The sequence below is a fragment of the Diplodia corticola genome (genome assembly GCF_001883845.1).
Source record: "Diplodia corticola strain CBS 112549 chromosome Unknown scaffold22, whole genome shotgun sequence".
Lineage (NCBI taxonomy): Eukaryota > Fungi > Ascomycota > Dothideomycetes > Botryosphaeriales > Botryosphaeriaceae > Diplodia > Diplodia corticola.
Genome location: NW_017971501.1, coordinates 644 through 264,807, shown reverse-complemented (window position 1 = coordinate 264,807; position 264,164 = coordinate 644). Strand labels below are relative to the sequence as shown.

At 57.9% G+C, this 264,164-nt stretch overlaps 78 protein-coding genes across 78 annotated transcripts; 38 read left to right on the top strand and 40 right to left on the bottom strand.

The window, feature by feature from the left end:
- Positions 1–2,006: 2,006 nt before the first annotated feature.
- Positions 2,007–2,621, bottom strand: BKCO1_2200078 (uncharacterized protein; the record flags this gene model as incomplete). The annotated part of the gene is made up of 1 exon (XM_020272879.1): positions 2,007–2,621. The coding sequence occupies one exon, from the start codon at positions 2,619–2,621 to the stop codon at positions 2,007–2,009; it is 615 nt and encodes a 204-aa protein (XP_020130792.1).
- A 573-nt stretch (positions 2,622–3,194) lies between these two features.
- Positions 3,195–4,832, top strand: BKCO1_2200077 (phosphoglycerate mutase family domain protein; the record flags this gene model as incomplete). Its single annotated transcript, XM_020272878.1, has 3 exons — positions 3,195–3,302; positions 3,359–3,786; positions 3,992–4,832. The coding sequence occupies 3 exons, from the start codon at positions 3,195–3,197 to the stop codon at positions 4,830–4,832; spliced, it is 1,377 nt and encodes a 458-aa protein (XP_020130789.1).
- Positions 4,833–5,208: 376 nt separating this feature from the next.
- On the bottom strand, positions 5,209–5,622 carry BKCO1_2200076 (transcription factor; the record flags this gene model as incomplete). Its single annotated transcript, XM_020272877.1, has 3 exons — positions 5,209–5,340; positions 5,389–5,436; positions 5,494–5,622. The coding sequence occupies 3 exons, from the start codon at positions 5,620–5,622 to the stop codon at positions 5,209–5,211; spliced, it is 309 nt and encodes a 102-aa protein (XP_020130788.1).
- Positions 5,623–11,053: 5,431 nt separating this feature from the next.
- BKCO1_2200075 (glycoside hydrolase family 3 protein) lies at positions 11,054–13,491 on the bottom strand (the record flags this gene model as incomplete). The annotated part of the gene is made up of 3 exons (XM_020272876.1): positions 11,054–12,784; positions 12,837–13,306; positions 13,356–13,491. 3 exons carry the CDS (start codon positions 13,489–13,491, stop codon positions 11,054–11,056), a joined length of 2,337 nt encoding a protein of 778 aa, XP_020130791.1.
- Positions 13,492–14,340: 849 nt separating this feature from the next.
- On the bottom strand, positions 14,341–14,643 carry BKCO1_2200074 (uncharacterized protein; the record flags this gene model as incomplete). The annotated part of the gene is made up of 2 exons (XM_020272875.1): positions 14,341–14,494; positions 14,570–14,643. The coding sequence occupies 2 exons, from the start codon at positions 14,641–14,643 to the stop codon at positions 14,341–14,343; spliced, it is 228 nt and encodes a 75-aa protein (XP_020130790.1).
- A 1,762-nt stretch (positions 14,644–16,405) lies between these two features.
- On the top strand, positions 16,406–17,414 carry BKCO1_2200073 (prp 4 c domain-containing protein; the record flags this gene model as incomplete). Its single annotated transcript, XM_020272874.1, has 3 exons — positions 16,406–16,640; positions 16,699–17,036; positions 17,097–17,414. 3 exons carry the CDS (start codon positions 16,406–16,408, stop codon positions 17,412–17,414), a joined length of 891 nt encoding a protein of 296 aa, XP_020130785.1.
- A 389-nt stretch (positions 17,415–17,803) lies between these two features.
- On the top strand, positions 17,804–19,065 carry BKCO1_2200072 (uncharacterized protein; the record flags this gene model as incomplete). Its single annotated transcript, XM_020272873.1, has 2 exons — positions 17,804–17,824; positions 17,875–19,065. The coding sequence occupies 2 exons, from the start codon at positions 17,804–17,806 to the stop codon at positions 19,063–19,065; spliced, it is 1,212 nt and encodes a 403-aa protein (XP_020130784.1).
- A 2,186-nt stretch (positions 19,066–21,251) lies between these two features.
- Positions 21,252–23,059, top strand: BKCO1_2200071 (mfs transporter; the record flags this gene model as incomplete). Its single annotated transcript, XM_020272872.1, has 6 exons — positions 21,252–21,456; positions 21,519–21,785; positions 21,840–21,940; positions 22,001–22,059; positions 22,119–22,364; positions 22,453–23,059. 6 exons carry the CDS (start codon positions 21,252–21,254, stop codon positions 23,057–23,059), a joined length of 1,485 nt encoding a protein of 494 aa, XP_020130787.1.
- A 270-nt stretch (positions 23,060–23,329) lies between these two features.
- BKCO1_2200070 (glycoside hydrolase family 72 protein) lies at positions 23,330–24,674 on the bottom strand (the record flags this gene model as incomplete). Its single annotated transcript, XM_020272871.1, has 2 exons — positions 23,330–24,498; positions 24,554–24,674. 2 exons carry the CDS (start codon positions 24,672–24,674, stop codon positions 23,330–23,332), a joined length of 1,290 nt encoding a protein of 429 aa, XP_020130786.1.
- Positions 24,675–25,417: 743 nt separating this feature from the next.
- On the top strand, positions 25,418–28,408 carry BKCO1_2200069 (spindle pole body component alp6; the record flags this gene model as incomplete). Its single annotated transcript, XM_020272869.1, has 4 exons — positions 25,418–25,485; positions 25,610–25,671; positions 25,724–26,650; positions 26,703–28,408. The coding sequence occupies 4 exons, from the start codon at positions 25,418–25,420 to the stop codon at positions 28,406–28,408; spliced, it is 2,763 nt and encodes a 920-aa protein (XP_020130860.1).
- Positions 28,409–32,674: 4,266 nt separating this feature from the next.
- On the bottom strand, positions 32,675–33,407 carry BKCO1_2200068 (uncharacterized protein; the record flags this gene model as incomplete). The annotated part of the gene is made up of 4 exons (XM_020272868.1): positions 32,675–32,797; positions 32,864–33,020; positions 33,099–33,327; positions 33,395–33,407. 4 exons carry the CDS (start codon positions 33,405–33,407, stop codon positions 32,675–32,677), a joined length of 522 nt encoding a protein of 173 aa, XP_020130861.1.
- An 835-nt stretch (positions 33,408–34,242) lies between these two features.
- On the bottom strand, positions 34,243–35,487 carry BKCO1_2200067 (proteasome subunit alpha type-6; the record flags this gene model as incomplete). Its single annotated transcript, XM_020272867.1, has 5 exons — positions 34,243–34,629; positions 34,865–35,077; positions 35,133–35,227; positions 35,348–35,410; positions 35,481–35,487. The coding sequence occupies 5 exons, from the start codon at positions 35,485–35,487 to the stop codon at positions 34,243–34,245; spliced, it is 765 nt and encodes a 254-aa protein (XP_020130864.1).
- A 352-nt stretch (positions 35,488–35,839) lies between these two features.
- Positions 35,840–37,204, top strand: BKCO1_2200066 (proteasome subunit alpha type 6 protein; the record flags this gene model as incomplete). Its single annotated transcript, XM_020272866.1, has 1 exon — positions 35,840–37,204. One exon carries the CDS (start codon positions 35,840–35,842, stop codon positions 37,202–37,204), a length of 1,365 nt encoding a protein of 454 aa, XP_020130865.1.
- Positions 37,205–37,962: 758 nt separating this feature from the next.
- Positions 37,963–39,807, bottom strand: BKCO1_2200065 (aat family amino acid transporter; the record flags this gene model as incomplete). Its single annotated transcript, XM_020272865.1, has 4 exons — positions 37,963–38,438; positions 38,509–38,983; positions 39,041–39,252; positions 39,312–39,807. 4 exons carry the CDS (start codon positions 39,805–39,807, stop codon positions 37,963–37,965), a joined length of 1,659 nt encoding a protein of 552 aa, XP_020130862.1.
- A 1,480-nt stretch (positions 39,808–41,287) lies between these two features.
- On the bottom strand, positions 41,288–44,490 carry BKCO1_2200064 (formate-tetrahydrofolate ligase; the record flags this gene model as incomplete). Its single annotated transcript, XM_020272864.1, has 5 exons — positions 41,288–41,396; positions 41,455–43,982; positions 44,030–44,067; positions 44,117–44,137; positions 44,202–44,490. The coding sequence occupies 5 exons, from the start codon at positions 44,488–44,490 to the stop codon at positions 41,288–41,290; spliced, it is 2,985 nt and encodes a 994-aa protein (XP_020130863.1).
- Positions 44,491–46,030: 1,540 nt separating this feature from the next.
- On the top strand, positions 46,031–47,820 carry BKCO1_2200063 (cytochrome p450; the record flags this gene model as incomplete). Its single annotated transcript, XM_020272863.1, has 3 exons — positions 46,031–46,259; positions 46,458–46,999; positions 47,065–47,820. 3 exons carry the CDS (start codon positions 46,031–46,033, stop codon positions 47,818–47,820), a joined length of 1,527 nt encoding a protein of 508 aa, XP_020130868.1.
- Positions 47,821–48,639: 819 nt separating this feature from the next.
- Positions 48,640–50,806, top strand: BKCO1_2200062 (zinc knuckle transcription factor; the record flags this gene model as incomplete). Its single annotated transcript, XM_020272862.1, has 7 exons — positions 48,640–48,799; positions 48,843–48,908; positions 49,020–49,245; positions 49,298–49,381; positions 49,440–49,972; positions 50,029–50,256; positions 50,310–50,806. The coding sequence occupies 7 exons, from the start codon at positions 48,640–48,642 to the stop codon at positions 50,804–50,806; spliced, it is 1,794 nt and encodes a 597-aa protein (XP_020130869.1).
- A 2,760-nt stretch (positions 50,807–53,566) lies between these two features.
- On the top strand, positions 53,567–55,695 carry BKCO1_2200061 (sugar transporter stl1; the record flags this gene model as incomplete). Its single annotated transcript, XM_020272861.1, has 7 exons — positions 53,567–53,649; positions 53,708–53,865; positions 53,917–54,571; positions 54,627–54,944; positions 54,998–55,064; positions 55,120–55,205; positions 55,299–55,695. The coding sequence occupies 7 exons, from the start codon at positions 53,567–53,569 to the stop codon at positions 55,693–55,695; spliced, it is 1,764 nt and encodes a 587-aa protein (XP_020130866.1).
- Positions 55,696–56,473: 778 nt separating this feature from the next.
- On the bottom strand, positions 56,474–58,650 carry BKCO1_2200060 (mfs transporter; the record flags this gene model as incomplete). Its single annotated transcript, XM_020272860.1, has 6 exons — positions 56,474–56,924; positions 57,222–57,388; positions 57,441–58,032; positions 58,086–58,371; positions 58,428–58,453; positions 58,508–58,650. 6 exons carry the CDS (start codon positions 58,648–58,650, stop codon positions 56,474–56,476), a joined length of 1,665 nt encoding a protein of 554 aa, XP_020130867.1.
- A 561-nt stretch (positions 58,651–59,211) lies between these two features.
- Positions 59,212–60,080, top strand: BKCO1_2200059 (uncharacterized protein; the record flags this gene model as incomplete). The annotated part of the gene is made up of 2 exons (XM_020272858.1): positions 59,212–59,310; positions 59,397–60,080. 2 exons carry the CDS (start codon positions 59,212–59,214, stop codon positions 60,078–60,080), a joined length of 783 nt encoding a protein of 260 aa, XP_020130783.1.
- A 592-nt stretch (positions 60,081–60,672) lies between these two features.
- BKCO1_2200058 (camk camkl ampk protein kinase) lies at positions 60,673–63,432 on the bottom strand (the record flags this gene model as incomplete). Its single annotated transcript, XM_020272857.1, has 3 exons — positions 60,673–62,099; positions 62,176–63,011; positions 63,068–63,432. 3 exons carry the CDS (start codon positions 63,430–63,432, stop codon positions 60,673–60,675), a joined length of 2,628 nt encoding a protein of 875 aa, XP_020130782.1.
- A 4,577-nt stretch (positions 63,433–68,009) lies between these two features.
- On the top strand, positions 68,010–73,190 carry BKCO1_2200057 (uncharacterized protein; the record flags this gene model as incomplete). The annotated part of the gene is made up of 2 exons (XM_020272856.1): positions 68,010–73,083; positions 73,138–73,190. 2 exons carry the CDS (start codon positions 68,010–68,012, stop codon positions 73,188–73,190), a joined length of 5,127 nt encoding a protein of 1,708 aa, XP_020130777.1.
- A 2,095-nt stretch (positions 73,191–75,285) lies between these two features.
- BKCO1_2200056 (uncharacterized protein) lies at positions 75,286–75,954 on the bottom strand (the record flags this gene model as incomplete). The annotated part of the gene is made up of 1 exon (XM_020272855.1): positions 75,286–75,954. One exon carries the CDS (start codon positions 75,952–75,954, stop codon positions 75,286–75,288), a length of 669 nt encoding a protein of 222 aa, XP_020130776.1.
- A 1,819-nt stretch (positions 75,955–77,773) lies between these two features.
- BKCO1_2200055 (opy2 protein) lies at positions 77,774–79,231 on the bottom strand (the record flags this gene model as incomplete). Its single annotated transcript, XM_020272854.1, has 1 exon — positions 77,774–79,231. One exon carries the CDS (start codon positions 79,229–79,231, stop codon positions 77,774–77,776), a length of 1,458 nt encoding a protein of 485 aa, XP_020130775.1.
- A 5,041-nt stretch (positions 79,232–84,272) lies between these two features.
- On the bottom strand, positions 84,273–84,887 carry BKCO1_2200054 (multiprotein-bridging factor 1; the record flags this gene model as incomplete). The annotated part of the gene is made up of 2 exons (XM_020272853.1): positions 84,273–84,587; positions 84,729–84,887. 2 exons carry the CDS (start codon positions 84,885–84,887, stop codon positions 84,273–84,275), a joined length of 474 nt encoding a protein of 157 aa, XP_020130774.1.
- A 650-nt stretch (positions 84,888–85,537) lies between these two features.
- BKCO1_2200053 (neutral trehalase) lies at positions 85,538–87,967 on the bottom strand (the record flags this gene model as incomplete). The annotated part of the gene is made up of 5 exons (XM_020272852.1): positions 85,538–85,664; positions 85,718–87,459; positions 87,525–87,646; positions 87,708–87,786; positions 87,839–87,967. 5 exons carry the CDS (start codon positions 87,965–87,967, stop codon positions 85,538–85,540), a joined length of 2,199 nt encoding a protein of 732 aa, XP_020130781.1.
- Positions 87,968–90,272: 2,305 nt separating this feature from the next.
- On the bottom strand, positions 90,273–91,427 carry BKCO1_2200052 (metallo-beta-lactamase superfamily protein; the record flags this gene model as incomplete). The annotated part of the gene is made up of 1 exon (XM_020272851.1): positions 90,273–91,427. The coding sequence occupies one exon, from the start codon at positions 91,425–91,427 to the stop codon at positions 90,273–90,275; it is 1,155 nt and encodes a 384-aa protein (XP_020130780.1).
- Positions 91,428–93,096: 1,669 nt separating this feature from the next.
- BKCO1_2200051 (ribose-phosphate pyrophosphokinase) lies at positions 93,097–94,790 on the top strand (the record flags this gene model as incomplete). The annotated part of the gene is made up of 7 exons (XM_020272850.1): positions 93,097–93,306; positions 93,362–93,872; positions 93,926–94,174; positions 94,227–94,459; positions 94,538–94,614; positions 94,668–94,680; positions 94,734–94,790. 7 exons carry the CDS (start codon positions 93,097–93,099, stop codon positions 94,788–94,790), a joined length of 1,350 nt encoding a protein of 449 aa, XP_020130779.1.
- Positions 94,791–96,157: 1,367 nt separating this feature from the next.
- On the top strand, positions 96,158–99,136 carry BKCO1_2200050 (sporulation related domain protein; the record flags this gene model as incomplete). The annotated part of the gene is made up of 1 exon (XM_020272849.1): positions 96,158–99,136. The coding sequence occupies one exon, from the start codon at positions 96,158–96,160 to the stop codon at positions 99,134–99,136; it is 2,979 nt and encodes a 992-aa protein (XP_020130778.1).
- Positions 99,137–100,870: 1,734 nt separating this feature from the next.
- Positions 100,871–102,253, top strand: BKCO1_2200049 (s-adenosylmethionine-dependent methyltransferase; the record flags this gene model as incomplete). Its single annotated transcript, XM_020272847.1, has 1 exon — positions 100,871–102,253. One exon carries the CDS (start codon positions 100,871–100,873, stop codon positions 102,251–102,253), a length of 1,383 nt encoding a protein of 460 aa, XP_020130858.1.
- Positions 102,254–102,876: 623 nt separating this feature from the next.
- Positions 102,877–104,593, bottom strand: BKCO1_2200048 (tannase and feruloyl esterase; the record flags this gene model as incomplete). Its single annotated transcript, XM_020272846.1, has 3 exons — positions 102,877–103,698; positions 103,758–104,337; positions 104,391–104,593. The coding sequence occupies 3 exons, from the start codon at positions 104,591–104,593 to the stop codon at positions 102,877–102,879; spliced, it is 1,605 nt and encodes a 534-aa protein (XP_020130859.1).
- Positions 104,594–106,455: 1,862 nt separating this feature from the next.
- On the top strand, positions 106,456–107,892 carry BKCO1_2200047 (chloroperoxidase-like protein; the record flags this gene model as incomplete). The annotated part of the gene is made up of 2 exons (XM_020272845.1): positions 106,456–106,487; positions 106,542–107,892. 2 exons carry the CDS (start codon positions 106,456–106,458, stop codon positions 107,890–107,892), a joined length of 1,383 nt encoding a protein of 460 aa, XP_020130850.1.
- A 270-nt stretch (positions 107,893–108,162) lies between these two features.
- Positions 108,163–108,912, bottom strand: BKCO1_2200046 (histidine ammonia-lyase; the record flags this gene model as incomplete). The annotated part of the gene is made up of 1 exon (XM_020272844.1): positions 108,163–108,912. The coding sequence occupies one exon, from the start codon at positions 108,910–108,912 to the stop codon at positions 108,163–108,165; it is 750 nt and encodes a 249-aa protein (XP_020130851.1).
- An 856-nt stretch (positions 108,913–109,768) lies between these two features.
- On the bottom strand, positions 109,769–110,478 carry BKCO1_2200045 (transforming protein rho; the record flags this gene model as incomplete). Its single annotated transcript, XM_020272843.1, has 2 exons — positions 109,769–110,333; positions 110,405–110,478. 2 exons carry the CDS (start codon positions 110,476–110,478, stop codon positions 109,769–109,771), a joined length of 639 nt encoding a protein of 212 aa, XP_020130852.1.
- Positions 110,479–111,045: 567 nt separating this feature from the next.
- Positions 111,046–112,296, top strand: BKCO1_2200044 (vacuolar atp synthase subunit d; the record flags this gene model as incomplete). The annotated part of the gene is made up of 4 exons (XM_020272842.1): positions 111,046–111,077; positions 111,128–111,216; positions 111,267–112,159; positions 112,213–112,296. The coding sequence occupies 4 exons, from the start codon at positions 111,046–111,048 to the stop codon at positions 112,294–112,296; spliced, it is 1,098 nt and encodes a 365-aa protein (XP_020130853.1).
- A 385-nt stretch (positions 112,297–112,681) lies between these two features.
- Positions 112,682–114,459, top strand: BKCO1_2200043 (uncharacterized protein; the record flags this gene model as incomplete). Its single annotated transcript, XM_020272841.1, has 2 exons — positions 112,682–113,002; positions 113,062–114,459. The coding sequence occupies 2 exons, from the start codon at positions 112,682–112,684 to the stop codon at positions 114,457–114,459; spliced, it is 1,719 nt and encodes a 572-aa protein (XP_020130854.1).
- A 914-nt stretch (positions 114,460–115,373) lies between these two features.
- On the bottom strand, positions 115,374–116,220 carry BKCO1_2200042 (ubiquitin-like protein; the record flags this gene model as incomplete). Its single annotated transcript, XM_020272840.1, has 3 exons — positions 115,374–115,395; positions 115,451–115,589; positions 115,653–116,220. 3 exons carry the CDS (start codon positions 116,218–116,220, stop codon positions 115,374–115,376), a joined length of 729 nt encoding a protein of 242 aa, XP_020130855.1.
- A 450-nt stretch (positions 116,221–116,670) lies between these two features.
- On the top strand, positions 116,671–117,480 carry BKCO1_2200041 (phosphatidylinositol n-acetylglucosaminyltransferase; the record flags this gene model as incomplete). The annotated part of the gene is made up of 3 exons (XM_020272839.1): positions 116,671–117,043; positions 117,135–117,337; positions 117,403–117,480. 3 exons carry the CDS (start codon positions 116,671–116,673, stop codon positions 117,478–117,480), a joined length of 654 nt encoding a protein of 217 aa, XP_020130856.1.
- Positions 117,481–118,429: 949 nt separating this feature from the next.
- BKCO1_2200040 (pseudouridylate synthase 3) lies at positions 118,430–120,475 on the top strand (the record flags this gene model as incomplete). The annotated part of the gene is made up of 2 exons (XM_020272838.1): positions 118,430–120,195; positions 120,304–120,475. The coding sequence occupies 2 exons, from the start codon at positions 118,430–118,432 to the stop codon at positions 120,473–120,475; spliced, it is 1,938 nt and encodes a 645-aa protein (XP_020130857.1).
- Positions 120,476–123,442: 2,967 nt separating this feature from the next.
- On the top strand, positions 123,443–124,915 carry BKCO1_2200039 (camp-dependent protein kinase regulatory subunit; the record flags this gene model as incomplete). The annotated part of the gene is made up of 1 exon (XM_020272836.1): positions 123,443–124,915. One exon carries the CDS (start codon positions 123,443–123,445, stop codon positions 124,913–124,915), a length of 1,473 nt encoding a protein of 490 aa, XP_020130773.1.
- Positions 124,916–125,805: 890 nt separating this feature from the next.
- Positions 125,806–126,604, bottom strand: BKCO1_2200038 (bcas2 family protein; the record flags this gene model as incomplete). Its single annotated transcript, XM_020272835.1, has 2 exons — positions 125,806–126,455; positions 126,568–126,604. 2 exons carry the CDS (start codon positions 126,602–126,604, stop codon positions 125,806–125,808), a joined length of 687 nt encoding a protein of 228 aa, XP_020130812.1.
- Positions 126,605–127,085: 481 nt separating this feature from the next.
- Positions 127,086–129,498, top strand: BKCO1_2200037 (alkaline ceramidase; the record flags this gene model as incomplete). The annotated part of the gene is made up of 2 exons (XM_020272834.1): positions 127,086–127,408; positions 127,464–129,498. 2 exons carry the CDS (start codon positions 127,086–127,088, stop codon positions 129,496–129,498), a joined length of 2,358 nt encoding a protein of 785 aa, XP_020130806.1.
- A 400-nt stretch (positions 129,499–129,898) lies between these two features.
- On the top strand, positions 129,899–131,413 carry BKCO1_2200036 (uncharacterized protein; the record flags this gene model as incomplete). Its single annotated transcript, XM_020272833.1, has 1 exon — positions 129,899–131,413. One exon carries the CDS (start codon positions 129,899–129,901, stop codon positions 131,411–131,413), a length of 1,515 nt encoding a protein of 504 aa, XP_020130805.1.
- Positions 131,414–131,609: 196 nt separating this feature from the next.
- On the bottom strand, positions 131,610–132,152 carry BKCO1_2200035 (uncharacterized protein; the record flags this gene model as incomplete). The annotated part of the gene is made up of 1 exon (XM_020272832.1): positions 131,610–132,152. The coding sequence occupies one exon, from the start codon at positions 132,150–132,152 to the stop codon at positions 131,610–131,612; it is 543 nt and encodes a 180-aa protein (XP_020130772.1).
- A 1,586-nt stretch (positions 132,153–133,738) lies between these two features.
- Positions 133,739–136,494, bottom strand: BKCO1_2200034 (glycosyltransferase family 2 protein; the record flags this gene model as incomplete). Its single annotated transcript, XM_020272831.1, has 3 exons — positions 133,739–135,484; positions 135,538–136,044; positions 136,099–136,494. The coding sequence occupies 3 exons, from the start codon at positions 136,492–136,494 to the stop codon at positions 133,739–133,741; spliced, it is 2,649 nt and encodes an 882-aa protein (XP_020130807.1).
- Positions 136,495–138,876: 2,382 nt separating this feature from the next.
- Positions 138,877–142,217, top strand: BKCO1_2200033 (von willebrand domain containing protein; the record flags this gene model as incomplete). Its single annotated transcript, XM_020272830.1, has 3 exons — positions 138,877–140,439; positions 140,498–141,388; positions 141,471–142,217. The coding sequence occupies 3 exons, from the start codon at positions 138,877–138,879 to the stop codon at positions 142,215–142,217; spliced, it is 3,201 nt and encodes a 1,066-aa protein (XP_020130809.1).
- A 4,812-nt stretch (positions 142,218–147,029) lies between these two features.
- BKCO1_2200032 (nad-binding protein) lies at positions 147,030–148,140 on the bottom strand (the record flags this gene model as incomplete). Its single annotated transcript, XM_020272829.1, has 2 exons — positions 147,030–147,554; positions 147,610–148,140. 2 exons carry the CDS (start codon positions 148,138–148,140, stop codon positions 147,030–147,032), a joined length of 1,056 nt encoding a protein of 351 aa, XP_020130808.1.
- Positions 148,141–151,140: 3,000 nt separating this feature from the next.
- On the top strand, positions 151,141–159,395 carry BKCO1_2200031 (protein scaf8-like; the record flags this gene model as incomplete). Its single annotated transcript, XM_020272828.1, has 6 exons — positions 151,141–151,357; positions 151,425–152,489; positions 152,600–152,668; positions 152,776–153,036; positions 153,156–153,298; positions 153,360–159,395. The coding sequence occupies 6 exons, from the start codon at positions 151,141–151,143 to the stop codon at positions 159,393–159,395; spliced, it is 7,791 nt and encodes a 2,596-aa protein (XP_020130811.1).
- A 994-nt stretch (positions 159,396–160,389) lies between these two features.
- On the bottom strand, positions 160,390–162,176 carry BKCO1_2200030 (alpha-amylase; the record flags this gene model as incomplete). The annotated part of the gene is made up of 6 exons (XM_020272827.1): positions 160,390–161,231; positions 161,306–161,564; positions 161,627–161,785; positions 161,836–161,890; positions 161,941–162,009; positions 162,064–162,176. The coding sequence occupies 6 exons, from the start codon at positions 162,174–162,176 to the stop codon at positions 160,390–160,392; spliced, it is 1,497 nt and encodes a 498-aa protein (XP_020130810.1).
- A 916-nt stretch (positions 162,177–163,092) lies between these two features.
- BKCO1_2200029 (c2h2 finger domain) lies at positions 163,093–164,158 on the bottom strand (the record flags this gene model as incomplete). The annotated part of the gene is made up of 2 exons (XM_020272825.1): positions 163,093–164,076; positions 164,129–164,158. 2 exons carry the CDS (start codon positions 164,156–164,158, stop codon positions 163,093–163,095), a joined length of 1,014 nt encoding a protein of 337 aa, XP_020130878.1.
- Positions 164,159–166,740: 2,582 nt separating this feature from the next.
- On the bottom strand, positions 166,741–168,783 carry BKCO1_2200028 (ccr4-not transcription complex; the record flags this gene model as incomplete). Its single annotated transcript, XM_020272824.1, has 3 exons — positions 166,741–166,801; positions 166,859–168,450; positions 168,529–168,783. 3 exons carry the CDS (start codon positions 168,781–168,783, stop codon positions 166,741–166,743), a joined length of 1,908 nt encoding a protein of 635 aa, XP_020130879.1.
- Positions 168,784–169,265: 482 nt separating this feature from the next.
- On the top strand, positions 169,266–170,116 carry BKCO1_2200027 (d-tyrosyl-trna deacylase; the record flags this gene model as incomplete). The annotated part of the gene is made up of 5 exons (XM_020272823.1): positions 169,266–169,272; positions 169,326–169,504; positions 169,556–169,598; positions 169,659–169,852; positions 169,967–170,116. The coding sequence occupies 5 exons, from the start codon at positions 169,266–169,268 to the stop codon at positions 170,114–170,116; spliced, it is 573 nt and encodes a 190-aa protein (XP_020130876.1).
- Positions 170,117–174,916: 4,800 nt separating this feature from the next.
- Positions 174,917–179,361, bottom strand: BKCO1_2200026 (dna-directed rna polymerase iii subunit rpc1; the record flags this gene model as incomplete). Its single annotated transcript, XM_020272822.1, has 2 exons — positions 174,917–179,231; positions 179,282–179,361. The coding sequence occupies 2 exons, from the start codon at positions 179,359–179,361 to the stop codon at positions 174,917–174,919; spliced, it is 4,395 nt and encodes a 1,464-aa protein (XP_020130877.1).
- Positions 179,362–179,914: 553 nt separating this feature from the next.
- BKCO1_2200025 (fha domain protein) lies at positions 179,915–181,619 on the top strand (the record flags this gene model as incomplete). The annotated part of the gene is made up of 4 exons (XM_020272821.1): positions 179,915–179,930; positions 179,989–180,188; positions 180,255–180,387; positions 180,499–181,619. 4 exons carry the CDS (start codon positions 179,915–179,917, stop codon positions 181,617–181,619), a joined length of 1,470 nt encoding a protein of 489 aa, XP_020130875.1.
- Positions 181,620–182,208: 589 nt separating this feature from the next.
- BKCO1_2200024 (fructose-bisphosphate aldolase) lies at positions 182,209–183,093 on the bottom strand (the record flags this gene model as incomplete). Its single annotated transcript, XM_020272820.1, has 1 exon — positions 182,209–183,093. One exon carries the CDS (start codon positions 183,091–183,093, stop codon positions 182,209–182,211), a length of 885 nt encoding a protein of 294 aa, XP_020130804.1.
- A 784-nt stretch (positions 183,094–183,877) lies between these two features.
- BKCO1_2200023 (3-hydroxyisobutyrate dehydrogenase) lies at positions 183,878–185,378 on the top strand (the record flags this gene model as incomplete). The annotated part of the gene is made up of 3 exons (XM_020272819.1): positions 183,878–184,139; positions 184,239–184,732; positions 184,794–185,378. The coding sequence occupies 3 exons, from the start codon at positions 183,878–183,880 to the stop codon at positions 185,376–185,378; spliced, it is 1,341 nt and encodes a 446-aa protein (XP_020130873.1).
- A 698-nt stretch (positions 185,379–186,076) lies between these two features.
- Positions 186,077–187,174, bottom strand: BKCO1_2200022 (uncharacterized protein; the record flags this gene model as incomplete). The annotated part of the gene is made up of 2 exons (XM_020272818.1): positions 186,077–186,735; positions 186,790–187,174. The coding sequence occupies 2 exons, from the start codon at positions 187,172–187,174 to the stop codon at positions 186,077–186,079; spliced, it is 1,044 nt and encodes a 347-aa protein (XP_020130874.1).
- A 597-nt stretch (positions 187,175–187,771) lies between these two features.
- BKCO1_2200021 (phospholipase d1) lies at positions 187,772–193,279 on the top strand (the record flags this gene model as incomplete). Its single annotated transcript, XM_020272817.1, has 1 exon — positions 187,772–193,279. One exon carries the CDS (start codon positions 187,772–187,774, stop codon positions 193,277–193,279), a length of 5,508 nt encoding a protein of 1,835 aa, XP_020130871.1.
- A 1,198-nt stretch (positions 193,280–194,477) lies between these two features.
- On the bottom strand, positions 194,478–195,719 carry BKCO1_2200020 (uncharacterized protein; the record flags this gene model as incomplete). Its single annotated transcript, XM_020272816.1, has 2 exons — positions 194,478–195,386; positions 195,444–195,719. 2 exons carry the CDS (start codon positions 195,717–195,719, stop codon positions 194,478–194,480), a joined length of 1,185 nt encoding a protein of 394 aa, XP_020130872.1.
- An 833-nt stretch (positions 195,720–196,552) lies between these two features.
- Positions 196,553–198,052, bottom strand: BKCO1_2200019 (beta-glucan-binding protein; the record flags this gene model as incomplete). The annotated part of the gene is made up of 3 exons (XM_020272814.1): positions 196,553–196,719; positions 196,779–197,530; positions 197,586–198,052. The coding sequence occupies 3 exons, from the start codon at positions 198,050–198,052 to the stop codon at positions 196,553–196,555; spliced, it is 1,386 nt and encodes a 461-aa protein (XP_020130795.1).
- Positions 198,053–199,224: 1,172 nt separating this feature from the next.
- On the top strand, positions 199,225–201,940 carry BKCO1_2200018 (glycosyltransferase family 2 protein; the record flags this gene model as incomplete). The annotated part of the gene is made up of 3 exons (XM_020272813.1): positions 199,225–199,599; positions 199,653–201,519; positions 201,576–201,940. 3 exons carry the CDS (start codon positions 199,225–199,227, stop codon positions 201,938–201,940), a joined length of 2,607 nt encoding a protein of 868 aa, XP_020130794.1.
- Positions 201,941–204,650: 2,710 nt separating this feature from the next.
- Positions 204,651–206,630, bottom strand: BKCO1_2200017 (mosc domain-containing protein; the record flags this gene model as incomplete). Its single annotated transcript, XM_020272812.1, has 1 exon — positions 204,651–206,630. The coding sequence occupies one exon, from the start codon at positions 206,628–206,630 to the stop codon at positions 204,651–204,653; it is 1,980 nt and encodes a 659-aa protein (XP_020130803.1).
- A 3,125-nt stretch (positions 206,631–209,755) lies between these two features.
- BKCO1_2200016 (dolichyl-phosphate beta-glucosyltransferase) lies at positions 209,756–211,213 on the top strand (the record flags this gene model as incomplete). The annotated part of the gene is made up of 3 exons (XM_020272811.1): positions 209,756–209,899; positions 209,972–210,796; positions 210,869–211,213. The coding sequence occupies 3 exons, from the start codon at positions 209,756–209,758 to the stop codon at positions 211,211–211,213; spliced, it is 1,314 nt and encodes a 437-aa protein (XP_020130802.1).
- A 307-nt stretch (positions 211,214–211,520) lies between these two features.
- On the bottom strand, positions 211,521–213,390 carry BKCO1_2200015 (glycoside hydrolase family 13 protein; the record flags this gene model as incomplete). The annotated part of the gene is made up of 3 exons (XM_020272810.1): positions 211,521–212,734; positions 212,854–213,246; positions 213,303–213,390. The coding sequence occupies 3 exons, from the start codon at positions 213,388–213,390 to the stop codon at positions 211,521–211,523; spliced, it is 1,695 nt and encodes a 564-aa protein (XP_020130801.1).
- Positions 213,391–213,825: 435 nt separating this feature from the next.
- Positions 213,826–215,250, top strand: BKCO1_2200014 (ferrochelatase; the record flags this gene model as incomplete). Its single annotated transcript, XM_020272805.1, has 3 exons — positions 213,826–214,083; positions 214,151–214,736; positions 214,796–215,250. 3 exons carry the CDS (start codon positions 213,826–213,828, stop codon positions 215,248–215,250), a joined length of 1,299 nt encoding a protein of 432 aa, XP_020130800.1.
- Positions 215,251–216,425: 1,175 nt separating this feature from the next.
- Positions 216,426–218,326, top strand: BKCO1_2200013 (tetracycline-efflux transporter protein; the record flags this gene model as incomplete). The annotated part of the gene is made up of 2 exons (XM_020272794.1): positions 216,426–216,683; positions 216,737–218,326. 2 exons carry the CDS (start codon positions 216,426–216,428, stop codon positions 218,324–218,326), a joined length of 1,848 nt encoding a protein of 615 aa, XP_020130799.1.
- Positions 218,327–220,144: 1,818 nt separating this feature from the next.
- On the bottom strand, positions 220,145–220,462 carry BKCO1_2200012 (uncharacterized protein; the record flags this gene model as incomplete). The annotated part of the gene is made up of 1 exon (XM_020272783.1): positions 220,145–220,462. One exon carries the CDS (start codon positions 220,460–220,462, stop codon positions 220,145–220,147), a length of 318 nt encoding a protein of 105 aa, XP_020130798.1.
- A 7,607-nt stretch (positions 220,463–228,069) lies between these two features.
- Positions 228,070–230,628, top strand: BKCO1_2200011 (telomerase-binding protein; the record flags this gene model as incomplete). The annotated part of the gene is made up of 3 exons (XM_020272772.1): positions 228,070–228,323; positions 228,380–230,483; positions 230,545–230,628. The coding sequence occupies 3 exons, from the start codon at positions 228,070–228,072 to the stop codon at positions 230,626–230,628; spliced, it is 2,442 nt and encodes an 813-aa protein (XP_020130797.1).
- Positions 230,629–232,335: 1,707 nt separating this feature from the next.
- BKCO1_2200010 (uncharacterized protein) lies at positions 232,336–232,783 on the top strand (the record flags this gene model as incomplete). Its single annotated transcript, XM_020272761.1, has 2 exons — positions 232,336–232,558; positions 232,626–232,783. 2 exons carry the CDS (start codon positions 232,336–232,338, stop codon positions 232,781–232,783), a joined length of 381 nt encoding a protein of 126 aa, XP_020130796.1.
- A 1,640-nt stretch (positions 232,784–234,423) lies between these two features.
- On the bottom strand, positions 234,424–236,348 carry BKCO1_220009 (carbohydrate-binding module family 35 protein; the record flags this gene model as incomplete). Its single annotated transcript, XM_020272892.1, has 5 exons — positions 234,424–235,354; positions 235,422–235,714; positions 235,765–235,841; positions 235,893–236,157; positions 236,208–236,348. The coding sequence occupies 5 exons, from the start codon at positions 236,346–236,348 to the stop codon at positions 234,424–234,426; spliced, it is 1,707 nt and encodes a 568-aa protein (XP_020130761.1).
- Positions 236,349–237,171: 823 nt separating this feature from the next.
- On the top strand, positions 237,172–238,950 carry BKCO1_220008 (carboxylesterase; the record flags this gene model as incomplete). The annotated part of the gene is made up of 2 exons (XM_020272881.1): positions 237,172–238,572; positions 238,696–238,950. 2 exons carry the CDS (start codon positions 237,172–237,174, stop codon positions 238,948–238,950), a joined length of 1,656 nt encoding a protein of 551 aa, XP_020130760.1.
- Positions 238,951–239,511: 561 nt separating this feature from the next.
- On the bottom strand, positions 239,512–241,659 carry BKCO1_220007 (signal transducer; the record flags this gene model as incomplete). Its single annotated transcript, XM_020272870.1, has 1 exon — positions 239,512–241,659. One exon carries the CDS (start codon positions 241,657–241,659, stop codon positions 239,512–239,514), a length of 2,148 nt encoding a protein of 715 aa, XP_020130755.1.
- Positions 241,660–243,318: 1,659 nt separating this feature from the next.
- Positions 243,319–247,038, top strand: BKCO1_220006 (rna binding protein; the record flags this gene model as incomplete). The annotated part of the gene is made up of 3 exons (XM_020272859.1): positions 243,319–243,572; positions 243,632–246,977; positions 247,033–247,038. 3 exons carry the CDS (start codon positions 243,319–243,321, stop codon positions 247,036–247,038), a joined length of 3,606 nt encoding a protein of 1,201 aa, XP_020130754.1.
- Positions 247,039–248,502: 1,464 nt separating this feature from the next.
- On the bottom strand, positions 248,503–250,605 carry BKCO1_220005 (atp-dependent dna helicase ii subunit 1; the record flags this gene model as incomplete). Its single annotated transcript, XM_020272848.1, has 4 exons — positions 248,503–248,610; positions 248,664–249,821; positions 249,870–250,481; positions 250,534–250,605. 4 exons carry the CDS (start codon positions 250,603–250,605, stop codon positions 248,503–248,505), a joined length of 1,950 nt encoding a protein of 649 aa, XP_020130757.1.
- A 2,219-nt stretch (positions 250,606–252,824) lies between these two features.
- BKCO1_220004 (proline oxidase) lies at positions 252,825–254,303 on the top strand (the record flags this gene model as incomplete). The annotated part of the gene is made up of 1 exon (XM_020272837.1): positions 252,825–254,303. One exon carries the CDS (start codon positions 252,825–252,827, stop codon positions 254,301–254,303), a length of 1,479 nt encoding a protein of 492 aa, XP_020130756.1.
- A 719-nt stretch (positions 254,304–255,022) lies between these two features.
- Positions 255,023–255,641, bottom strand: BKCO1_220003 (microsomal glutathione s-transferase; the record flags this gene model as incomplete). Its single annotated transcript, XM_020272826.1, has 2 exons — positions 255,023–255,458; positions 255,604–255,641. 2 exons carry the CDS (start codon positions 255,639–255,641, stop codon positions 255,023–255,025), a joined length of 474 nt encoding a protein of 157 aa, XP_020130759.1.
- A 976-nt stretch (positions 255,642–256,617) lies between these two features.
- On the bottom strand, positions 256,618–257,851 carry BKCO1_220002 (isochorismatase domain-containing protein; the record flags this gene model as incomplete). Its single annotated transcript, XM_020272815.1, has 5 exons — positions 256,618–256,696; positions 256,757–257,153; positions 257,614–257,699; positions 257,753–257,768; positions 257,827–257,851. The coding sequence occupies 5 exons, from the start codon at positions 257,849–257,851 to the stop codon at positions 256,618–256,620; spliced, it is 603 nt and encodes a 200-aa protein (XP_020130758.1).
- Positions 257,852–259,214: 1,363 nt separating this feature from the next.
- BKCO1_220001 (pap 25a associated domain family) lies at positions 259,215–263,164 on the top strand (the record flags this gene model as incomplete). Its single annotated transcript, XM_020272760.1, has 4 exons — positions 259,215–260,169; positions 260,222–260,293; positions 260,345–260,563; positions 260,610–263,164. The coding sequence occupies 4 exons, from the start codon at positions 259,215–259,217 to the stop codon at positions 263,162–263,164; spliced, it is 3,801 nt and encodes a 1,266-aa protein (XP_020130848.1).
- Between the last annotated feature and the right edge of the window lie 1,000 nt (positions 263,165–264,164).

Genomic DNA, 264,164 nt, shown 5'->3' with positions numbered 1-264,164 from the left:
GTCTGTGACAATGGTTTCCGATAATCAAGAGATCTCGTTCCATTCCCAGAGCAACGCCGTCTCTTACCCTCCAAACGAACCCGATTTGAATTGGACGCATTTGAGGTAAAAGACAACAAGGCCAACGTCCAAATTCCAGTCGGCAACAACACTTGTTTCGTATTCAGCAGGAGAGCGCCGTGGAAAAATCTTGAATTGGGGCCAAGGACTAATTTGAGGAGACGCGTCGTTCCTTGCTCACCACGCACAGTGTATCCATACCAGCCCAGCCATCAATATGTTGTGAAACGTACTCCATACAGGAGACAAACGGGACCTCTCCATCGATTCCGGCCGGCCCATCGACGTAGACTCGCTCGCCTCAGCGCCAGAAACAAGGATGAACTACGAACACACATGAGTGCTTTGAGACAATGATATCTGCATCTCCAAGTCTTCGGGCTCATCCAGGATTGTTATGTGTTAGGATTCGACGCACTAAAGCACCGTCAGCTAAGAACGTCGTTGAGTATCGTGGTTTGAAAGTTGAAACAGCACATACGCAAGTCATGGTTCACACCCGAGGGCTGTTTTACCAACGATTGCATGGTATCGAGAGCAGTTGATTGCAGTGATCTTGCGACGTAGATTAGTCCACCAACTGTAGAAAGCTGGAACATTAATGTGTCCGCCACCACACCTATCGTAGAAGGATCGTGCCATCGCTACTTCATCTAGATCCAAAAGGCTCATTCCAAACACTTTGTAAAAATACAACATCGTTAGCTTGATAGCACGAAGATAGTAAGTGTTCTGTCAGTGGGGGACAACGACCATCATGTGAGTGTGAGTGTCATATATGTCGAACCCATTTAATGCTCATTTTAAGGTTTGCTCAACTTAAAGCTCGATATAAGGAGGGTACAGGTTAAATGGATAGACAAATAGGCGGTTTAACTCAAGACAGGCAGACCCCGAGCACCGAGCAATAACGTCCTTTCTAAGCCGTATATACACCACCCAGTGGGGTGCCTGTGCCCAGAGGTAGTAGAGGGTGTAATATTCGTATCTGTGGGCATAGCATAGGACGACGCAAAATGACTGTTTGCCGGATAGGCTTTTAAAATGTGGAGTCTAGCTCCAGAGCGCTTTCTGCTGCTACCGCAAGTATGAGGAAGACTATATGGAACTTTCTGAAATCCAACAAGTGTTTGAGGTGCATCGTGTGTTAATGAAGTGGTACCGGAACAAAGGATGTTGTGAACGTTTGACTACAACGTGTGGGGTTGTGATAATGTATCTAGCGCAGTGTCTTCGCGGCGCCTTTACATAGCATATTTGCGCTGCTTTCAACTCAGAGTTCTTTTAGAGCCTCGATACAAGCAGTCGCACACCCCAAGCGGAACATCGGCGGACCCAATTTTGAGGTATGAGCTGTCTAACGCTCCTCCCAATGATGTACGTCCGTGCTCGGGTAGCGACCTCAGGTGTTTCCAATTCAGACTCGATTGTTACCACTTGATTACAAATGATATGTTGCGATTGTTCAGCAACTCATCAGCCTTTACGTTCCATATCGAAACAATGGCAGGAAGTCTATCTCAAGTTTTTTTTTTTGCCAATTTTTTTTGAAGTACTCAGAATTAACCGTCATAATGCCAATACCTCAAGTCCGTGGCATTTCTGACTTTGTCCGATATCCCTGGATTAGCTGAAACGGGATTCCTGCTGTTTCGGGAGCATAGCTTATCGCTGCGTCCAATGAATATGCTTAACTATACGACATTAAACATGCGAACGGCAAGAATGCAAGAAGGGAAGGATACTTGATCGAGTAGTTGACACTGACGCCTTCCCTGTTATGGTGAGGATGAAAGGCTGCGACGTTGTTTCAGCATGTGAACACGATTCTGCCCTGGTTTCACGAGTCAAAAACTACCCACAGTTTGTATTGATTGTTCGTGACTATTCGTTGTGCTGGTATCGACGTGACTGAACTTGACGAAATCGGCGGGCCTCGGGGAACGTCAGTCCTCGTCGTGAATGACAATGCCGGTTTCGTCTGGATTGGAGGTTTCGGCGGACCCGTTGGCTGTAAAATCCACGGCATCGTCGTTCTCTGAGTTACGTCGCTTGAGGCCGTGTCCCAACTTCTTCTGCGCGTTCTCAGTACCATTTGTTGCATCGCTGGCCCCGGCTGAATCTCCGTTCTCGCTCCTTTTTTGCTTCCGCGCTTTGGCCTTGTCCCGTCTTGCCTTGTTCTTATTCGTCTTGGCCGAGTCCTTCTTGCGCATCTCGGCCATCTTCTCTTCGAACTCCTTGTTCTGCTGCTCGCTCTTCGTCTCTTCATCCATCAGCCTCAGCCTCTCGTACTCCCGCCGCCGCGAGGCTTTGTAGACATGGAACTCGCCCGAGCCAGCACCAGCGGAGGAACCTTGGACGTTGGCGACAATCTCGGGGGGCGGCGGGAGGTTCTTGTTCCTGGGACCGGCCGGAATGGCGATCTCGCGGTCGGGATGCTTGAACAGAGCGTCGAGTTGGTTTGCCTGGGTGGACCTCGGCGACAAGGCACGCTTCTTGGTCGGGCGATGGGTCCGCGGGTCGGCGCTTGTGGGAATGGACTCGGGGATGGGTTCGGACATGGCGGCGAAGGTCAGGTGAGGCTGGCGCAAGGTTGCAAGGTAGTCGGCGCAAGGCAGTCAGCGAGCGGCCTACGTGTTAGCCGGTGGAGGGTGCGGTGGCGCTCTCTGCAGCGACGATGTTGGCGACGCGGGCGGGCGTAGCACGGCGCGTGATCGCGTGGTGGCGAGAAAGCGCGGCAAGCCGATTTGTAACAGGCGCAGGCAGATTTGTTGGTGGTGAGGACGACGCGGGCGCACCGGGTCTGTGTGCCTGTGCGTGTGCTTGTGCTGTGCTCAGTGCGCGGGGTCTGCCCGACTGTGTCCGATGGTCCGGTAGGGAATGCGCGAGCCACCCGCCCGCCATGCATCGCGCCTTCCACCCGACAGTGTGCAAACACTGAAACGTCTACCTGCAGCCAAGCCATTCTTGCCCCAAAACCCTTCTTGTTGGGCGCACCCCAACGAGCCCACCACCTCTGCCTCGTTTCGCCAGGCTCTCCGCAAAACAACGACGGGCAGCTAAAATGGGCAAACCACGGGCAAGTATAGCACCACGCGCCGAGCAGTTGGAGACCCCTGTGCTAACGGGCTTAGATGATCATACTGATCCGCCACGCGCAGAGCGAGGGCAACAAGAACCGTGACATCCACCAGTTTATCCCAGATCATCGCGTGAAACTTACGCCCGATGGCTGGCAGCAGGTCAGCACAGCCATCCAGCTATCCATGAGTGCCACCCCCGGCTTACGCCCCATTAGGCTGAAGATGCAGGGTCCCGCCTCCGATCGCTACTGAGGCCCGACGACACCCTCCAATTCTTCACTTCGCCCTACCGCCGCACGCGCGAGACCACAGAAGGCATCCTCCGCACCCTCACCTCCGACGACCCCTCGCCGTCTCCCTTTCCCCGCCACAAGATCAAAGTCTTCGAAGAACCTAGGCTTCGTGAGCAGGACTTCGGCAACTTCCAGCCATGCTCGACTGAAATGGAGAGGATGTGGCAGGAGCGCGCCGACTACGGCCACTTCTTCTACCGCATCCCCAACGGAGAGAGCGCCGCAGATGCCTATGACCGCGTCAGCGGCTTCAACGAGAGCTTGTGGAGACTTTTTGGCGAAGAAGATTTCCCGAGCGTGTGCGTCCTGGTCACGCATGGCTTGATGACGAGAGTGTTCCTTATGAAGTGGTACGTGTTATGTGGATGTAAAGATTGCAGGAGCCATTACAGCGGGAATCTTCGTCGGAAGAGAGTGGGAGCGTATACCTCCTGCAACCCTCCCATGATCATCGTGACAACCTGCCAACCCCAGTGCTCCGTGGCACTGGATGTCTTCACCGCAACACTTTGGATGCAGCAGTCCAAGATGGATTAATTGCTAATCTCGATCCAGGTATCACTGGTCTGTCGAATACTTCGAGGACCTCCGGAACATTAATCACTGCGAGTTCATCGTCATGAAGCAAAGTTCGGACAACGGCAAATTCATCCTAGAGAATCAACTACGCACGTGGTCGGATCTAAAACGCCGCACTGCCACAAACCAGGGGAATACAATCAACGGCTCATCAACAGGAACTACAGGTCCGCCACCTCCATATTCCGATTCCCCCACCCTAGCATCTCGCCAATGGGGGGGATGTGTTCATGGATGTAATCATGACAAGATTAACTTTCCTCGACGCACACGACGTCAGAACACTGCGGATTTGGACAAACTCGCAGCATTACCCGGACCTGCCGTGACGGAGCCCGAGTCGGAACTGCCGGACAATCCCGCAGGTGCTCATGAAGGCAATGGTGCTCCAGCATCTTCAGATGTTGAAGATACCCCAACATCATCTGACGCTGACAGTGCGAAGCAAAAATCCACGCCTTACGGTCTACTACGTCTTCATCCTGGACGTGACTTTGGTGGATCACGGTCAGGTGCAGGCACTCCAGCAGAAGGGTTTTCAGATGAAAGCGATTACTTCTCCTCCGCCCTTTTAAAGGGCAGCACGCACCGAGAGCGATCCAAGGTGAGAAGACGGCACGAGAAAACGTGGAAAGAGGAGAGCGGGATGGGTACGGGGGCAAGAGCAGATGCGCTAGGCGACGGCGACAGCGGTGACGAAGCTGGCGATGATGAAGCGGAACTGACCGGCGGCGACAACCCTACAGATGAAGAGCGGGAAGAGCTGGTGGAAGAGGCCAAGATGAAGAGCCGCAAGGGTTTCGGTGAAGTTTACTAACTCTACAGGGACGCCAGGAGTTGCAAGGAACAACGGTCATCAAAATGGTTGGCAGCCATGAACAGATCCAATCACGTCTAAATCCAGTCCGTGGATCTCTGGATCTTGACAATGGCAGATGAATCCCACGACAGCAATGAAATTTTTTTTTTTTCGGAACATGGCGGATTTGCGAAAGTTGAGACTCTGTGCCCAGGAGACAAGCAATGAAAGGAAACACCGGTACACCAGACAGCCGGCGCTGCGGCTGAGAGCCGCTGACGATACGCCGTTAAAACAGATACGTGAAGTGATAGTGCCCACAACGCCACGCTGAAATGCCAATAATAGCCAGAAGTCAGTCTCAGACGGCAACACGCGACAAAGAGATGGCGGGTCAGGAGCTCCGGCGGCCGGTGGTCTTGACAGGAATCGGTCTGTTCACAAAGGGCTCGGTGTCGTCGCCGCTGCGCTCGGCCTGGCGCTCCTCGTATTCACGGGAAGCCTCCTTGATGTCCTCTATCTGGGCCTGGGAAGAGTCAGAAGGCGCAGACGAGAGCGGGAGTGGGAAGACTACTTTGGTCAGAGGCGGGCCGGCAGTGGTAACGAGGAAGCCATCACGGCCCTGGCAGCAGGAGATTAGCACGGGCAACACAGGCATTGCGCTCCAATTAGCTCTCACTTGGTGGGTGAAGGGGCGGACTATGGCATCGGGGCCGCAGTGGTAGCGGATCTCGCCCTGGATGACGGACCTCGAGATGCCGTAGCCGGGGACGAAGTAGTTGTTTAGGGCAGCGGCCATGCCGGGCATGATGGTGGTGTTGAGGGTGGAGGAGGAGGGCGATTGGCAGCGCTACGGGACGGAAGGGGAATGGCGCGTGTGGACAGCCTGTAGAGAGTGCAGTCGCTTGCAATGGCTCGCAGAGTCGACGAGGCCCCTCCGAATCAGGGCTCGCTGCTTAAATACCAGCGAGGCCAAGTCCACTTTTCGCAAATGAAGCGCCGGGCCTGGAGGGGCGGAGGGGCGGAGGTGCGGTGCAGCAGTGCCGGTGGTCAGGCTCTCGCCTCATTTCTGGCGCCCTATCTGCCCAACCGCTCGGCCAGCTCCACGGCTCGGGCAGCTCGGGCAGCAAAACCGCTCCGTAGCACGCGCCGCAAGCTCCGCCGTCCGCCGCCGTCAGCATACTCGCGCGGTGCGCCCTCGCGCCGACCACCTCAGCGCTGCGCTGGCCGGCCAGCCTGGCAGCGCCGCGCAGGACAGCATTAAAACGGGAGTTTGCCACTGCAAATCCCCAGCTGCACCGTTTGCTGTCGCCAGAACCACCACCGCGCCGCGTCTCCTTCTTCAGGCCGGAGCGGCCAAGCATTCCAGCATCCAGCATCCTGGCCCCGCCGATCATGCAGGATACATGGACGCCGCGGCAACTTATCGATGCGACGCGCGCAATCGCCGTGCCATTGCGCAGCCGCTGCTCCCAGCACCGGCGCCGTTGGATCTGAGACGCGAGCACTCGAGCCCGCGAGCCCGCCGGCCCACGCCAGCCCGGGAGCGGTAGCGGGCGTGGATGCGTGGATGCCGCCTTCATCACCCATGCTCGTGTGAGGCATTGGTGCGTGCTGCTCTCCCTCGATCAAGCCTAGTCCGCCGCAGGTCCGCGATGCTCACACGAGGCCATCCGTGCCACCATCTGGCGTCCCTTCTCCGCATCGCAGAGACCGAGCAACCGGCACTTGCCCGCCATGAAGCCGCTGCCACCGCTAGCCCCTTCCCCAGCTCCTCCCGCCGTCCGTGGCCCGGCACCTGCTCCCAGCCCGGCCCCAGCGCCCCCAGCGCCCCCAGCGCCGGCCACGGGGCGGAAGCCGCCGACATCACCGCCTGCTTGCGCCTGCTTGCGCCTGCTTGCTGCAACCGTCCTGCCAGGGCCATCCAGGGCATGCTGGCCGAAGCCCACCGGACGGTGGACAGCCCGACGTCTGACATGGCGGCCTTCCTGCGGGCCTGACGACAGCGACTATGGCCCGCAGCGCCGGCAAGCAGGGCCCGTCGGTACGAACGCCATTGGACATGCTCTCGCCACGCGGGTAAGCCTCACCAGGACGGTCGCCAATATCGCGGGCGCCTGTTGCAGCTTGAACGGCCGGTTTCTTCTGACAGGACGCCTCAGATCACTGGTGCACCCCTTCCAAAACGACGATCCTGAGCCTCGAACCAAGACTCGCCTCACCTGGCAGCAGCGCATCCCACTGGCCGAGAATCCTAGGGTGCTGCACGCTCAGGTGTCATGCAGCACACACTTCATCAGCACATCACAGTTACCCCAACTTTAACCGTTCAGATCCCATGCTCTCGCTCGTGTCGTCCACGCCAACCCGGGACTTGCCCTTCCGAAGCCACGCCGCTGGTCACTGGAGCGTCTGTCTCGCAGCTGGCCTGTGAACCATTGCACCTGCATGCGTGGAGAGTCGAGCTAACGTCTTAGACCGGCCTTTGCTATCACAAACTTCTCAGGGCTGACTCGATAGCCCTGGCAATGGCGTCTGCCTACCTCCTTGCGGATCGGTTTCGGAACAGCCTCGCGGTTGCCTCACCATCCATGCCCACCAACTCCATGGCAGGCGTCTGCTTTCTTTTGTTAAGGGGAAGTGAGGAAAGGACACGCGAAAAGCAAGGAAGTGCTCTGGTGACGAGGCAGGTGCCGACGAGGATGGTGGCGGGGAGGGGTTTCGCCATGTCATGGTTGGCTGCAATGCATGCGTTGGACTGGCGCCCGACTGGCTGGCGGCGGTTTGCTGCGTTGCATTCCAATTGCAGCCCGGACTGCAGCACAGCCGATACGTATGTATGCGTGCGCTGGCATGATCTGACGCTTCCTTTAAGCTTCATGCCGGGGGGTTTATCGAACTCCCTTACACACAGCAGCGCTTCCTCCGCGCGTGATGTCAGCGCCTTTGCGTTGCGTAACTTGGTTGGGCAACTGGTCGTCAGCATCGACCATCCTCGAGCCCAACATGCCGCGAACCGATCTGCGCAGCTCTTGTCACTGCATACAACCACCAGCAAGTCCGGTCAGTCCTTATCGCCGTCCGTTTCCGGCTTTCGCGGGCTAAAGCCGCACTTGTTATTCTTTCCATCCTATTCACCGGGAGGTTATCCCAATACTTTGTCCTGCGAAGTTCTCGGCGGAACCGGCACCTCGTATGAGACTATGTTCAAGCGTGGAAGTTTTGCATCAGAAATCGAACAACCCGCTCCGCAGCTGCTTCTTGTACATGACATGAAGTCTGGGCGCGGCGGCCAATGTCAAGTTAGCATTTCCCTTTCATCATGCCGTATCCTTCCTGAGATGAGCCGTCATCCACTCGAGTTTGCCAGACACACCAAATCGTGCCAAACTTAGACGATAAGCGTATGGCTGACTGTTTCACGTAGGAAGTCAGGAGTTTGGCAGGATAGAATTTATGCAACACGCTGGCGCATGTGACGGCGTCCGCGATAGCACCACCTTCGAATACGAACAAAAGCAACTACTGACTCCTAAAATTCCGATGCAGATAGCCCAAGAAGCGGGGGCGACAGCCGCTGGGTTGACACTTAAGGTAGCACTACACGGCAGGCTTCGGCGCCCAAATCAACTGGTGCTCTTTTGCTTTTTTCAACCACATCTCCTTCAGTACCTGACGGCTAATTTTTCCATGCGCTCCGCAGTAAGCTAGGAACCAGTGTCTGGCTGAGACTCGACTAGAACTAACAGTCAGCATCCAGCCACCGTACTTCGACTCGGCTTGCGGTCTACGTGGCATCTCATTTTGCTCCCACTCAACATGCGATATGTCGCCCTTTGTAACCACACCTTTCGTTTCCATGGCCGTCATGTGGTGCAAACGAGCCACCACCAATCCACCATTTCCGGCATCGCTGTGGAGGCACACAGATGTGGCACTGACTATGATGGCTTCGAAATCCTCGGGACACCTTTGAATGCCGCCTTGAATCCAACACTTAGCCCGGAATAAACGTGCCTACACTACAAAAAGCTCAGCGGTGCGCGATATCGACTAGATAACTGAAGAAAATGCGGAAATAAACACCATGGTCTGGGTTGAAGAGGGGCATTGAGCTGAGCTGGCAGCAGGGCAGGATTGGGACAAGGCGTGCCGACGCACGCTAGTGCTACTTACTCAAGACCGTGGACATCCAGTGGGTTCAGCGTTTCTGTCGGCTTCTGGGTCATGCCTGTGAATAGGCTTCGCATTATTGCTTACAAGTGTCCCTAGTCCTAGTAAAGCTGTTTTCTGGAGTAACAATGCTACCAAATCGAAGTCCCAGTGTCAGTGGCTCCAAATACCTTTGGTCCTATTGAACTCATCAATGTGATATAGCGAATTGCTAGAAATGGTACCGCTCACTAACATAAGTCTTGTTCTGTCGCCCGACTCATTAATGCCGACGAATGGTGCGTTGCACGGGATCAGATTGGACGGTCGAATATCCGGGTATATATTATTTGGGGCTATTCCTGCATAGACGATCTTGGCTGAGCGGTCTAGAGCCGGCCTCTGTCTCCATTCCGTGCGGATTGCCGATATGGCGACGCATGTTGTGAAACGACAGTACCCTAGTGGAATGCAAGGTCACGGTTGAGATTTCTGCCTGATTCCACAGTCAGGTATCAAGGACGGCTATGGTGGCGCCCACGCATCATCACACATGACGGACAAGGTACCAAAACAGCACTCGCCCCGGGCCTGATTCGTGGCCTCCGATGCTGCATGATGGTGCCCTGGAATCATGTCGTCGATCTGGGTTTCGGCTGACGGGGGTCGCTCGTGGCAAAAAGGGGCCGGTGCGTTCTCAACACCAAAAAAGCAAAAGCGTACAACAGCCGGGATTCCCCAATGGTCACCCACTTGAGTACTAATCGGCCGGTTCGCAGCTTGAGTACGGCTGAGCGGACGGGAAGCCCTATATTCTGCGACCTGTGGTCGTACGTGAAAACTGCAGATGCTCGCAGAGTTTATGACTACAAGTCAACAGGCTGTGGACTGCCCACCGACTGCGATGTCTGCTGGCAGCTGCGGACTTCTCCAGGCGCCAAAGCACACCTCAAGCTGCGCTTTAGGCCTCACTGACACTCGCTTGCTCTATACTGGGGTCTTGTGGGGCAGCATTGCGGTCTTTCTCGACTCTAATCTTTAGTATGCTGGGGGGTTAGGGCAGCAGAACATGAAGCATGGCGGCTCTTTGCGTCGATCTTACTGCTTTTGAGATTGTCTGTCAAAGGGGACTCAAGCCAAGCCATGGCAATTGGCTGGGAACCGCATCCGAAGGGAGGTTCCTGGACCGGATGTCGCGTCCCGAGAGCTGCTGCTCCACTGTGCCGGAGACGAGCGTGAGGCGGACTGTGCCAATCTCCTCCGACCGCCTCACGAACTGGCGCCTCGGGGGAGGGGCGCAGGCGCAGCCCATGGTGGGCCGGGAAAGGCGTCAGGATTTGCGAGCTCGGCGATCGGGACGTGTCCGCCTGGGCCGGGGAAGAGCAGCCGATTGGCAGGCCGTGGCCAAGAGCAGCCCGAGCCTGAGGCAGCCCGACGTGTCTTTCGACTGTGGCGACTGAGGGTTTCACAGAAAGATACGCCACATACGGGCTGTACTTCCGCTTCGGGCAACGGCGGGTCGGACCGCGGGGGCTCTGAGCAATCATCGGATGCCTCTCGACATATCAACGAGCGCCGAACCCCTTTGTTCGAGCCATCTGCAGCCCAGCCGTGTAACCGACCCTGCTGACAGGCGCCCTCTCCAGCCCGCCAATAATAGTATCCAACACGCGGCCAGGCACTCCGACTGCATGCAGGAACAAGGCCTTTCTCGATGCCGGGGCTTGGTCTTCGTTCAGGCGCAGTCAGCACTCATGCAAGCCTCGCATCCTTTTCCACGAGTTGGGCTTTCGTGTGCCAGCCGATTCCGGCCCAATGTTGTACAGAGATGAGGAACCGAACACGTCGCTCTGCCTTGCACGTACCTCCCGTGAGAGGAGCATCGGTCGACCCACGCCGTGCCTCTTCACCGCCCATACAACATCCAGAATTGATTGTATTGAATGTTAGCCGAACACGAGGAATTGGTGGAAATGTTGAATGTGAATCGCAATATTATCTCATTAATACTCGTCTACCTGTTTGCAATTATACGCTCATGGCCATTATTCCGCATCATCTTTTTCATCGCCTTGATCGTACATTTTCTAGATCGTCAGAGTGGCATTCAGCCTCAGATCCCTACTGCTAGCCCCCACCCAGACGGGGTACTCGCCAGACTGCAGCTCCCACTGTTGAGCCTGGACGCTCCAAACGCTGAGATCCCTGCGCGTCAGCGGGAAGGTTACCGTGACCTTCTGGCCGGGCTCCGTCGCCACACGGTCGAAGCCACGGAGCTGACGCACGGGGCTATTCGGGATGCCGACGTACAGCTGCACGACCTCGTGCGCAGTGAAATTTCCGATGTTCTCGACTTCGGCGGTGACGTTGAATAGAACGTCCCAGAGAGCAGGGTGACCTCCCTGGACGACGGCAGCCTCGGGCGGGAAAGCATCCGTGTTGCCGTCAAGAGCGTTGACCTCGACATTGGAGTACTCAAAGTCCGAGTAGGAAAGACCAAAGCCAAACTCGAACCGCGGCTCGATCCCGTCCTTGTCGAAAGCCCTGTAGTCAATATAGACACCTTCGGTAAAGTCCGACTGCGGGAACCAGCTCTCGTCCACGGTGTGGTTCAGGAGATGGCCGTAATCCTCTTCCTTCTTCGCGACAGTGTAAGTGAGCTTGCCGCTCGGGCTAACGTTCCCATAGAGGATATCGACAAGGCTGTGGCCGCTCTCCTGGCCAGGGAGGCCGGCAAAAACGACAGCCGTGACGTTCTCATGTTCGATCCAGGAATCCACAACGCGAACGCCGGCAGAATGAACAATGACAACCGTGTTTGAACAGTTCGTAGCCACGTTGTTAACGAGATTGTCGCTGAACTCATCCGTGAGAGACGGGCGGTCGAAGGACTCGGAGGCGTAGGCGTTGATAAACACGAGGCATACCTGGGCAGTTGCAGAGACATGAGGGTTGACATCCCAAAAGTTCCAGCGCAGCATCCCATGATCCTGGATGACGCGATCCTGAATGGCCTTGAAAGGGGAAATCACGTATGGCGGGGAAGCGCCGCCAGAGCCACCACCAGTGATGAGAGTGCCGTTGAACGTGTTCCAACCGTAATTTACCTCGTAGCCGCCACCGTAGCGAGCGACGTTCTCCCACGGCACAGCCTTGACCTCGGCGTCATAACCGTAGATGGCAACAAATTTGGGACTCTCGAGCGGCAGAGTGTTGTTCACGTTCTTGACGAGAATATGGCCTGCAGTCCCGACCTCACGAATGACCTTGTCGTGCTCGCCACGAACATCGACAATCGGATGCTGAACGGTGTCGGGGTAGACGCCAACTTCAGGGAAGTCCTCATCCTGACCAAGAAGATACCAAGCAGCCAGGACACGGGTGGCCATGTCCTCCAGACGGTCGGCAGTGACGGAACCGTTGTTGACAGCCTCGGTAAGGTTTGCGCCCCAGTAGCCTCCGTCAGGCATGACCACATCAAGACCAGCATTTGCCGACGCAATTCCAGTATGCTGGGCTTGCCAGTCGCTGACCACGAAACCCTCGAAGCCCATCTCGGTCTTGAGGATTCCATTCAGCAGCTTGGAGTTTTGGCAGGCGTACGAGTTATTCGCGCGCTGATAGGAGCACATGATAGATGCAGCACCAGCCTTCAAAGCATCATAGAAAGGCCAGGCATAGAGCTCGTGCAAAGTCTTGTCATCCACATTGGAGGAGATGGCATGTCCCTCAGGCTCTGCAGCAGAGTTGCCGTTGGATGGCATGGTGTGAGATTGGTTTGGCATACGGCGGTACTCTTGCTCATTCAGCAGAAAATGCTATGATGATGGATTAGAAAATGGTGGGTATTGAGAGCAACCCGAGACTTACCTTTGCAACGGCAATGACGCCGGCATCCTGCATGGCTTTGGTGACCTGATGCATGCCGATGCCAGCTAGGTAGGGGTCGTTGCTGAGGCCCTCCCAGTTACGGCCGCCCCTGGCAATTCTTCCAAGGGGACCGGCAACCGGACCAAGGGCAACATTGATGCCCTTGTCATGGTACTCTTGGCCAATAGCCTTGCCGTAAGCATACATGAGGTCCCTGTCCCAGGTGGCGGCAAGATGCAGTTGCGAAGGGAAAGCAGAGACGAAGTCGGTTCCGCGAATGCCGTCAGGGGCATCGGCGAAGCAGATAGGCTCGATGCCTAGGCGGGGAATTGCACCGGTGTTGCCGACGCAGTTTCCAGTGTAGCCGCGAGTGAGGTTGGACTTCTCGTCCAGCGTCAACTGCGCAACAAGAGCACGTGCCTTTTCGTAGGCCGTGGCCCAGGCCGTGGAAGTGTTGCCAGTTCCCTGAGCTGCGAAGGAAATCAGCTTGATAATGCATGGGGAAGGCGTGGCACATACGGGATGGGTACACCGGCGGGCTCTGGCCGTAGAACTGGAGCTCGGAGGGCTGGTTGGCCCAGGTGTAGTTCTCGGCGGCGCATGCTGGGGCAGCAGCGGCCAGGACCGAGGCGACGGCGTAGGTGGCAGACCTCATGGTGCGTCGTTGGGCTTGGGAGAAGCTGGAGTTGGCGGGCTTCCCTTGGGGCACTCAATGAGGCGGAGGCAGTGGCATCGTTAATTTATAGCGGACTGATGATCAGCCGTCCGGACATATGTTCTCACGACATGGTGCCGACGCAGGGCTTGGCAGGATGGCCCGTTTCTCTCGAGCATGGAGACATCAGCCGGGGTAGGCCCGACTGCAACGGCGGGAGTCAACGCACGATGCGGGAGAACGCCGGGGAATGCGGACATGGCGACGAGAAGGAGGTCACAGCCGGCGGGAGGTGGGCACGGCTCGCGGCTCTTGCGGTGTTGACGCGCTTTGCCGAACAGGCCGGAGAAAACAGCGGAGCACGGTGTGCTGGGCAGACGCAGGTGGAGAGGCGGAAGGCTTGGTGGTGCGTGGGGGTGGTGACATTTGGCGTGATTCGCACGGCAGTCCATGACTCCCGGCTTCGGCTTCGGCTGCGGCTGCGAGTCGCGCACGGCAGGCGCACGGCAGGCGCACTGCCCGACTGCATCCCACTTTGGCAGGAATTCAAGCAAGGCAGAAAGGCAGGAAGGTCGACGCTCGACGCGCAGAGATCAGAGTCTGTATAGCGATGTGGCACGCGAACGACAAGCAACAAGTGGCAGAGAAACACAAACGCTGGGCTGCGCCGAATCTGCATCGTGACCGCTGGAGCTCCTTCTCCGCGCCTTGGGCCTCGTCGCGCCCTGATCCGCCGCGACCCCGGTCCCGAGCCCCGGTGCCTGCCCCGCTCTGTTGGCTAGCCGGCTGTTCGTCGGCAGCGGGGCGCCTGCACTGCCAACCTGCCCACCCACCTCGCCACGCTCGCCTTCACCCCGGGAGCCCGCCCACTTTTCCGCTTCCGCTCTGCGCCATGTGCGAAGCCTCAACCGGCGCCGCGTCTTTGCTGGGCCCCGGCGTCTCGCCCTTGAAGTGGACGTGTCCGTCGCCGACAAAGCCGGCCTTGGCCATCTCCCCGCACTTGCTGTGTGCCGTCGTTCAGCCTGGCGCCCAACCGTCGCGGTCCTCGCTCGGGAGTCAAGACGGGGCGGCTGCATACCTTTGGTCGGAGATCCGCTCGAGCTTCGCGTCAAACTCGCGGCACCTGGCCGGGCTGTTCGTGGCTTGGTCCATATTGATTGACCGGCGACTTCCGGTGACGTCAAGGACACTTGATTCAGCAGACCGGGCCGTCGCAGAGCGTTTGGGGAAAACGGTGGCAGTGAGGTTGCAGGACTGCGCACGAGGCGGCGGCTTCAATCCCTTATATCGCGCTGGAAACCGGCTTGTGCGACATTTTTGCTACTGGCCGCGCTGCTCCATGGCCTGCGATGACGTCTGGCCACGAGCTAAAGAGCGATCACAGCAGAAACCCTTACTAACCTAGGTCGTCGCGCCTTTATTGCCATTTGCCAGCAACTCGCTCAAAACACACCACCTTTGCATGCTTCCTGGTTGGCTCCTGTTCCATCTGGACGCCCGCATCTCCCTGAGACGTCCATTTCATCTGTCCCGTTCGCGTTCGGCCTCGAAAGCCTCGGTGAAACCAGCCGTTTACCATTTTGGGGATCTCGTGATAGTTTTCGTCCAATCACACCTCGCAGCTCTCTCTGCCTACCGACAGCAACTGGACATCGCTGATCTACAGCATGCACTGAACCATTCACGTCTAGCTCTCTCGAGCATCCGCCGCCTTCCTTTCACATGGACAAAGTCGGCCCCCGATCCTTAGCTTCCCCCAAGCAATATGCCCTTTGGCCCCCACCTTTACCCGCCCCGCCTGGCGTCCGGCTGGGGCATTCGAAGGATTCAGCTGCGCGACCGCCACGTCTGCTGTGCACCCAACAAGCCAGTCAAAACAGATGACCCATTCCGCTCCGCGCTCCGCCCAGGACCCCGTCTCGGAATACGAGCCAGGAAGCTCAACCACTGGTGCTTGGCACGGTCGTCTTGTGTCTGTCAAGACTTCGACTAGTTCTCTCTGTGCGGCTGAGCCCATTATCCCGCACTACTACGGGCAAAGCGGCAGAAACCCTTTCTTCATTTCCCACGGGGTTCTCTGTGTCCCCCCAACTGCTCATTCAATTTTCATGCAAAGAAACCACGTCGACGAAGCCGTGACAGCACCTGGACAGGTCAAGAACTAACAGTGCACCTGGAAAACCCGCCACCATGAACTGCAACAACAGCTTGTGACGGTCCCTCCCCCAGCACGCAGAGTCTCGCTAACAAGCGCCTCGCCCTCTTCAGCCGGACCGGTGTGTCTCGACCACGCTCCTGCCGCGGCACCACTTTCGCTTTCGCTCGCCGAACCCAGTTTAGCCCAGTTGATCACCTTAACCATAAACTCAGTAAGCATATCTTGGCTCCATGCAGACCCTTCACCCGAGCTGCGTTGTGCGACCCGCTATAACGCCCTTTGCGCCCCATTCACCACCAGCTGCGTGGGCCGCTTGTCCTTGGACAGCACTCCCGGGTTAAAAATAGCCCCGTCGCCAATAAGAATGTAAAACTTTCCCTATGCGGCACCCACGCTTGCAGCTCGCTTAGCCAACGGCGTTCGACCAGGGGTAATTTGTGGATGCCCGCAGACCGCCTCGGCGGATGGGAGTGTGGACTGTGGCTGACAGGCAGCAATCAGAAAAGACTTGGCGTTGTGACCAGTCCGTGAAGGAGTCCGCCGGCGGGGAGTGACTTGTCAATCAGCTGCCAAGAGATTGAGGCTGTTTCCCCCCTCTTGAGTTGACCGGAGCCTGCGGGCTCTTTCATTTAAGGCTGGGTTGGTCCCTCGATAACGGTTGTGCACGCTCCTCGTTGCCTGTCGTCCGCTCGAGCAGTCAGTCGTTCTTCATACCTCTTTGATACCCATCTCATTTTCGCCTCGCATATCTGCACGATGCGCTTCACCACCTCCTTTGTTGTCTGCTTCGCAGCATCTTCTTCTCTTGTCGCGGCCGCGGAGTGGAAGAAGGTCAAGGTAGATCCAAACGTAGCCTTGCTGCTTGCGAGGCAGAGCTTCGATTCATGCACCGGCCTCAGCTGCGCCAGTTGCTTTGGCGCCGGCAACATCGTCTGTGCTGGCGACTCCTGTTTCAACCCTGACGCTGGCGAGCAATGCTGTTCCGATGGAAGTGAGATTCCCTGCCTTCGGCACCGCCATTTTTCTACATTAACGCATTTGGTCCGTAGGTTATTGCATTGGTCCGGACTCCAGCTGCTGCACAGATGGCCCTGGTGAAACCGGTAGTCCTGAGGACGACACGCCGACTGAAACCACGTCCGACTTTACTGCGTCCGCCACATCTGCTGTTGCGAGCGCTACTGCAACGTCTTCTGACTCTGGCGACGACGAGTGGGACTGCTCCGCCTCCGATTCTGGCGAAGAGTGCTGCCAACGCGGCGGCGACGACTATCATTGGTGCTGGGGCTTCTATCCCACCAACTACTGCTACCGTCCTTCTCTCGGCGAGGTCTGCTGCACCGATGGAAGCAGTTGCACTGGCGGTGCCGATTGCTGTTCGCAATACGTAAGTTTACCTTGCTCGAGTGAAGCAGTCCGAGGGCGTATGATGCTGACTATAGAGCAGGGTGCCGTTGCAACGACCCCCAACCCTTCGGATAGCGCTCCAACCTCTACCGCTTTTGGAAGCGCGTCTAGATCCGCGAGCTCTTTCGCTTCCGGTGCCACTTCGTCCCTGTTTGACCTGACAAGTGGCCCCACCACGACCACCAGCAGCACCCGCTCCAATCTCTCCAGTACCAGAAGTGCGACCGGAAGTGCGACCGGAAGTGCGACCGCCACGACTACCGGTCCGCTCCAGGTCACTGCGGCTGGAGGCGCAGCGCGTGCGCAAGACATGTTTGCTGCCATTGGTGTTGTTGGAGCTGGCCTCGCTCTCCTCTAAACGCTTAAGCGGGAATATATGCATGGATCAGGGAAATGGTGGGACGATCACCTGGATGTGTAAACAAGCTAGCGTGTCTGAGGTTGAGATGTTCGTTACGATGTAGGATCTAATGCAATGAGAATACACCCTTCACGAATCCAGCTCGAAAACAATCTATGGCCGTGCGGGCTTTGTATAGGCAGTGGAGCGTCCAGCGGTATGAATGATGTTGACTTTGTCAACTATGAACCATTGAATTTCGTCCCAGGATGCTTGGGGGCACGAGAGGGAATGGTTACAAATGGCGGTAGCGCCGTTCCATGCAGAAGAACGAGCCGTGACGTCACGGAGAACAAGAACGCGTCTCACTGCGACGCGCTCAGAGTTCCGACGCGCCATCTCCACCCATGCCTCCACCTCCACCCGTCGTACGTTTGCCTCTCCCGCCCCCCAGCATTCAGGGTTTCTGATAACATAGACGCCCTCGGCGCATCGTTTCGTCGCTCCACCGCAAGCCACCTCTCGATTGTCCGTCGCATCGCCGCACCCGCGAGCTGATGCTCCCGCCCAGCAGGATGCTGTGACGCCCTCGCAACAGTTTAAACCCACTCCTCGATTCTCAATCGCTCCTGCTCGTCCGAGTTTTCCTCCGACCCCACGACCCACGCACCCAAGTGGACTCTCGCATGCAACGCGCACAGAGGACATTGCCGATGGCGTAGAGACCCCCAGTGCTTCCCGACGTCCGCGCCATAGGCTCACCAAGGTGGAGAGCATCCATGATGATTCCCAGGATGCCCTTGAAGAACAAGATGAGGAAATGCTATACGACGTCATCACCGAAGACGATGCATTTTTGGTTGAGGACCCTGACGAGTACCCAACTCGCGCCCAGGAGGAGCAGAGCGCACAATTCTCAGACGTCCCGCTTGGGGATTCTGGAAGCACGGAAGACCAGCCGTTAAAACGCCGTCGTCTCACGCCGGGTTCAGGCTTGACACCAGAACCCAGCACGTCTACAAGGACGATGGATCCAGTGAAGATGGGCGCAGGCGCCCCGGTCCTTAGAAGCCCGCCTCAGAGCAGCAAAGTCCCTCGTTTTCGTGTTCCCGGCAATAATGCTGCAGTCCCAACTACCGTCCCCACAGAGTTCGCTCCAAGCCAACCTGTAGGCTCTCGGCACCGCAATCCATTTCTGCTGCATCCGACCACGCCAGGGGCCCCAGGAGTGGCTTTCGATGCCGCCATTACCCCGTTGCCAGAACACTTTTCACCACATCGTAGATCTCAGAAATTTCTGCCAGGCGGCATGGCTGACGTGGTGCGTACTTGGGTTTTGAATGTCGGACAATCAGGCTCCTTGGCCGAAACAGCAAGCAGCCAGTCAAGACGGCGGCCTAATCAGCCCTCTAAGCTTCACGTCGCTGAGTGTGTTGGAGAGGGACCGGGCGATCGCCTGAAGCTTGTTTCCGACCAGACGGACACTCATTCTCTGGCTCAGGGCGAAGAGAGCTCTGGCACGCGCGCGATTCTTGTTGGTCCGGCAAAACGTAACTCGCGGAGCCCAAACATTGGTGATGATGTAACCGTGCTTCCTCCCAGCTGGGAGATCGAGGTTGGCCAGCATGGAGAGAAATGGCTAGTCGCTGTGGACTGGCGTGTAACTTGACAGTGTTGGTTGTCGGCTCCTCTACGAAGCTTGGCTACTCAGATGAGCCTGGAATATACTCCACGCCATGCTTACTTTAGAGGGAAAAAGACACTGCGGCTTCACTCGTCCAATGTGACGAGTTCATGGATGTTAGCCTTGTTCTTACTCATTAACGCTATCCACGGCCGTGCGCTTCTTCTTGCAGCCATTGCATGGATGCCTAGCCCCTTTCGTGCATCGCTTCACGAACGTTGTGTCATCATCAGCCATGCATAGGTGACATGCTCTCGGCGGGCGGGCCTGCATCATGCAGCACCATGGACGGAAACATTACCCGGACACCTTCTACATCAATACACCGGTTATTCACTTCAGTAGAACCTTGGCCTCACACAAGGAAGTCACTCTTGGAACTCGTTTCCCGTGCTGTGCCATGCTTCGGCTTGATCGAAGCGTTGGGCACCACCGGCATGTTAATCAATCTCCGACAGATACACAAAAGTTCCACGTCAGCCGTTAGCGCCCACGCTGTGTACCTCATCTTCCTGGGGGTCAAATCTCGTGCGAAGGCCCGAAACTGTTTAACAGTGTACGATCTCCAGCACTGTCCATTCGTTTTTGGTACTCGGCACTGCTGGTACTCGCATATAAACCCCTCTGTTCTATCTCCCAATTAGAGGTTTACTTCTCGATCTTGATTATAGCCATGCGTCTTGTTATCGTTCTTTCCGTCATAATATTCATGGGATTGACGGCCGCTGCGCCTCCAGATATTGAACGCGGGATCAATCGGTGGAATATGTTGCTCCGACGCGTAAGTTGCATCAGTTTTGTGATTCCTCAAACATGCCAATGACTTGTCCGCTTAGTCTGTAAGTTTCGACGACGTGCACCTACCGGTGACGTGCTGATAATATCATCACAAGACTAATGGCATAAAACAGTGTGTAAGTTTCAGGCCCCGAGGTTGCTAGGAATTGAATCAGTTACTCACCACTCCTGCCCAGCCGGCCAAATGTATGACACACTGTCCGCAATGTTGCGATGACTTGAGTTGCCCCAACCTTTGCGTAAGTAGAAGACAGTAGACACAAGTGAGGATTGCAACTGATCTGAGAATAACTGTAGTGTTAAGCGTGGGATTCGATGCTGCTCGTAGCCTTGGCTTCAGCGTCATCAGTAAGATAGCAGGGCGTCGACCCGGTTCTCAACTAAGAATTAGGCATGCGTGTCTGGACAATGTCTTCATCTGCATGCAAAGATTGGATTTCTCTTAAGGCGTTCCCTGCTTGGATCACATGCAGAGGAAAGGGACTCCAAACCTCGCGGGCAGTAGCTGTTGGTACTGGTTATGTCGGCAACACACGCGAGGACTTCAAACGGAAGAGTCGCACCAACAACACCTAAAATTTATCCCCTACCATGTCTTATTTCTTGGTATTGACGTGTTGGCGGGCCTTGGCTTGCAGAAGGTTGGCGCTCCTCGGCGCTGTGGGCGAAAAGTGACTGCCGAGGGTATGTACAGGCATGCGGAATTTAGGAGAAGCACGAACAGAGATCGTCGTGCTAACGTTGAGTGCTCAGGGCCACCCCTTTTAGACCAGCCACGCAGGCCAAATGTCGTCAGCCACAAACGCCTCCTCTGTTTGAAAGTGACCGAACATCCGGATAAACCAGGCCCAAAACGAGCCATCGGGATGGTTCCGCATCTTTTAAACCGGCAACGCACGATATGATGTGCTGATTTGAAGAATCAGTTCCACGAGGTGGCCGGCATGTTGTCACTGAATACCCCAACACCCCCCAGCATGAGCAGCCATCGCATGTGGGGAAGACAGCGCGGGATCTTTCCGTCCCTCGTCGCTCCAGTGCGGAAGCTCGCCCCTCCCTCCCTAAAGATATGGATATCGTTTAGCGTCCCCCACACAGCATGATGATTCGTCTGCCAAGCACTGCGGGGACCCCGGATTTGCCCAGTCCACCCAAGGCACAAGTCGCTCGGTCGCAAAGCCGGGTGCTGGCATCACGCGGGCTGCACTTCTGCTTGCATTTAAAAGCTCCGGCAGCCCCAACAGCAACAATGATTGGAATGTCGTGCTGCATGCTCTGGGCTTTTGAACTGTCCACACCTCCCCATCGCCCTCTCTTCAACCTCCAGGGCTTTGGCACACCACCTTTTTCTCATGCCCCCGTCCCGAGCGACCATGGACGTGATAGCGACGCCCGAAAAGCCAGAAGCACAGCATGTCGAAAAGATCGGCCTCGATGATGGCAGCAGTACTGGCAGTGACACGCGCATCGATATCGACCCGGCTGCCGAAAAGAGAATCATCCGCAAATGCGACTATCGCGTAGTTCCTCCGTTGACGATTCTGTTCCTACTAGCTTTCCTCGACAGGACAAACATCGGTCAGCACAGAGTGAGACGAGGGTACGCGGCTGATGGCTGACGTTCGAGCATGCTCGTCCAGGCAATGCGAGGATCCAAGGCCTGACGGAAGAGCTGGGCATGACGGGCAACGACTACAACGTCGCGCTGCTCGTGTTCTTCGTGCCGTACATCCTCTTCGAAATCCCGTCCAACCTGATCCTGAAGCGAGTCGCGCCGTCCACCTGGTTGAGCTTGATCATGGCGCTGTGGGGAATCTGCACCATGGGCCAGGGCCTGGTCAGCAGTTTCGGCGGCTTGGTCGCCATGCGCGTCCTCGTCGGGCTCTTCGAGGCCGGCCTCTTCCCCGGTAATGCCTCCTCCGCCCGCGCCTGCATCCGCCCGCTGACCCTCCCGGACGCAGGCTGTGTGTACATGCTGGGCATGTACTACAAGCGATACGAACTCCAGTGGCGCCTTTCGCTCTTCTTCTCCGCCAGCATCTTGGCCGGAGGGTTCGGTGGAGTATGCGAATTCTCCTTTTCGGTTCCCGGGCTCGCACGATGCTGAAAAATAGTCTCTCAGCTTCTCGCCTACGCTCTGGCAAAGATGGACGGCGTCGGTGGATACTCAGGCTGGCGATGGTAAGTGACGCGGAGAAAACCCCCCCCCCCCTCTTTCCCCTCTCACGCAGTGCTCCCAGGATCTTCATCATCGAAGGCCTCGCGACCGTCGCCATCGGCGCCATTTCCAAATGGTGGGTGCCCGACTGGCCCGAAACGGCCGGCTTCCTGAACGACGAGGAGCGCGCCATCCTGACAGTGCGCCTCGCCGATGACCAGGGCGAATGCCGCATGGACCGGCTGGACAAGAACGCCCTGAAGCGCAGCTTCGGCGACTGGAAGATGTACGTCGCCGTCGTCATGTACTTCGGCATCGTCAACAACGGGTGAGTGATGAGACGACAATATCGAAAACACCCTCGAAGCATTTCATATAAGAGGGCAGCCCGTGTGACTGATCAAGAACAAAAACAGCTACTCGACCTCCTTCTTCATCCCGACCATCATCAAGGAGATGGGCTACACCAGCTCGCGCGCGCAGGTCCTCTCCATCCCCATCTTCGTCGTCGCCACCGCCGTCGCCCTCGCCGTGGCCGTGTGCACCGACCGGCTGCGGCACCGCTACGGCTTCTGCCTGCTCGGCGTCGCCGTCGCCTCCGTCGGCTACGTCCTGCTGCTGTGCCGGGAGCGCCTCGCGCCCGGCGTCGAGTACTTCGCCCTCTTCGTCGTCGTCGCGGGCGGCTACATCACGCAGCCCGTCACCCTCACCTGGGTCTCCAACTGCATGAGCGGCCACTACAAGCGCTCCGTCGCCGCCGCCATGCAGGTCGGCTTCGGCAACTGCGGCGGCATCGTCGCGTCCAACATCTACATCGCCTCCGAGGCCCCGCGCTACCGCACCGGCTACGGCACCTCGTTGGGCCTGCTGTGGCTGTGCGCCGCCATGTGCACCCTTCTGTTCTTCGGCGTGCGCCGCGAGAACGCCAAGAGGGACCGCGGCGAGAGGGACTACCGCTTGGACGATGAGAAGGACAGGGACAACCTGGGTGACGACCATCCGCACTTTAGGTTCGCCACGTAGCCGACGCGCAGCTTTGAACGAGACACATGTTCCGAGTAAGGTAGTAAACTATTCATTCCATTGCCCTGTTTGCTCCACCGTGAATATACAATCAACAGGCCTTCTATTTGTATGCCCCGTACACCGGAAAACAGGCCAAGGCTATAAACATGCATCTGTACGCGTGGTATCCTCATTCATTAGTCCATGAGCGCACCCGTTGCAGCCCGTAGCGCCCGTCATTAGCCCACAGTATTGGGGCAAGAAACAACAGCTAAAATACATGATAATCTACAACCAGAAAACAGCGCCTGCAAGAACACCAGCAAGACCGACGCCCATGCCCCTCACCTCTCTGGCAGGGCTGGCGGCGCCGGTCGACGTGGCACTGGCAGAGGCAGCGGTTCCGGTAGCAGTCGCCGCAGTACCTGCAGTGATACTGCTTTGGACGGCCGAGTTGTACGTTTGGCCGAGGGTGGGGAGCGAAACATCGCCGTTGACCTCCCAGACACCGGCCGTGTAGCTCGGGCACGCAGGTGCCGTCAGGCTGGGAGAGTAGGCGGATTCCTTGACGCCAGTGGGCGTGAGAGTGGCCCATTGCTTTTTCAGGTTGGAAAAGTCGGGGCTGACGGGGGTTGGGGTGCCAGAGCGCGGGTAGCCGTCCGGCGGGGCGCCAGATGCAGTAGCGTCGACCTTAGCGCCGTAGTTGACGATTCCGTAGTCGTTAGCCTCCTCGATCCACTCGTAGACGATGGAGCCGCTCCAAGTGTCAGCCATGCTTTTTCCGAAGATTGCCGCCTGGTCGGACCAGGTACGCGGCTTGACCGTGTTGCAGCCAGTCTCGGAGAAGAAGATGGGAATGTTGTAGTCCGAGGCGTTCTTCTGGAGCTCCGAGTAGCCAGACAGAGTGTAAGTAGAGTCGCCGCACCACTCGTAGGCATTCAGGGCATAGAAGTCAATGTTCTCCGAGGCATTGCTGCTGCAGGCAAGATAGTTTTGGAGCAAGGGGCGGAGAGAGGCAATGTCGGCGGCAGAGTAGCCAACAGGAATGTCGCGGTAGTTCTTGCTGTCCCGGTAGGCCTTGAGGTCGCGGGCAGCCTCCTTGACATAAGGAGCAGCGACGGAGCCATTGCCCGTGGTCAGGACCTCGTTGCCGACGAAGAAGCCAGCAGTGTTGTCATACTGCTGGAACTCATCCATGACCTTCTCGAAAGCAGAGAGCTGAGTCTGGTTCCAGCGAGGATCCGTCTGCTCAATCTGCGTGTCGAAGGTGTCGAGATCGAGCCAGAGGTAGATTCCCTTGTCCTCGAAAATGCTCATGCATTCATCGTGGTCGCCCGTGGGGTCGACGTGGTAGACGCGGATCGAATTGGCGCCCAGATCCTCCATAAGGTCCGCGTCGAGCTTGCATTGGGTCGAGTTGGTCAAAGGGTCGGTGGGAACGAGCTGGTAAGCAACACCTGCAGAGGGCTTTAACATGTGGGACATGGCGTGACAGGGGGGGCATGCACGCACCCTTGACGTAGAACTGGTCGCCGTCGCTGGTGAAGAACTTGGCGCCCTTGACAGAAATGGTAGCGATTGCATTGGCAGAGGCGGCCAAGGCGGCGAGCAGGCCGCCGACGAAGAGCTGCATAGTTGCGTGCGGGTCGGGAGCGAGTGTGTCGGAAAGTCGGAACGAAAGCTGGCTGCGGCAGGCAAAGGATATTGTTGTTATAAGCCGCGAGACGAACAAAGAGAGAGCAGCGGCAAACGAAGCGCGGCAGGAACGGGGGAGAGAGGCAGGAAGGGGCGGGCAAGAAAAAGCAGCGGCAGGACGCGCGGATTTTGTGAATGGAGCTACACTTCCAAGGCAGAGGCATCATAGCTTCACGGCTCGTCTGGGCTCTATCGCCGCTTCCACTTGTTTCATGCAGCCAGCTTATCGCGCTGGCTAAGCCGGCCGCCATTCCCCGACACGGCTAGTCGGGCGGCAGGCGTTAGAGCTTAGCGCCGCCTCGCCGTGAAGGAAATTGCCCAGCCCATTGGATTGCCCAGCCGCCTTCCGGCCGAGCTGCCGAGTCTCCAGTGCGTGCTCGTGCATTCATGACTACTGATGCTTCGGCCTGAGACATACTAGACATGGCGGCTCGCTGGTCTACCAAGCTGCTCAGGCATGCCGTGAGCAGCTGGCTGGCTCTGCTTGTCCGAAACAGCCGTGGGGTTAGCTGGAGATGCAAGGTGATGTGTTGAGTGGAGGTGCACCGGGGTGGCACAGGGCGGGCGTCGGATGGGGAAAGACCGGCTGCCTGGGGCGGGCGCAAACATCGCGTCTCCGCCGCAACCCAACGCGTCCACCCCAGTCGCAGTCCTGCGCAGCGATGAGCCCACTCTCCACCAATGCCGCAATCCACCGAAGAGCGCGTCGAGCACGCGCTATCGAAGCTCCTTGATCACCTGCTCCCCCAGTATCCCGACGAAGATGAAGACACGGCCGACCAGCGTTTCGACAACGCCTTCAACTATGCCCTGGACGCTTTCGACAGGCAAGACTCACTGCTTCCGCTGCGACCAAAGCTAATTGCCGTGCAGCGCCGGAGAGCCCGGCGTCTCCTCCGACGTCAACCATGCTGCCGACCTCATCAAGAAGAAACGTACGCCATGTCCGCCCTCACTGCCCCCGGTTCCTAGCTTACACAACTGCAGTGGTGCGCGAGAACACCTCGCCCGAGAAGGCCTTGCGCTTCACCAACCTCTACTCGAGACTGCTCACGCAGCCTGTCCTGAAACGAAAATGGGAAATGCTTTACTTCCTCTTCCAGCTCTCCGACTCCGACCTTCCCATCCTGCCGCCTGGCGTCCGCTCTCCGCCCCGCTCTCCGCTCCGCTCTCCCGAACATGCCGCCAACTTCCAGTCGCTGGCCAATCTTGACCCTACGTCGCCCTCTCGCTTCGCAAGAGATTACGGAGAAGCCCAGTACGCGGATAATCCAACATTCAATGAGGCCTTTGCCAATGCAGGCCTTTCACGACTTCCGCCTATCGAGAGCATGGAAGCGGCCAAGGCAGCGCTTCAGGACAGGCCCAAGACTGCCGACAGACCAAAAACGGCCGATAAAAGGACAAGAGACGCGAGACGAGAGGAGGAACCTGTGCCTGAGACGCCGGTGCTCAAGAAACATACCTCTCTCACTGCATACGAGCCGTCGGAGCCAGATCTCCTACGCGATCTGCCTTTTACCCTACAAGGCCTCTCCTCGTCCAACCTTGCGTTTGCCAACCCTTCCACTCTCAAGTTTCCCACGACTATTCCCGCCCCTGTAGTCAGCCTTCTTCACACCCTCGCGGAGCCGTCACTTTTATATCGTAAGCTTTCGCAATTCGTCGAGTCTTCCGATGGCGGTTTAGTCACGCAAAGTTTGCGCTCAGCTCTGGCAACTGAACTTCGGGCATACCTTGGTCTGGTCGGTCAACTCGAAGGTCAGGTCCGGCGGGCGCTGGCAATGTTGGACGACTCGAAGCCAAGGCGGGGCATTGGAAAGGCCGGGGTTACTCTCAAAAGATGTGTCATCTGGACGAGAGAAGCTACCATGGGCTTGAGGCTCATGAGCTTGATTATGGAGGAATCAACTGGTCAGACACATTTTCTACCCCTTACAAGGCATCCGAGCTGACACAAGGGTAGGCAAGAAAGGCGGAGAGCTCATTTCCTTAATCCATTCCTTTTCTCTTTCCCACGGTGACCCGTTTGTGGTTGCCTTTGCGGAGCGGCTCCTGGCTCATGTGACACGACCTTTCTACGACAAGCTACGACAATGGATTTACGATGGAGAGTTATCAGATCCTTTCCTCGAGTTCTTCGTCTCCGAACAACACGAGGATCCTAATGATGAGAATGCCGGCAAAGGCGGTGCAACGAGCGTTTGGGAAGACAAATACAAGCTGAACGAGAAGATGATTCCCTCGATTGTTTCGTCGGAATTTGCAAGCAAGGTCTTCCTCATTGGGAAAACACTCAACTTCATTCGATATGGCTGTGGTGATGCGGCTTGGGTAGAAAGCTACTCCAAGGATTCCTCCCGGGAGCTCCGTTACGGTGATACCGCTGCGCTCGAGAGGAATATTGGGGAGGCTTACAAGACGATCATGGCCCGTCTCATACACCTAATGGCCGACAAGTTCAAGCTGTTCGAGCATCTACAAGCGTTGAAGAAGTACATCCTCCTTGGAGCCGGCGACTTCATCGCCGTTCTGATGGAGTCTCTCTCTTCCAACCTGGACCAGCCTGCCAACACGCAGTACCGCCACACTCTGACGGCTCAGCTTGAGCATGCGGTACGAAACTCCAACGCTCAGTACGAATCACCCGAGGTTCTCCGCAGACTGGACTCCCGTATGCTCGAGCTCAGTCACGGAGAGATTGGGTGGGACGTTTTCACGTTGGAGTACAAGATCGATGCGCCGGTCGATGTCATTGTCACACCGTATGGCAGCAAACAATATCTCAAGGTTTTCAACTTCTTGTGGCGCGTTAAGCGTGTCGAATTCGCTCTCGGCAGTACATGGCGGCAGTGCATGACCGGGTCGCGTCACTCTCTCGGGGTGGTTGAGGACAAGGTCGGCAAGGACTGGAAGATAGCTCGTTGCGCGGTGGCTGAGATGATTCACTTCATCAACCAGCTGCAGTACTACATCCTGTTCGAGGTGATCGAATCGTCATGGAACGAGCTACAAGCCAGCATGCGAAAACCCGAGAGTACGCTGGACGACCTGATCCATGCGCACGCGCGATATCTCACCAACATCACTCGCAAAGGCCTTCTCGGCTCCGAACGCATGGACTTCACCGGGCAGCTGCATGAACTCCTCAAGATCATGCTCGCTTACAAGGCTGCTGTCGACGGGCTGTACTCGTTCTCGACGGCCGAATGTGCGCGGCGCCAGGGAGGCAAGATTGCGGAACGCACAGCTAACGGGGAATGGGGAATCAGCGAGAGGGAGTCCGCAAATGGCTCGCCCACAGCGGCGGCAGCGGCGGCGAATCTACGCGGTTCGGGCGACGACAACTCTCCGTTCGCGCCTCCACTATTACTCGGCAACGCCTTGTCCGAGGACGACATTCTCGAAGGGCTGCGCAACAGGCTAGGCATGCTCAGCAGAGAGTTCAAGGGACGGGTGAATATTCTGCTCGGCGACCTGTACCATCAGCCTGACGCGGACATGCGCTGGCTGGCCATGGTGATGAACTTCAACGAGGTTTACCAGCCTGCGCGGAGGAAGCGCGGGCCCAGCTCGCGAAGGAGAGACGGGCGTGAGGGCGGGGAGAAGGAAGCCAAGCTTTCGGGGGCGAAGTCAGCCGAAGGCAGCTTCAAAGAGGATGACAAGAAGTAAAAGCAGCAGGGATGTTTTGGTGTCAAGGTGAATGGCGCGATGCAATAATACCAATTACCTCTTTTACTCACAGTCTTAGTCAAATGGCAAAGCAGTGCAGGAGCTGGTTCCGTCGGACTAAGCGAGAGGGAGAAGGCAGAGTCGGACGCGGTCGCTTAGACTTGGAGGAAGTGCGGGACGTGCCGTGAAATGTGGAGGAGTGGGCTCGATGAGCATCGTGAAGTGACGTACTGTGTATGCAAAGTGTGGCGCGAGAATGGCGAGACGTCAGAGAAACGAGGTGCTGATCTGTTCTAGGCCTCGGACCTCTTCCGCAGCCTCACCATGATTCCGCACACCCCTAAAAAGCCCCCTAAGCTGTGCATCCTTCGACCTTCGACCCCCCCGCCTGGTCTTGCCGCCCCGCGTGCAGCGGCTGCGCTAGCGGCGTTAGTGCCGACCCTACCGCCAGGTTCCGGGAGGGATGGGGATGATGACCATCTGCCCCGCGAAGACGATGATGACGTGTCCAGGGCAGCCCTGTCGTCCCTCCTTCCAACCACAGTCGGCAGACGTTATCGTTTTAACTTTTATTTAGACCGCGTGTCGTTTGCAGTCAGCCTTGGCACGAAGCGCGCGTGCGAGCTGTCAGGGGAAAAGCTGACATATAGTAGGTAGGGGAATATGCAGGAAAATCGCTCCCATTGGGCGTCATCCCCCCGGTGCTCGATGACTGCGTTAGCGCGCCGGCACGTCGCGTGGCTGGGCTGGGGGGTGGTGGGAAAAAGAAGCAAGGCGAAAGGATAACCATCCCGGTTAAGCTGAACGAGTGTAGGTAGTCGTTCCACATTATTGCGCGTGGCCACAGCGCCCCAGGAACGGGAAGGGGAGGGGGGGGTGTCAGAAAAGAACGAAAGCGAAGCTGAACCATCGTTAAGCGAAGCTGTGTGTGCAGCAGAAGAAGAGTGCAAGAAAAGGCGGATTACTTTAGCGTCATCGCCTATCGTATGATGATGATAAACCCGCGGGCGCCCCAGCTAGCGGAAGACAGGCACCCGCTATATCCCGCCCCGACCCTTTATTTTTTTTATTTTTTTTATTTTCTCCTGGACTGACTGGTGGGCTGGCTGGCTGGCTGGCTGGCTGCGCTGGTCAGCAACCGGGTCCGGCTCGAGACAGTCGCCTCCTTTTTCCTTTGCCTTTTTTCCTCTCCCTGCAGTACCCCCCAGCCCGTTTCCTTTTTTCTTTTTTCTCTTTTCTGTGGGGGCCGGATCTGTGCAGCCCAATGAGTCTTCAGGTGTGCTAAATATACGGTCGAATTGATCATTGCTTTCGGTAGAGCTGCAAAGAGCACCGGGAGGTTCTTGCTGATGGGGAGGAGACATTCGATATTTCCCCAAGGTTCGAGAGGCGTTTCCCCGCCGAGATGAGATCTGCTCGACGCCTAGGTATGGTCGATCGGTTGGCGGGCGAGGGTGAGCGTGATTGGCGGCCCCTCCTTTCCTCTCTCTCTCTCTCTCTCTCTCTCTCTCTCTCTCTCTCTCTCTCTCTCTCTCTCTCTCTTTTTTTTTTTTTTTGCTCTTCTTCCTATGTACCTACCGTGTACCTACTTCGTATCTTCGGCAACGGACAACGGAAGGCGCTTGTGATGTTCGGATCATCCGAGATCGGGATCATCTCGCTTGGCCATGTGGCTGCACGGACGGGCTGCCGGTGGCTCGTTTGTCTTGGGGGCGGTCACCAGCCGGTCGGCCCTCGTACCCAGCGACTGCAGTCTCGTACCCCGCTGAGAGTACCTGCCGTAGGCCACGGCGGCGCAACGATCGATCTTGCTTCGGCCAGAAGAGCGCTCGCTCTGCACGCACGTTCCCCTAATTCTTCCTTCCCGTCTGATCCCCAGCTCGCTCCATCCTTGCCTTGCCCCCCCTATTCTGTTTATCGGTTTCTGACCCGACGGAGCGGTAGCCTGTCATATACCTCTACTGCCCTGTCGTTCTTTTGCAATATACTTCCGGCGGCCCGTCGGCCGAGCGAGCGACGATTATTGTTATTGACCGACCGGCTCGCCGAAGGCGTCAATAAGAGATGACTTCGCCGCGTCGCTTCCCCGACGGCCGCATGCGCTTTAGGCGTGCAGATCCAGGTCTATAGCACGGCGTCTTAACTGCGATTCCTGCGCAGATCTATGCGCGTCTGACAGGCACCATGCCTCTCAGCTTCATTGATCAGCCGCAGCCCTGGCCCCCCCGCAGCCCTATGGCGTACAGGGATGTGCAGGACATCATATTGGAAGGAACTGTGGTTGACGCCGAGCATCGGCTTGGAGCCAGCCAGCGTCCCACAATGCATGCGTCTTTCTTATCAATGTTATTTATTTTTTTTCCCTTTTGGTTGGATTGCTCGTTCGCTTGTGAAGCATTATTCTCTGCATTGCTATATGATTGGTGCGCCAGCCCAAAGGTCCCAGCTGGAGCCTGAGTCGTCCACTTTGCGTGCTGGAATAATCCCCGGCCGGGGAACGTCGGCCGAGAGGCAGGGCGAAGAAGACAAGTGACGGGGATAAGCCGCTACGTCCGGATAGGCGGTGTGCACTCATCAGCCTATACGGCCGTCCGTTCTTTAATAATCCCAGCGCGTGCTTTCTTTGGCGCCTTTCGCGCCAAAAACGAAAAAAAAAAGACAGGACAAAAGCACGGGATAAGAGAGCGGACGCAAGTGCGGCAGTGTGTGAACCTGTAGCATGCAAGGGACAGAGGATTGCAGCGATGTTGGTCCAATGAAGGGCGTAAATACGCCCGGAGCGGAGTAAACAAGGTTTGCTTATACTACTGCTGATCTCCCGTGGAATGAGATCATGCAGGATGCCCGCAAGGTTGGTGATGCCACCGCACCTCTACTGCTGCCGCGCGTGGAAAGAAGTGTATCGTTGGATCGTGCGATCGTTCGATTGCCCACGAGGATTGATGTTCCAATGTTCCATCCGACCATGCTTCGCCCTGGGTAGCTGGAAGGTCGACAATGCAGGGGGACACGGCATGAAGCGCGCGCGCTCGCGCTGGGACGCCCCGGGGCCGTTGGCTCTAGCACCCACCTGCCGAGCAGCTCATCATCAGTAGTGGCACACGACCATTTTCCTGCCATGGCCTGCCTGCACAGCCTCATCATTCAGCAGACGGCCGGTGAAGAGCTGGCGCAGCAGTGGTGGCTCAGGCAGCGCCCGGTCGGCACGTCCACCAGCCTTGGCTTGGATCGCAGTGGGGCGCGAATGGTAGAGCGACCAGGGAGGAAGCAGGAAAGGGGCCCGGCGGAAGAGGGCCTCGGGTAGCGCTACCGGCGATCGGGCTGGTGCCAAAGTAAAAAAAAAGAGAGTCATCGCCAGCGAGCGGGGACACGTGGGTCGAATGTTCTAGGTAGACGCGCCGGGCGGCACCAAGGGCAGCGGTAGCTGCTTGCGGCCTGTCTGCTGAGCGCACTTATTACGCCATGCATTTCCCGCGGACGGCAAAGTCGTGGTTCCTGCTGGCTGCAACAGCCGGCGTCACCGCAGCAAAGACGTGTGGGGTGCATAAGCCCCCGGGCACGCCGACTTCACCGTTGAGTAGAGGCGCTCGCCAACACGCAACCCGTAGAGTCATGGGCGCCGTCACGCCGTGGCGCCCAAAAGCCCCCATGCAAAGCAGTCTAGAATCCGGCGCCGTGGCTGCAGGGCGCTTTTTTTTTTTCCTTCTTTTTTCCTTGCTGTGCCGGCAACGTGGGCTGTACCGGTTGCGGACATGCCGCCGATCTCCAAAAGGTACGGCCAAACGGTCCGATGATAGGGCTTATGACATGCGTTTAGTCTTGGGGGCTGTTCGGCACTTGGCTCGGGCAGGCTGGCAGAAAGCTCAGCCGACGCCTCGGCAGGGCAGCAGTGTGTGGTACATGAGAGATGACGAAGAAATATAGCAATGACTAATTACAACACAGTACCGATAATGCTGGATAGAGAGACTGGGCAAACAGAGCTTTTGGCATGTGGCCGATCCACAGTCCACTGCCTTGGCAATGAGGGAATCGCTGGAACGCTAAGGATACGACAGGGGTATTGTGCTGGGAGAGAAAACGTTGAGAGGGTCTCCGGGACGTCCAATCGGCGGGAATGGTCTAAGGGAAAGGAACTATGCTATGGGGAAATGCTGCAACGTCATGTCGATCGTCTCGCGTCGTGAAACAGACGAAGCACCCGGCCTCGACCCTGCGTGGAGGAACTGGCGTGGACGCGGATCCGTGGAAGCCCGCCAGACACTACTACTCGAACAGACACTGCTGGATCACGGCGAGCCCGGGGTCCTCGTGGAGCCATTTGCCCTGCTGCGCATCCTCGGACCGGAGGCTGTATTCGACGTACTCGTCCGTGATGTTTGCAAGCTCCTGCACCGCCGCGTTAGCCCAGCCCAGACGCTCCGCCCTGACTCCCAAGTGACGGCGGATGCTCACAGATTGCAGGGACTCGTCCACCTTCTGCAGCGCTTCGGCGCTGGCGCCCTCCTCGCGCAACAGCGCGCCGCGCGAGTTGATCCAGCGCATGGCCGCCGTGGCGCGGAGGTACACGCGCTGGCAGCGGAACCGGCGAATGCTGGAATCGAGGAGGACTCTGGACAAGGAAGAGAAATGTTAGTAGGCCGGGTGATGGCACAGCGGGGAGGCGGAGGCGGAGACAATGGTCCCGTACGCTTTGAGGAGGGTCTTCTGCTGCTCGACGCTCTCGCCGGGCGACGTGTTGGCGTCAAAGGGGGCGTTGAGGATGGCCTGCGCCTCGGCGTGGCACTGGCGGACGAGGGTGTAGCCCTGGAGATAGAATTCGTCGGGGGCGGGCGAGACGCGGATCTGGGCGATGTAGTGCTGCAGGTTCCGGAAGTCGGTCATGATCTCGGCTATGCGGATGGCTCTGGCATCGTTGACTGTTGGGGCTCTGGTTCAGCAATTGCAATTGAGCGGGCGGCGGCTAGGCAGGGCGGGGAGACTCACGTCCGTCGGCCATGGTGCAAAGCAATAATTACAATTACGGAACAGGGAGCAGGGTCGAGGGAGGCAGCTGGCGGTTGGGCCCAAGCGGACGGCCGCCGCGGTGGTTATAACAGCCATGGCACTACTGGAGTTGACAGCCTACCAGCCAGCTAACCGTTGGTTTGCAAGAAGGGTCCGGCTCATGGCTCCTCCCGCTGCCTGTGCGCCGGCAGTGGAGCGCACTCAGCGCGGCTCGGAACCAGCTGGGCTTGGGGCGCGCCTTCAGCAACGCAGGGGAGGGGGCACCGGATCGGCGGCGGCCATGACGACGGATGGCATTCTTCACGGCGCAAAAAGAGGTGAAGCTGAAAGTGATGCGCAGTCACGGGCGCCGAGAGTCAGTGGGCGGTGGATCGAAGTCAGCTTCGCGAGCGCCACGCCAGCCGCCACCGCCCAAGGCAGCTAATGCCACCGAGACGTCGCCCGTTGCGAGCCCTCACGTTATCGCTGCCCGCCAAATCGCAATGAAGATTGGCTGGCCCGCGCAAATTTAGCAGCACCGCTCGCTAACGCGCGCCCATCAGCAGGGCACGCTCCAGCGCCGACTGGCGCGGCTGTGTTCTGCGAGCTGCTCCAATACGGTATGTGCTGGGTGAAAGGGGACGCTACGAGCTGAAAACGTCGTGCTTGGCCGCAAGAGAGCTACCGATACGTACAAGACCCCCGTCGCGGCTGAACCGCCCTGCACGGATGATGCGCGCTGCCCGTCGCACCAGATTCCCGACGATGCAACCCCTGCGCCCGCCCACGAGGCGCAGGAGCCACCACCTCCACCTCTGAGAACCACCAGCCCCCACCCTCTGTCTCGCTCAGTCCTTGTCCGCAATCGCCTGTAACCGCTCGTCGATCTCATCCTCGCCGAGCACGCGGAACTCGGGGTCGGTTCCCGCCTGTCCGTCAGCGCGCGGCCCGCCCACGATTCCGATCTCCAGCTCGCCCTTCTTGAAGTCGACGCTGAGCACCTGGCTGAGCGTCGCAATCCCCAGCTCCACCACCTCCTTCCAATCGCCCTCGGCCGCTTCGCGGTTCTTCAGCTTCTTCTCGAGGAAGTTCAGCGCCTCCTGCGTCTTCGGCCCGGATGCAGTCGCCTTGTAGCCAACGTAGTAGCCTGCCGGGTCGCACTTGTACAGCTGAGGGCCATACTCCGAGTCCAGCGAGATGAGCGTCATAGCGACGCCAAGCGGCCGCATGTAAGCCTATTGCACCGCCACACATCAGCTTTACCTCCACAATTTTTTTTTTCACCGCTCACGCTGTTGCGCAAAATCATTGCAAATGCTGTCACGCATGAGGAGCTCGAGCACACCTTCAGCCGCAAGCGGGGCCATATCCAGCCGTACACAGACGGAAGGAGTCGCCACACGCTCGCGCCCTGGTCGATGCTCCAGCACCCCAACGCCTACAAAACCGGGCACTTTGGACAGGACTTACCCTCTGAGTGTAGACCTGGCTGATGTTTGCTATCCTCTTGGCAAGCACGTCGCAGGGCATCTCGTAGCCGTACTTGTAGCGGAACTCAGACGCCTCGCCCTGGGCGCGCTGGACCGATGCCCGGGCGTCGGCGATGGAGCCAGTCATGACGCAGCCGACCGACGGCGAGAGCTTGAAGACGTATGAGACGGACGAGGGCTCGATGAGTTTGTCCTGCAGGTGGTGTGGTCAGCGGGGTCGGCGAGCAGGTGGTCGGGCGAGTACATACGGGCACCTTCTTCTGGGTCAGGACGACGGCGCAGTCCTTGCCCCTCACGCCAATCGACGTGATGTTGGCGGCGGTGATGGCCTTGAATGCATACTCTGTGATGTCACGCCGAGTCCATCAGCTGTCTGTCCGCACCTTGTGCCTTTGCATGCGACCGTGTCTTGGGACGCGGCATCGGGCTGCCTCAGCAGGGCGAAGGGGAGGAGACGACGTACCGACTTGGTACAGACGACCTTGGTCGGAGAAGATGGTAATGTGCCTGTCGTAGCCTGCGCTTCCTGTTGGATGGCGGTGGGTCAGCTTGGGGAGCTCTCGGCGCGGCGGACGGGGAGCGAGGCAGCGACGCACCGGACATGGCGAGCTTTTATGTGAAGCAGGTAGTCGAGTCAGCTGCGGTGATGGAGAGTCTGGAAGGTGTTCGGAGGGAAATGCGGGCTGAGATGGCGGGTGTGGAGGGGCGGTGGTTGATGGAGCTGTCGAGCTATGTCAACGCGTTGCTGTCGGAGCCTGCGAGAGCCGCCCCGAGCTCGGACCATGCCAGCGCCGCCAGGATGATCGCCTGCCGGGCTCCGGCCAATCAGCGCCCGCGTGGGAATTTTTCGACATCTCCCAACAGCACCACCACAGCTGAGAAAACTCAATCCATCGCCTCCCGCGCCCCTCCGCCTCTCTCTACAGGCCGCTTCGACTCACGCGTGCAACTAACCATGGTTGCCACCCCGGACTCTGAGCGCGTGCCCGCCTGGAAGAAGCTGGGCCTCAAGCTAAAGTACGCAAACGACGAAAGTCCAGCTGCAGCGTCCGCCTCCGCTTCCAAAAAGAGAGCTCGTGACGAGGACGCCGCGCTCGGAAGCGACCCAACTGGCCGGTCAAGCGGGACGCCGTCAAAGAAGTCCAAGAAGAGGAGGTCCGAGCCAGCTGAGGAATCCACTCCACCTGCCGACGAGCCCTCGAAAAAGGAAAGGAAAGAAAAGAAGCGCGAAAAGAAATCCAAAAAGGCCAAGGCTTCCCTGCCCGACAGGACCGCACCAGACTCAGCTGCATCGGACGGCGAAGAAAGAGCCCCTAAGTTTGCCACCCCGGTCAAGGCGCTGCAGCGCAAGAAGTCCGTGAGCTTCACTCCTGACACCAAGAAGTCTGACGGCGACAGCGGCCAACAGATGTTCAAGGCCTGGGTCAAGTCTCAAGACGCATCTTCGACTGAAGACGGCATCGTCCCGAGCACCGAGTCAGCGGTCGAAGAGGACGACGCCCCTGCCGCCACCGCCGGCGAATCGAAGCCTGAGCCTTCCAAGAAGGACCTGAAGAAGGCGAAGAAGGAGCAGCGCAACGCCGCAAGGGCGGCAGAGGCCACGCAACAAGAAGAGCATCTCCCACCCTACGTCACCTATCTACAACAATACCACTCGGACCGCTCAAGCTGGAAGTTCAACAAGAAGCACCAAGTCGAGCTTCTCAAAAACATTTTCAACCTTTTCCGCGTTCCGACATCCTACGACCAAGCCGTCCATGCCTATATTGCCGGCCTCAATGGCGCCGCAGCCCGCTATCGCCTCAAGGAACAGGCCGACGCTGTTTTAAAGGAAGCCTCTGACACTCCGAAGGACGAGCCTGCCAACCGCAAGGCTGCCAAAAAGGGGAGCCGCGAGCGTGATGAAGCCCAGCAGCTGCCGGCCAAGCGTCGCCGTGCGGAGGAGGTGCTCAAGGCTCTTGGACACGTAGACGAGCCACCTGCGAAGCCCAGCAAAACCATGCAGCCACAGAAGGAGGTCGAGGCCCCCGAGGACGGCAACAAGAAGCGATCCCGCCCTCGCAAGTCGCGCACGATGGACGTCGACAGCAGCAGCAGCAGCGAGGAAGACAGCTCCAGTGACGAGAGTTCGGTCGTCTCCAGCAGCTCGGAAGAGTCCAGCTCCGACTCTGATTCCGATTCCGATTCCGATTCCGACTCTGTTTCTGATGATTCAAGCAGTGCGAGCGACAGCGATGATTTGGACTCGGAACGGGAGACCAAGGCTAGCGAGAAAGGCAAGAAGGATGACAGCAGTAGTGAATCTAGCGACAGCGACTAGGGTGCAGCGGGAGTCACAAGAACCAATCGGTTTCGTCGGGTTCAAAAGGCAGCTCAGCGCGGCGCCACAGTGCCGAAAGCGCAGAGGCTGATGCCGAGCGGCGAGTCGTCACACGCTGCGAACGACTGTAATCCATGCTGCTCTGGGCTGATTGCGCATTGCGAGACTGAGTCGGTGGAAATGAAGTCTCTCGTACCTGTGTGAAGAGCTACAGTGGGAGGCGGCAGCTGTAGGTTTCTCTTTACGGGTATTCAGGTGCGTGCGATCTGCAGGTGCGAGCGTCAGCCCTTGAGGACTTCACGTTTACCCGAGAGCAGGTCTCGGATGGCGTTGGACAGGCAAACAGAAGAAAACAAAAGCAATATATTGCCACTATTCGGCGCCACGAGATCGGTAGCGACACCGGAAGACAGGCTGCATGAGAAGACGTTTCTAACGCACGACTGAGAAAGTACCATCATGTCAAATCTTGTATGTGTGGCGTCCAGCTTTTGCATCCTGTGTGCAAATAGAAACGCGGGTTCTATGTACTCTTCATCACGAAGATATCTCCATCATTCTATTGTCATGCCGTGTTACGCCCCCTCGAACCCTGGATCTCGCGAACGATGAACCGTAAAGAGAAAAAATGCACCGGAAACCGAAGACCATTCCCATGTCTATTGAAAGTGCTGCCTGAAAGCCAGTGGCGTTTTTTCAGCACTGCTGGCTTTTTTCCCCTGTAACCCGCGATAAACAAACCCAAGTCTAATGCCCGTCTACCAAATGGTGAAGTAGCTAGCGAAACGCCTGTAAATGCCTTGCTTGTAGTACGCATCCAGCTCCATGATGTCGTCCTCGGTCAGCGGCCGGCGATCCGACACCAAGTCGACCGTCTTGACGTCGCGGATCTTGGTGCGGAAGACCACTTTGTAGCCCAAGTAGCTGGTAAGGATGAGGATCAGGCCGAGCACGTATTGGAAGAACGACTCGACCGACAGGCCACCGCCGTCGACGGGGTAGAGGCCGACGTAGATGCAGGCGGCGGTGAGCAGTGCACATCCGAGAGCCAGCCAGGCGAGCGTGAAGTAGTAGAAGGAGGCACTCCACGAGTAGACCTGATCGAAGAGCGGATCGTTCTGGGCCTTGAGGGCGGCGCGGAAGCGCCAGGAGACGATGACGAGAATGATCCAGACGCAAAAGAAGGACGAGGACGTGATGGACGTGAACCAGGTAAAGATGGTGACACCGCCGCCTGTTGAGGTTCATTCAGTCAGTGATCATGGTTCTTTACTTTGTTGTTCCGTCGTGGAGTTGGTACTTACTGCTCAGGTTGATGTAGGTCAGAGTGACAGCGACGACACTGGTCACGACAAGAGCACCGCGCGGACGGCCCCTGGCATCAACGGTGGCCATGAATTTCGGGATCAGGCCTTGGGCGGCCAGCGACCGCAGGGTTCGCGACGCGATGTAGATACTCTCGCAAGCAATGGCAGTCACACCAACAACGATGACGCCGTTGAGGAAGTGAGGGAGACCGGTGATACCGGCGTCCTGCATGGAGATGATGAATGGGGAGGCGGCAGCGCCGGAAGAACCGTACAGACGGTCGTCGTCGGACGGGACGAGGAGCGAGATCCACATGATTGATGTCATGTAAATGACGAACATGCGGCCCGTGACCATCTTGCAGGCGCGACCCATGGCAAGGCGGGGGAAGAATGCCTCACCGCCCATGATGCCAATGAAGACTTGGTCACCGTAGGCCCAGCACGCCAACATCATGCATTGCCCAATACCCTAAGGCAGTATCATCAGCAACTTGTTCTTTGCGCAAGTCGGCATTGTCAAGCTTACCGCAAAGCCGTTCTTGAATTTCGGGTAGTCCCTCCATGTCTCTCCGGTGTGGACGCGGCCCGTGGGACCACCACCAGCCATGATGGCCACCGAGGACCAGAAAATGGTCAAGAAGGCGGTGACCTTGACCAGGGATGTGACATATTCAAACCAAGCAAAAGCCTTGCTGGGAAGGAAGAACAGACCGAAGACGACAACGAGGAAGATGGACACTGGGAAAGATGTGAGAATGGCTGTTTCACAAGGCTAGATGACCGCCAGTGTAACTTACACCACACAGCATCGTGCACGCGGTTCTCGGCCCAGTAGTTGATCAGCACCGTAAACATGGTGGCCTCAGCCGCGCACACAGCAGTCCATCCGAGCCACTCGGCAAAGCCGGCGGCAAAGGCCAGGGCCGGGTCAACCCAACGGTCCGCGTATTCAAACAGATTGCCGGATACGGGGAAGGCAATGGTCATTTCCGTGAGCAGCTGCAGCACGCACCAAACCAGGATTGCGACGAAACCATAACCGAAAACGAAACCGGCGGGGCCGCCGGTAGAGAGACCACGGCCGGTGGTAATGAACAGTCCGCTACCAATGGAGCCACCGAGGGCAATGACCTGCATGCGTCGGGGCGAGAAAATGCCCTTGTAGGCAGCCTGGGCGGTCTGGGGGATCCGGATGACGTCGCCACCCTCCTTCTCGTCGATGGGGAACTTGGACAGCGAATCCTGCGAGGACTTGTCGGGAAGGGCTCCCGCATCGGCCGGTGGGGAGGACATGGTTGCTGAAACGTCGCTGTCACGGGGACGCGAGACAGGCCGGAGTGAAAATTTTCGGGATGTGCGGTGGCCGCGAAGAACTGGTCTCGACGACGGCGGCGGGAGGGTAGGTAGCAAGGAAAAGGTCTTATAGACGAGAGACGTAAGATGGACCGCTAGGACCTTTGTCGCTTTGGGGATGGATCAGTCAGTCCAACGATACGGACCGACCATGGTATCTCAGTCGCCTCCCCCAGGCCGCCTGGCCGCATCGGTCCCGGTTGAAGGCATCGGATTGACAGTGCACCCCCACATCGATCTGGGGCTCCAGATAGGGTCCTCGAGAATCCCCCGCACGCAGCAAGGCAAGAACCACTCTTCTCTCCTGACCTTGGGCGTGCTGTGGTCGTCCCAAATGCTCAACTTTTGCGTAACAGTAACTGGCCTGGCGTACCGAGCGAGGCACACGGTGGTGAGCTAACAAAAATTTGCGCCGCGGCACGGACCGGGCGTCATGGGTTCCTGAACAAATGTGGGCTCATTTGCGGGGTCTAGTGTCGGCTTCCGTCGGCCCTCAGTTTAAATGACGGAATTCAACTGCTAACATGCCTCCGATATTCGCAGCCGCCAGCCAGGATCGCCGCCTCTGCCGCACCACCGCAGGGCTGAGCAATTGCCGGATCTGGCCATTTTGGGACGTCAACTCTACCGCGACCACACGCCCGCGAGAATCTTCAGGCGTCGGCTCGGGGCCGCAAGAGCTGCGGCACACATGCCGCGGGCGGACTCGACGTAGCCGACAGTGACCATCGTTTCGATTCCCAGCGCGCCAGCCGACGTCCTGTACGAGTTACACCATGCCTGGACCTCAATCCAGCCAATGCTGGCAGACCTGCATCAGGTTGGCGCTAGCCACTGGCCGCAGCACGGCAGTACCGCCTCGCGGGCGAGACGCCTGATCGAAAGGCCACCTCCGTCACACGCGATTCCTTTGGTCACGATTAGTGCCTTGTTTGTGATTCGCAGGCGACCCATCCAGCCGAGAGCATTGACAACGATGAGGTAAAGGGGGCCGTGACGTGCTGACCCTGGAGATAGACCCAACGCTTCGGGACTCCGTGTGTGAGTAATTTCGTTGTTGCTATCTGTGAGCGTCGCTGATGAAGCGACCGACCAGCCCACGGCGGGTATCTAACAGCGTCATAGCCGCGCGGCGTTGGATCCTCCTCCTCTTCCTCCCTGCCAATGAAAGGACAAGCCCGTTCTATCTTGTTATCTTTTTTTTTGTTGAAACTCCAGACACCGAATGCTTGTTGGCGAAGCACGCTTTTGGATCCGGAGCCCAGGACCCCTTTACCGATGACCGACGTTGAAGGCGTTACATGAGGACATTACACAAGGAAATCCCGATCCGAACTAAGTCGCGCACTGTTAAGAGGCGGACATCGACCCGGATACAGAGACGAAGCGCAGGCCGACAGGCTAAGCACTCAAAACGGGCTTAGAACAGCCCCTCAATCTCGCCGGTCTCCGAGTCAACGTCGACGTTTAGGTAGCCGGGAGCGGTGGGAAGACCGGGAATGGTCTGGATGTCGGCGGCAAGCGCGTACCTGTGGGGTCCATTAGTCACCGTTACCTTTCAGGGGTTTGGGCTCGGGTGCAACTTACAGGTATCCCGCCCCAGCGGCCATGCGAACGTCACGGATGGGGACCGTGAAGCCTTCCGGTGCGCCCTTGAGCGCAGGGTCATGGGACAGACTGTACTGCGTCTTGGCAACGCAGATGGGCAAGTTGCCCAGCCCCTGCTTGACGTAGGTATCGACCTTCTTCTGGGCAAGCTCACTGAACTCGACCTTCTCAGCGCCGTACATGATCTTACCGATGCGCTCGATGCGCTCCTGAACCGACCCCTCGAGATCATACAGCAGCTTGAAGTCCTTGGGCTTCTCGCTGGCCGCGATGACACCCTTGGCCAGCTCGACGGCACCCTTACCACCCTCGGCCCAGTGGTTCGACTGGATGGCATCCTCGGCTCCAGCAGCCAAAGCTTCCTCCCTGATGACGGCGATTTCGGCATCGGTGTCGGTCTCAAACTGGTTGATGGCAACAACAACGGGAACACCAAACTGCTTGGCGTTCTGGATGTGCTTCTTGAGGTTGACACAGCCCTTGCGCAGCACCTCGACGTTCTCGGTACGGTAGACCTCAGGCAGCTGAGCGCCAGGGGTGATCTCGGGACCGCCACCATGGACCTTGAGGGCACGGACGGTGGCAACAATGACAACGGCATCAGGAACAAGACCGGAGGAGCGACACTTGATGTTGAAGAAACGCTCACCACCCATGGTGAAGTCGAAACCGGCCTCGGTAACGACGAAGCCAGTCTTGCTGTTGTGGTCCTCGTCAGGCTCGGTACCAGCAAGCTTGAGCGCAAGCTTGTCGGCCAAGACGGACGAGGCGCCGATGGAGATGTTGGCAAACGGACCAGCGTGGACGAACACAGGGCTGCCCTCGAGCGTTTGCATAAGGTTGGGCTTGATGGCGTCCTTCATCAGAGCGGTAAGAGCACCACCAGCGCCAATATCATCAGCAGTGACGGGCTCACCGCTGCGGGAACTGGCGACCACCATGCGACCCAGACGCTCACGCATGTCGGAAAGGTCGTTGCTGAGAGCAAGCACAGCCATGCACTCACTGGCAACAGAAATATCGAAGCCAGTCTCACGGACCTGGCCCTTCTCAGTGCCCGCGGTGCCAACAGTCACGCCACGCAAGTGCCTGTCGTTCACGTCGAGCACACGCCTCCAGGTGATGGTCTCAGGATCGATGTCGAGCCTGGCAAAGCGGCGAATCTCCTCCTCGGTAAGCTCATCGGGATTGGTTTTGTTGATTCCAAGCTTCTTCAGACGACGGAACATGACGGGAGCAAACTCCCTCTTGCCCTTCTTGGTAGGCACTAGGCGCCTGTAGAGAGGACCGTCCTTCTGGGTGTTCTCGTGGAACATCCTGGTCTCAATGGCCGCGGCAAGCAAGTTGTTGGCGGCGGTGATGGCATGAATGTCACCAGTAAGATGCATGTTGAACTCATCCATAGGAATGACCTGGCTGTAGCCACCACCGGCCGCACCTCCCTTGATACCGAAGGTCGGACCCTGGCTGGGCTGACGGACGTTGGCAAAGGACACACGGCCGAGGTGGGCGGCCAGGGCCTGGGTCAGGCCCATGGTAGTAGTGGACTTGCCCTCACCAAGAGGAGTAGGCGTGATGCCTGTGACCACAACATAGCGGCCGTCACGGCGGTGCTCGAGACGCTTCAGAAGCGTCAGGTCCACCTTAGCCTTGTACGCACCGTAGGGCTCAAGTTCGTGCTTAGCTATGCCGATCTCCTCGGCGACCTTGTTGATCAGCTTGGGCTGCTGTGCGCGAGAGATGGCAATGTCCGAGGGAACAGGCTGCTGCAGCTTGAGCGGAAGAGGGGTAATGTGACGAGCCTTCTGCTCCTCGAAGTAGTGGTTCGCAGAATCAACCACGTTCTGGAGCAGCATAGCAACCGTCATGGGGCCGACACCACCGGGGACAGGAGTAATGTGGGAGGCGACCTCGGCAGCGGCATCGAAGTCGACATCGCCTACCAGTCTCTGGCCGGACTTCTTGGACGCATCGGGGATGTAGTTGGTGCCAACGTCAATGACAACGGCGCCGGGCTTGACCCACTCGCCCTTGACGAAGCCGGCCTTGCCAATGGCAGCCACAATGATGTCGGCGGTCTTGACAATACCGGCGAGATCCTTGGTCTTGGAATGGCAGACAGTGACGGTAGCATCGGCGTTTTTCAGCAGGTAGCTCACGGGACTGCCGACAATGTCGCTGCGGCCGATAACAACGGCGTTCTTGCCCTTGATGTCGACACCGGTGCTCTCGAGCAGGACCATGACACCCTTGGGGGTGCAGGGCGTGAAGAGAGGGCGGCCGCCGCGCTTGGCGAGCTCGCCGATGTTTGCCACGCCGAATCCGTCCACATCCTTCTCGTCGGCGACGGCCGAGGTGACGTTGTATTCCGAGATGTGCTTGGGCACGGGCAGCTGGACAAGGATGCCGTGGATGGCCGAGTCGTTGTTGAACTGGGTAATCTTGTGCAAGAGCTCGGCCTCGGTGATGTCCTCGGGGAACTTCTCGAGCTTGCAGTCGATGCCGGACTATGGAGGGGTCAGCGTCTGAAAAAGTGGCGGGGCGGTGGTCGTACCTCTTCGGCGGCCTTCAGCTTCATGCGCACATAGGTGGCTGCACTGGTCAATTGAAGGTCTCGCGGGCGGGCGGCGCAGCTACTTACTGGAGTCAGAGCGGTCGCCGACTGTGCACGGCGGTTAGCAGGCAGGTTTCTTGGGGTGGTCGAGTGCGGGGCAGGCGCGACGTACCCTGGATGATGCGCAGGGCAGGGCGGTAGCGGGGATTGCTGCTCTGCGTCTGGGCGATCTCGTCGTGCAGGCGCTCGCGGATGCTCTTGGCAATGGCATTGCCATCGATCTTTGCCGCGACCATGGTGAGGGGGCTGGAGTGGAAGGAGCGGGAGGCGGCGACGAGCGACGGCGGTGGTGTGCTCAGCGCCAGAGATTTGAAGGTGGAGCGCGGGCGTGAAAGAGCGAAAAAGTTCGGCGGGGGCCGCACATGTAACACTCGGCGGAAGGGGAGCTTGGTGACCGGCATGACGACTGGCTTCCCGATGGCGGGATTTTTAGGCTTCGCAAGAGACAGCGCGTGTTGAACGACTGAAGGAGTACTCTCGCGCCTCAACCGGGAGTCAATTTCTATGTGTTTTCGAAATTCTACCAACTCCCGGTCCGCTAAGCCGGAGCTTGGATCCCCGATGCGAAACCCTCTCCCACCAGCGGGCCCAGAAATCCCGCCGCGGAGAGCCACGCCAGGCGGAGGCGAAGCTGCCACGGCGGAGGCGGCGCCCGGTTGACGAGGCCGCTGCCCAGCACCGCAGCCCGGCCTCTCGCCTCGCCAGCTCGCCGACTTTTTTTTTCGCCGTCGCCCGCCGTTTCCCGCCGCCGTCGCCGTCACCGTCACCGAGAATTTTCTGCACCGCTTTCGGCGATGGAACCGCTAGGACCCCCCGAGCCCGTTCCTGGCCTCGACACGCCCCTCGGCCCTGCGTGAACGGGCCCACGTGCGCATTGAACGCGAAACAACTCTCCACCAGTGACAACTCCCCCGCAACTGATGCACGGAAGACGGCTGCTCGGCGATCGATGCTGGTGCGAAACTGGCCGAGCAACGAAACCTTCCGACCTTGCCGCTAGAACGCAGCTACCAGCATGTAAGACGCAACCGTCGAGGCGCACCGCAGTGACCACAATCCGACGCTTGGAGATCGCCTCTGCATGGAGGCACCGGGGTCAAGTGCAGGGACTGCTGGGCTGCGATCATGCTCGAGCATTGGCCACGCGTCCATCAGCGTTTGGATCCTCGGTCACGCCGCCGGTCTCATTGTTATTGCAACAGCTTCACCAACGGACACGGGAAGCTAGTGGAAGGAGCCGTCAAGGTGTACAAAAAGAATCCCTTTTCGTATGCCTAGTCCATCGTCCAGGACTCCAGCATCTACACGTTTTCCTTACGTGAGCCGCAGCTCAGCACTTACTGGTCCGCACTCAATGGTTGCGACCTGGTGCGGGGCTTACTCATTCAATTAGGGACGAGATATCTAGTGCTACAATAAGCCGTAGCGATTACCCAAGAGTTGCCAAGTCCGACGTTGAACAAAGTAAGCGGAATACTCCAGATATCGTCGCACAATACGCTGTCCTGTACGTCGTTAAGATATCATACGACATGATCCTAAGGCGCCCTTGGTGTCGTCAATTTGGCTTTACTGTGGCCCATCCGGCCCATATATCTGAGGTCGGAAGGAGGAATCAAGGCGGGTAAACACGGGTTCTACACATGATCGTCAACGTCCCGCAAGCCTCCCCCGCATCTCCGCATCCGCTTGGCTCACCTTAAACTCCAAACACGAGCACTGCCATTGGTGGCGTGCAGTAAGCAGCCTTCATGCGAAGCGGTGTCTCCACGCTATCCCTTTGGGGGCCCGAAAGGCCGTGTATGACGAAATGGGACTTTTGCTGACATGAGAGACAAGCCACGGATACTTATTGACCAGGCAGCCCCTCTCCTAGCGCTTTTCCGTGTTATCTCGTTTCATCGACGCCGCACTATTCCCTAAACCCGGGCTTGATTAAGAATGGCCGTACTTGTGCGTGAACCTACGTTTGCTCAGCTTGTGGGAGCCGGAGTTGGGCTGTTGTCCTTCTACCTTATCGCCGGTGCAGTATACCGCCTTTATCTTAGCCCATTAGCTAAATTCCCCGGCCCAAAACTTGCCGCACTCACGCTTTGGTACGAGTTCTACTTCGACGTCGTACTTCGTGGCCAGTTTACTTTTCACATCCGGGAGCTACACAAAAGATACGGTACGAAGCCTATCCCGGATTGCTCCTTCTCCGGCCCCAGGCTCTCCGACTTTTCGTCGTCATCCGAGCTGCCCCGCCCACAAAACTCCCCATCCCGAATTCGCCCATCTTTCTCCTCAATCCTCTCAGATCCCTTCCCCGACCCCTCGCTTCCCCGCTCTCCACCTAAGGAGGGGAAAAGGTGCTGACAACAGGCAGGTCCGATTGTCCGCATAAACCCATACGAGCTGCACGTCGACGATCCGGATTTCTACGAACAGCTCTACGGCGGATCCGGCAGAAGAGTTGAGAAGCTGCCGTGGTCGGCAGCCATGTTTGGCAACGACACGAGCATGATTGCTACCGTGTCACAAGAACATCACCGCGCCCGGCGGGCACCACTAAACGCATTCTTCTCGAAGCAATCGGTATACAAACTGGAGCCAATGATCCGCAATGCTGTCTCGCTGCTGTGCAGTCGTTTCGAAGAGTTTCGGGAATCCAAGGAGCCGATTGTGCTTAACAATGCATTCTCAGCGCTGACGACGGATATAATCACTGAATATAGCTTCGCAAAGAGTGCGGGCATGACACTGAAGCCCTACTTCTCGCCAGAATATTCAAAGTCGTTGATTACCACATCTGAGTTCTCGCTCCTTAACAAGCAGTTTCCGTTCGTTCTGCATCTGCTCCGAAGGCTTCCCGACTGGCTGGCTGTGAAACTGGAACCGAACACCGCTGCATTGATCGAATTTCAAAAGGTACGGCCTACCTCTAGTCATCTCAGCAGCCAGTTGTTGATGCGGGTACTTAACTGTCACCACAGGGAATCGAAGAACAGCTTCTACCAATTATGGAAGGCCGGAGCACCGAAAGTCAAACGAGCACGAAGCAACCGACCATTTTCCATGCACTCCTCCAGAGCAGTCTTCCCGATTCCGAGAAGCAGCTCCAGCGCCTTATTGATGAGGGGCAGACTATTGTCGGCGCCGGTTCAGTTACTACGGCCCATTATCTCACAGTGACATCCTACCACATTCTGGCAAATCCTCACGTCCTGCAAATGCTCCAAGAAGAGCTTCAACCTCTCATGGCAAATGGAACTGCATTGCCATCTCTTCGTTCTCTGGAGCAACTGCGATACCTGAAAGCGGTCATCAATGAGGGTTACCGCATATCTTACGGCATCACTGCGCGCCTTACACGAGTATCTCCTGATGCATCGCTTGGATATAGGGACTGGCTTATCCCTGCTGGCACACCAGTGGGCATGACCTCCGTTCTAATTCACGAAAACGAAAGGCTTTTTCCCGAACCGACGGAATTCCGACCGGAGCGTTGGCTGCAGCCGGGCGCGCAGCAACTGGAAAAGTATCTAGTAACCTTCAACAGAGGAAGTCGAGCATGTTTGGGCCTGAACCTGGCGGGAGCTGAAATTCCTCTGGCGCTGGCAGCGGTCTTTGGTGGACGTTTTGGGCTAGAGCTGTTCGAGACGGATCGGAGCGATGTGGATCTGAAGCACGATTTCTTCAACCCTAGCCCGAGGTTGGATTCCAAGGGTGTGAGAGTCGTTTTCACCTGAGAACACCGAATACGGGCTTGCTCAAATGAAAGGGTGAGGTAAAGTTTGCTAAGTGGTGGTTGTTTTGACGGCGAGAACTTGCTTTTGAGCTAGATACAGCAAACGTAAATTGTGAACATTGCATTTTGAGCTTTCTCCGTAAACCTTTCAGCAAACTTCTACATCTGCCATATGCCTTAGCGACGGTTTGTCAATTGATAGGAGTGATCGTTCCTATTGTGGCATATCGGCACTTTTCCTGACATGCTCACGAAAGACAGTGCCGACCAGCTCTTCCAGTTCCTATAATGACAGGGACCCGCAAACTACCAAAGCAGACGCTTCGGGAGATGTACGCGGATGCAGCTAGGCTGAGGCGTGGAGACATATGGGATAGTCACAGTCAATTGAGCGTCGGTGTCAAGTGTGACCAGATAGCTCCATATGATTCTCGTCGAAGAATAAGATGGAAGCAACGGGGCTGGCACGCCAGCACCGGCAGCGGACTCGCAAGCCTCGTCATATGAATAAGTCAGGCCTCCCGCGTGGGCGCAAGATTTTCTGCTCTGCGTTTTGTCGACGTCATAAGCCTTCGAAGCGGGAAGCTACGGTTGGCCGTGGTTGCCCTTTTGGAGGCAATGTTTTGCGCCAGGGCCCCTGTGCATGTAATCGCCATCCACACGCGCACTTCGACACCTCGCCACCAACAACCTATCCTGATCGCTTCGCCAGGTTGCACCGTCCACTGCAACCTTCGGTGAGGGACAAGGCGAGCGTCGACGAGCCTGCGCTCCACATTCTCTTGGTAAGCCACTGCTCCTCCACAACACTTTCTCGCGCATGCGCGTCGCGACCCCATTGCGACGCTTCTACCTCACACCAGCATTTGCCGCTCAGCCAGCTTCAACATTGTGGGCTTCAGTGCGCGCGAGCTGCTGCCGATCCTGCCGTAACTCCCCTCCCATTTTCTCTGCGCGCCTCCTTCAGCTTGTCACGCACAGTGACCCCGTGTTCGACCAGATCTCACTAACAAAGTCCTTCAGCTCGGCTCGTTACATACAAGCGAAATCCTGACAACAACATCTCCATGTCTTGGAACACTGGCGACGGTAAGTGAAACGCACCAGACCACAACTCTAGACATTACGTCTCAGAGCCACGCTTCACAACCACCGTATCCCTACCCGTTATACGCTTAGGCTGACATACGATACCTTTAGACGCCATCGGTGGCGGCGAGAATGCCGTTTCCGATGGCTGGAACGGTAGTGCTGCTACTAACGGCGCCATCAACGGCGACGCTTCTTTCGGTGGCGGTGGCGGCGATGTCTTCGGCTCTACCGGCGACTTCGGTGCTGGCGGTGGCTTCGGTGCTGGCGATGGCTTCGGTTCTGGAGACGGCTTTGGTGGTGGTGATGGTGATGGCGGCGGCGGCGCCTGTCGCAAGTAAGCTTTCCAATCTGCCTAGGCTGCAAGGCAAGGTCTGACATTTTCACAGCTGTGGTCAAGAGGGTCATTTCGCTCGCGAGTGCCCTGAGCCGAAGCAGATGACGGGCGAGTGTTTCAACTGCGGACAGGTTGGGTAAGTCTCTTACTTATAACCTTCGAATACTACTTTAAAATGCTAACGCCTGACTTAGCCATAATAAGGCCGACTGTCCCAACCCGAGGGTCGAACGCCCTTTCAGTGGACAGTGCAAGAACTGCCTGAAGGAGGGCCATAGGATCTCGGACTGCACTGAACCCCGTGAGATGGATCACCTCTTCAAGGGCATTCCTGACAAGACCGACAACGAAGCCTGGGAAATGGTGATGGAGGCGGACAAGGCCAGGGACCTTGATGACTTCAGGGTTGCTTTGAAGATTTACTTGAAGGCTCTCAAGACGGGTTCCATTCCGATCGACCTGCCTCAGCTCGAAAGGACCCTCCGCGACTACAAAATGAACGTCTTCCTGATCGCCCTTGAGAAGGAAATCTCAGACGTTATGACCATTGTCAGCCCCGAAGGCAAGATTGACTGCAAGTACGTCCTGGGTTACTACTTCTCCGACAAGCCGAGGCGCAAGAATGCGGTCGAGGGATGGCCTACTGATCCCGAGGATAACCTCAAGCGTCTTGAGGATGCGGGCTTCGTCGAGGACCGCAGGGTTCCGAAGTGTGCGAACTGTGGTGGTACGTCTACTGATAATCCTCCATTCTTTCTAGCTTTGCTAACCCGGCCATCCTAGAACTGGGCCACATCCGTAAGAATTGCGATCAAGAACGCGAGGAGCCTGCCGGTCGCCCGGAGGTCAAGTGCATGGTCTGCCAGGAGCTCGGCCACCGTGCCCGTGACTGCAAGCAGGAGCGCCCTGACCCATACGCTTGCCGCAACTGCAAGCAGCACGGCCACACCTCTCGCGACTGCCCGGAGCCTCGCTCTGCGGAGGGTGTCGAGTGCCGCAAGTGCCACGAGAGTAAGCCATGTCGAATTATCCTCCTTTATCCAACTGTCACTAACCAATTATAGTGGGCCATTTCTCCAATGAGTGTCCCAACGCACCCAAGATGGAATGCCGCAACTGCGGTGAGGAAGGACACAAGGCTTCTGAGTGCGACAAGCCGCGTGTCATGAAGTGCCGCAACTGCGGTGAAGAGGGCCACATGTCTAGGGAGTGTGACAAGCCGCGCGACCCCTCCACTGTCACTTGCCGCAACTGCGACGAGGTGGGTCACTTCTCCAAGGAATGCCCCAAGCCCAGGGACTGGTCGCGTGTCAAGTGTCCCATCTGCGAAGAGATGGGCCACGGCCCCAAGAAGTGCCCCAAGGCCAACGATACGGGCGGTGGGTTCGGTGGCGGATCCGGTGGCGGATTCGGTGGCGGGTTTGACGCTGGCGGTGCTTCTGGCTTCGGTGGAGGCGCTGAGAACGGCGGCGGATTCGGTAGCGGATTCGACACTGCCGGAAATGCCAGTGGAGGCTGGGAATCTGGCGCTGTCGACATCACCGGCGGTAGCGGCTGGTAAGCCGTCTCACAAAATCAGGTGCAGCATTACAAGACTACGGGCTCATTTCTGAAGAGCAAAAGTGGATCCCGGCTTGTTAATTTCAAATCAGCGAGGTAGTCCACTCTTTCAATGCAAAAGTTAAGCATTATACCGAAGTCTCTGTGATATTTACTGGATGATAGAAGTTGATTTGGTAGTATCGGAGGGGTTACTGAATTTGCCGAAAAAATCACAAGTCAGCGAAGTAGTAGAAGACTGTCAGCATAGAGGAGATGGGTCATCTGCCTACGAACCTCCCGGCGACTCACTCAACTCACGGTCAGGAGACCAAGCACGGAAACCCGCACAAGGTGAGGCGGCAACATCGGTCGAAGGAGAAGCGCCACTGATCAGTTGGCCGGCTGTTCTCGACCCGGAGTGAGAGCTCCTCAGCGCCGTTACATTATTGCAGAGGGTTCTATCCGGAGTCGGGATGCCCGAATCCAGGTCTAGGGGTTGAACCAGCCGTACTACTGCATGCAAGCCGTACAGAAACAAAGCTGGTGGCGTCTGCACTGAATCAGCCTTCTTCGCCGGGGGGTGTTGATAGCTCGCCATTCAAGTAGCGATTATTAGTAAATGTTGCTGACCATGAACATGCAAACGCAACAGAGCAGGACAAAGACATGCTTCAAGACAGACATGGCCCTTTTGAAGACAAATCAAATTACCAGGTATGTACCTCACGTCAGCTGTCGATCGTGGGGCGGTGTACTTTTTAATGCCTCCATATATCAGCAGCTATTTCCCCAACAGCACGGGCATTTTGAGACGGGCTGGAATGTGGCGTTCGGAGCAACGATGGCCAAGTGGTCAGCTATGCCGGAGACTTCCGCGGCTTGGCTCAATGGTTTTTTTTCCCCCTTCTCGCCCGAGAAGAGAGGGGACCGGGTGTGGTGTTGGTTGTTGCGTTCGCCGGTGTCGTCGGTATTTCCGTTTTTGGAAGTTCCGGTTGACGGTCGCCTCTCTTCACAGCAATAAGGCGTGCCGTTAGGAGCGGATTGTTGCCTCACTTACGGTGGGTGCGAAACGCGCTCCAGAGGACTAGTGAACGGGACAGCAAGACGGCAGAGCGCCTCGAGCGTTGTTTGTTATGTTGCCGATGATCGGGCGGTGAAGCGGTGGGCATGTACGTCCGTTTCGCTCTAGGCCCAGCGGTTTTTGGGAATAGCGCACGGCGATGAACTGTAGGGACGGGCAGGGATCCCAGGAACACACGGCGTCATGGATTGAGCCCGGAGATGAGTACCGACGGTTCAACAGGGGTTGGTTTGTAGATAAGTGCCTGCATCTTTTTTTCCACTCGTCGCTGAAGGATTCGTGCGAAACGAACACACCAGGGAAATGCCGCAACTGTCCGGGAAGGAATCGAGCCGTCTACATGGGTAGCGGAATCCAGTCACCCAGTATCTGGATGTGGATTCTTGCATCTACGTCCGGATGTCTGCTTCACCTTCTCATGAAGAAATGCTGTTTGAACCTACATCTACGCCAGGATATCCGCTTCGACTGCCAACACTTTCAGTAGCCACCGTTTCGGGGACATGTCGACTCTCGAAATGCCAAATCTTTTCGTTCAGCCTTGCGAGGGGTGCGGAAGGTGAAAGGGACCGCTGTCACCAAGGAATTGGTGAAGTGATTACAGTGGATGCTTGGTCAACACCGTGGCCAAGCGCAGCAAAAGGGCCGCGGGCTATGACGACGTTTGAAGCCGTTTTGAGACATGGGAAAGCGGCACCAGGGCCAAACAACGGCCATGGCCATGCACCAGCCCCCGCATGCCCCATGCTTGTTCGGCGTGCGACTTTTGTGCCGGGTACTGGGCCGAAGGCACTGCACTTTGCCGACGCCGCACGCCCGCAGCGCATCACGATACCTCGAGTGGGTCCCGTGGGGTTGCAGCGGAGGGCGCATCTCACCTGCTTGGCCTCGCAATTACAGTGGAGTTCACATGGGATACGACGCTAGGCCAGGGCAGCAGGCGCCCGTCCCGGTTTTTGCTCGCGGGGCCATGGCTCGAGGCCCGGCGGTGCAGAAGGCGCGAGTCATCCGAACCGACTGTGTATGCGCCTGGCTTTTGCCCGGTGGTGGTGGATGTGGTCAAGCCAGCGTGGCGGGCGGGAAGGGCGTTTCGCCGCCGGGCTTGGGGCACGAAGAGCCACAGAGCGGCTCGGATGAGGGAGCGTGTGGGGAAAGGCAAGCCCACAGCCGTTCGTGGAGCCGCAAGGCCGATGTCAGCACAGCAATGACGGAGAGAAAGCGCGACCGCCCCCCGGATTTGCCAAAGTGGGTAAGCCGGGGAAGCCCAACCCGCAATCCGACCGCACCGCGAACCCTGCGCCCGACCTCCCCAGTCGTCCCCCAGTCGTCCCCCACGATCGTCACTCTCCATTCCCACGCCTGCCCTCCCGCCGCCGCCGCGACCGCCCGCTCTCCGCCCAATGAACGCCGACGTCACCGTGCCGGAGCCCGCCTGCACGGCGCCGCAACCATGCCGCTCAGATCCCGGTGTGTTGACTGTCCGAATATAAATCATTCTGCTGCCCCGGTTTTCCGCGCCCGCGCGCCTCAGCACACCTCCTCACTATTCCCCTTCGACCTTTCTCCAATCTCACTCCGGTCGAGAGGTGAGACTGACGGCAGTCACCGAGCTTGCTGGTCAAGACGAAGGAGAGAAAAAAAAAAGTTTGAGCAACGCAACAACAGCTGGTGCTGCAGCCAGCTGCTCAATTGATCGCCATGATCTTCGGCTCGCGCTTCTATGGCCTCCGTGGCACGAAGCTCAATGTAGCCGTCGGCGTCATCGCCGGCCTCGACTTCCTGTAAGCCGCCCAGTCCTTCTCTGCCAACGCGAACCTGGTGCTGACTTTTTGCGCGCAGCCTCTTCGGCTACGACCAGGGTGTCATGGGAGGACTGCTCACCCTTGGCTCCTTCCTAACCACCTTCCCCGAGATCGACGTGAACGCTGGAACCACGACCGCGGAGAAGAACCACATTTCGACCATCCAGGGAATCTCGGTGGCATCGTACAATGTCGGTGAGTACATGGCAGTCTTGTGGAACATGACAGCAATTGACCACTCCGCAGGCTGTTTTTGCGGCGCCGTTGCTTGCATCTGGGTCGGCAACATGATGGGCAGAAGATGGACCATCTTCGTCGGCTCCGCGATCATGGTTGTCGGCGCTGCTCTCCAGTGCTCTGCCTTTGGCCTTGCCCACTTCATTGTCGGACGCGTCATCACCGGAATCGGCAACGGCCTGAATACATCCACTGTCCCCACATGGCAATCCGAAACTAGCAAATCCCATCGTCGCGGCCAACTTGTGATGATTGAGGGCGCTCTGATAACCGGCGGGATATGCATATCTTACTGGCTGGATTTCGGCTTCTCCTACCTGGAGCCAAGCACCATCAGCTGGCGCTTCCCCATCGGCTTCCAGATTTTCTTTGCCCTCGTCATTCTTGTCTTCATCCTCGGCCTCCCCGAGTCTCCACGCTGGCTCATTCTCAAGGGCCGCGAAGAGGAGGCCATGGAAGTCCTCTGCGCTCTCAACGACACCGGCGAGGATGACCATTACATCCAAAGTGAGTTCCTTGCCATCAAGGACACCGTCCTCGAGATGGCCAAGGGCAGTTTCTCCGACCTCTTCACAAGGGGCAGAGACCGCCACCTGCACCGCACCGTCCTGGCCTACGTCAATCAAATGTTTCAGCAAATCAGCGGCATTAATTTAATCACCTAGTGCGTTATCCCCGCCTCCTCCCACGCCCCTTTTAAAATGCTAACGAGCTTCTAGCTATGCCGCTAACATCTACGAGAATTACGTGGGATTGAGCCCATTCATCTCGCGTATCTTGGCCGCGTGCAACGGAACCGAGTACTTCCTGATCTCCTGGGTCCCTGTCTTCATTATTGAGAAGTTTGGACGCCGCTCGCTCATGCTGTTCGGCGCCGTGGGCATGTCCGTGTCCATGATCATCCTCGCGGCCGCAAACTCGATCAACGAGGGCAAGAGCGCCGAGGACCGCAACACCGCCGCTGGCATCGTGGCAGCCGCCTTCCTCTTCGTCTTCAACTCGTTCTTCGCCGTTGGCTGGCTGGGCATGACTTGGCTGTAAGCTCCTGCTACCAGCTCTTTGATGACCGCCCTCGCTGACAATTGCTCAGATATCCTGCCGAAATCGTGCCCCTTCGCATTCGTGCTCCAGCCAACGCCCTGGCCACCAGCGCCAACGTATGTTTGAATCCTCACAGGTTTCTGTACAAGAGCTTTACTGACTTTGATTCAGTGGGCCTTCAATTTCATGGTCGTCATGATCACTCCTGTCGCCTTCTCATCCATCGGCTACCAGACCTACATCATTTTCGCTGTCATGTAAGGGCCCCCAATCCCCAGCGAACTCACTTCATAGCCAAGAGGAGAAAAAAAAAGAGAGAAAGAAAATCACCGCTAACAAGTAATTTTCAGCAACGCCTTCATCGTCCCCGTCACCTACTTCTTCTACCCGGAGACGGCGTACCGCTCGCTCGAAGAGATGGACACAATTTTCCACAAAACGACGTCCATCTTCGACGTTGTCAAGGTCGCTCGCGAGCTGCCCCGCCGCTACGGCAAGAACGGCGAGCTGCTCATCGACTACAACGACACCGAGGAGGCCGCCGCCTACAGCGAGACGCGCAGGCGGTCGAGCACCGCCGGTGCCGCCGGCGCTGCGGCCGGCAGCGGGGCCCATCACGGCAGCGGTGCAGGCTTTGGCATCTCGAACGTCGGTGATAAGGTGAGGACGAGGAATGTTGAGAATGTGGACGCGCCGAGCAATGGGGGCGGGGAGTCCTCGGTGGATGAGAAGGGGATCGAGAAATGAGTTGTCTTGTGTTCTCTTTTTTTCTTTTTTCTTTTCTATCTAAATCGAATTGGGGCAAGAAAGGGAAGACTTTCTTTTGGATTTGAAGAGACGTAGGAAGGATGATGCTGATGATGATGATGATGATACCTTGAGGCCGTTGGGTCTTGATCGATTTCTTTTTCTTTTTAATTCTTCATGATAGACTGCAAGACGATCTTTTATGTACGCAGTTGAAGCAAGTATGCTTTTGAACAAACTTTATCATAAGCAGCTGAAGCAGATATCCGGACGTGGGTGCGAGTTCAAATAACCTTGGTTAAATGAGGCAGATATCCAGACGTAAATGTAAGTTTTACCGGACTTTTTTTTTCATAGGCAGCCGAAGCAAGTATCCGAAAGTTGGTGTAAGTTCAAATGCATTTTCATTTATCGTAAGCAGTTACAATCAAGACCTGGACGTAAATGTAGTTTTAAATGCCATTTATTCGTAAACAGCTGGAGAAGATATCTGAACATAGATGCGAATTTTGAAACTGTACGAACGCATCTAGATATAAGATCCCACTACCACCGCAAAGCTCTCTGTCAACTAGGATTCCATTACATTATTAGACATTGGAAAACACCTCTGTACTATCCTCCTCATGCAGTAACCTACGATCCTCGCACAAACGGAAACCAATGCAAAACCCCCCTCCAAGCCATCTCTAGACCTTCAGGATGGACAACATCACCATCGTCCCTCCCCCCCTCCCCCACCCACCCTTCGTATTGAATCCCCTTCCTTCTCCCCCTTTCACCACTTCCCCAACATCTTCTGAAACCCCCTCTGCCTCCCCTCCCTCCTCGCCGCCCCATCCAAAACAACGACCTCCTCCCCCTCACCTTCGCGCACAACAACGACAAGACCACCACCACCGGCGTCCCTCCCCACCGCGCCAACCGGGCCGCCGCCGCCAGCGCCAGTCATCCACACGGCGGCCCACATGACGGCGGCGGCCGCGACGCTGGCGCACAGGATGGCGACCATGACGAGGTTGCTGCGGCGGTACTTGTGGCGGGCGTCGGCGGCGTCGGCGGGCCAGCCGGTGTAGAGGGCGTAGGTGGTGAGGATGGAGCCGAGGTTGCCGAGCCCCGAGACGAGGGCGGACGCGGCGGCGACGCCGACCTCGCCGTGGCGCGGCTGGAAGAGCTCGTTGGTCCAGGCCATGGTCAGGGGCACCGTCGGGCCGAGGCCGAATCCGACCCTGTTGGTTGGTGTTGGTTAGTTGTTTCTCTGTCTCTCTCTCTCTCTCTCTCCCTCTTTCTCTTTGGGTTTGATGCCGGGAGGGGGGAAGGGGAAGGGGGGAAGGTGAAGATGTACTGCCGGGTGGGGCGGCGGCGATCAATGTGCCGCCGTGGTGGGATTTTACGTGATCCTGGCGACGTGCGGCAAGGATGGGGAGTGTCGGTGGTGATGTGGGGAAGCGGGGGAAACACGAGGCCGGGGACGCAGAGAGAGCAAAGATGTGCATCATGCAGCGTGGGGCGGAGGGTGGCCTTACATAAGAAGTCCGCCGTAGCGGGCCCACGGGTAAGGGTGGGCGGGTGCGAATGTAGTGACAAGAAGACCGGCAATTTGGATCAGGACCGCGACCGCGAAGAAAGGAGCACGATAGTAGTGGAAACGATCGGACAGGGGCGTGACGAGTATGATGGCGATGAGGTCCGCCTGCAATGGGTTAACCTGAGATCATCACGAGCCATAATATGGGAAAGCTCACGATCCAGATGGGGGCCGTTAGTAGCGACAAATTGACGCTACTCAAGCTTGGGTTAATGCCCTTGATGATGACGCTGGCATACAGCTGAGTACCAATGCCAACACCAACAACGCCGAAGTACATGATAGTGAGCGGCCAAAGACGCCAGTCAGTGAAAACTTGCCACAGGTCTTTGAGCGTCCAGGCTTTGTTGTGATAGACTCTCTTTAGGTCCTCGTAGTGGAGGATGGCGTCTTCTCCCTCCAGAGCTGGTTTACTCTCGGGAATCCACTTCTTCCATCCGGTCCGGTCTCTGAGCTGGCTAGGAGGAAGTGGTCGGTCTGGTAGCCACCAAAGCAAGGAGATGCCGACAATGATGGTGATGAGGCCGTAGACGAGGAACATCCATTGAAAGCCGACCAGGCCACCCAAGCCGTCCATCTCTTGGAAACCGGCGGAAACGAGGCCGACGACGGCGGCGGAGAGTTGAGCAGCAGTGTAGTAACGCCCAATCCGCTTGCCGGTCCTCGAGGGCGGGTAGAAAAGCGTAAGGTAGTAGGACATTCCTGGCCACATGCCGGCGATGACAATTCCCAGCAGTAGTCGCAAGAGACTGCGGGGGATTAGGACCAAGGTAGGTAGCGTTAGGTGAGGAAGACGACGTACTAAAAGCTCCACTCGGACCTCACAGCAGCCATGCACGCTCCGATTATGCCGACACCAACGACGATTCTGCTCATCCAGATGTGCGGGCTGAGTCTCGACATGATCAGATTGGAGGGAAGGTCGAAGATGACATAGCAAACATAGAACAGGGCCAGGCCGGTGGAGACCTCTTTGGCGGTCAGGTGCATCTGTGATGCGAGGTCATGGCCAACGTCGCTGTTCATCGTCTGGGCAAGGCCGACATTGGAACGGATGGCGGAGCAGAGAAAGTAAAGGACCCAGAATGCTGCGCTCGCGTCAGTGGCCGCAGTCTCTGCACAGATGGGTGGCTTCTTGAGTTACCCGGCAGAATTCGACGGTCCAGCTTTCTGTGGAGAGATGTCAGCACACAGCGCAACTCGCGTCTGGACGAGGACACTCACTCGTATACACGCTCGACCCTGTCCACTTCAAAGAGTTCGGGCTCGGAGCCAAGTTCACGGTCCTCTCCAAAGCCTTGTTGCTTGCCCGACGGCCCCGCATGATCCGGGGAGACTTCCTTGCGGAGGATCTCGTCTCCAGCCATGATGGACTGCTGCCAGCGGCTGAAGGGTGACAAGAGGCAAGCACAAGGCGCGCGCGAAAAGGACTCGAGAAATGAGGGATGACTGTGTCACATGGTGGCGGTGCGGAGGGAAAAAGTGCTTGGCGCTAACTCCGAAATCGGCAAGAAGATTTGCCAGCTCCTTGAGGCAAAAGATGAGTGAGCCTGTGATGCGGTTCTGGGAAGGCCCCCACTTGATCTGGTTTGTTGACCCGCCGATAACGAATGTGGGACCCCGGCTGTCCGTCTGCCCATGCTCTGTCGCGCCGCGGCCGTCTGTCCATTCCGAGTGCTGTCACGGCGGATCTGACAGGAGAGCTACGTGTGATGACAGTCGTCGTCCAATGCGACAGGGCGGCGAGGCGTGTTTGACGGATGGCGGGCCCGATCGCCGCGGCGGCAACGTGCAGCGAGCTCCTTCGATTGGGCCGAGCGAGCTCTCATCAGCGCGTCATAGCTCCGCCTGAAAATGTCGCCTTCACCACCGAAACCTCATCTCGTCCGACCAGCAATTGCGCTGCATCCGGAAACACCGCACCCAGCATGCTTTTCTCGCCCTCTTCCCGGCCCATTGCCCGCGCCCTAGGCCAGCCGCGGCGCTGCGCCAGAGTCCTCTCCACGCTTCCGAACAACCCTCACGTTGTGAGTAGTAGTCCCACAACGTGCGAGCACAACTAGCTTTCGCCCAAACCACGCCATTGCCCTCCCGACTACTAACCGAGTCGCAGTACGTCCACACCGACCCGCTGACCTCGACCCACACCCTCACCCTCACGCCGACGACGCCGCCCGTCAAGTCCCTCGCGCTCGGCACGGCCTCGTCCATCCCGCCCACGCCCAACAGCTTCCGCGAGAACCCCGCCTTCCGCGGCATCCTGCAATCGGTGCTGGCGGCGCACGCGGTGCACGACCCGGCCGTGCAGTCGCAAGCGGCGGCCTACGCGTCGCAAGCGGGCAGCATGCTGGGCGGGGGCGGCGTCGTCTTCCCCTCGAACCACCCTTCGCAGCAGCAGCAACAGAAACAGGCCGGAAAGAGGTCGCGCCCCTCGTCGGGCCCGGGCAGCGTGGGCGGCGGCACCGCCAGCAAGGCGGCGTCGCACTCGGCGTCGACGGGCGGCGCCGGCGGCGCCAGCGCCCAGGGGGGCAGCGGCGGCGCGGGCCGCGGCGGCTGGGTCCATGTCAGCGACCAGCGCAACCCGCCCGACTACGGCCGCATCGCCTGGCCCGAGGACATGTTCGGCAGCGTCGAGGTCGACGGCCGCGGCCACTTCGTCGACGGCGCCGGCAACTACCAGGAGAGCGGTACCTACCGCATGTGCACCAACGAAGGCTTCCTGGGACTGAGCCCCTACCTGCGCGAGAAGGTCGTCGAGAGGTTGGAGGTATTGGAGAAGCAGGAGAGGGGCGAATGAGGGGAATTGAATACAAAAAAAAAGGTAATGGGAGACGCGTAGGTCTAATGAGCAGAGTATGATTGTAGGGAAGACAAAAATGTGTGTGATGTGTAAGCTTTCTGTACCAAATGATACCCTACCCGACTCTTCGGATCCTCTACCCATTAGTTACTTGTGGATGTGTCATGGTTGTACTCAAGAACATCGAATGTCTCTGTGCACGAATCGAATCCCATGGCTTGCGCGTAGATGAAAAATAAATAAGAAGTGATCATACAATGCTATGAAATCTTATCAAATTGTCAGTAAGACATGTGAAGCTTTCTGTTGGACAGAAATGCAATCACGCAATATGAACAAGCCGGAAGTAAAATAACGCAAATATACTCAAACCCCCCTCGTATCTGCCACTTCCTTTCCGTCGTGGGGTAACAAATTCTTTCCAAATGAACCAGTCTTTCCTAACCGTCTAACCCGTCATAGCAAAATACCCACAGTGCCCGGTAGGATGATGCCGTTGATGGACATGCTGCTATGTCGGCAATTCCCTCCCAATAAATCCATTATCATACACAACCAGTACCAGTGTGCGGCGAGCGCAAACCAGTGACTAGTCGTTCGTTTGCGCAAGCTGGATGATGAGCCTGCTTGCGACATCCAGGAAAGGGAACGGGCTGGTTGCCCTCTTCTCCTCACTCGCTCTCCCAGCCCCAATGAGTTCAAGGCGTTGTCTTATCTCCGGCTTCTCAACAGGCTCCCCGTTCTCTGTTTCGCCAGCTGAAGCGGGTAGCTCCTCGCCATCTGCAAGCTTCCGCCACTCCTCTTGGCTATCCTTGCTCTGGGAGCGGATCTCCCGGACGATATGCGGAACCAGGCGCTCATACCCTGCGCACTTGAAGTCGACAAGGAAGAACCCCGGCTCAATGTTGTACAATTGAATGGTGAGATACACGTAGCATGCATCATCGACATCAGGCCAGCGAGCGGTTTCGCCGGCAACTGAGGCTGCTGCCGAAGTTCCCCGACTACTGCTCTGAGGAATCGAGCCCGAATGCGAGTGATCGTCGTGGTGGAGCGAGGGTGAGGTAAGGCTGGAGCTGCGGCTGCGTATCTGGGGATGGTCGTGGAGATCGACTCGCGATGAATGCGTGGACGATGGATGATTCAACCCAGGAGGAAACATGCCTTCCTTACGGAAACGCGCGTTGATGACCCATGGATCCTCCGGGATTCCGTAGCCAAAATCATTCCATGGCCCGTGAGACCTGCGTCCGCGACCACGTTCACGAGAACCTTCAGCTCGTGAACCATGCGCTTCTCCCTTGGCGCCAGCCAGCTCATCCGCAACATCAAGCTCGGAACTTGAGTCTATGGCCCCAACCTCTTGTAACCGTTGAGCCAGGGAGTCTGTAGAGCCGCCCGGCGAACCTGATCTGCTTCGGCCGGGAGATTCATCGCTGCTGCTGTTTCCACCACCAGCTCGCCTGATCATTGGAGCTTCCCAGTCTGCTCCCATGGCGCGCAATGCCTTGTATATTGCCAACATAGCCTCGGCCGGCTGGTTCCTGCTCCGAATACCAAACTGCCACTTGATTGGCTTGTTCTTCTTCTTCTGAACTTCATTGATAGGCGTCATAGCCTCAGGGCGCATTCCGGACCGCTCCATGTCCGCCCGAGACCGCGCATGTGGCTTGAGACGTCTTGCGGAAGCAGCCTTCTCTTGCGCAGATTGTTCCTTGGGCGACCCAACACGCTCTGGGGACGCATTTGGCTTTGGATGGCCCTTCATGTACGCGCGATGGAAGTCGGGAAGGCTGCTCGGGAGGATGGCAATTGTACTAACGGGGCTGCGGTGCTCGTTTATGCTCGTGGCATTGCTTGCGTTCGATCCGTGTCGCTGTCTCTCGGTATTGATAGGACCCTGCGGCGGCGGCGCCCCCAACTGATGATTCATGGGCGATCCAATGGCTCTAGGGTCATAGTTTGGCGGCGATGTGGCGAGGAATGGCTGCAAGCTCTTTTCCTGTGACAGCAGGGCTACAGAAAATCGAATTAGATCAACGGCACAAGCTACAAAAGCGCCCGGTTGGCATTGGAAGTTGTATCAACTTACGGTTTGTCTTCATGATTTGATTCTCACGGACAATGAGATAGGCATCCTTGATTGCACTTGGTTCATCCCTCGCCAAAGCGTCCTGGACATCTTCCTTTGCGTAACCCATTGTCTTCCCAAGCTTTCCGACAACCGTCTCGTGCAGTTGCTGAACCACGGGCGCCGGGCGGGTAGGGCCCAACTTGTCCGGGTCAATGGCCTTGGTGGGATCAACACCGGTATCAAAGAACTCCTCGGCGGGCAGTTGCAGGTACGGCGCTAGGTCCTTGTTGAACCACGGGTCCTGCCTGATTTCGGTAATGGTGATGCGGTGCACCGGATTGACGACGAGCATTTTCTTGATCAAACGGACAGCTCCCGAGGACAGGTAGTTCGGGATCGTGTAGCTGCCTTGGGCGATTTTCTTGAACAGAGAGGGGATATAGTCGTCATCGAAGGGCAGCCTGCCCACGAGCAAAACATATAGAATCACGCCGCAACTCCACACATCGACCTCAGGGCCAGCATACAGCTTTCCCGAAATGACCTCGGGCGCCGCATAGTTCGGGCTGCCACAGCTGGTCTTTAGGAAATTGCCGTCGGTCATGATGTTGCTGAGACCGAAATCCGCAATCTTGACGTTGAGATTCTCGTCGAGCAGAAGGTTCTCGGGCTTGAGATCACGATGGACGATTTTGTGCCGATGGCAGTACTCGACGGCGCAAACTATCTGCTGGAAGAACTTGCGGGCTTTTTCTTCGCTCATTTTGCCATGTGCAACAATGTGGTCGAAGAGCTCGATTCCGGCGTACTCGAGCACCATGATAATCTCGCTTGGAGTTGTAATGACGGTGTAGCTACATCGAAGATAAGTAATCGACGGCAGAGGGGGGCGGATGCGACCGGCACTCACAGCTTGATGATGTGCGGGTGTCTGAGCAGCTGAAGATACTGAATCTCTCGCTCAATCCTTCCGGCCATGTCGCGCGTAATCAGCTTCTTGCGCGCGATGATCTTGAGCGCAACCTTCTGTCCGCTGACGACATGGACGGCCAGCTTGACCTTGCCAAACGAACCCTCGCCCAAGGTCTTGACGATCTGGTACTGGCCCAGGCGCTGGTTGACCTTGGTTATGGAGGCGCTGTCAGCGCGGCCCGGTGGTCGCGGGGCATGCGGGGGGTCGGATGGTCGCTGGTTGTTGGAGCTGCGGCGCGCGGTCGGGGTGGATATGGACAGCGACAGGTCCTCGTCCTCGAAGGCGGAGCTCATGGTGGGCATGGTGGCAGACGGGTGGCAGGGCCACGGCCAGGCGTGAAGCCTACAGACGGAGGAGGGCAGAGGCGACAGGACTGTCGAGGGCGGGTGTCAGCAGGGCGGAGCTCAGCCGGGGGCAATTGTGGGGTTGGGGCAGTCGTACGCTGGTCGCAGGCAGGAGAGGCAGAGGAAGCGGCGTTCGCGACTTGGTCGTGCGATAGGCTGCTGGGGCTGCTGGGATCGCAGTCTCACGCCGTCGGGCTTCGCACAGCAGCGTTCGCAGGCTGGGCCGGGGGGCCTGAAATGGGCACTGCAACGGGCGCGCGCAGCAGAGGGGCAGGCTCGGGGCAGGGCAGGCGATGGCGGGGGTGGGTGGTGATGCAGGTGCAGGCGGAGGCGGGTGCTGGGCAGCTCAGGGCACGAGTAGGGTAGGGCTACAGCGCTGGGAACGAAAGAGCGGCAAAGACGGGCGCATGAAGGCAGAGCTGGTATGACGTTGCGCACCCGGACGCCGTGCGAGAGGGGCGGCGGTCGGGGTGGCTCTCGCCGGCGGCTTACGGAGGAAGTGACGAGGGCAAGGGTGCGGTCTTGTAGGTGCGTGAATGCGGTTGCAGCGGCTGGGCGGGAGTCCTCTTGGTCGTGCAAGATGTGGAGGCGAGGGGCAGGAAGATCGCCCACACGCGCTGCCAGAGCCTGATGATATGTCATTCACCGCGCCGCCAGCCTGCCACCGCCAGCGCACGAGTGCCCCTGCTGCCCTTGCGCGCCCTGCCGCAAAGCGCAGTCTGGATGCTGCTGGGGAGCCTCTCCGCATCCAGCGGGCAACGCCTCAGAGCACCTGCATTATCAGCGCGCCGCACAGACTGACTCGGGCGCCGGGGTGGGTTGCTCGGAGCGCCGCTGCGGCGGCTCGCGATGATGGTTTGGCAGCCGCCGATCTTGGGAATATGGCCTGTCGCCTGTCGGCCTGTCGCCTGTCGGCCACTCGCTCGCCCGGCCGACCTAGCTCGCGGCTCTGTCCCCCTCGCTGCTTCCCAACTGCCGCTATGACGCGCCATGCCCGCCATGCCCGCCATGCCCGCCCTGGCACTCCCAGCTTGGAATCCCCAATATATCTCGCTCTGCGCCGCTCGCAAAGCACCCCTCTGGACCGCACCATCTGATTCTGGCCCGCGGCTCCACTAGGTACAGCACATACGTACTGAAATCCTCCGTCGTGCGTGCGCCCCACCGCGCCCCCCATTTGCGCTTCTTGTCGTATGCCACCTCCGCCTCCGTCCCGCTCCTTTGTTGCGCCATCTTCCGGTTTGCCCCTGCCAGGCACAGTCGCAGGGTGGACGTCGCACATGCATGGCAGATAGGAGGTAGAAGCGCAGCAATGGCCTGCATGTACCCCACCGCATCTCAAAGAGGAAAGCCACAGCATCCAGATTCGGGCCACGTTGCCCACAGCGTTGCTGCTAGAAAGTGCGACAGAGCGCTTCTCGCCGGGTCTGGACCATCACGGTGCGTAAGCTCGGTCAACAGACCATGAACAACGGACCGTGCACGCGGGCAGAGTCCAAGACCTCCTGTCGACCTGCTCTAATTGCAAGTGCGCGCTCGCCTACGTAGTAGTTGTAAGATCTCTGACGACACTCGGTTGCGAGGAAATTGCGGAAGTGACGAGGCCCAGGACCAAGTCGTGCCAAAGTCATTGAGCTCACATAGACATCGGGCTCTACGTCTACGCCCGGATACCTGCTTCAACTGCCTGCGTATGGGGCTTGGAATATTTACAACTACGTCTGGGCATTTGCTTCTATGTCCAACGTAAATGGGCGACATTTTCCTGCAATTCACTGGAATAATGATGTATCGGAGATTTATCGCTCGAGCAAAAAAGCTAAGAGGACGGACGAAGTCCCGGGAGGCTCCAGATGACGGTGAACCAGGAACTGGACCTTATCCTTACCGTATCTCAAGAGAACCATCAATGGACAGCTTAGAGCTACCTGAGAGCTAGGTGGCGCGGCGATGGTCTCTAATAAAGCGGAGAAGGAGGTCCTACAGACAGTCGTATGAGACACGAATTCATCGTCTCATTCCCTTGGGTATCCACTGGGGCGACGAATATGGCTAGTGCAAAGAAGGAAACAAAACTGTGCATAAGCTTCTAATGGTTGGAAGCTGTCTTGGTAGCCCTTGATTATGGTCTGAAGCATCATCCGATCTTTCTGTACGCGGGTGTGGGTATGAGAAGTAAAGAGCCTGAGGTGAAGCAGCCGTCAAGAATTTCGGCTGTAGAACCGCCATCTTCAACAATATTTGTAGGAGCAGATGACGCGCCTGACGAATTGTAGGTTAGGAGCTCTTGACTGTCACCCGTCCTCACTGTCCCTCGCGCAGAGAATATCAGGGTGTTGGACATGGGTATGGTTCACTTAGCAATGGCAAAGACTAGGGTTGTCGAATTCCGGTATTGTTACTTTTTCCGGCCTCTGTCATAGGAGGAATCGCTTTACCCTGGGGGTCCCTCAAGTGATGTGCATCGTACGAGAACGATTGAAATATAAGTGAAGCGCCAACTAAAATGCGAGATATATTCAGAAGTCGATGTTGTTGAGGGTCAGATATCCTACCATAAAGCTAATATCAGCCGCACGTTGGTTTGACCGTTGGTGCATAAATCTGCTCGCCAAAACGCCACTTATGAGGAAGATCGGATATTATAAGAGCCCAGGTTACATTCCGGAAGTGTAACCACGGTAGTGGACCGGGAGCAAGTTGCACTGCCGATTGCTTTGCTCGCTTGTGTTTCGCACTTGTACACGACATTCAGCTTGGCAGAAATATGTTCCGAAGCTTCGTCCAGAGCGATTTTCTTATATCACTTGTTGGCAGCATCGACAAAGAAGGGCATGGCGGCCAATCATCGAAGACTAGCGCCATGACCATATTGAGAATAGCGATGGCTAATGGCCCCGGCTTGGGGAATGGCAGGGGTTGTGCGCTGCGCAAAAGTAACTTGGCAGAGATGGCATGATAGACAGGGCTTGTATACGTTACCTTGCAGCCAAATATGCCGCTGCACAGCGGGTTTGCCAATCGCTACTCGGGACGTTCCAAAAATGGGCGGACAACGGCAGCCGTCCTGCAGCGAGGTGCATAGTGCATGAGCTGATGCTTTTTCGCCCAGCAGCGGTCCAACGCCTTCTGCAGGCGCACCCAATAGACGAACACACGTCGGCGGCCACATGTGAAGGCCCTCGCGGGAATGTTGGGAGCGCGGGCCGTGCTGTTGCGTCGGCTCTCCAAAGACTTTGGCGTGCGGTCAGCGATTCCACCATGAAGCGCGTCGGTCGCGGCGCCTGACCCCGGGCTGCCACGGCTGCAGCTGACGTTGGGGCCCTGAAGTTGCTTCGGGAGTTTGGGTGCAAAGCGCGGCGTTGATTGGCGAGGCGGTGGATGTGCTGCGGGATGCGAGGGCTCCATGTCGACGGATCGCGGAGAGCTAACCGTTGCGGGCGGCAGACGGAGCAGCGATTGGGGAGCGTGCAGGCGAGGTGTGATGTCTCTGGGCGCGCGTGCGCACCTGGGATGGGAGCCCAGCCGTGCACCGGGGCGCGGCCCAATGGGGGAGGGCAGGACGCTGGTGTGCTGTCCGCGGGCTGGCGCGAGCCAAACAGCGGGCGCGGTTTGAGCCCATCTGGCGCAGAGGCTGGCCGCAGCCGTTGACCGCTGCGCTAGGACGGCGGAAGTTGGGCATGGAGGCGCGGGAACAGGCCCTTGCACGGCGGAGGCAGGCTGCTCGAGGAACAGGAGCCACGGCGCTGCCAAAGCGCCGCCTTGATGTGCGAAGCGCTTTGACGGATTGACGTCGATCGTGCTGGCCATGAGGCGTCCGCCCAAGTGCCCAGCCATCTTACCAGCCTCCGCGCCCGACAACACATCGCCCTCACCCCGGCCAGTCTCGCTGCAGCTGGCCACTCCCAGAGCCGCATCTGGCATTGCTCGTTTGCACCCGCCCGCCCCTCGCAGCCTGTTCCTCGCAGCGCGCCCACCGCGAGCCAGCGTCAACCCAGCGGCCCGCCCGCCCTCTCTCTTCTGCACCTGCATCTCCCTCGTGCTGTGCATGGCTCTGACCTGAGCTGAGCGAGCCCCGATCCTCCGGCCCTTCGAGCTGCTCGTCCGCAGCATTCCACGCTCGCCTGTGGCCTTCTGCGTGCGACTCCGCCACGGCTGCCGGCGAATAGCTGGCCACACTTGCACGTCACACAGGTTCGCAAAATCCCAGCGTCGAGCGACCGTCGAGCACCACCGCGCCGCTTGCCAGCCTGTCCGCACCTCGCTCACTCAGTCGAGCCGTCGCCAGCGCCGATCTGTTGCCGACTTCTGCCTCAGGCTGCCACCGCCCTATTGGCTCCCCTCAGCTGCCTGTGCCCGCATCTCGTCGCCGCCCGTTGAAAATTCAGCTCGTCCACGGCGTAGACCTGTCTCCGTCGCTCTCGCGTCGCCTCCACCTCAATCGCCTGTCTCCACAACCGCCGTCCAGCTCATCCCGTCAGCTGCACCCAATGTTCTAGCGCGGACCCGACCGCTGTAGGACACCTCACTTCGAAATGGGTGTGGATACCCAGCGTCCGCCCCTCCCGGCGCCTACCGAAACCTCATTCGCCGACGACAGCAGCTTTCGAGCTGACGACCTCGCCACCGACGTGTCCCGCAGGACCGACCGCTCTCACTTTTCCATACCTGACGACGGCAGCCCCGTCACCATCGCCACCAAGGCCAAGGACAAGCTTGGCCACAGTCGACAACAGTCCCAGACCTCGCTTCTCATTGAGTACTTCGAGGCAGGAAAGGCTGGCGACAAAGTTCGCTCGCGCCCGAGCGTTAGAGTAAGAGTCACGCCCTCGTCCAAGCACGGGCGGTCCAAGACTGGTCACGACCACGTCGAGATCACCCAGACCGACAGAGATCGGAAGCCCTCCTACACACGCAGAATCTCGCTACCATCGTCAAAGAGTGGAGAGCCCAAGCTTGGAGAGACGAGTGAAGTGTCCCTTTCTGAAGAGTCAAACGTGAGCGGTATGCCCCCTGTAGACGTCGAAGTGCTCCACAACGGCAGCGACCTGTCTCGCTCGGAACTGTCTCAAAGCCGCTACATGCCTGCCGGCTCCGACATCTCATCAATGCCTCCGGATAGTATGGTGGATGGTCCGCCTGCCATTATTCCTCCGACGCTTAGTCGCAGAAGGAGCCGGAGCTTGGATCGCGAGAAGACCGTGTCCGAGGACAGTGGCAGGCTCAAGGCGCCGTCTCGACGCAGGAGCCGCAGCTTGAGCAGGGAGCGCATCATGACGCAAAAAATCATGGAAAAGCTTACCAAGGAACAAGCTGAGGCCGGCAAGCTGAAGCATCGCCGCGAGAAGAGCTCCAGTCGGGAGAAACTATCGGAAGGAAAGACGTCTTCCCGACGCAAGCCCTCTCGCTCGCGTCGCGAAGAAGCTCTGATCAGCGGCACCGAATCCAGCTTGCTCGCTTCTGAAGTTAGCCGCAGATCCGGCGACACGCAGTCTATGTTATCGGGCATGTCAACCACCTCCTCCTCCATCAACAACCCCAAACTCCTCGCTACCGTAGAGGATGCCATCAAACGACTTATTCTCCCCGAGATCAATGCCCTCAAAGAAACCCAGGGCCGCGACAAGTATGATCGTTTCACTCGAGATTCCCTGTATTCGAGCAGCTCGCGAGGAGAATTGAAGAGATCCGTCTCCAAATCATCCAGCGCGCCTAACGTCAAGGTAGTTCTGAACCGTGACGAGAAAGACCCAGGAACCGTGCTCTCTGGCGACTCGGTGCGGAGTAAGAGGTCAAGGAGACCCAGCCGAGACTCCGGTTCAGAATTGAGCTACGACAGATACGGTTCCGAGACCACGGTTCGAGAAGACGAGAGGCTACACAAGAAAAAGAGCAAGGACAAGCGCTTGAAGGAGGCTGCAGTTGTTGGCGCCGTCGGCGCTGGTCTCACAGCGGCGGCTCTCAAACACCATGATTCCGAAGCTAGTTTGGACACTAAGGAACGCCGGAAGAAACGCAGCAAAAGCAGGAGCCGGTCCGCGAGCATTTCCGAGAGCAACATTGAGGAGAGCCACAAGGGATCAGTCCCACCACTGCCATTGCAGAGCGAATTCCGCGCCTCAGAAATGACGCGCGATTCCATTCTTTCTGCTGACACCGAACGGCCCGAATCCGCAAGAGGCGCAACGCCAATTCGCGAGGTGTCACGAGGAACGCCTCGTCCGGTCATGTCTCCGGCGCCTTCTACGCCCAGCAGAACTCCTGCAGCCTTGCGTCGTGGGCCTAACAGCAACAGCTCTCTAGGAGGACTCAGTGCTGCTGCGAGTGCAAGGAGCGATAGGGAACCGTCAACCAGAGCAAAGGCTGCTGCGGCGCTTGCAGCGGCCGGAGTAGGTGGTGTTGCTGCGGCGTCAGTGCGCAGCAGTTCGCGGACTCCTACCCATGAGTTTCGCCAAAGCGATCTGAGCTACGAGGATCGCAAGGACAACTCCCCTCACCGCCCCCGTTCGTCTCGAAGTGCCGCTTCCATATCGACAGCTGGTCACGAAGCACCAAAGAAGCTCTCAGAGGTATCACTGAATTCGGCTGCCAACTCACCCAGTACTAACGCCGCGCGGTCACGGAGAAGGTCCGATGGTATCCCCTCGGGCAGAAAGTCTGACGTTTCTGAAATTGACCTCGTACATGAGTCGGAGCTTTCCTACAACGATGGCACTGCCACTCCACGAGGGCAAGAAGATGCTGACAGGTTCTTTGACCATGAACATGAGGAGAACGAAGCGCTTCGCGCCGAAATGGACATCAAGCGTTTGACTGGCTACACCGATGACAGCTTGGGTTCTTATCCTCTGGAATACAAGCGATCGACGGCGTATACGGAAGACAGCATGGATGGCCATTACCGCGATGAGAATCCGGCAAGTTCTGATGTTCAGGAAGTCGGCGGTATGCAGTGGGGTGATAGGTTTGGCGGAAGGGCAGACTTCGTCGCCACTCCAGCTGCAGTCGAGTCCGCTGTGGCTTCGTTGGTTGACCCTTCTACCGTCAGCACCAGCGTGCGCTCATCCCAGAGAGACTCACGCCTTGGAGAATTCATCCACATGCATATGGAAGAACCACACCAATCCTCTGGCGAGGTGACTATCACGGGCCAACCTGAAACCAGTGAAGAGCGATGGGCTGCCCTTCGAGACCAAGCAAAGAAGATCGATCAGTACGAAGATGAAGGTTCTCCCACTCACAGCGAGATGCAATCATACCGGTCCGAGGACTCGCTCCGAATGACGCACAATGCGATGCCCTTTGGTGAGCCCATGCCAGAAATTGGACATGGATTGGATAACGAATCCGAAGTCACGACGAATCCATCCGAAATCCAGGGCCCTGCACGCACCCCTGACCGTTGGCCATACGAGCCCACTCCACCCATGTCTTCAAATGGGCTACGCACTGGCGAAGCCTTGGCTGTTGGAGCCGCCGGTGCTGCAGCCGCGCATATGCTCCACGATGATCACGGAAGCGAAGTGTCGCAAGATCGTCATTTCCAGCCCATGGTAGAAGACGATTACGAGGATTATGGAGAGCCTTATCCTCAGCACGAGGAGAGTTTCCCTCAGCAGCACATGGGCCCCAACAGCCCAGGAAATTGGAAGGACGAGGGTTACATCTCGGCTGCTCAGCCCGGCTACACTCCCGAGCCTCAAGTGGACAACTCTAGGTTTTTCGAAGACGGTGGCCTGCCGGACATGTCTGGCGATCTGCTTGAGGACGATTCATTTGCTGTAGGCGGCAATCCAATGCACACCCGCAACTTCAGTGGGAACTCGCACGGCATGGACTCGCCTCTGTATGACAGCGCTACCGGCAAGGGGATTGACAACATCCAGTCAAAGGACATTGTGGCTCTCATGGACCATCTCACCGTTCGCGATGCCCAAAGAAATGCGCGCGACACTGAAATCTTGGTCACGCTCGTTCGGAGTGCCGCGGACATGCGGAACTCGTTTGAAGAAATGAAGAAGTTCATCGCCGAGCAGGACAAGATGATAATGGGCAACTCTGATCGGGATGCTGAAGTGGTTGTCCAAAGGCTTCTCCAGGGTCCGCGACCGCAGCCACCCAGCACGACTCGTTTGCGAGGGCGATCATCTGAGGAAGTTGACGACGGTTCCGCGAAGCGCAAGAACGTCTTCAAGAGAGCCCTCAAGGGCCTTAGCACGAAGAACACGAGCGAGTTGTCAAGGATTGAAGACATGCTCATGCAACTTCTCGATGAAGTCGAAGGGCTCCGAGACGGCCAAAACCTTGGGCCGCGGCCATTGCTGATGCAAAACAGCCAAGGTCAGAGCATGACATCCTATGAGAACTTGCGTGCTGCCGGCGATCCGGGGTACGAGCCGGAAGGTCGGGCCAACACTGCATCTACACCTGACCAATCCGGGACCTTTTCCAACCCTTCTTCTCGTCAAGTTGGCCGCCATTCAGGATACGATGGACGCCGTGGGTCCGAACACCGCATCAGCACGGTGTTGGAAGGGGACGAGGAACTGGACGAGCATGAGGCTCGTCTCCTCGACCATTCTTTTGCGAACAACGATCGCCTGTTGACACCAACAGAGGAAGTGAGGCGCACGAGTTCCATGCCACAGGAAATAACGCCCCCAGGACAACGCGGGTTTGACGAATCACCGAACCAGGAAGTCAACTCCAAGGCCAAGGCGAAGCACAAGTCCAACAGTTCCTCCATTTTCGGCATTCCAAAGATCTCGCGCTGGTCCAAGACGACTGCCTCTACAGAGAAAGAGAGTGTTCGCAACGGCAAGAAGGGGAGGCCATACTCGCAAGCGTCTCGCTCGGGCTCCAACCTCAACGTCAATGAATATGGCGACTACGATCTTCAGGATGACGATCGAATCCGGTCGAGTACTTCGCTGACCGGTTATCATCAGCGTGCGCGCTCGTTCGACCAGGCTCGGTCGCCTTCTCCTCTCATTCCGGACGACGATGATGATATGGACGGACCGAAGTATCAAGCTCATCGGAACTCATTGAACCTGGAGCATCCGCAGCCACGCCAGGGCCCGACCCATCGCCACCAGACGCATCTGGAATCACAAGCCATCGACTTCGATGACCCTCACTCTCCTGACTTCGATCAGTGGGGCTCCGCTCCAAGCCTTGCTCTGAACAGAAGCCGCTTTGGCGGAAACAATGGCCATATGTCCCCGCTCTCGGATGGTGGCTACTCAAACCATTCTGCCTCCGAGCAAGTAAACGGTCGGCACAGAGACGATGGCCCTCTTGTGCCACAGGTGCAGCAGCCTCCTCAGCAGCAGCGCAGCCTGCCTTTCGGAGCGAAGCAGATGTACAGCAGCCCATTGAGCTCGGGCCAGCTTCTGTCGCCACTTCCGCCTATTGAGGAAGTTCGTTACAGCTTGGAGACGGACAGGCATAGCCTGACACCTTCACCGAACCCTTCAAGCCAGATGGGTGTGCGAAGCCCTGGGCGGAAGATCACCGGCCCAAGGCCTATGGGCTCAAAGAGCCCGCGCCCTATGGAGCACTCGGACACTGTAGTAAGGAGGAAGCCTGTGCGCGAGCAGAGCCCTGGTAAGTCAAAACCCCCGCCCCAAAACTAGTTGCCATCGACTAACCCCAGAGAAGCCCTCGAATCCTACCGCGATAGCTTTGACAGCTTCGACCGCGACACTTTCTAAATGCCGAAAGTTCGTCCGACGCCCTTTACCGCCGGCGTCTCTCCTCGAATCTTGTGTGCTGGGCGTAGGAGGTCTAGCCTCTAGTCTTCCAGAGCGCTCTTCACCACTGCCGCTCCGAAAGATTCGTGGTTTAGACAATCTACACACCTCTTACGCCCCAAGACTCACTCACACCCCTAAGCGCTGAGACTCATCAACACGTCAAGCAGTATTCGAGGCCTCGCCAAGGAAAGGCCTGCACTTACAACACCCCATGGCCAAGCGGAAATTCCATTTTATATCAAAAATCGCGCATAAGGAAAAAATATTCCGAACAAAAAAAAAGAGAAAGCATTGGCTTGCATGAACAGAATTGCGATTCAGTACAGCTTTGCGCTCACATGATACCCCAAATGAGCTGCTTTGAATGAAGTTACGACCATGACAACGACACGGATGGAAAATGGGAATGGCAAAGAAATACGGTCGGATCGAAGCCCGGTGAAGCAAGCGAGGAGAGTCACGATGGTTGCGATCTTTCAGGTTCCTTTAGTCCATTTCCTCAGTTCCATTTTTTTTTGGTGTTCTTTTCCGGGTTTTTCCATGTCCCCCCCTTTTCTTTTCCGGACGGATTCGAGTTTATCCTCCGATTTTCTTTTCACTTTATCGAGCAGGCTCCGTCTTCTTGTGAAAACTTTACAGAGGCGAGGCGATTTAAGGTGGTTTTGTGGTTTTAGTTGAGATCAAGTAAGGCTTCTGGTGGAGATCCAGGATAGCCTTTGCCGGTCAGAGGCTCCCGAGGTGGATGTAATGTATCTTAGAGGAATATCGATTGCTTCGTTGGGTTTAGAGGTTCTTGACGTGCTATGTTAGTGTTGAGGTGTGAATAGTCAACCTGGAGGCTATGATTGCGGTGCCAGCAAAGCTCATCAACAGCCGACATGGTACGCTTGCCAATCCCTCCCTCCCGGTAGCCAGTCTCGCCGTGCTACCACCTTTGAACACGTTCCGGCGTTACATGCGCGACGATCACGGCCGTGGGGAAGGGGTGTGGAGAGGCCATGGCCGTTTCAATCCGACCACGGTTCTTGCTTGCGGGGAAGGATTAGACTTCCACAAAACAGACATGTTCTAAACGGACCGTCTCACTGCGCGTAGACATGCGGGAAGCCGTGCCATTGGAGAAAGCTGGTGACTGTAGGAGTGCAGAAGGGGGCGGTTGTGTTGGTGAGGAGGAAGGGGGATGGGGTGCCGGCGTTATTATTCGGCCGTAAAGGCTAACTGTTGGGTCACGTTCCGAATCCTGTCCGCGCATGACGACGACGGTGATTAGATCGGCTTCTTTTTTCCTCCCTCACGCCAGTGCCTTCGCCCGTAAAGAAAAGTTTTGATCGGAGAAATAAAGGAGTGAGCGGGGTTGGGCTCGGTCCGTCCGCCTTTCGACGGAAGAAGCATGATGTCATGGTTCGGGCGGATCGCGAGAGAGGTAGTTGATAATCTTTTGGATTTTTTGATTATTTTGTTCCGGGTATCGACAGAACTTTGGGTATATGCACCTGAACGAGAAAAGAAAAGAAAAGAAAAGAAAGAAGGCTCGCATATGCCATCTTCATCGTACCCCGAAGAGTAGTCTGGCTCATGGTGCCTGGAAAGGAAAAAAGAAAAGAAGCAAAGAAAGCCAAAAACTTGACGATAAAACCATTAAACGCCCCTCCCCCCGGTTCCCCGACCATGTTGTGTTTCCCGAAACCTTGTTTCTTCCGTCGTTATCGTCGTCGTAGCGAGCTCCTGAACCGCGCCAAAGAATGCCCGTCTTGCCACATGTGGAAGAAGCAGCCCTACCGTTGCTGCTGTTGTTGTAAATCCTTTCCTTCCCCATTTGATTTGAAATCCCCCCCGCGCCGCCGGACCGATAGAAGGCTTCTTCTCCACCACCACCTCCTCCTCCCCCTCGCCACTTGAACATTGCAGCAGAAAAAAGCGAGGGGTAAAAGAGAAGGAGGGGAGAAAGAAGAAGGAAAGAAGAAAGGGCGATCCCGAAGATCACTTCGCCTCCACTCATCATCATCATCATCATCTCCCCCGCGCGCCTCTCAACCCAACCCAACCCACTCATTCACTTGACCTGCTCGGCAGCGCCCTCGCGCGGCCCGGGCGTGAAGCACTCGGCGCTCAGCACCAGCACGGCGGGCAGCACGGCGGCGGCGTGCACGCTGTTGGTGCGGGCGCGGGCGCCCCCGCCCCTGCCCTTGGCGTCGTTCTGCTTCTTCTGCCTCATCTTGAGGCTGCCGCCGGCGCCGGCGCCGCCCTTGCGCGCGGCCGCCACGCGGGCGTCGTCGTCGAACGAGTCGTCGCCGTAGTCGAGGCTGGTGCGGCTGCCGCTCGACGTGGACGAGGAGCGCGAGCGGAAGGAGAAGAGGGAGCGCGAGCGCGGGCGGCTGCGCGTGCGGGGCACCGTGTCGTCGTCGACGGGGTTGGCCATGGCCGAGGGCTGGTGCGTGTAGCCCGTGGGGGCGGCCGTGGTCGTGGTCGTGGTGGTGACGTTGACCGAGTCCGTCGAGGAGTAGTAGCGGCTGTGCCTGGCCCAGGAGCGCGGCGGGACCGGCGGCGCGGCGGCGGTGACGGTGACGGGCGGCGATGGCAGGGCGGGCACGTGGATCGTTTCGACGGTTTGGTAGGTGGGGGATGCGGTGGCCTTGGTGGGGTGGCCGCTGGCGATGGAGGGGCCCACGGTGTTTTGGACGAGGACCTCGTCGATGGAGGGGATGCCGTCCATTGAGCCCATGGTGATGGTGGTTTTGTTTTTTTTTTTTTGGTGGTCCGGTGGCTGTGGGAGATGGAGAGCACGGTATGGCAACGGAAATGGATTGGTATTTATATCGAGTTGAACGCTCTTAGCTGTCTCTGCTGAAACCTCTCGGTGGCAAGGAATGAAGACAGGAATGCATGCGCAGGCAGGATGGCAAAGTGTTGGTGGTGGCTTTCGGGTGGAGAGCGGAGGAAACTGGGCGGAGAGCTGTCAGGGTAGGCGGCGGCGTGGAGCCTTATAATCGGCCTTCCAACACGCCATGGTCCGCAAAAAAGACAGTACCAAGATGATCGTCGGGCGTAAAGTGCAGAGGAGATTGAACCAACGCGGCTGAGTTGGGCTGAGTGCTCAGCGTTTGGCGGACGTGCGCTCGTAGAAACCCGGACAAATAAGCGCTAGCCTGGGGCACATAGAGCTGCCTACGTACCGAGCGGATGACTCGGCCCACCCCTGGGCATGCTGCGCTGTGCTGTGCTGCGCTGCGCTGCTCATGGGACCCCGAGGCAACCGTCAGCGACGGGCCACGACGCCGTCGCGCAGCGCTGAGTCGCGGAGAGAAGGATGCGAATGGCGCAGCTGGAAGGATTCATGGCGAAGGTGTGGGGGCGGGCGGAGCGACAGAGGGAGGGTTGCATCAGGCGAGGCGCAGCGCAGCCAACTGACACCGCTGGCCGCGCAGCGTTTTGTCGAAAAGTCGCCAGAGATGCGAAAACGATAAAGCATCAGACACCACACGGTTGCCCAAGCGCGGCGTGAGGTGGAGCCGCATGCGGATCGGTCGGCCGGCTACCGCCCACTACCGCCCACTACCGCCCACTACGGCACCTTTTCGCGGCAAGCGCCAGGCCCGGCAGGGCTGAGCCGTCAAGCCCTCGGGCTGCGGCCGCCGACATGACATCAACGCCAGCTGCCGTCGTCGCTGTCGTCGCGGCCGTCGGAACATGGCAGCTGAAGGGCGTCGTCCATCAGATAAATAATGCTGCTCCCGCCCGCGTGGGCGGCCCCTCACACGCGCCATGCTTCGAAAGGCTTGACGCGCGCCATGCAACGACGCCGTCCCCCTTGTCCCCGCTGATCGACTGTGCCGTCCTGCCGCACTTGCCTGTCGTGGCGCCTGCCGCCTGCCACGCATGAACCTTAGCGCTCGTCTCGAGTCACTGCTTTGCGATTTCGGGCGGAAGGTGTGTGAGAAAGCATATCATTCAGCACGCGACGCCTGCTCTGGCGCCTGTTGCTCCCGACGACTCTGACCAGTGCGACATCAACCCTAACTACTACAAAAAGGCAAACTGCCAATCTTTTCGCGCTGAGCCCTTCCGCCCAAAAATAAACACATAAGATAGATACTGCGGGGTAGTAGTGCGCAAATCGACATCGCTAAGCCCTCCCAAAGATAAACAATAAATCGTAAGAAACTGCGAGAGAGTCGGACGGCCATCCGTGGCCAAGTGGGGAATAATAAGTAAGCACCTCAAGTGCGCCGCTGTTACACGCTGGGCGCGCTCCGAACGGAATCGGTCCCAAGGGCCCGCCAGTTTCAAGTCGCTCATCCAAATCTCCGTCATTCTGAAACATGTGAAAAAAAAAAAGCCATATTCAGCCTCAGAAATCCTTGAGCGAGCCAGCGTCTTGGGGGGTTCCAGCAGCGAAAAAGGAAGGCACCGCGCCTGGTCGTCGGCCGGCGCCCGAAAAGTGTAGCGGATAGATGAGCGCTCCTTGGCTCCTGAGTCGCTGGCGCGCCCGCTTCCTGTGGAAATGTCATCAACAAGGTCGAAGACCCAGCCTCTCATGCCCTTCACTCTTTCAACGCATTCTCGTCCCCGAACGGGCTTCGTGCTCGTGCGTTGCCAAGACCGCCTGTTACGTCCTTGCTTGCCCGCTTGGTTGCCTCCTCAATCACAGTCTCCAGGTTTTCGGCCCTGTTGCTGTCCGCAAATGGGCTCTGCGCCATGCCGGGCGTGTCCTGGATCTCCGTGACGTTGCTATCGCGGACTCCAGCCTTGTCGTCGTCCTCATCGTCTGAAGAATCGTCATCCATGTGGCTCTTGTATTCCGGTCCCGATGCGGCCGAGTCCGTGATCGAGACCTCCGTCAAGGGTCGCATCTTGATTGGTATCCTATCAGCGGTCGGCGATTTCCCTCTCGAACCCGAGTCTTCTGAGGGACCGCCCGCGGCAGCCATGCTGACTTCGTTTGCCAATGACGTCTTCGACTTCTTTGCCTTCGTGATGGTGAGGGCCTTCGGCTTGCCAATCTGGACGCTCTTTACCGATCCTTGAGGGCTGACACCGGCTTTATCCGAGGAGTGGGGCATTTGAATCTTGAAGCCACCCTTGGGGCTCCTGCCCTCCTTCTCCAATTGGTCATAGTTGATGGAGGGAACAGGAGGCGTCTCAGATCCAGGAGTTTCAGTCGGGCTGCCTGAGCTGTTTGACTTGACACTGACAACGGCGGCCTTGCCACGAACAATGGTTTGCGCGGGAAGAGGCGAGATGACGGCGTTGTTGCGGTAGATGGTGGTAGCGACACTGCTGCGGGCCAGACTAGGCGAGATGCTCGAACGACCGGCGGACAATCCAGAGTAGGTCGAGTCGCGCAGATCGCCGGGAACAAAGAAGTGCTGCTCCGAGTAAGGACTGGCGGTACCGGAGTGGGCGCTTGGAATCGGGGGCACGGGGGGGACAAGTGTGCCAGGGGACGGGGCACCGGAGCGGTTCGTGACACCGGGAATGTAGGCGATTTGAATGATGTTCGAGGCTCGGGTAAGGACGGTCGAGGCCATGGAGGCGACAGTGTGCGTGGATGCCCGTGCGTCTCGTCTCATGGTGAAGTCATTGGCACCCTTCTCCTGCTCGACGTCCATGTGGGACCAGTGATCGGATTCATCGTATTGCCTTCTCTTGCCCTTGTAATAGAACTTCCAGACCAAGAACGTGAGGATGAGGAGCACGGCGACGCCGCCGACGACGCCGCCTGCGATGGCGCCAACATTGGTGCCGCCAGACTTCTTTTCAGTGCCGGGCGAACCGTCCATCTTGACGCATACGGCGGAAGCGCACTGGGTGCATGACGACAGGAGCTGTGAGCAGTATTCGCCGTCACTGCACGTGGGACACGAGGGCGTCTCTTCGGGACATTGGTAGCAGCGACGGAAGATGGTGCGCAGCGTGTGCTCGATGGCTGTCGGACTGTCAGCGGGCACGGCCGGGACGAGGGCGGCGGCAGCGGGATACAAACCTTTGTTGGAGGCCATGGTTGCGAAGGACGGAACGGGAGCGAGAGACGGGACGGAGGGCAGACAGGGCTGGGACGTGGGCTGCGCTCAAGGCGGCAGCCAGTTGGAGAGGATATCTATGGTGTGCGTCGACCAGCGAACGGCGAGCGTGAGAAGGGGAAGTGGTGATAGCAAGCGACGCGCGGCAGCGATCAGCGGGTGGCAGGAGGGCAATCCGGGCTTTATTCAGGGCGAGGCCGGCAAGGCTGGGCGTCGGGGAGGTAGAGAACGGAATGAAGGAGGAGTAACGAGTGACAGGGTACCACAGGGCCAGCGGCACGGCGGTGAGCAGTGGTTATGGACGGGGAGCGGTTGGGGTGGAGAAGAGGGCAGCGGACGGGGCGGGAGCCAGGCACGCTCGATGTGCCGGGACGCAGCAGTCTCGACCCACGCGCACGCCCTCCGGATCGGCGCACGCCTTTCATCACCCGCCTTGGCAGCGGCCAGCAGCAAACACGCTGCGCTGTTTCAACCGAGCCGCATGCGCCCGCGCCGTCCCCCGCCTGACGGCAGCCCGCGCAGCCCGCGCAGTCGCTGCATGCAAGCTTCTTCCTTTCAGCCCAAGCCACGGCGCCCACCGCAATCAATCAAATCTCAAAGCCCGCACAGGCCGCGCCGGCCCTTTTGACGACGCAGCAGTGCGGGCCCGACCGGGCCTAGCCGCGGCAGCCCTCTGCTATTTTTGCCGCCAGAGCAGCGAGCCGCGCGCTGCGGTGCCTGGCGACTGCTTGCGGCCGGCCGCGCAGCGTGTGCAACTGGGCGCACCAGGCACCCGCTGCCCCGCTCAACGGCGCCGGCTGCCAGTCGCCGGCCTGCTGTGCCTGCGGTGCTTGCTGTGCCTGGCGCCTGGTGGCCTGACCCCGGCGCCGAGATTAATGATGAATCGCAGAGCCAAACGGAGCTCTCCACCAGCTGCAGCCCTCCACACGCGCTGACCGGCTTCGCCACAGCCCACTGCGCCTCGTGCGAGATTGCAAGGACGCCTCTGCAGCGAGCCCGCGAGCCCGCTCCCCACAGGCCCGGCCGTTTCAGCGCGACAGGCCTCTCCCACGCTCAACACCTTGCGGAGAGAGGCAGAGAGCCCGCTAGCACGTTTGGCCCGCGGGGCCGCTCCCATGTTTCGCAGCGATGATCCGGCCTCGAGCCCGCGGCCGGGTGCTGACGGTGCAGCGCCGTCCCTTGCCTTCTCCTGACGGGCTCGCCATTTACCGGCGGATTAACCGAAAGGATGCCCTGGCCTTTAATGAGCCAATATTCCCCTCCGCTTCCGGTCCGCCATTGCCTCAGGCACGCACATCGCTCTCCACACCTCTGCTGCCATTGGCCTCGTTCCCGTGGCACCAACGATCATGAGGTGCGGTTGGCGAAGATCGTTGGGCGCATCATCGACATCCCATTGCATTTTCCCCGTTTCGTACAAGAATGTTCCGTTCTTCAGGGTCCAATGTCTATCTTGCAATGCAGGCACGCCGTCTCGACTTTTCCAATACTGATCTATGGCCGCCTCTGCCAAGGGCGTCGATTGCCGATTTGGACGCTCCCATGATCGCTACACTCATCGGCCGGCGCAGTTCGTTGAGGATCGCCACAAGAGCAAGGGGCTCTGTACAAGATATCCCACACCAAGCACCGTCTTCTGCAACTGTCATCGTCCAGCTAACTGCAAGGTCGGGCTCCTGATATTCAGTCACCGGCAGACCACTCAGTAGAGCAGTCACCAAGCCCGGAATTCCTTGATTCCTGAAGCAGTTGCATCTACCATTGTCCGACCACATCCCTTCCGCATTCATCAACCATCTCACTTGCAAATGACAACTACCTATCTAACTATCCCGCCTCCGCGAAGCTTATGCTGCCGATCTGATGCCTTGCTTAGACTCGGACATAAGGGATCGCTAGCAATCGCCACGTTCGTCAACGATGAAGATTTTCCTGCGCAAGTTCTGCACATCGATACTTCCCTCGAAAGGCCACCCGTGTGATGTGGGTCAATTGCGCGAGAATCTATCGTATCGAAGTCTAGACTTGGCCATGTCTAAGACAAAGAAACTTTCAGGCTTTCAAGACAACGCACAAACTCTCCATTGTTCCCTTGGCCTTCTTGCCGTCTTTCGTCCCTCATCGCTTGAACCTTCACAAGCTTTACGCATTGACAGTCGGGGAACGCCAGCCTTACGCTCGAAAAGCCCTGCTGCTCACCTCTAGAATCGAAAGACCTACTTTCGCTATTTAGCGTTACGAAGGATACGTAAGCCATGGCAAGTCTTTGTTGTGGGAACGTGGATGGCTCTAGACCCATCCAAAGCTTACGCGTACCGATGCTAACGTTTACCCAAAGTATACTCAAGCTGCGCCTCTCGGCGAGCTCCTTTACTAGGAGGCGAGGAGGAGGCAGTACACGTATATTGAAAAGCTAGGTGCCATCACCGGCGTCGTGTTCTATCCGTATTGCGACTATTGGAGACTCGAAAGAAAGCGCACAGGCTCGCGTTTCGATAATCTGACGAGCAGAGATCGAGAAGATATTTCTGGAGTGATTAGATCGCCACCTGGTGGACGCCATGCCCGAAGTGTTCGAAGCGAGCAACCGTCTCATCACCCCGACTTCCTACTGTGCTATGAGGACTGTCCCTCCAAAGCCAGCATTGCCCATCATACGTGTTCAACCGGTATCATTCTTCAATTCCCTTTCGTTTCGACCTTCGGAACTTCTATTGAGAAGGAGCAGAAGCGGCCTTGCTCTTCAGACTAGTCTGCCGGACCGCGTTCAAAATCCGAAGCCGGTCAAAGATAGGAAACGAGGCGCTCGCAACGAACCACTAGAAAGCCACTTGGCTACACATATTGTACACGCGGAAACATGCGGGAGCAAAAAGGTCCTGCCCGCTGGAAGCAAAGCTATACAGCCTGAGGATCAGCACACGCACAAGCTTTCATCAAAAACAGTGGGAATCGTAGCACACGTGCTTTCTCGGCCTGACGCGTGCACAGCAGAAGCCACAGCTTATGGACTGACCTGGTGGGGGCAGCCACAAGGTGGCCAACACGTTTTAGCTAGGCCCCTTTGCATCATGCTGGCGAGGACCGTGCTTTGTCATTGATGAGACAAGGGAGGAGGTGTCGATCTTGCAAGACACGCAACACTGACCGCATGAACCACATGCTAGTAATGCTATATTCGGCTGCGACTCAGCCTTAGTTGCTCGCTTTTTCGTCAGAGTATGCGACCAAAGCATAAGCGAGTGTTAGTCGAGCCTCATGATTTATTTATTTCTCTCTCTCTCTCTCTCTCTCTATTTAGTCTTTCGCCTCTTTTACGAACTTTGTAACTCATCATGATGTTCACGTGAAGCTCGCTCCCCACTCAACATCCTCCCTGGCCAGCGAGGCTCACCGCACGTTTGGCTTCTGGAACAGCTTTTCCGTCTCGAAGACGTGGGCCATGCGAATACGCCCAAGCATGACGTCTGAGTCGAGTGAACTGGTGCTGCCTGGAAGCGAGGCCGAGTAACTTGTAGTTTGCTTAAACTTCATAGGTCGCTCTAGTGTAGAGACAAAGCTACGCTGTGTGTTTCCCAATCAGGTTAACCACATGGCAACACGGATCCCGAACAATCTGAGAATTGAGTTTGGGTTTCACGCTTCCACGCTAAGGAGTGGATGGGTAGGATATCCCCAAATGATACTTGCAATTTCACCTTCGATGCGGAGCATCCGATTGCTTGTCCACCGGCGCCACCGAAGCGGCAAGCAAACCCGCCTCACAAACAAGCCACGCACACGAAGCCGTTCACACGTCACTGGAAGCCTGGAGCAGCTGGACCGGTCTCTCCAGCCGGACGTGGCTGCCGACGATCCGGCACCACCCATGTGGTCGCCTTGCCCGTATGTACCCACTTGCGGGTTGCCCCATGTATTTCTTGATGGTCTAGACGAACGCTCTCTTCCCACCACCGCTCCAACCACGTCATCCAGACTGACATCGGAAACACCGTCACGTAGATCCATGTCAGCCCTACCCGCTTTCCCCCGTCCGCCCGCCAGCCAGCCAGCCAGCCAGCCAGCCAGCCGTTCGTTTCACACCGCCAACGGCGGACATGTGCGCTAGGCACGGCACACGTGTATACCCAGTCATCATCACCCTGACCCCGTCCGAAAACGCTCCTGACAGATTTTGAATGGAGAGGGGGGGCGGACAGACGCATGCACGCTGCTGTCCAGTACGTAGTCTTTTTAGCGCTTGATGACCGGCTGATATCGGGATACTCATCAGGCAAGGGGGGAGGAAAGAAGGAGAAAATGTGCCCAACCAATTTTCCTACCGTACCATACCAGATTTCCTTTGCTCAACAGTGATTGGAAGATGCCATCGAGAATGCTCCGGTAGTGCATAGCCCCCTTCGGGATAACGCGCGGGTGGTCCAAGGGCCAGAACCCTTGGCGCCATGGGGTGGCAAAGATCGCGCATGTCAGAATACGACCGTGTACGACGTGCTGAGATTCGTGGATCTGCGCAATCAATCAGAGTGACTGGAGTGTTAGAGAGAGATAGCCGAAATGATTCCATGCAGCTAGACACGTCGGAGGCAATGGTCGTCTAACCCAGTGGTCTAATTCATCTATTTTGCGGGTTTTTTCTGTTTTTCCTTCATTCTGAAGAGAAAAGCAAGCCAGACGGAAAAATGACCGTGCAAGCAGCAACACCGCAGTAACCCAACCAGGAAAAAGAAAAGAGAACGGGCCTTTTCGTACCGTTGTCAAGCCGTCATCCAGCCGCTGTCCACTGTAAAACGCCCGCTAAAATAATCCAGCAAGTCCGCACGCAGCCCCATCATCTCCGCCTCTCGACACGCATTGGGGGGGTTTCAAAGCGCAACCGACCCTACAGGCCACTCCGCTGCAGTAACAGAGCAGCAGGGTATCCTCAGTCCCACCAGCATCCGCGCACACCCGTCCACCAGGACACGAGAGCGCTCCTTCAAGAAAATGGTGCCAGCCCCGACACGGGGAGTGCACGCACTTATTTCTTCTTGTTGGGGAACTTGGGCTCGCCGATCTTGTCGCCCCGCAGAATGACGTTGAGCGTGCGTTCCATGTTGCCGAGCAGCTTCTGGTCGGGCGCAGCGGTGCCGCGCTCGAAGTCGGCGATGATGGTGGGGGTCGAGTTGCACTTTGTGGCCAGGTCCTTCTGGGTCATGGTGCCGCCCTTGTCGTTCTTTGCCTCTGCGCGCGCCTTCTTGATGGCATCCCCGACCTTGGTGCCCACGGTCTTGGGCTTCACAATGTCATCCGAGCGGTCGACCTTGGTGAGGTGCTGGCCCTCGACGGCGGAGCGCTGCAACGATTGAGTCAGCTCAAGTTACACCAAAGGCTGTGTATGGCTGTGCGCGTGCGCAAGCCAAGGTCCTGACATCAGGTCCTGCGGCTGACAGCATGCGATGGGAATGCGCAAGGTGGCAACATTTGGGGTACTCACGGTATTGGCAGACGCAAACTTCTTCTCCGTAGCGACGACGCCACCGCTCCTCTGAGCAGCGTTGAGTGCGCTCTTGCCACGGACGACAGTCTCGCGAGGGGCAGCGGGGCCGCCGCGGACACGGCTGCCGATCTTGGTGACGTTCTCCCAGTCAGACATGATTGAGGTGTTGTTGGTAGGTAGGTAGTTGTGGGTAGACGTTGAGTGGCGGGTAAGATGGTGTGCGGTTGATGGAAGGTGGAGTTAAGCAGGAAAAAGCGGCTTTTATGAGGGCTGCGAGGTGAAGGCACGCCGGCGAGAGCGGCGGGCGCGCTTGACGTCTTGTGGGGGAGTCATCACCGTCGCCGCCCGACTTAGTCAGCCCACTAACCGCTTGCAGCCGTGTTTCCATGGGTTTCCAGCCCTCGGCCTGCGCTCCGTGGCCACCACTTCGACTCGGTGTCCTAGAGAGGAAGTCACGGCATTACCGCCACCACCTGCCCATCACTGTGAGCCATCGCTAGAGAGCCCCTGCATGAGCGACCAGAAGCGCTTGGGGGTTTGGCTCCGGCCCTAATAAGGTATTCATGATTTGGATATCCTAAACGCTATTCTGAAGCTCGCTAATACTCAATCGTCAAGTGCTTCGTTTGATCCGTAATCGTAGCCTCCATGGACCTTCCCTTTTCGTCCGGGTTTCCTCCCAGTGCTGCAGGCTCAAAATAACAGCCAAGGTATGATGGATGCCCATGAGATGCTGAGACCGAGGGGAACGAGGCACACCACTTTCGTCTGGATTTTGCACGGCCATGTATGAAGCCAGGGATTTACTAGTAGCCAAGAGCCTCAGTGGCCTTGGTGAACGTGTCCCACGGCGTCAGAGCCCCCAATGCGCGCCTCATATGGGCATTCAGCATTTGCAAGCCATACACGTAGCTGGCGTTAACCCAACCAAAGCTTGATGCGAGTTAGCAGATTCGATGAAATATCAAGGGGAATTGAGCACTTACCCTTCACGAGGAACGCCCTTGAAGTCGCTGCCTTGGTTGCCGTACTCTGCCTCAACCCTATGCGGGTCAATGGGCCTGGTGACATCGTACTTCTCCACGACGACACCGTTGAAATCGACGAAAGCCTTGGTGACCATGTAACACCACTTGTACGCAAGGCGCTGAGCCTCAATCTCGTAGCCGAAACGTTGGAGCCCCACCCATGCAAGCATCTGCTGCGGGGCCCACCCAAACGGATAGTCCCACTGACGATTGGGGCGCTCGAGACCAACTTCGCCACGGGACTTCTCAGTACCTGAGACGAGACCACCGAATTCTTCCAGCTTCGGGAGAGCCTTGGTCACCAGCGCGGCTGCCTGGCGAGGAGTGGCAACACCAGCCCACATTGGCCAAAACGTAGTCGCACTCTCATAACCAGTCTGCTTCTTATCAACCGTGTTGTAGTCGAAGAACATTCCTTCTTCTTCATTCCACATCAGCTTCTCCATAGCAGCCTTTCTCTTCTTTGCGCGGCGGTCCCAGGCAGCCGAACTTTCGACATGACCCGGTTCCTGCCCCGCAACGCAGAATTCAGCAGGAATAGCAAGACGATCACCAAAATGAGCGCGGATCGTGCGAGCGATATCCGTCTCGTATTTGTAGAGCAGCGAGTTCAAGTCGACAGTGGCGAGATCACCTGCAACGCGTTCCAGGCGGTAGGATGTGTCGTGACCAGATTCGCGGACTGCACGATCGTGCATGAAGTACACGTCAAGTTCAGGCTCGACGACCTTGCGATGATTGTAGGCCTGAACAAATTCTTCGAAGGTCATGTTGTGCTTCTCCGCATACGGCTCCAGAATGTGAACGAAATGGCTGGCTTCAGTCTCCGGAGGCACACCGACACCAGCGGGGTGGTATCTCGACAACCCGGTCTCTGGGTCATAGCGCGGAACTGCTGTCCACACACTGTAGTACTCCTTGATCGCCGCCATGATTGAGGCTTTCAAGAAGTCATGGGCTCCAGGCTCGTGCTTGATACGATCGTAGACACGGAGACACATGTCCGTGAGGAACGGCGGCTGTGAGCGGCCAAGATAGTACGTCCGGTTTCCGTTGAGGATCTTGCCGTAGTGCTTGATGCAGAAGCAGAAATTCTCGACCATGGCCTTCACCAAATCAACGCGGTCGTTCACTAGCAAGCCAAGCGACTCCATGTAGCTGTCCCAGCCGTAGAGCTCGTTGAACCTACCACCTGGAACAACGAAAGGCTTGCCGCGAAAATCCTTCTCGCCCTGGTCGTTGGTGTATTCCTCCATATCCAGGGCAAGGAGGCCGGGGGCATCGTTCAGATCCCGCACGTAATCATCGTTTGCACAGTCTTCGGCCAGGTAGATGACCTCCAGTTTCTCATCCGGGTGCTCCTTTGCATGCTTGAGATAGTACTCGTACTGCTCCGGAGCACCACGTGGAACATAAATCCTCGGGTGCGGATTGTCTGTCCAATCCTTGGGATCGCGGGCAATGCGGGAGATGTTGGAGGAGTCGGTTCGGCGAGTGAGGTTGTTCCAGAAGGTATCTCTGATCAGACGTGAAAGGCGGCTGACGGGGTTCTCGTTGAGACGGGCCTCGTCGAGGACAATCGTCTTGCGACCGTAGTCTTTTGCGAGCGTGAGCTCCTGCAGGAGGTTGGCGAGCATGTAGGTCCCACGGACGTCAAAACGATTGAGTCCATTGGAAGCAGCGGTGCCGACCGAAAGCACCTGGAGCACTCTGTTAGCTCCGTAACCTCTCCCAGATCGACTGCCACCTCCACCATTGTACGTACCTTCGGGCCCGCATCCTCAATGGTAATCTGGTAGTTCTGATCGGTGTCCTCGCGCTCGAGCAGGGTCTTCAACGTTTCCTCGACAGGAATAAGGAACTTGCGAGGTTGAGAAGCATGCTCATCTGCAAAGTGTCGGCGTCAGCACGAATCCAGAGCTCGGCATGGAGAATGGAAAATGCTCACCGTGGCTGGACCTGCGGCCCGGCTGCTTCAAGCCAGCGGCCACGGCGGCATTCAGATTGTGCCTTCCAGTCTCGAAGACCTGGTTGAGCACATGTCAGCTCTTGCTCGCTCAGGCCGAGGATTGCACTTACACCCGAGTAGGTGCGCGTCTTGGCCTTCTTCTTGTGAGAGTCGCCATAGTAGATTTGTGCCGCAGACAGGGGGTCGATGTCGTTGGTAGAGCTGCGATGGTGACGGGGACCGGATTGCTGCGAGCTCATTGCACGCTGGTAGGGCGGAGGGGGGTTGGGCGGAGGAGGAACGAAGGGAAAGGTTTGCGCAACTATTGGCGGCAGGGGCTGGTCGTGGTACAAGCTGGTACGGAGCTCGAGCAGCGTGGGGAGAAGACTGGGAGGCTCGTGTCGGCGGTCACGCGTGCGAGTCGTGGCTCGTGTGGCACGGCGTAGGAGGGTCCAGAGCTAAGCTGCAGAGTAGGGAATAAAGAGACTGGCAGTAGGCGGGTAAGTCTGCAATGGAGCGAAGTGCGAGACGGCGGGATAGGGCGCGGCGGGAAGTCTTGTACCTCCGACGGCGCTGCTGCACGCGGGCAGCAGGCGCGGCAACGTAATGGAGGGGCAGCGTTCCGTCGGCGATCGGGCTTGCCACAGGGACGTGGAACGGCTACCTAGGGAGAAGGCGCGCATGCTTTGTTGCGGCGACGACTCTGTCTCTGCGCGCACGCCTCCAATACGCCGCGATGCAGCTGCCCATTCTCCGCATGCGCTGGGCCGCCCGTTGCGCACCCTCCTGGCGACACCTGCCCGCTGGCCGCCTGCCCGCCTGGCCACGCTGGCCACGCCGGCCGGCGACAGCGGCCGTCGACCGCCGTCCCTTCGCTCCCGTCCAGACGCCAATTCACGGCCAATGAGATCACCGCCAGCGTCATTGTTTTGGAGGGTCCACGATACGTCATACCCCCGTTCGTCCTCCTCACCTCTCCTCGCATCGCACCCGAGATATGCCGCCGGGATGTGATGAAGGTCTGACGGCTTATCTGCAAGGCTAAGGCATGCGGAACCCGTCCCCGACGCCTCCACGCTGCAACCGGCGGTGTGCCGTGTCAGCCTCCGAGCCAACGTCCAAGAACTCGCATATGTGTGTGCAGGTGCAGCCTCAGAACCAGGGCCTTTTCACCGGTGGCATGTGCTGAGCGCCTCCCGCATTAACCTGGTTGAGGCACGACACTGTCAATGTGTGCGCCATCTGCCGCCCATCCTGACCAGACACCGGCATTGAGAAATATGATTTGCACGTAGCAGCCGGCGGTTTTGCAGCCGGCCATCGGATTTCCGTCCGTGGCTAGCCCACCGCTCGCTTCGCCAGCCCATACGAGCCTGGTGGTTCACGCCACGGAGACGCAAGGATAAATCTCTCCTACTTTTCTGGTCCAGCTCAAGAAGCCGTATGCGTCAATTCCTTCACGTGCCCACGATGTTGCAAAGTATGGGTATCGGCATGGGGAGGTGTCTGCGGTTCGTCCAAAGCCAAATGCAGATATAAGCACTCGCTCGCCGCCGACTACATAACGTATCTAACACAGATCAGAGCGCTGTGCATGAGGGACTTTTTCTCAAAATTTAAACGATCGTCCTGCGGCTCCTGTACCTCCCGCATTGTGCGACATGGGCGGACGTCGTGTGATTGATAGCTCCGCACTTGTGGGTGGTGCAACCTTGTCAGAATCTTTTTTGGTGTATGGTACAGAAACCGAGTCGAGGGCATCTTCAGACATGTGATATCTGTCCGTCCCGCATGCCAGCCATCACAAGGTCATGGCTAGCAAACAGTCGAGCTCTTGCATCATGTGCGCTGGCCTCTCACAGGGAGGAGGAAATGCATGCTCCCAATATTGCACTCCACGTTCCCGATAACGCCCGATGAATCTTTGTTGATCTCTACATGCCGATTCCTAAGAAATTGACCGGCCTATCCCTAGATACATTCGGCTGATGAAGATCCAAGCTACCGGTACAGAGGAATGATGTTGACTCCCGGTACGCCAGCCCGTATTTCTCCATCCCGCGGGATCTCACGGAGATAATTGGAACCCATGGTTCTTCATCACACTGATTGATGTATCAGTACCTACAGTACCGCTTTGCTTTACTGGGTTCAAGAGACGTGCGCACAAATTATATGCATTGCTAGAAACCAGCCGAACTACCTCATTCGACATCCAGCGAAACTGACCAAGCCACGTGCAAGATCAAAGAACGGAATTATGGGGTGCCGAATTCTGATGCCCTCCATGGCGAAGCACATGTGTACGTGCAATCATCCCGATACTTCAAGGCCGTCAATAGCCACCAAACTTCCGGGCCCCACCTTATATATATGTACATGTATGACCAACTGTGAGAAATACCGGAACGGAGGAAAGTAGAGCTCAACCTGTTGAGGAACGATGAGCCGCACACATTATCTACCCAGAATAGAGAGCCCAATTGGGCTTAATCTCTGCAGCCGTGAAGCCCCTCAAAGGACTACTCCATTGAGGCTTCATCACGATCTCTCCTCCGTGTTGAATTAAAGGTTTGCAACTTTTCCATCTTTCATCAAACCGGGGCAGAAGGGCTCCGCCGCAGGCTTTCCATCAATTGGCAACGCGTTGAGAAAGCCCCATCGGCTCTTTTCCTTCCACCCTTTTTTCTTCCACTCGGTGATTGTTCCGTTTGGAAACCAATCGACCACGTCTACCAGACCTTCGTCATGCGCTATGCACACAAAGACGTTGGGATCCGCATCGAAAGCCTTCAGTCGATTGATCGACTGTTGTGCCGACGGCGGGTCGACGTACCAGCTACCCTCCTCTCGACTCACCTCGTAGTACGGCTTCGTGCGCGCGTTCTGTTGGTCCGGATGGCAGGCTGTGAACATCGAGCACGGACACGGCAAGCGAAAGCGGTTCCGATCCAGTGGGACGTCTTCTGGAATAGTCTCCGGCATAGGTGCGTAGATGGTGGGCCTATAGGATCCTCCAAAGTGGCATACGTCGCCTCCCATGAACACAAAGGTATCGGGAGTCGTGCGGGCAAGAGCTGATATGTGGCCAACGGCATGCCCGGGCACGTTGAGCACGTAGAATGAGCCGTCTCCGAAAAAGTCATGCGCTTCATAATCTCCGATCTTGAAGTCTTGCGAAAATGCCACCTCGCGCACATTTCGGCCCTCAAAATCGGAGTCGAGCATCACGCCCTTCGGGTTCGTTGGGTAGCCGGGCGTGAACTCCTCCTTGAACCCAGGGCCAAAAACGAGCTCTGCAGACTTGGGGAAAAGTGATGGGTTTCCAGTGTGGTCAAAGTGCCAGTGCGAGATTACGATGGAGTTGATGCGGTTCAGATCCACACCACCTTCCGTGAGTATCTCAGCGACGTCCTTCGTAATGTCCAATCCAAGAATGAGCTTTTTGACCGACGCAACTACTGCCGGAGAGAAGTTCCACCAATCTTTTCGGCAGCCCAAGTCGAAGAGGATCTCTTTTCCGGAGGGGTGGCGGATATGGAACGAACATGTTGGCATGTTGATCGCTTCATGGCCCTTCAATACAGGCTTGACAAAACCGTCGGCAGGGCAAACTAAGTTGGTCGAAGTGTTGATGATGCTGACATCCAGACATGTGGACGATGCGGGGATATTGAGGGAGGGGTAAGCCTGAGGCTGAATATTGCCGTTTTGGGACATGTTGCGTACACTCCTCTTCCTGGGGACAATCCAAAGGCAATGCGGGCACTCCTGGGATATCCTCCGCAAACTCGCCTTGGACCCGAGATGTCGGCCCCATTTATACTTGGTAGCCCCCTAGAGCCTGGATCTACAGTCTCCAATGACACGGCGAGGGGAAGTGCGGGGAAGGGTACGTCAAGAACATTCGTCACGTCGTGAGTGACCTTGGCCAAGGACGCACTTCCGGCTGAGCGGCCGCGCTGATCAACGGACAGCCGAAGCTTACAAAGAACTTCACTAAGCGGGTCCTCCAGCAAACACAATCTATCAACGATGCTGAAGTGCAACAAGAATCCAGGTAGAATAAGTCCTAGTGGTCGAGAGTCGCACGTCGGCTCTGGGAATTCAAATGAGATGGTAGAAGCGCGCTCGACACGCCGAATTGGCTCGCGGCAAAGAGATGATGCAGACGTTGTAACAGCTGCGCATCCTACATAGACCTTCACGAGGGTTAATATCGATGGTCGAACCCATGCGATCCCTCGTCGCGAGCAAGCATGGCCTCGGGTCTTTCTGACGTGTATGCTGTTCGCAAAATTCTCAAGAAGTCAAGGCCGCTTCCAGTGCCGCCCGCATGGGGTTCAAAAGTACATACATACGGTAGTAAAGTACCGAGTACTTACTACGCCAGCGCCGATGAAGTCGATCGAATCTGTTTAGCAAAACTGATGCATCCCGACTTGGCATCTCTTGGGATGGATATGTCGCGCCTGGAGGGTCCAAACGCAGATTGCCAGCCTCGGTCCTGATTAGTAGGCTCACATGTCTTTACGTTACATGGCTGCCAGGAAGACGTCTTGAAGTAGCTAAGAATGCACAGGTCTGCAGCGGAAAAGGCGAAGTAGTCCAAGCTTAGGTCTCACATAACAAAGACCACCGCGAAACATGGCGAGCCTTGGATCTGACCATTCGGTGGCCAACAAGGCGGAGAGATTGGGACTGGGACGGGCGGCCGCAGACAGGAGCGGAGAGGCTGAAACGCCAGAAGCTGCGCTGCGATGTCGGAGCGGACCCACCGAGCGACGGCTCTGAATCGGGAGGCTGGGCAGCGCTGGGCTGCTCCAAGCCCAGGCGTGCAGCAAGCTCGAGGTGGGGTTAGTAATGGCGACAAAGGCATAGGCTGGTCGGGCGCTGGTGGGTGGCAGCTAGTAGTGCTGCCGCAAGACGCTGCGTGCATGGCGGACGTCGGCCACAAGTGCAAGCGGCGAGATGGAAGGCTGCGCGTCGCAAGGCGAGACAGGGCACCCAGGGCGGCTCGCGGATGCAAATGGGCGGGCAGTGCATGGGGAGCAGCGGGTGGTGTTGCAAACGGGAAAGCGGGAGTGGTGCTAGACGCCGGAAGCTCGACCCAATCATCCCCGCGCTGGGAATTTTTCAACAATGACCACCATGATATGCGCACCCTGCGCCAGACACTCATCCGCCATCTGCGCCTCTTCCGATAGTTTGACTCCCTGAGCGCGCGCCGCAGCGCACCCGACCGCGCCTCGATCCCCCACCGCTGCTTCCGCTCAGCTGCCGCCCGCCGGCCTTTCTCCCGCGCTCAGCCTGAGCGAGTCTGTTACTACCCTACTCCACACGCTCGCCGTCCTCGCAGCCCGCCGTCCTCGTCCCCCAGCGCGCCATCATGGTCCGCAACCTCGTGATTCTGGGCGGCAGCAGCCACCCCCAGCTCACCGAGACCATCTGCAACCACCTGGGCATCCCGCCCGCCCAGATTCTCTTGAGCAAATTTGCCGTGGGCGAGACGCGTGTGGAAGTCCAAGAATCGGTGCGCGGCAAGGACGTCTTCATCATTCAGTCGGGTGGAGGCAAGGTCAATGACCACCTCATGGAGGTATACTGAATGCTGCGCACTCGGGCATTGCTGGGCCACTGACGCCGCGCCGCAGCTCCTCATTACTATATCTGCCTGCAAAACCGCCTCGGCCAGGCGCGTCACCGCTGTCCTGCCCCTCTTCCCGTACTCTCGCCAGAGCGACATCCCGTACGAGAAACGCGGCGCCCCGCTTGCAAAGGGCCCGAGCAACGCCAGCCGCTCCGCAAACTACAGCTTCGACAGCGTGCCCGCAACCCCGGCCCCTGGCCGCCCCGAGAGCGTTAGCTTGCCCGGTGGCCAGGATGGCTTGAACAAGCAGCTGAGCCGTCTACAGATGGACGAACGTCGCACTGGCGCCCCCGACAGCAGCCCTCCCAAAGCCGCTCGCGAAGACCGTAAGGACGGACCCGGCCTGCACACTGTGGGGAGCGACGCTGACAAGCAAGACTACATCACCCGCGAGCGTGGCACCTCGAATGCATCCGCCAACGGAATTAATGGCGTTAACGGATTGGTGACACAACCGCCCAAGTTTGAGCCGCAGCGCGGTTACAAGCAGTGGGTTGCCCAAGCAGGAACACTGGGTACCTTCGCGAACAACTCCGTCTAGCGGGTGGAAATGCTGATGCTGGAGTAGTCGCGGACCTGTTGACCTGTGCTGGTGCTGACCATGTCATCACCATGGACCTGCACGATCCTCAGTACCAGGGTTTCTTCGACATCCCCGTTGATAACCTTTACGGCCGGCACTTGTTGCGCAAGTACATCCAATATCACATCCCCGACTATCGGGAGGCTGTTGTCGTCAGTCCGGATGCTGGTGGAGCCAAGCGGGCAACAGCCATTGCCGATGCCCTGGGCATGCCTTTTGCACTCATCCACAAGGGTTAGATCTGCAGTGACTCTCATGACAGCTCTTTCGCTGACACCCATCGCAGAGAGACGCCCTACCCAGATCACTGACCGTCAAAATGCGACAATGATGCTTGTCGGTGACGTTGCTGAGCGAACGGCGATTCTCGTGGACGACCTGGCCGACACGTCAAACACTATTACCAGGGCCGCAAAGCTGCTCAAGAAGGAGGGCGCAACAAAAGTCTACGCGCTAGTCACTCACGGCATTCTCAGTGGCGATGCCATTGACCGCATCAATGCCAGCGCAATTGATAAGGTAGGACAAACCCAGCCCAGAGACACCGGGAAATCTGGAGACGACTTGTCACTGAGCGTTACTGACTGACTGTTGCAGCTTGTGGTCACGAACAGTGTCGACCAGACGGAGCACCTCGAGCATTGCAGCAAGCTAGAGGTCCTCGAGATTGGAAAGTAAGTCGTGTCCTGCCATGATTGATAAGGAGCACCTTACTAACAGATTGCAGCGTTTTCGCGGAGGTATGCTTGCTTTATCAAGTACGTCCGATTATGTTCAGTACTGATGTCATTAGGCAATTCGTCGCGTGCACCATGGCGAGAGTATCAGTGTGCTTTTCAACTACGATTAAGCGGGTTGCCGGCGATTTAGAACCAGGAACGGGCGCGAGCCGGGACGCTTGTACAACGTTGTTCTGCATGACCTGAGGCGTTTGGGGGATTTGACATTCGATGTTCTGAACTTGCTCTGAATGGACGGTAAGCACCTTATTGATAGTCTAAACTTCTAGGTTTGGTTTGCGTACAAGGCTTCTGCAAGGGACGCCGCAGCTTTACCATGCGACCTGAAGCCTGCACCAGATAGCATAACCAATCTCCGAGAACGTGTCCCCCCCTGCTCTCGCACTTGGATTTACGGGAGCACTGACCGAGGTAGGCTTGCAGTATTCCTAGGCGCAACGAGTAGATTTATATAAGCTAGAATGGTTGCTTATCGCCCCCAAAGCGGACAGCTGTTGGAAGACGAGTACTTGGTCCGTTTTCTCGCATGTCTTGTTCCACGAGCATTCATGACGCGTGCTTCTTGACGAATCGTAGCGTCATCTGTCTCGGCCAACACCGAATGGCTCGAGGCAACTATGCTAGACGAGTGCGAATGGAACAATGCGCTTTTTGGGCGGATGAGACTTGAGCTGGACAATGTAGCCATTTGAGCTCGACCGGCCGCACCCGACCGGGAACACATTCATCAAATGGCTAGGGTTGCCGAGTGTTAAGCTGTTGAAGGATCCTTTACTTGCGTGTGCGCGGTGACTGGAGCTGCGGTCTGCAAGCTGAAAGCAAAAAGGTGTCTGGCTGGCAACTCGCAATGTATAGGCAACGGACTGCCATCCAGGCCTTCCAGACGGTTCCGGCTCAGTTGACCTGCCATAGCAACGCGTTGCCGGGGGTTGGCGTGCCTGCTCGACGCGACTGCCCTCGGCCACGCGCCCACCACAACAAAAACAAATTGGTCACCCGCACCTCGCCATGCCGTTCCCGACCCTCACGCACCTATCTTCACGCACCTCGCCCACATCCGTCAACGCACAACGGTTTGACCAATATCTCGTTTGCATCGAGTACGTTGCGGTTTTCGGCTAGCGCGCCAAGCAAATCCCCTGCACGCTCGGACTTTAGCGAGGCGTGGGCCGGCCGCCTGGACGACTTTTGAACGTCGCGTTGACGTTCGCTCGCAAGTGTTTCGAGAACCCCATCGCTACCACCCCCACGCCCCATCGTCGCAACCGCGCAACACGTTCAAATCGACTCCTGCGACCGCTCGGACCGCCGTAGTGCACACGCGACGCGTCGCGACCGGCCGCAAGTCGCTCTGCGCCCCTCCTGTTGCGCGCGCGTCCCCGCACACCACCCGCCTCCTGCGCGCGTCAACCCACCCTTACTTCAACCTTTTCAATCCATCCATCTAGCCCTTGGCGTTTGTCGCGGTCCTTGCACAATGGCACGCGCGACCCGTAACTCCAAGGCCGCCCCGGCCCTCTCCAGCCCGCCTGCTCGTCGCACGCGTTCCAAGCTCAAGGAGAAGGACGCGGTTTCCTCCACCAACAACAATACATCATCGTCCTCTCAGCCCGTCCAAGACGCGCCGTCCACCACCCACCCAGCCCCGGCTGCGGCCCAGAAGGCGCCAGTTGCCAAGAAGTCAACTGGTAAGACCAAGGCTTCCGCTGCTTCCAAGGTGTCTGCCGTAACGGACAAGGCTTCCGTCTCTACACCCGCGGCTACCGTGTCTTCATCCAAGGCTTCGGCCCCCGCAACCAGGGCTTCGGCCAAGAACAACACCGCGTCCGAAGACTCGGACAACACTGCGTCGGCACCAAAGGCTACCAACAAGCGGTCGAGGCGCCAGCCCACCGTGGATCGTAACACGAAGAAAGTCACCAAGTCCCGCGCACGCAAGTCTACCGCGAAGGCTCCTGCTACTACCAAGAAGGCGCTCGAGCAGCACATTGAGCAAGAACAAGCCGCGGCAACCCCCGCTCGCACTGGAGCCGTTCGTCGCACTCGCGCAGCGTTGAAAGCTGGCATCGCGTCTCCCCTTACCCCGGTCTCTGATAACCTCAAAACCAAGACCCGTCAGGCTCGTTCCAAGAAGAAGTTGTTGAAGGATGCTACGCCACTGAGTATCATCGAAGACGAGAACGACCCCAAAGATCCCGACGATTGGTTTGCCGAAGTGCGGCAAGAGCCACGCATCTATCGCGATCCCGGCGCAAGCATGGAGGAGATCTCCGAGCGTGAAGATGCGACTACAGCAGAAAATGATGACATTGTGGAGCACGATACCGCAAGCTCTGATGCGGATGAAGCCATGGCCGGCGACGTCGAAATGGTCGCTGAGGAGACTGAGAATGATGGCTCGGAAACTGAGGAAGACATTGTTGACGAAGACGTGGCCGATGACGACATGGTCGAAGAAACAGAACGCCCTCAGACACCCGAAGAGGCGCACCAGCAACTGCAGCCACCCACCACTGCGCGTACTTTCGGTCTTGCCAATCTCTTCTTCAACCCACTCGCGTCCGTGAGGAAACTTTGGAGCCGAACCCCAGCACCTGCCGAGCCCCAGTCACCCTTAGCAATGTCTCCCGAGTCCCCTACCATCGCTTCACCCAGTAATGCGGCTCAAGAGCGCAGGATCCGTAACAGGAACGTTCGCCTCACTCCGCGTGAGAAGAATGCTGATAAACGACACGAGTTGTCGGAGAAGCAGGAAGATCGCGTTGAACGTCTCCAGGCCGAGTTGCGTGAGAGTCAGCGCGAGCTCGCGGAGGTCCGTCGCCGATCCGACGTGCAGCAGGTGAAAGAGCAGCAGGAAGCGAAGCAGATTCCAGGTCACAAGCGTCGCCGCTCCAGCCCGACCGTCATCCCCGCTCGTCGCCCTGGTGAGAAGGGTAGCTTTGGCATGTTGGATGAGTATTTCAGCTACGACGACGAGCCGACTCCCGATACTAGCAGCCACCGTGCGAAGAGACGCCGGACTTCAATGCCATCCCCAGGAGATGATGACACCGACGACGAGTATGACTTTGTTCAGCTCCCCATGGAACACACCCCTCCGAGCTTGAAGCGTCCGCGCAACGGCTACCGCAAGGCTGCTATGAAAGAAGGTCAGGAAGATCCAATGGTGGCCAATCACGAGCTCCGCGTCATGCACCAGGAGAACAGTTTCAGCCAAGACCTTTCAATCGAGAGCCCTAATTATTGGGCCACTCACGTGGTTCCTCCGCAGACGAAGAAGTCATCGCCGTCGGCCGTCTACAACGGATACTTTATGGCCATGCCCGGAGATCCTGGCTACAAGCCTGAGAACGTCTTCAAGATGTCAGAGCAGCAGCTCCGACAGCAGAAATCCCCCAGGAGAGATGGCAAAATGGATTCTGCCGAGCTCAAGGCCCGCGCAGAGGAAATTGTCAGGAAGGAGAAGAACGGTGAGGAGATCACCGAAGACGAGCGTCGGCTTCTAGAGAAAGCTCAGCGCAAGTTTGGTCACATTGCAGGCAGCGGCAGCTTCAGCGCCCCAGAGTATGACAGCGACGACTCCTCAACCATGTCTGATGACTTGGAGGAGAGCACCTCGCCTCGGCGCAATGCTCCAGCCTCGACGCCTCCGTCTGCAAAGGCTTCTGCAAAGGCTTCCTCCAGGGCTTCCCCCAGGGCTTCCCCCAGGGCTTCTCCCAAGGCTTCCCCCAAGGCTTCCCCCAAGTCTTCCCCCAAGGCTTCCCCCAAGTCTTCTGCCAAGTCTTCTGCCAATGCTTCTTCCAAGACTTCCGATGCTGAGGATTCCGCCAGTGAGCCCACGCAGTCGGACAGCATGAAGCCTCCCCCGCCTCCCACGCCAGCCCATGCTCAGCTTCCTCAGTCAGTGTCGGCCGCCAACGACAATGTCACTTCCAAGACGCCGGCTGCGGTCCCCAGTGCTACTCCGAAGGTAGACCACAACGCCGCTCTGGCTCGCCAGCGTGAATTGGCAGAGAAGCACAAGCCCAAGACGGGCTCGCGCCTCCAGTATGTCAGCGGCGTGTCCTCATCTCCGGGTGCTCCGTCGAGTCCTATTGTCGAAAACAACATGGAGTCATCTCTGATCACGCAGGGTATGAGCACCCCTGCAAGCAACAACGACATCGAAGCGTTCAGCATCTACGACGCGCTCACCGAAGAGGTGAGGGAGAAGTGCGTCGCTCTTGATGATGCGATGAGTTCCGAGGAGGACAAGTATCTCATGTGGCTGGCGGGGAGTGAAGACGAGGGTGAGAGCAAGGACTTTGCGGAGTACAGTCTTGAGTCCGAGAAGCTTGTCGCTGACCGTAGGCTCGCTTTGGAATCGGAGCCTGAAGACGAGAGCCAGCGCAAGGAGCGCGACGAGAAGGAGTTTGCAGAGTACGAGCGTGAGATGAAGGAGCTCCGGGGCTTCTAAGAGTCCAACTAACTGCATGTGTTTCACGGGGTTTACGGCGTTCACGGAGGGAAAAATGGCAATAACGAGAAATGGTCCTTCTCTGCATGGCGACGGCGAAAAGTCAGAAAAAGTTAATACCACTGGCAGGTTTGAGTTTGTTCGGTGTGTTTACTCACTCCCCCATGTTTTTGTTTTGGCATTTTGCGGTTGGTGTCTCCACTGTTCTAGCCCTTGTTCCTGTTTCTCCTTTTTGTCCTGTAGGTTCTAGGTGTCCGGAGGCCCTTCCTGTTTCCCCTTTTTGTCCTATGGGCTCTGGGTGTCCGGAGGCCCTTCCTTGTTCCTTGTCTCTTCCTGGTTCATCAACATCTTCAGCACTCCCCTTTCCTCTTGAAAGTCAGAACCGGATCCGAGCCTGACCTCATCGCCTTCCTCACGAGTCTTTCTAGGGCAGCACCTTCCTACGCCCCTGAGCTTCTGAAGTTGGAAATCGAACCAGCACACGGGTGACGCGGTCGCGCTCTTTGAGTAGACATGCACAGCCTGATTGTACGGGGAGATGGAAGATGGAAGACCGTGTTCTCGTATGCACCCTCCCTGCTCCGTTCGATGAAGTTGGAATCCCCCCGCCGACGATCGCTGTTACTTGGCCGTGCTTGACCCCTCGTGGGGTCGCTGGCGGGTGTACTTGCGCTGTCGGGTCCGGCTGGATGTAACGAGTTCGTTGAGCTGGAGGCTGTGCATCCGAGGCCAGTGGATGGGCGGAGCTGATTTATTGAGACTCTGGAGGTTGGTGATGAGCAAGGTGCTCGAAGATGGAGACGACTGAATGGGGGGAAGAACGGCCGTGTTCGAGGGTCTGCTGCTTGTTCCTGGCACAGCGAGTGACACAAAAGACATAGTTCCACCTACATGGGTAGCGGAACCCTATACCTGGATGCATTTGTATGGGTTAAGTACTCGCATCTACATCCGACTATCTACTTGAGCTACTTACAAAGGTATAGTTACACAACGGATCGCCTTGGATTAGTTCCTTTGGTCATCCATTGTGCTGGGGGAGAGAAGAGTAAGGCGGGTTCGAGTAACATGGGTCCAAATCTTGTAGATAAAAATGTACGCGGTCAGCGTGTAACTGATGGTGCCTGTATGCCTGACGTGATCGTGACATGCAATCGGAAAGTGGACAATCGTCTACTCGGGCAGCGGAGGTTTCAAAGTGCGCTGCGAACTGCGGTGTAGTTGTAGTAGTGGGTGGAGGAAAGGCTGCGAAGGCGTCTTTGGAGAGGGGGTTGTTGCAGACGGCGGGAAAGGTTGAGGCTGGGCAGTGACGATGCAGGGTGCTCGGCTGTTGTGCCTAGACAGGCTAGCTCCCTCGTGGCAAGCTAGCCCTATCAACCGCGGGCTCTCCCTATTGCGACCAACCTCACCGCTCGCCGCTCCTATCGTGAGCCGCCGCTTCGGCCGCCTTTGCTGACATGTGCAATCCCGCCGTTGAGAGGCTAAGCGCGGCGCGCGGCCGACGCAGCCGCTGCCTGTGGTCTGTTGTTCAAGGAGCCGCTCACTTCGGACGTGTGCTTCGCGCAACAAAAGCCGATTTTTGACTGTAGGTACTATACGGCGCTAATCGGCCTCGGCCTCTAGGGTCGGTTCTTCTCGGTTTTTTTCTTCTCTCGTTTCTTAAATGGTCGCCCCTTCTCCCCTATACAGCTTCACCTACCACGCTTTCCGAAAGAGACGAGCCTTCGAGGTCCGATGAGTCACTCAGGTCACTGTATACCTCCCACAAGCAGCCTGCCTCCTGTGCGGTCACTGCGTGCCCTCACCGAGGAGCAGATATCCTCCGCCATACGCAACCTCCACTCCATTTACTGTCCGCTCCGCCTGCCCCGAGCTTTCAGGCCCCATGTGGAGCCGAAGGCACTACTGAGCATCCCACCTACGCCCGTGGACTCCGGATACGCCTCCCACAACGAGGACGACGACGACGACGACGACGACGACGACGACGACGACGACGACGACTCTGAAGATGCCCTCGCCAGCCTTCGCGCCGACGACTTCGAGCGCAATTTCGCGGTGCGCTGGCTGACGGCCTTCATCGCGCGGGCAGAAGAGCTGGACTCGCTCGCCGAAGACACGCGCATGCGCCTGATCGACGACGCCGCCTTCGTGCTCGCCTCGTTCAACGACGACGTGAAAAGGGGCGGCGGCGACGGCGACGACGACGACGACGCAGACGACGGCATCACCCGCAGCTTCTCGTTCCCCTCGCCCTCCGGCGACATCCAAGTGCGCCTGAACGACGCCCCGCTCTCCGGCACCGACCACACCGACGTCGGCCTGCAGAGCTGGGGCGCCTCCATCGTCCTCTCCGGCCTGATGTGCTCCTCGCCCGCACGCTTCGGCCTGGAGCCCGCCCAGCTCGGCCCGGCGCCCACCATCGTCGAGCTCGGCGCGGGGACGGGCCTGGTCAGCCTCATGCTCGCGAAGCTGCTCCCGCGCCTCTTCGCCGGCCGGCCGTCGCCGACCATCGTCGCCACCGACTACCACCCGGCGGTGCTGGAGAACCTCAACGCCAACATCGTCACCAACTTCCCCCCTTCGTCTTCCTCTTCTCCTCCTTCTTCCTCCTCCTCCTCATCCCCATCCGTCTCCTCTCAACAAGACGACGACGACGACGACGACGACGACGACGACGACAACAACACCAGCGCCCCACCACCCGTCCAAACCCGCCTCCTCGACTGGTCCGACCCCTCGCCCGCGCTGTCACGCCCGCCATTTGACGCATCATCTACCACCGGCAGCGGCAACGTCCGCATGCTCGTCGCCGCCGACGTCATCTACGCGCCCGAACACGCCGTCTGGCTGCGCGACTGCGCGGCCCGCATGCTGGCGTCGCCGTCCACCGGCGGCGGCGTCTTCTGGCTCATCGCCACGGCGCGGCCCAGGTCCGAACGCTTCGCGCCGCTCGTCGACGCGGTCGAGGCGGCGTTTGCGGACGATGCTGGGGATGACAACGGCGACCGGGCGCGGCGGCTGGGGATTTTGGGGGTGGAGAGGCTGGAGAAGACGAGGGGGGTGGGCAGGGGGGATGAGGGGTATTATAAGTTGTATAAGATTGGGTGGGTTTAGGGCACTGGGTGTTTTCTTAGGAGAGTGAGAGAGAACGTGTCGTTTTCTTTACCCTTTTTTCCCCTCCCCTTTTAGCTTCTGCCTAGATAGATAGAGTGAGATAGACGAGATGGTTTAGCAGAGATAGTAGAGTGTATATAGACTTAGACGATTAGAACGATAGAACGATAGAACGATAAACGACTAGTAGAATAGAGAATATACAGCGGCATTATATAATAAGGAGACCCTTAATACGATCGAACCCGCTAACTGAGTTAGGCCTGTCTTGAAGCAACAATCTGACGGTGACACGATCGGTGCAGAAAAAACGGGCCTCTACAAACTTAACCACCTGAGTTGGAGCTTGTCACATTAGTGGGTTCTAAAAAAAAAAAAACCAACCTACGGCGATCCTTTGTGTTGGTAATCGAGGCAGATATCCCGACGCAAATGGAAGTTGACTGCTATGCCCAAATGTCAGGTGAGAGAGCAGTTCCTGCTGACATCGTCAACGAATTATAGACATATTTCGCCGAACTCGGTTCCCTTAAATCGTACACGAAACATTGTATTTACACAACCCCAAGCATTCCTTTTGGATCAACAACCTCCCCCGGCAGTCCCTTGTTAACACATGCAACTCAAACAACGCACTCCCAGCCCTCAGCATCCGAGCCGTCGCCACTGCCCTTGTAGACGTTCCGGGCAGGGTACTTGCAATGTGCCCGCGTGTACTCTACGCCGAGATCCTGGGTGCCGTTGACCCACTTGGTGCCGACAATCTTCTCAGGCGCGACGTCGTCCTCGACCCAGCGCACCATGGCCATGAGGACGTTCTGGTCCGGGTCCAGGCTGGCGAGGCTGTCGAGGGTGTTGCCGATGGCGTAGGCGCCGTCGCCGCCGCCGCAGTGGCCCATGCCGGAGATGCGGAAGAAGCGGTAGAAGTCGTCGAGCTCGGAAGCGGTGAGTTCCATGCTGCGGGACACATGATTGTAGTAGCGCGGGCTGTTGTCCGACGATATGATGGCGTCCATGAGGCCGTGGTAGTGCAGCAGCTTGCCGCCCTTGGCGCGGAAGCCGGTCAGGTCGTCCCACGTCTGGATGTTGCCGGGATTTTGGGCCGCGGCGGTGGCGTAATCGGCGGGCGAGAGCGTGGCCGGGTCCCACGAGGGGTTGCGGTAGACTGCATAGCGGAACCAGTCGGTCGTGTATATGAAGTCGGTGCCGCCGTAGAGGATGTTGGAGGCGAGGACCTCGCTGCCGGGCTGCATGCGTGGGTACACGAGGGAGCCGTCAACGCCGTAAAGCGGCGAGAAGACCTGGCGGACGGCGTCGGCTTGCGGGCCCGTTAGGCAGTCCGAGATGTCCGTGGCGTTGGAGTCGCAGAGGAGAGCCTCCGGACGGTACTGGCAGAGGTCAGGGTCCTCTATGAGGCCATCGACGACGCCGTCAAGGCCATCACACTGTATGGTTCGTTAGCGCGCTTTCATTGACTGTGGGGGCAATGGTGTTGATGGCTCACCTGGGCGAGGATATCTTCGTGAATCTTGGCCCATAACTCTGTAGGTACGAACCGCTCGGTGTCGTTGCCCCCGAAGATGGTGTAGAAGTGACCGCTCCACGAGGTGAGGTTGACGAAAGAGAAGGCAGGTGCACCAGCAACGACGCCATCGAAGTCGTCCGGGAAGCTCTGAGCAGATTTGAAACCTTGGCGACCGCCGGTAGAGCATCCTAGGTAGTAAGACTTGGTGTGGTTCTTTCGGTAGAAGGTCTTCGAGATGTCCTTGCCTACGACCACACCGGTATGGACGGAGCGCCAGGCAAAGTCCAGGACCACATCGTCGTTCCTACCGAAGGCGATGCCACGGGTGCCATTGTGGCCATTGTTAGCGCTGACAGTGGCAAAGCCAAGGTCGGCAGCATAGGCCATGTCCTCGTACTGGATGCAGCCAGACACGCCTCCGTTGCCGGTGCTCAAGAAGCGGCCGGTCCAATTCGAGGGAAGCCAAGCTTCCATGCTGATCTCGCTTTGGTTGGTGGTCGGCACACGTAGCGCCACGCGGCACAAGTCATTCTCGACGGCTTGGACAGGACGCGCACAGCTGGGAGATCAAGTCAGCATGCGGCGGCCTAGCAGTCAATCGAGTCCAATCACCTCGGGTCATTGTCTGGAAAGGAAATGTTGGTGCCGCCGGCGACAAATTCGGAGAACCAGACGGTAGCATTCGGCAGCACGGACGAGAGGACGGTGGCGAGAGAGCTGCACTCGTGCGCAAAGGACGATGAGTTTTGGGCGCTGGCTCCGGCGGCAAGGGCCACCGTCCAGGTGGCAGCCTCAGAGAGCGAGGTGAGCCTCATGATGGCTTGCTCGACTAGTTTCCGCTGGCAGGACCGAGGAAGAGTCAGCTAGGACGCCGCAAGTGAGCAACAGGGGGAGAAAAAAGGAGCGGGAAAAGGGCAGGGCAGGGTATACATACGGTTGGCCTGAAGATCGCTTTTCCGGCAATTCCTCATAGTTCATGCAATGTGGACACCGAGTGCCGAAGTGATTGACCGGGAGGCCCCGCGCAGCAACGAGGCTTGGGCTAGACGAAGGCGTGCATACCATGGCTGATCGGGGGGCGTTTGCGGGCGAATAGGCCGGCAGGGCGGGTGGTTGTTTCGCTGGTGGCCGCAACTTGGCAGGGGCATGTTCGGCACCTTCCCTCGCCGGGCCTGGACGTTGAAACTGAGCCGTGGGGCAACCCCGCAAAACCCCCGGCGCCCTCTGCAAGCCGGCGCGCGCTGCGAAGAAGCCGGGGTCCTCTGCCCCGGCGGGCCTCGGCAGTCGCCTGCGTGAGAGTGCATCTGCGGCTGAACACGCTGCTTATTATTATGTCCCGGCGACGATGCAATGGCGGCCCGGAAGCAGGGCCTCCCTGGCATGCAACGCCCGGCAATTCTTCGGCGCAGGTCCGAGTCGGAACGGTGCCTGTCGGACGCTTCAGCGTGCAGTATACCAAAGCTTTGTGCGCCGTGTGACGGGTCGAGGGCTGATCGAGCACGCGTGGATCCGCACGTTGAATCTGCTGCCGAACGCCGCCCCCGCACATGGCGTCAGCACGGTTTCACCGTCTTCCTGTTCCTGGCAACCCGCTGGAGAGAGATTGAACATCCTTATCATGCTGTGTCACGGCTTTGCGCACGCCCAACTCCGACGGCGATACTTCAAGAGTGACCGACAACTCGTGCCGCGAAACTTAGTTTGATTGTCGGTTCCGGAAGAGTTGGCGGCGCACTGCACAAGGACCATCATGAGTTGTGTCAACAACAGGAAGACCTGGAGATAAGCGATTCCATGTGCCGTCCAATGGGCGGTTTGTGAGATGTAGATCCCTCTCTTGCGGCGCACTACAGGCTCTGGCTGGCTTGCATCAAAGACTAAAGTATCATTCCTGGAACGGAGCGAAAGACGTCAGGTCCATCGAGCCTGTTGCGCAAGCGTCAAGACGTCCGGACGTCTTGGCAACGATTGGCGGCCGATCTGGAGCCAAATCATCCGTCCTCGTCTCATGGCCGGGTTCAGGCTCAAGCCTGCTCTGTGCGACAACGTCTCGATTCATTTCTGTGGGCGAGACAAGAAACGTGGTGGAGAGACGGGCGAAACGGTGTGAAACTCGGCCAGCGTTGGACTGTGTAGCCAGCACACAGCTGGCGATGACGCCAGTTCAGTGACGGTGTTGGCGGGTGCAGCGGCTGGGCGTGCGGCTTGCCTAAGTTTGGGCGGCAGCCGGACCCACTCAGCCTCACCGTTCCACGACCTTGCCTCTTGTCTTCTGGAATGCCGCAACAACGCCCATCTGGCACTGCGGCATTGGCTCGCGTTGGCTTTCTCATCACTCACTCAGCCCTGTTGGTGACCCGGGCCTGTCTCTGTTCTTGGCCCGCCACAGCCTGCAGCTCGCACTGGGCAGCGCCGCTGCGCCGGTGGATCACCTGCTCAGCCACTGGGGCCGCTTCGGTGCCGACACAAGCTGATCATGCCTTGCCATGGCGCGGGGCGCACCGGCTCATTTAGGTCGCCGTGTGCCCCCGCCGCAACCTACCTGACGGCCTCTCGTTCTCTCCACGAGTAGGAAAAGAGCCGCACCCAGACCTGCCAGACATACTCCAGCCCTGCCACCCCCCTTGCCCAATACGACACTTGCTATTAGACTGATCTCGCCCGCCCACCACCTGAAATGCCCCGGCCCGGCCTCCACCTCGCCTCTCCGTATGCAACCTTTCCGAGCCCTTGCCCGTCGACAGCCGACTGACCAGCCCGCAGCACCGAGGATGATGCTGGCTGCACGTGCTTTGGCCTCTTCCCCACTCCCACCAGCACGCTGTCAAGCGTCCGTGTAACCGAAGACGAGATCCTCCCCGCATCCCTTTTCGTCCCGCTTGGCCGCCCGGAATCCTCTGCAGAAGACCCGGACAAGGCCCTCCCGTGGGTGTCGGAATGCGCCGTTCACCTCCAACTGCTCGAGTCCTTTTCGCGCATGAAGGCAAAATGCTTGAAGTCGAAGAAGCTCACCCGCTCGCTGGGCCTTAGCAAGCACTTCGCCCTGGCCGTGGCCAGTTCCGAGAAGAGAAGCCAGCTTTCTCGTGCCAAGTGGGAGACGTTCGTCTCTCTTGCTGTCATTCGATTTAAGAAGTGGTGGGATGTCCTCCCTGACATCCTGCGTGAAACGAATCAAGGCAAATCCAAGCCGGAAATGACGCCTAAAACCTTCCCTCCGCTTGATGTGCTCATGATTTGGATAACCCAGCTGTTCTCGCCCGACCACTACAGGAACATGTGCCAGGACTCGATGAAGGAGTGGGACGTGTCCACCATGGAATTCCCCTGGGACTTGCTCCATGCCCTCATCGATCCTCTTGACAGCACCTACCGTCTGCCCCAGGAAGCCAAGCGCTATTTCCATGAGAAGACCGGCCTCGACGCCGATCTGTACGAGCACCTGACCGACGTCAGCGCCCACGACCGTCTCTCGCGCATGTACCTCCAACGCTTCGCCCTGTCCCAGCTGCCCGGCGCCAAGAAGTTCAACACCAAGGAGCTCGACGCCCGGCCCAGCGACTTCTCGCAGCTCATGCGTGACTACGCCATGTGGAACTTCGCCATCAAGACGCTGAAGCCCGTGGTCCAGAGCCAGGAGAACTTTTGGGACAAGATGAGCCAGGCCGGCTGGCTGCGCAGCCCCCACCCGGCCTTCACCCTCACCCGCGCCATCGCGCGGTACCGCCAGTTCCTGCAGCTGCGCAAGCTGCACCCCAACTCGGGCGAGCTGCTGCCCACCAGCGCCATCGAGCTGGTCTGGCGGACCCACCAGTGCTCGCCCGTGCGCTACGCCGTCTCCACCACCGAGATTGCCGGCCGCTTCATCAACTACGACGACGGCATGGCCAAGTACGCCGCCGTCACCGGCGGCTTCGCCAAGGCCGAGAAGCTGTACAAGCAGGAGTTCGGCCAGGACTACGACCCGTGCATGTGCTGGAGCTGCGAGGCCGAGCTGGCCGAGAAGCAAGCCGTCGATTCCAACGACGAGGAGAATGCGCGCAGGGCAGAAGCCAAGGTCGAGCGGGCGCTGGAGGTGGAGAAGGCAAGGAAAGCCGGTAAAATCGTCCGCGCATGATTGAGCACAAATCCATTTTCGCACAAGAAGATTCCCCCCCACGATATACCCACGATATCCGCTTCCGTATCTACACATTGCACCACCCCCGGCGTCATGGACTTTTTTTTTCTTCCTTCCTCCTGTACGTAGCGCTCCGAAACCACGAAGAGAGAGACATAGAATTTGCCTTTGCAAGGAGGAAGAAAAGGAAAGAAAACCAAACTCACATGACCTCCCTTCCGATTTCCCATGCGCCATCCATGCCTCTCGCACGCAAACCTCCCAGCCTCAACGCGTCATAAAATCCGGCACCCTCGCCAAAAGGCTCGAAATCTCGTTATCGCTCACAATAAACTCCCACCACCCCTCGGGCTTCACCCACGCCCCCTCACCACCCTCACCACCACCAATCATCACCTTCTCCTCCCCCTCCTCCCCCTGCCCCTCCTGCCGTCCCCCCGCGCCTGCGCCTACGCCAGCCCCCACCGACGCCCTCCTATACGCATACACATTCTCCCACTCCCACCCCTCTACCACCTCCCCCTCCCCCTCCACCTCCTCAAGCTCCACCCCCTGTCCTCCAGCTCCCCCGCCTCCCCCACCCCTCCGCGGCCAAATCCGCCACGTCAGCCAGCACAGCGCGCACCCCTCGGCGACGGGCTCGACGCGCCGCGCCACGAGGCGGACGTCGCAGCCGAGCCCGCACCGCTCGAAGCGCGCGAGGTGCGCCGCGATCCCGGGGACCCACGCCGCCGCCGTCGGCAGCGAGATGCGGTGCGTGTGCGTGTAGGCCGTGCAGTCGGGGCCGTAGTGCGCGCCCAGGGCTGAGGCGACGAGGGGGATGTTGGGGACTTTGTTGTTGTTGTCGGGGTTGGGGTCGTGTGTGGAGGCTAGGTGCATGGCGCGCGCGTAGCTTTCGAGGAAGGCGGTTGCGGCGGCGGTGATGGGGGTGCGCCGGTCTGATGGGGTGGTGGTGGTTGTGAGGGGGTGGGGTTGGGGTTCTTGTTGTTGTTGTTGTGGGGGGTTGGAAGAGGCCATGTTGGTGAATGGCGCTGGCTGGGGGGTCTTTTTTTTATCGGTTCGTTGGTGGTGGTGTAGGGAAGGTGGTTTGGTGCGGGTGCTGGAGTTGAGCTGAGCCGAGCTCTCCTTTCCCCTTCTATAGGCTTTGTAGTTCGAGTGTAGTGGCGAGCGGTGGCGTACTGTACTACGTAAATGTGGAGCTTTGATTGACGTCTGGCGGCTAGTTCAGGGGCCATGTTGAAGAGCATAGGATGGAGTCTGGGTTATCAAGCTTACTAGTCGCCTAGTAAGCGACCCCGCGTAGGAACTAACGTGGGGCTACTGAAGCTGACGCCTCATCACATCCGGAATAGATCTCTTACTTGCACTTCCTGGTCTCGCAGGAACAAACGCCATCGGGTCAGATGAGTGACAGCTCACACGCTCATTTGGTGCGCATGACGCCTCGTATTGACTGCTCTCCAAGATCGCAGTACTGGCCTTCGATTTCGTGCAAACATCTATGCAGATGAGATGGGGGAACGCCTCGAAAGTGAGACAAAAGGAAAATGGCCAATCAGTCGATGCGGAGATAGAGTTTATGGATTCCTTGAAGCACTTTTGTCGATTTTGCAGAGCAAGACAGGTAGAAAGCTCAAGGACAACGGCATTATTTGCGGAGTATTTGATGGAATATATGCGATACGGTGAAAGCGAGACAAAGGCCCTGGCCCTCTTTGATACAAAGCAGAAACGAACATGAAAAAGAGAATAAGGGAAGACAACATACCTCGAGTTAGGAATCCAAAACAGTACCGCCGGACGAACACGTCCTTGTCTCCTGGCGGAATGGTATTCCAGATCCCCTCATTATGTCCAAACCAATCTCACATACTTACATGACCACACATCCGCCAGCACTCAATCCACCATTTTCTGTCGTGGTTTTCGCTGCCGTCTTGGCAATATCTTCCAGGACCTGGGTGCATAGCTCTCCGGTCACCGCGCTGCACTCGGCATATCTATCCACACGCATCATCTGCGCGATACCTAGGCCTTCCTGAGGCATGACGCTGGCCCCCTTCCCGTTCGAGCCCTCTCTCGACTTCTCTTCCTCTGTCCACTCCTTCCTCAGGTCCCGCTTCAATCCTAGCACCATGACCGGGATTTGCTCGCCTATGTTGTACGTCTCGTTGACCATCGGTGCCCAGTGCATCTTGAGCGAGTCTAGAGTATCGCGGCGCGAAATGTCGTACGCGAGAATTATAAAGTCGGGCTCGAGAAGGGTATAGTTGGTTGGCGATGCTGTGTCGAAGAATTCGTAGCGATAGTGTCTCGCGTAGAGGCGGATGTTGAAAGCAAACGGCTGGTCGAGGTCGTGGAGGGCTGGCAGGGAGTACGGAGGAGGAGGAGCGTCGTGCGATTGTTCAGCGGGGACGTTGCGGCCCAGCGTCAGCCGTCTGTTGTTGTTGCGCGCAGGCACGGTGGTTAGTTCTTGCGCATGACTGAAGAACCGGCGTGGACGACGTACGAGAGGAATGTCGACTTACCGACCTCTGCATCACCGAGGAGGAGAATAGTGACTGTTGGAACGTCGGACTCCATGCTGAGGGCGCTGAGGGGAGAGATGCTGGCGTCGGCGAGAGCTGGGTTGCGGAGCGATGGTTCGCGATGCGATAAGCGATAAGCAGCGCAGGGTCCAGGGATCCGCCCGCTTGGTCCTCTGAGATCACAGAGTACGTATCGAAGCGAAGGCGGTGGTTGACGCGTCATACCAATCGGCAGAGGCCCCTACTTGCCAGACCAGTCGATGGCTTGGTCGTTGTCTCAATATTTACACATAACCTTGGCTGTATCTGCAATACTAAATTGCAGTTGACATGCCGATGGCCAGAGGAAGACACTCGAAAGGGCTGCAGTTTTCCGAAAATCTACTAGGATTTCAACGCAGATATCCATGCGTGGAACACATCACTTCTAGACAATGTTCGCTGCAAGAGACGCACATCACATGTGGTTGGTCCATACTTTGCTGGATGCGCATGACCGCATGTCTGGAAAAAGGTTGTTCCAGCGCCGTGAGCTAGGGCTCGGGCTGCTGGTGCAGCTCCCCGGCATTGACGACAACAGCTTGCAGGTCCATCACCTAGTGCCTCGCAGACGATCAGCAACATGGAGGGTCTATTCTACAACGTCACGAATGGGTACTCTGTCCGCTTCTGCGCCTCAGATGATGACACTGACAGAAGCGCAGCTACATCGAGGGTATCGTGCGTGGATACCGCAACCAACTGTTGACCAGCCAGAATTACAACAACCTGACCCAGTGCGAGACGATCGACGGTACTGGCAACCCTCCAAAGCCTCTAACACAACTTGCTGATTCGTCATAGATGTCAAGCTTCAGCTCTCGCCCGCATATGGCGATTTCCTCGCCTCTCTGCCTCCCAACCCCTCCACCTCCGCGCTCGCAAGCAAGACCACCGAGAAGCTCGTTGCCGAGTTCCGCTACATCCAGGCTAATGGCACTGGCTCGCTGTCCAAGTTCATGGACTACCTGACCTACGGATACATGATCGACAACGTTGCGTTGCTCATCACCGGCACGCTACACGAGCGCGACACCAGGGAATTGCTGGACAGGTGCCACCCGCTCGGTTGGTTTGAGACCATGCCTGTGCTTTGCGTCGCGACGAACATCGAGGAGCTGTACAACTCCGTGCTCATCGAGACGCCGCTAGCACCCTACTTCAAGGGCTCGTTGAGCCACCAGGACCTCGATGAGCTGAACATCGAAATCATCCGCAACACACTCTACAAGAACTACCTGGAGGACTTCCACAACTGGGTCAACACCCACGAGGACATCGCCGGCACCCCCACGGCCGAGGTCATGAGCGAAGTCCTGGAGTTCGAGGCTGACAGGCGAGCCATCAACATCACGCTGAATTCGTTCGGCACCGATTTGTCCAAGGCAGACAGGAAGAAGCTGTACCCCAGCTTTGGACGCCTATACCCAGAGGGTACTCTGATGCTCTCTCGTGCCGACGATGTCGAGGGAGTGAGGATTGCCGTTGAGGGCATCTCGGATTACAAGACTTTCTTCGACCAGACTGGCTTGAGCGGCGGCGGGTCAGGCGTCGGAAACATGTCTGGCGGTTCCGCGTCCGAGGGCCGCAGTCTGGAGGATCTCTTCTACCAGAAGGAGATGGAGATCTCTAAGCTGGCTTTCACTAGGCAATTCACCCACTCTGTCGTGTACGCTTGGGTGAAGCTCAAGGAGCAGGTATGTGTCTCCTTTCGCCATGCGTGCCGAAGAGAAGCTGACTTTATTTGCAGGAAATCCGTAACATCACCTGGATAGCCGAGTGCATTGCGCAGAACCAGAAGGAGAGGATTGGAAACTTCATCAGTGTTTTCTAATTCTCGAGCATTGAAAGGCTGTGTAGTGTTACTTTGTCAAACTAAATATCCTGTGGACAGCGATGTGGCGTTTTGGGACTTGTAGATATGGGCTTCGTGTTAGGAAAACAATTCTTTTGCTTCCGGTGTGTTCCAGCTGCCCACGAATGCGTAGCGCATCATCACACCTCACGCGTCAGTGCCTTCCGTGTGCGGCTGACACGTCCATCAAGGCGCTCCTTCTGCTGTTGCCGTTGTTGCCTGCGGCAACCCTCCAAACTTCGGTCGCGCCTTCCCATCTGGTTGTCCGCTCTTTCGCGCACAACATCTCGTTCTTTCGCGTCATCTTCTGTCCTCTCCACCCTTCTCACTGTCACTACCTCGTGCTTCTCATTCCTTGACCTTCATGTCCGTCCTTACTCCCGCGGGCAGCTTCTTCCACCCAAGCCGACTTCTGAAGTTGCAGGAGCCGGTTGAAATCGAGGCAGCTACGCCCAAGCCTGTGCACCGCATTGTTAGCGGAAGCAACGCTGAGGTGCTAGGCGCGCGCCAGGCACAAGGCCACGGAGCGTACTTCACAGGCGATTCGACAGGACGCCCAGAAGCTACGCTATCGTCGAGTAGCTCTGACCAGTCTGGGCCCCCAATGATTGGGTCACAGTTTACCTACGACAACATCCGTTCAGGTGGCAGTATGTTTAATCAGAGACCGCTGCCAGACCGTGCCGTATGTATTGACTTCTCGCCCTAAGGCCCGTTAGAAGAGTTAATGTGACTAGTCGCCAGGCTCGGCTCTTCCAATGCCTCTTCCACAGCAACGATCCCGATCTCCTTGAGTACCTCTCGCGCCGTCACATCAGCGTCCGATTCTTACATGAAATTGACCAGCTCCTCCGGAACAATCCAGAGCTCTACCGCTACTCGCCTGAGTGGGCGAATTACTTTAATTCCTGCCGCCCGCTCGATGCGTACAAGTTCTTCCTCAAGGGCTACACGAAGCCTGCACGCTACATCGATGGCTACCTCCCGCATGTGCAACTCTTCACAATTCCACAATGCTACATTCCTGCGAGACTAGACATCACCTTTGACGAGGAGCTGGTCGAGTTCTTTGAGGGGGTACCGTACCGTCATGACATTCTGCAAGAGATCGATCGAATCGTCGACGCTCTTTGCTACCAAATCCAGTGCGGCATGTTTGTCAAGTTTGCCGACCGCAAGCTCGTGGCGTATGCCCTTTGGGGAAACCCAATCGACGCATACAAGTATTTCGAGTACAACTACCAGACCACTTGGCTCAAGCACCGGTACCTGCCGGAGCACATTGAGCTTGACAAGGTCCCCAAAGGCATTGACTACACTCTTCCAGTCCCTTCAGTCATGGGTTCGGATGAGGGCCATCGCTCTCATCGGATGACCAGGTTGCGGATGGCCAGAGCCCAAGACAACGGAGTCGATGTTTTGGATGTCTTGATTCGGGAATTTGTGCATGAGCTCGCACTCAAGGGCCATCGGCGCGACCATATTGAGAGGATGAAACGCAAGGCTCAACAAGCTCTTGATGAAGAACGTAACGATCCTCAGGGCCACGATATCGTTGACATGGTCATGGAAATGGCCGATTCCCAACCTCGCGTACAGAAGCCTGTTCACAACAACGCTGCGGCCCCGACGCTGACGGTACACGGTTACGGCCCGCCTGTCAGGTACACTATGACACGTGGAGGTCTCTTCACGATACCAGGTGATGGCTTCTTGGACGCCGATACTGTCAGTCAGTTTCATGAAGATGCAAATATCCAAATCAAGATCGAGCCTCAAACGCCATTGATTCAAGAGAAGAAGCAGAAAAAGGCAGATAAGCCACAGCAGCACAATGCACAGCCCGTACAACAAACAGCCGAGATGATGGAGATGCTGAATCAGCGCAAGAAGGCTTACATGGCTTCGAGGACCCGCCTCAGAAACAACCTGGCTGCGGGGAACCCGAAAGATCAACAGGCCGTTAGGGATCGTATCGCGGCCGGGCGCGAATTCGCGAGCCGCATTCTATCACTGAACAAGAGAACCAAACAGCTGAATGCGAAAAGCGTCGACTACCTGAGAAAGATGGCGGTAGTCGGCTACGAGACGCAGCCTAACCTACACGGCCTCTTATCACGATTCGGAAACTTGATCGCATGAGGAATGAAGCTACGTAAGTGGCGTTTCCGCGCAGTGTCGGCTCGAGTCGGCTTGAACGCGCTTTTGCCTATGCGCTGAAGGATCGCCACTTTCTCGCATGGCCAATTGCGTATTTGGATGAGAAACTAAACTTCTCGCGTAGGTGTACTGTCCTTGTTGAAGTGCTCTGTGAGCCAACTTGGTATTGGTCAGTCATACGGATGCTGCTTACATTGTATCCAGACTCATCATGCATTTCCGGACTTTCAAATTGGCTCAATCCCGCCTCGTTGCAAGATGGTCCTTCTACTTCCCCGAGATAGCTATGTGGATCGAGTATTCTGTGACACCACGAGGTGCCATAGATAACAACATGGCCCATTCCCGCCCGTTGTGAGCTATGGGTCACCTGTTGCAGGCTTGTTTTCTTATTTTCTTATGTTTATTTCATTGCAGCAACGGGGCTACTTGCAACAACCGATCAAGGCATGACCGCGTTGTTGATGCTCTTCGACAACCCAACCGAGAGCCTCTTTCCCAATTGCTTTCTGAATTCTCACCCTAATTTCTGCTTTTCATTCGATTTTTTGTTTTGTTAATAACTCATGTACATCGTTACGGATTCTGGGTATCATGATGAGATGGCCCTTAGCGAGTTTGACTAGCAGAATCCCAATACCAAAGACTGAAGTCAAAGCCAACTTGCATTGGTCAGAAAAGTGGGTTGCACAGAAGCTGTTCCGTTCGTGTCTCAAAAGACACTACACCCTCCCTGCATGTAGCGGACGCAAGTGTTCGGGTGAAGGTGTGGGGTTTAGTTATACAAAGGCATCCAGATATAGACTATAACTTCCCACCCATGGAAGTATGGTGTAATGTCTTTGGTGAGGGATGACTGAGAACGATCGACTTCTTTTGCAAGTATGTCAGAGCGCTTAGTCGCCAGTATCGAGCTCACTGTTGAGGACGTCAGTAAACAATGAATCAAAAATTGTGTTGGCTGAGGACTCACAGGTCGAGTTGCACTCCATTGCTGACACCGTAGTCTTCCAGAGTCAACTGGTCCTTGAAAGGGCGCTCTCCTTGCCTCTTCAACATAATCTCATGCGGCTGACGACCGATGCGTGCAGCAACCTGGGCCTTGAAGAGCTCTGGAACCTGCATGTTAGCAATTGAAACCCATCCAACAGTCACGAGTCTGGGGGATCACGTACTGATTGGATCAGAAGCCAGGCAAGGTATCTGAGCTTTGGTGCCCAGCCGATCGTTGACGGTGACGATGATCATAGCCTCCTGCGAGGGCGCAGCCTTGGGCTGAGGCTTCTTCGCCTTCCCATCCTTGCGCGAACCACCAGCGGCAGCCCCTCCACCGCCGCCGCCAAACTTGTCCGCCACGCCCAGCCTATCGTCCGCCTCCTCGCGCTTCTTGTCGTCACGCCGGCGCTCCCGCCTCTCGCGATCGCGCGGGCTCCTGCTGCGACGACGGTAGTCCCTGTCACGATCCCGGCCGTTGTCTTCGCGCCTGTCATCCCGGCCATCGTTGTCGTCGTCGTGGCGGCGGCGCGGCGGGCTGCGGTTGGCTCGGTATCCGCGCTGGAGCTTGTCGTCGCCGCCGCCCCGCTCGCGCTCCTCTTCGAACACGGCGCGCGAGGGCTTTTCCTTCCAGCGGAACCCACCACCACCACCACCGCCCGCCTTGCGGGGGCGGTCGCGGCGGGGCGAGCGGGAACGGTTGCGGGAACGGTCCCTCTCCCGCTCGCGGGTTGGCGACGGGGAGGGCATCGTGGCGGGAGTGGTGAGATCGGGCTCGTCGTTCAGGCCTTTTTTCTTTTCTTCTTGTCTCGGGGGCTCGTCTGAACTGTCAAAAACCGGATGGGTGGATGGATGGATGTGTGGAGTGGCAGTTGTTTTTGTTTTGAGGTCGCAGCTTGCGGTTGCGACGGCAGCTTCGCAAGCTCGGACGTCACTCGTGCAAGCAAGGAAAAACGGGCAGGGATCGCTGGCGCAAGCTGGATGTGGAGCTTGCCCTTTGTAGGGCTGAGAGCTATCACCCGTTGATCTTCGACGGCAGAGCTCCTGCACCCTTACCTTTACCATTTCATCGTCACAATCTCTAACTCCGCAACGTCACTCAGCCCCCAATCGCTTCGACGTAAGCTCCAGTCCGGCTTTCCACGGCCGGTTCGAAGGTGCCAGAGCCGCGGAAGGAAAGCGGAGGGAAGGATAGCTACTATGATCCTCCTCACCAACAGCGCGCCGCCCAAGCTCCACGTCTCGCGCCCGACGTCGACCACCGTCTGCTTCACCGTCTCCACCCGACCGAACGCTGACACGGTTCCCAAGAAGGCGTTGCTGTATTTTTCGCACGCCGTCCGCCTCGGCCTCGGTGTCCTCATCCTCGCGCTCTTCTGGACCAAGTGGCGGAGCTACTTCCCGCTCCCGGACCTCCCCGATGGCGGTTACGATAACGATAGGTGGGAGAGGGCGCTGTTGACGAACCGTGTGGGTGTCATGGTTGCTTGGGCGGCAGAACAGATGGATCGGAGGGCGCTGGCTGTTGGGGGGGCTGTTGGGCTGTGGGGAGTTGTGAGGAGGGGATATACTGGTATGTTTTTCAAACAGTGGATGTGCGGGTGCTGGCAAGGGGAGAGAATTCGTTACGCTAATTACTCTGTCACGTTTTTTTGTGAATGCAGAGGAATCGATTCTCGTTCTGAGAGGCCTCGGCGTGCAGACGTCCAGCTCGTCGCCAACGTACCTTTCAACCGCGACGACCAGGTTCATCCCGACAGCGTCGATACAGGATATATTCATTCATGAGGCGTTCAAAGGGTTTGAGGTCAGATTCTATCTGTCCATTGTGGTGGAGGGAGAGGAGGACACAGTGGTGGTGTTTCCGGTATGTTGGATTTTCTTTCCCTGGTGCTCTACGACACGATGGTGTTGGGCTGACTTGGCGGACAGAACCTTCTCCCGAAGCGCCAGATACTCGAGGAGGTGTGGCGTGGCACGAAGGCATGCTTATACGAGCCCAAGTCTTGAGCAATAGCATCACGACTTTCATGAAGACAGCTAGTAACGTCATAATTTCTTCAACAACCCAGCTGTGGAGATGCACAGAATAGGGAGTTCGATGAATGTTTGCAGAAGAGCTTGGGCTCTTGATGCAACTTTTGGTCCCTTCACAGCAAAGTATCTTCTGCAAGAGTTCCGTCTCAATCAAGGGTATACTGCTGGTTCCACATTTCTTGGCGTGGCGAGCAATGGAAGGCACATTCCGGGTTCTTCCAAAGCAAAAGCCATAATGGGCCTTTCCATCTCGTCGTCATCGGGTGGCAGTGTTTCAAGGCCGGGATCGCATTTCCAAGTCACTGGACCCTGAGCTCTTGCCGAGATGGCTGGCGAGACACGGGGCATGTGGCACGAGGTTTCAGAAGCGGTGCAATTTTGAGAAGTCGATCTTCAAACACACCCCGACTCCGCGGATACCGGGCTTCCGCCACAGCGTTACCGCACTGATGATTGCACGGCTCGAACGCCAGGGCTGGATCCAACGAGAGGGAGACGGGCGACATTCCCAGATGAGCATAGGGCTGTTACAAGACCTCAGGGAAGAGGACCCTGACAGGGCTGAAAGATCCAAAGCGCCTGGACCAGGCAACCGTGCGCACCGAAAGTAAGATGGGAGTTCAGCCAGATGCGTGCTATGGTCTGCAAGGGCAAGGAGACGCTGTAGCTGGACGGCATTAGTGAAGTTTATCCGGACAGTCCCTCACGGCCACTCATTACTCGAATACGAACTGGGCGTGGTAGCATTCGGAATAGTTAATAGTTAATATATTTCTCAAAGCGGACGTGGAAGCAGCATGGCGAATAATGGAGCCCCTTGGCCGGCATCTGCAGCAGATCCGAGATCCTGCCGAGCGCGTCATTGCATCCCAATTTTTTTCTTTGCATTGCCAATTTCACCCCTCAGCCCTGCGCGAGGAGCATGAGGCGCGCCCTGTCCCGCTTCGTCCAGACCCCGACTGGCCCCTCGTCCAAGCGCCCGTTGAGCAACTCGCCCAGCTGCTACGCACGAGCAAACACGCGCGTTATTGCAGGGACGCGGATCGCCGTGCCCGCCGCCGCAATGGCCGCACCGCCGACCATGAACACCGCCGCCTGGACCGACGACGAGTTCGTTGCCCGCCGCGCCGAGATTGAGCAGCGCCTTGCGCGCGTGACGGAGCTGGAGCACAAGCTCGCCCAGCAGAACGCCACCTACACCAGCCCTACCGGCCAGCTGCCGACGACGACCAAGCCAACGACCAAGCCGCCGCCCCCTGCGAAGAAGCCTCGTGGCGCCCCCAAGCCGTTTGATCCCTCCAAGTACACGACTCGCCTGATTGCCCTGAAGTTTGCGTACCTGGGAAGCAATTACAACGGCTATGAGCACCATGCGAACAACACCACCCCGCTACCGACAATCGAAGAGGAGTTGTGGAAGGCGTTGAAGAAGACGCGGCTGATATTGCCGACCCCGAAGCCTGGCCTGAGGGAGGATGACATCAACTGGGAGGGCTGCGAGTACAGCAAGTGCGGGAGGACGGACAGAGGCGTCAGCGCCTTCGGCCAGGTCATCGGCATCCGCGTGCGCAGCAATCGCCCCAAGTCGAAGCCCAAGAAGAAGCTGAAGCTGGACGACGGCACCGCGGCCGCCCAGGAAGGAAGCGCCGATGCCATGGAGGGCGTCGAGACGGGAGCAGCCCCCGCGCCTGAGGAGGCGGACGAGGAGCACGAGGAGCCGCCGTTTGACGACGTCAAGGACGAGATGCCCTACTGCCGCGTCCTGAACAACGTGCTCCCGCCCGACATCCGCATGCTGGCTTGGTGCCCCGATCCGGGCGAGAGCTTCTCGGCCAGGTTCAACTGCAAGGAGCGCCGCTACAAGTATTTCTTCACGAACCCCGCCTTCGCGCCGTCGCCCGGCTCCAGGGGCGTGTACGAGAGCGGGGAGAGGAGCATGCGCGAGGGCTGGCTCGACATCCCGGCCATGCGCGAGGCCGCCGGCTACCTCGAGGGCCTCCACGACTTCCGCAACTTCTGCAAGGTCGACCCGGCCAAGCAGATCACCAACTTCGAGCGCCGCATCTTCCACACCTCCGTCGATCGCTGGAACGGCGGATCCGGCTTCGCCAAGTACGCGCGGGGCCCGCAGTTCCAGATCCCCGGCCTGGAAGACGCAGACCGCCAGGCAATCGTCGTCGGTGGCGACGGTGGCGATGCGGATGAGAACGGGCCCGGGCTCTTCACCTTCAACGTCCACGGCTCGGCCTTTCTGTGGCACCAGGTCCGGCATCTCATCGCCGTGCTGCTCCTCGTCGGCCAGGGCCTGGAAAAGCCGACGATCGTCAAGGAACTGCTCGACGTCCAGACGAACCCGACCAAGCCAAAGTACGAGATGGCCACCGACACGCCGCTCGTCCTGTGGGATTGCGTCTTCCCGGCCGTCCAGGACGGCCATCCTGAGTTGAGCCAGCCGGACGCGATGAACTGGATCTACGTGGGAGACGAGAGAGCGTTCAAGGGGCCCAGGGGCAACGGGATGGAGGAGAAATTCGGACACGGCGGTGTGATCCCGGATCTGTGGGAGGTATGGCACAAGAGGAGGATCGACGAAGTTTTGGCGGGAAGTCTGCTAGATCTGGTGGCGGCTCAGGGACCGCAGGACGGCAGTGAGGAGGGGTCCGTCGTGAAAGCGGGGAAGGGTATAAGGTGAGTTTTCTTTTTCCTTTTTTTCCTTTTGGGAATTGTCTCTTCCCGCTTGACTTCTCGACTGGTTACCATTCATACGATGGGTTGGGGCTAATGTTCTTTCATCAGGAGCTCGAGACTATTCGACGGCGGAGATGCCCCAAGGCTCATGGGGCAGTACATCCCAGTCATGAAGAAAGAGCGCATGGAGTCGGTCGATGTTATCAACGCTCGGTATCTTGAGCGGAAAGGTCTGGACAAGAAGCCTGTGGCTGCGAGACAAGGGGACGGGGATGAATAGTAGAAACCGCATGGAACATTGTCCCAAGTTCATTACTTGAGAAGAGATACCCACATCACTGAATGTCTTGTTTCATATCACCACAGTGCATTCGCCAAGCTACATAGGTCTCTCGAGAAGGAGAGCATGAGACAACAGAAGGATTAGATACGGTGTAGACTAGTTCTTCAATCAATCAATCAATCAATAGCATTAAGACGGTGTCGTGGGATTCAAAATGGAGCATTAGACAATGTAATTGAAGATGACGTCTTTTCCAACCCGTGCTCGCACAATGAACGGTTATCTGATCGTCCTTAAAATACACTGATCTCCCTTGCTAACCTTCCCCGCCTTTGTCGTTATCGAAAGTTATCTCATTCACCATTTAAAAGGACGACACGGCGACAAAGGAAAGAACGATCCCTTGTCATACAACAGGGAGCTTCTTGGTGGTTGATTCGGCTCTAGTGGCTGATTATGTTCGTCACCAGTAGAATGCAATTGAAGCATGTGGTCCAATGCAGCCACACTATGGGCTGAGGCGTTAGACATTCCATAAAACGGAGATGAATCCGCACGGGTAGTCCTGGACCTCACGTATCCAGTCTCCTCCATGATGCTGGCTGGCCTCATGACCTCTGTCTGTGCGAAATAGTAGCTGCTCTAGACGATTTGAGACGAATGGTGACGGCCATATATGACCACTTCGCCACTCTTTTATCGATGGCTTGAGCTTTGACAGCAGTGGTCAGGAGGCGGGAAGAGGCTCGCAACAATGTCCCATCTTCTCGTGTGACCTATGGAAAAATGTCTGCTCATGCTCGGGCAAGCCATGAAGACGGTCGAGCCAGGCTAAAATTTGATTAATTCGGCGCAGAGCAAAAAGGGCCTTCTCTCCCCGGCTCCGGGGCTCTGGGAGCTCTCCCGGACGGGGACTGGGGCTCGCTGGAAATTGGCCGCTTGGAATCGCGTGCCCGATTCGTTTCGGGGCCGCCTTGCCGATAAAGCTTATCTGGGTAGTGGTGTTGTGGATGAGCCGCCGAGCAGGGAGCGACGCAGGCTGCCGAGGATCGACAGGCAGCAGAGGGATCTGGCAGCAGCTGAAACGGCGATCAAAAGGCGAATCCTCGCGCAGCAGGGCCAAGTCTGTGCGCCTGGGTGTTGAAACACAGCTGGGCGGGGTGAGGTTCTTGTACGCGCGTGTTGTTGTGTTCGACTCCGCCGTGGACTTGGGTCCGCACGGCGAGCTCAACTGCCCGGCTGCGGTGGCCTTGTCTGGCGCGGTACCAAGCGAAGTGGCTCGGTAGGGTTGGGCACCGTCATCACTGTACGAGCCTGGTGTAGATCTCGAACCGGTGACGTAAAATTGGGTGCCAGGGAAAGGAAGAGCTGCGGTGGCGTATGAAACAACATCAGCCAGGGCGGCCGCGATCAAACCGAACAGTCGGCGCCGCCATGTCGCCCCTCACGCGCAGCCGGCCTGGCAACTGGGAGAGACTGCGAGCAGCCCGACGTGGTTTGCCCTGTGGAGAAAGAAGCTCGAGCTCCAAACCGCGATCTGCCCTTCGATAAAGCTGCGGCGCGTCGACGGATGTGCGCCGAGGGGATCCAATCATGGTGGGTCCGCAGCGTCGGCTACGGTGGATCACGGTTATCCCAGCATGACTAGCAGTCTACAAACTTTCGACAGGAGCGCGCCAAGCAGATGGACGAGAGACTGCCCAGCTGGGTTGAGGCTGCGTCTTGCCGGGCGGGCGTCCAGAGGACTGCGTCAATGGCTGGCGGCGCGGCCAGCAGTGTGCCAGCAGCGCCAGCACCCATGCCTGCGCATGAGAAAGAGAGAGAGAGCCAGCATCTTGGGAGCCGGAGGCAACGGCGCGCGGGGGTGATCTCATGGCGGCCTCTGACGCGGCTCGTCTCTCATCATCACTGGGGGCCACTGGGGCAGCTAGAGGCGGCCGGCGCGCGCCAGGCTCCGGACAAAACCCAGGTGCTGATGAGTTCGCCGCAAGCGTCCAAGACAAGCACGGCGCAGGACAAAGAAGGCGGGCGAGTGCTCCAGCGTCGGTGGCGGTCCCTCAGTGCTTGCGGCCGGGCGGGCGCTCGTTGGCCGCGGCAGGGCGGGTTGAGTCATCGGGCTGGCGGGCTGGCTGGGCTAGGCGGGCAGGCGCTGGGCTGGCGGCGCGTGGATGGCAGCCGCTGGGCGCGGTGCTGCAGAGAGCTATGGACACGGCGCTGCCCGAGTAGCGGAAGCTAGCGGGAGAGGTTTGGGTTCAGGAGCAACAGGGGCAGCGCAGTTGCTCGCCTCTCAGGAGGCCCGGCCTGCACGAATCGCCGGCGCTCTGTCGTGCAGAGGGCGGCGTGATAAAGTTGTTCGCCGGCGTCTTCTCGAAGACACCCAGAAGGCCGCAGAAGGCGCTGCGTGCGCAACAGCCCCCGCACGCGCCCTGCCTCGCCCTGCCTGCCCAGGCCAGCGCCTGCCGCTCCCAGCGCCCTCACGCTGCCCCTTTCACGTCTGTCGCCGCGCGCCGCGACAGCTCTGGCCGCCGTGTCATTATTCTGCGATTGCGCCTAAGCCGCGCATCAGTCAGCGCTCAAGCACCGCGTCCCGGGCCTCGTGCGTGCTGCGCCAGCACCCCGGCTCGCGCTCAGATCGCTGCTGCCCTGGGCTTGCGCTGCTTTTGTTCATCGCGCGCCCGCTTCCCCCATCACACACTCCCATCGCTTCCATCCTGACCTGACCCTGCAAACGCTGCTCCCAACCCCATTCCTGCCCTCTCGCTCCCAAGCTGCCGTCCTCTCCATCGCGCAGCCCGCGCAGCGTCTCTCCTGCCGCCTGCCGCCTCTGCCCGCCGGGCGCCCCGCGACCATTGGCCGCAGCTGAGTTACCTTACGTCAAAGCCCAAGCACCACCTCAACCCTGGCCCCAGCAGCAGCGACCCCTCTCCTCCCGTCGACCAGCCCGCCTCGCACACCACCACGTCAATGTCGCTGCCACCCGACTACTCCAACGAGATCAGCGCGCTCGATCGCGAAGTCCTCAAGCACCAGCCCCAGGACGTCCTGCAGTTTTGCGCCAACTTCTTCCTGCGCCGCCTCGAGTCGCAGCGCGCCGAGTTCCTGCTGAGCCAGGAGCACTCCGTGCGCGCCAAACTCGGCGGGGGCCTGACGGCGGAGAACAGCTTCCCGGGCAGCAATCCCTTCAGAAGCACCTCGCCCGCCCGCTCCAGCACCCCGCTGGGCATGCAAAGTGTTGAGGAGGAGGACGAGAACGACCTCGTGGCCTCGCCGACCGCTTCGTCATTCCCCCGCTCCATCAACAGCAACATGGACCAGGGCCCCACCGCCGTGCAGCAGGACTCGGCCTCGACGTTTGGCAACTTTGGCAACTTTGGCAACTTCGGCAGCAGCTTCGGCCAGGGCGGCTTCATGATGTCCACCAGCCCGACCCCCTCCAACTCCGGCTTTTCCGCAATGGACAACCAGAGCTTCCCCAACAACTACAACATGGGCCGCCGCACGTCCGTGTCCGCCGAGTCGCTCAACCCCACCTCTGCCCTGCACGAGAACTGGTCGCCGCCCTACCACCCCAAGACCGACGACCAGCAGCAGCGCCTGCGAAACGCCGTGGCCGGCAACTTCCTCTTCTCGCACCTCGATGACGAACAAACCACGCAGGTCCTGGGCGCTCTCCAGGAGAAGCCCATCCCCACCAAGGGCATCAAAGTCATCGTGCAGGGAGATGTTGGCGACTACTTCTACGTGGTCGAGTCGGGCCACTTCGACTACTACGTGAGCGACACCGGCAAGCTCGAGGCCGGCCTTGAGGGTATTGGCCACAAGGTCGGCAGCGCCGGCCCCGGAGCCTCCTTCGGCGAGCTGGCCCTCATGTACAACGCGCCTCGCGCTGCCACCGTCATCTCCTCCGAGCCCTCGACTCTGTGGGCACTCGACCGTGTCACCTTCCGCCGCATCCTGATGGACAGCGCCTTCCAACGGAGACGCATGTACGAAGGCTTCCTCGAGGAAGTCCCGCTCCTCTCCTCGCTCACGTCGTACGAACGCTCCAAGATCGCGGATGCTCTCGAGACGAAGAAGTACCCCGCCGGCACGACCATCATACAGGAGGGTGACGCGGGCGAGTCGTTCTACATTTTGGAGTCCGGCGATGCTCAGGTGTACAAGCGTGGCTTTGACAAGCCCGTCAAGCGCTACTCGAAGGGCGACTACTTCGGTGAGCTGGCCCTGCTCAACGATGCTCCCCGTGCGGCGTCTGTCGTGAGCGCGTCGGAGATCAAGGTTGCAACGCTCGGCAAGGACGGATTCCAGAGGTTGTTGGGCCCCGTGGAGGGCATCATGCGCCGGAATGACCCGAGCAAGCTTCCCATCGTCTTCGACGAGGCGGATCCGCTGTCAGAACAGCGCTTCGGATCGGAGCCAATGACGACATCGGCATAACTAAAATATCATAAAAATTCGGAGGGTTTCAGGAATTTGTCGAGGAATTCGTCAAACACAAACAATGACAACAACGAAGGAGGGCCACGATCGGTATTGGCAGGACACACACACATGGTACATCCGGAGCTCTCAGTTTCGCGCTCGCGGTATTGAGCAAGGAGTTGTGACGAATTAAACAGGAGAACGACAAGGAGGCACTTTGGCACTGGTTGGGGGGAAATCTTTCGGCTAGGCTCTGGAAGGAGGGAAACGGAGAATGGAGACGGATGCGGAAGGCTTGGTGTTGTGTATTGTTTTTGAAATGGCGTTTTCCACTGCTGCTACTGCTAGGCCTATCACCTAAATTCCGCTCGCTCGACGCGAGGAGCTAACTTCTTTACTCTTTTTCCCCCACATCTTTAGTGGTCTAGTAGGGACCCGTAATGGCATGCTCGGCGTTCAATTTTTGGAAGCAACTGCGCGACCCATCTACGTGAGATTGGCGGCCGATGCGGATGACGCGGTTGGAGAAATTGCCAGCCAATAACGCCTCGGGACCATGGTTGAATCTGGAAGACCCCCGCCTCCCGACTACCAAACGGGGTATTCTTTCGATATCTTGCAGCCCGATTGTTATCTATGTGCTACAGCCATGCAGCGGTACCTCGCAGAAATTACTGACGCCCTGCTTGTTTCCTGTTTTAACTTTTTTCCCAGAAACGCCACTGTAACGCCATGCGCACTCTCTTCCCATGAAAATGCATGTGCTTGAAGCATGTCACCCGAGGCTACCTAGCCGTCACGACCTACAATAATAACCTTACTGATCCGCTTGATCCGTGCTGCCTGCCTATTCCATAACCGGGTGTGTGTTGCGTGCACGCCATCATCTCGGATGGGCCCCCCCATCACGGCGCCACGCCGCCCTGGGCCAGGGCCAGCGCCCTCTTCCTGTCCAGGATGCCGCGGCGCAAGCCCTCGACGGCGGCCTCGGTCTCGACGACGCGCTTGACGCCGGCGCGCCAGCCGTCGGCGAGCAGGGCCAGCTCGGGCGCGGCGGCGTGCTGGGCGCGGCGGCGGGCGGCCTCGACGGCCTCGACGTCGTCGCGGGCGGCGGCCAGCTCGGCCTCGAGCGCGCGCAGCACCGCCTCGAGCTGCGCGTTGCCGACCAGCCACGCGTTCTTGCCGTAGCGCTCCAGCAGCGACAGGTTCGTCAGCCGCTGCGACAGGAACGCCGACGACGCGTACGCCGCGCGCAGCGTCGCGCGCCACGCCGCTGCCCGGTCCGACGTGTCGGCGTCGGCGTCGGCGTCGGCGTCGGCGGGCGCGTCGAGGGCTTCGTAGCGCGACAGGTCGATGCCGGTGCCGGGTTCTCTGTCGGTGGTGCCGGCGGCCAGGCGGGCGTGCGCGGCGGTTGTGAGGGCTGGGAACGAGGGCTCGTACGACGAGCCCGCTAGGACGGACGGGTGGAGAGCGGTGGAGGCGGACGGATCGAGCTCGGCGGCGACGAGGGTTTGGGCGGCGGCGCGGTCGGTGTCGGTGAGCGGAAGGTCGACGTCTGGTTCCGGTTCGGTTAGCAGGCGGAAGTGGAGAGGTATGCACGCGCGGGCGGGCCTAAACAGATCAAATCGGCCGAGAGGCAGGTAGGGGTGGTGTGGTGTGGTGCGCACATGGTAGTGAGTCGTGCGACTCGAGGATGAGAGGCATTGCGGCGCGTGTTGCTGGAGGCGAGATAGAGGGTGGGGAGCAGCAGGCGGAAGGGCGCAGAACGGGCGTAGCAGCAGCGGGCGATAGGCGAAAGGGTGGTTTTGGGAGGCGGGTGACGGATGGCGCAGCTGGATGGAGCAGGTGGAGGGGCGTGTATTAAGGCGGCGCGCGGAGAATTGGGGAGAGCGACATGGGTGGTGGTGGTGGATGCGAAGCTTTGCTGTCGGCCGTTTTACGCGCAGGGTTTCGGAGGCGCAGCTGCGGTCCGTCGTGCCATGACCCACGCGCTCCCCTCCCGGCACCAACGTCATCCGCCGCCCAATCAGCGCGCCCGCCGACGAGCTCCCTGTCCTCCACTGCCAGCAATGCGGTCCCCAAGCAAGAGTCAGCGTCACGGAGCACCGCGCTCAACGCTATCACACGTTCGTCCAGGGGTTGACCGCAATCTGCTGTATATGAGCGGCCCGCTCCCGTCGTCGCCATGGCTCCTAAGACGGGTGCTAGCAACGCTTCTCGTCCCTCCCTCCAGCCGCCCGCCTCCGGATATCAGGACTTCCAGAGAATGGCGCGCTCCCACCTCACTTTCGCTTTGATTGCTGCCAGTCTTTCCTTGTTTTTCGCATTCGAGCTTGTTTCCGTGTTTGGCGTCCCCACCGTCGACTTCTGGCACTGGAAAGCACCAGGCACCTTGCACGCCGGCGAAAATGCTCAGACGCATGTCTTGGAGCTGAAGGACGCCTCCGAGGCGGCTGCAGCTAGCGGAGATGAGTACCTGATCGGCGTCGGGAAGGCAGACATCACCGGGTAATATTGTTGCTTTTTCGAGCCATCCAAGCACGTCGCTAATGGCCCGCTATAGTCCGGTTGTCGAGCTCAACCTGATGGGCTACGCCAACAGCAGCCAGATCGGCACCGGCCTGCGGCAGCGCATCTATTCGCGCGCTTTCATCGTCGCCAGCGTCGACAATCCCGATGAGCGTTTTGTCTACCTCGTGCTTGATACCCAGTCCGGAGACCTTGCTATTCGGAATGGTATACTCGATGGCCTAGCAGGCTTGGGCGACAACTATACTATGTATAGCCAGGCCAATGTCGCTGTGACGGGCACACATTCGCATTCGGGTCCTGGAGCGTGGCTGAACTACCTGCTGCCACAGATCACCAGTCTCGGATTTGACAAGCAGAGCTACCAGGCCATCGTCGATGGAGCTTTGCTCTCGATCCAACGTGCTCAAGAAAGCCTCACGACCGGCACGCTGAGCGTTGGTACCACGGAGATTGCCGATGCCAACATCAATCGCAGTCTTTGGGCCTACCTCGCGAACCCGGAGGAAGAACGCGCCAAATACACGGACAGTGTGGACAAAACCTTGACGCTTCTGCGCTTCCAACGAGCGAGCGACGGCAAGAATATTGGCGTTCTGACTTGGTTCGCTGTCCACGGCACGTCTCTGCTCGGTAACCAGACGCTCATTGCTGGTGACAACAAGGGGGTCGCCGCCTACCTCTTCGAGCGGGAGATGGCCAGCAACGCCAACGCGGCTGAGGACTTCGTCGCTGGGTTTTCGCAAGCAAACGTCGGCGATACGACGCCAAACGTCGAGGGTGCCTGGTGTGAGGACGGCAGCGGCGAAGAATGCACGCTTGAGACCAGTACTTGTGGCGGCAAGAGCCAGCCGTGCCACGGCAGAGGACCGGCCTGGGGTCTGAACGACGGCGGTGCTAAGAGCTGCTACGAAATCGGCCGCAGGCAGTATGCAGGTGCTCTGGACCTCTACTCATCCTTCGACTCCAGCAGTACCGCGATCTCGGGCTCGATTGCATCTTTCCACTCTTTCCACGACATGTCCAACTTCACGTTTGCTCTGTCCAACGGTAGTACCGTGCGGACTTGCTCGGCGGCCATGGGCAACTCTTTCGCGGCTGGCACTACCGACGGTCCTGGTGCTTTCGACTTCACCCAAAATGACACTGGAGCTCCAAACAACCCGTTTTGGAACGCTGTAGGTAGTCTCATCCACATACCCAGCGCCGAACAAAAAGAATGCCAGCAGCCGAAGCCCATCCTTCTTGATGTCGGAGCTAGCACTGTGCCTTATCAGTGGGCGCCGAACATTGTCAACATCCAGACTCTCCGTGTCGGCCAACTGTTCATCATCGTCAGCCCTGGCGAAGCAACTACCATGTCCGGAAGGCGCTGGCGAGAGGCTGTGGCCAATGAAGTCACTTCCTCGGACTTGTTGGCCAGTGAAGGCAGCCCAGATCCCATTGTGGTCCTTGGTGCACCAGCAAACACGTATTCCCACTACATTTCCACTCCCGAAGAATACAGTGTCCAGCGCTACGAGGGTGCGTCGACTCTCTACGGACCGCACACGCTTGATGCATTCATCAACCGTACCCTCACGTGGCTTCCATATCTTGCTCCCGGCGTAGAAGGCGCGCCGCCTGCCGGCCCCACTCCTCCTGATCATCGCAACAAAAGCCTGTCCTTCATCAGTGGCGTCGTGTACGACTCGGCTGGCATCGGCAAGAGTTTCGGAGATGTTGTCACGGATGTCGAGTCTACTTACTCCGCTGGCGATATCGTGAAGGCTGTCTTCGTCGGTGCCAACCCGCGGAACAATCTACGTCTCGAGGGAACCTTCGCCGCCATTGAAAAGCAGAACGGCGATACTTGGACGCAGGTGCTGGATGACAAAGACTGGGAAATTGTGTACGAATGGGCCCGAAAGTCGACAGTCATCGGCACGAGCGAAGTCACCATCACCTGGGAGACCAGTGAGGACACCACCACCGGGACGTACAGGATCAGGTATTACGGTGACTCGAAGGCCGTCGGTGGCGCCATCACGGCATTCAACGGTACCAGTGGAACGTTCACTATCTCCTAAGTTCATAAAATGTAAGATGAAATCTTTTCCGGTATGTAATCAGTATTCGTAATATAAAGAAATGTACACGCGATCGGTACATCAAGGTCAATCATGGTCCGTATCTTTAACCGTGCGTTTCCTCTTTCATGCAAACAAGGCGGCGGCTGCTACAAAGTAAGCTCTGACACGTTGCAGCGAGGAGGGCTGAGTCGGGAAGACAAAGAGACACGCCAAACAAAGACGCCTATGCTAAGAGACTTTCCTTGTCCTCAATTGTATACCTCTAAGACCCCAGAGATCTTTGGTTAATAGCATTCGTCTCTTGTCTAACAGTTCGAATAGTGTCACTGTCACTTCAGATCCACTTCCATCATATGTTGTGATCCTTTAGGAAGAGGAAGGGAACCAAAGAGAGAATATGCCTCGCGCAACTCGTTCTTCTGCTAGAAAGGCGCAGCAGCCGAAAGAGAAGAAGCCGCCAAAGCGTGCCGCCTCCGCGAAGAGGTCCTCTTCTCGCACCTCCACCAAGTCCGCCTCCGTTACTGTTCCTCTTCACAAGAGAAGGAAGACAAGCAGCCCCGCCTCCAACTCGGCAACTAACCACGGCGACGACGACGAAAATAACAACGACAACGACAACAAAAGCAGTAGCCTCGACAGTAGCCTACCATTACTACCCCCCGAGATATCAGACTTGTCTGACATCGACTACCTCAACTACGACGACGATATCGCCCACGACGCCAAGAACGACGACAAAGGCGGAGACGTCGGTAACAGCCTACTACCCCCCGAGATCTCCGATCTCTCCGACATCGACTACATTGGCTATGACGACGACGACGACGACGACAACGACAAAGTCACCACCGGTGGACGACGCGGCAACAGCGACATCCCGACCGACCTCACTTCGCCCGACAACTCTACCCCCGCCGTCGCCGCCGCCCCCATTGGCACCACCCCCACCATCAGCAAGGAAGGAGAAAAAGACAAAGAAAAGCAGCAAGAAGAAAAGCAGCAAGAAGAGCCGCAAGTACCAATACCAGCAGCAGCAGCAGAACCGCCGCAACCCCAACCCGAACAACAACCCCTCCCCACAACCGCCCAGCCTACTACCACCACCACTGAAACCATCGAAACCATCACGAACCTCCTCGCCCCCACGGCCGCCGCCCTGCAGACCTTGTCCGCGCGGCTAGAAGGCGCACTCGCCGCCATCGCCGCGGGCGAGGCGAGCGAGGCGGACGTCGTCGTGGTCGACGACGACCGGGCGGGAGGCGGCAGTCTGGCGGGGTTCGTCGAGGGGGTGGAGGAGTTGGATGCGGTGCATGGGGTTGTGGGGGGGTGGTTTGAGGAGGTGACGGGCGTGGTGGGAGAGGAGAGGGAGGAGGGGGAGGGGGAGGGCGAGGGGGGAGAAGAAGATGGGCGGGATTGGGATTGGGATTGGGATTGGGATTTGGAGGGGGAGAGGAGGCGGTGGGAGGTCTTGGTCGAGGGCGTGGCGGGGACGGTGAAGGGGTGGGGGGTGGAAGTGGGGGAGGGGCATCGGGGTGATGATGATGGTGATGAAGAGTGGGTTGGGGACGATGGTGATGATGATGATGAGGAGGAGGAGGAGGAGGAGGAGAGGGATCGTTGGATGGCGGGGAAGAGGAAAAGGAGTAGGAATAAGGCAAAGTCGGGTAAGACGGGAGCGTGCTATGAGGATGGGGAGGATGGGAGGGCAGCGAAGAAGCGTAAGGCATCGGGGACGAAGAGCAACGGTGGACGGAAAGGAAAGGCACAGGAGCCACACAATACGACAGTCGGTATAAAGAAGGGTGATTTATCCGCAGCTTCGGAGGCTCACACCATTGAGGGAAAAAAGCAGGAGGATGAGGGAGTGCATGATGGCAATTGGGAAGAGTTTGAGATCGATTGGGATATTTGAGATTGGAGTGAGTGGGGTCCAGTGTGCGGCGACGGTAAGCTTACTGCACGGTAAGTAGTTCGGTTCAATTTGTCAATCGAGAAAAATGATTAATTGTCATTTGAATTCACTCTGGACCCCGACTAGCAAACGAATGGATGGGTGCATTCACTGAAAGGAAATGGTTGCCTAGCCACCCCGATACGGTCGAGATGTGCTATCCCATGGTGTCTCGGTTGAGCCATCTCATTATAGCTCCCATCTCGCAGGGATGAGAGTCATCGATGGCGAGCTTTGACCGAGCTTGATCCCATGTGTCGCCAACGTCTGCAACAGCCACGCAGAAAACGGATGCGCCTAGTTCGTCGGAAATGGACATTCCAGCGTACTCAACATCCGACTTTTCTTCGATCCATCTCGCCGCGAAGCCCTCCTTGGTCGCATTTTGACTGTTAAAGCGCATGATGGCCCATTTGACAAATTGATCGTGGATAGACGGAGTGTAGCGACAGACGAGCTGGCTGTATATTCTGTGAGGGGTGCTGAAGTCCAGCGAGTTGAAAATGTCTTGATGGACGGTCAATAGGAGGATGTCGAAGACTTGATTGTACTCCTTTTCCCGTTGGTGGTGCATACGCGTGTCGTAAATGCAGGATAGCAGGTGAAGGCTCCTCAATTTGAGCTTGAGAGCCCTCTGCCATTCGAGAAAGTTATCCGCTCCGGTCAGGCGTGGTATATCTTCGACGTGGTGCCGCTCCATGTTCTCGATGCCAACGACGGCTACCGTTCGTAGTGAGATAAGTGTAGTAATGCGTTTTGATGGTGTGACAATGGTTGTGGGATGAATGGGTGAAGAAGCGGCGAGGAAAAAAGACGGTCATCACCTACGCTTGACAGGAACGGGAAAGAGCAACCAACACCCGTACAGGAAGTAGAACTTCATCATGTACACGTTTTGACACCCGCTTCCATATCCGGAAGTCTACATGGAGAAGTCATGTCCAGACCTACATCTCCGTTCGGCTGTCTTCTTCCACTGCCCACAAAGAGGATCGCCCGAGGTCGGTTTCTTTCGTCACCCACCGTGCGATGATCAAGTGAGATGCCGTCTACTCCTCCGATCGTGCATTAGAAATACTTTCTGACTGCCGTGTTCCCGCGGCAATTGTTTCGATGTTTGCGTTCCTCACGATGCACGAAAAGGCCCAAATCGAGGCCTGTGCGGGAACGTGCCGTGTATGCTTCCAAAGACGCATGACAAAACCTGAAGAAGGCGCCGTCAATGGATTTGTAGCATCAATCCTGAAGTCTGATCGCGAGTGCCATAAGAAGGCGCGCCGCGCACAGCACTCGGAAGCAAGCCATTCTACAACAACATCATCACCACGGCAAGAACCAGCTCGACGGACATTCACTTCGGCCCTCCTGCCTCATCTGCAACCCTCATCCCCTTCCACGAACCACAGCAAACATGCCTGGCGGAGAAGGATACAGCCGCTACGCCTGCGCGTACTGGGACTCTCATGGCTGCCGCAACTACGTCTGGCAGCAGGGCGATGCCTGTGGCACCTGCCAGGTACGTGCAGCCCTACCCTTGCCAAAGCCGCGCAGCTTCGCCTTTCCCTTACCCTTCCCGCAGCTACCTTCTCCTGCAGGCTGCGGTGATTTTTTGCAGAGAAGGGGGGGAAGTGACGGATGCTGATCAGGAAACAGTCCCTCGGTCGACCCTCCAAGCGCTAGAGCGACCAATGTGCAGCGCCTGTCTCTCGCGGGGATCCGATACGACATGTTGGATGACAGCACGCGGGATTTTCGTCGACGGGGGACTCAAAGGCAAGGCTGGATCTTAGAAAGGGGTGAAAAAACTGGGAAGTGGACGCGGATGCATGGGTAGAGCATAGACAACAAAGACCCTCAATGTAACACTTTCCACCAAACCTCATGCCCCCGAACAAGTGTTGACTTCTCATTATGACAAGATTCAACGGATGTTAAAAATCACAAGCAGGTCGAATTGTTTGGGAATTGACTTTGCAGAGTGTCATTGCTATATACTAATACCTGTCAAAGACATTACGTTCCGTCTAAATATTACCGACAATCATCATGATACATGCATGTGGTATCTCAAGGAGTGGGTGTTCATGTCATCAGTTTCAATAGTAAAGAGAAAATCAAAACGGAAAAAACATGGGCGTACCCGTTCATCAGACATGTGTGTGCACCATTCTCCATCTATGTATAAAGAGAAAAGGGGAAATAAAAGATCAAGAGTCGCAGAAACCCGCCAGGGATCCCTGGGGCTCCTCCCACAAGCGCGGTGTGGCATGCTGCGCGAGGTCTCCTCTACCACGTGAACAGCATCAGATTCGGGTTCAGGGCGATGGGAAGGAGCAGGTGTGCGGCAACGATGGTAGACAGGGGCCAAATGGCGACGAAGGTGTTGACCTGGTAGAGCGGCGGGAAGAAGTAGGAGCCGCAGACCATGAGGGCGATGCAGGCGATGCAGAAGATGAAGGTGTACTTGAAGCGCTTGAGCACACGCGGAATCTCCTCGAAGAAAGAGATGTTCTCGGCTTCCTTGGCCGTCGCGCCCCACGACATGTCAATGGAAAACATGTGGCAGAGAATGGCTTGCGAGACGTGCAACGACAGGCCGCCCAGGAAGCAAGTGAGAAGCGGCACCCATTTGAAGCATTCGACCCACGCCGAAAGGAGCGGCTTTTCCTCAGTACGGTAGCGGAGAATTCCAAGCGCGATGTTGCCGAGGGCATTGAAAACGACGACAATGCCAAAGTAGATCTCGAACGAAGACGTGTAGTAATGGTCGTAGTAACCGTTAAACCAGCCAATGATGAAGTAGTTGAGCAAAGTCAGGATCCAGGCAGAGCCAATGGCGTAGTAGGTGCCAATGTACGCCATAATGGTAAGCTTCGAAGGCAGCGGCATGCTAGACATGATGAACCTGCGGAAGAGCTTGGTAAACGGTCCGCGGATGGGCCAATAGCGGAGAGGATGGAAGATCAGCTCGCTGCAGCCGTACGCATACTTCTCCCAGCGAGCCAATTCATCATAGACCGTAAGAGACACGCCTTCCTTGTAGCCGTCACCCTTGTACGCGCCGAGGCGAATGGTGTAGCCTTCAGTCTGCAAGCGCAGAGCCATATCGAAATCCTCGGACACAGTCGCCTCGCTCCAGTACTTTTCGCGGTGGTCGTCTTTGCAATCGTAAGCGATGTTCTGGACGGCAGACCAGCGCAGCCAAGCGTTATGGCCAACAAAGGGTGCAACGTCACCGCAAGCGACCGAGAAGCGAATCTGCGTGTAGATCAGATTGGTGAAGTAGGTGATGGCGCGCTCGAAGAAGCTGTCGGTAACGTTCATGACACCCGAAGAGTACTGGATGATGCCGACCTGAGGAGACTGGTCCATTTCGCTGACAGCTTCGAGGAAGCAATCCTTGGGGACACGGGTATCAGAGTCGATCAGCAGGATGTAGTCACCGACGCGGATGTTGCCATCGGCCCAAGTGCGACCTTCGTCTTCGGCGACAACCTCGGCAAGGGCATTGCGGTAGGCGGCAGCTTCGTCGTCCTGAGTCCAGGCATCCGAGCGGTGCAGAGGGACCAGCTTCTCCTCGACACGGTTGGAAACCCAAAGGGCATAGTTCATGTTGGAAGCCTTCTTGAACTTTCCGCGGCGCAAGAAGACCTCTTCGCCCTCAGCAGGCTTGGGGTTGTGCTTGGGACGAGCGACCCAGCCAATGCTATGCTCATCATAGAATTCTTGACGTTCGCGAGCCTCTTCCTCTGGAAGCAACTGCATGCCATCGTCGTTGACGAAGATGTTGGCAGTGCCGCCCTGCATCTCGTAAGTGGAGATGGCGGCTTTGATGGAGCGAATGGTGGGCTCAATGACCGAATGAAGGCCTTCCTTGTAGACGGGGCACTGGATAGTCACATGGGGAAGAACACCAGTGTCGCGGTTCAACCGGCGAGGGGCAATCCCAGAGTAGTACTTGCTGTTTTCGTTAACCTGGCCGATGGGTCCAATTATCTGCGCGATGTTGCCGACAAGAGCCTGGAAGAAGAACTGCAGGTGGGTCAGTTGGAGCTATGGATGCGGGATGCGTGGCAAGCACTTACCAGAGACAGCCATGCCTGTGGAATCACCACGGCGGCGAAAGCGAGGCGGATGTAGTTGCCGTCGACCTGCAGCTGGACGGCGATTTCGCGCCAGCCAGAGCCAATGGCAGCGCAGGTGACGATCATGGTGCATGCCGTGATCAGGGCTTGGACCAAGACGGTCCTGCGGGGCTTTTCCTCAGCCGCCTCGGGGTCCTCGACCTCGTAGACGTCGTACGAGGCCTCTTTCTTCTCGTCGTCGCCGTCTTCACCCTCCTGCCATATCATGTCCATGAGGGCAGCCTCGATGTTCTTGATGCGCTCGAGCAGCTTTTTCGGCTGGTCTTCCCAAACGACAAGAATCCCGCGATCGGCAATGAAGGCAGCGAACTGGTGCTTCTGGCAACGCGGCAGGAACGACATGTCGGGAAGCACCTGCACTCGCAGGCCCTTCTGGATCTCGACGTACGGCAGGTTGTTGTTGTGGAGCAAGATCTTGATGACGCGGGTGTTGACAGTCATGGCAACCTATGGCACCCATGTCAGGACGACTTCGAGCAAGATGAGCTGCGGCAAACTTACGCGAACATTGAGCTGCTCGATAGCCTTCAGGAACCCATTCGGCTCTTCTGCCAGCTCTGCAGGACAGCATGCGTACGAGCCTCGGGCCTTCTTCAAGACAACACCCTCCTCATACTCGCCGGCGCACCACAGTTTCTCCTCCTGCTGGGAGTGGAGCCAGTTGACCATGACATCGCACTTGATCTCGCTCAGCTGGTCCATGCCCGAGTTTCGGTAGAGAGAGTTCGGACGGGATCCATAGGGAGAGGAGCCGCTCGAGCCTGCAATGTAAGCAGGTCGAGGCGAATCGAGCGGCGGCAAGCTGTCAGGCCGTGGCTCGACTGGCTTCTCAGTCGTGACTTCCGCCTTCTTTTTGTCTTCGCCCTTGCGAGGGGCAAAGTACGATTTGAGACCCATGACGAACCAGCGAAAGGCGGCAGGGTCACAGACCAAGTGGCAGTAGGCAGGGATATGAGGATGCTTGCTACACACAGAGCAAGGGTCTGGGAACGAGAGAGGGAGCCAGGGCTCAGAGCCTACGGCTGATTGTGCGAAAAGCGAAAGACGGAGGGTGAAGCAGCCGGAATGCTGGGAGACGGCACGATGATATATTGGAGCTCGGAAAAGGATTGCTGCCAAGGTGGTAGGGCAGACGGCGGTGGACATGCGAGATAGCGTCCAGTGGGCGGCTCATTGCCACGACAAGCGGGAGTGACCGGCATGCTGGGAGGGTCGGAGTGGGCTAGGCACGGTGCGAGGGAGGTTTCCTCGCGCAGCTTGGCCGGAAAGAGGAAGTGTGGCACATGGAGACGGGTGCTCGGGGGCCATGGCCCATGGGCATGATTTGCAGCATGGTGTGGGTGCGTCTGGCCCACGCTATCGGCGGCCCCCAACAACCTTGTGCAAAACCTAAAACGCCAGGCAGCTTGCGGACATGGCCGGCCGTATCTGCACGATAGCCAATCCTTGCGAGCGAGGGCTGGGTTCTGGAAATGTCGCACTGCCGAATCGATAGAAGCTGCACCGCTGCTGCTCGAGCTGGACCCGTCGGCGACGCAGCTGTGGGACTCTGATCTCGCCGGGCGATGCAGGGCTGGTGAAGGCAGAGGCGGCGGCGCGGATTTCAGTCAGGCGGATGCAATATTGCGGCGGGGTCAGGACGGGTCAGGACTCGGGGGGTCGAGCAGCAGGCATCAGGGCATGTTCTTCGGCAGCGCCATGTCGCAGGCAGAGTGGCCACGGAGCTTGGTGGTGATGAGGCGACTGGCTGGGGGCTCGCGCTGGAGCGGCATGGCTGCTATTCTTAGGGATGCAGGCCGTGTCGTTATCACGGCGAAAAGCGGCTAATGGTGGTTGTAAGCGATGCCCTGGCAGGCGAGCCAGTGGCGGGCCAATGGCGGGCGGGCAGGGCACACACGACCCCTGGGCGAACCATGCAGGCCGTCGACGGCGCGGCTTCGCCAACGGCGCGCAGCCTCTGGCGCAGCCTCTGGCGCAGTGCGGAACCCAGGCCGTTGCATTGTTTCGAAGATGGTCCGTCGCGGTTCCCTCACACCGTTGCACCGACGAGAGCAGCCTGGATCCTGGTTGGTTGCGATGCTGCGGATGGCTTGGCGTGTACTGCGGGGTCGTGCCTTGGATCTCTTGATGGTACTGTGTACGGGTGCGTCGTTGGGTTTGTGGCTCCCGGCGGGGGACAGGGTGGCACGGCCTCGGTAGTGTTTTCTGGCAGCAGCAGTGGCAGAGAATGGCAGAGGCAGTGGGGGCGCTGGAGCCGGCAGGGGCGGATACGAGCGGCGACTCGAAGCGGGCAGGCGCCGCATGCACCCGCGGAGGCTACGACCATGCCCGATCACACCAGACGACCTTCGCAGCTCCTCCGTGCCTCCCACTTTCCGCCGAGTCAGTCGAGTGCAGAGACGCGCCCAGATGCTGCCAGACAGGGCAGACATGGTGCCAGCGACACGTCTGCTCGCGATTGCCGCTACGGCTGCAGCCGCCTCACTGCAGATCCAGCCTTGACTATCTGGGCCGCGATCGCCCTTTTCAGCCTCACTGCTACCCGTTCGAGACCACCGACATCCATCTTGGTCCATCTCGGTCCATCTTGGTCTGCACGCCGGAATGTGGCTGCCTGAAGCCACGCGAACGCGCTTTCTTCAACTCAAATACACTCGATAAGGACCCACAGCGCTGGGTGCTGCACGCGCTTGAGTACAATGAGTACAAGCTTCTGCTGTGCATGGGCGCGCACGCGTCTCTGGCTCCGATATGGCCATGTCGCACTGTGGCACTCCCGACGGAGCCAAGTCCTATGTCCTGATCAGTAGTACGGGAGCTGATGAGCTGGTCAGAATAGCGGCAGCAGGGCGCGGCATTTTGGGCGGCTCGACGTACTTGAGCCCCGCTGCAACCGGCCATGAGGCGCTGGAGACGGGAGAGGAATGGAAGATGGTTGGGGCTGGGCCTGTGGCGCAACAACGACGTCATGCTCACCCCCCGCCCCACTCGCATCCCACCTGGGCACCTGGGGAAGCACTGTGGCACAACAACGAGCAATCTTTTTTGCACCGCCTTCAGCCATCTTTCAGCTCTACCGTGTGCTTTCCTCTATTAGCGTCTCAACATTTCCTGATTGGGAACTTATGACTACTCATGATTAGGCCGTCGTTTAAGCTGTAGGCAGCAGGGCTGCGCCACTCCCACGCTACTATTTAACCTCCTCAAACCCTTTTGGATTTCTCACTCCTCTTCAATCCTCTGCTGCCAAAGCAGCCACCACACCCCTGTCTTCCCTCCATGGCGTTCCACGAGCACATTTGCGGTTTCTACTACACCACCCATCGAGCCGACGCCGCTCCCTGGGAGAACAGCCAGAGACACTACCTTCCACAGGTCGGCCTCAAGTCCCACACGACCATTCTCTCCAAGACCTCTCGTACTCTTCTTACACAGACCTTCACCAACCCCGACCAGGCAAAGGCCATCAGGAATGTGCGCTACACATTCCCGCTCTACGACGGCGTTTCCGTCGTGGCCTTCACCTGCCGCGTAGCCGGTCGGCTCATCAAAGGCCAAGTCAAGGAAAAAGAGAAGGCCAGGCAAGACTTCCGCCAGGCTGCCGAGCGGGGCCAGGTTGCCGGTCTGCTGGAGCAGCTGCCCGACGCCGCCGATGTCTTCACCACAACAGTGGCCAACATCCCCCCGGCCGCAACCATCGTCGCCGAAATCACCTATCTTGGTGAACTAAAACACGACGCAGAAGTCGATGGCATCCGCTTTACCATCCCTACCGCCATCGCCCCTCGCTATGGCCAATACCCCGGCGAGCTGCTTGCCAACCCACAGGCCCACGCCAGCTCCGGCATGGAAATTGTCATTGATGCAGTCTCCGACGACGGCTCGCCCATCCAGCAGCTGCGATCGCCAACTCACCCCATCGCCGTTTCACTGGGTACGACGTCGATGGCTCCCGACGCAGAGCCCACCACAACGAAGGCATCTGCAACCCTCAGCCTCGGCACCGCAGAGCTCGACAAAGACTTCATCATTCAGCTGGTTGCCAAGGACACGGGTAACCCCACCGCAATCCTTGAGACACATCCGCGTATCCCCCAGCAGCGCGCTCTCATGGCAACCCTGGTGCCCAAGTTCTCGCTGCCGTCAATTAGGCCGGAAATTGTCTTCATCTGCGATCGCAGCGGTAGCATGGGAGACGGACGCAAGATACCCACCGCCATCCAGGCTCTCAAGCTCTTCTTGAAGAGTTTGCCTGTCGGCGTGAAGTTCAACATCTGCTCCTTTGGCAGTGATTACACCTTCCTCTGGCCGAAAAGTAAATCTTACAGCCAGGATTCCCTCGAGGAAGCCATCAAGCATGTCGAGAGTTTCAGTGACGACTACGGCGGCACCGAGATCTTCGCACCGCTAAAGGCCACCTTCGAGAATCGTCACAAGGACATGGAGCTCGAGGTCATGCTTCTCACCGACGGCGATGTCTGGGGTCACGAGGACATCTTCCAATATTTGAACCAACAGATCCACGACAAGAACGAGTCGGCCCGTGTCTTCACCCTGGGCGTGGGACTTTATGCAAGCTCCGCGCTCGTTGAAGGCATCGCAAGAGCAGGCAACGGCTTCTCCCAAGCGGTTGGCGAAAACGAAAAGATGGACAAGAAGATTGTGCGCATGTTGAAGGGCGCGCTCTCTCCGCATATCACCGACTACAGCTTGGAGGTCAAATATGCAGACGAGAAACATCGTGATACTGACGATGGGTTCGAGCTTGTCGAAAAGGTTACCGATAGTCTCCGTATCCACCTCGACTTGCGGGATACCGAATCCCCGACCAAACCGGAGACGGTAAGCATCCCCCGGCTGTGAGCGACCTCTCTTATATCCCGTTCTAACCCTCTCATAGGCACAAAAGGATCCAACATCATTGTTCAACCCCTCGGTAGACCTTGATGCGCCGGAACCCCACAAGACGTCCAGCGATGGCCAACATCGCTACGCTCACCTTCCTCCGCTTGACTCGCCGGCTATTCTTCAAGCACCTTCGCGGATACCCGCACTCTTTCCCTTCAACCGCAGTACCATCTATCTACTCCTATCACCAAACTCACCCGGAGCCAACCGTACGCCGAACTCAGTCATTCTCCGCGGCACCTCGTCTCACGGGCCACTTGAGCTTGAGATACCCGTGACAGTCGTTTCGGAGAACGATGGAAAAGGCGAGACGGTCCACCAACTCGCCGCTCGAAAGGCAGTCAGCGAACTCGAGGAGGGGCGCGGCTGGCTTTCGGAGGCCGTCGATGCCACTGGCTCCAAGCTGAAAGAGAAGATGCAGGGCCGCTGGGATGAGTTGGTCGAGCGCGAAGCCGTGCGCTTGGGCGTCGAGTTCCAAGTTGGCGGGAAATGGTGCTCCTTCGTCGCGCTGGAGCAAGATCACGAGAAGCAAGACGCAGAACTGAGCCGGGACTGGGAATACTTGGATGTCGAGCCAAACCCCGCCACATCCTCCGGTATTGTAGACTACCAGCAAAGTCTCATGATGCTTCATCCGGAAAAGGTAGTTCCTCCCCCCATGCACATGTTAGCCACACAGAACCGTCGTGTTGCCCTTGCCCCTAAGTACTATAGTGGCCGTGGTGGCCGCGGTGGCCTCGGTGGCCGCGGTGGCCGCGGTGGTTCGGCTCTGGGGAAGCGCCTCAGGTGCATTCAACAGGCCGCACCAGCCACGAAACAGCCATCTGCCGTCTCCACCGCGAACCCTGCCGGTGCGCAGACGGCGGGACCAGGAAGCAGCAACGTAAATACAATCGCCCTCCATTGTCCTAGTTTTTCCCCTCGAAGTTCCCGATTTTCTGACGCTAACTTGCCTTTTTTACTAGTCCAACTCTGGTTCCGACCTTGGTCTCTCCTTTTCACCAAGCGGCGACACCCTCCAAAACTTCGACTTTGACACATTCTTGCAAACCGATGCGCGATTCTCGCTGCCGCCACCAGATCATGCTTCCTCATCGTCGGGAGTTCCTCCCCTTACTCTCCGCGCCGGCGGCCCTCCTGGCGGCGTTGTGGCCAGCGCCGCCTTCATGCCTGACGAACAGCTTGAGGAACAGGAGATGGTGATTCAGCACATCCAGCACTCCCCCAGCGTGAAGAAGAAGAAGAAGGTGGCGGTGAATGCGGCGCTGGTGGGAGAGCCTGCACCCGTGGAGTTCGAAGTAGTGACGCCGGACGTGGGTGAGGACGAAGACGGGCAGCTGAAAGGGGCGAAGGCGCACGACGACGCGTCGCCTCTCGAGTGCATCATCGCGCTGCAGACGTTCGAGGGATCGTGGGCGTTGGATCAGCGGCTGGTCGACGCCGTGGGCGGTCTGCCCGGTGTGGATGGCGTCGCGGGCGTGTCGAGGGAACTGGGGTGCGCCGGAGTCGAGTCCAGCGTGATTGACAAGGTGGTGGCGACGGTGTTGGCGGTCGCGTTCTTGAGGCTGAAGGTGGCCGAGGAGGAGGAGACGTGGGAGTTGGTCGTTGAGAAGGCGGAGGAGTGGCTCAAGGAGTGCGAGGGCGTTGATGGCGAGAAGATTGGGGCTATGAAGGAGAAGGCGGAGGCGCTCTTGATGGGGAAGCAGGGATGAGGTGTTGAGTGGGTGGGATGCGAATTTGCTAGCTGGCAGGCGTTCGGACGGTCCAGACACTGAAATGGGGGGGAGAAAAAAAAATAATGCGGAAGCCGATGAAAGGAATCATCGGCGGGCTTCTCCGTGACTTACTCAAAATATTCGTTATATCATAACTTTGTATTCGTCAGTCAAAAGTAACACTAATGTCACGCCGTGGCAGGGCCGGGCTACTATACTACATCATCATCCTTTCATTCAAACCGTCCCCTCGAAATCCTCAGTATACCCACGGAGACTCTGCCGGTTGCGGGCCGCGGCAGCCCGGGCGGCATGGAAACGCGTTGGAATTCTCGGTGACTCTCATTGTGCCGCAGAACCTGCCCTGCGCCTTGGTGCAGAGGATCCTACGTGTCTTTTTCTTGTGGCCGCACGAGTAGCGGGTGACGACTTGCAGGCACATTGTCGATGAGCGAGTGCACGTAGTCTTGCTCGATCTGCAAGGCTCTGCAGAGGAAGGAGTAGTAGTAGCTTTCGTGATACAATTTTTCAGCAGTGGGTATTCCAAAAAAGAATTTAAAAAGTGGTTTATCATGGTCTCCGGTTGTGTTTTTTTCTTTTCTTGTCACGCCAACTACGTAGTCTGTGATGTCAACCTTTGAAAAGAAAAATATCATGTGGAGGGAAAGGGAAGTGTGATTAGTGAATGAGTGCATGTTGTTGCTTTTTTCCCCCGTTTGTCTCGTGGCGCGCAATCTAGATCTCACGCCACGTCTTGGTAGAGTCAGCAGGGCGTCGATGATGAGGTCATTTTCGTGAGCCTTCATACGGATGAGCAGCAGATGTCCGTCCGAGTGAAATATACCGGTGCGTGAGCGCGGGGCTTTAGACGCGGAGACGTCGGCGGTAGACTGGGCAGAGGCTCCCCGGGTAATCTGATACGGTGCTCTGCACCCATAGACGCAAAACGACTCGCAACCTCCGCTCTAGGTCAAGCACGATGGGCTTGCAAGCTGCTTGTGTGGTCCGCTCAGGATCTTCGTTCGAGGGTGGCTGACGTTCTCCGTGTGACAACACAATATGGCCACTGATTGATGGCCCTGCCAGATGTTCCAGCGGCGTATTGCTTTGTCTGACCTTTATATCTCTTCCAGCATGCTTTTTATACACTGGAACATGTGTCGGGTACTCATGACGAGTAGGCGTTACATCAACGCCGAGTCGAAGCACATTGATGACGGGGTGTGAGATACCACCGAGCCCTATGTTTGTGTGTATTTCTACGGGCTTGAAAGTTGTATTTGCATTGAGACACCTATGTTTACAACGTTGCGTAATCCTCGGAGCCCATCCGTTTGCGTGACAAGCTCGGTCATCCGGATGCCCCCGAGGTGGCCTACAAAGCTATGCTGAAAGTAGTCTGCGTGGTCCATGAAGTTATTTACATGATAATGACAAAAGAAAAAGCTTATTTAGAGGACATGTCTCCGCAAAATTCATGGGAAAAACTGGTATTGCTATCAAAACCACTTACCACCAGGTCCTGCCAAGTCGCGAACGATAAGATAGTGCAACAACTCAGGAGCGGATCGGGCATCACAGAGCCTTTGATGACTGGGCCTCCTGAGCGCAGAAGGCACTCTAAATCCTTTTGTTAATCCATTGACTTGGCCATCATGCTACATGCTCGATGTACCGGGTGCCAAAGCGACCATTCTTGTTTTCTCTTTGACATGCATTGACAACACAGCAATCCCCGAACAACCCATAAGCTACAAAGGTTCAGAAACAGGCCACACGACTGCGGAGCTTTCGGTATAGTACTACTATAATTGCTGGAGCAATGTAATACTCAATACCGCACATAAACAACCAGAAGCTGCAGGGCGATAGTGAAGCACAGCAATAGCCAGGCCCAAAGCAAGAAGAGAGCCCCATTCACACATCGAAGTTGACCGAAACTCAAGGCCTCCTCATACAGATACCTTTCTCTGACTCAGATCTCATTGGCCATGCCCGACTACAAGAGTACCAGCGGCAAAGTCAACGAGCAGACCGGGGACACCAAGAACTGCAGATGCTCGCAGAAGGTCATTCGTTGGAACGGGTGCTTGCACTTCGAGATCAGGCCCGTTGTTAAATGTGCCAATAGCACGCATAAGAAGGGGCCTAAGGTCAATTACTCGGTCTTGTCTGGAGCATGCCCTAAGCAAGAATGCCAGGATGTTTATGAAGATCAAGGTGGCCGTTTTAACAGTCAGGAAGGCATGTAACGAAAATGGGCTGCCAAGGAGTCAGGATTGAGTCCGAGTTTTTCTGGATGAACAACTGACTCCAGACTGCTTTTTCTTTAAGTGTTTGATACCAATGATAGCTGCTTTTGCCGATGAATATTCAAGTTTACAGGGGCCGAGGGTTTCCAATTGACGGTGACGCACAACGATTGGTGGAATAATTGTATCCTTGTCATAGAGCGAGTTGCGGCGCCAGATTGGAGTAATACTGATGTTAGGAAGAAGCCGCGAGTCGACTAAAAGTAATCTCTTCATGCCTTCATCCAGTCCGGTCGTGTTCGGATAACATATGGTGTCATTTGCGCATAAACATCACGGCAAGAGGGGCAAATTTTTGGCGGAGGAGGCAAAAACACGACATGCTTTTTGTTGCTAACCAAAGATGATGTAGAACTGCTACGAAGACGATCAAGTCAAGTCAAGAAAGGTGAGTGAAGATAAAGCGGTAGAAGAGGTAGTAAAAAAGTTTGAAAAAAAAATGAAGAAAAAGATATACCAGAGTAACATTCATTCCGTCATCGAGAAGGCGAAGAGAAGAAATCCAAACACGCTGAAAACGGCAAGGCTAAGAAAAAAAGAGGACAAAAAAAAAGAAACGACAGCGCTAAGAAAAAGGAGAGCCATACTCCACGCTAGGGTATCATACAAACTTTTGCAAAGAGACAACAAGAAAAAGAAACACGAATAACAAGAGCTCCGTACAATCTAGTGTCATGAGGGGTCGAGATTAAAAAGCAAATAGCAAGACAAGCTGGGGAAGAAAAGAAGTGGCAAAAGCCGGAGCCGGACCCACACATGCCCCTCTTATCGAACCATTTTCAGGCGCGTAGGAGCAGCGTTGGGCAGCAAGAACCGACCGTAGGAGCCTGAACCACGCGGAGCCAGCTCGAGTCGAGGGACGAGGAACCGAAGGGGTGACGATAGCAGCGCGCACAGACTCGGCGGCGTTGAAAAGGCCATTGGAAGCCGGATGCATGCGGGGCGCTTCGTATCGCTCTCACTTGGCGAGCGCGGCGACGGCGGTGGTCGCTTTTCCCTCGTGCAGCCAGCCCTCGGCGCGCTGGCAGCTGGAACACTTCTCGCCGACGCGCTCGTAGAACTCGGCGACGCCGGTGCAGAAGCCGCGGCGGGCGCGGATGGGCTCGCACATCTCGAGGCGCTTGCTGCCGTAGTGGCGGCAAGCGTGGATCTGCTCGTACTCTTTGCACATTGTCGAGAGACTCGTTGTGGTGTTGTTGTGCTGACCCGGGCGCGGGGGGTTGTGGTTGAGCGATTGGAGCTGGCGAGAGAGGCGCTGGCGGGGTATAGGCCGCGTCTGAGGCTTCGTCGAGGCCGCGTCTGTTGACTCAGAGCGGGGTCTGGCCGTCGATCGAGAGCACGCTTCTCAGGAGGTTCGTGGCACGCGGAACAGCAGCGTCTTGCACTTGGCGGGAACGTGACGGAGCAGGAGGATTGGGGCTGCAGAGTAGGCTGGGGCTTGTCGTCGACGCTGGCTCTTTATGCGGTTGGGGTCGGAGCGAGCAGTGTGTCACACAGTGGCAGCCTGTCGATCTCTCCGCTGAACGGGCTGTGCTGGTGTTGAGTCCTGCTGAAAGCACTGTCAGTGGGGTCCGTTTGGCTGCAGAAGAGGGGCTCGTCGAATCGGGCGTACCAGGCAGCAAGGGTCCAGAACGAGGCTTGACGGGTTCCCGTTGGCGGAAGGCGCGGAGTAATCGCTGCGCTTATGGGTGTTGTCAGGGAAGCGTTTGGGCTCGACCCGCGAAAGCCGTGTCAGGTGGGAGAGATCCGGGGAAGGCTGGCTGCTGCTGCTGCGCTCATCACAAAGGGCCCGCGAGAGCGGGCAGCAGCAGCGGACGCGGGCTTTATGGGACGCGGCGGTGGTCCATGTCTCCCGGTGCGTTTGTTTTTTGATGAGTTGAGGCCTGGCCTTGCGGCACGAGCGCTGGAAGGCATCCGCGTCGGACCGTTGACGGTCGATCATCCGCTGGCGGATCAGCATTGGCTAGTCGGCCGGGTCCTGCAAGCCTGCCGTTTGCCAATTCCTGAAGAAGCGGAGACGTCTTCCCGGGCCGTTGGAGACAGCTGTTTGCAGGCTTCCGCAACCCTGGAAACCCCATCCACGGGTCACGCGCACCGCAAAACCCGCCAGCATCCCAACAGGAAAAGAAATGGAAGGGAAGACGCACGAGCTCCGCCGCGGGATTTGATCACCACAGAATAATTAAGCAGACAACAGTCGCTTGCGCCGCCAGGACCCGGCAACACAACATCGAGGGCGCATTCAAGACAGTGCGAAACAGTGCGATTGGTGGCGGCCCTGCTCCGTGTCTCAGGCCGTCCTCTGCTCCTAAGAATATCTCAAACGCAGGAAGGTTTACGCACCGCAATTTTGGGTGTCGCGATGCGAGTGTGCACTGTCCCATTGGGCGTGTCGCCAACAACCCACTGACCATCTCGCCCCTTTGCACACGGCCGTACCAAAATGAAAACAACACCCCCCGTTCTCCCATAATCTTAATTTTTTTTCCCCGGCCACTCACAGCTTGGACACCAGCTTCCCCGTGTTCGACCCGTCGAACAGCTTCATCCACGTCTTCGGGATCTCATCGAACCGAGTGGCGACCACCGTCTCGCCCTCGTCGCTGATCTTGATCCGGCCCTCTTTGGCCGCGTTTGCGATCTCGGTGATGGTGCCCTTTGCCTTTCCCTGCTGGACCCAATCAAACACGATGAAGCCCCTCAGTTGGAGCCTCATGGAGATGACTTCGAACCAGTTGTTCAGCTGGGGACCCGAGGTGCTGTTGTAGCCGGAGATGGCTCCGCATAGGGCAACACGGCCTTCCCGCGCCATGCGGGACAGCACAAGGTCGAGAATCTTACCACCGACGTTGTCGAAGTACACGTTCGCGTAATTGGGCGTCGCGTCAATGAGGTCCTGCTTGAACGTAGGAGCCTTGTAGTTGAGACAGAGGTCGGCACCAAGGCTCTTTACCCACTCGCATTTGGATTCGCTGCCCGCGATGCCAATGACGGTCTTGCAGCCAATGAGCTTTTTCGCAATCTACACATATTGGTGAGCCCCACGTGGTTTCCACAGAGTTATTGGCCGTCCTTACCTGTACAACCATGCTTCCCGTAGCACCAGCCGCACCGCTGACGACAAGAACGTCGTCCGGTTTTGCCTCCGCAATGATCTTCGTTCCGTAGTATGCCGTCAGGCCAGTCAAGCCAAGCGCGCCAAGGTAGTGGGTCGGCGAGACGCCAGGGATGTCTTGAAGAGGCTGGAGGCCGGCAGCATCCTGGACGACGTACTCGGACCAACCCGCCGCATATGTTTGCACAAGTGCACCCTTGGCCAACGACGAGGACTTGGAATCGACGACCTCGGCGATGGCGCCGGCGCGCATGGTGTCGCCAGCCTGGACGGGAGGCACATAGAGGCGGTCGGGAGACTTGTGGGGCGAAATCCAGCCGCGCTGGGCGGGGTCGTTGGAGAGGAACTTGGTGCGGAGGAGGACTTGTCCATCCTTAACGGGTGGCAGGTCGACCGTCTTGATAGAAAAGGTGGCATTGGGGCCGTCGAGGACAGGCTCGCCGACGATGGTGCGGTTGAGCACCCATTGGCGAGTCTGAGTGGGCAGAGACATGTTGGCAGACTGGTATATTGGACGTGAGGGTATAATTGATTGGATGTCGGGAGGCGGTGATGGAGGGGTAGCTGAGCGTCGTGGATGCGGGAGTGCACTTAAAGCATCTCCTCAGGCGTCATGAACCGTGCCTCGGTCGCCACTTATATGGAGTCGGACTGGTAGATGCATCCATGTGCTTACCAACCATGGTAGGCTAGCTGTGAACAACGCAGACCTCAGCCAACCGACGTGTAGAGCATTGCATTAGGCCTCGGCGCCGAGGGCAAGAAGGGAATAGGTGCAGCTGACGAATTGGAGCGGCTCGAGCCAGAGCGGAAGTATAATCGCAGGGAGAGAAGGTTGGAGGGGCAATTGAGCCGGGGGGGTGACGTTGTAGGGGTGTTGTCAAGAGAAGGCGGAGTGGGCGACTCTGGTTCGACAGCTAGCTCCGTCGCAGCAGGGACCACAGTCTGAGCACGACTCGTGTGCCGAGGTAGTTTCCCGGATAGAAGCCAACCCACCAGTATCCCTATACTGAGCCGTGCGGCTCTTGAGCAAGTCGTGCGTAATATGGTAGGCAGCGGTTGCCAAAAGAAGAAGAAGAAGAAGCGTAGCTTCCTCATTGGAGTTCTGAACATGGAGGCTGCAGCAGCTGCCCACTGGTGCTCGCGGCTCGGCTAAGCTTGCTTCCCGGAGCCTTGTCTTCCCCACCGCATCGAAGCAGCGGCCACACGCCGGTCTCATTGCTGGTCATTTAGAGGTGAACATCTATCAAGAGTCTGATACTGTCGCCAAGAGAACGAGACCAAGACGCAAGAAAGAGCAGGAGTACGGGGCAGCTGGAAGAAACCGACACATGATATAATCCGGAAAATCCATTTTTATCTCCATTGAAGAGCGTCGGCATTGGCTCAAACGCCGGCAACTATATAAATTCCCCTGGAGAGGGAGTGGCGACGTCATAGTAGGATGCGCCATAGGTGGACGTGTAAAGTTGTTGCCGGTGGACGGACTCAGTAAAGTGGTAACAGCGTCCAGAGCAGTACGTACCAACTGCTGCCGTGCAAGTTCAAATGTCTTTTCTCGGGTCGCGCAGCAGAGTCTCGCCTGGACGCGGGGGAGCAACGATTCGATATGTAAGGAAGGCCTTGCATCTTGACCGGTTGATCTCACTGCTTGTGACCGGAACGCTCGTTCGGTGTACCAGGCGCACTGCTTGGCGACAAGCACCCATCAAGGCATCCGAAGCAGTCACTCTCCAGTTAAGAACACTGTTAGCCTCATTCGCTCGTGGTGTTGGCAGCACTTTTGATATCGAAAGTAAAATGTGGTGTTCTTGAGCACTTCTAACACCGATAAAAACCCTGAGCTGATGTGAGAGCTGTTTCGGTTCCATGGCCTGCATATCACACGTGTTCATCAAAGAGGAGCACCGTTGGTCGTCAGCTTCATGCGGAATACATGACAGCATTTAACAGTGACACATGCTGGTTTGTTCAGCCGCGGGGTGATTGAAGGAACACACATGTTCAAGGGCGTGTGTTCTCGGCCGGGCCCGCAGATTGTGCGACGCAGCCGTGAACACTGTCAAGTCAAGTTCGAGAAGCAGACGGTTCTTCCGCTGTCATACAGAGCCAGAAACGGCCGAGGCGACAGGTGAGATGCGGAAGATGTGATATACCGTGTAGCTCCAGCCGCTTGTAGCCGCACGGCCAGGCGTCGGAGAGAACAGGCCCGTCAGCGACCGAACTCGCGGCGGAAGCGAGCCAACAGGGTAATCCGAGTGCGGCTCGAGATAGCTGGGGCGAAGTCGTGGAGGGGCGCGATTGCTTGCAGCAGGCGGGCGCGGGCTCTTGCAAGCAACATGTGACGCTTGCACAGAAGCTGCAGAGGTCCCACGTTCCACGCATGGACTGGCGGCTGGGACCACGGACGGGCGATCGATGCGTGGGTGCGGAGGATGCGAGCGATGTCGCAAGCTGGCGAGAATCGAGCGCCAAAAGCGGGTCGGCGCGGCGGGCTGGGGGCAGAGAAGCGCCAGTCGCTTCCAGCCTGCTTCCTCAGGCGCGACACGTCAACCGTGCCCTACCCTCATCCCCGCCACCGGCACACTCACGCACTGGTCCCCCACGCCACGACGCCGCCTGCCGCCTGCCTGACTTGCGCCGTTGACGGTGCCGTGATGGTGCAGCGCCGGTTGCGCAGCCGTCGCTGTCTCGCTGTCTCGCTGTCTCTGCCCCGCGGTCGCCGGCCCGCCAGCAGCACCGCGCCGCGCCCCAATGACGGCGCCCGGGCTGCCAGCCGTGCATATGCCCGTAGCTCTGTACGAGCCAGACTGCAGCAGCGGACAATCTCCCGCAGCACTCACGCCGCTCACTCATCGTCGTGCGCGCCCTCAATGGCAGCAGATAGAGGCTGGCCGACGTGGCTCCAGTGGTCCCCGGCCACCTCTGATTGCTCAACCTCTGCCACACGCAGCAGGCACGAGGGCCCGGCGGCTGCGCGCATCCTGCCGTGCACCACCGCTTCCCCACACTCGCTGAGGCCGCACGCCTATGAGGCCATGGTCCTGCTCTCACCACTCCAATGCCTCTGACCTCGTCTGCACCGATCAATTCCTCGTTGCTTCCTGTTCGCCGCTGCGCCGGCGACAAGCCCTGCACTCGAGCCACGATATCCCCGCTACGCGCCTCGCCGTCCCTGATGCGCCGATCTGGCGCTCCCTGTCCGTAGCCACTAAAAATCCCATCGCCGCTCGACCAGCTCCACCCGCTCGCCTCAATGCCCCACGGGCCCTAGACGAGCAATCCCTTATATCCGCCATGGGTAAAACCCTCTTCGGCTCCCTGATGGAGACTGTGACTTGTGACGATCTAAGACGCTGTCTCGCCAGAGTCCTACGACGAATGGGAGGATCCCTACTCGCATCCCCATTCCCATTACCCTCCCGCTCCTCCGCCTCCGCCCGCGCACGAGAGCCCCTGGGGCGCTCCGCCGCCGCGCCGCTATTCCTTCCAGATGGCCGAGCCTCCGCGGGCAATGGTCCGCATACCCATGAGCCAAGTCTCGTTCTCGCCATGGCGGAATCCGGCCACAAGCGTGCAGCAATATTATGGCCATGGGGTGCAGCACCATGCATTGACCGGGCAAGCTCCAGACAGCTACCAGTGGGCTGAGGAAGACGACGACGACGACGAGGACTATGACGAGGACGATGACGATTATCCGAACGAATGTGCGTGCCTTCCGTGACTTGCATTCGCGCCAAGCTTTCCCGCTAACCTCGCGTCATGATGCATCAGATGCAAGTAGCAGAATCCGCGCCACGCCCGCCGCCGGCGACTCCAGCTCCTCGGGCCACTCCGCTGACCATTGCTCTTGCATCGCTCAACAGGATGAATACTACGATCACGAAGGTAGGCCGCCCGCGGCGCCCGAGGCTCCCGAGCCCCCTGCACCAGCCAGCGGGCCGCCGCCCATGGTCATCGACGTTCCGCCACCTCCGCCGCCTCCGCCGGCAGTCCCTGGAGACGACGGCGGCGTGTTCATCGTTCCTCCTCCTCCTCCTCCGCCTCCGCCTATGCTTGGCGACGGCCTCATCCCGCCTCCACCGCCACCCGTGCCCGTCCCTCCGCCGGGTGATGATGCATCTGTAACGGTAGCTCCCACATCCCCTACGCTCAGCGTCAAGAGCGTGCATTTTCCAGATGACTTACGAGATCCAAAGACCGGTGGTGCCATGCCGGTGAGGAGCAACAGGCACAGGTTGCTTCCGCCTGGAGTGCAGATGAAGATGGTGACTCCCCAGCCGCAGAAGAGGCTGCATGAGGGTCCGACGAAGAAGGAGAAGCTGGAGTTGGACAGGAAAAAGCGAGAGGAGCAGGCTCAGAAGCGCAAAGAAAAGGAAGAGGCGCTGGCGCGAGAGAAGGCCAAGCAGAAGGAGGTGGCGAATAGGAAAAAGGAGAGGGAGGCTGAGCTGAAGAAGAAGAAGGCCGAAGCTATTGCCAAGAGGAGAGAAGAGGAGAAGAAGAGATTAGAGGCGCGGGTCAAGATGACCAAGAAAGGTAAGAAGGGTAAACAGGACGACCAAAAGGCTGATGATGCGCCGAAAGAAGAGGATCCTGTTATAGTAGTGGACGTCGGAGGTGATGGCGAAGTCGACGATGCAGACGTCGTCGTCGTTGATGTGGGGGCCAGTCCCGACCCCCCTGCCGATGCGGAGCCAACCAGCGCTGAGGCCCCAGCGCCACCAGAACCCGAGGCTCCAAGTGTCCCAGAGGAGCCGGAGAGTGGCTCGGTTGATGCTGAGCCCGGCCAAAGTGATGACGCTGCCCCCGCTGCTGACCCTGAGCCTCCAAATCCACCTGGTGAGTGTAAAGCCCCACGCGATGACGCCCGTGTAGACGACAGTGTAATTTTATTTGATCATCTCCGCACTATCTTCTACTATTGGCTACTGACTATATGTTATTAATAGAAGATCCAGCTCCGGATGGAGAAGCCGAGGCAGGACTTCCAGAGACTGCAGAGCCACCGGAGAATTCTGGTAAGCAGATCACATCAACAGTTTTTCCCACATCGTCCCTCCCATGAGAACTCTCTTGAGCCCGCACTCAAGACTGCTCTGTGCGCTGATTACGCTGCGCATCATAGAAGGTCAGGCCCCCGACGGGGAGCCAAGTGATTCTGCACCAGAAGCATCAGATCCGCCGCCTCCAAATGACGACCAGACGGGTGGTGATGACAGCTCTACACCGCCGGCTGCCCCTGAGCCTTTAACCGAATCCACACAAGCAGCTGCTGAGGGCGAAGGAAGTTCGGAGCAAGCAACTGATGCCGAAGGTCCAACTGAAAATGGAGATAATGGCGCCGAACCCGAACCCACAGCAGCGCCAGAACCTCCAGAGAATCAAGGTACTCACTGAACCCACGCCCAACAGACACTACAGTGCCGCTGCCATTTTTGTTCTAATTACCTTAACAATCGCGTTTTGTTTTGACTTTCCACCGCTTACGCTCTCCATTTTCAAAAGATTCGAGCGCCAACGACGACGCGAACGAGACTTCTCCAGCGGCACCCGATGATCCACCAGTGGCCGAAGGTGACGGCGATCAGGGCGGAGCAGGTGCAGAATCAGACCCTCCAGCTGGAGATCCTAGTTCTGTAGAGCCGAATGTGAGTACGCGGCGTACCTTTCAGAAATATTAACGTAGGCTGATTCGTCAATTTTTGAAAGGAAAATGAGGCGTCAGATAATCCAGCAGATACCGCTAATTCGGAACCGCCCCCTGCCGGCCCCGAGCCGCCACAAACTGAAGAAAGTGCCGTACCCGCTGATTCCACTGAAGATCAAAATACAGGAGACTCGGGTCCAGATGACAAGCCAGTTGAGGTAGAGGAAACATCCCCGCCGGCGGCCGATTCGCCTACAGACTCGCCTGTTGATGAGAGCAATGCGGGCCAAGCCGAAGAGACCGCAGATTCAAGCCCGCCGGCGGAAGTGAGTGAACCCGGTCCATCATCGGAGGACGACAGCGCACCATCAGCCGCCCCCGATCCGCCAGAAGATGGAGGCAAACCAGAAACTGGGAATGATGACGACGGTTTCGAGCCAGTGGAACCTGAAGGAGCTGCCTCGGATCATGTTCCGGCTTCTTCTGAAGAGGCAGAGTCACCGCAGGAGGGTGATGCACCGGACGGGGCCACCGAGGACAGTCCGAGCGCGAAGGAAGAGGCTGAGGGGTCTGGCGAGGCAGAAGCAGATCCGGCAACCGCAAATGCTGCAGAAAACGAAGGACCCGGTGAAGAATCACCGGAGCCAAGCGGCGATGCACCCACTGCGGAAGTCGAAAGTGGTGGTGATGGTGCTGATGGTGGAAACGAGGAAAACCAGCAAACGGAGTCTAGCAGTGACGCACCCCCTGAGACGTCAGACCCACTAGAGAGCACTGAGGAGCATCCGGCCGCTACTGTCACCGCTGATGATACCAAGGGCGATGACAGTAGTAGCGAGGAAAAGCAGGCCCCCCCTGAAGCGGACCCAAGTGACCCTGCGACTGACCCAAAGACGGATTCCGATGCCTCGAAGCCCGCTGAGACCACTGAGGAGGAGGCCGCACCAACGGAACCCGCCCCGAGTAATGACCCTCAGCCCGAATCTGCACAAGAAGGCGACTCGCAGCCTCCAGCGGCTCCAGACGGCGGCGACGTTGAGCCCGAGGCCACACCTGAGGGTGAAGCCGGCGATGACGCTCAAGCATCCTCCCCCGATGCGCAGACTGGTGAGTCTGAAGGGGGCAGTGAAGCAGTCGAGTCTCCTGGTGATCAGCCCGCTGACGCCGCCCCGGCGTCTGAGGAGCCGGGAAATGGTGACGGGGAGGATGAGCCGCAGAATGAACCCACTCAGGATGAAGCAGCTGAAGGTTCCGAAACGCAAGAAAATTCTGGATCTTGTGACGGCTCGAATGGCGAGACAGATCAGGCGGATGGCAAGGGTGGCGAGGTACCACAGGATCTACCGAAGTCGGAATCTGCCGAAGAGCCTGGTCCAAGCCAGGAGACTTCGAATCCGGAGGATCCTGACAAGGAGGGTGAAGCACAGGGAAATTCTGAGCAAGAGGCTGCTACACAGGAGACCACCGAGCCCGAGAAAGAAACTCCCGCTGAGGAGAGTCCGAAAGACGAGTCTCCGGAAGATGAAGGGCCAAAGGATCAGGGCTCGGAAGACGTCACGCCTGACCAACCTGTTGAAAGTTCATCCGCAGGCGATGGCGATGCTCAGGAGCCTAATACACCTGATTCTGTGGGTGGCGAAAAGGAAACAAAGACAGAAGATATGGCCGAGTCGCCAGACCCACCAACAGAGCCCGAGAAAATCGAGGAGGCTCCGGTGGAGGAATACACGGACTCTGATCGACGCATCGCGGCAGAGGTGATGGATGACGAAAAGAAAGCGAAGGAAGCGAAAGAGCGCGAAGAAGCAGAAGCGGCCGAAGCAGCAGCAGCAGCGGCTAAAGCATTGGAGGACGCGGCTGCGGAGGAGAAGCGAAAAGAAGAGGAGGCCGCGAAGCAGGCAGATGAATCTTCCCCACCTGATTCTTCGGAGCAAGTGCCGAGCCCAGATGATGCCTCCGTGAAGCCAGAAGAGGACGAGAAAGGCGAGGATGCGACGCCGCCGAGTGATAGTCCTGCTGCCCCAGAGCAAAATTCCACAGATGAGGCTCAGCCTGGAGAAGGAATTTCTGATGAAACTCCGGCTATAGCGCCAGATGGCGATCCTAAAGACGATCCGGACATGAATGGTGGCTCTGTCGAAGCGCCAACTGAGGAACCAGAGCAGCTGGAAGGCCAATCTGAGGAAAGCCAAGCAGCAGCCGATCAACCTGAGCAAATTCAGACAGAGGAGAGCAGCGCTGAGCCGAGCAAGGCAGAAGAATCTCAGCTCGAAAAGGCCGATTCAAAAGCTTCCAAAGAGCAAGAATCAGACAGCGGAGCCGAGACTAAGGCTGAGCCCTCTGCTGAAGACAAAAAGGATGGTGAAGGCGTCGAGGATCCTCCAAATGGCGAAGCCACGCAAGGTGAAATTACGGAAAGCGGAGCTACTGACGGTTCGAGCTCGGCAGACCCAACGCCTACTGATTCTGGAGAGCCTCTTGCGCCAAGCAATGCAGATAATGTGGACCCGGCATCTGATAACGGGCCGCAAGATCCACCTACTGAGGAAAGCAGTGGCGATCCGCCCAGCGCTGATGACAAGTCGTCTAACACACCATCTGAGGATGAATCCAGCGAAAATAACGAGAAGAACGCTGAAGGCAAAGACTCACTGCCCGCCCCTGCGGAACCCAGCGGAGCTTCAGAAGATGACGGAAAGCCTGCTGAAAGCAGCGAGCCGGCATCAGAGACCACCCCAGAGGCCGAAGTCGACGGTCCTGATCCGTCTGAAGATGCCCAGAAGGACGCAGAGAGCAGCGAAGCGCCAGCGGAAGGTGAGACCGCACCAGACCCCGAGACAAGCGCAACAACCGAGGAGCCCAGCAATCCGCCCGATCCCGAAGGCTCAACCGAGAGCGCCCCGGCCGCCCAAGGCAGCGGTGACGGCGGCGATGACAACAACGCAGAAGCTCAGCCGGCTGAAGTCACGCCCGAAGATGGACAGGCTGCCGAGCAACCCGCTGAGGTCCCCGCTGATGCCCCCGCTGAGGCCCCCGCTGAGGAATCGACCGACGTCCCAGCTGATTCCAGCATCGAGCCGACGCAGGACACCACCGCGGATTCGAGCGCTGCCCCACCGACGGAAGACACGCAGCCCACCGAAGCAGCATCGGAACCGCAGCAAGCAGTTCTCGAAGTCAGCAAGGAGGAGGAGGAGGAGGAGGAGCCCGTGCGTCGCGAGGAGGCGGCCGCGGACGCGGACGCGGATGCTGCGGAGGGCCTGGAAGAGAAGGCCAATGACGATTCTGTGCCGACGGGTGGTGAGGAACAGCCGCCGCTGCCGCCGCCTCCGAGCGAGGCCCCTGTTCAGGAGGAGTGTCCGACCGGTGGTGAAGGTGCCCCGGCTGCTGCTGTCGAAGAGACCCCGACTGCTGCTGCTGCTGCTGCTGCTGCTGCTGCTGAGGAGGAGGTCCCCCCGGCTACTGGTGAAGAAGCCTCTGCCGCTACTGGTGAAGAAGCCTCTGCCGCTACTGGTGAAGAAGCCTCTGCCGCTACTGGTGAAGAAGCCTCTGCCGCTACTGAAGAGGCCCCGGCCGCTGTCGAGGAAACTCCAGACGCTGCCAAAGAAGCCCCTGCTGCAGTCGAAGAGACTTCAGCCGTGGCCGAAGAGACGCAGGCTGTTGACGAGGCTACAGCAGCTGCTGAAGAGGCCCCAGAAGCCGTTGACAAGACTCCATCTGCTGCTGAAGAGGCACCTGCTGCCGTTGAAGAGGCCCCCGCGGCTGTCGAGGAGACTCCGGCTTCTGGCGAGGAAAACCCAGCTGTTTTAGACGAAGCCCCGGCTGCTACCGAGGAGGTGCCCGCTGCTGTTGAGGAGGCCCCGGCTGCTACTGAGGAGGGGCCTGCTGCTGTTGAAGAGGCCCCGGCTCCTGCTGAGGAGGTGCCCGCTGCTCTCGAAGAGGCCCCTATTACTGATGAAGAAGCTCGGACTGCTTCCGAGGAGCCGTCGGCCCCCGTTGAAGAGTCTCAGGAACCGCAGGAGGCACCGGCAATTGAAGAAGAACCCAAGTCCGTTGTCGAGGAACAAGAGCCTTCAGAAGAGCCTGAATCGGTGGCCGAGGAGTTCCCTGCTATGGAAGCTCCCGGGACAATAATCGAGGCATCTACAGCTGAAGTGGATGCTGTCCCGGCGCTTGAGGCTTCGAGCCACAGGCGTCGCAGCTCCATTTCGTCTCCCAACGCTTATGTGCGCTCAAGACGGATGAGTGATGCCAGCGAGGGCATAGGATCTAGTGGAAAGGGCTCATCTAGCCAAGGTAAAGAGAAGCGCAGTTCTCACATTCAGGGCGAGGTCCGTGAACACAGGAGCAGGGAGCACAAGTTGAAGCGGTCATCCGCTACTGTCTCTGACCGGGACAAGGAGAGGAGGGATCGTAGAGCGTCCGCCCTCGTCGATGATACCGGCGAGGATACTGAGGCGAGGCGGGAAAGGCGTCGGAAAGAACGGCGCAGACGCGAACGCGAAAAGGAGAAGGAGCGTGAGGCGCAGGAGGAAGAAGAGCGTAGAAAGCGACACGAAGAGCACAAGGCTGCGCGAAAGGCCGAGGAAGAACGTCAAAAGCAGAAGGATGAGGAGCGAAGAAAGAGACGGCGCGCAGAGAAGGAGGCAGAGATTGCCCGTTTGGCGGTGGAAGAAGCGAAGAAGTTGGAAGAAGCAGAGGATGAAGCCCGCCGCCAACGTCGTAAGGAACGTCGACACAAGGAACGGCGACAGTCTACCATGGAAAGAGATGACCTGCCTGCTGAGGCTTTACCGTCGCCAACTATTGAGGCCAAGGAACTCCGCGGAGAGCTCCCACCGCCTGCTCCGCGCCGCCGCAACACTGAAGTCCACACTCGTGCCACCAGCCCTAAACGCCCCAGTACGGGAATCATGGGTCTTTTCAGCCGCTCCAACACGACGCCCGACAAATCCGGGGACAAGGATCGCCTCGTCCGACCCCGCGACAAAGGCAAAGGACGCGAGCGCGAGTCCGCCCACCGCTCTTCCCGCCGCACTCACGAGCAGCGGACGCCCAGCGAGGAAGAGCGGCATCGCCGCCGCAAAGCCGAACGCCGCCGCGCGGGAGAGTACCCGCCCACGCCTCCGCCCATAAGCGAGGAAGACCGCGGCCGATCGGATGACTTTTCGATTTCAAACGAGACGGGGACGGCCACGCCTCCCCCGTCGCAAGAGCCCATCCCCGACTCCTTGCCCTCTCCCGTCGACGAGTTGCCGGAGCGCAAGCTCGACGAGAGCATGTTCGAATGGATCCAGGCCGCGGAGGGGGCCGGCGGTGGTGGTGGAGACGTCAGCGTCGACGAGAGCAGGGCGGAGAGCAGCAACGCCGGCGTCATCGGCGGCGGCGGCGGTGGTGGTGGTGGAGAAGGAGGAGGAGGAGGAGGAGGAGGAGGAGGAGGAGGAGGAGAAGGCGCAAACAGCAACAGTGGCGGGTCGAGCGAGCGGAGGAAGAGACATTCTTCGCGTCGGCATTCGCACGCGGCTCATTCTTCGCCTCATCACCACCGCAGCAGCAGGCGAGAAAGCAGGCTGCAAGACTCGGCACCCGGCAGCTTTGAGGATCTACCACCGCCGCCGGCGCCGCCGACGTCGTCTAGGGCGGCAGCGGAGAGGACGGATAGCGATAGGACTCGGCGACATCATGGCGAGCGGGAGCGGGAGCGAGAGCGGGAACATCGGAGCGGCAGGACGAGAGAGGAGAAGGATAGGGATAGGCATAGAGATCGGGAGCGTGAGCGTGAGCGTGAGCGTGAGAGAAGGGCTACGGATGACGGCGAGAGACGCAGAAGGAGAGAAAGCGCGGCTATGGATCCTGCTGCCGCCGCGGCTTCCAGGGAGCGCAGGCGGGACGATCGAGACAGGGGCGGTGCCGAGCCGCGGGAACGGAGCGAGCGGCATCGGCAACATGGAAGCGGTAGCGGCGGCGGCGGCGGTAAGTCGTCTAGGGACAAGGACAAGGACAAGGATAGGTCGTCGAAGGATGGTTCGAGTAAAGGGGGTGGTGGCAGTGGTGGTGGTGGGTTGTTTGGGTCGTTGAGGAAGTTGGTGAAGACTTGATTGAGGTTTGTGTCATGACCTTTCCGTTTGTCTGTTTTTTTTTTCTGTATCGGTAATTTTTTTTCTTTCTTTTTTGGGTTCTTTTTATTAATGTCGTTGGCACTTTGTTTCTACTCCTCGCTGGTCACGCTGGTGGGGTTATGTTTATCTGTTTGGGAATGGATAGTTCTCCTTTTTTTTCCTTTTTTTTTTTTGGTTTACAGCATTTCGGCTACTTGTTTCGTGCTTCTGATCTGATCTAGATGGAGAACTGTGAAGATATGCATGGACAGGCGGATGCGTCTTGAGCGTAGCACGGTGGGATATTGTTTCAGTCGTGCATATGGGCGGCTTGGCATTTACGAATTTGTAGTGGGTGGAGGAGGGGGGTGGTATGTTCGTTCTTCTCCAGTCTGTGATGACCTTTACGAAGCATGTGTGATTTCAAATACTATAAATTCTTTATACTTTCCAAAAATGCGGATGGAACAATCTCCACCACTGCAGCTGTAATTGGCAGATCAGAAATATATCAAAACAGTGACAGCCTCCTTCCTCACTGCTCCTCAATTCGCACTAAGACAACACGCCGACAACGTAGCTGTGGGACGGCGTATAACGATTCTCGCCACTTCCCTTGACCGGCTGTGGTTCTGTTCGATGTCAGAGAGGAGGAGGAGGAGGAGGAGGAGGAGGAGGAGGAGCGCATTTGAAAGAGAAGCGTACTTCCTTCGTAGATTGATATGGAAGATATAAGAATTCCCTTAGATGACAGGTCAAGGATATATATATACTCATAACAGATTAATCAGTAAAGATAGAGAGAAAGAGAAAAAGAATTACGAAAAAAGAACCCGGAAGAAGAAAACAACACATGTCTCCCATATACCTGCCCCCTTTTTCTTTTTCGGCTCGCGTTCCGGTTTTTTTTCTTCCTTTTCCCTTGTTTATCAAAAAGAAAAACAAAGAACAAATCTTCCCCCCCTACACCGCTCATGCAGACCAATACAATCAATCACAAGTCACAGATCCCCGACCCCACCAGCTTCGCCTGCGGATAATAAACCCTCGGCAACCCGCTGGCCATGGGCACGGGGACAGTATCATCGCCCGACACGGTGACCGTCTCACACGTCAGGACCTCAACGACGGCAGTCCCACTCGTCCAGCCCGTGTCGGCGAGGTCGAGGGTGTACGCATCGCCGCCCGAACCCTTGTTGCTCAGCACGGCGACGACCTGGGCGCCGTCGTAGCCCTTGCGCATGGCCAGCGTCGACGCGTCGCTGTAGACGACCCAGTTCTGGTAGGTGAGGTAGGCCGGGTCGTCGGCGACGGCCTTTGCGCGGATGGCGTTGGCGGCGGCGACGAAGCCGTAGAGCTCGGAATTCGTACCGGTGGCGTAGCCGGAGAGCCAGGTGGCCTCGCGGTTGGCGGGGTCGGCGGCGCCGGCGTAGCGCTGCTCCTGGCCGGCGTAGACGATGGGGATGCCGTCGGCGAGGAGGGTGAAGGCGAGGACGTTCTTGGCTTGCGAGAGGTCCGGCGTGACGGCCGCGAAGCGCGTGACGTCGTGGTTTTCGGAGAAGGTGCCGAGCAGCGACGTGTCTTTGCAGCCGGACTTGAGCGTGGCGATCATGGAGGCGAGGTCGGAGATGGAGCCGGTGGGGGAGGTGAAGGCGCGGATGAGCGGGTAGTAGAGGGGGTAGTTGAGGACGCTGTCGAGGTAGTTTTGGTAGTCGCAGGTGTAGGAGGGGTCGCCGTCGAAGACTTCGCCCGTGGCGAAGACGCCGGCGGCGGTTTCGAAGCCCGGGAAGAAGGCTTTGTCGACGTGCTTGGCTGTGTCGATGCGCAGGCCGTCGACTGGTCGGGGGCGTGTGTGAGTGGGCAGTGCGTTCATTCATCATCCCCTTTCTATGCGCCGGGTAAGTACTCACTGGAGTAGTTTGCCACGAGTTCTGAGATCCACGTCTCGTAGCCCGATACGACCCGAGAGTCCTCGGTGTTGAGGTCCACCAGGGCGACCGTGTCGTCTCCGAGCCAGCAGTCTTCGACGCTGTCTTGGGAGTCGTAGTTGACGACACAGTAGGAGTGGTAGTAGTCCTGGGAGTTGAACGGGTTGAAGCGGCTGTAGTCCACGGAGCTTGCTGAGCCCGCCCAGCCGTTGTGGTTGACGACGATATCAACCATGAGGTACTTCGAGCGAGAGTCAGCCGGTTGCAAATGCCGCAGAAGATGGGGAACTGAGCCGTAAGTACCATGTCGCGGTCGTGCAGCTCGGCTGCGAGGTTCTTGAGGTCATCGGCACTGCCAAAATTCGTGTTGAGGCTGTACAGATCCTGCTGCCAGTAGCCGTGGTAGGCCTCGCCCTCGCCGGTATCCTCGGGCAGGTTCTCGACGACGGGCGAAATCCATATCTACAAGGGTCAGAGAGTGAGGGCAAGGTGATGGGGACGGACAGGCTTACGGCGGTGAAGCCCATGCCCTGGATGTAGTCCAGGTGGTTGATGATGCCCTGGTAGCTGCATTCATGGGTGAGACGGCCAAGACAAGGCATGGAGGAAGCACTCACGTTCCACCGCAGTAGACCCTGTCCTCGGTGTTGCAGGTGGCAGTGGTGCTGCCGTCGGTACGAGCAAACCTGCCAAACCCAGTAAGTCAAGCTCACGTTGCACGGGCTGTGGCGGATTCGAACCTATCAGTGAGGACCTGGTAGATGGATCTGGAACGCCATTCTGCGGGAGTGGCCGCGCGGGCACTGCGGCACAGGGCGGCGGCAGCAGCGGCGGCGAACAGCGATGTCTTCATTTTGGGGCAAAGACGTCGAGCGGAGCGGACTGGTGCTGGCGACCAACGACAGATGGCAATCTCTTTTATATTGTGGGCTTCGCCGTGGTTACACATGGTCACAGCAGCTGTGGTCAGCACAGCGCAGGCTGGTGGCCCCGCAGCAATTGTCACGACGCCCATCAGGCAGCCTGCTCCGGCCGCAATACACGGCGGAATCGAGGTTGACGGCGGGGCCCGACATTCGACCAACCGGCAGATTGTTGCGTGCGGTGGTGAGGACGGGCGACATGGGGGCGGCGGGCGCTTGGCCGGCGGACCTGGCGGACGGGCTGGCCGGGCTGTCGTTGGCGCTGGGCCATCTCGGTGCCGAGCCCAAAGAGGCAGCTGGCGATGGGCGGTGCCGAATGGATGTTGTTAAATGGGCAGGAGGTGCGGACCGGGGAGCTGCGTGTTGGATTGGACGAGCGTCTTGTGATCGGCCGTTTCAAGTCTAGGCCAGACAATCCATGGCGCAGCCATTGCCATCCTCTCCGCTGCCGCCTTTCTAGAAGCTCTAATTGCGTCTCCACCTGCAAGGAACGCATTCCCCGCCGACACACCCTCTGCAACAGCCTGCCCTGTTCCTCTTTGAATCACCCGGCCCCCGCTCTTCACACTCCATGTCGTGCCATTGACCGTCCTCAATTTATGCAAGCGCTTCTGCCGTTGACTGACTCGACAAAGCATCCTGATCTTCCCCTCAACTGCACCCGCAACCGAAAGAAACACAATCACATGTGACAGCCCCGGCTATCTACCCTTGCATACCCCACCATCCCGGGACGACAAGAGAAACGGAGAAACAAAACAAAACAAAAAAGCAAGAAGCGACAACAAGAAAAAAAAAAACTTGCCGAGACCGAACCCATCAGCTCCGTTCTTCGATACACCCCGACTACTCAGGGCTCTTTCCACTGCGGCCCCTCCGCTTCGGGATGGACCGCAAATGGAAGTTTCTCAGATGCTCCGTCAGATGATCCTTCCTTGTAAATCCGTTTTCCCCTTTCCTCGGACATGTCCGTTGGACGCAATCGAATTTTCCCTGGTCCTCCCGGTGGTGTACCGTGCTCATGTGCCTCACGAGATCAGTGTGCCGCTTGAACCCTTTTCTCTCCGCACACTCGGATTGCTTGCATTTCCACTTGCGCTCCGGGTCGTTCGCCGTGTTCGGTGACGCCGGCACCTGCGCGTCCGGCGAGCGTGAGCCTTCGGAGCTTGCTTCCTCTTCATATTCTGCCTCGTGTCCATAATTCGGACTCAGCATCGACGATCCAGCAGTTGAAAGAGCATGGGCAGAGCCTTCCGAATACCCGCTTGTGCTTGCCGAACGTACAAGCTCTCCCCGTCCGGAATCTGCTGGTTGATGCACTCTCAGCGCCGGTGTGCCATCTAAGTGGGAAGCCCCTCCGTAAACCCCCTGTGCTCCCTGTGGATAGTTCATGGTCGACGCATGAGGATATCTGTAGTTCGTGTGGGCTGAGTGACCGGCTGTGTTTGGATGGTGATATTCAGCAGCCCCGGGCCCATAGTTTCCTCCGGAAGATTCGGCCCCCGGGAACTGGAACCCAGAGGGATTCCCATGTACAGCCTCATCCGTACCCTCGAAAAAATCCGAGTAGGCGGCCGGGTATGTCATTCCAGGCTGAGCATATGCGGCGCGGTGCATGCTCCATTGATTGGCTTCGCCCTGATAGGTGCTTGCTTCCTGGGACCAACTTCTCGCATCCGTTGCTACATTGGGATAGGGGTGCCCATAGTACGCTTGTTGTTGTCCGGGTGCGATCTCGTTTTGTGGAGTCGCATAGGCCGAGTAGCTAGTCAAGCTGGCTTGCCTGTAATGGACGCCCGGCGACTGCTGATACGAGTCGCAGTCGTAGCCCTGGAGAGGGATTGTCAGACCAATGCATGTCAACTCGAGAAGAAGTGCATACCTCATCTTCCTGTGGATCAAATTCCGACATGGCGCGACAGAAAGGTGAGGCGTTGGTTCCCGCGCCTTCGCCTTGGGGTGTTGGGGTCTAGGTTCACGGAGCCTTGGATCTGATCAGCCCCATATGCGGGTGCTCGGGGAATAGATACGCACTGATGCCTGACGCGTTGCTCTTACAGGCCGGCAGTTCCGACATAGATTGATGTATGGACTGCTTCGGGGATCTTCGTTGCTGGGCTGAGTGGCGAAGATGGACAATATATCAACACCCGCCCTCTCTCTTGGATGTGTCTCCGTTGGTCTGACCGCCCCAATTCTCGATTCCTTGGATTCCCCCTTCGGTTGCCTGATGGCCACACGCAAAAGGCAAACGGTCGATTGCACGGGTGGGAAGGTGGGCAAGAGCAAGATTCGACAAATGGTGGGAACAGGCAGAGCTCGCGGGACGTTGCAGCTGATGGCAGTGAGCGGCAGCTGGGAAATGAGAGCGCGACACGTAGCGGAGTCTGATGAAGCGTGCACTGCAGAGGGCACAGCCATTGTGTAAGCGCTTCTCGACGGACTCGATGATGAGGCTTGAGTCCAGCAGGGCGAACAATGGTGGAGCTGCAAAGTGGCTGGGGGCTAACCATTTGACGACGGACTCTCGTCACATTCCCCAGGGCTGGACAGGGGTTGCCGAAGCCTCAGTCTCGACGTGGATCAATGGGCCGTTTGCTGCGTGTGTCACGTCCGGCCAGACAGGGCGGGCAGAGGTAGGGCTCAGCCCCGTGAGGGCGAGAGCCATGTCGCGGTTTCGTACGCGTTCCTGTCCCTGGAGGAGCCGGCGGAAGGGTGCTGGGCGGGGCCTCTCTGGAACGAGCGGCAGGGTTGCAGGCCGAGAGCCGGAGGCGGGACAGGCGGGACAGTCGACTGCGGCTCTGGTCGTTATCGTTGTTAGGCAGCAGGATGCACGGGGATGCACGTTGCCGAGTTTGGCAACGACCCTCTTCTTCAGCAGGCAGTTGTCGCCGGCAAAAAAGTCCACGCGGACCACCACCGGCAATTTCGCCCGCGGCTCCTGGCCTCGCCCTCCCCTGTCGAGCTGTGAGCGGCGCGTCTGTCCCTCTCTTGCCTGCCGGCATCCTGCCATACTGACGGCCGGCGTTGCTGGATACGGCGGGTGAGCCTTGCGGGCCGCACGTATCAGGGATGTGCTGCAGGCAAGCGTAAGCGAGCTGCTGACCGGCGGCCTCCAGAGCGGAGAAGGTGGTCTCGTAAAAGGCCTGGCTTTGCAGTCTCCGACGGCTCGGGCCGTATGGCGAGGCTTGTTTGGCGAAGGCTGAGCGGCGCAAGGCAGACTCGGAGGAAGGCGATGAGGCGGAGCACAGCCAGGCAATTAATGGATCGCGCACAGCCCGGTGAGCCTTTATAGCCTCAAGATCCATGTCCCGTGTGCTGGCCCCGTGGCCCCGCACCTGTGGGTCGGTCGATCGGCCGCCCGCCATGCAGCCACGATGCTGTCGACTCGTCGCCTCGTTGCCTGCGTCTGTTTGCCAGCTCTGAACCATCACGACTCGGCCAATTTGGCACACCGTCCGTCCCGTCGACGAAACGCTCGGCCTGCACCCAACCCGTGTAACCGCCGCGCCCCTTGCTTGGTCGACTAAATATAGGCCGCTTGATCAACTATGACCCCACGACGGCCCCGCACTACAAGGCTGTGTACTGCCCTGGTGATGATGTATCAACAGCCAAAACCGTGGCCCTGTTGTCGAGCAGTGATGACGATCGCGGGAGAACGCTATTCCACTGGCCGCCCTTTGTTCCTTGACCACATGCAACAGCTCACATGCACGTTATCATTATTGACTTTGAGTCATGCCACGCTCTAGAGATAGTGCTGACCACTCTGAATGTGGCGAGCCGGGGAATTACTATCACTGTAGTCACACAAGTCCGCGCGTTCCCTCATAGGAAGCCTTGCCGCCAACAAAGAGTGCCATGCGAGGACCGCAGGTGCCAGTCGGATAGCAAGGCTGACAGAGAAGGCTGTCTAAGCAGAACGAGCCCGGCGATCGTTGTGACTGGATTGAAGACCTCCCGCTGGGTTGAGATGACATCAGGGAAGGGCGGACCTGGTGTTTGACGCGGCGGGAGAACATCATGTCCCCCATGCAGCCCAATTGGAAGCGTGTTCTGATCACGTTACAGTGCAATCGACAGTCGGCTTCCTACATTTGCCAGCAATGGCAGTCAGTGGCAATGTGCCGGCTCGAATGGTGCGTCGTCAGGGCGGTGGGCACGGGCCGCGCAATCAAGTGGCCAATCATCGTCATCGGCAGTGGCACGACGGAGCAACCAAAGATTGGATGGAAGCCTGCAGGCTCCAATCTCATTTTCCTCAATCTTTCGAAGACTACTACAGCAAGCATAACTTCTCCGACCACGACGGTGCACCGTCCCTCCGTGACGACTGTCGTTGATTGCCTGTGTCAAAAGAAAAATGCAAAATCCATCTCGTCTGAGCAAAACAAAGTGTGGCCGTCAGAACCGGCCCCCTGACGCTATTTTGGTAGAGCTATCAACGCAAACAGCCTTAAATAGTCGATACACTGACGTTGGGAGCCTCCTTCAGAGGTCGTCCTCCAAGAACTTGTATGCGAACTTGAAGTCCGCTTTCCTCCGGTTCATCCTGTCATCAAGTTAGCATGCCATTGTTCTCGCTTGCAAAACGGGGCCCGAGCCTTACCAGGTGCTCTCGTAGTCGAAGAAACGATACGTCCCTTGCTCATAGTCCTCCGTGATGGACTTGGGCTCTTCGTGGCGTTGAAACCACGTCTGGTACTGCTTGTGGAAGCGCCAGCTCTGAGACTTCAAAGCCTTGGCTGCCAGGTACTGCTCGTAAGTACCTTGACGGTAGTAGAAGGCGTAGAACAAGGAATCTGTATCGACACGAGAGTACAACCGAGGATCATCGAAGATGGACAGCGGCTCCTGCGGGTAGTGCGAGGGCGTGTAAGGGTAAGGATTCTGCGGGCGGTAATGGCGCGGCTTGTCTGCATCAACAGACTCAGGATGGCTGCTGTGAGAAGTGATCATCAGACGATCGTCAACATGCGAATTCAGCGAATCTTCCTTGACCGCCTCGAACGACTCGAGAAGGTCCTGCAAACTGGACGGCAAGTGATACACCGACTCCTCCTTGGCCGCCTGTGCGTGCTTGTCTCCATTCGTTAGCGGCTGTTCGACGGCCTCGGACGGCTTGCATGGCTTCGCAAGTGTCACACTTCGCTTCTCCTGTGCCGGAGTTGCCGGTATGCTACTTGCTTCTGTGCTCGCCGGTGCAGCGCTGGAGTGGCTGAGTGCCGGAGACTTGGCAGTAATCGGTGTTGTGCCATCCTGGCTTGCGACTGACGCGACCGGCGGCCTTTGGTTGGCTGCGAGCGATGTGGCAAGCTGGGCGTGGGGAACGGCGGGCGACGATGCAGCGCTTGAGCGCAGGGGGTGGTTGGCATGGATGGCACCAGGTGGCGGAGGCAAAGGTGCAATGCCCACGTTATGCCTGTCGCTCGCAGCGGCGGCGGCGGCGGCTGATGCGTACTTCAAGGGCTCGCCAGGAGCTCTTGTCGGCAACGGCGCCGGCTTCATGGTGCTTGTGCTAGCGCCGTTTGTCGTGGCCTGCGCAGGGGTATGTAACGTCGATAGTGTTGGCAAGGGAGACTTGAGTTGGGTTGACGGTCTTCTCGCTCCTGCTGTCGATGGCTCTGGTCCGGCCTTCGCCTTGCTGGTAGAGGGGCCGACGTTCCGTGGGGGTTCTTCGTGGCTGTCGTCTTGTATCGATTGCGTATCTTGCGACGAGACCTTGTCCATGTCCTGGGTCATGCCGAACAGGTCCTCGCCTTCTGTCAGGTTCAGGTCATCGTACAGCGCGTCATCCTCCATGAAGTCCACCTCTTGGTTGTTTTCCACGTAGTAGCGGATGCTTTCTTCCAGCTCCTTGACCTGCTCGACCTCTATGCCGTCGTTCTCCAACGAACGCCGCACCAATTCCAGCTTGCCTACGTGCCATTGGTGCCTCTCGGCCTGGCGCTCTAGCTCGGCTATCCTTTCTGCCTTTGCGTTGTCCTTCCTGCCTTTCTTCAGGCCGGCTTGTAGGGTGGCGGCCTCGGCTTCGGTGGTCTCGACTTGGCGCTCCAGCTCCTCGACCATACTCGACAGGAAGTCGCACACCTCGACCTTCTCCTTCTCCTTCGGATCGAGCTTTGACGCGGCCGAGAGGCCTTCTTTCGAGTAGGCTTTCGTCTTCATCTCCTTCTCCACTGCCTTGAACTTCTCCATTTGCTGTGTCCGCGTTAGCAGCGCTGTGTGTGTGCCTCAGCCGGCGGCGGGAATCAGGCGGCCGGCGGGCCAGACACATACCGTCTCGATCAGCTTGCGCTGGTCGAGCAGCGGCTTCTTATCCTTGATCTCATTGGAAGCTGCCCAGGCCTTGATCTGATCTCGTGACCGTTGCAGCTTCTTGATCTCCTTCTTGAGCGCATCCTCAAGCTTCTCCTTCTGTGCGGGGTTGGTGGATTGTTGCAGCTTCTCGTAGATGCCCTCGAACGCGGCGACGCCTTCTGCGACCTTCTTAAAGCAGCGGTCGATCTCTTGGGCGAGTTTGCGCGCGGCCATGGTGTCTCGTGGGTAGCCTCGCCGGGGCAGGTGGGGTGCGGAGCGGACGGCGCGGGCGGAGGGTGGCTCGGGTGGTGGAGCCTCGAGGGATGGGGAGGGGCGTGGAGAGGCCGGGGGGCGTGCGCGCGAGAGCGGAGGGCGCGAGGCTGCGAGATGGTGTCTGGAGCTGGGAGCAAACGACTGGGCGTAGCTGGTCGGCGTTGCAGGCCCGCACGTGACCGGGCGCTGCGCTGCCCGTACCTAGCCCGCCCGCCGGCGGCCGCCCTGGCGATGCACCCTCCACCCCCGGCCGCAGCGCGGCAGCCCAGGCAGCCCAGACCATCCACGCCTCACGCCCGCTCTGCATCGCGCCCGCCCGCGCCCTCTGCCACGCCTGCGACTGGCCTCTTGCGCGTCTGTTGAGCGGCTCGCCTGCTGCGTCGCCTGCAGCCCCGTATTGCGACGTGTCACAACCCACCCGCCCTGCCGTACGAGCCCACACCATGAAAGGTACCAGCCGTCCGCGCAAGCAAACTGATGGGATGCGTGCTGAAATAGCGTAGCCGTGCTGCAGCGCGTCAAGTCGGCGTCGGTGACGGTCGACGGCACCCTCATCTCCACCATCGCCAAGGGCATTCTCGTCTTCGTCGGCGTGGGCAAGGAAGACACGCTGACCGAAGCCGAGAAGATGGCCGGCAAAGTGCTCTCGATGCAGCTGTGGGACGACGACCAGGGCGGCAAGGTATTCCTCTCCCGCCCCGAGTCCAGTTTCACCTTCTGACGGCCTGCCCAGTGGAAACGAAATGTCAAGGACGTCGGGGGCGAAGTCTTGTGCGGTGAGCCGACCTGGCCCCTGACCGTCTGGCGAGCCGCTCGCTAAGTGCCACGGCGTGCAGTCTCACAGTTTACCCTGCTTGCATCCACCAAAAAGGGAAAGAAACCAAGCTTCCACAGATCGGCCCCCGAGCAGCTGGCCCGCGATCTCTACTCTTCCTTCTTCAAGAAGACCCAAGAGCTCCACGGCAAAGACAAAGTCAAAGACGGCGTCTTCCAAGCCATGATGGATGTTGCGCTCGTGAACGATGGTCCGGTAGGTTTGGATTACCGTTGTGAGGACGAAGCGGTAAATCTTCCGACGTTCCTACTGCTCACATCCCGCAGCCCTGACACGCCCTGGCTGACGTCCGCTCTCTTGCCTATCTAGGTGACCATTGAGATTGACATGGACCCTCCAAAGATGGAGATCCCTGGCGTTTCTGGAATGGACGCCGACAAAGTCAAGCTCGAGGACCTCATGACCAAGATCGGCCGCATCCAAAAGGAGTTTAACATACCGGCCGAGCTGCTTCAATAGTCCATGTCCAGATGTCCAGCCCGTGCGCCTGCAACTTGTCCACTATCAGAGGGCCCACAGGCTACGTACAGTGCTGGTCCAAGGCCGTGACCCAATACGAGGCCTTTCGAAATGCAACTCAACCTTAACCAACCCACGGGAAACTTCAGGGCATCGCCTGCCTACCCCCACGGTGGCATTGTGGAAACCATCAAGCAAAGGAACGACAAGAAAGCCATTCGCATCGGATCGGCGATAGATCAACGACCTGCCTGTTCATTGCAATTTCTCGTATCATTAGCCCCCTTCTGCCGGAGACGGTGCGCCTGCGGCTACAGACACAGAGAAATATTTCTTGTCGAGGTGCCGAGTACCGATTCTCGGGCACGTCTTGGACCACGTGGCGCAGCTATCTCCCTCACCTGATCTCTAAGGCGGTGTCCGAAGACAACCATGCAGGCAGCCGTTCGAATGCTCCATCAGTCAAGGACAGTAGCCACTGTAACACGTCTTGTGGCTCATGCAACCTCGAAGGAAGGCCGTGGCGCTGTATTCAGCGAAGCTATCTCCGGCCACTGCGTGAAAACTCTCAGCAGTCGAGTAAATACATCTCACACGAATGCTTTGGCATGTACAAACCCGCAGATGTGGCGCTATCTAGACTGTTTCCCGGTCTTTGTGATGCAGCTCCTTTACAAGATACCCGTAAACCTGTCACTTCTCTACGCGTCAACTCTAGAAGATCTGCGTGACTTGCTAACTGTTGCAGTACTGGGGTCATGCTGTAAGTTCACGGTGAGCGCGTTTGCAGTCGGATCAGCAGAACCACAAACGAACAAAAAAAAAAACTCTGAACATAGCCGCACGCCTCTGCAAAGGCAAGAGGCTGCCTGTGAAGGAAACGAAGCCTACTCACACCGTTCCACCAGTCATCGAACGAACGACGGCAATGTTTCAGCCTGGGTTGGTTTCCACCCATCGACAGAGAAAGCGGTGAGCTGTTCAGAGCACGACACGATGCCCTGGCGCAATTAAGACTCAGAGTTTCGCAGTGGCTGTCTGTGCTGTCTTTTCTCCGTGTTCCGCGTAGCGCCGATGAAGACGTCGTACAGGCCAACCCAACAGAGGCACACGGCGGTGAAGGCTCCAGATGTGCATCTAGCGATCACACACAACACAGACTGCGTGTTTATAAGTACAGGCTTCCCACAATTAAAGCAGAATATGCTCACTGTAGTTCTGTGCGTTCAGCAATCCCAAATGATGCGAGATCTGTTGCCGTCCCCCCCTATGATGGCTCAAGCTTACCTGGAGGACGCACTGTACTCCAGCCTCTCCCCGTGCAGTTCACGTACGGTGTCTTGCAAATGGCCTCGAGCTCAACGGTCCCGCGGCGCACTGGTTTGGCAAGTTCGAGCGGCATAATGCTGTGTCCCGGTCCGTCCGAGGCTTCCAGTAGTCCAGTGCCCCGGATTCTGTCCGGCTGACTTCTGTGGCTGATCTTACGAGAATGCTTGATTGGGCGCCAATCCGGCGGAAGTTCAGCTCGATCACCGTGGTCTCAATTTGCCGCCAGTCGGCAGAGGCTGTGTCCCAGTACTCTGTCGCCCTGACTCTGACTGGTCCACGAGAGTCGGGAGGATCAATGATCGAATGGCATGTTTATACCGCGCTCCTCTTATAAGCGGTCAACGGTCGCCCTGTGCCCACACGTAAATGATCGATCAGGCTCTCATATACTGTCATCAATCAACACGCCGGCTGGAAGGTCTTCGAGTCTTGAGCTGCTCAGTCTTTGCAAACAGCACCGGCATCGCCCACGCCCTACAACCCTTCGGGAAGCGGCAGTCAATATGTCCAGCTCCTGGCCAGCTGATGCACGTTCCACGGAACCTGCGCCGCCTCCCGCCCAGCACGTCTGCATCGGTGGCTTAGCCATCTCGACCTGCCCCAAGTGTGCCGGACATCCGCAGGGGTAAGAAGCAACACCCAGCTCCCAGATACCAACATCAGCTCACATCAGCTTCCTGTTTAAGTTACCGCAACCCGATATGCCAACAGTGCAAAGGCTGCGGTGTTGTCACCGAGACCTGTCGCCAATGCCTCTCCAACAATGTGGGTACTTCTTCGACGAGTACGTCTCAGATGACGTCACCGGCGACTTCCTGTGTCGAAGAAGGTTTCTCCAACCTCTACGGACAAAGTGTGGATCGGGAAGATCAGCCCGAGGACCAGGGTCGTCGGGAGAGAGATGCCGACAGCAAGGATCGGACGTCCTGACATAACCGTGTCACGGTGCAAGTCACTTCTCTGTTCAGTCATTTCAGTGTTTCCCATGCAAGGATGATTTCCGTTGAACGGGGAGAAGGCAAGATTGATACCCGGAAGGCTTTCCACGTATTATTTATGATGACGCTCTCTTTTCCAACTCGCATATTGAAGCTTCTCCTTAAATGTCTCAATGAGTGTTAGCGCCGATTGCAAAAGCAGCCCAGAGGACAGCGACGGCCATCGGCTTCTGTGCAACCGATCCCAACTAACGGCCACGCCGGACAGCAATCAATACCAACCACCCCAGCTGCGCATACCGCCCCATATGCCGGTCTCTGCTTCCAGCCTCGACGTCTTCTACATTCTACACATCTCGCTGATATTTGAATACCGAGTAAGAAAGGTTTTTTTATGGCATTAAGTAGGCGTCAAGCTTCCTCTAAGCGCCCGTACCAGACGTCTCACGTACCAGGATGTGCACCGGGGGTGTAACTTCCCCAAGTCCGCTCGACCCGACGCCCGAGCCTGCTGCACGCGAGTTCCACGCATAAGCCGAGCCATGCGGCCGGGCCGGTAAGCCACGCCAGGGCTCATGAACGGCTGTGTGGGTCCACGCGTACTGCTTTTCCCCCTTAGTACATGAAGCGAGGAGCAGAGAATGGCAACATTCCTGCACCTGCAGGGACCCGAACGAGGCACACCACTAGCATCAGTGGAAGAATGGACGAACAATCATGGCCCAACATTAAAAGTCACTCAGTTACGCAAGCCAACGCTTGTACGTCAAGGCCCCGTGCTGGGCGGGCTGCTGGTCCCCATGCATACCACCTCAGCCTCGTACAGCATAAGGGAGCTTCCAAGAGCGAGAGTCCAACGCCTTGGCCTTTGAACCTAAATGCGCGCACATGACGGCATTGCGTACAACAAAGAGGGGGCACAGTTACCGGCACCACCCCGACGAACATTCCACTCTGCCGTAACAACGGCCTGGCTCCCTCTCACGACAACAACAAGCGTCGGCGCTGCGCCACCGGAGCCAAGAGACGCCGACCGTCACAGCCCCGATCTGTGCCTCATTCTACAAATTGTGCAGCCATCGTGAGAGTTGTGCTTCCGCAGCGTTGGGTGGCGAACGCCAAACTACGGTGCCTCCAGCCCCCCTGCCCTTTCCAACCATCTGCCTTCTTGCACGGCACCCGGCAAGATGTTGGCTCGCGGTTACACGACGATAGTTACGCTCCGGTAAGATGCCCCATATTGGGACAAGATTGCTCTCTTCATGTCGGGGCTGCTACGCACGCCCGCCCGCGCTCTCTACCATGCGTGGTTTGCCCTATCCCCACACCATCACTTTCACCCCGCTCCTGTCGCCCACCCGCCAACCCCGCCCCTTCTTCCCTTTGCTTGCAGCGCTAACTTCCGCTTTCTCTTCTTCCCCTGCATCGTACATACAGCAGCTCCCTGCGTCCGCTTAAAGGATCAGCAGGAGTAAGCCTGCCAAGTCCCGTCACGAGCGCACTCAAGCATCGAAAACCTGATGCGGAAACAGCTAATGACCACGTCGGAAACTTTCTTTTTCCCACATGTCATGTCCCGCCCACTGAATAATACCACATCAGAACAGGAAAGGGACAGCTCGTCAATCTCAAATCGGCATAGATGCGAAAGATGGACCTATAGAAATTAGCTCTCCAGGGTGCATAACGACCCCACATGGAAGCCAAGCAGCGAAAAGGGAAATAGCTTGTTCGGCGTCTCCGAATGTTGCTGATAACGCTCAGAACCCAGAGAAGAAAATCACTGTTCCGCAATTGCCCCCCATTCCCACTATATTATTTTTTTTCCCTGGTTCCCGTGACCTCGATCTGCACGGTCGCGATAGATAAGTAGCGCACGCAATTTAGGGCTTTCCGGCTGGTCTTACGCCGCAATTACGAAGAGACCAAGTTCCACGATCACTATGAGTTCCCCCACCCCAACCCCAGCCCTCCTCCTCCTCAGCCTTGCAGCAGGCAAGGAGCACGGCAGGCGGGCAGGCGGGCAGGCGGACAAGCTGACCGAGGGTGGCGTGCTCGGCTACGGCCGTTCCGGCATAAAGAAATGGGAAGTCGATTGGGAAGGACGAGACGAAGTAATAGGCCGGGTGGATGTAGGCAGCCTTCCGCAATCTACCGGAAAGGGGGAAGATCCGCGCGGCCTGCTGCCGCAGAGTGCTACTCCGCGTATCGCAATGGCTTCCCCACGTGCCAGCGAAGTCTCTGTCGTGTGGAGAGCGATGACTATCCTCGGAACATCTTCTGAATCAACATTTGGTATTTTCGCTCCCCACCTCGTCCCTGCTACTGTTAAGAGGAAATTAAGATCGCTTGATCATCCCACCCCTTGAAAATCGCTTTTTGGATGCTGCATCAAGAATGCAAGCCGCACGTAAGCTGAGCTGCACCTTATCCAGAAGAGGAATCTACCAATGAACGCCGCCGCAATGCAAGCCAAAAGCAGAACGCTTCGCTTCCCGAACCTCCCATCGCCTGACTCCCTCGCCTTTTTCGTCTACCAGCTGAACAGACCCTCGAACGCGTCACCCTTCCTTCCCACGTCGTCCTGCGAGAGGTTCAGCTTCCGAACGACCTTGAAGCTGCCCGTGCCGATGCTCATGCTCTGGCCAAGGATGATGCATTCGGACACACCCTGCACGCCGTCGCTCTTGCCGCGGTAACCGGCCTCGAACAGATGATCCGGCGTCTTCTCGAAAGAAGCAAGCTGCAGGACAGAATCGCGCATCTTGGCGAGGCCGAAGCGCGTGATGCCCAGGACGTCGCCCTTGTAGGTCATGACGTCGGCAAGAAGCTGCATGTGGCGCGGATCAATGTCCATGGAGCCCATGACGGAGGCGATTTCTTTGATGATGGTCGAGCGCGCTGCCTCGATGCCCAGCACGGCAAAGCTCTCGAGAACGGAGTTGGTATACGTGTGCGTGCCCTTCACACCAGGTGTTGCCATGATGAGTTTCAGCCCATAACCTTCGACGATTAGCGATATGTCCTCTTGCTCGTTGTCTTCCTTCTTGATGATGGCACGCGTGGCCTCTGGATAGCCCTTGATGGCGATCTCTGGTATCGCGCGCTTCAACATCTGAATGCGAGCGAAATAAGCATCGTCAGTCGAGTTCTTGGCCTTCGAGGCCGCAGAGCGGGTTGCGGCAAGCTTCTTATGCTTTTCGCTTTGAGGATCGCTCAAATCAGGGACGTAGATGCGTATATGGTTGCTGAAGAATTCGACCCTGCCATAGTCTGTGCCAATTTTGAGCTTGGGTGCCTTGAGAATAGCAAGCTCCAAATCATTTTTGGTGAGCTCCAAACCGAGAGCATTGACGGTATCCCAGTCGATGCGCATGTTGAGGTAGTTTCCATCGTTGTACCAGACATCTTCGATGTAATGAGTGATATCCTTTAGGTATGTCTTCTCGATACGGGCCTTGACCAAGCGAGCAGCACGCACGTCATGCTTGTTCTCCAACTCGCAAGTGATGATGGGTGTGCTGATGACCTTGGAGGCGTTGATGATTTCCTTGATACGCGGCACACCTTGCGTGATGCTCATACCGGCGACACCAGCGAAATGGAAAGTCTTAAGCGTCATCTGCGTTCCGGGCTCACCGATGGACTGGGCACCAACGGCACCCACAGCGTGACCGGGCTGGACGTGCGATTGGGCATGCTTGGTGAGGCAAAGGTCCAGGAAATATTCCAAGCAGCGACGTGAGATCTTAGAAACACCATCGACAATGTTGGAGAAGCCCACGTCATCTGCAATGGCCTCTCCCTTCTGCCTGTTGTCTTCTTGGACCTCGACGAAGCGAGTCGTAAGTCTTTCCAGGTCGGCTGCCTTGCCGAGAATGAACCCCTGGACTTCATCGTAGAAGTTACGCTTCGACTCCTTTTGATCGACGTAGTCGAGATTGTCTTCGATGAACTTTAGCTCTTGGCCCGTCTCGGAGTATCGCTGGATTTCCCTTCGCTTGGCATCAAGTCGCGCTTTGGTAATCTCACGTATCTCCTCGGGCAGCAGTCCACGTTCGTCATTATCCCAGGTAGTCGTCCTAGCGTGGTCGAAAGAGCGATTGAAATTCACAGGCTTGGCCTTGCCCTCCATGTCCACGGGATCCAGGTTGTCGTCTCCATACCTGAATTGTACAATTTGCGAGGCAGAGTTCCTGACCGTATCGTCAAATTGGGCGGAAAGGTCCTCCAAGGACTTCATGAGACGACGTGACATGTAACCAGTTTCTGCAGTCTTGACTGCAGTATCGACCAGACCTTCACGGCCAGACATGGCGTGGAAGATGAACTCGAAGGGAGTCAGGCCCGAGTAGAAGCTGTTCGCCACGAAACCTTTCGCATCGGGCAGGCGGCCGCCCTTGGCGAAGTGTGGAAGTGTACGATCCTGGAAACCATCTTGCACACGTGCACCACCAATAATCTGTTGTCCGACACAAGCAACCATCTGAGCAACGTTGATGTTGGAACCCTTGGAACCGCACTTGGCCATGATAAGTGGTGAATTCCACTGGGTGAGTTCCGAAAAACAAATGTCACCTGCCTCGCCACGGACCTTATTGAGGACACCGGAAATCTTGTTCTCCATGGTCAGTTCCTCGTCGCAGCCAGCATCCCGCTCCAGTTTTCCAGTGTTGTAGAGATCGACGATCTTCTTGGCCTCAACATAAGCGTCCTGGATGAGTTTTGTCTTCCTTTCAACGAGCTTCCTGCCAGGCGTGACGTCGCTAACGCCAATGGAGAAGCCGCGATTTGTCAACCAGCGTGCCGAAAGCTTCGCCAGACGGTTCATAGCCTGTACAGCGTAGTCGGGGCCGAAGTCACGCATCATGACATAGAACACTGAGTCTTTCTTGCCGTCACCAACGGTGGACTTGTCCATGACACCGCACATGACCTCGGAGTTCCGGACCACGAGCCAAGCGTCATCTTCGTTAAGGTCCTTCATTTTGCCCTTGTACTGCTTGCATGCTGCGTCAAGATTGACAAGCACCTTGGATTCCTTGTATGGACGCATGAGAACATTCCATACTTGCTTGCCGGTCCAGAGCATCTGGGGCTTCATGATCACGGGCGGGGGAAGATCGATCTTGTGGTACTTGCCCGTCTCCGGATCCCTTACGGAGTCGCCGTTGAACATGTAGCTGCACATGAGGGCAAAAGTCTTACGGTCCAAGAACAGATCTTTTCTGGAAGTCAGAAAGGCGCAGGTGATGAAGTCCTGGATGGCTGCGATGATAGGCGTTCCGTTTTTCGGCGTGGCCAGATTGTTCTTGACGCCCATCAGCTCGATAGCTTCTGTGCGAGCCTCTTCAGTCTGTGGAACGTGCAAATTCATCTCGTCTCCGTCGAAATCAGCGTTGTACGGGTTGCAGACACACTCGTTCAGACGGAATGTTCTCCAAGGCCTGATTTTGGCTTTGTGGCTGAGAATACTGAGTTTGTGAAGCGAGGGCTGGCGGTTGAACAGGACGATGTCGCCATCTTCGATATGTCTTTCTACCACGTCGCCGATTTGGAGCTGTTCGGCGGTCTGATCCAGTTTATTGAGCTTCTGAAGAATCTCAAGGACGAGCCTGCGGCCATCTTGCTTCAGGACGAAATTGGCGCCAGGATGCTTGAATTTTCCTCGTTTGACACAGGCACGTAGCTTCTCGATGTTATATCTCGAAACCTTCTCCGGATATGTCATGTTCTTGGCAACTCTCTCCGGGACTGCGACTTCCTCGATTGACAGATTCGGATCCGGTCCAATGACAGTGCGGCCCGAGAAATCGACACGCTTGCCTGAAAGATTTCCACGGAAACGTCCCTGCTTGCCTTTCAAACGTTGGCAGAATCCTCGGATATGCTTTCCAACTCCCTGCGCCTGGAGACCGGGGACATCACTGTTGACGTACAGAGCAATCTGCAGCTGCAAGAAATCCCATTGCTCCATAATCGTTTGCACGGGTAGACCCTTCGCCAGACCCGCGCGAATCAGCGAGCTGATTTGCACAATATCCCCGAGCTTGTTGGTGATGTCATCCTCGGTGGTGGCGGCCTCCTGTGCGACAGAGGGGCGGATCGTCACTGGAGGCGCAGGAACGTATTGCCAAATAAACATTTCCGGTCTCCCCTTGGACATTCCTAGGAGCGGGCAATCCGTCGTTTTGATACGCTTGAAAAGGTTCAACACCCTCAGCGGATTCATGTCATCCACCGCTTTCCGGATGTGCTTGTCCAGCTCGCCATTTCCCTGTTTCGCAGTCTCGAACGACTTGTCGAATTCCGGCTTGCCACGGGGCATTTCCTTCCTCTTCGCATTGGACTTGTTGTATGCATCGAACTTGAGATGGACGACCTTGAGCGGGTGGCCAGCGACCTTCCTGACCGGACCATTGGTTGCGCCACAGTGGGGGCACTTCTTCACTTTCCGGCATTCGCCAGAAATCTTCTTGCAGATTGCAGTGCGCTGCAAACTGTCGAGATCGGGACGGCGCAAACTCTTGACATACTTCTGCCGTGACGGCTCGTCAAGGAGAATGCTGGAGCATTCCTTGCAAATGCAATGCAGAACCTCGATGATCATCTTAAGGTAACCGATATGGAAGGCGGGCAGGGCGAGCTTGACGTGTCCGAAATGGCCGTTGCAAGACTTCAAGTCCTCGCCACAGGTTTCACAGCTCGCGCTCTTGCTGGAGATACCCATGCGCCCGTCCATGGGTCCATGCTTCGTGACTGCGCGGTTGGGCCCGTTGGCGACGGCATCGTACACATGACGATCGGAGACTTCGATGACGGCCTGGTTAACGATGTCCTGATTCGAGCTGGCAAACAATCAGAAGCGGGCGCAAAGCTACGGGGCAGGCGCGCTTACAGAATGCCGAACTGGAGCTCTGTGATGCGCTTAGGCACGCGGTCGACGACCTGCTCCTTGACCTCCCCTTGCGTCGCCATGATGGGTGTATGTGCTACCGGCGGTCGGGCATGGGCGAGTGCTGAGGAAGTAGCGGCAGGCGGAGGGGCTAGGATGCTCGGCGGGCACGGTGATGGCGAGGCAGATGCGGCGGCGGGCAAAAGTCGAGTCACTGCGGGCTGCCTTTGCGCGGTGCCAGAAATTGTTGCGCAGGGCCCGCCAGCCGGGTGGGGTCCAGCCGGGGTTCTGCCGGCTATCTTATCGGTCCCGTGCCCCGTACCAGGCAGCTAGGGCGCAGCTCCCCCGCGGCCGCCTTGAGCGAGCGTCCAAGCGGCTCGAAGCTCCCTGCTTCCCTCCTTCCTCTGTTCACACCGACCACCTTCCGCATCCCTGGAGTGCGGGCCTTTCGACTTGCGGAAGCCAGTGCCTCGCTGCGCTTCTTTGTCTACCACCGTTCCCAAATCGCTCAAGCCACCCTCCCAGCTCCCGGAACGCCTCGGCCGTTGTCGGACGGGCGCTGCTCGATAAGAAGGCACCATAGCGTCACCACCTCACTTGACTAACCCACGTCCTCCTGACCCACTCCCGCACACCATGTCTGACCGCAAAGGTGTGTAGGCCGGCGAGTTGCTCATCGCGGGCCCTCTCCTGACGTTGACGTTTTCCAGTGCTCGAAGTCAGGTTGGTCTCCCTCGGCGATGGCGACGGCATCCCCGAGCGACGAGTCCTGCTCGCTGCTGGTCAAGACGTGATCGTTGGCCGTGCCTCCTCGAACCGTGGCGTTGCTGCGTCTGCAGACAACACCAAGATTAGCAATCCGGTCATTTCCAAGGAGCATGCTCTATTCACTCTCGACCCCGCTGGAACAGTGCGCCTTCCCCTGTCCTCCCGCCCGCCCGGCGACGTTGTGGAACGCTAACAGTTCGATACGCAGAACGTCCTTATTAAAGACCTCAGGAGCATGCATGGTACTCGTGTAGACGATCGAGAGCTAGCGCAGGGTGAGCAGCGTGCTATCTTCTCCGGTACCACCCTGCAGTTTGGTTCGTCTGTGATTCGCGGGAACGGTACGTTTACCTCACCCAGTTGAAGCTCTCGCACTTTGATTTCTCAGAACGCCACATATCCTACACCACCACCCCGAGCACCTGAGACTGACGATACCATGGATTTTATAGCAACTTTCAAGCCGGCTTGCTACGCCTTCCACGCGGAGCCTATCAACCCCATGAACGCCTCACCCAATACCATGTCCGCTCCTGGCGCAATGCCCCAGTCGCAGGCGTACTCGGATACGAAGAAAGGATACGGTGATGACTCGTCCCTTTACAGCGATGAGTTTGACTGTGATGATGACGACGAGGACTCTGCGTCGGACCATGACGCAGTCGATGTGACTCTGATCCCAGACACGTACTCTTCGGAGCATGAGTCTGAAGTCTCGCACGACGACTCCCTTCAGAATTCCAGCGATGAGTCGATGGATGAGTTTGAAGAATACGATGGCGGATCGACGGAGAACTGCTGTTCCACAGATCCCCCATGCCCCACCACCGATGCCGCCGAGACCGGCTCCATTTCTCCTAGCAAGGATCAGTCTTTCTGTTCTTCTTATCTAGGAGACAGTTCTGTGCTTGGCGATCGCACTTCATCCGTTCAGCCTGCTAGGCCTCCTACATACCTCGAGTCAGAATCTGCAGCCGGAGAGTGGCCAGAATATTCCGATGCAGATCAATCTACATTCTTCACGTCAGCCTCGGCTGCTTGGACTTCTGAGACCGCGGGGGACTTTGGTTTCAATATGGAAACAGACGAGCACATGTCCGCCAAGAGGCTCAAGTCTCGCCCGTTCAGTAATTCTATCAACGATCTCTGCGAACCCGCGCCAAGAATCGAGGCCACTACCGGCGAAGTTGCTACAGCTACTGCTGTTCCCGAGGCTGCCAACGTCGGCACTGTTGCCGATGCCTCTACCCACGACGACGCCTATAACACCGAACGGGCAATCGCGCTCGTGCAAAGTCTAGTTGACGATGCGGCGGGCTCCACTGGGCTGGTCGAGGACAGCAAGGTCGAGATGACCGGCACAAAGCGCTCTGCTGACCAGGCCGAACTTGATCTCGAGCCTACTACTGAGCTCATCACTGCTGTCAAGGCCGAACAAATTGCCACACCGGAACAAATGACGGGTCGCCGCATGGCCAGCTTCACACGCCGTGCTCGCGACATTGGCATTGGTGCTGTGGTTGGCGGTGTCGCTATGCTCACGGTATTGGCTAAGATGGGCGATCCTGCGTAAGATGCAAGCACATCACGCGCTCTAGTGGACCGTGGAACGTTTCTTTCTCACTCTATTCACTTTTATTTAGCTGGCTTGCAGGAACATAGGCGCACACGGACAGCATAACCCTTTCCAGGCAGCTTTCATCCCCACCACTGACTTTCCCAACGGTTGATTGTGGGGGTGGGATTTAGCGTTTGATTTTGGTCGGTGTGGATTCAGGTGGCGCTATCAGAGTTGTTCGAAACAACACAAACACGAGGAACGGGCGGACTAGGAGAGATGGTAGGGGTTTTCATCGGATTTCTTGCTACTCTAGTGATGGGTTTCTGGCTTTTCGATTCTTTAACGCGTTATGGAAGCTACACTGGTATTCTTGTTTGAGCAATGACATCACATACAACCAATGGTTCCTGATAGTGTCATGTCTTTTGAACTAATCCCCTCCCTTGAATGTTATTTACATGTCATTATTACTCGATTCGCAATTCGCTACAGAAACAACGTGTCCTCTATAGCATGCTGCTGGATCAAGCACCACGGCTAGCTGCCAACGGCGTCTCGTATTATCATCAGGTCCTACTCGTTCGCTCACAGCAATCCTCACTCATGCTTTGCCGGCGCTGCCAAGCATATCTATGCAGCTCTCAACCGCCTTCTGCATGGCCAGCGTCCCTTCTTCGATGATGGACGTCAACGGTTTCTTCCCCGCGCCCTCCTTCCACGCGTCCACGTAAGGGTTGTTGAGCACCTTGTTGATATTGATCTTGCTCACGCCATGCCCGATGCACGTCCGGAAGATGTCCTGCGTGAAGGGGTCAGCGCCGTGCAGCACGAGCTTGACCCTATCGCCGACGCGCCTGTTGATCGCATCGAGGCGGTCGTACTCGAGGCGGATGCCGCGGGGCCCGTAGTTGCCGTGGACGTTGCCGAACGCGGGCGCGAGCCAGTCGATGCCCGTGGCGACGAAGTCGTCGGCGTCGTCGGGCGTCGTCAGCACCGCGGCGAGGTCCGCCTCCGCCGTGTCGGCCACGCCGTCCTCGCCGCCCTCGATGCGGCCCGGCTCCGCCTCGGTCGCGACGCCGCGCGCGTTGCAGTACGCGACGAGCTCGCGCGTCAGCCGCAGGTTCTCGCCCCGCTCGTGGTGCGACATGTCGATCATGATGCTGTCGAAGCCGGCGCCCGAGGGCAGGTCGGCCGCGCGCCGCACGATCTCGGGCGTCTGCGCGTGGTCGAGGTGCACGGCGATGGGGACGGAGGCGCGGCGCGCGGCCGAGGCGGCCAGCTGCACGAGGAGCCCGTCGGCGTAGTGCAGCGCCCAGGGGAAGAGGAGGATCATGGCCGGCGAGCGCTTGGCTTCGGCTGCGCGGACCGTGGCGAGGATACCTTCGGTGTTGTAGCAGCACATGGCCGGTATGCCGTATTGGCCGGCGGCGGCGGCGGCGACGATTGGGAGGGCGCGGTTGGATGCCATTGGTGTGGAGGAGGCCATGGTGGTGGGTGTGGTGAGGTCGGACTGTAGCTAGTGCCTGTAGCGCGGGTTTCCTTTGATTTTTTTTTCTCTCTCCTTGAATCGTGGTGGTTGAGGTGGGGTACGACGTGAGTGGAGTGATCGGTAGGCGGTTGGAAAAGCTATCGGAAACGCAATAATAATGATCGGATCATGGATCGGAAATGGCCCGGTGGTGGAGGTGGAGGTGGAGGTAGAGGTGGAGGGGTATGACCGCAACACTTCGGAAACGCGGGACGAATGCTATCATGCCGAACAAGGCAATCCGGAGTAATTCCTGGTCAATGGAGTCAATTGGTCTTCACAGCTGTACGGCACGCAGCGCGGTTTGCCGCTTTAGAGCTCCGGTGGATCTTTCTCAATTGCCGACGGCCGATTCGCAGACGCCGTGCAGAAAGATGCGAGTAGGCTCTGCGGTAGAGACCGGAAAGGTTCGCGCCTTCGGAGAGAGTAGGATCAAAAGAGGGTCGAAGGCGACGTCCGAACTGGCATTCAAGCTCACGATGCGACGAATTGATGGAGCTGGTGGGCAGTTATGTGGTCGCAGACCCCTGCACGGAGAGAAGACCGCGCGGGAGCCCCGCAGACGTCATCCCGGCACGGCAGTTTGGTGCGGGGAGCTTCGGTATACGCTCCGCCGACGACCATCTGCAAATACATATATTTCATTGCGCGCTGTGTGTCCCGTTACTGTCGAGATTACCGCTGCGTCTGATCGCTTCTTTCCTTCTGTTGATCCCCGTCGGTTCTCCTGATCGCCTCCAGCATGTCCGAGAAACCGACTGTCGGCTTCGTTGGCCTGGGCGCCATGGGCTTCGGCATGGCTGCCAACCTGGTCAAGCAAGGCTACAAAGTCAAAGGCTTCGATGTTTTCCCCAAGAGCGTCGAGCGCTTCGAGCAGCAGGGCGGCACTGCCGCCACCTCGCTCGCTGACTCGGCCGCCGACGCGTCCTTCCACGTTCTCATGGTCGCCTCGGCCGACCAGGCGCAGCAGGCCTTGTTCGCCGAGGGCGACTCCATCGTGAAGGGTAAGTGCCCAAATGCTGCGCGCCACTGACTCGGGCCGCATCATTACCCGATTTGGATAGTTGATCGGCTAGCTAATATGTTTCCGGGTCCATCAACAGCCCTGCCGCAGGGCGCTACACTGCTTCTGTGCTCGACCGTACCATCCGCCTACGCACAGTCGGTCGAGAAGCAGTTGGCCGACATTGGCCGTTCCGACATCCTCTTCGTTGACGCTCCCGTGTCTGGCGGCGCCAAGCGTGCGGCTGACGGCACCCTGACCATCATGGTCGGCGCCTCGGATGCTGCTACCGAGAAGGCCCGATGGCTCTTAGAGGAGATGTCGGATCCAAAGGGCCTGTACATTGTGCCCGGTGGTGTCGGCCAAGGTAGCAACATGAAGATGGTGCACCAGGTACTGGCTGCGATCCAAATCCTGCTTTCCAGCGAAGCCCACGGATTTGCGGCACGGCTGGGCCTCGACGCTAAAGAGGTTTACGATGCTGTTTGCAAGAGTCCTGATTGGTTCTGGATGTATGAGAACAGGGTGCCTAGAGCGCTGGCTGAAGACTACACTCCGGCCGTCAGCGCATTGACCATCATTCTCAAGGATGCTGTACGTGACCTACTTTGGAGTTCCCCATTGATGAGATGCGTAGGCATACTGACTAGCCTAGGGAATCATCACCTCCATCGCCCGCCTCGTCAACTTCCCTACTCCTCTATCATCCGCCGCCGAGCAGGTCTACCTTCTCGGTCTAAACCAAGGCCTCGGCCCCCTTGACGATGCGGCCATGGTTCGAACCTACTTCCCCGATCCGGTCAGTAGCGTCAACCAGCAAACCAACGGCGCGGCATCCTCTTCATCCAACTCCGAGAAGCTTGGCCTCGTCCTCAAGCTCCTACGCGGCGTGCTGCTGCTCGCCGCCGCCGAGGCCATCAGCTTCGCCGATCATCTCAAGCTGGACCTGCATCAATTCTACGACCTCGCGTCCGGCGCAGCCGGCGGGAGCACCGTTTTCCGCGAGCGCGGTGCCGAGATGATCGAGTTCCTGACGGGCAAAAAGGTGGCGGGCGCCAAGCAGGACCTGCCGCCGCTCGATGTGCAGCGCATCCGGGAAGATTTGGCTGAGGCCATCAATGCCGGCAGGAAACTCTACTGCCCTGCCCCGCTAGCGGGCGCGGCGTTGAACCTACTGTTGACGGCGCAACGGACCGCCGGCGATCGGAAGGAAAAGGCCTATTACGGTCTGCTGCACTAAAAGCTGGATATCTAATGCCCCCGCTCTGGACTGGGGGATTTTTTTCTTCCTTTTGGCTTTCGTGTTAGATGTATAGATGGATACCTCTCAGTGTAATCTTGGTGTGGACGATATAACCTGATACCAAAAGAACTCGTCCGGTCTCTTTTGATCACATAGATGAATGATGGTGGGCTTGGGATGTAACTCAACGTAAGAAACCGTACGAGGAGTATACATCACTGGAATGTCAAAAACATTGCTCTCTCATCTCATATGATCGAACAGTCTACACGCCAACCTGACTTCAATTGACCTCTTCATCGAGGGCGACTTTGATGTGAAGAGGTCCGTATGATGGGATTGCGACAAGCCCGGATGTTTGGTCTTTGGCTTTCCAGCCGTGAAAGGGAGGAGAACAAAACTCTAAGAATCCGTGAAAGAAGAGTTATACGACAAGAACGGAAGTCGCTCCGAGACAAAGGAGGTGTTCTAAGCGCGCATGTTCAGTCCCGCGGCAATTACCGAATTAGGCTCCTCAGGCACGTTCGTCGTGGTGGGTCTTATTTTGCTCCTTATTTCGTTTCGCGGTGCACTGGTGTTTCTCCTGAAGGCGCGCAACTGTGCAACACCGCTTCTTCTCGTATCGAATATCTACAATTCATTTACATCATGTGTTGCAGTGGCGTGTACTTACATTCCTCAGCTACCGGGGCCTTTCAAATTTTCGACTCTCGGACCGAAGACGAGGAGGGTTTCTCCGACGCAATGCTGTCGCAGATAAAGTTTACCGCACGTTCAGCCATCGCGGGGGTTGTCTCATGCCCAACATCATTGAAGATGAGATCCTCCAATTCCAGCTCCAAAGCCGGATCCTCTTTGACGCTTTTCTTCAGCAGGGTCAAGAAGCGTTCACCGCAAGCATAAGGCACGAGCTTGTCGGCGCCGCCTGAAAGGTTCAAGATGCGCTTTCCCCTAAGCCGGCTCTTCAACTTGGCTCCAAGCTCCTGCTTCTCGGTGGCAGTGGGGGCCTCTGGGTTTGCCATGCCGTGCATGAATAGTCCTGCAGGGTCGTACAGAGAGACGGCTTCTACAAGCGCCTGGGGGAAGTCGGCGGAGCCAATGAATCGCGAGCCCGGGGGACCGCTGGAGGTCCAGGTCCGGAGCTTCGACTTCTCTGCTCTTTGGACCATCAAGGACGTGTAGTCCGGGCAACCGATGACGGACACGGCTGTAGTTATGCGAGGGTCTTGAAGAGCAACCAGCCAGGTAGCATGGCCCCCAAGAGAGATGCCGAGGACGAGGTTTTGGGTGATTTGGGGTGTGATGTAAGCAGAGAGGTAGGTCAAAAGCAGCGAGGTGTCATTAGCCGTGCCATCTGCAGGGCAAACATGTCAGCATGGTACTGCATATGCACAGCGGGAGCACGCACGGTAGATGGAGAACATGTCCTGGGCATGGCGCGGGTTGCCACTGCGCCAAGCCTCGTTGGAAAGGGCATCAACCTTCCTGGTACCATGGTTCCGCTGGTCGAAGCTCACGGCTATCAGGCCTTTACCGTGCCCCGCTCCAGCGACACCGCTCTGCAGGCGCTTGTTCCAGGCTGCAATGGCTTGCGCGGCGATGGGAGCCATGCATTCCTGTGTCTGAAGGCGCGGATTGAGCAGCCAGAGACAGGCGACGGGCTGGGAAGGCTCGGGCAGCTCGTCGAGTCCGTGGACGGTGGTGAGAATCCCGGCGATGTGGAACGTCTTCTGCGAGACGCGGGGCGGCGGAGCAGCGCTGTGGGTGCCCTCCAGCGGGTTGGGTGTCGCCATTGCTGAGCCGTGCGCGCAGTGGTCGGACAGCTGTTGCGACGAAGACGATTGGCGGTCTGGCGCTGGTGTTGACGCGTGTGCTCGTGAGTGGTTGCGGCGGGGCAGGCGCGGTGTCGCGGCGGGCATGGACACGGGCACGCCCCAGCCTCCGACCGGGGAGCTGGACAACGCCGCTTGGCGTCATCCCGCTGTTTCAGTCGATCTACACAATCTCCGGGGGGCCTGCCGCTGTCCAGCGCGCAAGAGATTGCCCTTACGCCAATCCCCCTCTCCTGCAACCTCTCCTCACCTCTCTCTCGCGGCAGGGGCACTCCTGCAACCTCTCCCTGCACTCCTTCCGCCACAAGATAACTTCCGCAAGCCTCCGCAGTGCCGCAACCCTACCACCTTGGCTGGCCGCGCACGTCTCCACCGCCAACACCGTAACCACCTCCCACGACGCGAGGATCTGCGCTTTTCGATCTCCAGGGTCTAGATCACTGCCGCTCGCGCTTCCGCTCCTTTGCACCGCCGCCGTTCCTTATATCGCCCGCACCTTGCGAGCCGGCGCATCGCACTTCGGCGTGTATAGGGGCCCGTCTGCCCCAACACAACAACATGGCCGACACGCGGGACTCCAGCATTTCGCCCATGACACGCAGCCCGCGCACATCCCCGCCCCCCGAGAAACAAGCCCAGACATTTTCGCCATTGCGCCAGGAGCAACGTGCGCACGGCTCTGCCGACGATGGAGCCGCCCGCCCCGACGACGCTAACAGGCCTGGCACTGCGGGCTCCGTGAAATTCGAGCCCGGTGTTGCGGAGCCCAAAACATCCGCCGGTTTCCCCTTCCCTGCCTCGAACGGGACTTCCGGAGATGCTACCAAACCTCCCCATTCCCTCGAACCGTCCCCGAGCTTTGGTCAGATCGCTGACCCGACTGACTTCAACGTACACGGCCAACTGTCGAGAAATGCTACAAGTGAGGCGGGGGCATCGACACCGGGTGGTCGTCGCAGCGTGCAGTTCGCTCGCTCGCAGGGGCAGGAAGGGGCTTTTGGTGGACACTCGAGACAACATTCGCTCGATGACGAGGATGAACAGGAAAGACAGCGCAAGGACAAGGCATCCATTATTGCACGGCTCAGGGCGCTCAACCCGCTGCAGGGGCACAGCAGGAGTATAAGCGGCTTTACCATCGGCGATGGGCCAATGGGGGCGATGGGCGAGTTCACACCGACAGGTCCTTTGTCTCCGGAATCCGAGCGATCACAGCCACGATACATTGCAGAGGAAGGGAGTGAAGCGGAGGCAGATGACGAGAGCGCAGGAGAAGGCCCTTCGCGCCCGCCGCGTCAAAGAAGAAAGATGCGGCGTGCCAAACCTGGAACGAATACGGCTCCGGCTACCCCGAAGACCATCAACGATCCCTCATTTCCGCGGGACTCGCCCTCCGAATATGGAGCCTTCAAGCCACCTTTTGCGCGACGAGGTACCATGTCCAACATACCCGAAAATCAAAGGATGGGGTTGTCCGAGGATGAAGGTCGGGATATGCTTGCGAAAGAGAGCGCTTGGAGGAGAGGGCTGCATGCACGACGGAGGCTCAGCTTCTCGAGTCGAAGGATGGAAATGACGGGAGAAGAGACCCCTGACACTCGCCGCCCAAGCAACTTCCGCCGGTTCACAAACATTGCTAACCGATTCGATGGCACCTCGGAGTCTCCATGGAGACAGCGCGGTGAACGGACCACGAGCATCAGCGCACAGAAGTGGCGCCAACTGAAGTCCGGGTTGAAAATGCTCGGAAAGCAGCGGAAGGAGCAAAACAGAATCGACCACGCAAAATCTGCAGAACTGGTTGCCGAACTCCTCGCCGGTGCACCCGCCGCCCTGTTCCTTGCCAGCATGTTCCAGCGCGATGAGCATGGGCACAAGAGGGTTCCTATTCTTATGGAGCAGCTCAAAGTCCTGATCACAGACAGCCAAAAGGTCAGTGACAAGGGCGGTGACCGCCATGTCAACTTCAGAATCGAGCTCGAGTACGGCAGTGGTATGACCCGCATGAAATGGGTTATCCATCGGGCCATTCGCGATTTCGGCAATCTCCACCTCAAGTACAAGACTGCGACGGCAAAGGAAAAATACGTCCGGTTCAGGGGCGAAGATACCAACAAGAGTCAGCTTCCGCGGTTCCCCAGAAGCGCTCTGCCCTATGTGCGTGGTATGCGCGGTCTCTTAGACGATCAAGAAGAGGACGATGATGAGGAGGCACCCGGGGCAATCACAGACGGAGATGCCAGTGGAACTGAGAGACCCGGAAAGGGTGGAAAGAGACGGCGGTCCTCGTTTAAGCAGCTTGCAGCGAGACGCAACTCGAGCGTTGGAAGCCCTGAACAAGCACCCGGGATTGCTGGTGAGATGACCGCTCGTACCGGCAGTTTCTTTGGCCAGGCTCCCGGAACCACCGCGCCACGCAAAGACACGTATCAAGACAAGCAACGAAAGAAGCTGGAGCAGTATCTTCAGCAGCTAATCACCTTCGTCATTTTCCGGCCCGACAGTAACCGGCTATGCAAGTTTCTGGAGCTCTCGGCATTAGGCGTCCGCCTCGCACAAGAAGGTGGATATCACGGGAAAGAAGGCTTCATGATGATCCAGTCGAACAAGGCGGCCAATCAGAAGGGCTGGAATCCTCATTGGTTTACCAAGCAACAAGCACACCTGCCGAAGTGGTTCCTGGTGCGCCACAGCTACGTCTGCTGTGTTGACTCGCCTGAGGAAATGAACATCTACGACGTCTTCCTTGTGGATCCGGATTTCCGGATCGACGAGAAGAAGGGCGCACGCGAAATGGCTAGCAAAGCAAAGACATCTGCGGCCCACCCGAACGCTCATATGCTTCGTCTGGTCAATTCCGAGCGCAAGCTCAAATTGCTGGCCAAGAACGAAAGACAGATGGGCCAGTTCCAGGATTCCATTAAATTCATGATGTCGCAAACCGAATGGTCAAAGCCACACCGTTTCGACAGCTTCGCCCCCGTGCGGTACAACGTCTGGGCTCAGTGGCTTGTCGATGCGCGGGATTACATGTGGAATGTTTCCCGAGCCATTAGCATGGCCAGGGACGTCATCTACATCCACGACTGGTGGCTCAGCCCTGAGCTTTACCTTCGGAGACCTCCTGCCATCAGCCAAAAATGGAGATTAGATCGTCTCTTGCAGCGCAAGGCTCAAGAGGGCGTCAAGATCTTCGTCATCATGTATCGTAACATCAACTCCGCCATCCCGATCGATTCCGAATACAGCAAGCTGTCGCTGCTTGACCTTCACCCCAACGTGTTTGTCCAGCGATCTCCCCACCAGATCAAGAAGAACCAGTTCTTCTGGGCCCACCACGAGAAGATCTGCATCGTCGACCATACGGTTGCCTTTTGCGGAGGCGTCGATCTGTGCTTTGGAAGATGGGACACACCAAAGCACGTCCTGAACGATGACAAATTGACAGGCTTCGAGCTGGATAACAATCTTCCGAAGGATTCCGAGCATTGCCAGATGTGGCCTGGAAAGGACTACTCAAACCCTAGAGTCCACGACTTTTACGCGCTTGACAAGCCCTATGAAGAGATGTATGACAGAGAGAAGGTTCCGCGCATGCCGTGGCACGACATTGGCATGCAAATCGTCGGCCAGCCTGCCCGAGATCTGACGAGGCATTTTGTCCAGCGTTGGAACTACCTCCGTAGAGGCAAGACTCCTACCCGCCCTACTCCCTACCTCCTCCCTCCACCGGACTTCGACCAGGCCGACCTTCGGGCCCTCGGCCTGGACGGGACCTGTGAAATCCAGATTCTTCGCTCTGCATGCAAGTGGTCCTTGGGTACCCCTGATCGCACCGAGCATAGCATCATGAATGCGTACGTCAAGAGTATTCAAGCAAGTGACCACTTTGTCTACATTGAGAACCAGTTCTACATTAGTTCCTGCCAGGTTGAAGGGACAAAGATTCTCAACATGATCAACGATGCGCTCGTGGAGCGTATCAAGCGTGCTCACAAGAACGGAGAGGCATGGCGAGCCGTCCTGGTTATTCCGCTGATGCCAGGCTTCCAGAGCACTGTTGACAGCCAAGATGGGACTAGCGTTCGTTTGATCATGCAGTGCCAGTACCGGAGCATTTGCCGCGGCGAGAGCTCTCTGTTCGGGAGGCTCCGCGCCGTCGGAATTGAACCGGAGGACTATGTACAGTTCTATTCTCTTCGGTCTTGGGGACATATTGGGCCCAAGAAGTCGCTTTGCACGGAGCAGCTGTACATCCACGCCAAGTGCATGGTTGTTGACGATCGCATTGTTATCATTGGCTCCGCTAACATCAACGAGCGTTCGATGCTTGGATCTCGCGATTCTGAGGTTGCAGCCATCGTCAGGGATACCGACATGATCCCCTCGTTCATGGCTGGCAAGCCTTACAAGGTTTCCAAGTTCGCGCATACCCTCCGAGTCAGACTCATGCGTGAGCACCTTGGCATTGACGTCGACGAGCTGCTCGAGGAAGAGCAATCCGAGGTATATAACAGCGATCTGTCCAGACCCTCGAGTGCAGACACCAACTCGACGATTGAACAGCAGCTTATCGACAACAAGAACCGCCTCGAGGAAGACTTGATCAGAAAGGCCGAGGCCATGAGCTACAACCACGACGCGGTAGACAATGTACTCCAACCGAACCCGGCGACGCCTGATTTCACCACAACAGACCCCATTGCTGATATGGAGGAGGTCGAGGTGCATGATCACGCGGAACGAGACCGTGACGTCCGCGGCGAAGGTGCAGACCACTTCCTAGAGGCTTCAGCCCGAGGGTACAGCCGCGGCAGAGATTCGACCATCGACATCCATGGCCATGAGGTTCTGCTTTCCCAGCAAGCACCGGAAGGAAAGAACACTCTTGAAGTCCCGAAGCAGGCTAGCCCGAAGAAGGGGCGTGGTCGTAGCAACACGGTTCGCTCCCAAATCAGTCAAATCAGTGACGTGCTCCAGGATGCCACCAGTGACAGGTTCCCCCCTCCATCATTACCTAGGATGACCACGAGGGAACTCGGCCTTACGCAGCTCAGCCAGCTTCCTGCTTTGCCTACCATGGATGACACTGATATCGGTGGACCGCCCCTGCTGAGGACCACTTCGGCCAACGCCAACGCGCTCATCAGTGCGCTTGTCTCCAACATGAAACGCCCTCTCGTTACCGAGGACTGCATGCTCGACCCCATCAACGAGACGTTCTTGATGGATACTTGGCACACCATAGCAGAGAACAACACCAAAATCTACCGCCAGGTGTTCCGCTGCATGCCCGATAACGAGGTGCGCACCTGGAAGGAGTACCGCGAATACGCGGCATTCGGAGAACGATTCGCCAAGTCGCAGGGCCAGGGTAAGAGCGAGACGCGTATGGGCCAGGAAGCTCAAGGAAAGACGGGTCCTCCCGGTAGTGCCACGACTTTCGCAGATGGTGTCGGGAAGGTGTTCGGCGAGAAGCTTGTGCCTGGAAGCTCCAGGGAGAACAACCCACATGGCAACGTGGAGCAGTGGGCAGATGAACAAGAAAGGCGTGATCAAAGCAAGCCCTCAACAGCAGCATCGAACGCCAATGGCAGTGCTGGCTCTGGGGCAGATTTCAGTGAGAAGGCCAACGGCATGCTCTCTCCGATGAGTCCGATGGACGGCGCCAACTCCGTCATCTCATCAGACGCACCACCTTCGCGGGGTGCGAATGACGACGCCAATGGCCGGCCACGCACCATTACAATCACCACCCCCAACGGCGACAAAGAAAGTGCCAGCGGCCCACGCAGCAGCGCCGGCAACCTCAACGTTACAGATACCAACACCAGCCTGAAAGCAGCAGGCAGCCAGCGTCGCCGCAAGAGGGCAGCCACGCGTGGCAGCATCAAGGCGTTCCAGGCTGACGACGACACCGCTCTGCTAAGCAAGCAAGATGCGGAGGAGCTGCTGGGTCTGGTCCAGGGCCACCTCGTCTCGTGGCCATACGACTGGCTGGAGAAGGAGGAGGCTGGCGGCGGCTGGCTGTACCCAGTCGACCAGATCGCGCCTCTGGAAATCTAGTAAGTTATACCCTGAACCCAGAACCGTCAATCTTCGACGCAGCTTTGCTAACCCCACGTTCTTCCTCCTTAGTTCTTAATCGGTTTGGCCGTTCTGGTACATGTATATGTACGAATGTGGAAAAAGACTTGGTGCCGGTTGCACATACGATGGCGTTTCCCCCTCTGGCTTAGACATACTTGATCCCGGGTACAAACGTTTTCTTCTCCTCCCCTTCCTTCTCATCTTTCTCGGTACTCGCGGATCTTTTCTTCTCTTCTGTGCCTTGGTACTTGGTGCATAGTCCTCTTTAGTCTGGCAATTGGCCCCCCTTCATCGGTGTGTTTTTTTTCTTCTTTCTTCCTGTTTCTTCATCTTATTCCTCCTTCTTATACTACTTACTTACTACTCCAACCACTACTACTCCTAACTACTGTGAAACCTTTGAGAGCGTGGCGTTCAAAGGGAGGGAAAGTATCCAAAAAAAATAATTGTCGAACTAAACAAAAGCAAAAAACTGCATTCGAACCATTGCCTGCATTTTTGCTTCTCCTTTATCCTGTACTTTTTCTCTTTTCTTTTTTTTTTCTACTTTTTGTTGATAGAGAGCATCAGCAGCAACGACTTGGAAAGAGAGCACCACCTGAATAGACTTAAAGCGTATACGTTGCGAGGATGACGGGAGAAAGGAAAAAGCTTAAAAACAAACAAAACAAACGAGAAACCATGGAAACTACTTGCATTGGGTTTGGGCTAGACAACAAACGGGATCTTTGGTTGGGGTTGGTTGGTTGGGCTGCATAAGGTGTTGTCCTGTACGTATGTAATAATCGGCGCCGTGCTGTTTCTTCTTTTATTTTCTTGTTTCCAGTTTTCTTTCGCTATGGACGTGAGACCTTCTTCCAAGTACTCTAATCAATCTTCCTTGATTAAACCTTTTCTTCTTCTTCTTCTTCTTCTGGCTTGATATCCTAGAGACAGTTGACCTTTTTGTTTGTCTACTCAACAGAAGCCCAATGACACTCATCGTGCGTCGCCAGTAATATCGATTTCGCCTCCGTCGTCTTTCTTCAATCCCCTAGCAATTGACAGTGTCCCAAGTAATCCTCGTCGGCACCTATTTAATAATATTGTTTCCGTCGCCATCATTGACGGCATCCTTCTTTCTTTCTTTCTCCCTTCAAAGCCCCGGCCAGCCTTTTGACAGTCGCCCAAGCAATCAAGAGCCGCCCAACGAAACACCTCCCTCCCCATCATCATCATCCCCCACGTCCACATTCCCATCAACAGGATCCACGACCTCCTCATCCTCCGCCATACTCACCACCAACTCCGGCACCTCGGCGCGCTCCAGAAGCATTATGCGCTGCAGCGCGCTCGCCGCGATCCGCTCCAACTCGTTGCGCGGGTCGAGAATCGTGTAGACGCGGCCGCGCCCGTCGACCGCCGCGCCGGCAAATTCGGTGACCGCATACCACATATAGGCCACGGCGCGCACCACCCTGGTCTGGCGGAGGTACTCTATTTGCTCGCGTAGCCGGCGCCGGCGCTCTCTCGCCTCGCTCTTGCGCCCTTCGTCTTCATCTGGATCGTCGTCGTCGAGGAACAACTCGTCGTCCGCCGCTTCTTGCAGGTCGAATTGGGGAGTCGGCATCTCGGCGAAGACGATGACGACGAGGGGGCCGAGCGGCAGGATTTCCGCGCGGTATCGAAACAGGGACTCCGGGCTGCAGTTCAGAATGGGTGGGGCGAAGGCGTCGAAGTGGCTGAGCCAGGAGCGGTCGGGGCGGAGGAGAGCGCCGGTGTCGCCGCAAAAGCCGTCGATGAAGAGGCCGGTCATGATGTCCAGCGAGCTGGCGGCGCGGGAATCGTCGCCCCAGACGACCATGATGCGCGGATGCATCGGCGGCGGCGGACCCCACGCCGGGAAAACGGGTGGTGCGGAGAGACGTATTTGTTCTAGGTGTAGGTGCTGTGGCAGTATTTCCTGCGTGATGATCGCGTAGACTTGCGAGGCGCGCGCGGCGATCGTGTTGTCCGACGTCGCGGCGCGCAGCGCGACGTAGCGGCGGCCGTGCATGGAGATGGGGAGGGGGACGAAGTAAGACATGGCTTCAACATTGGAGCTCTGTTAGGGTTCTTACGGTCGGTGGGATGGAGGAGATGGAAGTGAGGTCAGGCGTACGGAGCTGGAGTCGTCAAACGTGTCGGCTTCGCTGCAGTTGCTTAGCTGGTAGATCGGGAGCCAGCTGACAGTGCCCGATGTTGCGGTCTCGGTGCTAGATGAGCTCAGGGTGGAGAGCGAATCGTCTGCGTCGTCTGCGTCGTCGGTGTCGGTAGCGATGTTGTAGATGGATACTGGCTGGGTTGCAAAAGTTGCGTGGATGGAGCTGTTCGGTGCTCGGGGTGGATCGGGCGCCTGTCCAAGCCTTCTACGGCGGTGGATCAGGGAAAGTGGCATGGTTGCGAATGGTAGGTGTGATTCAAAGTCCGGACGAGTGGGAAGTAGAGGTGTCTCGAGGTCGGAAGCGATTGAGCCTTTTGCATATGGCAGGCGTGAGCAACAGGAGGAAGGCGCGACTTCGATGCGGATGCTTCTAGAAGGACTCAGAACACTGCTTCTCAAAACAGTCTATAGACAACAAATTTAATGTTTAGATGTATCTTTATGTCCGGATCTTGCTTCGACTACCAACGGCGGAGCTCACTCGGCACACTATTTGGAGTACTTCCAAAGTTGGTAATGATCGCATTGTGGTTGTACTATGCTATCTTCCGAGGGTGGTCAATGCGTATTATAGGCAGGCAAAGGGCTACTAGACTAAACGTAGTTAGTTAAAAACTATTTATACATGAGCATCTAAACGATATCCCGTCAGCCCTTATAAGTCAAGTGCAACGCTCGCGAGACACGATTACAAACGATTGACTACTTTTTGACCTGCAATGACCCCGCCCACCGACCCAATCGGAGTATTTCCATAGCGTCACGGTCTCGAATTACCGACTGGACAGGAATCGCTGATGTCTTCAGAGATCACACCAGCCGCCGCTTTTCCGATCACGGGCAGCCGACGGCTTAAACAGTCTTATAATGACGTCATCGAAACAGGTTCAAAATTGATGAAAAAATTACTAATTCTGATTATATCGTGGAGTCTCGTTCCTGGTATATGATCAGTGACATGTCTAACATCACAAGTCCCAACCCAATTGCGCCGTGCTCTCTAAAATCCAACCCGCAAAAAAACCAGAACCCCCCCTATCATCTACCATGAATAAAAAAATCTCCTTTTAACAGTGCTTCCACATTTTGACATTGTCGACAATCATCTGCCCGTTCTTCTCCCAAGTGGGATACCAGGTATTCCGGGCGTTCCAGAAGTCCTTCTTGGCGCTGGCGCTAGCATCAATCCAAGGCTTCGAGTACTTTCCATCGGTGAACCAGCCGTTGGTGCCGCCTGAAAAAGAAAACATGTCAGCGATGGGACTTGGGATGTCTCGTTTGCGATGCACTTACCAACTGCGACGTTAAGGATCAAGTAGAACTCCTGGTCAAAGGGAGCGTTGACGCCACCATCAGCCCAGGGGTTGGTCAGGCGGGTACCGTTGGCGGTGGAGGTGGGGAAGTTGCCCCTGCTCCACAGCTGCTGCTTGAATGGAGTGTACATGACCTGCAGCAGCTGGCTGTCGATGTAGGTGTAGAGGTACTTTTCGGTCCACTCGAGGCCGTAGGTGTGGAAGTCATCGCCCCACATCGAGTGCAGAGCCTGCTTCCTGTTGGTGGTCTGGTGGTAGCCATCGTTGTCCGAGTCAGGGCCCCAGTGAAGGGTGCCGATGGCGTAGTCGTTGCCACCGCCGTTGGTGTTGTACGTGTAGTTGTTGCCGCGCGATTCCAGAATGTCAATCTCACCGCTGCGGGGCCAGTCACCGTACACGCTCTCGGTGGGAAGCATCCAGATGGCGGGCCAGAGCCAGTCACCGCGGGGGAGCTTGGCCGTGACCTCGACACGGCCGTACTTGATGCTGGCACCCTTCTTGGTGGTCAGACGGGCAGACTTGGCGGGCGGGAGGACAGTGCCGTTGGTCGTGTTGGTCGAACCAACACAGTCGGACCAAGTGCCCGAGGTGCAAGTGCCCAGGGCAGTCAGGTTGATGATGTTGTTGGTCTCCATGAGGGTTGCATCCTGGAGGGTGGGCTTGATGTAGAGCTGGCCGTCCTTGATGAAGACATTCTCTTCGTCGGCCGTGGTCTGGTCGAACTCGCCGTTGCTGGAATGCGGATTAGCTTGAGAAGACACAGAGCGGGTGGGGGCATCGGGCGTACCCAAAGCCGTTGAGGCGGATCTCGTGAGTCCAGATGGAATCGTCAAGGGAGCCGGAGGAGAAGTCGTCCATCAGCACCGGGCAGTAGCTGAAGGGCGACGTGTTGGCGTTGATGCCGAGCCAGACGAGCAAGCCACTGACGCCAAAGCCGATCAGAGCGCCGATCAAAGGAATGGCCCACAGCCACGGATCGTTGCGCTTCTTGCCCTTCAGGGCCTTGGGGGTTTGGACGGTGCCCTTTGGCACGCGGCGCGACCTGAAGTAGGGGGCGGCGCCGGGCGAGGGCAGAGGGAAATCGCGGAACGAGGCCGCGCGGGTGGTGGGCAGCGAGGCTTGGGGGGTGGCGAACGGGTTGACGGGCGTCTGAATGCTCTGAGGCCGGCTGTCGCGGACGCTGTAGCCGCTCTGCGGGGAGACGCGGCCGTCGCCCACGGGGTCTGACTTCTCGGATTGGGAGGGTCTCTGCATGGTGGCGGAGAGAGAGAGAGAGAGAGAGACAGGACGAGGGGAGTGAGACAGAGAGCGGCAGATGAGCGTGGTGTTGCGGAGAAGGGCCCAGCGCACCACTTTTCTATGTGCTCGAGCAGGGGCAACGGCGCAGCCCGAGGCTGACGGACGCCACCGCGTAGAAAAAGCCTTCGGCCGGCGCGCACATGTCACGGTCCAGAGCCCGCTGGATTGGGCGTCGCGGTCTCGACATCGCGGGCGCGACAGGTCTGGCGTCGCGGCAGTTAGCGGCGGAGGGCGGTCAAGTGTGGCTGGCGGAGCTGCGTCTGGCGGCGGCGTCGCGATAGGAAGCGAGCCGGAAGAGGCCGCGAGGCTGCAGGGACAGCGCAGGGACAGCACAGCGGGCGCTTCTAGCGCGGCTAGCGGCTCTAGCACAGGCTGGACTGGGTGGCCGCTGCCCTTTAGAGTGTCGTTAGCCGTTCCGGGCGGCGCCGCTCGGTCCCAGTCGTCCAGAAAGGGGCACGTGGCGCCTATCATCTTGCCTGTTCCTGTCATGGCGCCACGCGACTTCGCTCTTCATCTCCACTAGCATCTTGCTCAGCTCCAAAGCCTTTTGCCATCGCCGCACGAGTCGCCTGTCGCCCCGCGCCGCAGAGATAACCTCATGGCACCATGGGAGCTTCCAGCCCCTCGGCGCTGCCGTGCCCACGGCTCTCCGCCCGCCCACCCCCATGCCTGCAGCGATCGAGTCGAGATCGCTAGACACAGACAGCGCCCTCGACCCTGCGGCTCAAACCGCGCGCCAGCCTCTGTTCGGGCATGGCACAGCCGCCGCAGCGGTCCAGCCAAACTGCCGGCACGGCGTCTTGCCGCGTCCTGCGCGCGCCAGCGAGCAGCCACCGGTCCGCTAGCGCGCGAATGCGGCACCCGAGCTGGCCCAACGGGGCTCCAGGCTCTTTTTTCTGCCCGGCCGAGGCGTCGCTATACAGAGGACTAGCTTGGCCACCCTGCCGTTGTGCTCGTTAAAGTCCTCTTGTGCGCCGGCGTCGAACTGTCTTCCCCCATCAGCAGTCTTCACTGACAAGCCACTCCTCCACCTTCGCTTTTGCACCTCACTTCAAGCTGCCCTCCGTTGGCAAGCTTCGCGCACAGTCTCCCACCCGCTGCTGCGTTCCCCCACACCCACCGCCCAAATGGGTTTCCTTCGCAACAAGTCCAACAACGCCGCTGAGGCCGAGTCTCCCGCCGACGCCATCACCCCGGCGGAGGTCACTCCGGCCCAGACTCCCGGTGGTCTGACCCCCATGTACCAGAGCCGTCAAGGCTCGTCCACCAACCTGTCCATCTACTCTCAGACCAAGAGGGACACGCAGTTCATCCACGACATCAGGCACGACATCATCATCAACCACCTGTACGAGAAGCAGGTTGGCGCAAGATGGATCCAGGACTTCAGCGGTGAGGTCGAGGGTGTCCTGCTCAAGAAGGCTCGTGGCGAGTACATGACCTTCCCCGAGAACCTTGTCGAGAGCAACCTGGCCCAGTCGATTGCCACTCTCAATGTCCAGGTATGTCCACCTCCATCCGCAACGCTACCCCACACATGCTGACCCGACCCCAGTCCGCTTTGACTGTCAAGACCAAGGTCGTTTCCACTTTCATCTCCCGTGCCCAGGACGCCGAGATTCCCATCCGCAAGGGTCTCCGCATCCAGATCATCCCCACCGTCGAGGAGCTGGTGTACGCTCGCAAGCATCAGTATGCCGCCTTTGTGGCGAGCGAGTCTCTCCTCATCGTGTGGGACGACAACCCAGAAAACCTCGCCGCCAGAGCCGAGGGCATCCAGGACGACCTCCTGAAGTCTGCCATGTCCTCGTACGAGGCCGGCTTCGGTGAGAAGGGTGCCATTGTCGAGGAGGCCGAGGTTGACATGGAGGCTGCCACCGAGAAGGAGCGTCCTACCGTCTACTACAACTCCATGTGCACCGCTCTCTCGCTCGCCATCCTGGTCACTCTTTCCGGCCTTGGCTGGCAGCAAATCGCCCGCGAGGTGTCGTTGCTCAAGACGTACATGTCCATTCTCCTGGTCCTCATGACGCCCATCAACTGGTTCTTCGCCCTGTTCTTCACCAACGTCATCGTCTCCATCTTCGGCCGTCTGTTCGGTCCCGTGTCCTACCTCGAGCAGAACTCCAAGTTCTACTCGGCCAAGCGCAGCCCCAGGATCGAGAAGTCTATGAACGGCAGCCTTCCCCACGTCACCATCCAGTGCCCCGTCTACAAGGAGGGTCTCGACTCCGTCATTGCTCCCACTGTCCGCTCCATCAAGAAGGCCATCTCGACCTACGAGCTCCAGGGCGGAACTGCCAACATTCTCATCCACGACGACGGTATCCAGCTCATCGACGAGGATGCCAGGCAGGCGCGCATTGACTTCTACACGGATCACAACATCGGCTGGACTGCCCGTCCCAAGCACGGCGAGGATGGCTTCGTCCGTCGCGGCAAGTTCAAGAAGGCTTCCAACATGAACTTCGGTCTCCGTCTTTCCAACCTCGTTGAGGCCAAGCTCCAGGCCATTCCCCGCGGCGACAGCTGGTCCTCGAGGGAGGAGAACGAGGCGTACGACCTCTGTCTCGCTCAGGTCCTGGAGGAGGAGAAGATTGCCTGGGCCGCCGGTAACATTCGCGTTGGTGACTACATCATCATCATCGATTCGGACACGGAGGTGCCTGAGGACTGCATCCTCGACGCTGTTTCCGAGATGGAGCACTCGCCCGACGTCGCCATCATCCAGTTCGCCTCTGGTGTCATGCAGGTCTCGTGGGACTTCTTCGAGAACGGCATCACTTTCTTCACCAACCTCATCTACTCGGCCATCTGCTTCGGTGTTGCCTCTGGAGACGTCGCGCCTTTCGTCGGCCACAACGCCATTCTTCGCTGGTCCGCTGTCCAACAGGTGTCGTTCATCGACGACCTCGGCGAGGAGCGCTTCTGGTCCGAGACGTCCGTCTCGGAGGATTTCGACATGGCTCTTCGTCTGCAGATTGAGGGATACGTTGTCCGCCTGGCTGCCTGGGCCGACGGTGGTTTCAAGGAGGGTGTCTCGCTCACGGTTTACGACGAGCTTGCTCGGTGGGAGAAGTACGCCTACGGCTGCAACGAGCTCATGTTCAACCCCATGTACCAGTGGATCTACCGCGGCCCGTTCACCAAACTGTTCCGTACCTTCATCGGCTCGGCGATGCCTCTGGCTTCCAAGCTCAACATCATCTCGTACATCGGCACCTACTACGCCATCGGCGCGGCCTGGATCTTCACGTGCGTCAACTACGTTGTTGTCGGCGAGTTCAACGGTTACTACGACAAGTACTACCTCGAGTCGTGGAAGGTGTGGACGTCGGTCATCTTCGTCTTCACCATCTGCGGTAACGTCGCCCTGGCCGTTGAGCGCTACCGTCTTGGGCAGAAGGGCCTGATCAGTTCTCGTAAGTCTCCATCGATATTGCTTCTTGGTGGGCAGGGTGCTAACATTGTGCAACAGTGATCGAGAACTTCAAGTGGTGCTTCATGTTCGTCATCTTCTTCGGCGGTATCTCGTTCCACGTGTCGCAGGCGCTTCTCTGCCACATGTTCAGCATCGACATGCAGTGGGGCGCGACGGCCAAGGAAGTGGAGCGGTCCAACTTCTTCCTCGAGGTGCCCAAGATTGCGAAGAAGTTCAAGTTCAGCATGCTCTTCTGCTTTGCGCTCATCGCCGGCATGGTCATCATGGCCGAGGCGCCCTTCATCCCGTGGAGCTGGGAGATCACCGAGTTCGTGGCCATCTTCCCGATGGCGGTCATGGTGTCGTGCCACATCCTGCTGCCGATTGTGCTCAACCCGAGTCTGATGGCGTTTACTTTCTAAATACCCCCTTATTGGATTTGATTTTGTTACGACACAGCGGGCGGGTTCACGGTCATTCACGCTATAGACGGGACAGGAGGAGTTTGGATGTTTTTGGATTCGGTTCACTTCTTTACGCCCCCTCACGACAAAGCTAGTGCAGGCTTCCTTCGCCGAGGCTTCGCAACTAATTTGTAATTCACACACCCAAAAGTGGCCGGGTCGACACTTTGGCTTTATTGCTAGCGCAGAGGCGGAAAAGCGGACGGAGAGGGCAGACGCAGATAGATAGAGAGAATATTGACATCACCATCGCTTCAACGTTGCAATTTCCCCTGAGCAGTGAACGGTGAGCTGTGGCTGATGCGGTGGTGCGGCGGCTCGCGCTTTCTGTCGCTGCAGATAGAAGCACCGAGGAGAGAGAGGAGAGAGGTGCCTGAGATTGGTGGCGGCGCCGGTGGCGCGAGTGTTTTCTGGTCCGCAGCTGGACCGCTAGCCTTGTTCAGACTTCTCCTGCGTCAAGCACAGCTACAAACCCCAAACACCCCGTATACCAAGGCGCCAGGCCCCACTCTTGACGCTCGCCGTGCAATGGTGCCTGGCACCCCCGTGTGGCTAGCGCGACGACGAAACCTGTTTGCCGCTCTGCAAGTGCTATCGTGCCGATGGATTTCGAGGCGGCGACGCAGTGCAGGCTGCCCGCTGCCAGCCGACTCCGGGCCTAGCGCCGGCGGCAACGAGTTTTTTTATGGTTTTTAGCGCCGTGGACGTTGCGGCCGCTAGTCTCTTCTCTTCTTCAACCACTTGTCGACCCCACCGTCGTTTCGCCAGCCAAGCCTTCGAGGGGAGGGAGAAGAAAAAAAAGGAGAGCCGTCGAAAGGGCCCCATGCTTAAGCTCTACACCAAACCCCGCACAGACTCGTGACAAGGGCGACGCGTCCCCCATTCCCTCCAGCCGCCCTGCCGCAGGTTCAGCTCGCGCCCGGGTGTGAGGCGCGGAGAGGGAAAATTGCAAAAACGCCGGATAGATCCGTTTCAGCAGCTCGCTCGCGGTCCGATGGACGGGCCGTCGATGGATTTTGGGTATCAGCGGCCAGCTATCGCGTCAAGGGAAAGCAAATTACGGCAGATGCATCTCGTGGGATCGTCCTCCCAGCCTAGCGGTCGCCCGCGGTAGCGGTACCTAGCTAGCCCTGTACCTTGAAATCCTCCTGCCGCCTCTTTTTACCATTTTGGCAATCAGCCCCAACCACGACTCGCCCGGCTGAGCAACGAAACGACGGTGCTAATAAAATGCGAGCAAGCCGCCGCTCGGCCGCGTCCGTCAATCGTTCTATCGGCAGTCCCGGAGTCGCCGTTTGCCATCGATCCATTTCCCCTTCGACTGCCGCGCCGTCGATACTTGGTGAAATGAGATGACGGCCCGTGAATATTGACTGCCGGCGGCACCTACTGCAAGGCGCTTGGATGCACGCCAGACTACGTAGCTCTTCGGTGCCTCGCTTGCGTCTTTGTGCCCCGCCGCGTCCTGCCATGTGGGAATTTGTCAAATTGCATGTGCCAACGTCGGAATCTTCCACTGTATGACGTGAAGCCACCGACCCCGCTGCCATGTTGGTTGGCCGGCAATGGCCGGTGCCTTGAAGTGAGTGAGAGAGGGGGGGAAGACCTCCTTCTCCTCGTCTCGACACCATCTGCACGGGAGGCTCTTCACGGATTGCCAATCTGTCCAGATCTCTCCGCGTTTTTGGAAGGTTTGCTCATCACGCCGTCTGAATCCTTCACTCCGAAGTATCAATGTGTGCGGAGGGAAGTTCATAGCATATCACGCCCGAGGCCGTGGTCGGGCTCCTGGTTTGACTGACGACCAGGAGTTGATTCATCAGTGTTTGGTGGGTCTGTCTAATGGGATACAAAGGCTGCCCTCTCTAGCCATATCATGCATGGCCGAATCTGACGCCCTCGGGCCAAAGTTGAAGACTGAGCAACTCCTTCGGCATCACAACATTCACCTTTGGATACAAGGCCATCGATGGACGGGTCGCTTACCCACACCAACGTGCCGGAATCGTCCGTCTGTCGGCGCGCTTGCACTCTCCGGTAGCAGGCCTCGCTGACATACGCGAGAGAAGCTCTTGCATGACGTCCCTGGAGGGGGTTGAGAAAGTTTTGGCTCTCCACGAAGGCTTTTGCAGCTTGACACCCAACTTGAGATGGTATCCGGACATGTAGCTCTGGAAGAAAAGCGCCCATAATCCAGAAACTGAGCAGTAGATTGATCTTCTCTGCGCTGACAGAAGAGGAACCCGAAAGTGTAGGCAACATGAGGCTTCGTGAGAGAGACAGAACCGAGGGATACAGCACACCATCTTCTCCGCCTTTTGGTAACTCTCGCCACTGTCAGACATGCAGTGATTTAGTGCAGCTGGGGGGCCTATGAGATCGACGAGAACGCAAGACATCGGAAGTTAGATAGATTAGATTCAATTACAGCTCAATAAACCGTTTCAATGCCAGCTACCAGAGGATTCTTCTGATATGTTGTTCGAACACTCTTCTGCCGTCTATAAAGCCTCCCAACAACGTCCTCAACGTCTTATTATTTGCCTTTGTAAGCCACGTCAAGTTTCCCTGGAACTGCCATGACTAGAATAGAAATGAGGTTGTGAAGATAGTCTACTGAGTAGGTCTATTTGATTAAACCGAAATATCGATCCAGAACCCATCTCTACTACAGCTCGATTTCAATCTTTGCCACTCCCCTCGAAACGCAGGAGAGCATGTTTCCGCGCTTTTCGTCTTCCTGCAACGCAGTGCCCCTGTGGTCCACCCTCCCGCTAACCAGCTTCACTACACACGTCGCACAGTTCCCCACCTCGCAGCTCGACGGCACGTCGAATCCGGACTCCCGCAGCACATCCAGCAACGTGTCGTTTGCCGGGACATCCAAGCACCTCCCGCTCTTGGTCAAGCCCACCGAAAAAGGGTCGCCGGTCAGATTCGCAGTGAAGGCCTCGAAGTGTACGTTTTCCTTTGGGAAATTCAGGCTCTCGGCCGCCTCCGTCACGGCGTCCATCATCCGCTCCGGCCCGCAGCAGTAAACATGCGTGCCAGCCGTCTGGGAAGCGACGAGCTTCCTGACGTTCAAGCGGTTGTCGTCGGCCTTGCTGTAGACGACGAGGTGTTTTCCGAGCGGCTCCAGGTACCGGCGGAACGGGACGTCGTCTTCGGAGCGGACGCAGAGGTGGAGCTCCCACGGGATGCACTGCGACGCCAGCGTGCGGGCGGCGGGGATGAAGGCGGTGATGCCGATGCCGCCGGCGATCAGGACGTGCTTCTGCGCCTGCGCGTGGAGCGGGAAGCTCTCGTTGACGCCGCTGAGCTCGAGGCAGTCGCCGACGGAGACGCGGTCGTGCAGGTATCGCGAGCCGCCGCGGCTGCTGTCGTCGAGCGCGACGCCGATCTCCAGGCAGTCGCTGGTCCCGCCCACGACCGAGTACGAGCGGACGAGCTCCCGCAGCTTGATCCGGACGTGCGACCCGGGCTTCACCATCCGGGGCGGCGGCGGCGGCGGCGGCGGCTCCTCCCCCTCTGCGGGCTCCAGCGCCTCGAACACAAACGACGCCACCGCCGCCGTCTCCCTCCGCTTCGCCGTGACCCTGAACCTCCTCCACACCTCCAGCCGCTCCTTCTCACTCCCCCACAGCCTCCCCTCCTCGTTCTCGGCCCCCATGTCCCCAAACCCCTTCCTCAACCGATTCCTGAACAACGCCCTGAACTCCTCCCCCAGCTCCTCCAGCCCGGCCAGCTCCCTCACCGCGCCCTCGTTCTTCTTGTCCGCATGCAGAATCTCCTGCACCCGCCTCACGCTCCACCGCGGACACGGCCGCTCCACCAGCCTCATCCGGTCCCCGACCCTCACCTCGCCCTCGCGCAGCACGCGGTAATACCAGCCGGTGCGCCCCGTCTCCTGCGCCAGCCGCGCCATGCCGTCGACCCGGAACCGGTGGTTGAGCTTGTAGCACGGCGCGCGGGGGAGGCTGACCTGCAGCAGCAGCGTCTGCGTCGCCCCATTTCCTCCCCTTCCTCCTCCTCCTTCCCTTCCCTCTCCCCCTCCTCCCTCCGATCCCCCACCCACCTCCACCACATCCCCCACGCAAACGCTCCCCTCATCCATCCCATCCCCCTCCTCCGCAACGAAATTCTCGCCAAACCCGCCAGGCCGGAACAGCGCCAGCGCCGACGCGTGTTCATCACTCTCATCCTCACCCTCATCCTCATTCCCATTCCCACGCAGAAGCTTCCCGGCGAGCTCGGCGCGCCAGGCGCGGTAGTGCGCGGGGCAGTACTGCAGGACGGCCTTGTCGGGCCCGCCGTGCTTGTGGAAGGCCTGCTCGTCGCCGGCGAGGCCGAGCGCCGAGACGCGGACGGGGGTGGGTCGCCGGTGGGGCCGCTTGGCGATGGCAGAGGGGATGGAGGTTCCCGGGACGGTGCGGACCTTGCCGGTGCGGATCTGGGTGAGGGTTGTGGTGGAGGTGGTGGGCCAGGTGGGGGGTGAGGAGGGGAGTGAGGAGGGTTGGTGGTGGTGGGGGTTCATGGTGTTGCTGTTGTTGTTGTTGTTGTTGTTGTTGTTGTCGTCCTCCTTGTCGTTGGGGATGGTTGTCGGGGGGGTGGAGTCGTCGGTGTTCATGATGTCGGTGAGGGAGCCCATGGTTGAGGAGGGTTCCTTTCCTTCGTCTTCTTCGTGTCCTTTTTTTTTTTCTTTCTTTGTTTATCTTTCTGGTGGCGGATGGTGATTGTACCGGATTAATGGTCGTGCCGGGGACTGCCTTTGCCGAATTCAGCAATTTTCAAAAAAGATGTGTTATCAGAGACGGCGTGTTTACAGATTCGACACCCGCCTTTTGTTCCCACTTCTTGATTTTAACATCGTCCGCTGCAGACGCGGATAATGACAACCCCGCGGCGATGTCCGCGTGGCAAAGATTCGGGTATATCAACGGCAGAAGGTGGAGCTGCAACGGGGAGCGAATGCTCACGGCATTTGTTCCGAGGGAGATGTACTTGTGGCAGCGTGTGTGACCGCGGGTCATTCATTGGCCGAGTGAGTACAGAGATCGACCACACATCAGATTCAATCCTCTTCATGGAAACGGTGATTGTTTCGACTCGATGGTTTACAAACAAGACTCGACTCATACGCTGCAGGTGTCGAGGCAAAGCTTATCTCAACCCAAACGCGGGGATAACCGGTGTCTATCCCGCACCAATCAGATGCCGTCGCCGTAAGCGAATCCCGCGTGCCGTGTGGAGTACGGCGAACTGCGGATCGAGCAGCCCGTGAATGCGGCACAGCCCGTCGCTTCCGGGAACAGAGCACCGGAGCACGCCGGAGGAAGAAGAAAACTCCAGGCAACAACATACAGGTCCGGCGTGCTTGTCCAGGTCGCCTCAGATCGAGCACTTACTAGAAGCATGTGCCTGGATTGGCGGGAAGAGCGCTTCTGAGCTGGTTAGCATCATCCAGTGTCTATTCAGTTGCGGGTCAATGGGAAGCTGTTGTCTTTCCCGTGAGAACGGCCTGGTAAAGGACTCTTGAGAGGCGTTTGAAGTGAGGAGAAGCTGCAAGTCTTCCACGAATGCTCCTCCCCCTCCCTCTTGCGAGGCACTACAGGCACCGTGTTCTTCGTATGGATATGCTTCATTCCCCTGGACGGCAGATGTAGCAACCCACCTTCCTCGCGGTGATCCTGTGGTCAAAGGCCTTGGGTCAGCTGTCCAAGCTACTGCCAAAGGTCCAATCGCAAGCCCCTCTCACCACACTCCCAAAGAAGCAAAGAGACTGTATCGATACTCGATGACTATCATCATGATTAATCGAGCCAACATGTAATATCCTCGTGCCCTACCCCCTTCACAAGGCAACTGGAGAGGTCACACGTCATCCCAGGTCGGTATGTGCGAGACAGGCATCCGAGGCATTGGGCACAAAGGGCCCACGCACGACTTTCAGGCAACGGGCCTTTCCCGTAGTCTGCAGCAGGCAGGGAGCCGGGAAAGGCCAAGTGCAGCTCGAGCCGGATCCATCAAGCTGACATCTGGATCCACCGAGGAGTGGTAGGACCTCGGTAGCTGCACGGCCGATGCGGAGCATCGACGCACAGACGAAAGTCAGCAGGCAACAACCTTTCTGTGCATCATATCCTGCACCCCGGCCTGTTATGGGAAAGGTCGGAGGCACAGAAAAGGGCGTTCTTGGATGATAGCTGAGGGGCGGGTAGCTGTGCCGTCCAGTTGGCCTGTCAGCTGTGACGTCTTTCAGTCCGCTGCCTCATTCCAGATTGGATGAGGATTTGGTGCTGCCAATGTGTACTTCCCCCGTCTTCGACCGGTGAGCTCGATTCGAGCGGACACAGGTCCGGCAGGCCGTTTCGAGAGCAAGCCACGGTGCCGCTTGATCGGCGTCCCCGTGGTTGCCTTCTTTTCCAAGCTTTCTGAGGGAAGCGCCAAGGCGACTGATGAAAGGCCAGGAGTGGCATCAGGCAACCGGGCTGGGGTGGACTTGGTCGTCAGCACCAGCGGCTGCCGGACATGGATGTGGGCTGAGGACCCAATGCTGGCGAGCAGAGGGGTGAATGCATCTTGGACGGGAGACATGTGGTGACCCTGGCAGATGCTGACTCCGCCACCGAGCACGCGCACAACCTTACATGGCATGCCCGCGGAAATGGCGGGTAGCGGTAACGGGCCGCATCATGTTTCTTTTTCTTGCCTGCCGCACATTCTTGAAAACGGCAGGATTGCGCGCATGTGGGTGGCCGGTAAGGGGGGCGAAATTTTGCCTCCAGAGCGGTGATGTGCAGGGCCACAGCCACACTCAGCTTGGACCTTCTGAAACTGTCAGCGAGCCAGCGGCCAGCAAGAGATGCGACAGAGAATACGAGACGCAGCTACAGCCCTAATCAGAGGCAATATGCACGTCGTACCCCGGCCGTGTCCGTGGGAGGTGAGCCATGACTTCTCGGATGCGACGACTCGGGGTTCCTGAATTAGAAACAGACGTGGTGTCACCAACGGCGACGGGCCAACGCGCAGCGAGGCAAACACCAAATCCGTCTCTATCACAGACGATCAAAGCCACCATTCTTCTGCAGGGAAAATCAAAGTGGCAGTGGAGCGCACAAGGAAGTGTTTTGCCATGGCATCTTGTCGCACGGGGAGTTGGCTCCGCTGCCGCAGCTTTCAGTAGCAGCGGTGATTCCATCTTGAAGGGGGGAAGAATGAGTTTGAGAGAGACAGCATGTGACGACGGCAGAGAATGTCAAGTGTCGACCGTGATTGCAGAGCGAGGTCCCGTGGTTTTGGAGCGCCGGTCGCGTGTCGAGGCGTGTCGAGGCGTGTCGGCTCCGTCAGCGTGGCGGTGCACTTCTGGTGCTGGACACGGGCAGTACGCGCGGTCGGCGATAGAGTTACGACACAGTCGGACCGACAGACGATGGTGTTGAGGCGTGGGGAGTGCGGAGAACGAGGCTTGCGAGGCTCTGCGGCAGCGGGCAGTTGGAGCGAGTCAGGGCCGGGGCGCGTCCATCATGCAGGGACCACCGGCCTGTGAATGCAACGTCGTCACTAGACGCGCAATTGACTATTGACACGCCCACGACTGCGTCCTCTAGCTTCGCGCTGTCCAGCGAGACGGCCTGCACTTCTGGTCCTGTTGCCGCTCGAGTTTGGGTCCCAATTCCCTAGTCCGCTCGCTTTGCTTTCCCTGAACAACCCGCGCCGCCGATCAATGGGCCCTCAGCACGCCCGCCCAGTGCTCCCTGTACTGTCCACACCATGACTGCCCTCCTCGAGTCTCTCAGCGCCGAGCTGAGTTCGCTGGGCGACGAGTTCCAAGACCTGTTCCTGCATGTCCAGCATGCCCCAATCTCCTTCATCCTGATCCTGATCTTCACCACCGTCGTGGGCTTCGCCGGTCTTGTAAGCGCGCATTCCATCTCCCCCATCTCTCCATGCCGATTCCACTGACACCACGCCCCTGGCCCGCCGCAGTTTTACACCTTCCTTCTCATCGTCGCCCCCACGCCCCGCCTGCCCTTGCCCGCCGAGAAGACATACCGCACCATCCTCCCGGACGGCACCATCAGCGACCCCAAGCAGCTGCCCTGCTGGCTGGACCAATGGGCCGCGCGCAACAAGCTGGCCAAGCGCCAGGGCGCATCCGCCGAAGAGGCCCACAAGATCGACGAACCTGAGGTCTTCATGTCGGTCGTGGTCCCGGCGTACAACGAGGAGCAGCGACTGGGCGGCATGCTGGAAGAGGCTGTCGAGTTCTTGCAGCGCGAATACGGTGACGCTCACGGCGCCGAGGTCGAGGCGCGTTCGCCATCCGTCACGGCCATGTCGCTGAACGGTGCCGGTGGCGATGCTACCACGGCGGCGGCGGCGGCAGCGGCGGAGGCCTCGACTCCCGCTGCGCGCCGCGTCGGCTCCGGCTGGGAGATTCTCATAGTGTCGGACGGCTCCTCGGACCACACGGAGGAGTACGCGCTCAACTTCGCCCGCGACCACCAGCTCTCGCAGTACCCGACCCCCGTGCCTGGCCCGTGGAAGGCCAAGCCCGGCCCCACGCATATCCCTCACGGCTCCATCAGAGTGATCAGGCTGGAGCAGAACAGAGGCAAGGGAGGCGCAGTCACTCACGGCATGCGCCACGTGCGGGGCCAGTACGTCGTGTTCGCCGACGCCGACGGGGCGAGCGAAATTACGGATCTCAAGAAGCTCGTGGCCGGGTGCCAGGAGATCGAGGATTCGCTGGGACGGGGCGTGGGCATCGGCTCCCGATCACACTTGGTGGGAAGCGAGGCGGTTGTCAAGGTAAGAAGAAGACGCGCGAGAAAGAAAAAAAAAAAAGCCCAATTGCTCACATGCTGACTACTGCGGACACAGCGCTCGAGACTACGCAATTTCCTCATGCACTCTTTCCATCTGCTGCTTTGGGTCATGACGCCGCCCGCGACGTCCAGGATCAAGGACACACAGTGCGGTTTCAAGCTATTTTCGCGTGCTGCTCTGCCTTATATCATACCGTACATGCACAGCGAGGGCTGGATCTTCGACGTCGAAATGCTCATGCTCGCGGAGAGTGCGAGCATCCCCATGGCTGAAGTCGCCGTCGGCTGGAAGGAAGTCATAGGTAGTAAGCTAAACGTTGTTTGGGACAGCTTAGGCATGGCTTGGGGACTCGCTGTGCTACGCGCCAGCTGGATATTCGGAGTTTATTCTCGGGCGTAAAGCACGTCTCTTCTTCTCGTAAATATTTGCTGAAGGGCTTTTCGATTGCGATATACTGGTATATTCTGCCATTGATTTCGGTAGTTTGGAATCGTCAGTATACATACATATGATGAGGGTGCCGACCGTTTTGTGGCTCCATCTCATGCGGCTGACTCGTTTCCCAGCAGCGTGCTTGACATGTGATTGGACTCGGACCGGACGACTGGCTTCATGCGTAAGGTAGTACCATTTCGTGATTACAAGGAATCTAGCTAGTATTTACGGTCCAATCAATCTCCCCCGATTCCACATGTACGCCAAAGTTCTATAACTTGTATTTCTCTGGCCGGGCCGCTCCCTCCCACAGCTCCTTCGGCAGACTCCCTTCTCTCACCCACACACTCACACTCCTCGGGGCGCATCCAAACGTCCCGCACCCCCTCTCATCCAACACCACCTTCTCCTCGACTTTCCCAAACACATCCACAAACGTCTGCCCCGCCGCCCACTTGCCCACATACATGCCCTTCTTCGCCGCCCCCGCCACGCTCATGACCACGACGCAGCCGTCCGGCCGATCCCACGTCCCGTGCCGCACCCAGCCGGCGCTGGTCCTCGCGTCGAAGTAGTCCGTCTGCACGCCATACGCGGCGCAGCGGCGCAGCAGCATCAGGAGCGGCAGCTTCCCGGCGCACGAGGGCGGGGCGGCGAAGGGCCCGCGCACGCCGTGCAGGTCGCCGTAGAAGACGCAGGGCAGGCCGTCGCGGCGCAGCAGGACGAGGGCGTAGGCGAGCGGCTTGAACCACGGCGCGACGGGCGTCTCCAGCATCTGGCCCTGCCACGTGTCGTGCGACGTGACCATGGTGACGGCGTTGCGCGGGCGCGCGCTGACGAGCGCGTCGCGGAACAGCTGGTGGCGCATGTCGATGACGGGCGGCGGGGTGAGCGACGAGGGCCGCCTGCTGGCCGCGAGGGAGAGCGCCGAGAGGTTGTTGAGCAGCGGCGCGTCGTAGGCGTGGGCGCCGGGCCCGACGCGGTCGACCCATTTGATCAGCGTCTGCACGTTGCCCGACCAGTACTCGCCGACGACGAAGACGTCCTTGTCCGTGGCGGCGGCCTTGACGTGCGCGGTCCAGTCGCGCGCGAAGTGCCAGGACACGTGCTTGAAGGCGTCGAGGCGGAAGCCGGCCACGCCGACCTCGGGCGACACCATCCACGCGCCCCAGTCCAGCACGTCGCGCCGCGCCTCGGCGTTGGAGTAGTCGATGTTGGTGAACATCAGGTAGTCGTAGTTGCCCAGCTCGTCGTCGACGTCGGGCGCCCAGTCCTTGCGATGCCCCTTCGGCGGGCGCTTGCCTTTGGCGTCAGGCGGGTCGATGATCTTGAAGATTGCGTGCCGCTCCGCCCGCTGGTCCCAGTCGGTGCCGTTGAACTGCTGCCAGTGCCATTTCATGCTGCTGTACTTGTCGCCTCGTCCCGGGAATGAGTAGTGGATCCATGGCTCGATTTTTTTGGGCTTGGTCGTCTCGATTCTTCGGTCTGGAAGAAGTGTCAGTCGCGATGAACGCGATACGAAATAGACAACAGAAATGCATGACTTGGCCGCTCATGGCCAGGGAAAGAGAGACGAAAAAAGAAAAGAAAAAAAACCGACATACCTTCGGGGTCAACCTCAACCGCCCAGCACTCCTCGGTGCTGTCGCCGGCCGTTTTGTGGCTGAGAACGGCATCCCAGATGACGCCGATGCCCAGGTCCTTGGCCTTGTCCATGAGATGGCGCAGCTCCTCGCGCGAACCCCATTTCGTGGACCTGGCGCCCTTCTGGTCGAACTCGCCGAGGTCCCAGAGGTCGTAACAATCGTAGCCGTTACCGTCGGGCTGGTTTGCTTTGCAGCCGGGCGGCAGCCATATTGAGGTTATGCCCAGATCGGCATAAGTCTGCAGCGTTGCAGATAGGCGGGTCCAGTGGCCGCCTGGCGTGTGCCACTCGAAGCCCTGGAATAACGTCTCGTTGGCGGGCGTCGGGCTACCGGGCTCCTGCTTCTCCGGCCCTTTTCGCCCTCGAGCATCAGCGGCGGCGCAAGCAAAGGGTCTGCTGGGACGTTACCCCTGAGCTGGATCTGATGCGACGACGACGACGACGACTCCTTGCGGCTGCGATGAGCCTTGGAGAAGCGGTTGCGTAGCCAAGACATGAGATCTCCGGCGTTTGTCGATCTCCGGACGTCCCTTGTGCGACGCCGAGCGAGCTTTTGAGGTTTATATATTCCGCGACGTCAAACAATCCACGCGCCGACTGTCTTTGGCAACGAGCCGTATTTGGACACGAGGGTGGGCGGGCGCCCGTCTAAGCCCAGTCGGCCGTCCGCGCGAACACGTGCTGCCAAGAGCTCGCAGAGCAGCCCTCACAATGTAATGCGGCGACGCTGAGTGGCGCCGATTAGCGGCCCGCCAGCAGCCGTCATGACGATCGAGAAGGCCGACGGGAGCTCCCATCAGCTCAGCTCGAGACGAGACCACCTCTCTTGATCAGCCAACACACCTCGCCCACCACCGACCGCCACCTGTCCAGATCATGCAGAGGTAGCAATCGCTTTTTCACGCCTTGACTGTCCCCATCACTGCCTACCATGTCGCTCCGCGCCCCCGTCGCACGCCTCTCGAAGCGCGCGTCGCCCGCCCACATCTCCAAGTTCACCGCCACGCCGACCTCTTCGCTCTGGCAGCGACCCCAGCAGGATGTCGCAGCGTCACAGAGGAACCTCGCGACCGTGCCGCCCGTCACTCAGGATGCAACGAGCTCCAAGGGCCCCACGGCCATGGTCTTCATGAACATGGGCGGCCCCTCCACTACCGACGAAGTTGGAGACTTCCTTAGCAGATTATTCGTATGTTTTCCGTATGCAGCCGGTGGGCGCGCCAATTGAGCTCTACTGACGACATGCCTTCATCCAGTCCGACGGTGACCTCATCCCCCTCGGCCGCCTGCAAAACTACCTCGGACCCTTCATTTCGAAGCGCCGCACCCCCAAGATCCAGAAGCAGTACGCTGAGATTGGCGGAGGCTCTCCCATTCGCAAGTGGTCCGAGTACCAGGCCGCGGAGATGTGCAAGATCCTGGACAAGACATCCCCGGCCACTGCTCCGCATAAACCATACGTCGCCTTTCGCTACGCCGATCCCTTGACCGAGGAGATGTACAACCGGCTGTTTGAAGACGGGTTCGGAAAGGGCCGGGGTGGCCGTGCTGTTGCTTTTACCCAGTACCCGCAGTACTCGTGCAGCACCACTGGTTCGTCGCTGAACGAGCTATGGAAGTGGCGGAGTAGACTGGAAGGCAAGAGAGCTGGCGAGAGCGGGAACGAGCCTGCTGGTTCGATCACATGGAGTGTCATTGATCGCTGGCCGGTGCACCCGGGCCTTGTGGAGGCATTCGCTCAGAACATTGAAGCCGGATTGAAGGAGTTCCCAGAGGAGATCAGGGACCAGGTCATCATCCTCTTCTCGGCGCACAGCTTGCCGATGAGCGTCGTCAACAGGGGTGAGTTGCTGCCACAGCACTGAGGAGACTGCGCACGTTGCTAATGTTCAAATCCACAGGCGACCCATACCCCGCCGAAGTCGCTGCAACCGTGTATGCCGTCATGCAGCGACTTGGAATGAAGAACTCTTATCGTCTCGTATGGCAGTCTCAGGTCGGACCGTCAGCATGGCTGGGCGCCCAGACGTCAGACACTGTCTCGAACTACATCAAGAAGGGACAGAAGGATATGCTGCTGGTGCCAATTGCATTCACCTCGGACCATATCGAGACGCTTTTCGAGTTGGACAAGGAAATCATCCACGACGCAACCGAGGAGGGCGGTAATGTCAAGAGGGCGGAGAGCTTAAACGGCTCGCCGGTGTTCATCAAGGCTCTGGCAGACCTTGCCAAGACGCACCTGGAAAGCGGCCAGGCGTGCAGTCAGCAGATGGGGCTGAGATGCCCTGACTGTACCAGCGAGCGCTGCGCCGAGAGCAAGCGCTTCTTTGCGAGCATGCAGGAGAGGTTATAGACGCATGTACGCGCGTTCACGTTCAGTTTTGTTCTGATATCATGGCAAAATAGGTGGGATTGTGTGGTCGGGGCCGGGACAATACCTAGGGCGTCGAACCTGGCATGGCGTTCTTTGTAACAATAACACTCGAAGGGGTTCAGCTACTCAAAATAGGCGTGCAGGAGCGTCAGACTCCACAGGCGTACACAGTACGAGCCTTGTCAGAGACTTGGGTCCGCAGCGTCCGAAGCCAGACAATGATGGGCAAGCCAACGGCGTCCACGCCGCGGCATGTGGCATCGCGTTGGCTGTAGGCGGTGCACCAGCGAATCAGAGCACCCAACCAGAAGATGGAAGCTATTGCCAACGGGTGGAGCCGAATGCCAGTCCGGAGCACGGTCGGATCGCACTGCACTCCCAACAGAAGAAGATCATGGCGATTTTTTGACAGACTCGCATCTCGGTTGAACGAGCAACGGTCTTCGGCAGTCGAGACTTTTTGGAATGTAGATTTGCGGTGCAGCGGGGCCGCTTTGCTGGCACGAAGCTGGGGTGGAGCGGGCGTTGTGGGCGTCGTGGGCGGAGCAGCTGTCAGCGCCGACCAACAGCATGTAGCGTTTGGGGCTAGGCCGCGGAAGGCATCGACGTCACGACTCGGGGGTCAATGCCAACTCACGCGCCAGCCCGTCGGAGAACAGCCTGCCGACTCCAGTCGCATTATCAATCCAGCAATCGCCTCGGCGTCATACATCGCCGCCGTGCGGACTGGGAATCATGATACAGCCCTTCCCGCTCCCCATACTTCCCGACCCGCTACCGCGTCAGCACTCATTCGTCCCCCCCTAGCGCCGCGCCCACTCGTGAGAGTTTGAGCTTCTCAGTGCGGACCAAAACCCAGCTCCACCCGGACCCATCGCGCACCATTCGAGCACCACTGCACCACTTTTCCCCCAGTCCGCCAATCTTTGCGCGTCTGGCCCTGCCGCTCCCATACCAGATAGCCGAAACAGAGACATGGCTGCGCTTATTTGAGACGCCCGCCCACATCCGACGCGCCACCTGTGTTCTCCGTCACTCCCCAGCTCAGCTGCCGCCTTGCTGCCCTCCCCCTGCGCAGCCCTCAAGGAGCTTCCGCGCGGCAGCTTTTGCAACCCTCGTTCGAACATCCAAGGCACGACCAACGTCCTGCGCTCATGGAGAACAACGCCGTCTATGCGCCCGACAACGGGGCTGTACAGGCTGGTCCGATAAGGAAAGTGGACAGGGAGCATGCTGGAGAAGACCGGATGCTGGTCGAGGTGGGAGGGGTGGACTCCGGTCTCCGGTATCGAAGCGTGGAGGAGACTCCTCTGCTCGGTGACGACGGCGATGGCGGTAGGAGGAGCAGCGCAACCAGCAGTCTCTCCGCGTACGACGACTTCTCTGCTCTTCCATGGTATAAGCGGCCATCGGTCAGTAGCTTGCGCGTGCCAGCTGTTCCGGAACGAGTACTAACGCTTGTCAGATCTACTGGATGCTGCCCATGTTCTTCTTGACGGCAATCGCGAATGCTGGCATTCTCGTACCCAAGATGAACCTCATCATTACGCTGCTCTGCCGGGAGTACTTCTCCGACAAGGCCTTGCAGGACCCGGACTTTACCTTTCTCCCGGTCGTCTTTGGCGGCGAGAACCCGGAGTGCCGCAGCGCCGAGGTTTCGTCATATGTTGCGGAATTCACCCTGATGGGTAACCTGCTCGGCGGCATCCTCTGTGCCATCACTTCCCCGAAGCTGGGAGCGCTCTCGGACCGATATGGCCGTCTGCGTATCATCATCATTACAAGTATCGGAATGCTGATTGGTGAGGTGATTGTCTTGTGCGCAGCGTCCTACCCTGATACCATCTCGGTGGGCTGGATCCTCGTGGCTTACGGCGTCGAGGGGTTGTTTGGGTCCTTCATTGCCGCCATGGCCATCGCCAATTCGTATGCCACCGACTGCATCCCCATCGACAGGCGCAACGTCGTCTTTGGATACTTCCACGCCGCGCTCTTCACCGGCATCGCCCTCGGCCCCATCCTGTCGGCCTACATCATCGAGGCCCTCGGCTCGATCGTGTCCATCTTCTACATCGCCGCCGGAGTGCACGTCGTCTTCATCCTGTTCGCCGGCCTGGTGATCCCCGAGTCCCTCACCAAGGACCGCCAGCTGGCGGCGCGGGAGAAGCACGCGCTCGAGCGCGCCGCCCGCGCGCCCTCGGCCGACTGGATCAACCGCATCCGGCACCTCAACCTCCTCGAGCCGCTCAAGATCCTGTACCCCACGGGCGAGGGCAGCAGCCCGGCGGTGCGCCGCAACCTGCTGATGCTGGCCGGCGTCGACACGACCGTCTTCGGCGTCCACATGGGCGCCATGACGGTCGTCATCATCTACACCAACTACCAGTTCGGCTGGACGACGGTCGAAACCAGCCGGCTCGTCTCGCTCGTCAGCGGCAGCCGCGTCTTCTGCCTGCTCGTCCTCCTCCCCATCATCACCCGCCTCTACAAGGGCTCCCGCCGCCGCAGCAACACGCGCAGCAACACCGCCACCCCCGCAAAACCAAACCAACCCACCACCACCACCCCCACCCCCCTCGGCGCCGAGCCCTTCGACCTCGCCCTCATCCGCCTCGCCATCGCGCTCGACACGCTCGGCTACCTCGGCTACGCGCTCGCGACCTCGGGCGCGCCCTTCATGGCCGCCGGCGCGCTCGCCGCCGCCGGCGGCATGGGCTCGCCCACGCTGCAGAGCTCCCTCACCAAGCACGTGCCCGCCGACCGCACCGGCCAGCTGCTCGGCGCCATGGGCCTGCTGCACGCCCTCGCCCGCGTCGTGGCGCCCACGGCCTTCAACGCCATCTACGCGGCCACGGTCGGGCGCTTCACGCAGCTGGTCTTTGTGTGTCTGGCGGGCGTGTTTGGGGTCGCGTTTGTGGCGGCGTGGTTTGTGCGCCCGGGCGTCGGGTTGGAGGAGAAGTCGGCGGAGGAGGTGGCGGCGGGGGTTGGTGTTGGTCGTCGTGATAGCGTTGTGGGCGGTGGTGGCGGCGGCGGTGAGGATGGGGATGCGGTTTGAGCGGGGGGTTTACGCCGGGGGGTTTACGCGGGGGGGTTTGTTGGTGAGAAGGGGGCGGGTCTTTTTATCTCGTGTACATGGAAAGGGGGGGGGGGGGGGGGATGTTGTACAGTTGTCTCGCTCCGTAGGGCACAATATTTTTTTTGCTCCTTTTTTTGTTGGCTAGGCTTGGTTGCATAGACTGTTGTCATCGTTATGCTAGGAAGACGAAAAAAAGAAAAGAGGAGGGATGTTTTGTTTTTTTCGTTCAATGGTAGATTTGTGATGGCGAACTGCTGCGTGCGCACAGGGTAAGGCGATGGTGTATGGAAACGTTGACATTTGAGTTCTTTTGCGCAGTCTTTTCTATTATTTCTTTGGTCGAGGCGGGGGGGTGGGGGGGTGTGTGTGTGAGTGTGTGGTCGGCTTACCTTGGTTCTGACCGGTTCTTTTTGTGCTGCCTGGCCGGGATGGATCGCCGCGGGTCTTCTTTTTTTTTTTAGGTGACCAGTTCGATGTGACTCCTCGGCTCGGTTTTTGGTTGGTTCAGTGGACAGGCAGTCTTTTTTTCTTTTTTTTTTCTGAATGGTTCGGAGATGGATGGGGGAGGGCGGGGGTTAGTTGGTTTAAGGGACGGTGGGGGTTTCGCGGTACACAGGTTATGCGCCTTTTTTTTTCTCTCCTCTCTTCTTCTTTCCAACCACTCGTGCGACTCGTCTACTCGTTTCTGTGTCGGGGATCACGGGCAAAAAGCAAAGCAGCACAGTGGATAGGCTATGAAAGAAACTGATCCACTGGATCTACCTCACGTGGGAGTAAAAATCCCAAGCACATACGTCCGTACAGATGCGTTTGTATGCACAGTTTCAATCTCAAGTCTGCATCCGGGTTTCTGCTTCGACTATCGATGAGGGAAGGTTGTTTGAATTATCTACGTCGGGATATTTGCTTCAGCTGCTCACGCAAAGGACTGCTATGGGTCATTTTCATCCGGCGTGGTCTTTTGTTGAGTGTGGGGGAGGGGCCAAACCGATTGGGGGCTTGTTACCGTGCGACCGGAGCTGCGGACCTGGGGAACGAGGGTACCCTTTCTCACTGTTACCTCGGGAAGAATCGGAGACGCGGGCGAAAAAGAGCGTGCTCATAAAGGGAGGATGTACCGTCGCCCTTGAGCGACACGGCAACACTGTCACACGGCTTGGTTGGAGTGTTTGGTATTGTGTTCAGTTACACTAGGTAAGTTGGTGAAACGAAATGAGCGAATACTGTTAATCTGTGCCAAAGCCTTCTCTATCCGTGTACACGGAAACACGCTCATCTACTCTAAGTATGATAGAGGCACGCGAAAGAAGTTATGCAGTGGATATGATATGAAATTCCATCGGACGATGCTGTCGATGCTGCTACACAAACGCCGCTCAAATACAGAAAGAAAATCAAGGCCAATGACGAAAAACGGGTTACGTCAAACGCCGACAACAGGATTCATAAGTGTGGCAAAAGGAGTGGGTGTCGGGAAAGTGGCTGTTGTCGCGAAAGAAGTAAGATGGGGCCCACAGGTGGCTTGATCCTGCTTATTCCTCCCTGGGTCCACGACTGCGAGAGGCACAACAGTCTGGCGAAAGTACCAGATCATCCGTCTCTCCGTCTCGTTGTTCGTCTCGTTATATCGTCAAACTCATCGAGCTTCCTCGTCGTCGTCGCCGTCTCCTATCATGTCCACGTCAGCATCTTGTCACTTTGAAGGTCCGATAAAGCGGCATGGATGAGCGGGGTCAAGTAACACGAAAGAGAAGGGCAGAAGCATACCTCAAGGATGCAGGCAGTCTCGACGTGCATTTAGCTCCTCCAGCTGCCGCCACCACGGCCCCTGGTGCCGAGCCTGAACAGGGCCCTGGCACTTCCGATCCAGCCATGCTGGCCACGACCAATCTGGCTGCCGGCAGCAGCACCGGCAACAGCAGCGGTACCAGCACCGACCGAGGCAGCGTTGGTGTGAAGAGCACGCTGCTCAGCTCGAGCCTGAGCCCTTGCCGCCCGGCGTGGGAACATCATGGGGCCAAAGTAGCGGCACGGGAGGTAGGTGGCGACACCAAAGGCAGTGGCGTTGAGGCCAAGGGCCATCATCTCCGAAGAGGCCTGAAGTGCGAAACGCATGGTGGATGGTGTTGTTGTTGTGTGTTGAGTGGAGAGTGTCGTGAGGACGACGAGAGCCTGCTGCCGTGGAACGGTCGGATCAGGCTTAAGAGGAACAAGAGGGTGAAGTGAACCACTCAAGTGGGAAGTACTAAGTACTTGGAGGGTAGTGTAACACAGGTAAGGCTGGTGAGGATGCCTGTTCTTGCAGACAGGATGAAGAGTGCGGAGAGAGGACAAAGGCAGCAAGAGGGGGGATATGGTAGGTGTCACTTGGGTCTTCCCCTCCCTTCTCTCCTTCTTATAAGGATGGCTAAAGCAGCCAGCCCCGAGCTTACCGTCGCAGGTACGTACCCTAACTTCTGCGACTCCACATTGGATGGGAGCATAGCTGAATCGCCCGAGGAGCCAACCAGCAACCCAGTCGGTCTAGTTACGGTAGTGTGGCAGTGGCGTGAACCACACAACACGCATATCCTGTCCGGTCTTGTCACGAGGGACTGCTATGAGTGGCCAAAGGGAGCACTGCCTGGCTTTCCCCGCATTTGTGGTCGCGCGTCCCCGCTTTCCAGCCGTCTGGGGCCGCCCGGAGCCCCCTGCCGGGAGGCCACAAGAGGAAGGCGGGCGCGTGGTGATTGGCTGACCAGCTGCTGATCCGAGTCTAATGTGACACCCGCCTCCCTGCTGGAAGGCCTGGGCTTGCGCAAACCAATCTGCGCGAGCGAGTGCTGCGGTGTTGTCGTCCGTGTTCTGTCAGGGATCGTTTGGGATCCCGGCAAACCGCTGCTTTAACAGTCGCGTCGTGATTGGACAGCATCCATGCAAAGCCGTCCCTGATTCGTTCATTTCCGACGCGAATACTGCGGCATGCTTGCAAACGGCCTTCCTGATGGTGGTGTGACCGGTAGATGCAGACGTGTGGTGCCGTGCTCGGTGTAACACATATAGCCTGGAAGTGTCGCCGGCGTCATCAGCGTCGCGCGGTGGTGGTGTGCTCTTCGAATGACCGTCCCAGAGCTGGTAGATGACACTTCCTCGCTCTCGAACGGTGTTTCGTAGTCCTTTCGTCTCAGCGACGTGGCAATACATAAAGACGGCATGCCCACGCTCCGTTGCCCCCTTTCCTCGGCGGAGGCTGGCGGCATTCGTTTCGGTCCAACTGCCTTGCGCATGCGGTCGTTTCAGCAAGCAGTTGCCCCGCTCGAGCGAATAACATGGAGGCGACAGTACCCGGCCATGCAAAGCGCCGAGTATACACCCGGAGACTAGGCCGTCGCTGTCGTGGGTACGTGGCGTGAGCCACACTTGATCGTCTGGAGTCCATTCTTGAGCGAACGCCTTTAGGTGACGTGTGAGGGGTAAAAATGGACCGTTGATCATCTGGCTTACCAAGCTCTACTACGTATGCGATGAGATTGGAATTTATCTCACCTTGTCCAAGATGTTCGACCATCGCGTTGCCTTCCGGGCAGTCGGTGACGAGGTGGTCACTCCGTCGAACGCTGTGACACGGGCATCTTCTTCCAGCCTCTCGGTGGTGGCTTCTCAGTGGTGCTCGTTTCCTGGCGGCTGAGAAAGGAATGGGAGGCTGAGGGGGCACGCACGTGATGACGTCGGTGCGTGCCTCGTCGTCTATCGAAAATCCATGGTAGCGACCAGCGCATAGTTTACCGCCGAGCGCTAGTCAGCCAACACCGTCCTTGAATGAGCGAATCAGCCAACTGCCAGTAAGAGAGTCGGCCTATACTAGCTAAGGGACGTTCCAGTGTTCGAGTTGAGGCTGAGGGAGTAAGTGCGGAGCTTTCACTTCGCGGTCAACAGATCATCCGGGGTTAACCGATCCAGAACTCATCACAGACACGGAAGGCACATGCAGAAGTCTCGACCATATGCAGGTACGTCCTTGAGCCTCATGCTATGCGAATCCGGACTTCTCGGTATGTGAATGGGGGAGACGTGTAGTCGACGGATCTCGGTCCTTCTGCGGTCGAGCCTGAGGCCCGTGTTTGCCTGAGGCAGGCAATGACTTACGTTTTCGGCACCAACCTCGAGCCCTACAGGTCTGGCGACGTCACTGCACTGACCTTGATTGAAAAGAAGCCTCTCTCACCTCATCTATCTCTTTGCATGTTCACTTTATAGCGTTCCCTGGCTGTCATGCATCGAGGGAGAGCTTTGCAAACGACAGTGTTTTTTTGTCTATGCGGTTTGTTTCCCCGAGTGGTCCTCCGTCTTACAGAGTGCGTCGGTTTCTCCGTCTCTTCTGGCCGTTCATGCGGTGAGATGTGTCATTTCGATTCGATCGTGGATGGTATGTGGTGGTTGGATGAGGTTGTTGGAGGCCGCCCGTCGGGCAGCGCCACTGACTTGTCGGCATTTTCCCCTGTTGAGACAAACGCCATTGATATTGCGGCGGCGCCTGTGCCGCTCTCGCTTACAGAACCACGCGCATACAGATCTCATGTCCCAGGTGTTGGGGAGCAGGGCGGCCTCCGTCATGCGGCCCTCGCGTGGGATCTTCCAGAGGAGTTCGGTTGCCTTGTTTTGCTGCCTGACGCATGGCGGCGGGACTGGCCTGGGGTTGGTGGCACGGCGTGAGACAACAGTGCGATCGCGTTGGCCAACTGGGGGTCAAACTCTGAAAATCGACGGCTCTTGGGCAGACGGAGCTATCAATTACCCCATGTGTCCGCTGCGGCGCTCACGATGGCTGCCTTGTGGAGACTGCGAGCAGATTGTGCCGCATAGATCGCAGAGGCGCAGCTTGGGGGCCGAAAAGGATGCAAATCCCCACCGAACGTCCGGCAAGGCAGACCGACGCGGTGCGAGGGCTGGGATGGAGAGAGAGGCACGAGAGGCACGAGAGGCACGAGAGGGTGCTCGAAGGAGGTGTGCAATACCGTACACGAGCCTACTGATCCTTCGACGCGTGCGCGCTCAGGAAGCGACGCGCCGGCACGGGCAAGGGCAGGAGCCGGTGGTGGAAGGCACGACCTGAGGGCCGGCTTGCCCGAAAGGTGTCCGGCGGCCGTAGTAGTAACCCGTACCTACTCCGTACCTAAGGGACCTCTCGTACGACAGTTCCATCGACCCACCAGGGCATGCCGCATACAACGCCCCGTTATAAAGGAGCTCGCCGTTCCGCCTGCGCCGCGATGCTCCGGCCTCCTCGCATCTCTCCCTGCTTTGAGCCACGGCACTGACGCCCCGCCAAGCTCTGCAGTCTGCACCGCGTTTGCCTTGTTGCCCTTGCGAATTGCGACTGACGAGCCACGCGTGCCGGCAGCAGCGCGTGCGCATAGGCACGAGAGCCGGCCAGCACAGCACTTACGCGCCCCGGATTATGCCTGAATGCAGCAGTCCATCGTCAGCATGTCGCTCCCTGCGTCGCTGTCGACCGAGCCAGCTTATCGCCTGCTCTGTCTCGCTGCGGCCCGAGGTTCATTCGCTTGCATTCGTCGCCTTGCTTTTGCGCGCCTGTTTCACTGTTGGCCTTTACTGTCTCCTGCTCAGTGCTCACTGACCCGTCTTCCCTTCGTTGCCACGGTCGCCGTCTCTTGCTGCGCCTGCTGCTGTTTCGATTCGTCCGAGCCTGCTGGCGTTTTAAGGCAAACGCCTGCGCCGCGCCCTCGACTCCAAATCTCCGTCCGTCAACCGTCCGCGGCCCATCCTCCGTTTTGCCTGCTTTTACTTCTATCCTAGCGTGCAAACAACCCCAGCCTCGCCGTGCCCTCGCGCATGCCCTTTTCGTCCCCAGCGAATGGCAGTGTGCCATCTAAGCCAAGCTATTTCTGTTGCGTCTGGCTGCTCGCCAGCCACATGTTATCTCATCCGTCTACTAGGGGCCTTATCCACGCCCTGCCAATGAGACGGCCGAGCATCAGCACGCTTCCAATTTCCATCCTCTCCATGACGGGGCTGTGGTGCGGTCACCCGCTCTAATCCAGTTTCACTGCATTGCTCCCTCTACTTCTCGGGCTGCCTCAGGGCGCCGTGGTGCCACTTACACCACGGGAACAGCCGTCTTCTTGCTAGAATGCTTCACCATCGGACTCGAACTCCGACTCCGCCGTGCCGGGTGAACACAGTAGCCCTAACCGGCCATCTTGCAACCACGCACCTCTTGCCTTATTTCGAGCCGTTTGCCTTGCCAGAATGGACATGACAGGCAGAAGGCCACCCAAGGCTGATGAGACACTCTGAACCATGTCGTCACTCCACGGTCACATCTCATCTTCTCCCCGCTCACCTAACCCCAAAAAACCCCGCTATCCTTCGCCTATCGTTAGAAGGGAAATACCGTGATTGGAGCTTTGTGACACACGATCTGCCCCCTTCCTTCCTCCAGACATCGGCTGACAATCACTGTTGAGCTTCCCAAACGATGCCCATTCTGCATCATGCCGGACACGGCATTCAGACTGCAGTTACCTGCCACGCGCCTGGGTATAGGAAGGGTGGTGCAGACCCTTGGTCAGGTGGTTGGCTCAGACGGCATGCTGTTCTCGTTGCCTAGTTTTTTTTTCCCCTGCCACTCTCACTCCTGCTTCTGACAACCTTGTGGTCTCTCCTGATTATGCGCCTCCTCTGGTGATGGGTAAGACGGTTAGATTAACGCATTACCGTGTTTGTCATCCGCAAAAGGAAATTAGAGACCTGATAATCCAACTGGCTGGCATGTTGTGTGGCTGTTCATGTTATAGTCGTGCGAGCTGCCGTAAGACATTCATTTGCTACCACGACACACAAAGATCCCAGAATCCATCCCACGCACCCGCCTTGTTGATGTTCTACCGCCGGTTATGCCCCCCCGGCCTTCTCCCGTCCTCCCTTCCTTTGTCCGACCCGGAAAGGATTTGGCCCCAGCGTTTGCCTGTGTTGAGAGCCAATTGTTCGTCCGGAGTAGGTTCCGACAAAAAGGAAAAAAGGCAAACTATAATCCACTGTCCTGCCCGCATGAGATCAGGAGTGAACAAACGCAAGATGTGTCAAGCCTGGTTGCATCGAGCCATTGCCGAATGCGCTTTTTGCTGCTTGCTGCGGGGCTGCCTGCGTTCCCCCAGTGCTAAAGGTTTGCCTTTCTTGCTATTATTACTGTACGACGAGCTTCCTCATCCGCCTGCTGGGCTAGGCTCCCTCTTCTTTTTGTTTCCCTTGCGGACTGCTCTCAGCCGATCGTCCGGGTATGTCCGCATGCATACCCTGTCTGGCTGTTCTGGAACGTTTAGATTATTCTTCTATTATGATTTTCAGGCAACATATCTCAAACGGCGGATGGTCCAATGGGGCGCCGGGTCCAAGTCTCCAAGACCATCACCAGTACTGATCGGGTTTCGTTGCTGACATGCGCATGTCCGCGACAGGAGATGGAAGGATCGATTGATTCGGCAGGAGGAATGGTGTCAAGGATGAATGCTCGATTTTCCCGCTGTTGAAGGATCCCAGTTCCTCTGATTAACATAAAATGTAGCCGCGACTGCCGCGCCAACCGCCCTGCTACAGGAGCAGAAGGATCGAGGCTTGTTGGAACCCGAACCGTGTTCTCACATGTTTTTCATATGGAAAGTCTGGTGAATCGAATAGATCTTGCTTCACCAGTTCGTGTGGCTAGCAATGATGAAACCTAGCTGCAGGTATCGGCCGGGGAATAAAGCCGAAGTAGGTCAGCTACGAGGCGAACACGAAGGCAACAAGCGCGTTACCGGTGATATTTGTGAAGACAAACTATTTTGCATCGGTCGTTCCGAGAGACAGAACGAGAAGATTGACATATTGCTCGGTATAGCGACCAAATGGAGGCAACGTCGAACGAGGTCAAAAATAGAGCATTGCACGAGCTAGGCACGGACCTCAGTCCTGTATAGCAAACAGACCGGACCAACTATCCGGATTGCATTATTTCAGCTCCTGAATGCTGCTGTGGTTCGTTCATTGTGGAGCTAGAAAGTCGCTTTGTCATTCATGATTAGTCGTGCTTAGACGGCGCCCGTGCAAACGAATGCGAGAGCTGGAGTAAGTCGGCGTGGGCCGTCGAATGCTCCGTGTTGCCAGCAGTTAAGAACGGTGAGGAGTGCGGTGTGGAGACAAAAACTTGGATCTGGTCGGCGGGTGCCACGCATGCCTCGCACGTTTTGGAGGAACAACGCTTCGGCCGACTGGCAACAATAATTGGGCGTGAGGTGGTTTGCCGGCTCGTTCGGGCCTTCCTGACTCAGGATCGCAGGGCCGTGTCAGCGAAGTCGTCACCCATCGAGGCTGGTGATGTTGCGGCGTCACTCGGAGGGCGCAGGAGGCGGCGGCGGCGGCGGAGGATGAGGATGGCTGTGAGGACGGCGGGCTCGCTCGCATCGCAGACGGACAAGAATAGTGCTGAAGACACGGAGCTCAAGGCACGAGAGCAGGACCCGGACCGGGGCGGGCAGCTCCACAAAGCGGGAAAGGGCAGTGTCAGGGAAACAGTCCGGGAGAAGGCAGCACAGCAGGTCCAGGCGGTGGTTCTCTCGTGGGCCGTAAGCAGCGGAGGAGCAGTTGCAATTGAGTTGAGCGTCTGTGAGGAGTGTTATGGAGCGGTCAGCTGAGCTCAGTGGCGATGCCAGCTCATCTAGGCGGCGGGCAAAGGAAGGCAGCGCTTAAGCTGAAAGCAGCAAACGCAGCATCCTGTTGTTGAGCATCGTGAAGGGCGCACCCGTTGCGGCTAGGGGCTTGAAGTGCGGAGGCGTGCGGATTAGTCGATGGCTTGCGTTGGTTTAGGCAGCAGCGGAATAACACGACGCTGATAAGCCAGTGCGCAGGGCTGAGAAATGCGCCATGCCGCCAGGCACGCTGCTGACGGAGCGGGCGCTGGAGCAGGCGCTGGAGCAGGCGCTGGAGCAGCCAGCTCGCACAGCGTCGCGGTGCCCGCCCGACGGCCTCACCGGTGAAGATCGGGCGGTGGTGGCGCGCGCGTGGTCGTGAGGCTCAGGCGGCTCGAGACGGCGGCACAGAATGGGTTGGCCAGGGTGGGGGCGGGTTGCTATTTCCTGCGGCTGGCGGGCCAGGCAGCGGCCTGCCTGGGCTCGAAATTTATACGCCCGTCGAGGCGATGCAGCTGAGAGCGTTTTCGTGCGCCGCGCGGTGCCAGGGGGCGCTGCGAGAGCCGCGGGCAGGCAGGCAGCAATAATGCGAACCGTCAGCAGGCAACCGCCGGGCGTGCGTCCGGGTTCCAGTTCCAGCCCCCAACGCCGGGCCAGTGGCACGGAGCCCGCGCACCCTGTCTGCCTGGCTCCGATCGCGTTGTATATAGCCGCACCGCGGGCGACGCAGCAGCGAGCAGCAGACCTTCTAGACGACGTCGTCGGGCTCTTATCCGCCCACGCCCCTCGCCTGCCCCCGGCCCCGACCAGGCGGATCCTCGGCTTCGTCCGCCCCAGCCAACGTCACCGCGCAGCCGCCGCCGCGACGGCCACCTCGGGCCACCTCGCTCAAAACCTACCACCCCCCAAAGCGCCGATGCGTTGTTGTGCCTGCCCCAGTGCTGCTTCCGACGCCATCTCGACCCCCGGCGTTCCGACCGGCCCGTGCTGACTGGCGCCCCCGCATGCGACCCGACGAGCTCCGCCGCCTGCGACTGCTGAAACTGGCTTCCTAACATGAACACGGACTACTTCGACCTGCACGAAGGCCTGACCACCACCCAGCGAGCCCAGCAAAAGTCCGCGGCCCTGGTGCAGCCGCTCGGCGACGCCCTCGCCTGCCCCTACTGCCCATGCGAGCTGTTCGACCACGATGACCAGCTGCTGCACCATGTCCGCACGAGCCACGCCGCCCAAATCCAGGGCTCTGGCGTGAGGGAAGGCACGCCCCTGTTCCGGAAACTGCTGCGCGACGAGGCTCTTCACAAAGCGTGAGTCTGCTGCCGGCAAGCCGCCCCGCCCCGCCCTCTCCTGACCCGTCGTGCAGAAAGCAGATTGCCACCGCCCAGCACCAGCGCCGCGTCGAGGACCAGCGCCGCCAGAAGCAGGCCCGCCGCCACGATGCTGCTGCACGCGCCCAGACGCCGGACCTGAACCGGCTCACCCTTCAGAGTAAGCTCCCCCCGGCCTGCGCCGGGTTCCTCGGTGCCGCCCGGCCGCCGCCGCGGAAGCGTGCTGGATCTGACTTTCCTGCGTCAGAATCGCCTAGCCGCTCCCCAGTCCGCCAGGATGCAAAGTCCCGGAAGGCCCGCGCCATGGACCCCGCAGTGGAGCCCCAGATTGCCGACGTGGAGATGGCCGAGGAGTATGCAAGACAGCTGCCGCATCGCCCGCACTCCGTCACGCCGCAGGGCCCACGTGCTCAGCCCTATAATGCCTTGCTCCTCCATTCCCAGCTGGACCCGCGAGGCATCCCCCATCGGGACCATGGATCGGTCTCGCCTTCTTCGACATCGAACCATGGCTCTCCCGTCCCTCCCACACTGCCAGACCCGTCGGTGGCCTTGTCGTCGACGAACGACCAGTGGCCCGAGCTGGTGCTGCAACCCGACTCCCGCCCCATCTCTCAGGAGCAGCTCGCCGCTGAAGTAAAGTCCATCTATGCCGGCCTCACCATGGTCGAGTCCAAGTGCATACATGTCGACAAGGCTCAAGCAACGGCCGAGAGAGATCCCGTCTCCGGTCAGCACCCCAGGCTGGCGCCAGACCACTGGCAAGCCCTCATCGCATTACATAGGACTCTGCTTCACGAACATCACGATTTCTTTTTGGCGTCGCAGCATCCCTCGGCGAGTCAGGCCCTGCGCCGTCTCGCGGCTAAGTATTCCATGCCGGCCCGCATGTGGAAGCATGGCATCCATTCCTTTCTGGAGCTTCTTCGTCATCGTTTACCGGAGTCTTTGGAGTACATGCTTACCTTCATATACCTGGCATACCAAATGATGGCGCTTCTTTATGAAACAGTACCTGCTTTCGAAGATACTTGGATCGAATGCCTCGGCGATCTTGGACGGTACCGGATGGCAATCGAAGACGAGGACCTCCGGGACCGGGAAACATGGGCGGGAGTTGCCCGCTTTTGGTACAGCAAAGCCGCAGATAAGAGCCCTGCCGTGGGCCGTCTCTACCATCACCTGGCCATCCTCGCCAGGCCTAATGCTCTGCAGCAGCTCTACTTTTACTGCCGTTCTCTTACCTGTGTCCAGCCATTTATGAGCGCGCGCGAGTCGATTCTTACACTTTTCGATCCCATTCTCGGCCGTTCGTCTGCGTCATATTCCCATTCAAGTTCCGTCGAAACCAGCTTTATACGTGCCCACGGATTACTTTTCGAGAAAGATCAAGCATTTCAGCAACATACGTTTGACAAAACCCTCGGCGACTTTATCGGACAGTTGGACACCAGCATTGGACGCGTCACCTCGAAATGGAAGGAGCAAGGAGCGTACATGGCCATTGCGAACATTGCCAGCTTGTTCGATTACGGGAGCGAGGGCAATTTCTTGCGCCTCGCTTTTGCGACGCAGCTGCGACACATTATACGTGAGCAATCTGAGAAGAATGACGACCCGGATTGGCAGTCTGCCCACGCTGTCCTGCCGCCGACACAGCCCGCGCCTGACGACATGACATTTGACCTCCAGACTGCCAACACCTTTCCTAGCGCCTGCCGTCTTACCTTCGATACATTACGCATTGTCCTCCAGCGCTTTGGGGACAAGAACGTTCTGACCCATTTTCACATTCTGCTCGCTTTCCTGAATCAACTTGCAACGCTTCCTTACGATACCACCTACATTTTCGAATACGTTCAATGGGAGGACTTCGCCTTCTTCCTCAATACAATTGCAAGGTCTGAGACCTTTGTTGCGCCAGCAATTGAATGCCCTAATTTCCTTCACGAAGGAGAAGAAGATTTCCGTCCGTTACCTGAGGACTACCTGATCCGCGGTCAACTGTGGGCTCACTCGTATTACCCGGCAACCTGGTTCAACGGAGTGGTGGATGAGGAGGAGCGGATGCTGGAGCTGGCGTCGACAATCAAATCGCGGACTGAGAGAATCTTGTGGCTGGGGGTTCGCCTCGCGTCGGTAAGAGATCATATCATCCTGGATCAACGGATCCAGCGAATTGGAGCTAACATGGCGGCAGAAAAACATTGGTCTGACTTACGACCAAGCTAGTCACAGCTGGAGTGCTCATCGCTCAGGTAACGCGATGGATGTGGATGAATGAATATGCCCATGCAAGCAGTGCCCGTCACGCAGATGACATGAAGTTTTGCACTCAGACGCCGAAGCCGCGCGCCTGAGATAATGCCAATGCTGTCGCCAGGGGCACAAGCACTCAACGTGCGCCCCAAGCCTCGAGGTTCCAGCCTCAGCTGAGCTGCCTAAAGAAAAAGGCACGTGTAATAAGCGGCATGCGGCGAGAAAGCACATGTCGATGAGGGACGAAGAAAAGCACGCCCCACGATTTGAGCGACCGAACGTCTCAAAGGGCCATGTCGTGCAGTAGATGAAGAAACAAAGAACAATACAAGAAAAGAATCTGGAAACATGCATGGGAGATTGAGGGATATGACGTTTCTGATTTCCCACTTCCGGTCACTCGCCATTTTGCCTCATCCCTGCCATTTCCACTCCCTCCTTAATCCGCGTGTCCACCTCAGAGCAGATCAAACGGCTGCTGATTGCGATGTGGAGATCTTAGGTTAATCTTTCTGCAAGCGGCCGGGCCGAGCTTGTGAAGAATGCTTGACCGTCACACCAAGCCGCCCTGGCAGCGACCACGCAAGGGGATAGCGACGAATAAGCTTAACTGGGCGATCGAGTGCGAGAACCATGTTTGAGTTTCATCCAGATGTTACCCCTGTCTTGTCATTGTCTTGCAAAAGGGAACGTAATTGTTCTTGTGATACGCGTCTACTCGTTCCGGATAGTCCACGCCGTTGGTTGACAGGACGTGCGGAAGAAGCCGAAAGCGCTCTTTCGTTGGCCTGGCCAGCAGTGATTGAGAGACATATTGTAAGTCTAGAAGATTGAGCCCCATTTCCAATGTCCAGTCCTCTTTCTTCCTTCCAACAATTCTTTCTCTCACTCTCTCTTGTACGCATCATGGCCCCTTTCCCTCTTCTTCCACTAGTTCATCAACGCAATATTGCTCTCGTCCACCGCGCAATCCCTGAAGAGATCAAGAATACACTCATCAGTATTTCACTGGCACTTATAGCCGTTCTCGTCATTCTTTCAATCATCGTTTTGATCATGTGTTGTCGTCGACGGTAAATACAAGGGTTTCTTAGGAAATGGAGAATGGAAAAACAAAAGGGAGACATGATTTCCGTGAGTGATTTACATCTTGAGCATAGAGCATTGGCTAAATGGAACAGGCTCTAGTTATCTTCTTATCTCTTTATCCAAAGCTCATGGTGGGACTGGGATTTTCAGTCACTACGATGAACCGGACTCAAGCTTCGATCATACAAATGGAGAAAGTCAACGTCACCCTATAACCAATTCCTCTGGCAGATTCATATCGGAGAACAGGTCAGCCTCCACCCATGTTACGCTTGCACGTGCATCCCCAGTGGATGGAATGCCGAAACATACGAACCCGATGTTTTCTCGACAAACGTATGCCCTCTTTGAATACCCTCTATACCTTGTCCAAGATGCTCATACGGATGTACGGTTACACGGCAAAGCCGGTGGTTGTGCAAGGGGCGGTTGAAGCATTCTCTACAAAGCACAAATGGCCGCATTGCTGGACAAATTGCCAAGCCAGCAAAAATGTATGGTAGAGAAGAGCAGCTGTAATAGGTACATTGATATGCCTTAGAAAAATCGAATAATAAGTTTGTTCAACTGACTGACTGAATCGAATATTTACTACCTTCCTCGATTTTCATTCAAGGCCGGCTTCCAAAGACCACACATAAGCATGCCTCCTCGACAGTCTCTGCCAAATCCTTACTATTTCGACATCCAGCTCAAAATCCACCAAATCATCATCCTCAGCTGTCTCGGCATCAGTGTGGCCTGGACCGCAGATGTATGGTCCGCGTCGCCACAACTGAGCGGTGACGGCTGTTTTGTGTTGATTATCCTCTGCGCTTTGATGATCGCGCATTTCGAAATCATTTGTGATCGTATGGAGACTTACGGTATGTGAAACCCTCCATTCCCTCACTCGGCTACCATTACAGTAGCTGATGGCTGACTATCCTTCAGAGAATACTGTTCAAGACCTCGACTGGCACGCTGAGCATGGACGGCCATCCTCGTCGTCAACTCCAATGCCGCCGACATGGGACGAGCCGGTGCGCCTTGCTCACCCGGTCGCTCTGTATGGCTATGGGACCATGAGACTAGAGTCTCGCACTTTGTAGCTCCATGTACTTAGGTCGAAGTCGTCGAGAAGTTTGTGCTTAATCAAGTCCCTTTAAGTATTAAGCTTGATCGTCGCCCGGCTCGGACCCACTTCTGCATCTCCATTGAGTCTATGAGATGTCTGGCTAAGATGCCTGTCCACAGATTCCTCCTCCTAGACAATATAAGTGGTTTCTCTCTGATACTGATCTCCGTTCCGGAAGGCAATTAATGTGGTTGTATTCGTTGCAAGAGCGAGGCTACAAATGTCATGTCGGTCACAATTCAGTCTGTCCCCCATCTCCACCTACGGAGAGCCCAATTGAGATAGCACAGATTCCACAGGCTTCCATCTCCGCATGGCCAAGAATCTGTCAAGGTAGGGCATGACTTGGCACTGAATTCAACTCCGATACCACCGCCGCCAAGGACCACCCTGTCTTGACACGGCAACCTGCCAGATCGTTCAGAAGCCTTTGATAAAGTCGGCGCTCGACTGTTCGCCAACATAGCAAGCCCAGAAGCACCCACAATCAAGCAGCCAGCCCATTTTCCGACAAACGTCCTCCACTTTCCTTCTTCAGCAGCCATGCCGCGAACGCCCAGAGACCGCCGCCTCCGCACCTCCTGCATCGGCGCCGTCCTGATGTCGTGCAGCCTCCTCTTCACCAGCACCATGATCATCGCGGGGGTCGGGCCGCTGCTGCCCCAGCCCCAGCGGGACGCGAACCTGCGGCTGGGCGCCATCCTCGCGCTCGCGTGCTCCGCCACCTTTTGTTCCGCCGTGCTCGTCATGACCGAGATCATCAACTACCACCACCACACCCATAATTTCGTGTGTGTGCCCGTCGATGGTGTGTAGTCTCCCCCTCCCTACCTCCTGCCCTTCATTCCTCTCCCCATCCTTTGTCTCTATTTACCCTACTCTCCCTCTTCCTTGATCTCTCCCACGGCCACTTTATTTTCTCTTTGATCTCCCACCAGTGATGGCACATATGCCGAGTTGCTGACCCCCCAACGAACGCAGAAGCACCTGTTTATTCCGACACCGACTCCTCTCCCCCGACACGCAACGAATCACCATCATCATCAAGGGTCACTGTTGTAGGCAGCAATAGCTCGCAGCAGCAGCAGCAGCAACAACAACAACAACAACAACAACAAGCTAATGCCGCCGTATCGTCAACCGCACAATCTCGATCCGCCAACACCATTCAGCCGACGACTCTGTCGAGTGCGGGGGGACCGAGGCCACTCAGCGTCAAGTGGGAGGACCGCGTGTCTCCGTCTGCTGCTGCTGAAAAAAGTCGTGCTGGTGGGAATGTAGAAAAGTCGTCGGATGCTGCGACCCAGACGGAAAAACTATAAAGAGCTGTTTGATCCAAAAAAAAAAAACTTTTTTTCTTTTTACCCTTTCGTTTGGAACACGGCCTGTCTCTTTTGGTCTGGGAGTCGCAGATTTTGCTGCAGCGGAACAAGAGGAGAGTTCGATGGCTGGCGTCTCTGTTTTTCTTTTCATATTTTACCTACTCATCCGATCATGACAGTATTCATCTTCGTAGAAAAAAAAAGCTTTCAGACTGACGACGACAGAGCGTCCCCTTTTACTCCTATTTCTTGCCCCAATCCTCAACATATTTCCCCCTCGAGCACTTCTCCTCTACCCCTCAACCACTACAGCCAACCCCACCACATCCGGCGCCGGATCCGGCCCGGGCGCTCCCACAACAACCACATTCCCATCCCCTTCGACGAAGCCATCGACATCGACGACCAGCCTGCCCGTCTCGAACCAGTTGCCGCCGCTGATCGGCAGCGCCCAGCGCTTGGCGGTGCCGCCGTTGACGCTGAGCGTCACGTTGCGCGTATTGGTGCCGTTGGACCAGGCCGACTGGAGGGCGACGTCGTAGTTGACGTAGTCGATGGCGAGCAGAGATGACGCTGACGATGAAGACACGTTTGAGAAGGTGACGGTGGAGCCCGGGTACAGGTTCACGGCCTTGGAGCCGACGGGGAGACAGCCGCCGGACGTGCTGTCGACGTCTTGGGGGCACTCCACGACGGATGCGTTGCCGCCTTCGACCGCGGCGTCGGTGACGGGGTGGTACTGCGCGTCGACGAGCGAAGTGTTGGTGCGGGTGACGCCGGACAGGACGAGCAGCTTCGCCTCGTGGCCGGCGAGGTCCAGCTTGAATTCTTCGGGCGCGACGGCGCCCCCCAGATCGCTTGCGGCCCACACGTCGCGGATCGCGCCGACGGCGGCGACGCCCAGGGCTGGGTTGCTGAGGTTGAGCGTGACGGATTGGCTGGCGTTGCGCCAGTTGGCCACGGCGACGACGAGCCGACCGTCGGTCAGGTTGCCGGCCCAGACGTCGTACTCTTCTTCCGTGTGGCGCTGCACCAGGCGCGCCTGCTCGCCCAGCGCGTCTTGGTTGATTGCCAGGACCTCTTCGTTGGCCAAGATGTCGAGCGAGGCCTGGGGCGTGAGGGTGGTGGACATGGGGGCACCGATGGTCAGGGGTGATTTGTTGATGGCCCACATGGTGAAGTGGAAGCGTTCTTCTTCCAAACTGAGGGCATTGAGGCCGATGCTGCGATTGGGGAAAGATATGTCAGTGTTTTCGCTCGTGGTGGTGCAAGTGAAAGGGAATGGCGTACATTAGCATGTCCATGTCGGCATACTTGCCGACGCCGGTGTGCTTCCAGAATGGGACGACTTGATTCGTGATGCGCCAGATGGACGACCAGCCGTTGTAGATGTCGTTGGAGATGCGCCACGAGTCGCCCAATTTGGGGGCCCACACGCCGAGGTCTTCGCCTACGCCCCATTGACAGATCTGGTAGACAATGGGCCTGTCGACAGCTTCGAGAGCTTGCGCCATGGCGGCAAAACGGACGGACGGATCGGGTTCGTAGGGGTCGTATTCCACAACACGTGATGGAGAAATCAGCTTGGAGACACGATCACCCGTGGCGAATTGGAGGACTCATCTTCCGTCACATTGGCCCAGCAATTGTCATACTTTAAAGTGTCGCCGCCCCACTCTGCGAACGTCTGGGCATCCTCAGTCTCGTAGCCTGGCTTCTGTCAGAAGTGGAGCTTTTCAACGCTTCGCCACAAATTCTCACCAAGAGATGCTACCAGGAAGATGTGCTCGGGATCGGTATTGCACTGCCAGCGGCCAGCTCCTGAATAGAGGCCGACCTGCAGGCCCAATCCATGGATGTACTCGCCCAAGGCCGGGAAGCCTGACGGGAACAGGGTCTCGTTCCACGTGATTCTGCCTTCGGCGGTCCTGTTTGACGAGGGCCAGCCGCAGTCGGTAGTGACGATGTTGTAGCCCTTTGCGGCAAGACCGAGGTCTACGAGGCCTTGGGCATTTTCCTTGATGATCTGCTGGGAGTCAGAGAGCCCAGCGATTGGAGCGCAGGGGGGGAGCGCACCGTCTCGTTGGGGAAGCAACTGTAGTAGTTGTAGCTGTTCCAGCCAAGCGGGGGGGTTGCGGTCCGAGTCGTGGCTGCCGCGTGCCCGGGCAGGGCAACAACGCCTGCGAGCAGTCGCAATGCTGTCTGTGCTGCGATCATGCCGACTGTTTTTTTGGTTTTCCGTTGCTCACGCCAGCGGGGTTTATATGCATACTCGTCGTCACACAGTGGTGGGGTAGCTCCGCTTCTGTCCCATCCACGACGAAAAAGGACTTCCGGTGGGAGCTGGAAGCATATTCAGAGCGGCTTCGGCCACCACGCCGGGGTGGGCTGATCGGGCCAAGGGCGGCCGAGATGGTGGTGGTGGTGATGGCCGGAGCCCCGGGCATGCGGGGAGATTGCGGGGAGGCAGCAGCAGCAACCCAAGCCGAGTACGATTGCACCTTCCGCCTGTGGGCGTAGCGCCACCTCGTGCTCCGACGCTGCCAAGGCAATCCAAGGCAGGGGCCGCGGGTGCCTGACATGTTGGTCTGCTGCTTGGACTTGAGACCATGCTCACCGACTCGACATTGCACCAGCCACGACCTCGCTTCCAGACGGCCAAGGCGGCACCGTTTGTTTTAGGTATTCACCAGCCCGGAACCCCAATGTTCCATGGTCTCCACAGGCACCGCAAACACGCCCGGTTTCCCTAGGCCTTTGAGTCCACTCATGAGTATCCGACGCGAGGAAGATGCTGCGCCGAATAGCAAGCCCTTGGCCATATCAGACCTTCATTCTGATTCATGGCCGCACCGACGCTGCTAGCACAGCCTGGGGGATTGCGGCCCGTCCCTATAGCCGCCATAGGCGGAAAAAAGCCTGGCGGGACAATATACCCCGCAGACTGTTGACCAATATATCTGCCGAGCAAGACATAAAGAATAAAGTTGCCCCAGAATGCGGCTGAGGTCAAGACGATCCGGACAGAAGCTTTCGCCCCATGCACGACATGGCCAGCCCTGCCAGGAGGACCGCCGTCCTGCTCCTCTTCTGTTTCCTGCTCGCCGCCGTCCTAGCCCAGGAAGACCCAGTCGTCGAACTAGACTACGGATCCTTCCAGGGCCGCTACAATGCCGACTACAACATCTCCTACTTCCGCAAGATCCCCTTCGCCGCCTCCACCGCCGGCGAGAACCGCTTCCGCGCCCCGCAGCCGCCCCTGCCCCTGGCCAATGGCACCACCTACGACACCGACCAGTCCTTCGACATGTGCCCGCAGCGCACCGTCAACGGCTCCGAAGACTGCCTCTACCTGGGCCTGTACTCGCGGCCCTGGACGCCCCCCTCGCCGCTCCGCCCCGTCCTCGTCGTCTTCTACGGCGGCGGCTTCATCCAAGGCTCCGCCAGCTTCTCCGTGCCGCCGCCCATGTACCCGGTGCTGAACGCGAGCCGCGCCCTCGACGACTTCGTCGTCGTCTACCCCAACTACCGCACCAACGCCTTCGGCTTCCTGCCCGGCGCCGCCGTCAAGGCCTCGCCCACCGCCGACCTCAACCCCGGCCTGCTCGACCAGCGCGCCGCCCTGCGCTGGGTCCAGGCCAACATCCGAGCCTTCGGCGGCGACCCGGCCGCCGTCACCATCCAAGGCCAGTCCGCCGGCGGCGGCTCCGTCATCGCCCAGGCCATCGCCCACGGCGACCGCGACGAAAGGCTCTTCTCGCGCGCGCTGCCCGGCTCGCCCTTCTGGCCCAAGACGTACGCGTACGACGCGCCGGAAGCCGAAGCCTTGTACGCGGAGCTCGCGGCACGAGTGGGGTGCGCGTCGTCGTCGTCGAACCAAACGGACGCCGCCTCGCTGGCCTGCCTCAAGGCCGCCGACGTGCAGGCCATCCGCGACGCCAGCCTGGCCATCAGCGCGCTCAACAAGGACACGACCTCCTCCTTCAACTGGGCGCCCGTCGTCGACGGCGACTTCATCCGAGCCCCGCTGTCCGCCGTCGGCGGGCTGGATGGCGCCCAGGTGGTGTGGTCGACGTTCAACACGCACGAGGGCGAGAACTTCGTGCCCGCCGGCCTGGGTCAATCAGACGTAGCCGGCAGCGATGCCAATATTAACGGCTTCAACAGCTCCGAGGCCGGCTTCGACCTTTGGCTGCGCGGGTACCTGCCGCGCTTCTCGGACGCGCAGCTCGAAGACGTGAAGCGGCTGTACCCCGCGCGCGGCGGCGCCGAGGAGGCGGCTTGGAACACGACGACCGTGAGGGCGGGCATGGTGTTTCGTGATTCCGTCCTGGCGTGCCCGGGACTGTGGTTGGCCGAGGCCGCGGGGGAGACGAAGAAGAAGGGATATTTGAGCGAGTACACCATCAGCCCCGCCAAACATGGGAGTGATACGCAATTTGTGAGTTTTTGTCAGGATTTTTCTCCCTTCTATCATTTTTTTCTCTCGTGGAAAAAACAATTCCGTGTTGTGTTGTTTTTGCTGATTTTTTACCTCCTCTCTCTCTTCCTCCTCGATATACAGTGGAATCAAGTGAATGCGGTCCAGAAGTCGCAGCCCGTCACTTACAAGGGATTGGCTGGTGCCATGGCCAGCTTCTTCCAAACAGGTGATCCTAACGCTCACAAGCTTACCGACGATTCGCAAGCCGGGGTTCCGGAGCTTAGCACGGGGGAAGAATGGGTAGTGAAGCCCGAATCTTTCGAAAAGACCGACATTGGCCAACTGAAGACTCGGTGTACGTTCTGGAGGCAGAACGCAGAGGACATACCGTTGTAGACATGGTAGACCGGGCGTAAGAGATCGAGCGAATCAATCCATAAAAGCACAGCGTTGCGAAAGAAATTGACTTGCGACGAACCTTTTTAGACAGTCGAATCAGTATGCAGACGTAGATGTAGGTTGGAATAAACCTTTTCATCATGAGGTGAAGCGAATATCCGGATCTGAATGAAGATTTTACGAAACTTTTTTTTCATGGGTAGATCCGGGCGTAGATGACTGGACGTAGATGTGGGTTTAAACAACTTGTCTACATGTGTAGGTGGAGCAGGTATCTGGATGTAGATGCGAGTGTTGAAAATTTCTACAAATACATCCAGAGACAGAATTCTGCTACCCATGTAAGATAGATGTAGGTGGCTTAATTTATTTGTGAACCCACTGTAATAGTTGCGAAGAATGAAACGTGCACAGGCCCAGGTCGTGGTGGAATCGAGGTCTAAACTTGGGGGTATCATAAATTATGTCATTGATGCGTGCGGCGTGGCAACGTACACGTCTGTTATATACTTCTCTAACAATTTTCAGTTCAAGTAGCACACTTCTCAGGCCTACGCTTTAGGTCCCCTCCATCTTAACATCATGGTCGTTCGGCTGTTCTTCTTGCGCCGCGTCAGCGGCCTTTTCGGGTTCAACCTCCTTCTTCTTACCCGTGAACCTTTCGGGTACACCTTTCGCCACAGCGAACCTCCCTTCGGTCCGTGGACCAACAAAACAGCCCAGGAGATTGCTCCATCTCGCAGTGCCCAGTCCTCCTCCAAGACCGCTGACAAACCTGCGGATGCTTCTGAAAGCGAAGGCATCCGCATATGGCAGTCCGGTGAGGGGGTCGCGGTAACGAGCGGGTTGAGCCGTAATGCAGCAAAGCTCGCGATGAGGCAGATGGGCGTTTCGAGCACCACGGCCAGGGGGCGGGCGTGTGGGGAGAGCGATGGGCATGCCGGCTGGCCATTTGAAAAGGGCGCGAGAGAGTGCATCCTTGTCTCTTGGGCGAAGCGAGTCGAAATTTTGGAGGGTTATTAGATTACGGACTGCTCGCAAAATAACCCGCGGTGCTGGCGGGGCGGGCGGAGCTGATTCAGCCTGCTGGAGCGGGTTCGCGGGGTCGTCGGTTTTGATAGGCTCTGATTCTGTATTGGTTTCTCTGGCTGACACAGAAGCAGTGGGCTCCGGAGGCAGTTGAGAGTGCACGGAAGGTGGGCGCTGGGCGGAAGTACCATTCGTCTGATGGGCGTCCATGGCCGCCCAGTCAAAGATACCGTCGAGGAAACCCCCCGCTGACTGTGGCGGCGCAAACATAATGCTGTGGCCTTGCCCAGGTCGTATCTGTGTTGGCGAAGTGGTGGCATTGGATGGCGGGGTTTCAAACAGTTGTGTTTGAGAAAGGTGGGGCTGAGAAGGGTTGGCCTCTGATGGTTGGACTGCCGCGGGTTGCAATGGACCTTGCTGCGACCGGATTTGTTGCGTTTCTTCCGGCGCTGTTTGAGATGCCTCCAGCCCGGAGCTTTGGGGCTCGTTCGGCTGGAGTTGCGAGGGCTGTTCGACTTTGCTTGGCAAGCTCTGAGTTTGCTCCAAGCTACCACCAGGCAATTCGGCTTTCTCGATCTGTTCAGGGTTACCTGCGGGCGCTTCAGGTTTGACATCCACCGCAGATTGCATTTGTGATGCACCACTTTCCAGTTGTCCATCCTGTTCGGTCGAGCCATTAGACAGAGCATCAGCAACGGTTGCTTCGGGAGCAATGGCTGTGCCAGCGGCATCGTTTGCTGGAGAGGGCTCATCGTCAAGCGCCTCGATCTTGCAGCTGTCTTTTCCCACTTGCTTGAGCTTGTCATTGACCCATAGAGACGGACCGCTGTAGTAGCGGACGAAAGGCCCGTCTAGTTTCCGGTTTTTCAGAGCCTCCAAGCGAGCCTTGTTTTCCTCGGCCTTCAGTCTTTCTGACTCTTCCCACCGGCTTAGCGTCTTGTTGTTACGCTTCTCGACCCTTGTCGCCTCCCTGAGCCGTTCCTCTTGTGTCATGGGCTTGGGTAGATCCTTCTCTTTTCGCCTCTCCGCCTTTTTCATGACCTCGAGGACATGCAAGCGATGGCGCTCCTTCTCCTCCAGCCCTTGTGCGAGAGTCTGCTTGTTCTGAACCGTGAGGCGTCGCGACGAGGATCGAACAGGCCCCTCGGTGGCCTCGGGTAGCCAGGAAACGCGCTCGGATTTCTTCTTTGGGCGTGGAGGCGGAGGCATCGATTCGTTTGGGGTGGACTGGGCCGTCGTCTTCGCCTTCTTCTGGCGCAGGGCAGCAGCCTGCGCGAAGGGATCTTTTCGTTTGCGTTTCTGTATCAGCTTCTGCTGGCGCTCCTCTTTGCGCAAGTCCTTCTCGCCAGTATCGTCGGCATCCTGCTCGCCTTCGTCCTCGTCCTCGTCACCCGAGGACTCCAAGGCTACGTCTTCGGGCGCGACGGCTTCTTCGCCGCCGAACTCCTCATCGTCGGCATCCTCGGCCCAATGCTCATTGTTGTAGAAGTCCTGCGCGTCGGGCAGCTCTTCAGGGCGCTCCTCCTGCTCGAGCAGCTTCCGCATCCAGTTGCCCGCATTGGAGCGGCGTGTGCGGGTGACCACCATGGCGGGCTCGGCATCGGGGGAGCTACCGCCATTGTCATTGGCGGCTCCAGGCGACGCGCGCTCCATGCCGGGTTGCTCGTCCTGAGACATGGCGCGAGGGCGGGTTGAGGGTGGTGGGTGACGTAGAATGTTATGCGGAGCGCGTCTGGCAGGAAACGGTCGCGGCGGCGGCTAAACAAACCGCAGGCGCGGCGTCGATGCGCGTCATGCGGCGGAGGTCCGAAGCCGTGAGCTGAGCGTGGGGAGGGGCTGCGGCTTCGGCTCGCGGCAGCCTTCAATTTGAGCGAGCGTGCAGACTGAATCGCCGGGTGTTGAGCGCAGGCGGAGACGAAACAGGCCCCTGGCGGTGCTAGCGGCGTGGGAATTCGAAACAACAACGGGCAGAGCAGGAGCTGATTGGCCGGCAGCGGCGGCCAGGGTTTCGGGCGTGTGCTAGGCACAGCAGCCGTGGCAGGGCCAAATCAACAGCGGCTGCCTTTGGGCCATTGCTTGCCCGCACTTGCTCGGATCATCGCCAGCACGGCCGGCGAGGCACACGCGCTGGCCCGTCCGGTCTGGAGAAACGGCCGCCCGCGCTCCCCAACGTCGTTGCCGTGTGCGCGCGTCGGCTGCGGAGATCGCGTGTGCGCGGCGGCGTGCTGGTCGCGGGGCGCGGGCAACCATGCAGGGGAACAAACCGGCGGGCATCTGGGTGTCGAGGCCGGGTCGCAGCACAACGAGGGGCGCCCGCATCTTCGCTGGACGCGCCATAGCTTGTTTCACAATGGGATTGCGCCCCGCGGCGGCCAGTGGGCAGCTGGGTGCTGGCTTTTGTCTTTCGCGCTGAAGCCACGACGCATTTCGCCGCCGGCAGCCCACGCGTGCACCCTTGCGCCCGCTGTCCTGTGCTCTGTTTCCGTCTGCTCTGGCGTTCCGCCGTCGCCGGCCTGTCGCATCTTCAGGGCACAGACAGTCCACTCGCCTCCAGCTGTCGTCCGCCGCAAAACCACAACTCTCCACCCTCTCCACACCACCACCTCTCTCTCCCCTTCGTCCCGAGCGTTGCGGCCGTCATTTTAATCAGCCCTGTCGTAATTCGTACCTCCCTTCTCCAGGCCCGCCGCCCGGCCTGTCTATTGCACCGGCTGCGTCTGTGTATAATCCGCGCCCTCGTCCAACCGCCGCCTTACGCAGTCCTGCCTGCACCCACACGCACACAGGCTCCTCACCGCGCTCGCTGCATCGCCGCCCGTCGCTCCTTGACCTGCCGCCGTGCGTTCTGGCGGCTCGTCGCCCGGAAACATCCCTGCCCCATCATCTGGAACCGCAGAGCCCGTCACTCTGGCCACGAGAGCTTCCCCTTGACGCCGGCACCGAGACCCTACCGCCCTAATTGCCCCCGTCCGCGACAGCCCTCGACGCGCGCGACCCCCCAGCAGCGCTGCATCCACGACCGCGAGGCACAGTGGGCTCCCACACGCACACCCGCCGTTTTCTGCCCGACACCGCTGCTCCCTACGTCAGCCGGCCTGCGAGCTCAGGGCGCGATTTGTACAGTGGTCGCGAGACAGCTAACGTCGAGCGCCAATCCGCAGCACAGTCCTTCGACGCGGTCCATCACGGCGACCCCAGCCGTCTCTACATTCCTTTGGCCGGCACCAAGCACGTTTTCGCCTCAGCCCTGGTTTTGGTAATTGAGCGCGCCCGATTTTCGTCCCTTCGAAGCTTTGAAAAATCGCAAGGGCCATACAGGATTCGCTTTAATTCATAATGGCTCCTCCGACCTCGAGGCCCGACCATCACATCAACCTCAACTACCTGCCCCAGCTCACCCCGAATCAACCACGCTCCGGTTCTTCGACCACCGCCACTTCACCCATCGAGCCGCCCACAGCGGGTAACAATGTGAGGTATCCTATGGGCAATGGGAGCAGCATGGCAGCGATTGGCAACGCGACTGCAACGGCACGTATTGGTGCTGGCTCCCCATCCCATGACTACGGCAGCAGGCTCTTTTCAAAGCGGTATGCGCAGCCCCACGTTTTTTCTGGCGCATCCACGTCTAACCGAAATTCATCACTAGGGCCCGAGAGATCCAGGCACAGGAAGGGTTGAACCCTCAACTCTGGGGTCCTCCGACGAGCGGCAACTCCACGCCTCTGCGAGAGACCATCCCCGAGTCGCCAAATGGCGAGAGCTTCCCCGACTTCAACGCAGCCACTGGCATGGAACAAGCTGCGCAGCAGACCCCGTCGACTCGGAGGACCAGGGCTGGAACTCTGCCCTCCAGGTTTTCGACTGCCGGCGTTCTCAACAGCCTAAAACCTCAGGCATCTCTTCTCCCGCAGACGTCCCGGCCCACACCGTCTACTAGCCCCTTCAAGCCAGGCTCACACACTCCGACTGATCTGGGGGGATTTGGCTCGAGCGGCTCTGGCACGAAGTCATCGGCCATGCTTTCGCGCATGAGGGCTGGTTCGATGCCTCAGCGCCCAGGCTATCTCTCGAACTCCAACCCCTTCGGCTCGTCGGTTTTTTCGTCGAACTGGGCCAGTGGCCGCGAGCGTGGCAACACACTCGCCAGCATCCGTTCCTCGGAGGATCCCTCGTCCCCTGCACACTCCCATTTCTCGGGCCAGTCGCTTGCCGACAACGACGTCAAGACCCTGGATTACCTCGGCCTTGTCGATACGCCTCAGCAATCACGCGCGACGCTCGCTCCTTCCGACATTGAAATCATGTTAGAAAACCAACGGAACGGGCTTCAACCGAACATGATCGCCAATCTCGCTGCCATGAACAAGCAGAACGCCGCGAACCGCTTTAGATCATACTCGGTCAACGCGAAAGAGAAATACGCCGATGAGGAAGAGGAGGAGATGGAGCATATGGGGTACGGTTCGTACAGCGGAACTTTGACGCCCACGCCTGAGGCCAGCGCCGCTGCCTATGCCAACATTCACGAAGCCGTTCGTCAGCACAACCTGGAAGTACAGGCTTTCGCGAACTTTGCCAGCGCGAGTCGTCCGAGAGCCCGGACTGCAGGTGTTCTTGAGTCTCCATCTACTCGTCTCTTGCGCAACTATCTTCCCACCTCTTCCAGATTGGACAGCAGCATCAGCGCATCCGACCTCCAGCTGAGCGAGGAAGCTGAGTACAACGGCCTGACTGAAGCAGTCCAAAGTTTGAACCTCAATGGTAAGCCAATGCCAGAAGCAACGGGCGAGGAGAACACTCTTGAAGGTCCCACCAGAGCTTTGTGGCTTGGCAACATTCCTTCGTCTACTACGGTTTCATCTTTGAACGTCATCTTCAGTGTTTTCGGTCCCATTGAGTCTACCAGGGTTCTCACGCACAAGAACTGCGGGTTCGTCAATTTCGAGAACTTGGAGAGCGCCGTTCGTGCCAAGCAGCAGTTGAATGGCAAGGAAATCTTTCCTGGCGCGGGACCAGTCCGCATTGGCTACGCTAAGGTCCCTAGCGCTTCTGGTACTCCGGGTCATAACGGACTCTACCCATCGCCGAGCCCTGACCCGAACTCGAAGACCCAGGGAGATGGATCGTCCCAGGCAGCTGGTACCGCTGCTAACCGCCAGGCCAAGGACGTGCGTGTGGAAACCAGCTCCGCGCCTCTGACTACACCCAACCTCAAGGAAATGCAAAGCGACATTATCCAGATTGTGAAGGAGCTAGGCGCGACCGACGAAGAGGCCATGAACATCGCAGCAAATGTTTCGCACGCTTTCGATATCGATCAGTACGAGCCCGAAGTCCCGCCAATTCCAGAGCCATCGCACAACAGGGTTCACGATGCCCCGAGGCTCCGCGAAATTCGCAAGAGGATCGACAACAACTCCTGCACTCAATCTGAGATTGAGGATGTCGCTATGGCCATGCTCCCCGAAGTTGCGGAATTGTCTTCGGACTACCTTGGTAACACCGTGGTGCAGAAGCTGTTCGAATACTGCTCTGAGAGCGTAAAGGAAGCCATGCTCGCAGAAATCGCCCCTCACATGGCTGAGATTGGTGTACACAAGAACGGCACCTGGGCCGCGCAGAAGATCATCGATGTGGCCAGGACCCCCGTGCTCATGAAGTTGGTTGTCGACAGCCTTCGTCCGTATGCGATGGCCCTGTTCCTTGATCAATTTGGCAACTATGTCATGCAGGGCTGCTTGCGCTACCAGTGCCCCCTCAACAACTTTATTTTTGAGGTCATGCTGGGCCGCCTCTGGGACCTCGCTCAGGGCAGGTTCGGTGCCAGAGCCATGAGAGCTTGCCTGGAGAGCCACTTCGCTACGAAGGACCAACAAAGAATGATTGCAGCTGCAATCGCGCTGCACAGTGTCCACCTTGCTACGAACGCCAACGGAGCTCTTCTCCTGACTTGGTTCTTGGACACATGCACTTTCCCTCGTCGCCGTACTGTCCTTGCGCCACGTCTTGTGCCTCACTTGGTGCACTTGTGCACCCACAAGGTTGCTTATCTCACGGTTCTCAAGATCATCAACCAGCGGAACGAGCCCGAGGCCCGTGATACTGTTCTGAAGGCTCTCTTCTTCTCACCCAACGACGAAACCTTGGAGGCTATTCTGCGCGATCAGTCTTGCGGTGCTACGCTCATCTTCAAGGTTCTGACTACCCCGTTCTTTGATGAGAAGATCCGCCCCGAAGTCGTGCAGAATGTTCGCAACGTCCTGCTTCGCATCAAGGCTCAACCCGCTCAGGGCTACAAGCGTTTGATGGACGAGGTTGGTCTCTCTACGCGTAGCGGCGGTCCCAACCCGCGTGACAACCACGTGCGGGATATGTCGCCTGCTTCCCGTCCTGGCTCCAAACAAGCCAATATTTCAAATGGCGGTGCGCACCAGCAATCGGCAGGCACTCCCGAAAGCCAGATGAACCGACCCTTCTTCCCACCCGGGATGCCGCAGCCACAGTTCGATCCTGCCCTAAGCCTCCAGCGTACCGCCAGCATGGATAGCCAAGGTTTCGACCAGTCGGCCTTCCTTCCCAATGGTCTCGGAGGTTACGGTGCCAACCCTAACCTCGCTATCGCCGCGCAGTACCAACAGGCTATGCTGGCGGCTGCTCAGCAGCAATCGCGTGGCGGCCCGGCTGCCTTTGGCTACCCTCCTATGAACGGCATGGGTGGCATGCCCGGCGGTGTCGGCATGAACGGCTTCCCGGCTGCCACTGGTGGCCCTGGGGATGCTTTCCGCAGCAGCCCTCTTGGCGGTGCGCCAGGTCTCGGTATGGCACCTGGTTTCGGGCAGCCCGCTCCCGCTCCAATGATGGGTTTCCAGGGGTCTCCTGTGGTTGCGCCGCAGGCTCCTTTCGGATATCCCCCTATGGGCTACGGTGTCCCCCAGCTGGGGCAGCAAGGGGTTCAGCAGCAACAAGCAGCAACAGGCGGCCGCAGGAACAGGGTAAGTCGATGACATTTCTTCACACGAAGCCCCATTGATTCTAACAAAAGTGCAGAGATGAGTTCGGCCTGCCTTACCAGTGCAGGCTAACTGGCCTTGAACCCTGTATCAATAGAACGCATTCTAAACAATGCGCAACGCGGCGGTCTCACATTATGACCGCAATCCTTTCGAGAAGTGACGCCAACTCAAAAGCTGCTGGGAGGCACCGGATGTTCTCTCAATGTGCACACTACTTGGGCCTTGGCTACTAGGCTCTCTCACGGTTTTCGTCACTCGTTCACGTCTCTGTCGGAGGAATGCGGAGCAATGGTGTTTATTCGGTGCTGTGGAGTTGGATATTTGTCCTTCTCACTTTCCTAACCTTTGTTTTATTTCTGCTCTTTTCTCCTTCATGTATCAAACTTCACTTCATGACCGGGGCCAGACGGATTCGGGATACGGTGGGGGATGAAGTTACGAGTGATGCAGGAAAGATGGAACATGATTGTGGACTATGACTCGGTGCTGGAGTGCTTGGTCCGAACTCCGTCTAGTTGTACTGCCTTGCTCTTCTCAGCAATTCCCCCTATCTTCACATCTACTTCACAACAACTGCACAATCCTAGATTACCATCCATCTCAATGGTGGCAAACCTTTTTCCCTTGATCTTTTCCTTTTTCCTTCCATGATCGTCAAGGAGGAGAGAAACGGGCATGTAGATCACACATCACGTTCTGACTTTGCTCACACAAAAAAAATCCACAAAAGGCATTGATTTTGATTTTGTTGACCCTCCTGTATCTCGTTTCACTGGGGGTTTTTTGTATACGCTGTTTTTTTTTTTTTGAAAAGCTATTCTTCTTGTGTGACTTTTTCTTACGAAACAAATTCGGGCTCGGATCCTTTGACTGTTCTTTGCAAGCGTCCTTTGCTATTGACGAGAAAAGATGAGTAAAAACAAGTCGACTTGACCTTGCTTCTATTGCTCGTGCATTTGTTTTCCTTGCCCCGTACCGTCGCCAGGGGAAAAATGCCACGGTCTATCATTCGATGTCCAGATGTGGAAGTACTTAGTCGATCCATCTTTGATTCTGCTTGTGATGCCTCTCTATGTGTGGCTTACAGCTAGCAATGCACGTGCCGTTCATTTTTGCCCTCTCTACGCCTCGTCAGGTGGAAGGCACGCCAATGGATTGCCATCGGGGTGTCCAGATGACTGGATGTGAATGTCTATGCTCCGGGATGTATTAGTTCTGGGGGTTTCAAGCGCGTAGACGCCCATCGAACACCTTTTCATTGTTCTACCAACGCCAATGACGTCAAGCGCTGTTCCGTTGCCAGCGTCGGGTAGTTAATCATTCCCAAGAAACACGGTCACTTTTAAATCATGGTGTTTGACCGCCCCTGACTTGCTTCGCTTCTCATTCCTGCTATTGCCATCCCAACCTTAGCGCCTTTGAGACTCTGACGGTTGATCTTATGTCGTTCTTTTGTACCCTCACGATGCCATTGCTCCTACACTCAAGCCAGCAAACAGCGTCCTCACTTATTCTCAAAATACTCCTCTATCCTCTCCACAACATCAGCTTTTTTACCCGCCACAGAAATGTGTCTGCTGTGCGCCCAGTCTTTCAGGACCGGCACCGTGAGCTGCCAAATGGTCAGTTTGGCGACTATATGATGCATTCATCGATCGTACGTACCTTTGAGATGGTCCCATTTGCATACCGCGACTTCATTTCGGCGTCACTCATCGTGTCCGATGTCTTCGACGGTACGGCTCCAGACTCGGTCTTCTGCCTCTTGGGCAATGGCTTCGACTCTACTTCCGGTTGACGTTTCCTGGATGATTGAGCCCAGTTGCGGAATTCCTCTTCCAAGGCCTGGCCCCACTCGGTGACCTTGTCGCCGACCCGCTTGTCGATCTGCCGATATTTGGGGACGGTCTTATCCTCAGGCTTCTCAGGGAGTTCATCTTCTAAAGCAATGGCCTGAAGGATGCGGTAGAACCATTGAAGCGCCGGATTTGGATACCTGCTGGGTTCATACTCGCCTTTTGGAAGGGTCAAGTTCTGAACGATCTCGCGCATAATGTCCGTCAGATTGTCAGATGCCCTGACCAGGGGCGTCTCTGGGTTCTCACGAATGTCGTCGACAAAGGGCAACGGGATGACCCACAGACCGGGTGGTCTGACCTGTTCGTTGCGTTCACCAAGCTTTTCCTGGCCGGGAAGGACAGCTGCGAGGGTAGGAACGGCGTTCCGACGCGGGACGAACCATACTATAGCCATCTTTCCCTTCTGTAGCATGTTCTGATGCAATGCAGAAAACACGCGCGTGGAGCCGACAAAGTCAGCCTCGGTAGGGTAAATGAACATCGGAGAGCGCATGTTGGCCCACTCCGGGAGCATGGATAGAGGCTTGAAGCCAATGATGCGGATGACGGGGTCACCAAAATAGCGAATAGCCTTGGTCTCGTCCTCGGTAAACGAAACAGTCTCCCCGCCGAATTTGTACGCTTTCCTTATCTCGGTCTTCTGAACCTCACGTGCTGTGTCCTCGGCAATCTTGGTTGATGAGCCAACGGCTATCTGCGGTTTCTCGCCGTTCATCCAGACATAGCAGCTTCGAACCTTGTCCTGGCGCTTGATCAGAATGTATCCCTTGACGCCAATCTTCAATCCTGGGCCGATCTCGAAGGGTAGGGAGAACAGGGCACGGCGCGGAGCGGCTTTGGAATTGATGCTCGAGATGAGCGACTGGAGAAGGCTGATGCCGTCGCCCCTTTCAGCGGTCTGAGCGACTTCGGTGATTGGTGCGGGAGCCTCGGGATCGGTAAGAGATTGACGGTAGACAATGTCCTGAGCGTGTTAGAACTAGCATACTCCGAAACACTGGAGGTTGCGTACATCGTAGAACTTTGCCCGGTCGAAGCCATGATCTGGATGTGCGATGGGAAAGAGCTCGATTATGACTCCGAGATCGTACAGATCCTTTGCACGCACGGCTGCAGCTTGCCTGAGGCTCTTACTGTCGGGATGCGGGTTGTCGTTATCTGTGACAAGGAACAGTCGCCTTGAGGTGAGATTGGGCGCTTTTGTGGTGAATATCTGGTTCGCACAAAAGAGCACATTGGCCATGGACACGGGCTCCTCGGACGGCACGAGCAATTTGCTGGCCTCGTCCTCGTCCTCTACGAGGTTGCGCAAGCGCTTCACATCGCCAGCAGCCGGGACGTCGAGATGGGTCAGGAGATAGCAGTGCGGATATTGCAGGGCTCCGCGGGCGCCTGAAGTCTCATCCTGGAATCTTGACTGTTCGGTGCCGAAGAGCAAGACACCCATCATGTCGTTTGGGTGCGAGATGATGCGCTGCTGCATGAGTTGGTAGGCGCATTTCAAGGCCGCGGACGTAGGAGAATCGCGGTCGGCTTTCTTCGAGTCTGATTGAGGAGGCGTCTTCAGCATCGAATGGCTCACATCGATGGCGAAGAGCACCGCGTCCTTGACCGTCTTGTAGCCCTTCGCTGATTGTCAGCGCGCGTTTGATGTTGCGAAGAGCAATGGAACGTACGGTCTCGTCAAGCGTCTCCTCCTCATCCTCCTCATCTTCCTCCCGGTTATAGCGCTCGGGTGGATTGGCCATTGTGACGATGTTGATGCAGCGTGCGGAGAAGAAGGCAGGCACGTCACCGCACGCCTGCGCGGCAGGCAGCAGCGCGTGTGCACGTGACCAAAGGCATGGCTCCCAGCTTTCGCAGGTTGATCGACACCTTCTTGTGAGCGGTCTGCAACTGTATTTTCAACTGGAAACTGATCGGCGGGTATTGCAGCCTTGACCTGCGATCGACCGCGATTGGCTGGTGGGGCGCCTACACCCCTACTCTTCCGCTTCTGCTCTTGTGTCGTTACGCCTCCGGGCTCTGTTAGATGGTCTCGCGTAATCGAAACCCAGCCTCACTATTGCAGCGTCGTTGGCTTGGCTCACCGACTCCGGAAGGGGACGCTTCCGACGCCTTTCTTTCTCAGCTGGACCACGGACCCCGCACACTGTGGCTCCGTGCTCGAAGGAGCAATCTGTGATCTGAAGGCCGGCTTGCATACATTCTGTGATCTATCTGGGGCCAAACTGCGTCATGCACAACCCGCGACTCGTAAACGCACTCTAGGCCTGCAAAATGTCATCTTCACAACAGCGATCTGCCTCTGTACAGCGTATATGTACTTGGCCAAACAACTTGGCGCCCTAGCTCAATGTCGTAACCATAGTTCCCCCGACCGCAATTTCCTCCAACCTTTCGGCTTGCGTCGGCTTCTTGGCACGCACCGGCCAGCCCAGACCCCGCCTGGTGAAGAAAAAGTTACCTTATATATTGAATGAGGGGAAGGAAAAAAAATTAAGGTCGTACCCGGGATCGAACCGGGGTTGCAGGAATGTTCTGAAGTCAGAATCCTGAGTGCTAGCCACTACACTATACAACCGGGATTAACAACACTGTTGCTAACGAGCTTTATGTTGCGACATGCAGTACCCACTGCTTGCTCCAACATCTCGTGGAACACTTCTAGCATTCTGGCTCCCTTGCAAAAACTCAGGAAGTGGCTTATCGAACTCTAACAGCAGGTGGCGTGAGAGTCGTTATCTCGTCGCGCTCCAGATGGTGGTGGTGCTCGCTTTGTAGCGGAGGAAGTCAAAGGCCGGCTTTCGGGCTTAAGGCTGTCCAACTGCGTAGCACAACCTTATCTGCAACCCTGGTCTTTACCAATACCTTGGGTCTTCCCATTCGCCAATGCCTCGCTTCGTGGCGCGCAATCGCGCCATTCAGAGGCGATCCTGCACATGCGATCTGACCTCAACCGGAAATGCTGCAAAGGATTAGACGTGCGTCGACACGCAACACCACATTATCTAATGGATATCACACTGACGTGCTCGCCCATCATTGCGCCAGATGCCCTTGCTGCTGCTCAGCATGTCATGTTCATCCCTGCGCTGCAATGGCGCTGTCCACGTGAGGCGTGCCAAAGAGATTGCCACGGCCTCAGCCAACGAGAGTGCGGCCCTCAGGAGGCGCCTTCTACCCGAACCATCACATGGGATTGCTCATTCGGGCAAGTCACCACGACGACTGGCCCGCGAGCACCGCGCAAGGGGCCGCTATGCGCAAGACAGGGTCCGGTTTGGTTGGCTGACCGGCCCCCGTTTATCTGGCTCTACCAGCGCAAACACTTGCAGCCCACCAGCGTCAACCCGAGGGGAGAGCCGCGATTGTGCCTGTCAGCGTGACCTTGCCCGGCAGCCAACCGGACGGCCACAGAAACGATTGTGTAATCGGCCAGCGGCAGGGGCTCGGCCCGGGCAGGGCGAGTTGCGGACTCGGCGGAGGATGCAGGCGCAAGTCCTCGCGTGCGCAGTGGGCGCCGGCCAACAACGACGGCGCAAATTCGCGGCTCGGCAGGCAAACCCCACATTCGGCCGAATATCTGACATGCGGAAACTGCCAGGTTGGCAGGGCAGGCGCGTGGTGTTGATAGCGGGGTGGAGCAGCAGGGCGCGCCGACACCGGCAACCTTAATTGCAGCCGTGGCGAGGCACATCCGCAGGTAGCCGCGCCGGGGAGTGCGCGGCTGGGGCACACGCTTGGGGCATCGTGGTCGAGCCGCATTTGATCCAACAAAGCTACCATCTTCCTATAAATCAGCTACGCGTCTACCTCCCAACACCATGCAACGATCCGCTGCCCAACTTCCCCGCCGTCCACGTCCCTTCGACGCCGCCTGACAACCAGCCCGGAAACAAATCTGCCCGGTTTCGCATCACTGTCCACCGTAGAATCTCCGAAGCCGCCAATTGCCCGATACGTCATGCTCACCACTCTCCGCCACACCCGCCCTGTATCGCTGAAGACCCCGCTCCTCACCCAGCGTGCCGCGCTGGTGTCGGCCCGCGCAATCCACCACAATGCTGGCTTCTCGACAAAGTCCGCCTCGCGGACTGCGACCCTGTCGATGAAGTCGGGCACAACCGTGCAGGAATCAGTGCGCTACAGCTCTCAACAGCTGTCCGCCATCACCGCCTCGGCAACGTCGCCCGCACCGGCATCGCCTGCCCGGGCGCTCGATGATGCCCAGGATGCCATCGCGAAGCTCCCGACCGCATCCCTGTTCCGCAACCTCCTGATCCAGAACATCTCCGCCTACCCCGTGATCCTCTCCTTTCTCCTTTCCATCCTCAAGCGTCACTCCGACTTCTTCGTCAAGGCACCCATCTTCCGCCATGTCATCCAGTACTTTTTCTACGCCCACTACTGCGCCGGCGCGACCGGTCCCGAGATCTCGCGCACGGTCCAGAGCCTGAGGCAAATCGGCATCAAGGGCGTTATCCTGAACTACGCCAAGGAGGTTGACATGCCCGGTGTCGCTGCCGAGGGCCAGCAGAAGGCTGCTGAATCCCAGAAGCTCCACGAGCAACAGGTGGACCAATGGCTCGACGGCACCCTGAAGACCATCGAGTACGCGCCCGCGGGCGACTACGTTGCCATCAAGTTCTCCGGCGCGGGTACCCGGGTTGTCGAGATGCTCGAGCACGACCAGGAGAAGCCCGACGAGCTCTTCGGCTCCGCGCTCACCCGGGTCTGCGACCTGGCGCGCAACAAGGGCGTCAGGCTCCTCGTCGACGCGGAGCACCAGTGCCAGCAGGCCGCCATCGACCGGTGGACGATGGAGCTGATGCAGCGCTACAACCGCGGCGACAGCATGGTCCTCTACAACACGTACCAGATGTACCTCAAGGCCTCGACCGCCGTGCTCGACGGCCACCTCGGCCGCGCCGCCGCCGAGGGCTTCAACTTCGGCGCCAAGCTGGTGCGCGGCGCCTACCTGGGCAGCGACCCGCGCCACCTCATCCACGACACCAAGGCCGCGACCGACGCCGCCTACGACGCCGCCGCCGAGAAGCTGGCGACGTACCACCTCGCCTCGCCGCGCCCCAGCATCCGCGTCGGCATCGTCCTGGGCTCGCACAACGCCGCCTCGCTGCGCAAGATCCGCGCCATCCGCCACCAGCAGGCGCAGGCCGGCCAGCCCATCGCCGACGTCGTCTACAGCCAGCTCATGGGCATGGCCGACGAGCTGTCGCTGTCGCTGACCACTGCGGACAAGGAGTTCGACCTCAAGGAGGGCGACTGCGACGTCTACAAGTACGTCACCTGGGGCACCATGCAGGAGTGCATCCTGTACCTGGTGCGCCGCGCCGAGGAGAACCGCGACGCCGTCGCCAGCGCGAGGGACTCGAGGGGCCTCTTCTGGCGCGAGATGAAGAGGCGCATGGGCCTCGCGGGCTGAAAATATAATGATGCTCATTAAGCGCGAAAACGAGATGGGTTTTTTTTTTCTCTCCCTTTCCTTTCCGTTGTCGGGGTTGGATTGAAATTGGAAACGACGGACGACCCAGAAACAAAGAGCTACAAGGGCCATGCTCTCCTAGTCAATAGGAGTGCGCGCCGAGGTATGAAGAGTCGATGGTGCAAGGGCGTTCTCTGGAAACAGGATGCCACAAGCCACGCTAAAAATCCAGCAATCAGCGGGATTTTCCCTCGGGTGTTGGGGCAGGCTCAGGGTCAAGGAATGGGGCAGGGAGGCAACTGCGGATACCAAGAAGATTGCCATGAATGAACGACGAAACGATCTTCTGTACAGCATATAGAGAAATAGAGCAATAGAGGACATATAATGGCTTTAGCCCAGACCGTGTGATGCTTTGCTACAGACTACAGCTCCGTGCCTTTTTTTTATGCTTGTCAATAGCATTTCGTAAACATGCAAAATCGAATAATGAGATATAGAGAAATTCTGGGCATTTCTCAATTATTCCCGGCATACCTGTCGATTTATTGCCGTTTGAAGTCGATCCTTTTATTTCCGGCAGAACCAGCAACCATGTACCTAACCTTACAGCATATACACATATTTCCACAAACCTCCGGTACCTTTTGCACTTTTAATGTTTCCTCCCTCCTTCCCTTCAACTCGCATGCCCCCAGCCTCTCTCTCTCTCCACAGCTCTACGCAAGCAACTTGTAGCCCTCCCAGCCGGCCATGCCCTGCAGGGCCAGCTGGATCAGCATCGACCAGCTGCCAATCAGCCTGCCCATGCCGTTCTTGGTGTCCTTCTTGGTGTAGCCGAGGGCGTACATGACGCGGCCGACGCTCCACAGGCCGCCCATGACGGCCGCGGGCACCGGCTTGCGCAGGCCGACCGCCAGCAGCGCGAACAGGAAGCTCGTGTGGTTCTCGAGGAAGTTGTAGTGGCCCCGCTGCGCGCAGTTGAACAGGTGCAGCGCCTGCTGCTTCTTGGCGTCGCCCTCGGCCGCCGCGATCTGCTCCTGCGTCGCGTACTGGTGCGGGTACGGCACGCCCGCTGCGCGCCGGAACGAGCCGACGCGCATGCCTAGCCACGTCGACACGAAGAGGGAGCCGGTCGCTGCGAGGATGACGTAGCTGTGAGGAGGGGGGAGGGTTGTTAGCCATGTTGTGTCGGGCGGGGGGGAGTGGCGAGAGAAAGGGTGGTGTGGACTGAGGTTTGAGGGGATGGGGTTCCATTGATGATGGGAAGCTGTATGGGTATAGCGGGAGGCTTTCTTACCCGTACTCCTGGGGAACTGCGAAGGTAACAAGAGACATGATGTCGGAGTAGATGATGCTTCGTGGAAAGGTGGATTGATGGGTTGTGTGATGGACGGTTGTGTTGATTGCAACTGAATGATTCAATGCGTCCAGAAGACGGTGCTGGCGGGCTTTTAAAGCTTCAGCGGTTGCAGGCTCAACCCCTTCCCAGATATTTCCTAGACAGTAGCGTGTGTCGTGGTAGGCGGCAGCGGCGACGCGTTGCTGATCAAGCAAGCTCGGTCGGCGGAACTGATCTATCCGGTTGGTAGGTGCGGCGGGCTGTCTTGTCCCCGCATGCTGGACCGCATCGTGCGCACGGTTGAAGGATTCGCGCAGCGCTCCAACAAAAGCATCTCGAGGCCGCAAAACACTCTGGCAGAGAAGTTTCCAAAAATGTCGAATTTAAGGTGTTGAACAAGTTAAGCATAAGCTTTGCGGGTCCGATCTCCCGCCAGGTGTGTCCGGCGCATGCCCCTATTGGCTGGACCTGCCTTGCGCCATTTGAGCCTCCAGTGGTTTGCTCCATTTGTCAGCGACGTCCCCGTGGGTACAAAGGGGATGGCTTTGGAGATCCCTGATATTGCTCGTACATGAGTCGATACGGTGCAGCAGGCCCGTAGCCCTCCTGATCTCCAATCCGGGCGTCGTTTCGAGATGACACAAGGCACCCCGTGATACTTCTCTATCTTCTCCATGGACGCGATGCAGGAGTCGATCAAGAAGGCAATAATTGAATATACTAATCAAGAAGACCAGGTTCGAATACCAAAAACGGTCTCACAGTCACGCCGTCTAGCTTCTCCGTGCTCGTATCATATGCTCACTTTGTCTTGGCTCGATTCAAAAGCTTCTCACCGCATGGTCCGTTCACGCCAAAGTAGCACATTCGGGGAGCACAAGTGCGTGGCTGGTGAGGTGACGATGATTTACTGTCCGAGGTGAGTTCGCACGTCCACATGGATTCCATTCGAATTTTGCCGCTTTATGCACCTCATATTCTGCAGAGCGTCTGCAGGACCTGACTCGTGCTTTCCTTTGTTTCCTTGACCAGCCTCGCCATCTCCTTGAATCTGTGGAATTTGCCATAAGCAAGACGCCTCGCGGCCGACAGAAGAGCAAGGGGAGCATACTCTGGGATAGCGGCATCGTTGATGAGCTCGAAGAGTAAGCTTTCACTGGAAGTCACCACCACACCTTCGTGCCTGAGCCGAGCCAGAGCAATGGGGATTTCTTCTTTGTTGCAGCTAGACACGCCATCGGCTAGGACATAGACCTTATGGCCATCGCGCAGCAACTCGAGGGCCGTTTGCGTGACGCAGATGTGCGACTCGATGCCGACGATGATGCACTCGTGCTTCTGCGTGAGGGCGGCGCGCACCTCGGGCGTGAGCATCGAGAACAGTGTTTTGTCGGCATGCACCTTGGTTTGGATCCCGCCAGGGGCATCGAGACCAAGCTCAGAGCACGTTTCTCCCAGGCGAGCGCGGTTTTGCGTCGTGGCGAGGACGGGGAATTTCATGATTTGACCTGGACCCGATTCAGCTGGCGCCCCGGGACCAAGTGCCCGAATTCTTCGCAACAAAGGGATGAAAGACTGGGAGGTATCGGAAGCTAGGAGACGGCACAGTTTCACGAGGGCAACTCAAAAAGCCACACGGTAACAAAGGAAAGCGAGAGGAAGCGGCGCACCCCGTCCAGCACGGCGCGAGAACAGGCACAAAGGCCAGGCGACTTTCGCTCTCGTGCGGGCAGGGGCCTATCTATAGAACAGACTGGGGTGAGGGCCGACCGCCGCGTGAAGAATGCAGTTGCTCGCAGCACGCAGCGCAGGCCCGCCTGTTTTGCATCATCGCGCGGGATCGGCACAGGCGCAGCCACCTCACCCCCCAGGACGCCCTGTTCCTGGGGCGCGGCGGTCCACAGCGTGCGCCAGCCCTCAACGCCCAGGCGCTGCAGACGGGGCACGGGCGGGCGGGGGAGGTCGTACTGGCTCTGAGCATCTTCTGGGTGGTCTGGACGACCTTCGAGAACTCCCAGATGGCCGGGCGGAACTTCTCCTGCAGGTCGCAAATGCTGCGGTGCTCGTCAGATCCCGAGACGACGTAGGGTGTGGGAGGCGGCCGTACAAGAGCGCGGGGTTCGCTGGCGCGCGGAGCTGTCAGCACGTGGCGCGCCGGGGCGCTCTGGCGGAGAGACTCACTGAGCCTGCGGACGGCGGCAGCCATGATGGCGGACGAGGCCAATGAGGGCGGGGAAATTTACAGGAACGCGGCGCTGAAGGCGAGCGGCGGCACTGTGGTGTCGGGCAAGGCTGTGGGAGGACGTGCGGTCATGCAGGAGGCGCGCGCGCCAGCAGCAGCCTCGGGAGCTCCGTCGGGCGGAGCAGCATGACGCAGTGGGGGTGCCCGCGAGTGCCTGCGAGTGCCTGCGAGTGCCTGCGAGTGCCTGCGAGGACCGGCCGTTGGGTCCGCCGCGCGACGCCTGGCTGCGGGCCCAACACAAAGCGGCTGCGCGGCTGCTGCGTCTTGGGCTCACGTGCGGTCGGGACGACGGGAGTGCAGGGCGTGGTGGTCGACTTCCGTAAACTGCTCGTGAAACGCAGCGCCCGCTCCGTGCGTGCTCTTCTCGATCGGGCATGCGCGGGGACCAAGGGCATCGGCCCACCCAGCTGCAGCCCAGCACCAGCCCAGCACCAGCCCAGCACCAGCGCCGCCGCGACTCTTCTCCCCGCTACCGTGATGGCCGTCGGCCTGCGTCAGGGCCCTCGCGCTCTGCGCCTCAGCTGCGGCGTGGGCCGTGGGCCGTGAGCCGTGAGCGTCGGTCAGCTGGCGGCCGACTGCTATTTCCACTCGTCTTTGTGCCACGGATACAATGGCCGTCAGCCTCGGGTGCCTTGGCGGACCCCCCGCGCTGTCTGCGCCTGGCGCTCCGTCTTTGACGGGCGTGACATCCGTCCCCATTGGCTGTGCCCCGGCGCGGGCTGGTGTTGCGTCCTGGCCGCAGCCGACGGGTAGAGAGAGGTTTATAGCAGCCGGAACAAATGCGCGCGCGCCTGGCCTCTGCGTGATTTTGTTTGATGAGCGGTGACGGAGTGTATTATTCTGTAACTGCTGCTCCTCCGTAATTCCGCCTTGCAATAGCACTGGAGCGCGACTTAGCGAGCTGCGAGCGCATCCTGCTATCAAGCACATCCCTCACCACACAACCTTCCTTTTTCCCATTCCCACCAAGGCCCGCCGCCCGCCTGCTGCAAACCCGCCCGTCCCATCCGCCAACCCTCCTCGCCGTGCTGCCTGCCGCGCCCCTCTCCAGCCGTGGCGTAGCTGCTGGTCCTGCCCTGTCTCCAGCCACCGTCATCCAGCAGGGGCAACCGCCTCGCCGCCTCGACAGCGCGTGTCCGCGCCAGCCCTCCCAGCTCCATTCACCTTCGCCAGCGCCCACGCGCCTACTTATTGCTCGTCGTGACTTGCTCCGCCGCGCTTTGCGACCGGCACGCAATTCCCTCGCCCTCGCCGCCGCCGCCGCCGCCGCCGCCGCCGCCTCCACCGCTTCACGGGAGCGCCTCGACAACCCCGCCTGCCCGAGTTGATGGGCGAATACACCAGTACTGAAGCACACGCAGCCTGTTTCAACCGCGCTCTGGATTCCCCAGACACTCTCTTCTCGCGCCGCGTTTCGGCAGGACGTCCGCTGGCCCTGGACCAGTACACCTCCGCTCCCCTTCCGCTCCCCGTCAACCCCCACGCCGCGCAGCAGCCGCTCCTGCCCTACCACCCGCTCCTCCGCTCTGTGCACATCAACAACCTGCTCCAGAAGAATTTCCTTGCGCAGTCGCCTCCCGCCACCACCGTGTCTCAGGAACAGCACCCGAGGCCCTTGGCGTCGAGACCGGCACAAGAGACCACAAAGAAAGCGCAACCCAAGCCGCACCCTGCGCCACGGCACATCGATGGGAATAACAGCGTGTCGAATCGAGCTACGAGCGGTACATCGCAGGTGACAGACTCCGCAAGCATGGCAAGTAGGGGGTCAGAGGGGGTCAAGCATTCCCTTCCCGCACGCCCACCAATGACTTCACATCACTCAAACTCGGTCCCTTCGACGCCTCACCAGCATGCCCGGGATGTTGCATTTCGCTCGAGAACACCGTCGCCAAACGGCGCTCTCGGCAATCACTCGCCGAGGTCCGTCTCGTCCGAGGCAAATAGTACGCTACCGTCACTACGAAAGCAGCCGTACAAGTGCAAGTATGAGACGGGCATCGCTTTTGGTAGGCGCCGGATGGGCTATGACAACGCCGACATGCTGGAGAAGGCGCCCGTGCGGCCCAAGGCCTCCCTGAACCCCCAGGAAGAGGAGAAGCTCAGTGGCGATATGAGAGAGCTGTACGACCGGTTATTACCGTCCGAGGAGAGCCAGAAGAGACGGAAGCTCTTGGTGGAAAAGCTGGGCCGGATTCTGCACACGGAGTGGCCTGGAAACGAGTTCAAGGTTCATGTCTTTGGGTCATCGGGCAACATGCTTTGCACCGCCGAGTCCGATGGTATGTGCCGACCGCTACCGTTGCATCTGGACCGCGTTAACCCTCTTGACAGTCGATGTGTGTATCCAGACCCCAATGAAGAAGCTGGAAAGCGTGCATATGCTGGCTGAAGCACTAGCAAAACGTACGTTAAGAAGCCCGCAACGTTGAAACATTCTTGCTGAAACAGGTGCAGACGGCATGAGCAAGGTGGTGTGCGTAGCCTCGGCAAAGGTTCCCATTGTCAAAGTCTGGGACCCCCAACTCGAACTGGCTTGCGACATGAACGTGAACAACACGCTTGCGTTGGAGAACACGCGGATGATCAAGACGTATGTTCAGATCGATGAACGCGTACGTCCAATGACAATGATCGTCAAGCACTGGACGAAACAGCGGATCCTGAACGATGCTGGTACGTTTCGCGTTTCGAATTGCACGATTGGCACTGACGTGTATAGCAATGGGTGGGACACTGAGCTCCTACACCTGGATCTGCATGGTCTTGAACTTCTTGCAGACCAGATCTCCGCCGGTGTTGCCTTCGTTGCATCAAATGCCCTTCGAGAAGCATCTAACCGACACTGGAGAGGAGTCGAGCTTCTTTGATGACTTGGAGCAAGTTCGCGGTTTCGGAAAGGACAACACGGAGTCCTTGGGGCAGCTGCTCTTTCAGTTCTTTCGATTATATGGACACGATTTTGATTACGAACGTGATGTTGTCTCCGTCCGGAACGGGAGGTTTTTGACGCGGAAGGAGAAGGGATGGGAGGTGGACAGCGGCAACAAGGAGGGCCGGTTCCGCTTGTGTGTGGAGGAGCCTTTCAATGTTTCTCGGAACTTGGGCAATTCCGCCGATGATTACGCTTTTCGTGGGATACATTTGGAAATCCGCCAGGCTTTCGATTTTCTGGCAGACGGTGGGCAACTGGGGAAGGTATGCGAGCAATTCGTCTTCCCCAAGGAAGAGCGACCCACTTTCCAGAAACCGCCGCCAGCACCGAAACCGACCCTGACCCACAGTACTTCGCCATCCCGGCGGGGTGGGCGTGGCGGCGGCAACCGTGGTAGCAGAAGCCACTACAACCAGAGGAACAACCAGAACGACCGTAGTAGGTCGTCAAGTGGCACGAACTACGCGAACGGGCTTCCTTTCTTAAGTCCTCCTCTTGCAGGAGCTGGGCCTGATTACTTTGCTGCTACTACCGGAGCATCTTTGCACGAACAGCTATACAAGCAGTATCAAATGCTTGAGATGCAGCAACATAGCTTAAAAGCGCAACTCTTCGCCCAAGCACAGGCTCGTGCAGCACAAGCGCAAGCCATTGCCCAGGCCCAGGCTCACGCCAGAAATGGTTCGACCCACGGATCCCCGCCAAGGACGCAGTATGCGACGGCTCAGCCCGTGTCCAGAGATCCAAACGAGCCACCCGCCACTGCACCTCTCATGCCTCACTACCTGTATCCTTATCCGAATGGGTTTGAGCAGCCTCAGCCCATGTCCCAATCTCACTCTCAGGATGGAATTCGGACAAACCCTACGTCGCCATCATTACCTCAGAGTATACCGACGCAAAGGCGCGGTGCTCATCGGGCCGTCGTGCCTGAAGGTCAGGCAAATAGCTCCGTCAGGTCTCATTCGCAGCCGGCGAGAGCGGATCAGAATGCCCTGTTCCTTCCGGGCTATCCACCGATACCTAGCTATCCTCCCAATCTCATGGCCTATCCAATCGCACGATCATCGCAGGATGCCCAGCCGACTCAGCAGCAGCCAGTGGATGTTCCCCAACACCACTCCAAGGCCCTTCAGATTGTCCCTGAGCATGCCCAAAACGGCTCACCAAAGGAGTACCTCGGTTACTTCATGAACGAGTCCCCGCAGCAGTTCCGTTCTAATCTCCAAGATTACACCGTTCAGGCGATTCCCTCTTTCCAGGAACTGGCCCAGAGGCGTAGAAGGATTTCGCCAGAGTTGGTGCCTCCTCAACAAACTCAGGCACAGCAGCATGTCTCGCGATCGCCATCTCCCTTAGGACAAAACCACAACAGAAGCTATTCGAGCGGAGTTCGCCCGGCGCCTGTGACTTCAGCATCTCTACAAGTACCTGAAAAGCCAACACAACCCGCACCGCCCATCGAGTCAGGTCCTGTGATTGTGAACGGCTCATACCGAGCACCCCAAGCCAGAGAACAAAGGAGTGTGCCTGAGAATGTCGATTCCAATGGGTATATTGACAGAGATGCTGTATCTTCGACTGGCGGCTCAGCGCGACCAGACGAGCCGTTCCCCATGGAGATGCCGGAGCAACAACAACAGCGTCAACTGTTTGCGAACGAGGTTTTACGCCGTCATTTTGCTTCACCTGAGCCTGAAGGTTCGAACGGCATTGACATTTATAGTACAACATCTCAAATGACCGTGCCGAGTTACTCGGCGGCTGGATCCGGCGTTGTGAATGGCTACGCTGTCAACGGCGATGTTGATTACTCTATCCCAAAAGCCGCTCCGTCGAACACTCAAAACATCCCGCCTTGGCGTGTCAAGTCGGCCCCCAACGGTATCTCACATCTTGACACATCAAGAACGTCCGCCGCGCCTGCACAGACAGTGAAGTCGGCTGTCTTGCCTATATTGTCCCCTGTTCAGGAGACCAGGACTCCATCCCCTACGGCCAACCGTGGTGCGCTGTCTGCCGGTCTTCAGCCTTCGAACGGTACATTGCATGGCAGCGTCGGCTTCCTAGAGAAGGATAACCAGGTGACTCCCCCGCGATCTGGGAATGTGCAACACGCGAAACAAGCTCCGCACTTGAAGAAGGAGAGTCCGATTGCTCACGAGAAGTCCGGCAACAAGGGCGCTGCGGCGGGTAATTCACCTTCGCACAACGGCTGGCAAAAATCGAGCGGGGGCAAGAAAGGCGGCCGCAAGCGTGCCAAGTCAAATGCCAGCAAGAACGGCGAGCACAAGGGAGGCGAGCCCCTTCCGGCCAACGAGGCTGACCGTAAAGGAGGCTAGACTACCCGTCCGGTCAGTAGCCGACTGATCTGCCACGTTCAGCCAATCGGTCCTTGCCTTTACCAACATAAGACTGCATCACTTGGCGATGGCGCACGGAGGAGTACCGGAGCATACGAAGCCTTGTGCTATCGATTGACGGTTGTCGCTCGTACGATCTCGGAATTTCGGCCTTAAGCTACAGCCCTTTTTTTTTCGGTATGTGGCCACAGATAAGCCCATTGGTGCGTTACGAGATCGATCTTAGGAACTGAGAGGGTTCTTATCCCCGGGAAAGCGCTTTCGACTTGTCCTGTTCGAAACCATCCGGCTGGGTAGAGCAGGAATTGGAAATTATTTGATGAAAACAATGGAGATGCAGCAACGGGTGAGGTCACGAAATGGACTGGAGGTACTTGAACATTATGGCAACGAAAAAAGAAGGTCTTTTGGAAGTCAACAGAAAGCAGAAATGAAGACATCGAATTACGAAGACGAGCGCACCGGCAAACATGGCGCCTCTCGAGGTTGATGGACGCAAACGAGATCTCGATTCTTCCGCAGCAAGTCCGCGCCGGACTGCTCATTGCAGCTAATCTCAAGCACTTCGGATCGACGTCGCCAAAGATCTTGGATTAAGAAAAAGTTGCCAGAACAGCTTGTTTGCATTGCCTCTTTATTAGCAGCCGGGAGTCATACTGGCTATCTCACAGATGACTTCACAGACACGCAAGACATTGCAATCGGAACAGAACGGCGGAAAACGATGAAATACTGATATCAGGTTGGTTTGGTTTCTTCCAGCTCCTTGTCGCAGATTCGACTGCTTCCTTCCAACGCCGGGTACCTGCATTTTTTTCGAGCATGATATTAGGGTGCGTTCTTGTTTCAACACGGGATTGGAAATATGATTGTGGGGAAGGGAACCAAGTTTACCACTTCCATCGTCATCGGGGGCAGCACAAGCTACGCATGGCCGTACAGCACATAGCGATCGGGGTTTTTTGGTCTTGTTTTGTCA